We start from the raw sequence: 288,358 nt of genomic DNA, 5'->3' as shown, positions 1-288,358 counted from the left end.
TGTAATTCATAATAGATCCAATAGGGTTTTTATAATTTTTCTCTGGGTTGCTTTGTCTCAGAATAGATCTAATCTAGCCTCCACACACACCACCACCCAGCAACTGAAGATAAGGCTAAATTGGCAGTGTAAGTATCTCTTGATGTGACTTCAGAAAATTTATATGACCCATAAGTATAAAATGATAAAATCTGTTTCCAGCTGGAAAAGGCAGTCTTTCTGTGTGTGAGGTAGGAGAGGAAATGGCATTGAATGTTTTTTTAACTGTAGTTTCCTTGAAATCCTTCAGATGCAACATCCCCAGAGACCATTTTGCTGAGAGGAACAAGTATTCAGTGACTTTCTAGGGGAAAAAAAAAATAAGCCATGTGTCTGTCTTTGAGAAGTTATACTGCAGTACATATACTGTGTTTTCAAATTGCCTTCCAGGGCAGTATTATGAAAAATTTAAAATATTTTTGCTCTGTCTTCAGTAAATATGATTGCCCAAGATATTAAACTCCAAAGGATGTTAGTAATCAGTAGAAAAGATACATTTAAGGCCAAAGAAAATTTGTTTTTCCTTTGTTCATATTTTTCTCACTTAAAATGTAAGTTTTGTGGATCATCTGGGACAAAACTATTTCCCACTTGAAGCCATTTAAATTAATTCTCACAAAGCCTTACTTTTGCAAATATTTATTTTTTTCTTTTCTTCACGGAAAAATAATTAGATAAAAAAAGTAAAAGGGCATCAAATGGCAGAAGTGATCGTATTTTCTGCAACACTGCTAAAAGTCAAGGTGGTATATCTTGATTTTTGCCTACAGAAATAAGCATTTGTCTTTTGGCAAATATATTTATAAATTCACTTTCTCATGTGTCATCAGCAGTTTCACCAGATTGTGTCACATCAGCCAAGGCATTGAGAATCCTAGGGACACAGGGTGAAAAAATGAGCCAACCATTCCAGAGACTGGAGAAGATGGGATCATGATATTTGTTGAGAAGCAGTTTTTAGAGGGAATATTCCAAAGCCCCTGTTTTTGTTTTCTTTTGTTTATTTGGTATTTGGGAGACTCATTCTCTCAGCCTCTATTACTTGCGAAGCACTGCTGATGGGTTCCAAAATGCAGCAGCGGGTGAGGCAAGGCAGACTGTGCCGGCTGGTGAGAGGTTTGGTGAAGCCCTGGACTGTCCAGAGGCATCATTCTTATGCTGCAGCTCTGTGTTAAGTGCACTGGTCTCTGAAATGTGCAGTTGCTCCAAACAAACTCTGGATTTCTTGCAAGGCTGTTCCCAGGGCTTCCCAGGGGTGTGTGTGCTGTGATGGGTGTGTTGCTGTGGGAACTAATGGAGTTCAGAAGTCAGCAGTAAGATTTCCTTCTGCTTTGATTCCCTGGAGAGGACGAGCAAGTCCTTTTCAAATGCAAATCTTCAGTGTGCAGCATTAGTAGAGGGAATAAAGATGGGAAGGAGAATAAATCTATATTAAGCTCCAGGCATTTTCAAATTGCTTGTGCTACTGGTGCCCTTTTTTAACCTTTCTTTTTTCATTTCTGCAGAGCGTTACCTTGCATAAGGTCTGCTATGCTAAAATCAGTCCAATGTTTGGGAGTGATTTTTCTTCTCTGTGTGCAGGAAGTTGGTGGTTTTAGTGGGAAGACTACATTCTTCTCTCCACACCGATGGGGAAGTAGAAAGCTTCCTCTCCCCCAGAATGATCATGTGCAATTTTTGACCTTTTCCAGTAATGCACATTGTGTGTTTTTTCTATTTATTGATTGGTTTCTTTGTAGGGTTTTGTGGTTTTTCCCCAAATGTAAAGAGAAGCACAGGATGTGACATGAATCCTGCCAGTTCTTCTAACTGGACTCGGGGAGTTACCATTGCCCTTTTTCCCTTCTTTCCTTCTGCCTGTGACAGCCCCCACCTTATGGTTTCATCATTGCCTAATACTGGATTGCAGAGAATTAATTTTAGATTTCCTTTTTTGACTCGCAGAAATACTTTGTTCTGCAACTTGTCATCAGTGCTAAGCTCCTAATTACAAAATATATTCTTCCAACATTTCCAAAATATTTATTTCCTCACAAGCCTGCAAAGTGTACAGTAACTTTCCTTCAGTGGATGTTTAATCAAAAGTTGAAACTAAAAGATGTTTGTTGTTACTTGCAAAAAGATGTCCGCTTGATGGTTTGCAAGCTGCCTTCTCCCTGAAAGGCTTGCAATGTTCATGCTTTAGGAAAAACTCTTAATAGCTAGGCCAAGATTGATGTTGCAGTGGGAGAGAAAGTACTTCAAGTGTTACTTCTGTGTTCCCTTAACCTGGGACTGACTGTCCAGTGAGTTCCTTTGAATAAATCAGCCTTTAGTGCTCTCTATTTTGGCCACCAGTGCCACTGTGGGTCCTTGAACTGGAATCATGGGACAGGGCAGTAACAGGCAACAGTGCAAGAGAGGGCAGTGCTGCTGGGAGGTGTGATACCATTGAATGCTAGAGAATCCTGCCTGAGGACAGGTTCAGTTCTATAACTCCTCCCTGAGTCACCCAAAGCCTCTCTGAATAACCCCAGAAATGACCTGGATCAGTTAAAGGAGGAACAAATATTGTCTGTCTTGCAGATGGGGTGGTTTTGATGTATCTATTCAAATGAATGATCAATGAATCAAAACACAAGTTTTACTTATTCAGTAATCATTATCAAGGCTATTCAGCAGTCTTAATCTGGGGGTGCTATCAGAATTTCACTGCTGTAGTCCCATTGACTTCCATGGCATGACTTCTACTTCTCAGGGCAGCAGAAAAGGTACCTGGACTCATATTTTCAAAGTTTCTTTTAATTCCAGTTACTAAGTAGGTTATGACTTTTGCTTACCATGTGTTTCCCATAAAAGCCCTGGCTGCCTTTAGTGCTGTATGATAGGTTGTCTGGAAGCTGCAGACAAAGTGCATGCACTATGCTAGGAAGTCTTTCTGAAATATTTTGTGTACAGTAGCTGAGGCTGCCACATGCTGCTTGTCCTACAGTGTCTGTGTGTGGTCACAGTTACAGTGTTTACGCTGCAGCATTCTCCAGAAAAATATCCAATTATGAAAGGGCTTCAGTGCATACAGGATGAAGTAAAAAAAAAAAAAAAAAAAAAAAAAAAAAAAAAAAAAAAAAAAAAAAAAGTTAAAAATAAATCTGTGCAACATCTAAGGAGAGGAAAAAGAGACTGGTTTGGTACACAGTGGCAGGGAAGGGAGAACTAAAAGCACATGTTGAAACAAAGACATCGAAAGATACAAGAAATAATCTCTCCTTCAAGATCTATCTTTTGTAACAGAAACCAAGATTGAGAGTTAAAAGAAAACTAATCTCTGTGTTATGTCAATGTAGAATAGCATAATCTTTAGCTTGTAGAAGGGAGGCTAAAGGGTGATCACTCAAAGCCAGCACTTTACTGAGCTATTTAATAAATGTACTGTTTATTTGGCACGTGGCAATACAAACTACCAGGTTTTTCATGCTGGGGAGAGTGTGTGGGAAGGATTGTTTTGGGATTTATATTGCCACTTTGCTAATGGTTATAAACTTCCAAGTCTGGGAAACTGACCATTTGTGTGTAAAGATCACCTTCATGAAAGAAAAAAATAAGTCTGCTTGGTTTTTAACCTTTATTCCTTTCTTGAAAACCTGTGTGTTTTCAACCTTGCTGAATTCAATGCAAAATCTTCCATTTTCAGTGATCACAGGACACAATTTGACATTCACATCATCTCAGTCTTGTGGCATCAGTGGTCTTGCAACAACTGCTGCGGTTTCCTTTCACGGAGCAGGCTGTGCTGCATACAAAAGACACATCCTTGGGACGGCATGTCTGTCTCCAGCGGTGCTCCAGAAGGGCCACTGATGACTTGGTAATATTTCTGGGCCGGGAAGGAGAAAGGTTTGCAGAAACGATTGCCCACAGTGTCGAAGAGGCGCGGAGCAGGCGGACGAGCTGCTGGCGTCTGTGCGCTCCTGCTCGGCAAAGGCTCCGTGCCAAGGTGTGACATCATGGGCCAATGGATCAGCCCGGTGCCGCTGCATCAGGGCTGCTGCTTCTGGCTTAAGAAACGGCTTCCTGCAAAGGCCACATGTAACCTTCGATGAAGGATAAGGTCTGTGCAGAAATATTTTGGACAGAATCCTGCAATTCACTGCTAATTGAAAGAGGCAACTCAGTAGCCACAAATTCTGGGCTTTGCCCTATACTGGTTAAAATTTGTGGACTTCCTACTGGAAAAAAAAGTTGAAATTACCAATGCTGTTGGAATTCGTAATGGCTTTGAAAGACAAAGATTTAGAAACCAACATTCTTGTTATTAAAAAAAAAAATTAAAACAGCAGCTCTAATTCATGTCTGTGAGTGATCTCTTTTTGGTTACTTCTGTACGAAGTTTTAATAAATTGCTCTGTAATTTAGGAGAAGGGGAAGAGAATAATCCCTGGCATGGAATAGAGAAATTCGGAATAAAGATGATGACCATAAAATCTTTCTGTCTGTGCTCTAGTATGGCTTTCACCATCTGACATATAGATATGATAACTGAGGAAACTATGTGATGGTTTAAGTGCTTTTTGGAATATGGAGCCTTTCCTGAACAGACAGAAGCTTGGATGGATGGATCAGGAAAAAGGCAAATGTCTTGTTGAAAAATCTGTCTTCTCTGCATCTAAATGAAGTTGGGACGGCAAGGCTTTTATGAGGAAAAGCTGATGATTAAGTCTTTTCAGTGCACATAAGCAGATAATAAATCTGGATCTGAACTCTGCAATGTGACTGACTGTGCAGCAGGGTGTATCTGAAAAGCTATAACTTTGAAATCTATGGAAAGATTTTGCAGTCCATTCTCTAGTTCTGCATCTTGAATTAATCAGTTGCAATTTATACCTCTGTTTTGATTATGGAACACTTGAGTAACTTACATAGCAGTGCAGGAGCTAGATTTATAGTGGAACCGTATTAATCCTTGTGAGATAAATATCTAAAACCCTATTTGTAGTCTGAATAGAAGGAAAATATGTGGGAAGGTGAGCAGGATCTGGCTGTGTATTTAGTCTTTGGTATCTGTTTAGCAGGGCTGTTCATAGATAAACAGGAGCAGTCTGCTTTGTTGCAAAGAAAATTCTTGCTGGATTATATGAATTTCTTTGTTGTCCAGGTTTGTTCTGTAGAATTATTCTGACCTATTCATCAGCAAGTTTACCCAGCTCATGTTTTCTGTAATACGGTAGATGTTAATAAATAGTGATGTTATGGCCAGGGATATTTGATCTGAATTAATTATGTTAGTCAAACTCACTTAGCAACTATTATAAACCTCAGGAAACTATTCCAGGGCATAAACGGCATCTTATTTTTTAGGTGGCTAAATCTGAATATTAATTAAGTATCGTGAAAAACTTAGAAGTAAAGTTGAAGGAGCTCCTCTGCACACAGAGGGGCAGGAAAACAGGAAAGTTTGAAGGTTGTTTTAGTTTCTGCTTGGGATTTTGTTGTTGTCATTTTCTTTTTCTTTATTTTTTAAAATTTCTTACTGTTGTTCTGGTTTTGCTTTGTTCTGTACTTCTGTGTCAGAAGACTTAATTCAAAAGAGAGCTTGAATTTATGACCCAAAAAAGGAAGGAAGGCAGGCTGCAATTCTCTAGAATTTTCTGTTATGTAACTAGGAGAAGAAAAATTGATATTTTTCCAAAGATGAAAGGGTTTTCTTGTTTTTCTTCTTCAAAGAGTTAGCCTCCTGTCGTTGTCAACAAATGAAAATAAAATATTTGGGTCTTACCTTGCTAAAGTGGCCTGAATATTTTTTTCCCTGGATTGTTTGAACATTGATCAGGACTCTCTTCTGGAGCATTATCAAGAAACCTTGATATATCTGTGGTAATATTTTCTGACAGATGTACCTCATGATGTGAGAAATGCGCTGATTGTGCCCTTCCCTGTACTAAATTTCTCTTTACTCCTCTGCCTATGCCTCAGACATTTTACCATTTCTGTGTGGAAATGGAAGTCTGTCCACATTTGTCAAAGCTCTTAAATCTGTCCTCAGGTCATTCTCCCATGTCATTGGTAAAAGTGACAGATCTGGTATGTAGAAAAATGAGCATAAGGAGACAAGAAAAATCTACCAGAAAGATAACTTTAGGGGCTAACATATTTATGCAAAGCAATTATTCCTGTTGTGTACCCATCTCACTGGTTCTTTGCTCAACAGGTACAAAACATTCCCCTTCCTGCAAATTACCACGTGGAACTGAGGGTCCACATGAAATGGAGCAGCATGAGATGTTGTACAGCAATGTAAATGCTAGTCAAAGTGTTCTGTAGCTGTAACACTTACCTGAAGGTAACTGTGCAGCAAAGCTAAAATATTACCTTTTTTTGTGAGTGAAGAATACTGCTCTATCAGTCTTAATTGTATCTATTGGATTCTGTGCAGACACACATACATAGTTGATTATGCAGTTAGGATATATGTGCTTCATTTTATTTATCTGTTTGTCAGGATCAATTCTTTATGATTGTATTTATCCTTTAATTTATAATTGGTTTTCAGAAATTTACATCTATCCTGAATAGATCTGTTAGCATTATTGGGTTTGAATATCCTTTAATTTGCTTTACTGTCAAAAGAGGCTATACACAAGACAGAAATACTCATGTCTCATCCTCTTTCATTTTCTGCTTAGGCTGCATCAGTTTTATTCTCTTCACTCTTAGTAGTCTAAGGGCCATTATAGAGTTGTGAATACAGTTCTTTCAGAAAAAAAATGAGCCTGAACTTTGGCTCTTTTTTTTTTTTTTTTTTTTTTTTTTTTTTTTTTTTTTTGGTAGAGGTTTCTTTTGTGAGGCCACTCAGAAGAATTTATCTCTTTCAAAACAAATTTTTGAGAAAGCAGGTTGGATGCTGGGAGTGTATTGACCTCTTTGCCCTCACCACACAAGTTCTAAAGGATTTTTTTCTCCCCAAAGTGTCTTGCTACATAAACAGATGACCTACCTGTTTACCAGACTCATTCCTGGATATGAAATAAATTTCAGTGACTCAGTGCTTCCTATTAAGCAATATTACAAGTATTCAGAGGAAAGTGGTGGAATTTTCCATGCTCCCTGTGGAAAATTGTTTATTTCCAGCATGTCTGAAAGACTTACTGCAGATGCCTTTCTGATACCACTTCCTTCTAGAAATTAAAGAAGAGATATTTAAAAACTTTAGAAGAAATATTTTTGGTATCTCAGGACCAGGTAACATACGAGTATTTATACATTAATAATATTACATCAGTAATCATTTACCCAGTTGTAAAACTAATGGGACAGATACAAACAGACAATTTTCAGATATGCCATAAAAATGCGAACACAATATGAACAATTTTCTATGGTGACAATATGAAAGTCTGTTGCTACCAGTGGACCATTCTGTTATTTTATTTAATCATAATCTTTGATCTTCTGCAGCACCATTCAGAAATTTTGGGTGGGGTCCTGCACTTATCTCTAAGGGGTGACTGTTACTGCATAGATCCCCATGTGGTTGTTGTAAAGGCTGTGTCTCTATGTGGCTATTCATGAAACAAAAATGGACCTGGGCATATAGGGAATTTTAAGCCCATGTTTTACTCATGGGTACATTTTTGTTTCAAAAACTAAGAAATTATTAGGATCCTGTTTTGCCCTTTTGTGTCTGCTTGGGTGCTGCAGTTTCTTTCACCAACTTGGAAAAGAAGTAAAGAGCTCAGTAGGCAAGAAAGCTAAACTTTTAATATTTCTTTTCCAGGATAAAGGCAAGCAGGAATGTAATATTTCTATAATTTCTGTTGGTGAAGATTCCTCTGTGAGTCTTTCCTAAATGTGTGCTAAACAGTTGGAAGGGCATTTGTGTGTATGTGTTTTTTATGTCTGTACTTACATGAACAACAATGGATATTGGGAGCTATTTCCAATATATTTTTGTCTGTTTTGGTAAAAATTGTACACAGATCAATACTGGTTAGCTAATTCCCATGAATGCAGTTTGCAGAGGATTAATACCTGGCTGAATGTAATGTTGGTGAGAAAAATAAATGCTAAATCTACTCTTTGGTTAAAAGGTCTTGCACGGTAATCAAATCCCTTCATATCAAACCAAACTACCTTTCTTCAGGTGTGAGCTAGAAATTACCAAACCCTGAGCTGGGAGCCAGTGCAGATGGGTGAATTTGCCCCAGCTAAAATATCAGAACTTTATCAGTTTTAATCATGTTGTGTATCATCTCCCAGTAGAGTCAGCATCAGCATTGATTTTGGTGGAATTCATAGGTGTCCCACTGTAATTGTCCTCCTCTCCTTCAGATAGTTTTCATAGCTCCACTGAAGTGTGAAAGGCAGATCTCTTACATGATCTGCAGTGCAACGTGGAGTGATTTGTGTGGCTGACTCATTGATCTGATTTACAGTGACTTGAGGCTTGATGTTTAGCAGCAAATGGAGAATAATTGAACTGAGGGCAGTGGCACTGGATGCAAAAAGGGATATGGAAGACTAATGAAGTCCTGGAAAGCAGAATGAATGGATATCTTGAAAAAAAATTACAAGGCTGAACTAATTCTTTTGAAAAACAATTTGGCTGAACTCATCCTATAAAAGTCTTGTGTGTCTATAGCCAAAGAAGTGGTAATTCTTGTCTTGGCTGTGAGTTTACAGTGCAGTACTTCTAATGCTAAATATAGAGAGATATATTTATCATGTATATGTAACAGTAGCTTTGAATAATGTATTGTGCTATTATAGCTAAATGTTTCACCCAGAGATGAATTCACAATACATTCATTTTTCCTCCTCTAAAATTTTTGATTGAATGTCAGCTTTATAATGAGTAACAAAACAATTTGATCATTTAAAATGTGGAAAGTGGATGTCAAGTGTTGGACACTGATTTTAGTGAGGGGGTGCAATATCCTTAAAAAAATGTTACCTCTTTTCCTCTGTGTTTCCTTGTGTACACCTGATTTACTTGATCATCCCCATATTTTTAACCTGTAGTTTTATAGGTATTGTCTGTGTTTCAGTTAAGGGATTGGAGGGCTACAAAAGACTGTCCTCTGGAATGTTTCCTAATTTTATTTTATTACAAAGTACTTAAGTGTAATATGTGTTGCAGCATTCTGTATCCTAAATAACCTGAATGATAGGCAGCAATTATCAATATTATCATTATCATTTCTTCATGAATCATTTCCTTAAAGTGAAACTGTGACCAGTTGGTCATTTATTTAAGGAGAAATACTGTTAATCTGTCAATTCTTTTATGCTCTGAGAATGCATGAAATTAATTCTCCTTGCATCTACCTAAATACTTGCTTAGTACAATATATTTTTAAATCATGCTTGGGATGTTAGTGGATTTTTTTGGTAGCTTACATTAAACATTCACCAAAGCTGTAGGCTTTTTAAGTCCACAGTCTCTTAATCAGTGAGCTATATGTGTTTCAATTTACTAAGCAGTTTATTTTCTTTTAATTTATTTGAAAGGTCGCCTTTTCTAATTTTAAGAGCAAAAATAAAACTAATTTTATTTTCCATTGAAGAGTTGCAATGTCTTCTGAGCTGCTGCAATCTTGTTGCTCTGTTTCCAGGAAGACAACTTCAATAAATGTCAGATGTAGAATGCCATGACATATAATGACATTACTGCAGCAAAGCTAATAGACTTGTCACATGTGCCTTAGACCTTTGTCACCGGGGAAAAAAACCCCAGTGTGTTTTTCATTTCTTTTACTTTCTTTCCTCCCCAGAGTGATCCCTTCTAGACACCATGCCTAATTCTTCTCTCTAATATATTAAGGCAAATTAAGACTGAAAATATCACTGTCATACCTGTAATAGTGTTGTTTTTGTTGAAGGAGAGAGGTCTTTGCCTGAGAATTGTGATGATTCAGTATTGGGAACTTTTTCTGGAAGAGTAATTTTTCATTGAAGTGTTTTTGGGTTTTTTTGTTTGTTTGTTTTGTTTGCTTGCTTTATTGTTTTCTTTGTTTTGTGTGTGGTGGTGGTTTTGTTTGGCTTATTTGAATTTTTGCTGTACTGATACAGGGTAGGTATGAATTTCTTCAATTTCTCTGTATGTGTTTTTCCCTTTTGGGAATGAGAATATTGTGTCTTCTCAAAATTAAATTAAAGTCTAGCATAAGTCACTTGGAACAAATCTCAGTGATTTCTGTCTGGAGAAGCAGCACAGACATGGATCACATTTACTCCAACCTGTTGTGTATTCTGAAGTTATATATAAATGCCTTAAGGGTCAATTTGATCACTCATGAGGTTGTCAAAGGGACTTGAATGACAGCAGCCACCATTTAAGTACCAACAGCTGCCTTCAAGCAGTTGCTGAGACTTCCATCTAGTGCTGCTATCCTCTACCTCTGTGCCTTCACTGTGGCCTGCTAATAGCCACGGGACAAATTTAAGGGGCACCTTTGCCTCCCAGCTTTGGGAAGAGGAGCTTTCACAGTGTGCTTGTGGTACACAATTCAGGAGAGGCAAGAACAGTGGGCAGGAGAACCAATCCTTTGGATGGAACACGGGAGAAAGGGAGAGTTTAACCTCCTGCAGAGAGAGCACCTGGTTTTTATATTTGCCAGTGTTTTAGGACATCAGTGTCCCACCTTGGGAGCTTTGTAAAAAAACAAGGGAGTTGTCTATTCTGCAGGCAGGCTATAGAAAAGCCTGTTTTAATTTTTGTATATTGGTACTACTGCCTTGGTGCCAAGCTGGTGATCGGTCTCTGGGGTTCACCATGCATCTCCTCCAGGTTTTATTTTGTCTGTGATATATATATCACAAAGATATATCTACATATATGTATTGAGTGTTCTACATTAATTTTTCAGGCAGCTGTAGCACTTCTGCTGCAGAAAAATGACCATAATGTAAGGCTGGCTTTCCTGACCTTTTTAATCATGACTTTACATGATTTTTTTCCTGTGGAATCACCATGGTAACACTTGTCTTTTAAAAAGTGATAGCTGCATTTACTAACAGTAGCTATTTATACAGTCTACCTGCTAGCAGAGGGGTAAAAAGTGCCTTCAAATAAAACTTTATTTGCACAATCCAAATTTTCAATAAAACTCAATTTCCTGTATAACTAATATTCCTTGACTTTTGTAATTTTTCATTTGGTTTATCCTAATAATTGTTTTAAATCCTGGTTTTTAACTTGTGCATCCTTGTTTCCAGAGCACCAGCAATTTAAATGACTGTAAGAAGAGTCTATTCTGCTACACAAGAGGCAGTATCTCTTTCACCTTTTATATGTGCATCTTTAAGTGTGTATAACTCTGAAAAACTTGCTTGCAGTGTAGTGACAACTGCATGCTTACTCAATAGTAAAATTAGTAGCTATTAAGTATTTTAATAACTTTATTTTAAAAATTAGTTGAGCTTTTCCATCAAACAAAAGATATGGTATTCATTTCTAGTTTACTTTTAGGGATGGGTGATGCTGGAAAATGATGTAGAACAAGAATGTAGAATGCAAAATTAATATTCTTGTCATCTCCACAAATGAATATGAAGTTTTCAAATGGTATAAGATGCCGTGCTGGAGCAGTTTTAATTCCTGATATCTATTTACTTGAGTTTCTGCATTGCACAACTTAGATGTCTTTGTCCTTGGACTCTTCACGTTTAGGTGTATAAATATCTCCCTGCAATGTTTACAGAAGCTTTGTATGGAAGCCACATGTGGAGTAAAGGTGGGGTCTCTGCTGGGGATTTAATACAACTGTTTCTCAGTCCTTGAGAATTTTTTCATCCCTACTTGACTCATTTGTCTTTTCCTCTCTCCTCTCCCTGCTATTAATAGAGCTTATTTAAATTAAATATTATAAGTGCAGTGTCATCATCTCAGCTTAGAATAAAAAGAAAAGCATATCCTGGTGGGCAAACCAGAGGCAGATCTCCATTGCATATTGTCAGTGATGGTGGGAGGGTGTTATATGTAGCTTGGAATTGCAAAAGAGTTTATGCATCTGTTTAATATAGTAAAGTATTTTAAAGAAGAGGAGATAATGTACAAATTAAAAAAAAAAAAAAAAAAAGAGTTCCTAGACAATGGTGATCCTGTAAGAAAAGAAAGAAGTAAATATGAGAGGACAACAGGAAAACTAAGTAAAGAAAATATTCTGGTATTTTTTTTCATTTATAAATCTGAATAACTGATGCTTAATCATAGAATAGTTATGATTAGAGGGGCCCTCTGGAGCTCATCTAGTCCAGGTCCCCTGTAAGACAGGGTCACCTCAAGAAGGTGACACAGGAACTCTTCCAGTTGGGTTTTAAACACTTCTTGAGAGGGAGACTTCACAACCTCCTGGGTAGCCTGTTCCAATGCTCTGCCACCCTCAAAGTCAAGAAGTTCTTCCTCAGGTTGAAGGTGGAACTTCTTGTGGTCATTACACCTTGTCCAGTCTCTGGGCACCACTGAAAAGAGTCTGGCACCACAAATTATACTGAATTATGCTGTAAGGAATCAAAATATATTGATCTTGTTCCCCTGTAAAAAAATATTTGGTATTCTGTCATGGAATGATAATTAAAAGCAAAATTGTGCAGAAAGGAAACAGCTAGAGGGAATTCTTTAAAACAAAATACGTGAATGAGCATTTGAGCCAGAGTTGCACAACAGTGAGTGCCAAGACTAACTATTGCAATGTCTGTCAAATTTGGAAATGTATATGTCATGCCAAAAATGAAAGAAACCTTCACAAAGAAGTAAGAAATTTCACTGTTGCCAGAACTACACAGGAGTTCATTTAGATGCTTTGCAAAATCTCACCAGGGTAATTCACAGTGAGAGTTTAGAAAATGTGAGAGCTGTAACTGTTCAAACTATTATAGAAAAATGGTCACTAAAGGCAATCTAATGACCAAGCAACTGAACATCAGGAAAGTTTTTACCTTGGATATTTAACATGAAGCGACTTTTTATGGTTGATTTTCCAGATAGCCAGGAGTTAATAACAAACTAGGAGGACAGGAGGGATGTGACTGATGTGAGTTTTGCATTAGTCTGCCTCTTCTATGTTTGGGGATGGTGCTTGCCTCTGTTTCTCTGCTTTTATACTTTCACTTCTGGAACCTGGAAGACTATCTTAGGATTTAGGGAGGAGGGCACCACAGTTGTGCATAGCTGTGTATGATTTTTCTTCTCTAAAAGACAGACATGATTTTGAAATTCACAGAGGAGAAGGGCAGGGAATTTGGAAAGTAAGAACTTGAAATAACACGCAGGTAGAATTTCTGTCACGTGGAACAAATTTTACTCCACAGCAGATTTAATGTAATGCATTAAAAAAAACACCATTGCAAAATGCTATTATTGAGATTGTTCTTCATATTTTGTGGGATTGCTCAACTTTCTGAAATCAAATTGTTGGCCCACAGTCTTAGCTCTTTTGACCCTAATACAGTATATATGTGGAGTTGTATAAAGATGACACCACGTGCATAATGGTAGTTGTTCTGGGTGTAAATACAATGGTCTGAAATACTGTTTTGTGCCTTTTGGTACCTTTTAGCTAGTTTGTACTCATATTGTACATTTGTTGTTTTCCCACACCTGATTCTAGGACAGTTAAACTGTACTTTGGCTTTACATATAAATCTAGCATGAGGGAGCAGGTGAAAGAGAGAGCACAAAATATAGTAGCACATTGGCAATTACTATATATACTTCCCAGCTAATAATGAGTTTTCATTCTTCAGTGAACAGAGAGCAAGTGAACTTAAAAATTAAAAGCTTTTCAACTGTTGAAAAACATGGCTGCATCCACTGAAAAATAAGATCAAAGGAGATGCTTGAACAGGCTCTCTCTGAAGACTGCTCTGTCACAGTCTTGCTTGTGGAACACAGAGCTTTGAACCCTTGCTCAGTTCTGGCAGCTGGCAGCAGTTTATAAGGCTGTGTTTTAACCCTCATCTGCCTTCCCAAAGCTATCTTTGGTCTGGTTCCATGGTATCTCAAGGATTAGCTGTGTGCATACTCCAACAGCTTTGCATGTCTCTTGGCAATATCCGGCTTTAAACTTAATACAGTAGGAGGTCATTCTTCCCATTGCTATGCTTCTTATTTGTTTAGATTTCATGCAGTCACTGGATCTGCCACAAGCTTTAAATTCTTGCAGGATTGGTTGGCCAGCGAGAGCACGTGTATAACTTACTGATAAGTGACACATTTTTGTCATTGTTTCCAGACTGGTGTAGTTTGTTACGCCTGTCGTTTTGTGTTCAGTGGTAATCTCTTTCAGCTGTTGTATGCTAACGTGTCTTAATACACTATTGCTTTGGACAAAGTACCTGAATAATTTCATTATGCTTATATAAGCAATTATCTTTGTTGTTTTAACCGTTATCTAAGTAGAGATGTTAAGGCACAGCTGAGATGAGAAAGCAGGAAACTGGTTTTCAGGGCTCAGAGTTGTAGAGTGCGGGTATGTGCCCACCACCTCCCTCATACCCATTCCCAGTGAGGATTATGGTACAAGAGTCACCTAAGGAAACTCAGAATTGACATTGCCTTAAAAATTTTCATTGTGCAAGGATGTCTGTGAAATTTTATTTACTTGACTTTGTACTTACTAGAGAAAAAGCAGGTATTTGTCCAAAGCATAAAAGGGAAAATATCTTCTGTGATACCCCTAGTTGTAATAAAGAGAGGTGTAAGGGCATCACCAGCAATTTTGATCTGATCTAAGAAATAAAATAAAAGATATCAGAATTGACTAGTAATAAATGTTCTGTTTCCATTTCACTTTGCAGAAGTCCTACAAACGTAACACTGTAAAAACTGTACTGAATATTATCAAATAATTTTGAATAGGCTATTACTTAAGAAAAGCTCTGCTCTGACTCATGTGCTACTTAATCAGAATGAAATGTGTCAAGAAGCTCTTAACTCTTGCTGATGTTGCCAATTGTTTTTCTAGACCATGATTCCTTGCTTTGAACTTGATGACTTGTTGAAGCGCTGTTACAGTTTTACTTTGTTCAAATTTATTTAAAGACGGAAAATGTCTCCCTCTAATTTGGAATTCTTCCCCAGTAACTTAGTATTAAATAAATGCATTTCAGTCCTCTAATGTTTAAGAATAGATAAACTTATCTACTTTGGAATAGCAGTTTTTGGTTTAATCCTGAACACGCACATTCACACTTTGGAAATGCCACTCATCCACTGCTAGCTCTTTTCAGAATGGAATGAGAAATTTCATTCTGAGATTTCTGAAACCATTAGCCACTAGTCTCATGTAACTGTAGTAAAAAAAAAAAAAAAAAAAAAAAAAAAAAAAAAAAAAAAAAATTTTTAAAAAAAAAAAGTGCATAATTAACCAAAGCATCATGTGTTACTCTGAATGTCCCTGAGCGCCGCAGGGCGGCTGCGGGGCAGGGTCACCCGTGCTGTTCGCGCTGGCGGCCGCCGGGTGTCATTCTCGGAGCGGGCTTTGCCCGGCCCCGGAGCACGACTGCGGCAGCAGCGCTGGAGGCTTCGCGCTGGAAGCTGCTCTGCACCAAATCAGCCTCTAAAGCAATGAGCAGTTCCCTTCTGTATCTATTAAAAAAAAAAAAAAAAAATTATTCTAAAGTATAAACAGTGTTGTTGACTTCCACTCTGCGTTCAGAATGTGAAAAGTACTGAGGGAATCAAAGGCATTTGTGTTAAGATGTTCTGTAAATGCTACACACGCAGCTAGGGAAAATTCTGCATTTACCCATCAAATTTGCATGAGCTTTAAATACAGAATTTATTAATGTGTTGATATATATTTTTAATGACTATTTCGTGGGCAGCTGTTTTCAATCTGTACATAACTGATATTTTACAATTAAAATGCAGGAAGAATGAGGAGGTAGAATGACTTTTAGACACCAAAAACTAATCTCATATAGTTTTTAGGGGTTTTTTGCCCCATTTTTGACAGAAAGGGAAATCCTAGAAAAGGTCCATAGCACCTTGTAAGGCATTAATACAGGCTTAGGTGGGTATTACACTGAAGAAAGTCTGCTGAATTCAGTATTTAACATATTGTTGGGCTTGTTTTAAATAATTTTTAGGAGTGGTTCACCTAGAAGGATGAGCAAGAGTGTGCACTGGATATCTTCAAGAAGAGAAATTGTAGCACGAAAAGGAGATGAAAGGTTTAATGAAGTAAGGTCCATGGCACATAAGGCAATGAGGACAGATTTTTGGTAGGGCAGAGTTATGGTGCTTTAAAAGTGAAAATGTGAAACCTGAATTTAAAGCAGAAGTACACTGGCAGAAAACTAGGTTGCAAACAGGAGTAAGAGTTAGAATATTGGAGGGCATTTCCAATGTACTGTAATGTAGAGGCTGATGCTCCCTTTGCCATCTTTGAGCTGAAATAGTTCTAATTCTCACACTTAGAATTCCCAAATGAAGCTGACTTCCTGTAAAGACTTTTTCTGAAACCATTGGACAACTTGAGTTTGTCCAAAAACTTGTGAGTTAAGTGAAATGCAAATTTTGGGTTTTGGTTGGATCAGACAAAGGTGCATTAATTTTTTTGTCTTTTCACTATGGTTGCATTTCTGGAAGTGTCAGATCTTGAAAACTTGCCTCCTTTTAAAGCAATAGCTGCTTTAAAGACTGTCACATCTACAGCCAGTAAGTTTTCCTCTGAAGGTACTTCACAAAGAATACAGAGTAAGGCTCTCAAAGAACTTGGCTCCATTAGAACTATTTTTGCATTAGAAAATAATTAGTTTTGCTCCTATTCTTTGTACCTTGCACCATTATTTTCTGTACCACACTATCTGAGCATCAGCTCATATTGGGTTAATCACGATGACTACTCTCTCATGTGGTACTTTTCTTTCTCTTCCCTCTTGCCTCCCAAATTTCTCCCCAGGAAGGAAATGGTCTATATTATATTCTGTATGTATGTTTGAAAGGTCTTACATACACATGCGCCTGTGCAGATGTTAGAGATGGCAAAGCCAAAGTGGCATGTTAGTTTAATTCAGAAGCGACATTCCTTGCAATAGTTTCTGATGTGAGGAAATGCTGATTTCAATTCAGGTCAGAATCTGCTTTCTGGGGATTTTGGACACCTTATGTATCAAGCTTTTGATGGTTTGAAGGAAAAAGGGGTCTCAAAAGCAGCTGGATGGCAGCTGAAACAACTTGTCATCTCTCAACAGCTGAAAGTAGGAAAACTGATAAACATCCAAGTCAGGCAGGAGTGTAATGTCAGTGGAACCTGAGGGATAAGAGGGTGAATCAGCCAGGTGTGGCTGAGCAGTTTAAAACTCAGTGGCACAGCACCATCCTGCCAGCTGCTCCAGAACATTTCCTGTGCATGATAGCATATTCCTCTGCTTCAACTAGCTCATTTGAATTAAGGTATGAAGTCATTTAAGTATTTCTTTGGCAAAAACAACATGATCAGTGATTGTGAATGATCTTACTGCTACTATTTTCCAACTTTTAGAGCTCTATTAAAAATTATTTTCTGCCATTTCTAATCGCTGCTCCAAAGACTGTCACTTCTATTGCCAATAAAGTTGGGAATAAGGCCATCAAGAAAATACAAGCCACATCCATTCAATGGCTAGAGATAAGAGACTGGAGGTGGATTTCAGATTTTAAAATGCATGTTGGTGTTCCTGCTCCTTCCAGGGATTTAACATTTTTAGTGTTTTCTACTGGATGCATTCCATCTGTTTGGGAGTGAAAACATTTGTCAGCTTCATTTTGCCAGGGGTTATAATAATACACAGTTCACCCAGAACTGTTGGTGTGTTTCTCAACCACCTTTCCTTTGCAACAGAGTATTTATTGACTTATACCTGCCAGAGGGAGCTTCTTCCCAGAAGCTCTTATGGACAGTACAACTCCCACCTGGACTCTTTGCAGGCTGATCCTTGACAGGAAACACTCCTTAGCCCCTGGATGCTGTTAAGAACTTCCGTTTTCTTCTGATTCACCTCTCATCTTCCTCCTTCTCCCCACCCTAGCTCTAGACAGGCTCAGCAATAAAACAGAAGGATCTAGATATCAAATGTTTACAAACAGGATTTTAGGTTACAGATTGAAACAGAAGAGATTTGTGAAAATCTTGAAACTAGTAGTTTTTTTTATAGGTTCATACCTGCCTAGCTTTCTTAATCTTCTTTCTACCCCAGCATCAGTGCTAGGAATTCAGTGTGCTGTGACACCTTGTTTCACAATGGTTGCAGTTGCTTCTGAATTTTCTTCCAGTGCCTCTTTCTGCCTTAGTGGTAAATTTTAGGAAATGGATGAATTGTCAGGGAAAAAAATGACAGCTAGAAAGAGAAAAGCTGGATAATTTGCAGTGAATTCAGCTACCTCAATACGCAGTTTACTGGGCCTTAAGTGAAGCGCTTTTGACTGGATGGTTACTAAATAGCTAATCATGTTTTAGCCAGTTCAAGGGATTGCACAGCAGCTGTTCACGTTGACTTAGTAGATTCATTTATATTAAATGTCACCATGTACATAACACATATTCTATGAAGTCTGTGATTTGTAAACAAATACTAAATTTATCTGATAAGACATAAGATCTTATTGACACAGATAACTGATGTAGTCACACATTGTTGGTTTAGATGTATCTATGAGATCTGGTCTTGTTCCCAGTGTATCTTGTATGGGAGAAAAAGTTGTTTTTTGGGTTTTTTTTGTATCTTTTATAACAAGTTATGCTAAACAGTTTTGGGTGGGGGGGGTGCAAGAGACCTAACTATACTATTGTGTTCTTAGCAAGACAGAAAAATGGTATGTTGCATACAAGTAGTAATTACTTAGAAGATATATTTAAAAAAGATCCACTGGTAAGAGCTGAAAATATTGTAGCTGCCGCAGAGTTTGCTTTTAATGTTAGGTTGGGTATATATTCATACACAATACATCTAGTTACCAAGTTTGACTTAACTAGTAGTTTTCTTGCTTATGATGTTGAACAAACAAAACAGAAAAAAACCTACATTTTTTGAGGTTTATGTTTAGTCTTGGTTTTGTTTGGTTGTTTTTTCCTTTTTTTTAGAGAAATAATACTGTTGAAATCTAAGAATTAGAGGGTTTGAATTTGTTATCTTGGGCTGGGTACTGCTTAAGCTGAATTTCACTATCCCTCTATCCACCTTTTTCAATGTGGAGCATCTTTAGAAGATGAGGAAGAGAAATCTTAGTTTTACCAGAAGACAATATTCTCCACAAATGTCTACTTATATAGAGGCACAGAGAGAAAAATCTGCTGCATCCACAGTGATATCAGCCTTTTCTTGAATAGTTATGGACCACAAGGACCACAGAATAAGGGGAAAAGTTTAAGCAGGCCCTGTTAAGACTTAATTGTCATGTTTAGGTACTGTTTTTTACTCAGGAGCACTGGAGTGAATCTTACCTTCTAGGTCAAAAAAACTTTCTTTTTTCTTTCTGTTAATACAATTCCAAATTGAGACCCTGCATCTGTGCATGCATGGCTTGATCTCTTGTTAAAAGACAGAATTTCTTGGGGTTTCCTCAACAAGAGGAAACTCTATTTGTAGTTGTTAATTGTTTCATGGGATGGATGCTCCTGGTAATCCAGTGTGGTGCAGTGTTGTGAGTATTGACCATCTTTAACTCTGCTCGAATATATTTGAAAAAGAGAGTGTATATTCACATGTGATTTGAAGCATGAAAATGCTTGAATCCAATGGTGGCCACCTGTCTCTATTGGAAAAATAAGAATAATAAACATGAGAAAATTAGCTCTGTCCTGCCTCTTTTTTTTTTTTTTTTTTTTTTTTTTTTTTTTTTTTTTTTTTTTAATTTTTGGGTACAACTGAGAAACTGATAACTCTTATAGTAATACCTGGTACTTGAGAGAAGGTAAAACAGAATTGCTTCTCCTTCTCTAGCTCATAAGAAAATACTGAGGTTGTTTAACTAAAGACTAAAGCACGGAGGTTTGTGCTTTTTGGGAAAACAGTGTTTGGTGACCGTCTTTCTATCCCTTCAGGTATAAATTAAGAGACAGCTAATGAACCTATGCAATAAAGTTCCGTTCAGATAGCATATAAAATTGCTGTATTTTGTAATAATTAATACTGTGTAAATATTCCCAACAATTAGCTAAGATATGAAAATATCTCTAGTTTAAATATTACTTTGTATGGTCTTAGTTTGCTCGCTCCACGGCTTTCACTTCTATCTTCAGCAAACAGCCAGGATCAATATGCACTCTAATATCATTGGATCTGCACTTCCAACCCTGAAATTTACTGCTGCTCTGATATGGCCATAGCAATAATGAATGATCCATGTGCTTCATGGTTGTGCAATTCATGCCTTTCATGGTTGATTTTGCCTTAATCCTGCTAAGTGCTGTGCAATATTTGCAGGGAGTTACTGAGTGACTGGAAGGCAACAAGTTCAGTTACATGTAGCTCCATTTTAGAATTGATTTAGTTCTCTGGAGATATTAAGTAAAACTTTGTTGCGTGTAGTACAGCTCTCCTTTGAGGGTTAATTGTCTAGCAACAGAGAAATTCTGAGTGGCACTCATTTTTCCTTTTAGAAGATTGCAGATTCTTAATCATTTTGTACCACCACCTTTTTCTGTTCATATTGGAACAATTACTCTATCATAATTAAAATAATGGAATTTCATATTAGTTTCAATGACTTATCTCAAATATCTGTAAAAATCATACAAATTCTCTCAGCTTTAACAGTTTTTGGAACAATCATGGCACATTCACAAGGTCAGCTATAGTACTTTGGAAATGAGGCCTGGAACATTTCTTTGAATTGTGTTATATAAATCTACAAAAAATATCTTTGTACCAAATGTTTGAAGACTTGATTTTAGAGGCTAGTTTAGAGGTAGTTGCAAATCATCACGATTTGTGTGCCTGAGGTGTGGAGGATCTAAATCTGATTCTAGAACCAGATGTTTTCTCCACACTGTTTCAGCAGACGACTGATTTTTAAACTTCAGATACAAAGCAGTAAGGTAATGATATGAGTGAGGGTGAGAAGGAGAACTTGATCAAAACCTATGTAGAAAGGTAGTTGCAGTTTATGACATTGAAAATAACAAACCAAATACACAATAAAATCTGGTGGATCAAGATTTATTTCTTGAACTTGTTTGGGTTTTTTTTTTGTTTGTTTGGGGTTTTTTTTTGTTTGGTTTTTTTTTTTTTTTTGTTTTTTATTAAAGTCACCACTGGAATATTAGGAAATAATTTGGGCCTGTAGGTTTTAGTACACACTGCCATTTTGGTAAGTTCTCTGACACTTGAGTTGGAACCATACACATCTGGTTTGTTTAGGTTTCTTTGTGATTTTTTGTATTTGTTTTTCTTGCTGTGATCACTTCTGACTGAGACAAAATGTGTTCTTCAACATCATTGATTGTTTTACTAAAACAATAATAGGCTAGGTATTGCTTTCTTCCATGTATTTTACATCTGTTTTTGACATTTTTTTTCTGGTGTCGATCATAGGGTTGCTAAAATTCTAAGTCTTTGCTAAGGAAATCCCAAAATCAATGTTTTGGGAAAATAAGGTAGACCTAAAGATTCTTATTGGGGAGAGGGTAGAAGCAGTGAGGGAACAGAATTATTACCCTTTTATTTCTAGAAAGCTATTAAATTTTCAAACAGCTTGATGCATGCCTTGACTTCCTATGTATGTATTTTAGTAACATAGAATGGAAACCCATACAGTTGTCCTTTACAATTTTTGTATTATCCCAATGAGGACAAATATTTTTTTGTTTCTTTGTCAGGAACTAAGTGCATAATTCTGCAGATTAGACTTCCGTAGGTATACTGGAATAAAAACGGGCTTGGCTTAGATGGAAGTTGAACCGTGCATTCTCCCTCGTCAGTGGGGATTTGATATTTTTCTATGCTGATGTAATTTGTATGACTGTTTGAAGAAACTTATGATATGACAATTTTGGTTATAGGGAATCTGGAGTTCAGTGACTTTCAAAGTCACTTGTTTTTCAAGGTAAAATACAGCTTTATACAGTAATCCTCATTTCAAGGTACTAAACCAGATGTGGAATTCTGAATTTGTCTATAGCTGTTACAGACCTGTAATTGATCAGATGGGTAGCTCGTTCCAGCAGTACCAGCTGGCACCTGCAGAGAATGGCATTGACATTTGTGTAGGGACAGGTAATAACACTGATTACATTTTGTATTCATACACAAATACCATACTATGCATAAAAATTTAAAAAGCTAAAACTCTCCCCAGGTCAAGTACCATTCTCTGTTAGTTCAGCTGTGTCCTTTTACAAGCTGTCTTTAATGCTTTCATTGGTTATGTTCTTAAAAGGCAAACACTGCTCCCTTTGGAGGCAGTTTCATAATCAATAGACTTCATTACAGGCAATGTTTTCCCTCACTTTGTTCTTTTTATTAACCCTAGATGACTCTTGCAATCTCTCAGGAATCTAATCCCTAACTCTCTTTGGATCACTTCCATTCTTCAGCCCCCACTCTTATCCCACATAGTTTGGAGATACCACACAATGCCTCCTAGCAAAAACCTTCAGGAATTAACTTATCTTTGCACTGTTGAACAAAGAGTGCATTTAATTACTCATCTGATATACTTGCCAAAACTATTGGGTTTTTTTTTTTTTTTTTTCCCTTAATAACTTTGTTTCCTATTCTCTTTTACTACCTGGTCCCATTAGAAACAAAAATATTTCCTTTTTTTTTTTTTTTTTTTTTTTTTTTCCAAATGTTTGGAAGAACAGAATTGTTCACAGGACTAGATCTGGAAGATGCAATAGACATATAGCTGTGAAGGAAGTTAGATTTCCAATTGCCTTCCTAACCAGCACTTAAAACTCTTGCAATGAGAGAGATACAAAGGCTACACTGATGCAATGTAGTGGAACACTAATTAACCTTTTTCTTTTATATTCTTTGTTTGCATAATTTGATGGAATGTGTACTTTTACAAGGACAAGGTTAACAGGAAGTGATCCAATATTGGTATGAAGTGAGTGATTTTGATTTTTCCTCAGTAGTGTAGGAAATAGTGCATGTATGTGAGGATTAGCTCAACCCAGTATGTCTATATTTATGAAAGATCTTTAAAAGGTGAATCCTGAGGTAGTTTGACACAAAAGTGTTAAGACGAAGGTGAACATTAAGAAATTTACTTTTAAATTAGAATATATTTATTACTTACATAGGCCAAAATATTTACAGGAACGCATTGAAACTCTTGTTCTTTCTCTAACTTGCCTTAAAAGCATCTCCCAGTATAGTCTTATTCATTACTTTTGATCTTTAATAGCATTTTTAAACCAGAAGACATACCATATATTTTTAAACCATAAGCCATATCTTTTCAGATGATGGGGAAGATGGTGTTTTCTATGGTAGAAAACAGATAAAATTGGAAACTGAAATCCTTGAATGTCCACCAAGATGAAACAATTTGTTAGCCTCTTTATATTTTGTAATTAGAATGTAAACATCGAACCCTGTGAGAGATAAAGAGTATGAGAAAATTAAAAGACAGATTTCTTTCATTCTACTTGCTGCTGATAAGGTCAGAAAATGGAATAAACTATTTGTGGCCTGGCAGAGTAGGGAAAAAAAGCAGAAAGAACATGAAAAATTGATGGTATCTGAAATATCGCATAGTTGCCACAGAAGTACCATGCCATTTTTTCAGAAGAGGGCAAGCACCTACCTTATTCAGCACTGCCAGACAGGGCCACACCCCATAAATTCTGCTGCTTAAAATCAGATTCTACAGTTTTTAACATAAAGCAATAGTAATTTTTGATTCTTGTAACTCTTTATATTGTTTTAAAACCAAAATATAATACTGCAGAGGAATTAAAGTGAACTCTCCCTGCTCACTTTGTATTCTGAAGTATTCATATCCCAGGACCTGAAGGGATGATCAGCACAGGATTCTGCCTGTGCTGTTCAGTGCCCTGAGGTTATGAATAATTATTAAGAACCAAGCCTATTTCATAATTTACTGCTTTCTCAATGAACAAATAAAAGTCTAGGAGTATAACTATAGTTAGTGTGATAAGGAGAATCATGACTTCCAAGTTTCTACTATATTTCCAATTAACTCCCAATATTTTCTGCTAATTTCAGTTTTCCTCTTGCTTAGAAATATGAATAATCTGTCTTGCTCAGCTATTGTTCTGATTTTTTTTTTTTTTTTTAATTTTCAATGTGCAGGAAAGGGAAAAGGTTAAGATATGCCTTTATTATGGGATTTAATGCTTAGACCATTATTCCAAAAGTCACTTGTGCCTTTTCCTTCAAAGACCAATCTGCTCCTCAGTGACTGAATTCAAAAGGTCACTCAAGATCCTGTAGTAAGTAAGCAGTGTGCATTGATCCAGTTCATAAACTTGTACAAAATATGATTCAGTGTGCATGCTCCCATGAAATACATGATTAATTGTGTGGAAAGTCTTCACCCTGAAATTTGAACACTGCTGTGTGATGCAAGAAAGAACATTTTAAATCTCTGAGGGCTGATAATTTATTTAGAACTTAGAGAAACATCTGTTTGAGAACAGCAGATGACCATGGCTCATCCAGCCATGGGACATTAGCATTTCTAAAGAGATGGAAACAGTTCATATTCCAAAAAAGAATATAAACCTTCAAGCTGTTCTGTGAATAAAGAACTGGCACCAGCTCTGGGTAGGTATCCCGCTTTCCTAATGTAGTCCTGGGAAGAACTTCAACTTTTAAATGGAGGGAAAAAAAAAGAAATGGGGAGGTTGAGAGGAAGAAGTGGTTTGTGCACAAAATGTGCTTCTGCTTGCTGATAGCAAAATTAAAGAAAAAGTTCTTGCAACACATGGGATTGAGTTACATGACTGAAAAACATCAGAGCAAGCAGCTTTACAGTTCAGTACACAGAGTGAGAGACCATGGGATATGATCCAAAAACCTTAGTATGACTTTTTAAATTTAGTACCATTGGTTAACCTGCCTTTGTAAAAAAACTTTTGTATGTTTAGAATTGCTAATTAATAGTTTTATTCTTTTCCCAATCCCTTTCTGAAAGGTTCCTTCAGAATAAGAGTAATACACACAATTCTATTTTACTCAATGATATAATAAAAAAGAAAATAAGTCAACCAAGGAACACCAAAAAAAAAAGGAAAATAATGGATAGTTGGATAACTTTTACAGAGATCTAAGAAAATTCTTGTGGTTATGCAGAAGAGGTTCCTTTGTGAAGCTGGAAATGCATGTATGGGCATTCATAAATCTATTTCTGAGACCTTTATGATGATCACAAATATATTTGACATAAAAATCATAAATTAGAGGAACAATAAAATATTCTTTTCACATCTGAATTGCAGGAACAATGAAATATTTCTTGAGGGGTTTTTTTGTTTATTTGTTTTCAACTCTCACCTTCAGCTAGACTATTATTTTCCTAGGCTATTGCCTTACAGATAAGCCTGAGTTCCAGAAGGGACAAATATGATTTATTTCTTCTTGGCCCAGGCATTGGGCTGTCACACAAGCCTTCTAGAGACTGCAGCTGATCACTTATCTAAGGTTTGCATCATTTCTAAGGCTGCATTTATTCTCCCAGAGGGAGTAAGGCACTCATCTGCAAGCTACTTCTTTAACAAGCACCTTCTCTAGACCATTTTGACAGCTGTAGTATCAATGGTGTCCTTATAGCACACCATCACAATTGAATGCTTCATTGTTCAAAGTGAGATGATAAATATGCTCCTTGTAATGTTGCAGCACTTCTGATTGCCCTGCTTGTTGGTAGCTAGGTCTATTCCACCTGATAAAGAGGAAAAAACTTTAAATAGGCATGTTTGCAATCTAGTAATATCAGATTAAATAAATCCTGATTTGAAGTTTATTTAATAGTCATCATCTTTGGTGACACCAGAAATGCAAACAAGTGCTCTGGCAAAGCTGATGAATGTCATGACTAGAAAGGTTTATTAGTTAGATGGGTTTTTTTGTAAGTGTCAAGTATTTGTACTCTACTAGGACATTATTTTGATATCTCTATGCAGTCTGAGTTCCTGGTAAACAGTCAGACTGAGCTTTCAGAATATGCATTATAGAAAAAAGTGGGCTACATGTAGGTATTTTGCAGACCTATATCTCACCTCTCTGCTGTTTCCACATAACTCTCACTGTCTATGCTACTCCTTGCTGCATCAGGTGGTCTGCACATGATGTATATTTTCTTGGGGAAATAGCTGAGAATAATTCTGTAATTGCAAGCTTAGAATGTTCCATCCACCCTCTGCCTTTGCTGTATGTGTGCATTATACTCCAATTTTCCCTTGACTACCAGAGTAATTCCTGTTGTCACTATGAGCAATGCATTAATTTCTCCCCTTAGATGAATCACTAGACAATCTCACAGTAATGAGGGAAGGATATGAGTCTGTGCATCCACTAGGATTTGGGACCCCAGGATTTATATCACTATAAGAGGGAAGAAGCTATGTTTTAGTGAGAGGGCAGAGCAGCAGGAGCTGCTATAATAGTTAAAAAGAAGTATTCATAACAGTGCTAGGTATAAGAGTCAAGCCAATAAAAAGCTGAGCCCTGGATCTCGATGCAGAGAACCTGCACCTGACACAGGAATTTCTGCCAGCAGTGCAATTTGGATTTCCTCTGGAGTCAGGAAGTTCAAGCAGCTGCATAATGATTACCTTAAATGCACACACTCTAAGGTGGGGGCTACTGTTGGTTATTTCTTTCAGGTGCATCCAAGTAGGAGAAGTCATTATTTGGTCTTTTCTGTAGCCAAATTGTATATCTGCTGCAATTTACTGTCCATTTTCTGCTTTTAAGGTAGATACTGAACCCAAGAGCAGTGTAGATATTTTGGAAAGTACTTGCACAATAAGATCAGTACTCCCTAGTGAATATTTTGTTGGCCTATGTAATACAGTATCTGTGATTTTCCTTTTTTTTTTTCTCATTTGTGGTGGATTTTTTAGTTTTGTTTAGTTTTTACACTCAAGAAATTATCCAGGCTTGTGGCTGCTGCAGCTGCCAAGCCCACTCTGCCCTGACAGAGAAGAATGCAGAGCTCTTGAACTTTATAGACCCAACTGTATCAAAGGAGCTCTCACTGTAATATATGATTTTATATATGATGTATTAAAAGATAACACAATTTTTCTCCTTCCTTCTTCTAACCATTACTAATTTTATCTGTTTTTATCAAGGATTAGCAAAATATGAACCTGGGAAGAATTATCTACTGCTTCATTTTGAAAAGATTCCTCCTGAGAAGAATACCTTAGAATTTTTTTGCAGTCTGTAAAACCTACAGAATATCATAAATTTTCTTTGGCAACCTTTTATTTGAACTGAAGGAAATTAAAACAAAGATAATTTAAATGGAAATAAAAAAGAGAGAGAAAATGGTGGTCTGGTGGGGTTAAATGGAGAAAGCAGACTAAAGGGTTTGCTTTAGTTTAGCTAAAATAGATTTCCTGAGTGTCCTTAAACAGCTGTCTACTTGTGCTCCTTTCTGAGAACTTTTTATCTTCCAGACTGGATATTGCATATTTAAATGACTGTTTTAAAAAATGGAGGTGATTTAGAAATTCTTACCTTGAGCAAACAGTTGTAATTGGTTCCATTCTCCTCATGTGCTTATCAGCTTCTTTTCTCTTTTTTAGCTCTTAGGTGGTTAAGCTGCCAAAAGTATGCACATAGCACATCCTGATTCTAGTTTTTTGACAGTTAAATTACACACAATATTTTGGCAAATGTTAGATTTTATATGTTCTGCATGCATCACCCCAGTCTAATATATAAGTTAATTATACAATGATGAGAAATGGAGCACAGGGAGTAAAATCCTTCTTTATTTTGTAGGGCCATTTCATGTCTAAAAGCAATAAGCAACTATTTGGACTTGTGGTCTAGAAATGAAGGCACATCTTTTATTTCAGCTTTTGCTAGATTTTTTTAGTACACGAGTACATTAGCATTTATATTAGATTTTGACTTATATTTCTTCCTATCTTGCAGTTTTCTTCTTCATGGCATGCTTTGGGCATCGGTTACAGTTCAGGATAAGAACTCTGGTTTATTGTGAGCATTCCTTTCACAACTTTATTCTGCAGTAAAAGACAACCATCCTGGCAAGCACTTTGAGGTAAAGATGAGTATTAAAAACATTGCATATTCATTTTTTTGGGCTCACCATAAACCTTTAGTCAGATAAGGAAGATGACTTTAGAACTGTGTTGATTTTGAAATGGCATGAGGTTGCTGGGAAAAGAAATCTTTGCAAGTATTTGTATTGAAACAAAATGAAATTTGCAAACAGCTAAGCTTTGTATCTTCCCTTGTTACTACACCACCACAGAAAGTAGACCTCACACTATCAAAATGAGCAGGAAAAACCCTTCTGCTTTGGGTGACAGTGAGTTGTTTTTTTCTTGGTTTGTTTAAATTTTATTTTATTAAATGGAAGAGAAAGAGCAGAAAGAAACTGAGTTTCTGGTAGGTGATGAGGTAGCTATGTTGACCTGTTGCTGAAAGAACCAAGGAGTGCAGAGGTGGTGGCTGTAGCAAAGTATTCTGCTTTTTAAATTGCCTTAAACTAGGGTTATCTGGGAAGTTACTGCATCACACTTGTTTGCCCTCACTAATACTTAGTAAAATTAGACCTTTTATCTACAGGAGATCTGACCATCTGCATGGTAAAGTTTCTAGGAAACTTGGAAAAAGCTTTATAGACAAGCTGTTCCAAACAGCCTAAACAAAAAACTGCCCTCATTTCTTGGAGGGAAGAATGATGGTTTCTATGGTGAAAAATTTTTAATCTTGTAAGTTTTGAATTCAAATTTTGTAGAGATGTAGGACTCCAAACTTAGGTTCATGTAAAAGCATTCTGATTTTGCATCAGTTATGTTCTCTCTGTATAAAATGACAATATGAGAGTCCACAGCCCAGTTTCATGTGTGTAGAATTGTGTTAAGAGGATTTGGCAAATACTTTCATACATCCAAATATATGGTCTGTGCTTGCTTTAGTTGTATAACTGATAAAAGAGAGTCAGCTCTGCTGTAGTATAGGTAAGTACAGCACTGAAATCCATAGAACCAGACTTCTGCAGCACTAAAAAAGGACTATATCCCATAGGGACAATGTTGATAGCTCATCCTTCATCTTGAGGGTACTGGAGCATATTTTGTAGTCAGTCCAAAGAATTGCTCTGTAAGGTTTGATGAGGATTCAGGATTTTTTCTGCTTTAAGGACCCACAGGGCCAAACACATACACAGAAAAGGGATATTAATATCTGGTCTTTTGGACATCAGACACTCAATACTTTGAGCAATGCAAACATTGAGGCAGGGTGGGAAGATTGAGGAACAAGATTTTACTACTGTATTTTTATATAAAAGGATATTGTTTACTGTTACATAGGAACATAGTACTAAAGGGAGTCTTAAGGCTGCAAAACTGGTGAGAGATAATTTTCCTCTGTGTATTCCCATGACTTTCCTGTTTCTGTGTCTCTGAATATAATAGTGTCAATTTAGCCAGTTTGCATGTCAAAAATAATTTATTTTATTTTTCTAACTTGGTAAAATGTGCTCTCTGCAGTGAAAATCTAAATCTATATGAAATAGGGAAATGAGTTCACATTGTCATATTCCAGCTAGAGTCTTAAATACCAGGCTGTATATATTCCTTTTTACCTTTCTCTTTTATGAGTCTGGGTATGAGGAACATCCCAGAAAAGCAGAGCACACCTCACTCATGAGTCTCATCAGGACTTTCACAGATGTGGCCTGAAGTGTGTTTAAGGTATCCTGAACTATGGGGCATTAGCAGCTCCTCTGTGCTGAGATGGCATCTTGCAAGTGCCCTGTTCTTCCTTTAAGGTCTGTGGTGCCAGCATGGTAGGATCAGATCCCATGAGACAGAAATAGATAGCATCTGCTGAGGACCTGAGCCTTGACATCTGTTGAAGAATAGTGCTGTGGCAGGGAAAGCTGTATGTGCATTCTGATATGGATTAAGTGGTAAAATTGGTTGAAGGCTTCTGACAGACATGTTAGGGTAGATTCACTGCATGCTTCAATTCTACTGGAAAATATTCATGAATCTCTCCAAGACATGGATCTGTTAGATTCCCTTCCTTGTTTGAAGTTTTGAGTTATTCATGTTACTCAGTCTGGATTTCCACTGATGTTACATTGCAAGCAAGTAATTCCCAAAAGATACCTGTAGAGGTGAACGAGTACTGAAAGACATTTTCTATATAAACATGAACCCCTCAGCAGGTGGCTAACAGCAAAATTCAAATCTAGTTCTTGACCTGAATTGAGAACTCTTTCTGTTGAAGCTGATGAGGGACTGCTGCCATGTTTTCCATTGATAACTTTGAGTAGAATCATCAGCATGAGTGAAAAGAAGAGCTTCAGAGATCTTTAGTAAGGATATTGCTATATATCAGAACCAGAATTCAATTAGCATTTATGATATGGGATTTTGTAAGTTAGGTTTTGAACTACTGTGACTAGAGAGCCTTTCACCAGAAAACTGTTGGAGATTTCACATCAGATTTGAAGTTGTTAAAATGTTTTTCAAAATGGAAAACCAATTAGATTTCAAAAAAGAAAGAAAAAAGACCTGTCTAAGCAGTCTCTGCTGTAAGAATTTCTTATGACTGTGAAGAGATATATAGTCCCTGTAACTGAGAGAGGAAAAGGACAAGGCTTGAAAGGTGGATGGACCATGTCTCATGGTTCTGGGAGTCACTGTAACTGGAAACCTGTTTGTGAAAAGAGGATGAGATGTAGAAGAACACAACAGGAAAATCAGCTTCTTGTGAAATATATCTCAGCAGTAAAGGGAAAACAACTGACATTATTATTGCACTTGGAAAAAGCCAACAAGCTTGGAGTCTATTGCATGAAGACTTCTGGAATTATGGTAAAAATGTGTTGCCCCTCACCTGATGTCCCACTAAAGACAAAAAAAGCTTTTAATCTGAATGATTTGCAATACAAGCTTGCTTTCTTTCCTCTGTTTTTAGCCCTGGGAAGTGTATTCCAGAATCCTGTGTATCATCCAGCTAAAGCTGAAACTGAAAGGAGTGGGAAAGAGAGGGAAAAAATGATCTTTTTTGTTTTTATGTTTCTAATGCAACCTTCAATGAATGAAGCTGATTTTTAAAAAATATAATGTCTTATTATAAAAGTCTATGCTTGTTTTTCAGAAAAAGAAAGTACCTAGTGCAGGGAAACTTCCTTGTAGGGGGTAGGATTTAAATATTTTGGGCCGCATAAAATGACGTAAAACACAGCACAGAATGTTGGTAATAATGAGAACTGGCAAAATCCTTACTTTGGATCACAGACTGTGTTCTGTGTTACTGAATGTTCTTGCAGAGGGTACCTAAATAATTACACCACCTTGCAAGCCCCATGTTATTAAGTAGCAGATTCAGGATTAGAAATGAAAGAAAGAGTCATTAAGGTTCTGTAAGGATGAGAAATGCAGGTTCCATGCAGCAGCAGCTGCCAGCTGTTGCAGTTTGTAGAACAGTGGTTGTAGGGGTGGTTTTGTAGACAGTTCTGATCAGGTTATCATTAGGAGAGGGTGTTATGGATGGATTTGAGTGTGTTATGTCATATCTTCAGATTTGCAGCATGACAAGTTCTAAATGAAATATGGTTGCTATAGGAGAACTGATATTTACTGCAATATTCCATTCTTTTATCAGCAAAGATAACTCAAGCAATGCTAAAGATTGTGAACATGACCAAGAAAAATTAATGCAAAGTTAATTTACCAGACATTTCAAAAACAGAAGAAAATTATGGTGAGTGATGCAAATTTCTGCAGGATGCTGCAGCATAAGTTATGAATTTTTCAAAAACTCAAATGCAGAGCATTTATTTGGTTTTCCAGGTCTGATTCAACATCTTCATTTGGAAAGTCTGCCTTGCTCACAATCTGAGTACATTGCGGTTGTATCCCATACTATCCCAGTGTCTGTTTTTGTCAGCTCAGTAACATAATGTACCAGCATAGATGTGTGTAGTTGAGGATGAGGATCCTCAGGCAAGGTGAAGTCCTTAGAGGTAGGCTTTTTTCCTGCATATTATTGCATATGGCACTCCATCCCCCACAACATGCACAATTACATTTTTCTGTAAGGCAGGTAGTAGAAGAAAGTGTCTAAATCTGCATTTAAATATACAATTGCATAAGAGATGCACATATGTGAGATATTTATTAGCAGTAACCAGTTCTTGCTCAGCTTGTTAAGTCAAAGCTCTATAATCTCTGAAGTCAGTTTGCCCATATCCCTGCTCCCCTCCCTGGAGCCTGTAGAGTCTTGCTTGGGACAGGTTTCTCTGCTGGAGTTACAACTTTAACCACTTCCACTCAATTTGCACATATCAGGGAGTATTTTTTTTCTCAAATCCTATTGCTTTCCATTCTTTAGAGTGTACTGGCCATCTGGAGTGAAACAGAAAATCCATAGCAGTTGTCTGCTGGATGTGTAGGCAAATGAAAAGGAATTTGTATGTAATTGTGTCTGAAATTTGTTAATTGAAGAAAATAAATGTATGATGAAGAATACAGGAAGGTAAGTGATTGTTGAAGCTTGTAAATGTATAGAAGTGACAAGCAATAAAACATAACATAGCACTGAAGGAGCAGCTGTATGAGCAAAGCTCATTTGAGAAACTTTGTACCTTTAGAAATAAGAATCATTTTGTGTTGAGTACAAAAAAATGCTCCAGAGTTTTCTACTTATGTTGCACAGTTCAGTCCCACCTGAATCTGTTTGACACAGTTCAACCATGGAGACCTAATACTTGGTGTTTCCAAGCCGTGAAGCACATTGCAGGTCTGTCAAGGAACAGCTACTAAAAAAAATGAAAAATATAGATAACTCAGGTCTAGAAGAGTATTGTGTTCTGTTCTTAATATTTGGGTGATTATTAGATAAAGGGCTTTTTATTCAGAAATGTTAGAGATTGTACTACTTTCACCTACTTAAAAATGGAGAGAAAACAACAGAATAACCTCTTGTTATGTAACATCATGCAAGTAAGTTAGAATTGGGCAAAAAATAATTGCTACAAAAGATGCGAATAAGCATTATCTGAGTCCTGTCTTGAGCTACCTTAGCTGACTCATAAAACACAAATTTAACCGTGGAATTGATTATTTGCTGCACATTTAGGTAACATTAACACAATAACTGGTCATGAAGATTCCTTTTGCTAGTGATTTTTATATCACTTGGTGTAGCTGTGTCTGTATATTATCATGCCTTGTGCTTTAGGACATCCTGGATGTACCAAAGAAATGCTGACAAATCAGATCATTCAACTGTAAAGCTCTCCTTGTGATCTTTGTTTCTCTGTTATGGCTTACATTATCACAGTACCTCTAATTCAAGCTCTCACATTTTTATACAGGGGAGTAAGAAATCTTGCTTAAATTATATAACCCAAGGAAAGCAGGGAAGGAAAATTAGCTTGGGATAAAGCAGGATCTAAGACACACAACCACAACTGCTAATTATTTCTGTATAAATAGCAGGTAGGCATGGGCTAAGGTAGACCTCACAAGGTAACTGTGAGGACAGCTGCTTAATTGTTGTTAAATGCATCAAAAACTTTTAAAGTAAAGAAATATTTGAAAAAGACCAACAGCTTTTTTTTTTTTTTTTTTTGTTTTCCTGCTTCAACTTCTTTCAGGTAAGAGGAGACAGGAGGATAAAATCCAAGTGAAATAGTCCCATCATATCTGTAATACTGAGAGAGAAAAGAGGATTTTTATAGTTTTCCATTTAAAGCATATTTATGGATTAGAGTGCCAGCAGATCTCTTGTTAGCTGTGTTTTGTGCCAAAAACTTTTATAGTCAGTACCAAATAACTAACAGAATATAATTTCAATATGTGCTATTAAATGTGAATAAGTGTGCACTGAGGAAAGCTCAAAACTAAATTTCACCAATGTTAATAAGAACTTATAGAATACAGAAATAGAAACAACACTAGAAAATGGAACATATTCCTAGGATAAGAAGGCATGTAAGGAGACAGGGCTGTAAATGCAGAATTTTCCTCTTCTTTCATTGATCTGACAAAAGCTTTGTATGTGGTAAGCTGCTGTGCTCTTTGCAGCCTCACAGAAAATCTTATCTGTTTAAGTCATTTGCAGTGGACTTCAGAACTGCTTCATATGAGTACCAAATGGAGCTCAACAGACTAATACTTTCCATAGGATAACTCAAAGAATCCATCTTGTACCTAGTCTTGTTCATACTGTTCAGTACAGTGAGATACATGACTGCTGTGACCTTCAAGTAAGCATTTGAATTTTTGAAATTCATGAGTGTCACTTACTCTCTCCAAATAGTCTAAAAAAGCTAAATGGACAAGTTAAGAATTCTTGATTATAACCACACGTAGGTTTTCCACTCCAATTTCTGATTTACAAGTGCTGGAACAGAAATTTATTCTTCTCCAGACAGCTTCTAATTTGGCTGTCAGATGAAAAATTAGGGCTGCTGGAGGGAACAACAAAAAAAGATTGTCTGTTGACCCTCTAAACTGAACTCCTTGTCTGAAAGCTGCTTGTTGTTTGGTATTTGCTGAGTAATAATGAATGCCTACTGAGAAATAGACTCAGGAAAAGAAAGGTATTCCTGACAGGCACTTTCAAGAAAACTGTAGTCTGGCATCAGGCTCTCCACTGGAGTTCTGTTACGGAAACAACAGGTTTCCCTCTCTGGAGGACACTGTGCAGTTCATTGATCAGTGCCAACATTCAGACTTTATGTTCACCAAGGTGTTACTGACTAAAGTCCAGCTGTGAGACACCAGAGAAATTGTCCACTTGAGCTGCATGTGAGCGCTCAGCTCCTGTGCAGTGAATTCAGGTGAGTCAAATGGAAGCACAGTTGGTGCCAGAGGGGCTTCAGGAGCTACAAATGTGCTCCTGACTGCTTGCACACATCACAAGACTCTTCAAAATCCCAACCATGTGTAATGGTACAAGCAACCTGGTTTTGCGGGAATACAAGGGTCTATCCAAACTCTTTCACTGGAAAATCATTCAAGTCAAAGGATGCACCCAGCAGCAGGAATGCCTTGGCCCACAGACTGAATTGCAGAGTAGGTTACTTAATGCCTGGTACTCACCAAACCTTGATTCACCATTGCCTCAAAATGCTCTCACCTTCAGCTTTAAGAAATTTCCTCTAGTGACATCAAAAAATATATTATTATATTGACCCTAATTTTAAACTTACATCAAATTGTAAATAATAAGCTTCTGACTACTTGAGTTAGAGGTGAACCTATTAAAACCACATTTGCTTACAATCCAACTAGGATTAAAATTTTATTCTGCCTCATGTAACCTCCACAGAAATTTCAGGGTTGGGAGGAAAATGTGGAAATTAGATGTGAAATTACACAAAGATCTCTGGTAGGCATGTGTGTGGCTTTTTGTGAGAGTTTAGTGACGTGAATTATCTTTTTTTTCTCTTCAGGACAACACTGCACATGCTTATTTTAATATGGTAACTGGCAATGTAAATAATAGACTTAAACTTACTGTGAATGTAAATGCATGCTAAGATCAAACTATGTAAGACAGAAGTTTGTTTTTATGTGAGTAGTTGTCTGTAGCAAAGGGACAGTAGGAGGTGATTCAACAGCATGAGTGTTTTGAAGTGTTATAGCCAAATCTTCCAAAATTCCTTCTATCTGAGACCTAGGTCCTATAGTTATTACTTTCTGTAAAGTCCTGAGACAGTACTTTTATACCTTAGACTTTTTTTCCCTGAGTTTACAGCTAAAGCAACTTAAATTTTGCAGAGCTCTCCGTATCTAATAGAATGAGACTAAAATTCTCCAATTATGTGTTCATTAATATATTGTATTATGAATGTGAAAGATGCCCACCAGTGTTCAAACAGGAGAAAAAGTTAGACTCTGTCTTCAAGTGCTTCCAATCTTGGACCTTATCCCTCCTGAAGCGGAGTTCTGCAGTTGACAGTAAAAGGTGCAGGACTCAAATCTAAATCATCCCAAAAAACATTAAGGCTCTATTCAATAAGTGTACTTTTGCTAAGGAGCTGAAGAAAAGCCACCAGTCTAACTTATTCCATATAACCAAGAGCGTGATTAAATGTTCCAAATATGCAGAAGTCAAATGTCCCATTTCTGCTTTAAATCTTTTCCTTTTATAGGCTGTGGGTTATACTCCCTGCTTTGAAAACCTGTGCTGTTTAAGAACAAGAATTTATTTACAGTTTTAAAAACTTGCAACTAATCTTGGATGAATAGTCTGAATTAACCTTTGGCAGAGAAGTTGTAATTTCTAAGCCAACACATAGCTGTATTTTGCATTAGTATAGGAATATTGGGTACTTTGAGGGGTTAAGAATGAAATATTTTCCATGATTCATATCTCTTGTAGCTTGAAAATCAACAACTCAATTCCAGTGTAGCCAAAAGGGGTTTTCAGTCCAAAATGTCTCATTGCTTGCAATTAATTTGGGCTCTTGCAATTAAGATTTTGTATCCCAATGCATTAATGCATGAAAGCAGCTGCACAATGAGTAGTGCCACATGTTTGAACTAAAAATAATCTGTGTACATTGTTGCTGTGCAAACAGTTGTACAGTTTGGTCACTGAAGATAATCTCTGTGTTAGAACAGCAGAGACGCACATGAGATGCAAATTGTACAACTGTGAGGGGACAACTGTGTGTGTGTGCTTGTGCCACTTACCCATGCCCTGTCCCTTTTTGTCTTAGCAAGTATGCCGGACCCTGTTATTTAAACCCATGGAAAAGTACATCAAAACTTTCAGTGATAAACATAGGCAAATGGAAACTACTTTATTTTGCATGAAATAAGAATTTTGGAGCTTAAGTGACATGGTGCTTTAGGGAGTGGGGAAGTAGTCTGTGCTAGTTTAGAATTAATTCTGTCTTGCAGATGTATCCATAGGAGAGAGTAAAAAAACTCTCAGCTGAAAATAGCATGCTTTCCAACTTTATGAGCCCAGTCCTTCTTCCACCATGCCTGTATTGGCTGGGGTAGAGTTAAATTTCTTCACAGTGTCTAGTACAGGGCTGTGTTTTGGATTTGTTCTGAACACAGGGTTGATAGTATAGAGATGTATTTTGTTACTGCTGAGCAGGGCTCAGAGCCAACACCTTTCCTGATTTTTTACTGCCATGATTGTGAAGACACTGGGGATGCATCAGGGGTTTGGAGGGGACACAGCCAGGACAGGCAACCCCAACACACCAAAGGCATATTCTAGACCATATAACATCATGCTCAGTATGTAAAATGAAAGGAAGAAGGGAGAACATTTGGAGTGATGGCTTTTGTCTTCCCAAGTAACCACTACATGTGATGGGGCCCTGCTCTCCTGGTGATGGTTGAGCACCTGCCTGCCCATGGAAGCAGTGAATTAATTCCTTCTTTTGCTTTGCTTGTGTATGCTGCTTTTGCTTTCCCTATGAAACTCTCTATTTTAACCCACTAATTCTCTGGCTTTGACCCTTTCAATTCACTCCCCATTCCTGCTGGTTGGGGCATGAGTTGAGTGACTGGGTGGTGCCTGATGGCTGATGGGGCTAAACCACAACATCCGTTTACAAGTCAGTGTTTTGTGGCAACATTGAAGAGTCTTTGTCTTTCAAGAAACTCCAGAAAATTTATTCTGATCCCCATCATCCTCTTAAAATTCATGAGTGGCTTACCAGTGATTCCTTTATCCTTTCTTTATTCCTTTACTTAAGAGTAACCTTTGGGTGTCAAAAGCACTTGCTTCTACTTCCAGCCTTGCACCTTAAACTCTGCTCCTCATTTAAATGTAAATTATACAGAGGACTAGACTATGTCTAATTTTTTTTTTCCTTTTGTTGCTGTTCTGTGGCCCACATCTTACACTATGGGTAAGATGTAGGTGTTGGGTAAGCCTACACCACGCTCTGAACTCTGGTGGGTGTCCAGTGCAGAGGACCACTGCACTAGACCAGAGCCTGGGTCATCACAGGTGCTGGGAACTGCTGGCAAAGTGCACCATAATGAAGGAAACCATACCATGCTGAATTGGAGGATAACAGGACTGCCAGCTATCACTGCTTTGTTGGTAATAACATCTTAGGTGTGCTGTCTGTCTTCATTTTCCAAGCACAGTGCAATATGCTTGGCTGCCAACAGCCATACCTGACAGAGTTTGGCTGCTGCCTTTCAGCATGGACGCCTTGTCCAGTCAAACAGCTTGGATTATAAATTTCCAGTGGAAATTGTGAAACTCCATTCCTGCAAGTAAGCCATGTTCTTATTTGATGGGATGCAGCTGCAGGTGGTGGCTGGTCACCAAGCAAAATCTGAACAGTCTGTGTGTGCCCTGTCTGAGCACAACAGAATGGCAATATTGGTAAAAAAAATGCCTAGTTAGCACATAATACATAACTAGCACATAATATATAACAGAGGATATAATAATTATGATTTATAAACTAGGTGCTTTTAACCATTTACCTGTCATTAGATAAATATCTAATGTTTTCAATAGTTCTCTTATGTCTGTTAAGTTAGGTTAATGACAATATATTATCAAGCTGATACATGCACTTTCTGGTTTTCTTTCTTCTAAAAAGGTAGCATCAATTGAATACTGACAGTGGAGAAAGAGGGGCTGGAATCCTGCAGCTGAGCACACAAGAAATGCAGCACAGAGAGAGAGAAGTGTTTAGTTTCCCATTCAGAAGGAGTCAAGAGAGGAAGTTTTTAAGTCCAGGGTGTTAGCTATAAAGAGACTTTGATTTGTGAATAAAGAAACTGATTGCTATTGCATTTGTACCTGAGAGAGTGGGAAACAAAAAGGGATATATTCCCTCTAATTAGGGTTACAGCTAAACCTGGTTATTAACTACTTCTAAAGGTGTAAAACTTGAGTATTTGGTCCAGAAAAAATGATGGTATTTGAATACGTCTTTCTCTTATTTCAGACATCGTCTCTGCTTTTAACTCTCTGCTCATTTGTTCCTTTAATTTTTTTTCTCCTTTTTTTCCCTTTTGAGAGTGAGACAAGAATAATGTGTGCCCATGGAAGAACTCGCATTGTACAAGGTTTTCCATGTTGGCAGACAAATAAATGTGCTTCTGGCATCTCATTTGTGCTCATTTGGGTTTGTTTACTGACAGTAAACAAACAAAAAATAAACAAAAAACTGTGAGATAGCAAATTTTTTACTTGTACTTTTGCCAAGATTTTTGTGTACTCTCTGTATGCCAGGATTTCCAGTAACAATGTCATTAAACTTTATTCTCTTCTCCCTTTGGTCATAACAACTAAGCTTATTTATTTTAATTTAAACTGGCTATTTTAGAAATGCTCTTATCAGTTAAACCAGCTTCTCTTTTCTAGAATAATAACATGGTTGTGTAATTAAATATAAAGGTCATACTGCAAAAAAAATCTTGTAATATAGAGCTAGAGAAATGAGTTTATTAATTTCATCATGTTTTAAATATTTCTGTGTTTCTCCCTCTCTTTACCATAATAGTTTGTTTGGATGAATTTTAAGGTAGGTTTGGCCCTAAAAATTTTAAGGTTCTGAACTCTCAAGTTTTTTTTTTGAGAGAAGCTTAAAGATGCTGTGCATCCAGCATTCCTTTACATGAGTTTTGTTCTCAAAATTTAATTTATTGCATGAATAAAGCAATTAAAATATTTGTAAACATGGGAATAAAAGGATTCTTCAAGAATACCTAGAATTGCAGGTTGTGTGCTTTCCAAAAAAATGAGTATTAGTTTATTATCCCATGAGAATTTCTCAGTTGATTTAGGTAGAAGTTTTGAGAACCAGCCCTAGGCTTCAAAGCCTACCTTCAAGGCCATGTACACTACAGGGAGTACTCAGGAGGGTTTCATGATGAAAATGGAATCCAAATATTTACAAATAGTCTGTTTCAAAACAGACATTTAAATGTGTGCAGTTAGTAAGCTGTAAGCAGGTTTTGTTTGGTTTTTTTTTTTTTTTTTTTTTTGCATCTAATCCTTCTCTTAGGTCTTTTTTTTCATCAGAATCCATATCCTAGAACCTTCTATTTGTAGATTGTGGAAAGAATTAAAATCTTTTTTGAATATAAACACTTCCTTGACTGGGCTGTCTGTCCAGCATGCCTGGCACACAAGGGAACTTCCTTCTCTAGTTGAAGAGATTTAGAATCAGAAGGCTGCAGGTCATCTTGGAAACTGGGCTCTCTGCCCCCTCTCCTCTTTTTGTTTTTATTTTTTTTTTCAGAAGATGCACCAGCCTGAAGTGTGGGAATAAAAATGCATCATCCAGTAAATCAGAGGATGATCATCAGAAGGTATGTGACAATTTATTAGCTTATTGTTCATCATCTGTGTGGGATGGAGGATAACCCAAGTGTGTCAGTATTTAATATTAAATAGGAGATAAAGAAATAATACATTTAGTGTTGGTTGTCTATGTATCAATGCTTTTGGCTATGCTCAGATATGGAATATTTTGTCTTCATTTTAGCTTTGCTAGTACATAAATAAAGGTAGGTGTTTACTCATAGGTGCTTAAACATATGAGCTACTGTTCTTACATCTCTGTTTTTATTGCCTTGTACTTCAGTGCCTATATGCTACCATCTGATCTGCTCTTTTTTTTTTCCATATCCTTGAAAAACTCAGTCTTGAGGAAAATTATATACATCTGGAAACGTTCAAAAAGTCAAAATTCAGACACAAAGAGAAGGGTTAAGTACTGAAGCATTTCAGGTTCCAGGATAAAGCAAGTAATACAGGGGTTTTAAAAATTTCAGTTTTGAATTCAAATGCCTAAATTCCATTTCATGCTCAAATTAGGCACCTATGTCTTGCTTTTTCTAAACAAATAATAAGGATTTTTAAACAAGTATTCTTTATCGATATACTCAAGTTCCTAGCATTGTAATTCTCTTTAAAATATGAACAGAAAAATAAAGAAATGTTTAAGAAAGCTAAAATCCCTTTTTATTAAAGAATCAAAATGCCAAAACAAAATCTAGACCCCCAAAAAGTGTTGACATCTATAATTTCTGGTGCATGAAGAACTGGACCCACTTAACTGCTGGTTCATTTAGACTTTCAGAAAGGTGTAGTGTTCTAATAAAAATGGCTTGCATTAGAATGGTGTTCATGCAGCCCAACTGCTGTATGAGAGACATTTCTCTCCCCCAAGAAAATGTGGATACCTAAACCCAGAACAGAGGATGCAGCTTGGCTGCTACAGGGTAGCACTTATTCCCCTCAGGGAAAGTATTAGCTAACTTCTGGATATGAGCTGTGGCAAGGAGCAGAGGTGTGAGAAATCACAGGATGACAGTGGAAACCCACAACAGAGACTGAAAGATCAAAGAGGAGCTCTCAGAAATCTGTGAGTCCAGCCCTGCATTCTGTGCAGAACAGGAACACTGAGGCAGTGTGCTGAAAGCTCCTAGTGAATTAGAGGAATTGGTATTGGAACAACAGACACAAATAATTAGCAATTCTGCTGTGTCCTGCACTATTAAAATATGATTCAAGTAATGGAAGACTGTTCAAGCTTCAGAGTCAGAATGACCTGCACCTCTCCCACTGGGAGTGATAAGAATGGAGAACAGCAGATGTAAGGAAAGATTTAAAATTGAGGGTTTAAAATGCATACAGCTATTTAAGTTCCTTTTTCATTGAAAAATTTAATTTAAAATGGGGCACTATCTGAACAATCTGAGCTGAAGCTTTTATTTGTATTTTACTTGTATTTTACATAAGTCATGTTATCAAAAAAGGAAGTAATATATCTGAACCACCTAACAATACTGCTTAGAAGTATTAGTATTCTAAAACATGAAGTCTCCCTATGGGCAATAGGGCATTAAAGATCATTCTTGATTTCCAATGGCAGATAACTGTTTGATGAGTGTATAGAAGGCTATTGATAGCCAATAGGAAAAAAAATCTATTTATGTTTGTTTGTTCAAATAAAATTAATTATTTAGACGCAATGCCTTTGCAGTAAATAAATTTGTTTCTATGTAAATGTAAAGAGAGGTCATTGCAGCAACTCTTCACAGAGCATAATTTGGCAGGGGTTGTTTTGCTTGTGATTGCTGTTTTGGTTTTTATTGCTAGGAATCCCAAAGGAATCTAAATATAGATATAATAAAAAATTGTTTCCTTTCCATTTGCTGAATTGACACACTGCAAACAATTTATGAAAGAAAAAAGGCATTTTAACTTTAAAATGTGAGCTAGTCAATCCAGCAAAAGCTGCTTGAAAAAGGATGCAAAGAAGCATGGAGTTCCATTAGTAACAGTAACACACATTATGGGGGAAGAACAGAACACTCTAAGGCTGGTTAGAAAGTATTACCAGGTTGTTTACTTTAAAACTTTCAAAGATTAGTGCTTTGTAGAAAGGTACTTGTGGCTTTCTCCTGCAACACTTTGTTGCCTGAGCATGGTTTCAGTCAGCTGAGATTATGCAATCCCTTCCAGGTGGCACAGACTGCTCTTCTCCTTCCTCATGCTCTGACCAGGTCACGCTTCTAACTCCAGACTGACAGGTTCAAATGCTGTGGCACAAGGGTAGGAGGAGAAAGGGTCTGTGTGTTCCTTTTTGTATTTGGGAAAGCAAATAAGGAAAAGAAATAGTTTTATTAAGAAGGCAAAAATAAATGACCCTTTCCCACCAAAGCACAGTAATGAGAGTGAGATGTAATGAAAAACAGGAGCTGGAAAGAATTATTTTCCCCTGTTTGGCCAGGGAAAAATTCTCACATGCAAGTCCTTTCCCTAAAGAAATGTTGCTCAATTTCTCCACTTTTTGCATTCCCCGAGAATTTCTTTCAGAGAGAAGGGACCTACTCTCTGTGCAGTATAATGTCAGGACCTGAGGGTACCGGAGCTTATGGTTCAGGATGCTCTGGTGCTCCAAGATGTTGTGGGAGAAAACCCTACACCCATCCTCTCCTGTACTTGGGAAACTTGTTACTGGCTTCCTTATCATATCTAGACCCAGTAATGGCCATAGAAGGATAATAATCCTGGTGATTGCTGTGCAGTAGAAGCTACACTAACCCTTTTGCAAAAAGAAAGCATTAGTTTTGAGGCAGTAATTCCTCAGATTTGCCTGTGCTTGAGCAGTATATTCTAAGGCAGCTTGTTTCAACTTTATGCTATTTCAGCTTTTTTATACTCTTATTCTTATTTTTAATCTCTGACCAGAACAAGAAGGGATAACCTGTTGTCTGCAGAAGTTATCTGGATGTGAACAGTGGCATATAGATTTAAAGATAACAAGTAGGAATGGAACAGAACTTGCCCAGAGGAGATCCTAAGTCTTCTTCCCAGGAAAAAAATAATTGTCCTATGAAATTGCTTTTTATGCTTTTTTTTTTTTTAATGCTTTTTTAAAAATTGCTTTTTTGGCCATGTGTATAGTAGATAAGGTTATGTCATTTCTGATACTTCCAACAAATAATTTATTAACAACGACATATTTTTTAATAACTTTGGAAATTACCTACAACATATTATAATGTTTTAAATTAACATAATTACAATCCATAGAGATAATCTTTAGTTTATTTGGTTGGGGCTTTTTTCCCCCCCCATTATTATTTTTCCCCCATAATTATTCCTCTTCCTCATTTCTATTTTAATAACATGTAATAAAACCAGAAAACAGGAAATTCAAATTTAACTACACTGCTACAATTACTAATGACCCAGTTTCATTGCATGATGCAAAAATATCTGGAAAGTCTATTTTATGTTCAATATGGCTTCTGTCATTCTTAGAAGATGCAACCATATCTGATAAAAATATTATACTTAAATGTAAGTAGACTTGTTCCAGTTCAACTAGTGGAGTCTGCAAAGCTAGAAAAAAGCAAAAATAACCCAATTAACGTGAAAAATTACTTACTTGACAGAAATTAAGACTTTTTTTAGTGTGTCAGGTTACTATTGCTTTAAGCCATTGGGAGTAACTAGTGTTTTCATACACAATGTAAATTAATCCTTCAAATTTAGAAATCAGTATAATGCAGGTCAGGTGCAGATTCCCTCTGTCTGTTTCTTCACCAGCCTACAAAGGGAATGGCAGGGGTTTGAATAAGTCTGTAAAGGCAATGTTCTATTGGCCAGGATACCTCACATGCTACCATGCATTGCTCCAGGCAAGCTAAGAAGTCAGTTACTTTTTTGGGAAAATCATCTATGCTGCTCTAAAATTGATTTTTAAATTAATTTCTATTTTGCTTAGGAAAATGTAGGTGGCTGAGAAATGCAGTTTTGTTGTCAAAAACTAGGTGAGAACAGAATAATTCTTCATCATAGGTACAGCCTTTCTGTGTATTAAATTTTTAGTAAAGTATGTGGTAAGTAAAAGTTTAAATTCCAAATGCTATCTCGCTTACAAATTTAGGTCTGGCATATGGGTTTGGAAGTGACAAGGCAATGTATATGTACAGAACCAGTGCAGACTGTTCCATCTGAGGCTTCACTGCCGTCCACTGTGGCATGGTAGGCTTGGCTCTGTAGGTATCCCTAATATTCTATTTAGCTGTCCACAGAGAGTACAAAGAAACAGATTTCTTACACATTATTCTGAACACCCTTTTAGAAATACAGCTAATCATTTCCTAGTATTAATTATAGGTACATGACTATATCATGAATATATATATATATTATTTCATATTAACTCCATTCTCACTATCATACTGAACAACGTGAAAATGAAGGTTCATTGAAAGGATAAAATAGGAGCAGTTTCTAGAGGATAATTATTGTAACTAACAGCAATTGTTTTGGTTTTTTTTAATATCCATGCTGATATTGAAGTACAAAACTCAGGTTATTCAAATGAGAATAATGGGACTAAATCTAGATGGCTCTGACCCTTAAGGGATGGTAATTAAAATGAAGTACCAAAAGAAATTATCATACAAAGATTTGGTTTATAAGTCTTGCTACAGACTGATATTTCAGTCCTTCGCATGCTCCATCATTTCAAGCAGTATTTGTGTTGGCACTCCATTGTTCTTTCCCACACAGCCTCACTAGGGTTTTTGGGAACTGATGCTATTTGGGAAGATTTTTTTCTTTAAATATCTTCCTCTCTAAAAAAGTTCATAACATAAGGGAAGGCCAAGCCAAGAAAACTAATATAGTTAGGAAAGAAAACAGGGTAGCCACGGCCAATACACACTGGCTACAGTACGTGAGCCACTTTTTATTTCAGAGATTTTGTGGATTTGAGCAGGTCAAGTGGAACAAACCTCTATAATGGGACTGTGAAAAAAAGTAAAAATTAATTCTCGTGCACCTTGCCCAACACTAGTGCTTAACTATCAGAGGAAAAGTATAAATAATAATTTAAAAAGATAATTTTGACTATACACATTACACAGACAAGAGAATATTAGACTAAAGAAAACCCTGACCCCATGGAAATCACTAAATAAATGTTTCCTTCACTGAGAAACATCTTCTACTTATTGCTTTGACCATTAGCTCTTTTTTAAAATCAAGAATTTCTTCTGGTTGCAAAGGAAAAAAAATTGGTTTGAGAAGGTTTATCCATCAGAAACTGCCAATGATATCATTACTACTCAGTCATTCTCAACAGAACTATTTTCATGATGTTCTTTGCAAGCATGGAGAACAAATTTTAAAACCATCTGTTATTGTGTAGTACTACACCTGCTTAGTTGTCTTCTAGTGTACAATCTAAAAAATTAAATGTCATCATTCTTATTGCAAATGCCACAGGAAAAATAACAAAAATCTGAAAAAAATAACAAAAGTCTGAAATGAAGATTGTTCTGAAGCTTTAATCTACAAGTAAAACACGAAGTTTTCTTTTGGAATCTGAGAATGTTTCTTAGCTAGAGACCTCAGATCTTGCTCTAAAAACTCTAGCTGTTCAAATAACTCCTGCTCTGGTGACCTGTGAGTTCTTCTGCTCTAATGCTACAGAGTAAATAATAATGGCTTCATTTTTTGTGTATTGTATATTTTAAAACACCATTTATAGGGAATTAAAAATGAAGTAGTAATACTGGACACCTGTATCAAAGCGTATCACATAAGATAACCATCTCAGCATTGCTAATTTGCAATGGGGTGCTCTCATAATCTGCAGCTTCCCCATCCCAAACTTCATTAAAAATGGCTGAAAAGAGTCACTATTCCTTCTAAATTCAGTCAGAAAGCCACACAATGAGAAAGGGCTGCTCCTTATCACACTGAGAACCTCCCACATGGCATTAGTATGCCCCATGATGAGGGAAGATCAGGGGACCATGCACGTAGGAAAATACTCCGAGTATGGGAAAACAATGACCTTCCTGAGAAAGTATGTAAAAAATATATACTAGAAATGTCTATTTATATAGACATTATATATAAATATATAATATATAGTAGAAATAGTACAAATGTCTATAATTGGCAGAAATAAACAACATAATAATTTACACATATACTATGTTTACAGTTGGCTTTAATAAACCTTTTACCAATGCAACACAAAATAATGTTTAGATGTGAGGTGTAAAAACAAGATTTCATGACAGGCATGTTTTGTCTAATATTGTTATTTATATGGATAATGATTTTGTCGTTAGAATACACATACACAGACCTGTGTCACATGCTAGCAGATGAATTGGAAAAAATATACCTATTCACTGATACACATTTTGCAAGTGTTAACAGCCTCTGTCTTTCATCTTAATAGACAGAAAAATACCTTCTAGGTGAACGTGTGTCAGATAGCATTATAAATGTTCCATTATTATTCTCATAGTAAAAGACTGCATTAAAAAAATATTAGTTTTTAACAATGTTTTTCCTGTTCTTTCCTTGGCCATTTCCTACCTCATTTGTTGGTTTTGGCTACAAATGCAAACCTTGAACATTTATTTCATTTATTTTGTACGACAGGACAGATTTTGGTGACAGAAGCCTCCTGAGTGCCCAAAATGAAATAAAAAATGGCATTTGGCATGAAAATGTTAAGTCTCTGTTTTAGAGCTGGGTAATGCCACAATGCCCAGGGAAGGATGTCAATTTATTGTCTTTCTTCCCAGTCCTCCTTGTTGGCAGAAAAGAAGATTTGTTACCAACAGCCTTAGGGGCTTCCTCTTACAGAGCAGCCACAGGTCAGGCTGGTGTGAGGGATGGAAGTGTGGCACAGTGAGTCCACTCAGTGCCAGGCACATCCAGGCAAGAAAAGTGCAAGCACATCAAACAAAGCTTCGTACCTCACCCACAAAACAGCTTTTGCTCGGATCCTTAAGATTTTGAATAACTGGATTCTTATTCAGTCTTTGAATTCACTTTTAATTTTCTGAAAGACAGAATTGGTTCCATGGAAAGTTGTTCTTCTGGGAGGTATAGGTATAGGCTAGAACAGACCAGTTCGCTGCTCCTGAGGCACTAAGAATGCTGTGCATGCATGTACAAATCCCAAGATCTATCTCCCTCATCACTGAGAAAATACTAATGGGGGAAAAGAAGTGAATACTGAAGGAAAAATAAAAAAGATAACGCGAAGGGTTTAGTCTCTCATGCCGCAAATATAACACTGTTTACCTGGTGTGAAAGCTCTTTAGAGGAGTGAAGCTGCATCTACCAGATCTTAGCTTTAACATTGTGCCCCTTGGTGTAAACATAGGAGGCAGAACAAAATTCTCATTCAATAGAGATAAGAAATGGCAAGTTAGTGTGGGAGGCGGCTCTGGGGAGGATTCTCCAGAAATGCCATGGGAAACCGCAGTGGTATAAGGATTCCTGCCTTCCCCATGCAGATGAATGTATGTTTGTCATACACTTTACATATATACTAGAAATGTCTATTTATATAGACATTTCCCCAGCTCATGTCTGTCATCAGCTGTACTATCCTCCTGTTCTAGAGAGTTCTCTGTTCTTGTTATTCCCAATGGTTCTCTCTGTAAACCACTCCTTCCCTTTTTCCCTCATGGTCCCAGTTTATGCCACTCCATCCCTGCTCCTCCCTTGGACAATCCCTTCCCATTGGACTGTTTGTACCCCAGCCACCCCTTCCCTTCCCCAGTTATTTACTCTGGCCCCTCCTTCCCCGCTCACTCTTGCATCCCACTCCCCCTGCGTGCAGGTGTTCCCCCACTCCCGTCTCCTTTGTCCTCGTTCTACCCCCAATAAACCCACATGGATCCCAGAGGCTGAAGAGCCCTCCTGTCTTTTGGTGGAGATTTTATTCCGCTATCCAGGCACCCACAGACCAGCCAGCAGCGGGCTGCCCTGCGGGACTTGGTCCAGGGCTCCCTGTAAGTTAGAAAATACAGTTGGATTTTATGGTGATGCTGCTGAAATGTTTTGCTACCTCCAAGTTAAGCTTCTTCATTCCCTGTGGCTCCAGCCAAAAAGAACCTCTGGTTTTGCAAAAGTCTTGACTGTGGTAAACTTCTTTCCTATTGATAATCAGTCAAACAACAGAAAATTAAGTAAATATACTGCGTGATGATGAGACCCACTGATCTACTGCTACAGTATGGGAGTACTACAGCCCCTTGTTCCATAGCCACGAAGGGCCTTTACACCATGAATGAAAAACAAATTAATAGAACCCTTTGATAGCCTTCCAATAAACCCTCACCACATTCAAAGTCTCATAAATTCTGTTACTTGAAAAGCAACAGAACATACTCATACTGCTTTCAGTAGAGGAGCTGCTGGAAAGGGTTTTCTTGTTTCAAGAACCTCTGTAGAAGGAGTTATAAAAACAATGATAAATCTGCCCTTCATATCCATTAAACAGCAGAGTATAAACCACTGTTATTTGATTTCTGTCCACGCAATGGTATTGAGTTTCCAGTGAAGATGCTGAAAACAGCAAGGTAGTAGGGAAAACAAGACAAAACAAAAAAATCATTCTTCTAAACAATGCTGAAGGCAGAAACATGCAAGAATTGAGGTTTTACAGAATATTTTACAGATTTTATACAGAAACATAAAGGTTGGAGAAGCCATCCAAGATTGTCCAGTCCAGCCTTTGACAAAGCACCACCATATCAATTCAGCCATAATGCCAAGTGCCACTTCCAGTCATTAATTTCTATAACACTTCCATGGATGGTGACTCCACCATGTCACTGAAAGAGTAGTTAAGCATTGGAAAAGGTTGTCCAGGGAAGAAATCCTTCCTGAGGTCCAACCTGAACCTTGCCCAGCAGAACTTGAGGTCATTTCATCTTGTCCTGTTGCTGTCCTGGGAGGAGAGACCGCCCCTCACCTGGCTACACGTTCCTTTCAGGCAGCTGTAGAGTGCAATGAGGTCTCCCCTGAGCCTCCTTTATAGCAGGCTGATTCTGAACTCAGCGTAATATAGAATCCATTTGGAATGCTACTCTTGTCTTGCTCCCCACTTTAGGAAGGAATTCTCCTTCATTGTACCCAATCCTTTTTTCATACACCCAGCTGAGGACTGGGTATCCCTCTGCTACTACCTGAGAGTCTGTTACCTGTGGATAACCAGAAGTGTATCATAACTTTGTTTTCTACTGTCTTTAATATTTACTGAAAAAACTGCTACATCTTATGGGGAATAGAAAACCTTAAAGAAAACTGAACTCCACTGCTTAAAGTAACATTTGAAAAACAACAATCAAAGCAATCAAAAAGCTTCACAAACCCAGAAGATTGTGAATTTCCTTACATAATTTTACTGTTATGTCTTTTGACACGGCAAATGCACAAAAAAAGCTATTTTAATGATACCTATAATAACATCTGAATATTAATATTTCTATAATACGTTTTTTTCCAAACCATCATTTTTAGAAGCTTTTATAGTTGAATTCATGAGATGAAAAGAGATTCAGAAAATGTATTCTTTCAGCTTTAAATATCAAAGAAACTACTAGGGAGGTAGATTTACCTTCTGAACCAAGACACAAGAGACACAGCAATAACTGAGAATTGATAGCAGAAGGATCTTCAAGAAGTCATAAATAGATTTTTTTTTTCTCTACATCATTCACTGCTTTCTTTTGTGGCCAGACTCCCAGACGTGGGGGCTGTATCATTCCTACACTTCAGGAAAATCTTTCATTCACAAAGAAATTAATACCTGACAATATGCATCAGCTTTTGCTAATGAACTCCATAAATCAAAGTTCACTACAAAAATAAATATCTTTCTAACATTACAGGCATTACCTATATTTGATACATTTGTGCTCATCCACAAGTGCTCATGACAGAATAAAGTATAGCACTTCTACCAATTTTTAGTGTTGGAATAAAAAGGAGTCTGTTTCCATATTTATTTTGTAAAACATTATTGAATAGCAGACACTTGATTATGCTCACTAGAGAAGAGAAAGTTTTCTGAGATTGCATTATGAATTCACTCTACATAAGTTGGGGAGATATTTCATAATTTCTCATGTGCAGACAGAAATATATATATATATATATATATAAACTTATCACACCTACAGCTGAGCATATCACCTACAGCTCAACAGCAGCACCTCCATGATTTGTTTACAACACATTGCTCATATAGTTTATACCACTGGAGATCTAAGACAAGCCTTGAGAAAAAAAAGTCTTTTTAAAAGAAAATAAAATAATAATTTCAAGATGTAAAAAAAAAAAAAAGGGGGGGGGGGGGAAGGGAACTTAGTCCAGCTTCTCTTGCTGCCTGGGGTTACTTAGATCAGTTGCAATATTCATGAATGACGCAGTAAAAGGGCAGTGGCTCTTAACATGACAAAGACAAAATAAAACCATTTGAATTTTCTCAGTTCAACCACCACTTGGGACTGCAGTGTACCCAAAATGGACAGAATCCCAAGTTCCACTTCTTACACAGAATTTCACCCAATTGATGGCACCCTGTCTGACAGCTTGATGCTTGTCTGAGGTAAAAATCCCTTTTCAGGCTTGCCTACTCTTTGGCTCACATACCACAAATGTCCCTGTAGACCATATTTTATACAGTGGGCCTTTATGTAGTTTTGTGCAAGGTTCCAAGGACATGGTTATAAGATTTTTTCTTTCCTTCTTAAATTTATTTTGTTCAGGTTAATCTTTAAAGTTTACTTTGTTCCAAAGTGTCTGTAAGGATGACTGTTTGCAAAGTCTGAAAGCTCTTAACCATTTCCTTATTTGCACAGGAGAAGAAAAAAAGGAAAAGGAAGAAAAGTTCTTTTAATGAGACCATTCCCCATGATGAGAATATTTTGAAGGGTTGCAGACATTACTGTAACAGTGGCCTAAGTCAAACCATACACCAAATGCTTTGCAATTTGTAGTCTCCTTTGCTAAGCATAATACCTTATTTTGTCTGGGGTTGAAAACACTTTTCTAAGATGTTAAGCCACTTCCCACAAACTTCACTCTCAGGAAGTTTGAATTGGCTGCTTTTCCAAAGAGGTTTGAAGGATGCCAGTGTTCTCAGCTTTGTAAACTCAAAATGAACTTGTATTTATGTTTCAGATCAAATGAATGGCTGAGTTTTACCTTTTATTTTTTAATCACTGTGGTGGCACTTTGGAATCCAAATATCCAGTTCTCCTTTTCTTTTTTTTATTTTGTAAGCATTTACACTCATATTTTGCCTAGTCTTTTTGACAGAACAACTAGCTCCAGACTTTACACAGCAAAAATAAGCAAACAAGGATACTGTATTTCTAAATCAGAGTCTGATGAAGAATTCAAAAAGGCTTCATGACAATAAATAAAATAATAATAAAATTAAACAGATGAAACACAGTGGTCTCAACATACCTGAAAAGATCCACTGAAATCATGTCTCAAATTTATTTTCTTTTTTTAGATTATGCTTATTAAATTTGTAAACCTTAGACATGTTGATTTGAATAATATATTAAGTAGCAGTGATAAGAGTACTAGCAGCAATATACTTTTCTTAGCTCTGGAGGAAAACAAACAAAACCAACCAAACAAAGAAACAAAATAAAACAACTCAGTAATTATCCCAAGTACTTCAAGAGCAGTATCAGGTCAAAACATATTTTGAGGTACAGCTGCTCATGAATATAACACAAGAGAATTTTTACAAGTACCCCACATAAAGAGTAAGTAAAAATTAAACTAATAATACAAAAGAAAACACACTTGAAAGTTCTTGGCATAAAAATCTTAGGTCCAAACTCTAACACAGCCCTACAGATTACTACTCTACCTGTAGAGTTAAGAGAGGGTTGTCTCAAGGCCCAGCCAAGGACAATCTATTCTGAAGGTTCGTAGGCTTGTCAGCCAAGGGGCCATTGTCTGCACAGAAATAATTTGAAGCAGTCACAGTTCCTATTTTCAGCCATAAACTAATTGAAGACAAAGGTATTTAATGTCTCTAAACACTTCCTGAATTGCATTGCACCAATTTACTCTTCCACAAGAGCACAAGAGCAGGGTCCTGAATTTCAGCCTCCTTTCAGATCTTCTCTTCTCCTGCTTATGAGTGTTCTCATTTTTTTGAAGAAAAAAATCCAGAATGACTCAACCATCAGATGTGGATTTAAGAGATTACAAAATTTCCATTCAGTCACTAAACAGAATTATTTAAAATAGGGGGTGGAAAATAGAATTTAAAAAGCACAGGGAAGCAATGCTGCTGCCTATTGATTGGCAGCTGGTGCGCACAGCCCATTGCACTTTTGGAGACAGCCTAACAAACTCCTCTTAGTGACTGGAAGGATGGGCAGCTGAGCTGAATATATCGATTTTGCCTTCATTCCTCATGTGCACCAGACACTGCCCTGACATAGACAGAGCCTGGGTCCTTCTGAAACATACTTGGATTCAGAAAATTTATTACAGTTGATAGCAACTATCTAGAAATTAGACAGAAAGCTTTCCAGAAGCTCAAAATGTCTCCCAAATTACTGAAAGAACTGTAGGGGTTAATGTTTTACACATTTTCTCAGTTCATTCATTTGAAAGGTTGGATGTTCAGGTGCTTAAAAGGAAAAAAAGGTTTTAGAAGAAATTAAAAAACCCTAGAAGCCTTCAAAGAAACACAGCTACTACTAAACATAAACCACCACTATAAACCAGTCACATAATTTAAAAATTATTTTTCATGTAACTGAGCTACACTACAATAAATATTCTGGACAGTAGGTATCCTAATTGTAACATGGCAACACCTTTTGGATGTACCAACATATTTAAATAAAGTGTCAGATAGTTACTGAGTAAAATCCACCTTATAAAGCAAAGAAAATACTTCAATTTGAGATGTGCAATAAGCAGCAAACACATACTACTAGGTTTTTCTATAGAGATAAATTAAACATACAAAATGTGAATCTGACAAAAGTTCCACAGCTGTCAGGTTAAGGTTTTTTTAAAAAAAAATTGTGATGTCTTAATTATATGGACATGTAGAACAATCCCTGAACTGTATTAATGTGATGTTGCCCATCAGGGAATTTCTAAATAAAACAGGTGAATTTATTCACAAGATAAAAACAACAAGATCAAAGATAACCTCCACTGCTGATCAGTGTAGGAAAGGCAAGTCCATCATACTATGTTAACACAAAGGTCAGATAAGCCCTGTTTTATATAAACAATAGGCAAAAGTGCTCTGAGACTCTGAGAGCCCATAAATCCGAGACAATATATAAAAATGGATTCAGATTGTCTCCAGTTACCATCCAACCAATCAATCCTGCTCTCCAGAGTCAAGTTTTGTTGACCAAATAAAGGCAAACAATAATTTTATTTACTCTACAGTAAAGAAGAAAAAGGTAAATCATGAGAAAATTCTACAAGTCACAGTATGAAGAATAAATAGCTTTAAGTTTTAGAAAATATAATCCAGGGAACGGAGCATTTCTGGATAACAAATACAAGGGCTCATTTTAGACAAATGCATGCAGAAAGTCTTAAAATAATTGACAGTTTTACTTTGTTGTTCTGCTTCAATTTTTCCAAGCTATTTTGGAAACTTTTGAAATCTGTCTTTTCTGTGGGGAAGAAATTTCAGTTGCAAGAAAAAAATTTTCCAAATTTTCATAGGTTTTTAATAGCAAGAGACAAGCTGCAGTGTATGCAGAGTACTAGTTTATCACTGTCTACAATTATCCAATATATCCAAGAGAATTTAAGTGGGTTAAAGATATCAGAGAATTAAACAATCACGCAAAGTTTGAGAACTCCTTGCTTCTGGAAAATGCCAGACATGTCAAAAGAGCTTACGCAGATCAGAAGAAAAATTCAACTAATTTTTTATTGATACAGACACTGTAACAAAGGAAGAGTCAGAGTTCTTGACTGATGGATTCCAGAAGCACAGGGAAACAAAAGAACACAGACCATAAAATTATATTAGAAAAAAAATAAATTAAAATATATGTCAAAGTTGGTACTAGAGTTCAGACAAAAATTTGAGGGTCAGGAAAACAGTGAGGGTAAGAAATTTCATGTGTTTATCTGCAGTGACCACGCAAAGTGGATTCACTACTGAGTAGTTATTTCCAGCTACTAATATAACTCCAGTCTAAAGCTCACAGCAAGTGCACAGTAGTCAGCACATGTTAAATGAAAAAGTTTCTGCTCTATACATTGAACCAACTACATCCCTCCACCCTAATGCCTGCAAGTGTTGTTACTAAAGCAAAGTATACTCTGAAGAAGGAAAAGGAAGTGTTCCTAGACCTGAGCAAGGCCACTGGGATCTTTTGTTTTGAATCCAACCTGAATTAAACTATACAAGTGGACCATTGTGATGTCCCTTTCAAATACCTATAGATTCTTGATGTTAATTCAGAATACAATCCATTATAGAAGAAGATATTAAAACATGTGGCATTTGACTGAAAATGTTTTTATTGTCAGGTTATACTTAGCATTTCAAGCTCTTAAACCTTATTGGCTGAGATAAACAGGATCAGGGGACTGGGGGTGATGGGAAAAGGAAACTCTCTATGATGAGCTTTTCCCTTCCTATCCTTTCTGGTCTGCCTTTGCAGCTAAACAGTTCTCTTTTTCAGTAAGTCACATGACAGATGTTAGCTGTTAACCCAATTTAAACTATTTTTCTTTCCTTTCCAGTACATTCCAAACAGCAGCATGAACCACAGAGATGGTTCACTCACCCAGCAATTGGTGCGTGGCAGATGCCCGAATACCACGTTTTTCATCTCCTTTCAAAATCCTTGACTCATGCATCCTGTCTGAGCTAATGTTAGTTTCCTGATTGCAGTGTGTATGTACCCTTGGACTCTAAACAAGAGCCTGAAACATCCCAGAAAGCTCACTCTTCCTTGCTAGACTTCAGCTCCACTGTGCTTTCAGTGACTGTCTCCCAAAACTTGTTTTGCCAATTCACATCTGGAATTTCTAGATTTGCATTGATTTAGTGGTCCACTTCTTTTCCTCTAATTTTAAAGTAATCCTAGACCATCATATTAAAAATACTATTCAGTCCTGACTTTGTTTGACCTCTAGGAAGAAAATGAGCTGCCACCACCAAGATCTAAACTCACCATGCTCCCATTATTACATTTTCATATTCCTCCATTCGAACAAAATTCCCCCAAAACTGATATGAACCAGAAAAAAAAAAAAATTCCTTGTTTGTAATGTACTTGTACCTTTCTTTGTCAAATACTCTGTAATTCTCTAAGTTGCTGTCATGTTCTAGATACTGCAGCACTGATTTCACACTACTTAATATTATTTAAAACTTCTGTGAGTATGAAGTGCAATGATGCTTAGTCCAAGAACTTGAGTTTGAAAGTAAAAGGATGCCTGTTAAAACAGAAAACAAAATGGAAAAAAAAGAGAAAAGACAAGGAAAATAGTAGCTTTATTTTTAGCTCTGATTCAGGAGTATCATCAGCAACAGAAAGAAAAGTACAAAGTTGCCAAGTACCAAATTTTCTTAAGTACCCTAGCTGTGATTAAGGTATAAAGACTTCTAGTTCTATAGCAAACTCATTAATAGCATTAACTAAGGATGGAAAACAATTGTCTTTTTTCATCTTTCATGCCACAAAGTTTATAAAAAACTTAAATTAGGGTCATTGCCTTTATTTTTACATGCTACAGCAGTGGGCCATATAAACTATATGACAGGGTTGGACAAATGCTTTATTAAGCCACTAATCTCAAATTTCAGATGCATATACTTCCATGTTCAGTTATTTACCGTGGAGTCTTTTTTCTTTACCATCTAAACTTCTCACTATTTCCTTAACATTAAAAATATTTCCCCCAGAACTTGTGACAGGGAAATAATTATGCCTCTGTTTTACAGAAGGAACCAAGATACAAGGTCCATATAGAAAGTCCATGGCCCAGCCAAGATTCCAGATTTCTTGAGACTTACTCCAACACTTTCTCCTGTGAAGCCTTTTGATCTTTTCTCTCTTTCATAAATTACTAATCTATAAAAGATCTCTGTCAAAAGAATAGGCTTTAAGAATAAATACACACTCTTGATTATTTACAAAAAATAATCACACAAGCATTTTAAACAAGACTTGAATCTTACCAAATTCCATCTAGGTATTCAACACAGGCAAGCTTATATGAAACTGCAGGCACCTAATATTGTACACCTGTTCAAAAGTTTCAGTAAATCTGAATTCATGGCAAATGTGTTGTGCTCAGAGAGCTCACAAAAAAAAGCACATAGCCATCTTTAGTTTGCAGAAGATCAATGCATGTATGTTTAAGCAATGAGACAACATACAAGGTCAGAAGTCTAAAGAACTCCAATTAAAATGTATTTACTCAAGTACAGACTGCACATCTAAGCAATAATTGCCCCAGTAATTAGTGGGTGGAGGACAGGGTCTCACCTTCAACTATGACAACAAGGGAAGAAATAGTAACAACAGCAGCAGCTGCATTGTCTAGAACTTTGACCACAAACTTTAGGCAACAGATACATCTTTGTTTCATCAGTCATGTTTTTAAATCAAGAATAATGCTATTACCCCAATGTACAGTCCGCCCAAAAGGCACAAACTCAAAAGATGAGGAAAGTGAAGGGAGAAAGTGGCAAAGCTTGTTTGGCAAGGTGTAAAATCATACCTTACTTCTTGACAGACTTCTAGTTGGGAAAGAAATCACTCTATTTTCCTTTTTCCTTGGGCTATTTTCTGCAGATTACTCAGTGTTTATTCTCCCTACCAAAAGGCTGCGAAGACATTAGCCACTCTACTGGCCAGAGTAGTTGTACACAGAGCAGAATCCCACTGTGGAGTTCTGGTTGAACAAGACTCTTTTCTGCACCAAAATAATCCAGCAGAAATGCTAAATTTGAGACAGTCACAATAATCTCCTATTGATGCTATAATGACCATGACAGGTAGCTTTTCCTCATTTCTGTTTTAAAGCTGGGTGCTCTCCTTTATTTGTGAAAACAAGCACACAACCAACCCAAACCCAGGTTTCAAGTAATGTCATTGGTTTCTGATTGCAGTACCTTTATAAAATAGTACAAAATTACTTATGACACAGCTCAGTTTACAATAATGCAGTTCAAAACTGATGAAATGTTGAGGAAAGTGAGATGTTAAGTATCACAATTCTGTTCACCCCAAGAAACTGTATAATTGTGCAATGCACAGCAGATTTCTATTGTGATTTTAACTCTCTTGTTAAAAAGACAGTGAAAAAAAAAATCTAAATGAGTGGGCATTCTTGTTTTTTCTGATTTAAAAATTTTCAGAAAGGTCTATACTGGAATCCATCCTGTAAATCTCCATTATTCAGATGGCACTAAATTGCTCAGTTTGTGGAAGGAAATGATAGCTCATAGCCCTCTTAACAGCTGCAAGGAAGCTACCAAAGATGTAAGAGAATGAACTCATTATATTCCTCACAGTATTTTTAAACTTCCCTATTCTTGAACCACAGCATATATTACTCTTGACTATCTGTTCAGCCTGTTCACAATGCATATTGTGCAGATTAAGACAAGAAATCTCTTTTTCCTGGCTGTGCAAGTGTTGCTTACAATAGCAGTCCCTAAGACCCATAATTTTCAGCCTCATTCACAATTTTTTTCCAAGCTATATTTTACAGATCTCATAGCTAGACACTTCAGAAATTGATTCTTTCCCTTCTGGAAAAAGAACAGCATGGAAGTGACATGCAGACAGGGAATAAGTCTTCCTAAAATAAGCATTGAAAAAAAAAAAAAAACGTATCTTAACTGAGAAATAACTATAAAGTTAAGTTTATAAAAAGTGCTTTAACATTGATTTGTCTATTGAAATATTTATTGTATAGGTTTACCATGAGAGGTGCAATACCAAAGTGGGTACAAAACCTATAGAATTGAAATACCTTCCTCAGATTTTTGAAGGTTTTTTGCTGGTTTTGGGTTATTTTGGTATGGGTGTGTAGAGATGGTTTGGTTGGTTAATTTTTGTGTGTAGTTGTACTATTGCTACACTACCTTGACAAATATTTGCTGAAGATGTCCTTTGTATATAGAAGTGTTTTGAAAGGTTTCGTGAATAAGAACATCACAATTTTAGTTCTTGGACATATTTGGCAATCGTATTTCTTCAAATCAAAGGCCAATCGTTTCTTCTTAGAAACTGTTCAACAGTCCAGTGTAGAGTTTTCCAGGAACTGAGTTGCACAGCTATTATAGAGATATTTATCCATACACAATGTGACTTACTAAGAACTCTATTCAAGTATTCTGCTGTTGCAAGTGCAAAATGACAGAATGTGACAGAATGTGACATTTCACATAAGCTGAACTCACAGCTGAAAATAGAGCACATCTGAAATTATTCTGAAATAACCTGAATGTAATAACTGACCACAGTTATTTGTATTAACACTATCTTTTTAAGGAATATTTTGTCAGATAATGTAAATGTACAAACATACAGAATTCCCACATTTTTTATATTTAAAGATCTTACAGCATATATATCTGTAGGTGTTATGAAATATTTATATGTTGCCGCACACAGCTGATCTGATTGTTGTTAGAAATTTGTATTTATAAACTGGTGGGAGACTGGTGGCAGTAGCACATGTCAGACTGAGAAAAGCTTACTGGATATGTATGTACGTCATACTGTATGCAACACTAATTTAATCAGGAATAGCCCAAGCAGGCCTGAATATAAACTACTGTTTTCAACTTAATCTCAAGAATGTAAAGAATTTAATTTTTAAGATTTATACCTTGTTCTTGTCCACAGGGAGCAGGAGCCTTAGCAATCTATTGCTCTGGATTCCAAGTTTCCTCTCATATCATCTTATTAATAAAACTGTCAGTCACAAGACTGATCTTTTTTTTTTTGGTAGATTTCTTTATTTTACTATGGCAAGAAGCTCACAAAGACTATTAACTGCTTCTAATTGATTACCTACTCTATTAAAATTAAACTATATCTGTCTAAGGAAAAAGTACATTTAAAATCAAATTATATTTTAAAATGCTGCTTGGAAAAAAACAAGACAATGAAAGTTTCTGCCACATGGAAGGCTAATCAGTGGTTGGTATCTGATATACATTCTTCATTGCTTATCACCAAATTCACTGAAATCTGTACATAGATCTTTTTTTTTCCTGTTTTGCATAGACTTATTGCATTTGAAGAAACCTAAATTTCTCCTGTTATTATCATAACCTTTGACCTCAGATATTTTATAACCAATTCACTCATCATTTCTTTAAAACAATATTCATGAACTTTTTACTGAGATAAATAAAATCAATTGATATAGACAACAGCACAGAAAGCCTAAGACATTTATTAGGGCAAGAAAAGTATTAGAAAATGTAATAGTATAAATCCTTTTTTAAAAATGTCCAAGTACCTCAACTAGGTTAAGTCAGCAAGGTATCCAAATTTTAATATAGGAACAAACTCATAGGCAATAATGGGCATTTGTTACATGGCTGGTAGACACAGTTAAAAGTGTAACAGCAGATTTGAATTTAAATAGGACAATATTTGGTCTATTCTCTATGTTCTGAGCTACCTCATCTTCCATATCTTCCACCCACAAGGTTTACAAATCACTCCATCTGTCTCATTTTGGGGGAAAGGGGAGGGGCAAAGGGGAGGGTAAGGAAGATGTTTAAGAAGTTGTTCTTGTGCGAATTATCTGTATCTCACATGATTTGCTCATGAATTTGGCTTGTGTGAGACTGAAGCAACTCCTGCTCCCCCTTCCCGACACAGGAGTGACTGCTTCCTTTCCTTTCTCTAGGTATATGCAGTTTCACAGCTCAAGCCCCAGCTGCTCTTTGTACACAACCCAGCTGAGGTTCATATCTTCAAGGCTTCAGTGGCATCCACTGAATAGTCCAAAATCCAGAATTACATGCAATTAACTTTCAACTACTGTGAGGAAGAGACGGAAGATTCAATTCACCATAATTTATGAGTTTTTCAACACAGCATGATGAAGTTTCAATAGACATCTTGGACTGATTTTCACTGGGGATGAAAGCAAAATTTCCTTAGGAAAGGGTAGATAAATTCTTAGGGATTGTGAATTACCTGCTATAGCTTGGTCCTATAGCTATTCTTTCAAGGAGAAAGCTGATGTTTTGGGTTTTGTTTGTTTGGTTTTTTGGTTTGGTTTTTTTCATGGGTGGATGAGCACAGAGATCTAAGCACATTTAGAATCTTATCCCAAATATTCCACTGGGTTATTTTTATGAAAAGAAATAACATCACTACCTATGGTGAGGAAAGAAAATTTGCCTACCTTAAAAATAGTTTTTAACCCAATGGGTTGATGAAAATATTCTGTAAATGTGATTAGGAAACATGTCCTGAGTTGTTATTTATATCTGCTGGGCTTAAATCGTACTTTTACTTTTCAAGCCTCAAAGAGAGCGTCAACGCCAAAATGTCTTTTTGCTTAAGAAAGAATTAAACCATTTACTCCTTTATTAATAAATTGCTACTATTCTGAAGAAACTGAATTTTAATTTGAAACCAGCTGTGGATGTTATCTTTTTTTTTTCAGTCTAGTGCTGACGCAAGGAATTAATCCATTCCTGTTCATTTTTATTTTCATTCTCATCAAAGTTCCCAATATCCTTGGGAGTGATTTGTTATTGAGAGACTGCTTCTTATGCTGTTCCTGCGACTTCTTGAGAAAGCCACATTAGGAGTTTCTGGGCAAGAACTAACCCTAAAAGCAGTGTCTATTCTAATTCTTAAAGTGGGCTGCACCAGCATTATCAGAATCTGTCTAACAACAAAACACAAACAAACCTTCAAGGGAATAAGGTAATTATACCAAAAAAAATGTCTACAACATTTTCTGTGGAGCAGCCAAATTACTATCCTAGGAAGACATGTCTATAACACTTGCTAAATCTTCCAATTATCATCATGTTGGGTACTTTTTTTATTATTTTTTTTAAGTACAGATTATATATTAGAAAGGATTCTGTCCTTAGCTCAGCCTACATATTGTAAGTGAAATCAGAGTATAACACAATTAGAAGCAATGGAGGTTTTACATAGTATCTTCTATATGTTGCCAGCCTGAAATATTCTTGTGACAAATATAATTATTCCTATGCTATTCTTTTTTATATGCTTTAATTTTGAGCTGTAAACATTAATTTTCCCAGCCTGTTGGCAGCTCCTTGCAGTTCTTTTTGCTACACATAACTTGCATCTTTAAAGTCTCAAGCCTTCAGCCACAACACATCATCAAAACATGCAAGACTACTGTTGATCCCACACATCTGGAAACCATAGCTTCAAGGCAAAAAAACAAAACCCAAACTAAGTGAAACAAACAAAAAACCACACAAAATATCACCCCACCAAAACCAACCAGAAATTCCCACTGCTGATTTTTATTTGGTCTTTCATAACATATGTTTAAGTAGCTTTATATGTCAGGATTGCATTGCTTACTTTGCAGTCCATTTCCATGTTTGATGTAGTATGCATAATACTGATTTAAACTGCCTTTCTATTAAGCAAACTAAAAAAAAAACTCAAAAAATTTTCTTTAGAGAAAAAAGGTGTTTTCTACAACTAAAACCTACTTTAACTTATGATAAGAATTATGATTTTTAGTTTGATTTTACAAATGAACTTTTTGTAAGAATAGGTATTTCCACCAAACTTATAAAAAACAGATGAGAAATCAACAGAAATCAGACAATTTCAATATCCTTTTTGGGGATTGTTTTGCAGTATATTATAGTCCTAGACTTTAAGATCAGGATGGCAAGAATATTTTAACTTCCACTGGCAAATGCTATCACTGAAGAGGAGGGGCACTGATCATCAGATGAAAGCCTTGCTCGTACTCCTGCAGCATTCTGCATTTCATGTCCACACATCACTGGTCAAATGTCTCTAGCAGTTTGGATTTAAGTACACTTCTGTGGAGTATTCTGATATAACATGGAAAGAGAGATGCTTGCAAATGGTCTGGCATGTGTTGGTCCATAAATAACCCTAAACCAGAGTTTCAATTGTAACCTGATCTGTCCAGAAAATATACACAAGCAGATATTTCTTCATTTTTTACTAAATAAACAAGCAGTTAAATAGCTCCTGACACCCCAATGCTTGGTAGAAATACAAGCAGAAGTAGTCTCTGCCACCAAAACCCATATATTTAGGTTATTATGTGGGGCAAGAGCCAACCTCCAAAACTAGTCAGCTTCCCCTCACTGTATTTATTCAGTAACATCATCCCAGCATTTGAGCTGGGAGCTTCTGCTGTGGCAGCAAACATGAATCCTTAAATAAGTCAGGCAAGGTTAATTACCAGTGTGTTTATGTATAAAGATGATCTGTGACAAGAAAGATTGAACACAGGTAAAACACTAGGTTGTTTGCTTAAGATTTTCATTGCTTTAGAAGCAATTTTGTATCTCATGACCACAGCTATCAGAGCACAGCTCTTTATTTTGTTTAAGAAGCCCGTTCACTCAATGTTACCTAATTTGATCAGAAATCAGCATCCACACAGCACATATTTTCCCCCTCACAGGCTATGTTGCTAGGCTGGGCAGTAACTGAATGCTCTCACATGCAGATGTATTGCAGACCCATAAAACATTACCACAATTTACTGAGCCTGGTGAGGGTGCTTTTGTTACAGTTTTTGTTTTAAATCCAGTACTGTGTCTGCCTCCTAGGGCCATGAAGTAAGTCTCTTTAAAAAGAACTGCAGATTTATTCTTCCACTTTGAATAAGTGAAAATGTGTTTTGTTGAAACCTCCTGAGAATAAATGGATTTCCTATAGAATCCCCTTTTGTTTATGGCTTTGATGAAAAGATTTGGCACTTGATGGTTCCCAGGCTATCCCCAGTTTAAAAAAGAAGAAATCAAGTGTGTTGAGTGTTAAAATGTTTTCAACTAACCTCAAAGCAAGTGTAATATAAAGGCATGCATCAGGGGTCAAATTAGTATGGAAGGGTAATGCTTCCTGTCTTGCTTCTTCAACATTTACACTCAGAATACTGTCCCATTTTGCTCTTAAAGCAGAGCTAAGTGCTGAACCTGTTCACACAGCCACCTGAAATCCAAACCTTTTCATCTTAGCGTTATCATCTACTACTTCTTCCATTTCAATTTCCTCTCAAAACTGTGCAGAAATTGTTGAGATTGCAGGCAAAGGCTAACTCCCTACAACAAGCCCTTTAACAGAAAGGACTGCAAATTGAAAGTTATTTGAACACAATGAACTTTCATTAGGTTATTAAACTCCTCGTAAGAGATTGTTTTATGTTCCACCAGCAAAGAGGTTCAGAAAAAAATTTCCAACAGAGAGCTATTTACACTATCAATACACAGAAGACACAATAAATTGACACTTCCGAAAGACTTAGTGTAGGAATGGTTAAGAGCAGTCCCAGTTTTTGGTGAGGAAACATTATTTACACTGAAGCAGAGAAATATTAAACAAATCTACATCAACTTTTGGGACAATAATAATTTTTCATCGGGAATAATTTTTGAATCAACAAGCCCTTTAACACATAATACGTCACGTGCAAATCTCAGAACTAACTATTCACATTTGGAATAGTCAGGACTTTTTCCATTATTTTGAGAAAATAAATACTTATAATTCTATACTAATTCATTGTAATTATAACATAGAACTTAGCTTGCCTCTTGTTTCACTGAACTTTTTATTAACATTCTTATAAATAGATATGACTCAGGTAAAATCCATCCTAACTAGCAAACATCCACTTGATTGAATCAACTGTCACTGACTGGTTAAAACATCATAGTTCAAAGTCATTGGTTTTACAGTCATTGCAAAAGTGCAAATGCTTTATAATTTCTTGTTAAAGCAAGTTTCTATAATTCAATTTTCCCCAACTCTATGTATAAAATAACTTCACCTTTCATATGCTTTGAGACACAGCCACACAACTGAGCTCAAAATAACTACTAAACTTCAAGAAATAAGCAAATTAAGCATAATTTCTAGTTCATGTGATCTCATTTCACTCTCATATCTCCTTGATACAGTTCAAACCTTCTGCCCAGAGACCACTATCAGCCCTCAAATTATGTGTAAAAGACGTGCAAAAAATAATCATGGCTGCAGTTTTACAGGCCCAGTTGATAATCAAAAGGACTTCATCCTTCCCTTCAGAGCGCTTGGGTTCCCATTGCTCCTTTCTGTGAATCACTGAGTCAGATATTGTGTAGAATAACTATTTCTTCAGCTCAGCTTCCTGTACTACCAAGTAAAATCAGCTCACAGGAAGGGCCAATATGCCAGTCCCAACACAGGCAAGTGATGCGAGTGGCACTTCTTTTTTACAGTGCCGTGAAAATGGTCCATAGTATAATTCTGTAAGATGCAGAAAGAGAAGAAAAGCAAGCCAACATCTTAAAGGTACAATGAATAACCCTATGAAGACATCAGGTCACTGTAAACAAGCATACCTTTTCATTTTGAAGCACAACTACAAGGGAAGCACAAGAGTCTGAAGAGAATAGTAGAATTGGTAAGTGATAAAGTGAATGCAACAGGGATTTTCAGTATTTGTTTCCACGCAAGAAACTATTGGTTTTCATCCTGGCAAGGGCAACACTGAAAGGTAATGTAGCAGAGGCTCATAAAACCCCCTGTACTGTGACAAAATGAGGTAAAAAAAAAATTCACTGCCTGTTTTAAAATATAGGTTAAAGAAAGATGAGACTAGGGTCAGAGTAGTCAAAATAAACCAAAATGAGGCTTCTTACAGTACAATATGTATGTAAGCTTGATGCCACCAAACTGTAACGACTCACATGTATGTTTATTCTTGTGCTTAATTGTTTGGCTGGTTTTTATTTGGTGATTTTTGGTAGGTTTTTGTTCATTTGGGTTTTTTTTTTTCCTCCAATAATTTGTGCAAGAAAATTAATTTAATTCAAAACGACTTCCTGTGCTTTGGGTGGTTTCTGAACCATGTGTTTTCCTAATCTGTAAGAGTGTTCAACTCCACCACCACTATGCTCTTCTCTGATACTTTTCCATAGTAAAATTATTAGGGAGTGCAGAAAAAGCTTAGCACAGCTCTGACTGGTCTGAAACATCACTCACTGTTGGCAGACCTATGCATAAAAAAGTGCATTTTCTCAGGAGGACATCCCCAAATCTGAAAATCAACAAGCTAAAAGTTATTTACTGAAGAAAAGCTCTTATAGAATATTAATTATTTGCATCATCTTAGCAAAAAATTATTAGTAATGACTCCTTTTTCTTCTTTGTTTTCTATTACCATTTGCTCTTAATTATATATAAAAAAATGCCTCTTCCTAATGCAACTTGAAATGAGGGGCATATCAGATGCCCCATATTGAAAAAGGAGTACACTAAATGCCTAGATGACATTTCTCACTTTGATGAGCTTGGAATCTCTTTTTTATGCTTGCAGACCACCCCCTCTCCCACCATTTTCCCCATCCCTCTCCTCCCCAAAATTTAATTGAAACTGGGAACAATCCAGAGATTTGCTTCAAAAGCACATCCCTTATTTGAAATGCTAGACCAGTTCAATGTGCCATCAGCATCAGGACTATTATAAGACTGTAAAAAAATAAGGAAAGAATTTAGAGGGTATAAAACTGTATTTTTAAAATAATAATTTGACTTCAAATAACAATTGGACTTTTAAATAACGACTTAGATACTCAAGAAAACACGTCACTTCTGTTCTGTTGTCTCATTTTTACATTTTATGTTCAAACAGTCATGAAGCAAAACAGGGAGCAGGCTTATTCTGGCGACACATGAAAATATCTCAGCAAATAAAGTCGGGAATACAAGCACTGCCCCTTTAGGAATCTTTTTTACCTGTGGTAGCAAAAGAGTGCAAGTAGGAGTGCAAGTCTCCCTCCGCATCGTCCCAGTGTCACAGAGGACACAGACAAGCATAAACACAAGGTGAACTTTTCAGTTCATGCATTCTTTTATGTTTTGCATTAAGGTTAATGTTTTAAAGAAAATGGAATAGAAATGTTTTTTTCTAAACTTTAAACCAGTACTGAGTAATATCTCAATCTGTGTACCTGCTTAACCATGGTCTGAAAGTATCTGTCAGTATAGCTTTAAACACTGTTTAACAAATATTGCCTTCATGAATCAGGCTTGTAGCCAGAATATTTTATCTACCACTGACTAAAATTGAATATTTCTGAGGAAGGTACAAACTGGATACTTACAGAATAATATGTTCACAAGACAACTTTCCCTGAGCCCCATTAATATTTCAGCACTTAAAATTTAATCCATTTCTGCTCTGTTCCCCTTTGCCAAGTACCTCTGGCACTTTCATACTTGAGTGTGAGCTAAAGCAAAGCTACCGGCTACTTTCGGGATTGTGTTTCCAGTCTCTAAGGAAAAGACTTGGGGAAAAAAATGCAAGAAATGCTTGCAAATAACTCTTAGTTTGTTGCACTAGCAGCACACCTGCTTGGGGACCATCAGCCACCATACCAAATTAGTATTTTTTGGCATCCCATCTCTTCTGCCTCCTTTTTGCTGTTGCTTTTTCTCACCTAAGGAGAGTACCATATCAACCGAACTTAAAAAATTAAATCCCATTATATCTTTTTGCCCTTCACGCTGTTCTTGTCTCCTCTTTCTCCATTTGGTTCTGGATATCAACTTGACAAAGCAGCAGCTGCATACACTAGCTGAAAACATTTCTGTTGTAATTGATCTGAGACATAATAACTATACTAATGTTCTCATTTGCAGTGCTCTCATCAGAGGTTCAGGCACAAAAAGACTTTTACAATTTTACAGGCGAATTCCCTTCAATCTTGGTGTAACTTTCCAAGTGGCTTCTGAGAAGTCAGTCTGTACATTCACTGAGGTGAGTCCAGTAGTCATACGGGAAGGAGAAACATCAAAACAAAAGAACAAAATGAACACAGATATCCCATATGGCAGGAATTCTCCTGGGATATGTCCCAATACAACAACACAGAAAAAGCATGATAACCTCAAGTTTTAACAGTCCCAAAATGTAAATTGCTGCTTGTAATCAACTTCCTGCTCATTGATATAAGGCTTTCCAGGCAGTTCTTAGGTTTTGTCATCCTGGGCCTACTGCATGTGTAAGACATAATAAAAGCAATTTTCTTCTAAAATCACTCCAGTGACTTTAATACATTCTTTATTTTGTTACATATATCATTAAACACAGGTACTGCTCATCCTGTGTGGGCATTTACCTGCTTAAAATATTATAGCTATAGGCTAATTATCAGACTACTTCTGTATCACTCAAGTCTGCAGTCATTACACACAGCTGTCATGGCAGAACAAGTCCAAGACACTAAGTGTGATGGTATTATTCTTGTTCACCTCTACCAGGATAAAAAGTCCAAACAACAGAAATGCTGGCAATTTTGGGATATTACAGAGAGTCAGTATGCTCAGGAGTGGCAGCAAAGCCCCTGTTTTCTCTATTTTGAAGCCACCTCTCCCTCTGACTGTGCACATCACAATCCTACCTGAAGGCACTGACAGGATGGCCAGGGACAGCCCCTCTGATGAAGACATTCACTTCAGCAACACGGAATCAGCTCCACTGTCAAAGAAAACGGGCCGGGTTCACTCTCGGAAAACCTACACCACTGCCTAGGCCTCCTTGTCCTGACATGAAAGAGAAGTGCCACAGCTGGTTAAATAATTCTGCTCAGAAGATTAAGTACGTAAGGCGGCTGTCATGCTTCCCGTTGTCCTGATAGCCATGCACTTTACAAAAGATGCCAAGTGCTATTGCAAACACAGTTTGTACTTCCGTGACAGTAAGTGCTTCTCTGTGTCTTTTCATTGCCACAGACCAGTGCTTTTGATCCATCAGCAGTTCTCAGGGCACATTCCCAAGGGAAATTCTTTGAAATGTACCTTTATTTTGATCATTGACCTCAAGCTGGTCTGCACCGCAAGCACTAGTGCAAAGAGCTGCAGTTGCTTTGTGCAGAACTTTATCTGATTACCAGATTTCAAAGAACCTAAAGCAGGCTAATCCACCACATAAAAGAGTCAAACTATTTTTAATGCACGTTTTCTCTTTTAAACTTAACAAGCAACCTAAAATTCAGACCACAGTTTAGCACGGCTTTTTTTTGTCCCAGAGCCAGTCTGCTACAGTTTATCACAGAGGATCATGTTGTATTAAGAATATTATTCAAGAGATAATAGAGCATTAGAAATACTTAGGAAAAATCAAACATACATACAGATCCAAGAAATAAACCCCCAAAAACACATGCAGAAAATGAACATGTCACAGCTTAATCTATTCATAAAAATTAGCTGTTATTACTTTATTCTGATACTACTAATATATCTTGCAAAGACATCAGGATTTTACATTTTGTTCAAATTAATGACTAACAAAGACTTCATGTAAAGACTAATTCATTTGTCTACTATATTTGACACAAGAGTTGCTTCATGTTAAGTTGTGTGAATTTTTTTCACATAACATCTGCAACACTTAAAAAAAGAAAATGCTTATAGTATATTGAGAGCCCCAGCTGTTGTGGGAATGAAGAAATCCTAATGATATCAGAAAGCAGGAATTATATTTCATTCATCCTTTTTGCCATGGTGAAAAGTCAGTCAACATGATCCAGATGTTTGTTCTGAGTCTTAGAGAATGTCTATGTGGTAATTATTGTGTGAGACACAAGCATTTTCTTTATAGTGCTGAAATAATTGATTTAACCCAGAGTAAAGAATTCAGAAATATAGCAGCCCTCTTCCATTATTTTCAGAATAGAGGACATGGTTTAACATTTTTTTCATATTTTGATACTTAGCATGAAGTTTCAGCAAATTTTCCAGTGGCCAGAAAAAACCAAAAGGATAACGATAAATAAATAATGAAGTATTAGAATGGCAAGTTAGATTTTCTACCAAGTTGAATGAAATTCTGGTTTTTGGTATTATATGTCATTTTTCACTAAAGTTACAACAATCTTTTGTAATTATTTTCAGTTCTATGTGAGAATCATTCTACTATTTTTAATGGGGTGAAAATTTGAAGACTGGAGTGCAAAACATATTGCAACTACCCAAAATATTTTTTTTCCCTTTTAAACCTGGTGCACTTACTTGCATTAAACCCAATATATCTGAGCTCATAAATTTCCCAATTCCAGCCCCACGAGTGTTTATGAATATGGAGGAATTGAGCGCCAAGGGAGAAGAGAACTCTCTCACCACAGACCCAACACAAGACCACTGAGGTGATGAGCTATGAAAGCACACTGGTCCTCTAGACCAGCTTAGGCTTTTGCAAATACACCAGAATTTAAATCAGTCACCAATACTGACATTTAGGCTGACAAAGATTTAACACCACTACTCTCAGAAGCATCAGGTGAAGGGACAACTATTCCTGTGTACCAGAAAAGAGAGAGGTAAACAGCTATACTTGCACTTGTATACAAGTTTCCATCATTACATTTTAGTAGACTGATAGAGTGTATGTTTATACCACATTCCCTTTCTTAATATTTTACAATACCAGCTGTGAGAAAAAAAATTGATGATCAATGCCTCTGTGACACAGACAACCATCACATTGCACAGCCCATGCAAAGTCAACATTAGCATAAAAACAATTATACGTGCAAAATTATTGGAGCTCCTGAGGCAGGAAAAAACGCAATACTGTAATAGGCCTGCTTCCCCTTGAAGAGGCTTAGGATAAAATGGAACTTACTCAACTGGAGGAGCCAGGCAAATCTACTAAGTGAAGTACCCAGGGAATGCTCTGGCCTTGCCTCTCTTTGCTTTAATCTCCTTGCTGTTGCCTTAACATCATAGGCATAAATTAAAAGCCTTTTTATTATGATTATTTATTTAAATGAAAGTGGCAGTGATAGCTACAAAACTATCCCACTCCCAATAGTGGACAGTTGACTGTGATGTCTATAAAGTCTTCTCAGCTTCAGCATAGTGACAATACAATGCAAATAATTAATGCAACCCAGCAGGGTGATGCTAATCTTATATGCAACATCTGACATCAAAGCCTACACCAGTTGGAAAAAAATAATGTGAGTCATAAAAAGAATAAATTTACAGCTGCAGTTAACTAAGTCCTTATTGACAAATACTGTTTGCTGTTTGTGCACCTTTATTATGCACCAGATAGAAATTAGTCAGAAATGCTGGTCTTTGGATGCTATGTAAATAAACGTGTTTGCATTCGCTGTTTATTTGTAATGCATAATTTATTGCCAAATGCTTCAGATCCAAAAAAGCTGCAATGGTGTTTGCTCACATTCAACTTACAGTATTGGACTTAACCACATTTCTGCAAAGCCAGACACACACCTGAATTCCTCTGGAAAGAGGTAGCAAACATACTACAAAACTTAAAAGCCACTCAAACAGGTCCTGCTGAAACTTCCCTAAGGTGATCAGGAAAATACAAACTACAGTGAAGCTTTAATTTCTATCACCCACCACATTAATGTATTAGCAGTGAAAGGTGCTCTCCTAGGAAGACAGACAATGTCTGACCTCTTTTTTGGTACCAAAAATCTGTAACACTACACTCAGGTTTAGCTGGGGGCTGGGTAGGAATTCAGGAAGCTGTCTGGAGGTTCACAACTCAGCTAAGATGAAGAATATTTCAGAGAAATAGCTAAAAAATAGATGAAATTCCAACAATAAATTCCATTAAGAAGTTGGAACAACAATTTTCTTTGCAAAAAAATGTTTCCGAATAAACTTCTAAAAAGGAAAGGCAGGCAAACAAAACACATTAGAGTCAAATACTATTTATTTTTGAGGTATTCAAGAAAATGTTGAACTCTTCCTTGACTAATGATTTCTCCAGAGCTTCTTAGATGAGGAAAAATTTGGGTTAAATTTCTTGTTATTTACATAAAATCCAGTCTCTAACAGTCCATGCATATGCATAAGATAAAGAATGAAGGGCAAAAAACCAAAAATATTGTAAACAAAACCCAATACTTAAAATTACCTAAATTACTAAATTGTCCAAATTATTCTAGACATTTCTAATATTTTTATGGAGAATAGAAGCAACAAGAACATGTCAGCTGGCTAGAAGAGTGAAATTTCTAAATAAATTATTTATGCAAATACTTACAGTCAGCAGCTAGCATATCAAGACAAACTTCTCTGTCATGATAAAATACCAATTTTATATTTATTTATTTATCTAAGTGTTAAAGTAGCAGTGAAGGACCCTGGGTGGCTACAATTGTGTCAATGAATGTACTTGTCTAGTTTTGAAATAATCTCTCTTCAGACAATAGAAAGAAATACTTCTGGATAAAAACTAACTTTTTTTGCCATGAAGAAGGCATCTTAAACAGGTAAGAAGAATCACACTCTAAAGTTCTCACTTCCTTTTCAAAGATTTTTTTCAAGAATTTGATGAGAAGATAATGAGCAGGCACCTACATCAGGAAACTCCTCTGCCCTATTTCTGACAAAGCCCCTAGGGTTGGAGTCACTCCAGCTCTTAGGTGCAAGGTTCAAACCATTATACTTTGGGTTTTTTTACCCCAATATACAAACAAGCAATTTCAGTGCCACTACAAACACCTTGTATCTTGTTTCTCTCACCAGAAGTGGAAAAGATATAAAGCTAAAAAGGTAGAGCATGACAAGTTTGTCCAGAACACTTTACAACAGAATAAAAACTTCCCAGAAAAATAGGACTCTCTCCTATCTTTTCCTCCCTGTTAAAAGATCCATAGTAACCTCCAATTATTCTGCCACAAGAGTTATCTGGAAGTTTAGAAAACTGTACGTATTGCAAAATGGAGATTCTGTTTCAGCACATAAAACCATCTCTAGAATGAAAGAAGTTAGGCATCTACTTATGTTAACAAAATTCCCCAAACAAATATCGACACAAGTGAAGGTAAGTCTTCATACGTGTTTAGCTTTGCAAGAGCCTGGGGAAAAAGAGAAGCATGTTTTGTGCTAAACTAAAGATATCACATTGTGTTTTTGGGGAAATCTTCCCCCAGATTGCCCATTCTGACTGCTAATATATGGCCAACATATCTTGACAGGAAGAGAGGTCAAGGAAAGAAAATGTGTGACATTTAGGCTCAAAGTGCAGCAAGTTCCTTTTTCACTCCAATGGAACAGAAATTCATCAGGATCATTATCTTGTGTCTCATATTCTTGAGGCTACCAACAGATAAACCTCATTTTCCTTGTTTAGTTTATTTATTCAGCCTCTCCTATAGACCAGTAGGCACACAGGAAAGTCAGGGAAGGTGCATGGCCACAGTGAACTGAGTCTTTGTGAATCCAGAGCTGTTGTTATATTCAGCATAGTTGTGAAGGTCATGTACCACAGCCTGACAGTTTGGACCATGGAAACCACCATCCTAGCCCTTCATTATAAACACCACAGTTATCAAATATAGCCAGCACTGAAGTTCACAACAGACCACAAAATGATAGTTTCTGCAAAAGTCATAGTGGCCCTCCATTTCCACTCACACCTGGTTTTGATCAAAATATTTGCAAGCATTTTTGGCTACTTGAAGCCATGTACTGGAGATGATACTATACACAGCTCCCAGTCCTGGAACTGGGGACCACAGAAGCACCAGCCCTGCCAGCACTGCACTCCCCAACTACTTTCCCACACTCCTAGCTGTGTTCTGATATAAATAATTTTTTCCTCCCCTCATTCACATAAGACAAGGAATTCTGCATTTGAAAGTCCAAGGAATAGTTGGTCATGATAAGTCAACTATCAAGGACAGTAAAGAAAGAAATACTAAGCAATAAGAAAGTGAAATAAGCTGGGCTAAAATAAGCCAACTCACTAAAATCTAGACATGTTTGCTACAAATCTATTTTGACTAATCTCAGGACCTTGACAGCCTCTGTCCTGCCAAGGCACTGGTTCTTTTCTCATCTAATGACCCAGTTGGAGCTTCATGGGTAACCACAGGTCTTCTTGTGACTTAGTTGCACAGAAAAGAAATCTACATTTTCACCTATGTCAATCCACTGTTTGTATGTTGAGTGGGCAGTGCCAAATGCTTACATTCAGGAGGACAGCATTAGGCACAGCTGACCTCAAAGCTGACCTCAACACTATTTTAAAAGTTAGAAGCTTAGTAGTGTTTTCTCTCATATGCATTTTGACACTTCCTAATTAAAGGAAGGTAAAAATAAGTAAAAAAAAATTGAAATTACCTCTGGTGGTTTTTAAACTGTGTTCTATTTTACTGTTGCAAAAGCTTTTGAAGTTTGATTCCTAGTGACATACATCACTGACTCCTGCAAGACTTTGCAAAACAAGGCAATAAATTTCTGTTTTCCAAGACTAATTAAAATTGTAACAGCATCACATAGGATTGTAGATGACTTTTCATACAAATTATTGGAAAGCTGATTTTTGTTCCATAGAATATATAACCATATCATTATAATTTATTAGAGCATGGAGGTGGAGGGCAAATCATACCCCACTTCATCATTCTGCTGTTTCAAGGGGCTAAACAATCTTTTTAAACCCCTTTGGTAGAAAAAGCAATAGAAGGCAAATACAAAAGCATCTCTATACAAGAGGGGAGATGCTTGATTAGGAAGCAGATTGAACAAGCTTTGTTCTTATATTCTTCTCAGTATAACACCCATATATGTACCTACTCTGCACCTTATGTTAAAAGCAGGAAAAAAATCCATAGTTCTGAACCTAATTGAACCATTTTAAAAAGGAGCAACAATCCAGGCAATTATTATCTTATTAATGAACAGATTGGTTGAAGGATAGTGAGAAGTACTAACTCAACAAAACTCAATACTCTCTCCATTTACTTAGAAATACATATTATCTTTATTGCTCACCATTAAACAATCCCCCCAAATGCCCTAGGAATTTACTCTTTGTAATTTGATTGTCTGAAGTGTTTTCTTTAGATATTTAAAATAAAATATTCATCCAAATTTCAATATTAAACAATCAAAACATTTTCTTCAATTAAAAACATTTTTTGCCAATTTGTCTCATTTAAATAGTATTGAAGCAATGCTTTGTAAATAGTTTTTCTTGGCATCCTTGTCATATGGCTATGGTGTTCAAAATGTAATGACATTATGCAACTTTAAAACAGAGGAATTTATTTTGCCTAATACATGAGTCAGTAGATATATCTCAAGACAATGGTTGAAATGATTGAACTTGAACAAGAAACCATTTGCAGTTTTCAACTGTGATTTATTGCATACTTCTAAAATACTGTCAGACATATCATTCCAAGTACCTGATGCTGTACATAACATGGAACATCAAATCTGTGGAGGTAGAAATCCTTTCTTTGTATAACAGGAGCAGCTTAGAAATATTCATTTAACAGGCTCCAAACCATTATGTTTGTTCCTATGCTTAACCAGTAACTCACACAAAAAATCCCTATTGAGCAGTAAAAGGATCCTGGCAGTAGTAAAGGAGAGGCAGGAGGTATGCAGAAACACTGTTTTAATCACCCACTTATTTGCATTTACCTCCTTTTAGAAAGCCACAGTTAGTGGTACCAGTTTAGAAGTAGCATAAAGATATTCAGGCAACTTGACCACACCAGTCTGAAAGTTGCATATTCAGAGATCTCATTTGGCTCTTACATCTGTGATACCTATATTTTTGAAGAGGTTAAAGAAGTGGCTGAAATTCTTTCTGTACAAAGAACTTCTGGGCTTGCCTGTAACTGCCCAAACCTTGGCAAAGCTAAACAAAGAGCATAGACACAAGCCCTGCCAAGAAATCTGAAGGTGATTCCCTTCCTTGCCAGTTTTTCTCAGCCTATCATTGTTCTTTTTCCCCCTTATCATTCTCATTAGCATTCTTAAAAAAAAAAAAAAACAAACAAAAAAACCAAACAAAAAAAAAACAAACCAAGAATCCACCCCCATCAATTCTCTACCTAAATCACTCATATCTGGAGAAAGGAGGGGCATTCTCTACACCAGAAACACCTCCACTGGAGCACCTGGCTAAGGAACAAAACATGGCTTTAAATTCCCATCTCTGCTGAAGGTGGCAGAACAGGAAAAGTAAACTCAGTGGGTTTACAGGGGTCTCTGGCATTATTCTCCACAGAATTAGCTCTTGTGTGGAAAAAGTACTTCATTGAAAATGAAAAAGAAAGACATTGCAAGTCATTTTATATTTAATGACTCAATGTCAGAAAATTGGGTCCACAGAGGGCAAACATACTGGCAACAACCTAAGAATTAGAACATTTATTCAGGATAGGGATAGCTGGCCAATGATACTTTGTATTTTGTATTATATATGCCATTATTTAAATGGCTAATTGAACAAGTCCACAAGAAAAATTGAGAGTGCTTTATCACAGAATACTTTTCCACTCCATGGCTTAAAGCATTCCCACTGGAGACAGTTAATTAGGGGTGCAACCTTGCCATTAAAGAAGGAATTTCAGCCTTAGCTTTCCAGAACATTATAAAATATTTTCACTTCTTCCTCAATTTTCAGTTTTGTTGGTTTTTTTGGTTTTTTTTTTTTTTACAGGAGTACTTTTCCAACAATTTTTTTCTTTCTGAGAAGCTTATTAAGGGTACAAGCTGCAGACTGAGTAGATATACTGCAGTCACATTTTGTGGAAACAATTAGTTCATTATTTTAAAACACCCATCTGTGGTTTTTGTCTCAGGAACAAAACTGAATTTAAAGACAGCTTAGAATCCCACTAAGTATCTGATTGGCTGTACTTGCCAGATTATCACATTCACTGACATTGGATTTATTAAATTTGATGACATGAAATAAAGGAGATTGGAAAAGGAGTGCCAGAAAACAGTACCTATCTGTCTTACAGTGCTTCTTCCTTAAGGGCAACCGGAGGTTGCTGCTGTTTCAAAATTGCCATTTCAAAACTTTCTGGATCTTGGCCACAGAACATTCTTTTCAAAATTGCCACAGATACAGATCACTCAGATATGGGACACACAGAGACAAAGCAAAAAGCCAAAGAGACACAGAGCCACACTCAAGCAGCCACTGCCTTTTGATGCAGGGCATACTGGATTTGCCCATAGGCCTAACAAAAATATTCCTTGCCCCTCACCCCCATTAGACGTAAAAGACCATAAAATCATCTCTAAACTTTCTCAATGGCTTCTTTTAAATACTTTAAAACCTCTGTATTCTGGTATTTTTTCCCTAGCTTTCTCAAACTGCAGATTTTCTTAACTTAAAGTATACTCTTACCCTTTGTGATGATGAAGATCCCAGGTCAACAACTTGCTTCTTCAAAACAAGAATTCCTCACTGTCACAGGAATGCAAAGGAGAAGAGGAATGCAAACTTCTCAGCGCTGCATCTGCTGAAGATCTTTGGTCTGGTGCAAGTACAGGAAGATGCAATGATGAGGGCTTTGCAGGAGCAGGAAGCACAACAGGTGTTTGGAATTTCTATCAGCTGAAGAGCAGCAGCAAAATGTATTTTGTATCCAATAGCTACATAACAGTTCTAACAACAATTTTGTTTGAAAACCAACAAAAATATCCTCCTAAACTGAGATTTTGTCAGTACTTGCAGGCACTCCCTGTGTGAATGTGCAACAGGTCAGCAGGACTGCTGGGAGCTGTGTAACCAATGCCCAGATTTTGGAGAAGGTGAAGATGCTTTGCTAGAATCCCCCAGACAAGGTCAGCCCATCCCAGCATAGTAGTGAACTTGAGAGCCCTAAGAAACACCTAGGGGGAGTGCATAGGTGTTGCAAATTCGAGTTTAGGTGCCAAAAAAGAGAGGCTTTTTAACATTTTGATAAATACTTTTAATATCTTAAATCCTGCTCAGGTCTTCTCTGGAGTGGACCACAATTAGAAAACTTGATGTCACTTAATTTGTTTTCCTATTGATAAAGGTAAGGGGAAATGTGAACTGCAGAAAATAAATATACAAACTTTCTTACCTGTCACAGATGTGATAGGAAATACCCATGATGCTGTTTTATTACACAGGAAACTAAATTATTTACACAATTCTTACCATTTTTTCTCTTGAAAATCCTGAGAATGTAACAAGCAATTCTTAAAATTGGATTTGTGAAAGTGGGAATTCTGTTTCACAAGCATACTACTGACAGAAATACAAATATTTCATATAATGCTGTTACATTCCATTTCATAAACTTTTAGCAAACAGTATTACTTTTAGTTAGCCAACTTTTAGAAAATTAACATATCTATGGCTTAATATTACAGCATGCTAAGTAGTGATGAGTTTCAGATCCATCAAGTCTTATATTACATATTAAATATAAATTGTAAAGCAAATAGGTGAGTTTTCAGCTTAGAAGTGATGGAATTTGTAACTATTAGCTTTGAAAGTGCTTAGAAGTGCAGAAGGGGCATATTTTTGTGACAAATTTTTGGCAATGATTGATTGTTCAATTTTCCATTTGAAAAATATAGTTGCTGAAATATAGTTAAAGCTATACTATTCTGCATCTTCAAACTTTTGTAAATTAACCTGCTTTGTTACTCTTATGAAAACTGTAAGCTTACATAATTTTGCAAATTTAAACTTCTGATACATGAAAAATTCTACTTCATCACGATGAAACAGTAAAGCAAAACAGTAAAGCTGATTTCCAAAAATAATTAGAAAGCAATTCATTTTTATAAGCAGCAGTTGTTCTAACTTTTTAAAGTATTGATGAAAAAGGCAAAATCAAAACCCAGGACTTTTACTATGCAGTGTATTTTTTATTGTTACTGTATGTTGACAAAAAGAACAAGAGATTATTTTGGTTGAATTTTTTTAACAATTATTTCTGTGATTTTAAGAACATGGGAAGTTTTTTATTTTTATTTTTTTTAATCTTACTCGAGTGATGAATTTCTGTTTAGCACAAATAAGCAGCAGGATTTAGTTTTGCACACTGGTTCTTCACCTTTTCTCACCTCTTATTAAATAAGCCAAACTGGACACATTGTAAACCATGTGCAGAATACAGTTAAGCATTTCTGAAATACTTCTTCTATAAACAAGTGAAGAAAACCTAGCCAGCAGCATAATTATTTTCAAAGATAATGGGAAAAATCTGGGATCATTGGGTCAGTGGAAATTCCTTTGCATTTTTAATAGGCTGGTAACCATATTCGAAATGACAATGCAGAATCTTGCAGAACCAACCAGAAGATCTGAATGGCTTGGCAGTAAAGCATGGCAATGGCACTTTTAAGATTTATCAGGCAAAAAAACTGAGATAACACCTGATCCACAGCTCAGGGAGTGCTATTTTTGAGGAAAAAAATATCTTACAAATCTCTGTTGCCATCATAGCTCTCTGTGAGCCATTGAATTAGAAATTGGTTTTACTAGTTGGGACTGTAATCTGTGTCCTCTCTGCATAGGAAGTGGGTCAACACAAACAGGTGGCTTTTGCATTCTCTGCTGCAAGTACGAGATATTAGTATTATTTTGAGACTGTATATCTTGGTGTTCAGTAAAAAATGAAGGCAAATGTATTTTTAAAGCAATCTTAAACTCACACCAGTACTTCATAGAGGGATAATCACAGTTTGCTGAAAAATCAGCACAAACAAAGCAAGTCTATTTTTATCGTTGTAATTTTTAATTTTAAAATTTGAGTGATATTCTATTTCAATCATCAAAACATTAGGAAAACAGGTAGAGAGTTTCTTTTCTGTTGTCCTTGCTCATAAAGCATTTGTCTGGGGTTTTTTTGAATGCCATGCTGAGAGAGAAAACGTACTTCTGAAACACACAGAAAAAGATATGGACCACCTTGCCTCTGAAAATGCTTAACTGGGTTTCTTGTAACACAAAAATACTAGTCATTGAAATAATAGTTCATCAGATGTCCTGTAGTTGCCAGAAAAAAAAACCATGAAGCAGCAGAAAAATATAAACTACAGTTAATGTGTTGGTTCAAGAAAAGAAATGGAGAAGGTTAAAAATAGAATGCCCATTTACATGTAAAAGAGTGGGAGTATCTTACTCCTGAGACAATGACTGGCAGTAGATGGAACAGTTCCAGAGAGTACAATTGCTGGTGACATAAATTCAGACTATTTTGTGGGACAGGCAAAAAAATCCTGCCAGTTACGGTAGCCTAAGTAGAAATGTGGCCTGACACGATGGTGAGGGATGCAGTGTGACACGTGGACTCTTTACACATTCGCTGCCATCTATCCTGCAGCTCTGGTGTGGTCAGCAAGGGACATGGAAGGACCACAAGGACCACTCTTGCTGGCTCCTGTCTCAGCACACACAGAGCACTGCTCGGACAAAGGCTCATGTCACAATCTAAAGCACCAAGCTCAGCTCCCCTTACCCAGCCACACACTTTCTTTGCAAGACACATTGTAGGAAAGAATACAAAGGAGTAAACAGTGAAATACCCCCTCTCTGCTACCAAGAAGAATTTGAATGAGTTCTCCTTACAGGAAATCTGTTATCTGACGTGTCTTACACAGCACTTGATTAAACTCAACCAACTTGCGTACAGATTCTTCGTTGCAATGTGGCTGGATTTTGCCGCCCTGCACTGCTGCACTTCTCACCAATGAGTGCAGTCAAGGAGAATTTTAAGCAAGCCAAAATCAGGGCAGTCCTCAGGTTGTTTTATGGCTTGTGGAAGGCAGCCCAATCTGCAGGGGACCACATAGCTGGAGAAACACAGGAAGTGAAAAATAGGCCAGTGTTAAAACAAATTGCTGTTCTGAGCATGTATGAGAGTGACTACAAACTGCCTTAACTTGGAACCATCTATCTTCACTTATCCATTTGGAGAAATAAGGAATTTAAGGCATCTTTCAAAGTAAGGAAGAACTTGATTTTTTTCTCCCCGGGCCTTCATAGTGAATAGCTCTGATGATGGGAATTCCATTACTTCACATGTATGGTAGTACAAGTAAGGAAGCAATGGAGGCTGGCTTCCTGCCCTTTTTATTTTCATTCCAGAAACCAATTTTTGCACCGTCTGTGATCCTGTTGCAATACCTACATGAGAATATAGATTACCTTCAGACTTCACTGTAGATAAAACCACACATGGCAGAAGGCATGAAGAATGAGCTCCCTGGGGCCTTTTCCACAGATGTGGCTAAGTCTCCCCCTCTTACAGGTAGCTGATCAGCTGCTGTAAGGGCAGCACCCGCAATTCCAGCTCCCCACATAACTGGGGACCACAGGGATGTGCTTATTTTCCCTACTGAGAAAGGAGATTTTTATGGTCAGGCCTCTGTAATACATGAATAGCCTTCCACACTCTCAGAAGAGAAATAAATCGGCTATACAGACATTTTGCTCTGGACCAGAACAACACAATAAATCACAATGCTTTGTCAGGGATGGGGATGTGAACTCTGGTGCCTGGTTCAGGTGTTTCTCAGCAGCTTTCAATATAATCTGCAGAGAAAATTCCTGCCTGGAGTTGCCTCTACAAAGCCATTCAGTGCATTGCCCATGGGAAGCACGTACTTCTCAGATCACCCTTCTTCTCCTCACAGTGCTTTGATTTTAGTAGTATGGCAAAACACCAGACCTATCTATATTCAGGCACAGCTTTTGCATGGAAATCGCTGTATAGCGGGCAGCTTTCTGGCTTTTTTTCCATCACAAATCTTACAGGAGAAGAGTAGCAGTTTCAAAGACTTTTACAAGGAAGCCTCAGGGCTTCTTTGCCAGACTTCAATGGATATGTTTAGAGCATGGTATATGGAGGCTGAACTGCCTGACTCTCATTAACATTAATAGAGTCAGAAGGCTAAATGTCTGCACACCATTCTGGTGATGTACCCGCAGCATCTGGCAAGGAGCCTGCTGCCATTTCTAAGTCCTTTTGGATATGATGTTTCCTTCTTCAGCATCAGGGTGGCAAAGTAGAGAGGGATAGCCTGCTTTCTTTCAGCGAAGACATTCTGAAAAGTAAAACAACTGTGAGGGTTCTGCCTGAATTTTAACACAGGACCTTCCATTTGCACATGAACTTACATGAACTAGCAGCCTTACAAAAAATAAATTCAAAACCCCATATCAAACAGACAACAAACTGCTGTCAACTTATTTGTTTAATATGAAATCATAGGTTAGCAGTTACACAGGACTCATGGTCTCACAAAAATCTAGGATGACTGGATTATACGTGCTCTGAAAATTATAGATAAAGGAGGTACTTTTCAAACAATAGGGTGTTGCACAGCTGAACCAAGTAGCTAATTTAAAATTTAACCTGTATTAATAGAAAAAATTCTTCATTCCATGTTTATGAACACCTGCAGTTTTTATCACACACATTTTCACTGGAAACAATCTGTTAAAACTGTAAAATTATTATAGTGTAGTCCCATAGTATGTCACACTGGCAGTACCTTTGATCTCAGCCCCTGGGAAACATTTTTTCATGTGGGCAGCAGCAGCAGCTGTAAATACAATGTTAATACTGTTGAAGTATTAAATTTCTCTTTTATTTTGATGGCTGAAGTCTGAGTGCTTATGCAGTACTACATTTCCTATATAACTTGCTTTCAAGTTTCTGAAGTTTCAAGATAATCTAGTGTCCAAGATAATGGACTGTCTTAGATACTTTTATAATGGTGTTAAAAGTTAAAAAAAGGGACCTCTCAGTTTCTTTAAAATCTGGGAAAATATACTTTGGTGATAAATCTTAATCTCTCAACATCGTGATCCCCTCTTTAGCTGCTGGACAATTCCCAGCTTTTCTGCTTTAACCTGATTAGAAACAACCTGTTGGGTAAATTACTCTGTTACAACCTACAGATTACTGCATGGTTTTTCTCACAGGTTCAGTCCTACTTTAACAAAAAAAAATCTCACTTCTTAAAATGCTCTCTGCATCCCTGGTGATTATCTTATCACAACACTAGAATTCTAGATCATGTACTGACTTTGCCATACACAAAGAGCCCCAGGATCTGCCCTTAGCCTACCGCTGTGCTGGGCAGCCCATCAGCCAGCACACACCCATCCCAGCCACTCCTGATGCCAATGGCATAAAGACTGGATAATGCCCTGAGCAGTGTGAAAAACAGTTTGAACTAGATGAATGCTACTCTAACCCCTACAATTTTATCCTGATGGAATTGCTTTGAAATAATATCTTACTTGTTCAAGTTTTATATGGGGAAAATTATAAAGATTAGGCACTTTTATTGTTCATGTAGTGAGTGCACATCTTCAGTAAGAATATTTCTTAAACAACATTTTGATAAAACAAGCAGCACACACATTCTCTTAAGTGAAAATATCAGCGTTTTAAGTGCTTTATACCTTTCAAGGACACTTCCATTAAAATGTCTTAGGAAAAGTGATTCTAACAAACAACGTGCAAACAATCTTAAGTGTCAAAATTGTCTTGATTTAGCCTCTTTTATTTACTGCTTTTGATTCTGAATAAACACACAAGCCACAAGGCCTTTTCTACTTTATATGCTCTGTACATACTGCCATCAAATGTGCATAATAATATGCATTTTTGTTCATTTTCAAATACCACTGTAATAGTCAGTTGTGTGCACACAAAGCTTTTTAAATGCATATGCTGTGGTTTTGTGCCTTAAGGCAAATCTCATTTCATGCTCCTTGGTATCAATATAGCTTGGGAATGCAAGGACTGAAGCCTATATTCAGGGTCTAAATCCAGAAAAGATATAAAAGATCTCTTAGAAGGAGTTCTTTTAGGGGATGGAGGGAGGGTGGGAGAAAGAGGGGCAAGCAGGAGAGTACACTTCCTACCAAGGCAGGTACATCTCTTTCCTCTTCAACCTCTGAGAAGAATTAGGCATCCATTTAAGACTTAGAATAGCCAGGAGGCTGTTCATGGGTATTTTTGTTAATCAGGCATCAGGTAAAGCTTTTAAATAACCACTTGCAAGGACTGGAAGTCAGCTTTTCCCTTTTCCCAAGAAAGAGATCCAACTGCCCCAGGACACCTAAATAACATTACTATTTTGGCACAAATTCTGTTCACACTCTCTCCCACCTCCTCCCACTAATGAAAAAAAAAACCATTCCTTTTATTACTGCAAATTACTTTTAAGAGTAGAGCTTTTCACAGAGGAAAGCCATACTAAAATTGCTTTTACATAGAAGATTGGGGTGAAAGATGGACCTAAACCCCTTCTGCCAGGCAAAGATTGAACCCACATTGCATACTCATACACCTGAATGAATGGAGACTCGCATCACCTGCTGCTGCTGCTGCTGCTGCTGTGCTTCATGCACAGCCTGCTCCCTTAGTCATGCTCGGAGGATGCCAGCTGGAGAGAACCCCTCAGGTGAAACAGACTGAGGAATGCTTTGCTTATGAATTCAAATTAGGTTGAATGTAAATTATGGCTGGGTCACTCCACACTAAGCTGGTTTGGGATGTCCAGGAAAAAAGAATTTAAAGCCTTCAGGAAATGCAGGGATTTTGACATGAATGGGTGGCTAAAGACAGGTTCTGTCTGCACTCCCTCCAACCTAGCTCTAGCTAAGCCTGCTCCATTTGAGAAGCTGGGCAGCCTTGTCAGTGTGAAAGCTCAGAAAAATGCATGGTAACTAAAGAATTCAGGTGGCCCCAAATATATGTGATCCCTCTATGACTTCAAGGAGCCAGAAAGGCTGCAGTTTGGAGCACAGAGCCTTAAAGCTAGTGTTAGGCAGTTTTGTTCTTTCATATTCATTCTGTCTTGATTTGATTTTCATCATATTATTTATATGGTGGAAAATCCTAGTAAGAGAAATTCAAAATTTTAGGGCGGAAAATTTAACATGACTTTAAATGGCTTTTAATGGAAAGGTTTACACAGCCACGCTGCAAAAGCTGGTGGAGTGTAAAAGAACAACCTGTCAGATGTGAGCCAAGAATGGAAAAGAAGGACAACCTACTTGACTTAGATATGCAGGGACCAGCCCTGTTTAAGGGGGACAGTTCTAATCACCTGTTCTATGAAAAGCACATCACACAAAGGGCTCAGTATGACTGTATCACAGCCTCCAGTGGCCCTGACAAAGCTGCTTCTTGGGCCACTCTTTGCAGCCTGGTTCTGGGCCACAACCTCAAGTGCCTTTAGCTGTAGTGGCAAAAAAAATTGTGCAAGGATGGACATGCTTCCTGAAATCTGACAGGAGCACACATCTGTGCATCCTTGACACTAAAACAGTCAGGGACGGCACCCATCAAGAAATTAGGGAGGAGAGATGTCTATAGCTTGGAAAACCCATCTTGCCTCATATAAAATACTCTGTCTCCCACCTCAAAAAATGCTAAGGTAGCTCCCAAGTAAAAACTCCCATTCCCCAACCACATTTGTTTTGCAAACACCTGTACAGTGCCATAGACTACTAGAGGAATAAAATAAATACATTTTAATAGAAATAATTCTCAAAAAAGCTATGATCAGTGACAGGATCTACCATTTAATCTCCCATTTGTTATGGTAGATTTAAACTATGATAAGAACCTGTTCTTAGAGTAGTTCTGGCATTTCTCATTCCTGTTGATATACTAGATAGACAGAGAAGAAACTATTTTATTTACTGTATAGAAATCAGCACACTGTATTACGTACAATTTGCAATAATATAAAACTGCTTTTGTCAGAGTAAATATTTATAAAACTGTGAATTTAAAATATTGTGGGTGTTTTTTAGTAAAGAACTTTTCCTGCAGTTGAATTCTGGTGAAAAAAATATCAGGTGGTACTTTTTCCTTTCCCATAGCACACTGATATCTGAACTGGAACATTATGGGTGGTGGAACTGGATGGGTGGCCTACTAGATGGGTGAAAACCTGCCTGGGCCCTGAGGCCAAAAGGGTGGGTAGTTAATGGCATACGCTCTACCTGGAGGCCAGTTGTGATTTTTTCAAGACCTCTCTTGTCTAACACCTTTTTAAGTGATCTGGAGGAGAGGTCAGAGTTCATTTTCACCGAACTTTCAGAGGACACCTAGTTGGTGCATGCAAGCAATCTGCTCGAAGCCATGGCCACTTCCTGGAGCACCAGGCAGGCTGGAGGGATGGGCTGGCAGGAACCCTAAGTAACAAAACAAGGACAATTGCAGAGCTGTGCCCCTTGAATGCATGAAACCCATGCAGTGGTACAAGCTTGTGGAGCAGCTCTGTAGAGAAGCCAGTGGTGGATTTAGAGATGAACACATTCTGGCAGTAAGGCAGGGTAGCAGCCTTTGGGGCTGGATAGTCAGGAACATACACAGTGGCAGAGGAGAAGTCTGTGCCCTTTAATTCCATGTTGACCCTATCTAGGAGACTGTTTGGTTTGAGGTCTCTTGAGCAGTAAAGGAAAGCATTGTTAATGCAACAAGGTTCCATTGTCCTGGAGGACTGCCAGGATGGCTGGGACTGCAGTAGGAGTGCAGGCATCCTGTGCAAGGAGAGGCTGAGGCTTGCTCATATGAGAGAAGGAATGGTGGTTCAGAGGAACCAATGGAGCCCCCAGTGCTTACAGTAATTTAGCATGAAGACAGGGTCACAAGAGTCCTTGTCAGGAGGGTGAGAGACAACAGACACAAACTGAAATGGGGGAGGTCCCACTGAAAACAGGAGAATGATCTTTTACTCTGATGGCAGTCCAGCAGTGGAAGAGGCTGCTCAAGGAGGCTGTGCAGCCTTCAGCCTTGGAGGCTTTCAAGACCTAACTGGATCAAACCCTGAGCAGCCTGAGCTGACCTCTGGATTGATTCTGCTTTGAGTGGCAAGTTGGACTAGAGATCTTCTGGGGCTTTTTCCAACCTGGAATAATCTATGATTCATTACATGTTTTAAGACCTTTCCTGGAGCTTTCAAATCACTGCCTTCTTTAACTTTCTTTTGCTTTGGCATGAAAATCCTCTGAACTATTTCTAAAAGTACATCTAAAAGAACATCCCTCAAAATAACTGTTCTATTTTAGGTAAGTACTGTCATCATATATATATGTGTGTATATATATATATATATCTATTTAAGTTCTGAATACTGCAGCTTATTTTGAAGGGCTCTTCATGAAAAAATGAAAGAAAGGGCAAGCTTTTAAAAATTTAATCTAGATGAGCTATGTAGGAATGAATTATGCCTAAGGATATGCTGTCATATTTAAATGTAGAAAGGTATAATTACAAATGTTACAAGTATGAAACAGAGCTCCTCTCTTTCTTAGAGAAATTAGCACTTATTTAAGAAAAATAAAAAGAATTGAAAATGCCTGTGTAGCTTAAGTTTTCTTCTTTTGTTACTATGGCTACAATAAAGAATTACCAAAGGAAAGAATTGGATTGGTACAGTATGAAAGATTTGAAGTGCTAATTAGTATTCTCCTTCTATTTCTCTGATAGCCACATAATCCAGAGCCATTTATTATAAATCACTTAACTCTGAATGCTTTTTAGCATTGTTTTGAAAGTAAATGCCAACTTTATTTATTACACATTTGTCTGTATTTAAAAAAAAAAGATTCAGTTCAATTAACATATTTTTGAAGTCTAGACTTCTTCATTTTTTAAATACTCCAGACAGCCATTTATTTTCAACTTTTTAGGGATATTCTTTTCTTTTGTGCAACTGTATTACACAGTATATTTCCTTTGATATATAATAATTAACGTGGTGCCTCCGTATTTTTGGCCACTCATAACTGTATGTTATGTACATAAGATTTCTCTATCCCCAAAACAGCCCTTTTAACACATTTAGGTTTTGTACCATTTTAATTGTACATTTTATATTTTTCTAACATTATAGAGATATCTTTAAAGTCAAGCTGTCTACTTAAAAATTTCCACAGTGCTCTTTTGATCTGAGTGCTTATATTTCTGTAATTTTGTAATCTAAGTTTACATGATGTACACGCACAAATTAACGAAAAGAATAAAAAACTGTTTGCAAATAAAAATATAGGAGAGAAAGAAATAAGGTACTTTATGTGGGCACAGTTCAAATATTAAGGCAGTTAGTGAAAAATACCACTAAATGGAAAAATCAAGAGAAGAGTTTTTTCTATGTGTTAGGCAGGCACTGATTTTGATTCAGATTTTGATTAATTCTTGGCTCTGTCTCAGAGTTGATAAGGGACAAGCTATCTAATCTCCTTCCTGCCAGAGGTGGTGGATCCTGGAGTTAATCTGACTGCTGGCTGCTGCAGCCCTGCCATCCTCCCTGTCTCAACTCCAACCCTGGCTAAGGCATTTCAGTTTGAAAAGCAGTGTGAAAGGGTTTTGTTCTCCCCTCCCTTCTTTCCCCTGCTTTTTATAGCTTTGAGGCACAGAAACAGCCAAAATCAAAGCTGGACAAACATTAGAGTTAGTGTGAAGAGAGGATTGCTGTTTTGCCAGAAAAGACAAACTGCTCTAAGTGAGGCTTAGTTATACTGCCTGGGATACCAACTTCATTTTCTCTGCGTCTAACATTGGTTTAGTGTTGATTCCCTCTTTCTTTTCTCCTTTTTTATCCTAATTTGTTACCTGTAACCTGTCTTATTTTAGCAGTGAGACATTTTGGGAACTCTTACTAGCTATATATAAAGAACAAGAACATATGCATAAAAGTTCTAAAGGAAAGATGTTGAAAGCAGCGAAAGGAAGCAACAAATGGATTTCTGCCAATAATGTAATTAAAGGTTTCTCGGAAGGTGTTTCAGCAGATGTGTAAGAGTATGATAAATATTTGAAAGCGCTGGAGAACAGTTATAATCTTGCTTTTCATCATTACCAATAATAGGTATTTTAACAGATGCATTAATAGACCAATCTGCAATAACAAGATCAAGCAAAGCACAGGACCCTCCTTGAAAACTTTACTGACCCAAAGACAGAACTAAGGGTCACCAATGTTTAGCTGCTTTTTTATGGCAAAGTAATTTTTTCACTGTTATGTCTGGTCTGGAAAAAATATTCTGCTTCAGGCATGGTAAATTTGACAAGATTACCACTTGCTATTTGAGCAGACAATGATTTTGTCTGTCTAGGTGACAGTAATTTTTTTCCAAGGCAAAAGGAACAATTGAAGATTTGTCTGGAAGTAGGGCAAGTCTGTCTTAGAACAAGTTAATGATTAGAAAACTTATGGAGTGGAAAGAATTGGAAATAATTTCCATTTGAACAAAATCTCACTGATTCCCAAGAAGTAATGGGACAGAAGATACTTTTATTTTTCCTTTTTTCAAACAGTCTGGGAATACCAGGTATGAGGGAGGACAGTGCTACCAAGCACGTGTTAGCACAATGTTAATTTTTAACATTAAGTGTGGATTTTTAACATTTAAGGGTAGACAGGTGCAGTTGCCTAAAAATCCCACACCTAGGACATGGAAATCCATAGTATGTGTGACCTGAGCATAGGTCCTAATAAAGCCCACCAACCTTGCAGAGCTCACTGAGATATCTCAACAGCAAGGAGATATCTGAAGAGTGGACAAGACTCTGTGAGAAAGAGCACACAGACAACATAGGGCTCTGTGTAGCTTCCAGGAAACAACACGAGCCAGATAATCTCCCCCACAGCAGCAGTCCTTGGAAAGTTAAATGTTGTGTATAAAAACACGTATATTTAAAGACTTTTTAAGTAACCTTCATCAAAAGCCTATACAGGCACTTCATGCACATTCAAGAGGTCTCATTGACTGTAGTAGGACTACTCGTGTGTTGAACTGAGCCCATCTCTAAGCTTTCATAGAAGAAAGCCCTTGGAAAGTACGTGAAAGGTGCCAGTGAAAATGAGTTGCTGACAGTGAAGTTCTCTAAGAAACTTGTATTAACACTGAGCTTTAGTAGAAATTCCCTGGGGAAAGGACTGGATCCAGTGCCACACCACCCAGCTGCTACCAACAGATGGGCAGCAGTTCTGGCACAGTGAGCAGCTCTCACAATGGTATAGGGAGAAATGGGCAGGAAAGAGGGTACAGGAAGAAAAACATGGAAGCAGAGTGGCTGGGGAGGTTGCTATGATTTTTTGCATAAACAGCAGTGACCTCATATGAGAGAGGTTTTTTCATTCCTTGACAATTTGCTAGACAGTAGCAGACATAGAAAAAAGCCAACACTTGGTACAAAAGACAGGTCTTTGGCATCTACTTCTGTAGAGTCAATTGCTTGGCATGCAGATTGAAGTATCAAAACAGAATGACATAGAGTAGACAACTCTATAAATATATTATTCCATTCATAAAGGCTTTGTACAGCTAACATAGCTGCAAGAAGTCTGCAGTATAAAAAGGTTCACCAAAAAGCAATACATAGTCCTTATAAGGAACTTAAAACAGACCTGAGAAGTTTGATCTCTGGAAATTTTGAATCTCCTCCACCTTAGGATAAGCAGATACAGAATCTTTGAAGAAAACAAATAAATGTATTAGTAAAGCATTAGTAACAGAATTTTTAAAAAGAAAATTAGAATTCTTTGAAGAAAACCAGTAAGAACATTAGGAAAGCACTAGAACTGAGATCCCTATACAACAAAGAGACTATACAACAAAGCAAGGTGGATTCATTGTCATTGTTACCATTATCAATAGTTTTGTGTGCAGGGGATGAAGCACAGCGTCTGGCAGAGGCCAGCAGGCCGATCTAGACTTGATGTCTTTTGAAAATATTTCACTGCCTTCTTTGAATAAGCCTTGCCAATATCAGCGATGCACACAATTACAGTACTACATTTAATACCACCATGTGGCAGCCCTGCCTCTCTGCCCTATGAAAACAAAGAAAATGGAAAAAGTAGCATTCTGGAACTGTCAAAATATTTAAATTATTTTAAGGTCCACATTAAACTATCCTAATAATTTTATGTGTGGGATACTCAGGTGTTAGAGTGATTATCTATAGTGAAAAATGCAACTGTCACATATAAACTTAATTTCTTTGGTTTACAAAAAAGCCTAATACCATCACCACCCTAACACAAATAACACTAATACATTTCAAAGTATAAAATAGATGTAAAAACACAAGGATGTTATGACTCACCCAATGACACATCACATCTTAAACTCTTAAATAGGCATGAATAATCATTATTTCAACAATCAAGCATTCAATCTTAATTTAATGCTATTGTTGGGAATGAAATGACATGCAAGAAGAAACATAGTAATTGTTATGTGACATTAATTATTTATACTGCATATTGATGTTCTCTACAACAGAATTACAAGAACTGCAATGCAGGTCCTGTACTTTCCATCCAAGTTCTTCAAACCCATGTAAATCTGTAAATTCTTCACTGCAGGTGAAGTATTCACATCTAAGATGTGCTGTTCATGGTTATCAATGAATCAGGATTTTTCCTAATCTTTGGTATAGGTGGGATTATCAGTGCCTGGGTTGCATAGTGAAGCACCGCAGTGGGAAGAAATCTGTTGTCTCTGGTATAACCACTTTGATAGGAAAAAGACATTGGCATGGCATAATGTTTCCTGTAGGTGCAGCAGAATCTAATTGTAACTCAGAACAATTAAAGCATTTTTTCACTCCTGAAGTTAGAAGCTTTTATAATTAGGATTTTCTGTTCTCTAAGTGTATTTTCTTCTAAGAAGTAACAAAAAAAAGCGCAAGAAGAAAAAAATCCATCACATATTCTTTTAAAATTTGTGTTTGCAAATAGAGTTTTCATAATTCCAATCTCTTCACAACATAATTGAATGAATATTGAATGAATATTGAATGAATACTCATAAAAATATATATATATATATATATAAATCACAATTTCCTCCATTTCCCTTAAGGCTTATTTCTGAGTAACTTTTCCATTTTAAATAGAGAAAAATGTATGACATATATTAATAAGCAAATAAAAGTTAAAGGTAAAGAAATAAAATATAAATATTAAAAGCTTTACTTCATGATCACAATTACTACATAAATAATGTTTGTGATTTTCAGGACTGATCCATTCTGATATTTTACCATAGGAATTTCACTTTCTTGGACATATAATTTTGAGTGATAGAAACTTCTACAGACTACATTTATATGCATGTTTCTTAAATCATCCATTCAGCTATTAACTTACGGAATATCTCTTAAAAATTCCTCTGAGTTTGCTGATTATATAAGTTATTAATATATAATATACATGAATAAGATTTTTTCTATATATTTTACTGTCATTTAACATGTCTCTCAGTTTCCCTGAGGTATCAATATCCCCTGCCCCCTCAACTCATTATTTTCTGTTCCAAATAAGGCAAACATAAATAAAAAGAGAATCTGATATATGCATTATTCAGTCAGCTTCCTGTGTTATTTTTCCCTTGAAGTGGTTCACTGAAATATGCTCCATAGGGCATATGAAGGTTATAGCACCTAGTCAAAGGAAATACATTTCATAATAACTATTATTTCTTTCCTGAACTTCCCACTGAGGCCTTTCTTCACTTAAAGTAGTTTGCATGTCTACAGTCTATCTTTTTAGTCTGATTGACTATAAATTTCCTGCAATACAGACAGATGAACAGTCAGACTTAAGACATCTGACAGTATAGCACTTGGACAGAACACAGACACAAGGCATCAATGACAGTCTCAGAAGAGGTTGGTCTTCAGTAGCTTGAAGGATACCATCATAATATCCCTGTATTTATTAACAAATGGAATACATCAGTTGGAAACACTGCATGACCTTCAAGCTTTAACACACGTTAAACCAAGGCTATGCATATTTTTCTACTGCTCCCTGAAATTTCAGGAGTACAATATTAGCAGTTGAAATAGAGAATGTGCACAAATGCCCACGGAAATATACTGGATATTCTGGTGGTTATTATTTCTCCGCATGATTCATGTTACTTATGGTGTACTTTCATTGTTCACTTTCTGTGCACATAAATGGGAAAGGGATGTGTATTATGGGATGGTGAAAGGAATACTTTACTTGCCAATTTGAACAAATACAAGAGCTGCTCAGTGAGCTAAAGATGGCTTGCATGTACCACACAATTGTCAGCTGTCTGTTCCTAATTAAATACAGCCAGCTCTCACAGCTTGGAGTTGAAGGCTTGACCTGCTCCAGTATCAGACCAGTCATCTAAACATCTACACCTTCTTCTCTCTTTTTCTTTGCTAAGTGGAAAAGAATGTTATTTATAGCTCAGTACGTCCTAAGTAATTTCCTAGAATAATTGCTAAAAAGGACATGCTGGGAAGTAAATGCCTCAGGCAGACTTTTCATTGAAGAGAAAAACTTATTTTGGTCTTACTCTGGATAGTAAATTGTTCCACTGTCACCCAGTGCTGCATTTAGCATCACACCCTCCCCTTGTGTTCTGATTGGGTTGTCACCACAGCCATAATATACTTTTAGGCCCATTAAGGAACATGCAAACAGTTCCTCAGACTTAATATCTTGTATTGTCCACCTGATATATTTGATTCTATGTAGGTGTTTGAATAACTTCAAAGACACCCAATTCTTCCATAAGAAGAGTTGGAGCTTTTGTGATGTAAACATCTTAAATTCACAGGTTCTTAACAGAAATTTCATATATAAATAAATACACATACAAGAACATTAAAACCTGTCCTCCTGGATCTTTCTGTTGGTATTTATGAGATGCCTGAGGATTTTTTTTGATATTTTTTGGTGAAGATTCAGGCTATTTTATAGAAAAAAAAATATATATATATACACACAATATGGCACAATACAATACAATACAACCTCGCTTCTACAGAAAAATATGGGGTAATCAAAATATTCTGTTCAGTCTCTTTCCTGTAATGCAAAGTGTAGCATATATTTTATATGTGAATTAATGTGTCCTATGATTTTCTGCAACTGCAGACAAGATAAGAATAAGAAATAGTTACTTCTAGCAATGACTGATACAAAGCACCAGGAATTAAAGCTGTAAATTGAGCTAATGTGTGGGAGTTGCTTTTACACACAGGGAAATTATTTGGGGGTGAAAATGAATATGAACCCCTCAACAAGGTGCACCATGATTTATATAACAGAGACAGCTCACACATCTCACCTACTGGACTCAGAAAATAATATTAGAAATATCACACATTTGAGAGATGGATCACAAAGTGCTATTCAGAGAAGGCTGTTGTATCTCTCTTCCCCAGAAAACTAATAAGAAGATTATATCAAACTGATTTTCTTTTCCAAAAAACCTAACTTCAAACAAATAAAGTTATAATTAAGTCCCAATATTTGGAGAAAAGGAAAATATTCCCAGAAAAAGGAATCATATGCTACTTTTAAGTAACAACTGTGAGGAATCTTCTGTGATAGTCTAGTAATTATTGACTTCATTTGCTTTCCAGAGACTCTATAGTCTATAAAAGGACTGGAAATTCTTATAATGAACACTATAATAAAATTTATTATGCCAGCAGAATGAAGTCTCTGACAACACTTCTATTATAAAATCTTGCTTTTAAGAGTTTGTAACTTATCTCTATAAATACCACATGCCCCACTGTATAAATCAAACCATTATTTTCCCACAGCATAAAATTATTGCGATGATATCACCAATTTTAACTGAACAAAGATCTCAATTAACAGAGATGAAAAAGCAAAAACAACCTTATTGCATTATCAATAAAATGTTTATTTTTAAAAGAGTGTGTCTGAATTTTAAAACATTCAACACTGGTTCATAATTGGGATAATTAAACTGGGGATAGGAAGCAGCTTTCCTGTTGCCAGTGCGTGTAAGTGTAAAACATAAAGTACTGAATACATTCCTTTCCCTGTAATTTTCACTCTTTAGCACTCATTCTATTGTCAATATTATGGGTTTTTGTTTGCGTGAAACTGCCAACATGACAAGAATGACAACATAGCAAATTAATAAAATATATGTATATAAAACAAGAAAGTATTGTAAGAAAACAAAACGAATTTCATAATAAAATAGCTGAAAGAGACATACAGGCAAACAGGGATGTTCTCACTCTAAATGCAAAGTCTAGCCTATGAATGTACAAATAAGGAAATACATGTATACACACACACATTATATATATATATATATATATATATATATGTATATAAAAAGAAATAGCACTTTTAATTTTGAAACATTAATATTATACCACAGAGATTTTCAACAATCCAGTGCCAATCTGAAGCCACATGTTATATTTAAGCTGCACAGTGTTTTGGGCCTTTTTTTAAAGTATAATAATTTAGATACTCAACCTCAAGTTTTATATTCTTGCTGATAAATTTTTACATTTATAGCTGCCAAAAGAAGTATAAATTTGGATTTCTTTCAGTCTCAAAGGAATGAGAAAGAATAAACTTTTCTTCAGCTGATCATTTGAATACTGTAAGATGTTTTAGGTTACAGAGAAGCATTTGCCATGTCTATAAAAAAGACTAAGTGTAAAATTCTCCCAGTTACATCAAAAATGGTCCCTAAAAACAAGAATAAATAGAAAATCCACTAGAAAATACATCCAGAAATTAAAATGATTGTTAGTGACATATTGAATATGGATTTATATGGATTTCTATTCTATCACATACATGGTAAAGGAAAGACATCTGACCTGATGAAAGCCAATTTATTTCAATAAAATTTATGCTCACGTGTCCAAATAATCCATAGAAAGTAAAATAATTTCCATATTATCCTTCAAGCTATAGATGGTAAGAAAAGCCTGCAAGGAAGACAAACCACTGAAAAATCAACTACTTCTGAATTCCTGGCTTTTCAGGCAATATACACTTTAATTAAATTTAATCTGCCAGGCTAGGGTGTGTCTGAAGCCGGGCAGACACACACCAACCCACAAACTGTGAAATCCATTGCAGCCTTTAAAGGGTGCTACGCTCGTTCTGCTGGTGTGGGAACAAAGTTGCACTGATGAAGACATGCTAAAAAAAATCCAATCAAAACAAAAAGGTACAACACTTCCATTTTCATGTATGTCTGGGTTACTGTGAGAAAGCAGAAGTTTCCAAATTATGAATACTGCATGCAGCATCTCAGCACCTTGTGAAATAATTGCCAGGAGAAATCACTGTCCTCTCCTGATGTGACAATTCAATTACATGACAACATCTTCTGCAGTTCCATTTCTCTTCATTCTGTATACCCCTGGGTTCATCTACATGGTGTTATTCCAAACCAACTCATAATAAATAAAGTTGCATTTAGCATGGCAATTCCATATTCAGAATTAAAAGTACCTCACAAAAACAAGGTACCGTGACCTACTCTCAACAGGGTAAACTAAGAAAGGGACAGGGACTTGCTCAGCAATTCACCAGGCACCAAGAACAGAATGCTGATTTCCAGTCTGAAAGTTACCAGCTTGAAGGCAGAGGAGGAGATGACGTTATTACATTAAACCTGGAAAAGCACAGAATCTGTAATTCAGAACCACAGTCTCAATTTCTCTGTTATCTTGTAGTGCAAGAAATGTTTAGTGTTCTGATCTGGAAAAAAGAAACTTTCCCATGCAAACTGAAAGGGCTATGAAATTCATTGCTGTGTAATCTGCCAGTTAATTAAATGTGTTTATGGAATATTGCAAGAGAGATAATAGGCACACAGTTTAGAATGTGTCTTTGTCATCAAAGAAAATTTGATTTTAAAATTACTTGGAGCTCATAACAATCTTACTCCAACCTTGGCAGAGAGCACATTAAGCAAAAATCAGCATTCATTTGGACAATTTTGCCTTTTTATTACTAGTAAAAAAAAAAAAAGATTACCATTAAGAGGATCTCTCTGTGACAAATATTCAAACTAGGAGAATTCCAGGGTTTGTGCACATTCATTAATTTAATTTACATGCACTCCTGCTTCAGAAGGGGCCTCCTGCTCCATGCACTGTGCAGACAGAAGACCGTGCGAAGACAGAAGACTATTTGATGGACCCCTGTCCACTTTTTAGAATGAAGAAAATAACATGGTTTCAAAATCTGCACATTAGGGAAAATGTCAGTATAGAGAGATAGCAAAAGCATTAAAAAAAAAATGGAGAAGGGGGGTCTGCAGCCCAGTTCTCACCAGCTGAAGGAGTGTGTGGTAATAGGACTAAAATTCTAAAATTTACTTTGCTTCAGAGGTGTCATGCACCAGAGGTGAGGAGGCACATGGGTCAGGCAGCTCTGTAAAACACACAGCCCTTCTCTCAGATGCTCCCCAAAGTGCCTTTGTGCTGGCCCAGAAGGAAAGAGGGTCTGTTTGTGTTTGCTATTGGGCAAATGAAACCACAGTCAGATGTCTGATACAACTAAATTGACAATCACTAAATTGACAGGCAACATATTTGGAAATAGTTTTAAGCTTTCTTCTGAAAGGACATATGTATTAGGAAAAAAAAGTATATGTCTAAAAGCTTTTTAACTTTAGGTAGAAAGCTGAATATCCCAATGCAAATAAAAAAATATTTTTAAAGATCTCCTATAGAGTGAATGCAACATGTTATTTTCCTATGCTTCCCACATGAACCAATTTATTTCACCCATGGGAAACACAGGAAAATATATTTCACAGTACGTACCCCTGGCATATAATTTTGCTGGAACTCCAGTAAAAAGAAAATTTGAAACAGCAGAAAATTAAACATAATACTTCCGATTATTGAAAAATCTGTACCTACAGTAAACAATCAAATCAAGCACAATAGGCTGAAGGAACACCAAGTAACTTCACACAGCAAACAGAAGACTAAACCTTCAGAGTAAAGATATTCTTGATTGCACAGTGGGAGGAAATTTTTAAGAGATGTATCCAAGCTAGTTTTTTAAAATTAATTTCTCAAAGTATTCATGTCACTTATATAGAAATTGCAGCAGCTCATTCCAGATACAAATAAGTTTATGATTTGCTGAATTAAATGGTAATAGACTGAAGCCAAATATTACATGCCCCAATAATTAGGAAATAGCCAATATATTTAAATATTTCTCTTTTTTCTGTTTATAACTAAATATTAGCAAGTTGCTCAGTGAGAGTAAACTTAAATCATAGGCCTGATCCTAAGTTTTTATGCATATTGAATGTTTTAATCAAATTCCCAGCCTCTTGAAGTCTTCCTCAGCCATGTGCAACCACAACCCAACTCTTGCCATTACAGTCTTCAATGGCTTTTCAGCAAACAGCTGAAAACCTCTCCAAATCCCTGCACCTCTTTGCAATGTTTCCCTCTATGCTTTCCAGAAAATAGGCAAAGCCCAACATGAAATAGGAACAGCTGAATATTTAGCTCACCACTGGGAACTGCAGCTCAAACCAATGACATACTCTTATGGCAGAATGGCAGAGAAAAACATTCAATGAGAAGAAGAAAAGGACAGGAAAACATTCTGACAAAACCTTTGTCTTTTATGACTTGATAAAGTAATGACAACCAGACAGAACCTTGGGAGATGAGTTTCCCTCTACAGCCTGAGAGAAGCCACACCTCACAACACATCCAAAGAAACGTCACCCAGAGCAGCACATTTGGAACTCAGGTGTGAAGGCATGCCAGATCTCTCCCAGTACAGCATACCCTCTGCCTAGATGCTTTCTGCCCCTGATGGCACACCCTTGCAAAGTCAGTCAGGAGTGCTCCTGCCTTTGTGGTCTTGGAGAAGACATTTACATAGGCACCAGTGACATCCCTTCAGCCTACCAGAGTAAAGGTGCCCATTAACAGGTCTCAGTCATGCTTGTTTTGGGCATCCTACACTTCCAGGCAGACTCAGAGCAGTGTAAAACACAACTCATCTTCCTGCAATGGAGATAGACACCCTATCCCTTCAGAGCTCCTCAAACAATGAACACCAGTTGCCAAACACAACCAGCTTCCTTTGCAAACACCATCCTTTGCCTTGTGCTTAGTTTCTTCAGTCTTCAGTCTCTTTTTAAAGATTAGTTTCTGATGCCATTTTCCTTTGCTCAAAGGGGAGATTTTCAAAGGTGGTAATAATGTCAAACCCTACAGCCCATTGGCTCTCAAGAGATGCTTACCTTATATTTGTGTCTGTAAAGCGTTCCTCTGACTCTTCCATTTTTCATCTGTAGATATATTGAGCTTTTTCTTTTTGTCTTTTGGCATGGACTAACTGCTCTTCGCCACTTAATCATTCTAATTCTATTGCTTAACTACATTAACACTGATCTCAAACACCCAAAAAAGTCTGCTTCTACTTCCTGAGGCCCATTAGCACAGCCTGTAGGCAGGAAGGATATGCACAGTCTCGGGCAGTCCTGATGCACTGCTTGCAATGCAGAAGGATGTGTTCAAAAAGAATATATGAAAACAAATAAAGTTAAATATTAGATTACAATATTTCTATTTTAATCATGTTACATTTTCCTTTGAGAGGGAAGAAAATTTAAGTTTTAAGAGACAAACCAATCCTAGCTCAGGAATAAGAGTCCCCTTACTGTCAACAGGGAACAGTGTCTCAAGCCATCTTCCTGAAACTTAAAAATAAATCTATACCTGACCTCTTCTCTTACATTCTCTTTAAATAAGATTGCTGTCATGACCTCACTGTTTAAAACTGTCCCAAAGGTCACAAAGAAGTTTTTCACTGCAGCTGTGATTCAGAGCGACCCCTGAGGATTCTGCAAGGGCAGCCAAAATTCCAAAATCCATTAAGCTTTCTTTAAAAAGTTGTGAACTGTGCTACCATATTTAAGGCAACAATTTTAACTCACCACACAAAGTGCTTTGACATGATTGGTTATAGTTAGTATAGCAGTGATATGTTAATTCAGGTACTTTTTATAGAGTAAATTATTTATATAGAGAACTTTCTTCACTGCTTTCACACTGGAAAGAATGCTGTCTTTACTGATCTAAACACCACCTTGAGTATGGGCAAGGGGAACTGCAATATTGCTTAAAAGCTGTATTGTTTTTTCACATTCCCTTTGGGCAAAAAGAATTTTAAAGTATTAGGACAATTTAACTAGCTCTTCTTTTTTTTTCTTCTTCCAGGAAGGCTAGGATGATGTCATTTGCCTTTACATATTTTCTCAAAGTAAATCAAGGACAATTCGACTTTGAAGAAATGCATCCTTTCCATGGTTGACTCCCAGGGGTACTGGTCCCCAGCCCTGCATCCTGTGGGTATTTACATAGTGGCCTATCTGTGACTTGATGGTTATCATCAGCCTGTGTGGCACCATTCCTGGCATTGCTGCCCCTGGACAATATGCCATAAAATTGCTCAGATGTAATATCCCAAATGACTAGAAATTCACATTCTCTATTTGCTCCTGTGAGGTACCTTTTGTCAGGGCAAAGCACTGCTAGCAAGTACGAGTGGTACATAAAGCAAAACCAAAACACAGAGAAACTGTTAAGTAAGAAATTTGGTAAGAGTTCAAAGTCTATTGCTTATACAAGAAACTTGATCTTACTTGAAAAATAAAGGTGTGATTTCACACAGGATATTGGCCTAGATATAGGCCATTTCCTATCACATAATGTACTATTATTTCACATCCTTATCTTCAGTTTTTATCTTGAAAGCAATGATTAACAAAGCAGATACAAACCCTTAGAAGCTTTTTCTGGGAGAAACTGAAGAATTTATCAGATCATAAACATTACAAGGCAATTTGATGCCTAGGTATATCCTTTACAGCATAAGAAAGTACTTGACTCTCTGCTTATTAATTCTTTGTTCTATGAGGAGTTGAATATCTCAGTGTTAAGATGAAGATTTAGTGTTTGTGGAAATTATATGTGTGCTACTCACAGAAAGGCTGATATTGGAAGAGACCCATGGAAATCGTGTGGTTCCAGTCCTTTGCTCAAACTGGGCCACTTATAGCCAGTTGGCTGTATATATGTCCATGTGGCTTTTGAATATCTACAAGCAGTGAGACTCCACAATCTTTTTGTGAAAACTCTGCCAGTGCTGTGTTACCCTCACAGTTCCTGATGTTCAGAGGGAAGTTCCTGCTTTTCAGTTTGTGTCCATTGTCTCTGGTCAAAAACTGGGCTACATTGAAGAGAATCTGGCTCCATCCCCTTTGCACTTTCCTTTCAGGTATTTGTACAAATAGATGCGATCCCCGTCAAGCCTTTTCCTCTTCCAGATGCACATTCACACCTCTCGGAGCCTTTTTTTCATACAGGAAGTTCTCCAGTCCCTTATTATCTTAGTGAACATTTGCTGCACTCCCCCCAGTACATCCATGTCTCTCTTGTACTGGGGAGCCCAGAACTGGACACAGCACTCCAGGTGTGCCCTCAGCAGTGCTGAGTAGAGAGGAAGGCTTGGCTCCCTGTTCTGCTGGCAACACTCTTTCTAGTGCAAGCCAGGACACCATTAGCCTTCTTTGCCACAGCTGCACGCTGCTGGCTCATGTTCACCTTGGCGTCCACCAGAAAGGACCTTCAGATCTGTTTGTTCAAAGCAGCTTTCCAGCTGGGTGGCCCTGGCATATATTGGTGCCTAGGGTTGTTCCACTCCAGATGCAGGACTTTGCACTTCACTTTGCTGAACTTCATGAGGTTCCTGTAGTCCCTTTCTGCAGCCTGTCAAAGACCCTCTGCACAGCACCACAACCCTCTGGTGCATCAGTCACTCTTCCCAGTTAGGAGTCATTACAAATTTGCTGAGGGTGCACTCACTCTGCCCCAACATCCAGAGCATCTATGAAGATTCTGAACAGGACTGGACCCACTACTGATCCTGGGGGTGTAGATGTGACAGCTTGGTTAGAGTGTGAGAAAACTAGATAAGTTTCCTTAAGATCAGCTTGTGAGAATTTAAGAATTTGAAGATAAGCAATGATAGCTTGTTATTATAAACAACCTGTAAGTAGTACTTTCTTACTCTCTGTTTTCTTGTTTTTCTTAAAGATTGTTTATAGGAAAAGTGTTTTTTTTAATTACCCAATCAAGTAAAATGTATTAATTGACAAATCTAGTCCGTTTGTATCGGAACAGTGTATAAAAGGGAGATTTTCAAAGCAGAACAAGATGCTGTACAAAACAGCCTTGTAGTGTTATTTCTTACTCAACAGCAACATCGGGGCACACATACTGCTCTCCCACTAGAGTTTCTTCTGGCTTGAGCAGTTGTCCAGTTTTCAATCCACCTCACTGCCAGCTCATCCAGCCCACACTTTATTAGCTTCTCTAACATAGCTGTTTAATTTAGTTTCATTGATTGAATGGAATAAAACCTTATTTTTACAAGCAGGAAAAAAGCTACATTACTTTGGCATTAACATAAGTGCTGACTTATAAACTACTGGAAATGTACAATTGCCAAGGTGACTGAAAGGAATTCCTCAGAGTCACAGATTGTAGTTTAGGATATAATTTTGTCTCTTTTGTTTCAGATGTTAACACATAATCTTGTTTAGTAATGGCTATGCTTTAAAGTTTGCCTCCAATACTTCTTGAATCATTGTTAGCAATAGTCAAAATTTCAGCACTAAAAAAATCCTAATATTTTAATTTATCTGAAAGTGATGGGGAAAAAAAGAATATTAAATGTATTAGAAAAGATCGTGCAACCTGAGTGATGCCTTGGGTACAATGAAATGCACAGCAGGAAATATATATACTAACAATACTCTGCAAAAGAACATTTAGTAACATTTTTCTATCCTTCCTGAAACTAATTAGTCTGTATGACACTGCTTTTATTGAACACTTCACAGTGCATGCAAGAAGTGTGTTGCATCTCCTTTGTAAAAGAGTTACTTCAAGATCCCACTGCCTTTTTGGTAGTAGAACAGCTGATCTGTTCCTTTTCAACCTGTTCAGCCCAGGTGTGGCAAAGGAAATCAAGATAAGACACTTATGATAACTATCTGTGAGGCAGAACCTGTGCTGTATTTCAGCACTCTGTGATTACATAATGCAAAAGACACATCAATTTATTTAAATGGGCTGTGTTTTACAGCTCCTCCTGAGAATGTTATGGGCTGTAATTCAAACTCTGGCCAAAGGAGTCCTAAACTGCTGATCTATGGAATTTGGAAAACATAGCATACTTCCAAGTATGCTTCCATCAATGATCACCACATATAGAGACAAGAATGCTGAACTAGATGAGCACTTGGTTTAAGGCAACACAGGCCTTTCACTTGTTTTCTTATTCATAGACTTCATAATCATTCTTCATAATCAATAACCAGTTTTCTAAGTGGAAGCCAGCCTGTCACAAATGACCAGATGCACATCCCACATATATGTACAAACTGCTTCCCAAAGAGCCAGATGCCATCAAATTGTCAGGAAAGGATGCCCTCTCACCTGCTCCCCAGCCAGGAGGAGAGTTTTTTTTTTTTGATTGTATCAGAAATTTGTGCTTAAGCTCAAGATTTAACTACAAAGCATAACACAGAGTAAGATTGTTGTTATAAGTTAGTTGCTTAAGGCTTTAGATGAAAGAGATTTTATAGCTCAGATATGCTTTTTCTTTCAGCGCTTACCTCCAACATGAGACATGAAAAGTGACTAAACTGAGTCACAGGTAAACAGACTTATTTTTGAGGCTTTGCATGTGGGACATATCCTTTCTGGAGAACAGTTGTGGAATTTTGTATTTGAATTCCATACATCCTTCAGCTAGTCTGCTAGGACTTTTCAATTATGTGAAGGCACCAAAAAAGCCAATTCCTGTCTGACACCTCCTCTCTGCAAGTATACCAAAAGGCTGCTTAGCTTTCAGGCATAAAGGTGCTACATGGTACCCAGGTCACTGATTTCTCCTCACTGAAAAGTATGTTAGTCACAATAAAAGAAATGTCACCCTGAAGGCTGAAAGAATCAGGGGTCCAGCCTTTTAAAACCTGAGGAAATAGAGACTTTTGTGTTTACTGTTTTTGAGAGCAATCACTCAATTTATGACAAAAGATTACAGAATTAATAAGCTATTAATGAGGGTGAGTAGAAGCCTCTCTTCTGAAATTATGGAAAACCTCTAAAAGAGTGAAATCAAGGTTTGAACAGTTTCATCTTCTCAGTCTCTAAATGAAGCCTTTTGAGCAAAATAGTGAAGTTCATTCTATGATTGTTTGAGTCTCAAAGTTGCTAATTGTTCTGATCACTGTGTGATGCTGTTTTTCAAAAAATTATGGCCTTCAAACATTTCAAACATTATGGCCTTCACTCTTAAATAAGTTTCAGTTTCAGATACTGTCTGAGACAAGGCCCACAGATATGTGTGAAGCAGGACAAAGACAGATAAACAAGTTTTCTTCCTAACCTTGCTAATTTATTTGGATTCTGCACAGTGAAAAGAAAGCAAGTCTACTGAGATGTGGTTTATCACCCACCCTAAACATGAGAGACACCAGATCCAAGTTGGCTTGGATCTGTCTTCAGTGAAGCAGAATCTGTAGAAGGTAATAACAGCATAGTCAAACTGGCACTTCTATCTACTTTACTTAGGCAAAAAAAAGCTGGCCAAATCAGCTATATGGAAAGGCATTCCAGACTCAGAACTCCTTAAGACTCTTTGAGAAAGCAATGTTTTGTTCAGAAAACAGGCCTGTGTGTGAAGTATTCCCATTGATAACCTTATTTACCTAATAGAGCTGCCTCAGCTGGGAAGGCTAGGCTTTGCCTCTATACTTGACAAAGACAGACCAGCTCAATGACACAGAGCAAGATTCAGAGCAGGAATACAGCTTAAGTACTATCACAGTTGCAGAAAAAGCTGTCATTCTTCCATGACTGAGCTGTAAACTCATCTTTCTTACTACAGTCTGGAAGAATAGCAGTGAGGCAACAGGCAAACTGTTTTCTCTGAAAAGTTTGTCCAATTTATGCTGAATTAAGCAGCCATATTTTCACACTGTGATTTTGGCAGATAAACAAAACCACTGCTCTTGGGTTTAAAAGGCACACAAAAAGACTTTCAAATGCAAATTGATAAAGCATCCCACACAAAAAATGATACAAAGAGCAATCTTGCTGAAAGTAATTTAAATACCATATCACAAACAGTCAGAAAAGTTGGTCTACTTAGCTTCAGCACCTGGTTGGAACAAAAATCTCAAAACCATGATGCTTTAACATTTCTGCATGAGGTTTCATGAGAAAGCCTTGAATAGTAGCACTATTATTATATCTTCAGAAGTCAAACAAAGTAATTGTTTACAATTTTTATTTTCAGAATTTGAGTAATCAAAATGAGACTATTTAAGCAGCCAGCATCTGAATTGCAAATTTTTAAAGTTTCAACCCAGTTCTTTATTAGTAAGGAATTTAGGTAATAGCTTGCATTAGATGATGTACTTGCTAATAAAAACCAAATCTTTGCTTTTTGTTTCTCTTTTTTTTTCTCCACACTCTCTGTTGTATCATCTGCATGTTTTTTTCTCCTCTTCTGCTGAAAAGGAGCTGTAAGCCTGTTCAACCAGGCAGACACAGAGCAAAAACACTTAAAGTCTTTTAGGAGTCAAGAGATTTGCAGTTAACGCCCTTGGTGAGTAAAGATTTGTGCTTCTCCACAACTCCCATGCTGGCCACAGCTGACAGGAAGGTTCCAGGAATGTGAGTATCTACAGAATCCATAAAAACAAGGCTCAACATCAGTCATCAGCTCCCCCACCTATTCCTCTGGGGGGAACAATTACTTCTGACTGAAGACATTTATTGGGCATAAGATAAAACCTACAAAATCCAGACTGTGCTATTTGGATTTTGTCTGTTTACAGGAGCTACTTTATCCTACTTGGTTGTTTCCACTGTTTAGACCCTTAGAAACAGCCATTATTGCCAAACACTGACGCTTACATTAATGCAATTCAGGAATTCATAGCTTAAAACACAACAGTAACATTTTAAAAAGATCTCCACAAAGATGTAAGATCAAAACTTGCATCTTCTATTCCACATTAGAAAATCACAGGCTTACCACCCACTTATGTCAATTTCCAAACATCCTTGGCATTCAGCTGCCATTACCTGTAGCTGTTAAAGGCACAGTTAGTTTGCTTGTTAGTAACTCGTTATCAATACCTTCAGTCAGTTTTTACCACACCTTTTGCTTAGAAGTCACCCAGGGGCAGGAGCAGCTGCTCTGCCTGGCGGGACCCGGGATGCAGCACCAAGCAGGAGAACTGCAGCCTTCACTGCTCCCCTCAGCTGGTGCCTTTCCCGCATCCCTCCTGGAGGGGGAATGAGCCTCTCCACACTTTCACCTGGGGAGGAGGTGGAGTGCCAAATCTGAATGTCTGACGAGAGGCAGGAAAATGAAGTCCCGGCAGAAGTAGTGGGAAGACAAAGCCTGAGCCTGGAGCCAAGGGGGAGGCACAGAGCTCAGTGATGGGTGAAGATGGGTAAGGAGCTCATATGCAGATCCATAGCAAGCAGTTGGGAAGGAAACTGGTTCAAGGAACTGGCAAGGAAGAAAGTGAGCCAGAGAGGAGCAAGAGAAAAATATTACTCGTGACATTTGGAAAACATTACTTTCCATATCCCAAATGGTTCCAGAAACTCCCCATTACTCTTCTACCACCAAATAACTACTCCAAAATTCATGACCAGCCTTTTCCCCCTAGCAAGTCTACAGAGAGGATGAGACCTCCTGCATTTCCTACAGCAGAATCTTCTGTAATGGAATTACATCTGATGCCAGAAACTATGATTTCTGTTTTTACCTTGACTTGCTGTTCAAAAGTTTTTGTTTTTGTTTGTTTTTTTTTTTTTTTTTAAAAAAGGCAAAAAGAAAAAAAGGACAACATTAATGCAAAAACATCCCCAACATCCCTGCAAAAAACTTCTGGTTAAAGACTCAAAACTCAGGTAAACCAGGTTTCTTGTGTGACCCTAAATCTGTGTTCTGATACAGGGTTAATATTCAGACTGGAAAATTATATGTCACATTTACACCAGAAATTTTTCTTACTGAGTAGGTGTTTAAGGGTGGGGACAAAATAAGAACCCACCTGAATATTTTCCAGAACTGGTATCAGAAAGTCATTCTAATTTGCAAAAAAACCTTTCACTATGGAAACAATAACAGATGATGGTATTTCAATCTGATGGCTTCACATCCACAGAAATTTGAATATTTGGAATGTTTTTACAAATAGCATCACAATAATTCCTTTCCTTTTTCTTCTAGTGGATTTACAGTAATGCAGAATTAATAAAGCAAGTGGAAGTCTTGGCAACAGAAGACTTTTCTTTTTAGAGCTGACTTGCAAAATGGGAAGGAGAAAATCACCATCCTAACTTTTCCCATTAAATTGTATACTGACAGGTACAAATATGCAACCACACCGAAACATTTATTCTCCCAAAATTAGCATTATTACTTTATTTTGTGATTCATTACAATCTGAAAATCCAATAGTCAAAAAAATAAACTAGGCATAATGTTAAAGCATTTTACAAGCAAAATACTTTACTGTTTCCATTTCAGTTTGCATGGGGTGGGATAAGTGTATTGGTTAAAGAATAAAACATACAGAAGAACGATACCATGGAGTTCATCAAACTGCACTGCAGAGTGTTATGTTCCTGTGAGTGAACTGCACTTAAGCAGCAGTTTCTGTCAATGGAAAACTCTACACTTCACCACTGACACGGCTGTCTTCCCATGACCATGATGCATCATGATGGCTGCAAGCCACTGATTCCTTTTCTTACATTGTAGGTCATTCTCCTTTAAAGAAATTAAAGAGTTAAACAAGCCAGAATGCATCCATCTATGCTCATTTCTTTTCTACCTGAACAAAAAACAGTATGGAGAGGGGGAATTTTTAAATTCAACTTCTAAAACCACTTATAGTAACCTCTGTCACTCATATTTTTAGCCTCATGAAGCTTAGAGCTTCATCCACACATCTCTGTCCACTATTACTGTGAATCCAAGTAAGAAAACTGTACTTTTCACTTTGTAGAAACAAACTGCAAAGAGATCATGCTTCTTTCCCACTGTAGTCACATCTCTGTTCCTCCAACTGTATAAATCTGGCTTTAAAGTCTCACAAAACTAAAAAATAGTTGATCAAGTTTGTAATAAAAAAAAGAATATTAAATACCTTTGGTAAAAATAGATATATTTAACAAGTTTAGAAAAGCAAATAGTTATATCATCAAAAGGAGAGTATAAAAATGTACACGATAAAAAATAACAAACACACAAAAAAAATCATCAGCCATAGTAGTAAGAATAAAGGCACTGATCTTTTCAATGTTTGCTTCCTTAGCTCACATTATTGTCCAGTCTTCCTTCTAAAAGGCAGGAGCTTTACTAGAGCATATGGAAAAATCCAGTCCTTCCTACCAGCATTAGACAAATTAAATTTAATTCAGAAAAAGACAGTCTGTTTTAACCCAAGTTTATACAACAGAGAACACTTTGATTTAGAGTACATAGGAGTAGCTGAACACAAAGATTTCAGGTGTTTTCAACCAGAGGCCAGATGTACTCGAGCTGTAGAAATGAGACAGCCAGCAGGATCAAGTCTCCATGATGTCAGCCTTCTAAATCTATTTTTTACTCCTAAATTATAAATCCATGTATTGCCAAGAAAATTGCAGGGGACAAAACAATACATATATTTTAAATCCCTCATTGATGCCTCTCTCCCATCCTTTCACTGGGTCTCCAAACAGAGCTGTCACACAACATATAATCCCAGTTTGGCTTCTCTTTTTAGAGCTCACTGTAAATCTTCAAGATGGAAGATCCCCAAAGCAAACAACTGAGATTACAGAAGGAGATAATGCACAAGCCCCATAATAGAATCAGCCATTGATTGAATGTGCTTTGAAAGAAAACAGCACAATTATATCATGTTTATCCTTCAGTATTCCTTTTGCACACACAGTCACACTCCTCGTGGTGTTCCAAGGGTACATCTGTCAATGACTTATGCAATCCTCGGACACCAATCCTTGGCTTCAGCTGAAGAACCTGAAGGAGAAGAAGCCAAGCATCAAGAAAACAGCAAGTGCTTCATCACACACCTAGACTATGAGCTAGATTGCACTAAAAACCCACTGGATGACAGGAAGCATATTAAAACTTCATTAATTCCATCCACTCATTACTATTTTTGCTTTTACCTCAAGCCATTTACAAAATTGATTAAATCAGGTTGAACATGATTAAATCATATTGCTTTACCAAAGAAGAGTCTTGCAATTTCAGATTTCCACTTAATTTTATTTAAGAGCAAACAGTAGATTTAACCCAATTAGAAAATTCTATAATAAATAATTTTAGCTATAAATTTATAGCAATGGAAATGAACAAATATTTGTTTCTTCATAAAGTTGATATCAACCACTAGAGAAAGAAGAACAAAAGATATGGGTGTAGTATGTCTGAAATGCACTAGTAAATACTTCAGAAATTAATTACTAGTTGCACAGAAAAGTATATAACCAAGGAAGATTTCACTTTTTTCAATGCAATACCTATTTAAAATGCTAAAAAATTATTTACTAGAAGTGCAATACATAAGATATTAAAATATTAATGTCGGTGCATTCATTTTATTATATTGGCTTTCAGTGTTTCCAAACATGAAAATTTAAAAATAGTGCATACCTCGTGGTACTTTTTGGTGACTTTTGTTGGCACACACTGGCACTCGTTGCAGCTCTGCTGACAACAGGCACAGTTTCCACCGCAGCGTTTCACCAGCAGACACAGAGGCCAGAAGATGGTGTCTGTCCTCTTCAGCTCCTCCCTCAGCGACACCGAGAAGTTGCGCGGGGTGCAACTGTACAGCCGCGCCTCCTCCTTCAGGAGGTTCAGATCCACCACTGCAACGAGACAGGGAAAACGCCGCTTGCCTCATCTGCAATCCAGGTTCCTTCGCGGCAGATCAACTTCAGCGGTGCAGAACCCGTGGGGAAGGGTCGCTTTTGTGCAGGTTCAGCACAGAAGTACAGTGCTGCAGTTCCATGAATGCCATGAAACTCAAATGGAATGATCGCTGCATAGTGATATTCCCCAATTATTTTATAACTCTGGCAACGTTGGTTCAAATTAAAGCAAGATTTGGCTGCTATGTTCCAGTACCTGTTTTATCAAATCAACCCTAATGGAAGTCACGTTGGTCACACTAATCCTCTGAGCTCCAGTGTTGCTATTCTATGGTCATTTTGGATTGGAGAAACACACACAGAGCAATTAAGAATCCTGCAAGATTTCAAAGACATCACTTGCTATAAAGCATTCAAACTTCTTCCTTGTTACAATTTCAACTATTGCTTCTTTGCTAGGCTGTTGTAATTATAAGAAAGAAAGAAACCATTCATATCTAAGCAGAAATCACATTTATGGACTAAGAACTTCAAGAAGTTGTCATCATCAGGGAATTCTGCACAGAATAAATAACTCCACAAGATTGTATATCTATATAACTATCAGTATGTTCCATTTTCTCCCCCTTCTCCATAACAGCATATACATGAATTTCTGTTGTTTCTCTTGATGTGTCTTAAATAAAAGTTCCTCCTTGTAAGCAACTAACTTGTTAAAGATAGTAATATTTGGCACCAGTTTCCCTATAAACTGGCTCCACTGTATAATATTAAAGCTTCACTATGCCAATGGATGAACAGCAAGTTCATGAAAAGATCTGAAAGATGACAACATTTACGTTCATCTTAGCTGCATAGTCAAGAGCTAACAAGCCTTGAAAGCAGCAGTTAAAATTGGGAAAAAAATGCATGAGACTGGGGAGAAAAAAAGTGAGAAGCAATGTAAATGGAATTTATTTCAGAAAAGTCAGATTGTAGTGATCATGATCTAAGGTGTTTTGTCTGAATTGTTTTTTCTCCATACCTACCATTAAGGAACAGAAGTAATGTCTAATTCACAGGGATACTACTCTCTCTAGTGAAAAATAAAAAGATAAAGAGAAAACGAAAATGAAAACCCTATGATAACATAGCTATTGAGATGAGTGAAACAGGGGCCCCAATTAAAGTGACTAAGACTTTTAACCAACTAGTTTTAAGCTAAATCAAGTAAATTATTAGGGAGGAAAAGAACCCCAGTGCTCTAATATAGCTTAAAAATTCTTTCATGTCATCTATTCATAAATAAAAATATATAGAGTTAAGCTAAAATAAGTTTCTGATCTGAATCACCCTCTGGAGAAATACTTTTTTTTCCCTCTCTGCTATGTAAAGAGCCTCAAGAGGTCATAAAGAACTTCAGCCAATCAAGGCAAGATAATTCCTCCTAATTCTATTTAAACACATAAGACATAAAAAAAATTGGAAGCTGAATTTCTTTAGCAGAAATGCTCACTGGTACTCTCCAAGGAGCAGATCTTTGGGAAGGAATTTCAATCCATGTTCCTTCAAACATTTCTTTTGCAGGCATACCCATATACTGGCATCCATAAGTAAGGATTTATTGTTGTGAAAGGTCAGTTAAACACACTGATGCCTTTTCTTTGCTTTCACTCACAGTGAATGCCAAGCTGGGGAACTTCATTCCATCACTATCAGATTAACATAGCCTCCTAAATAAACAAACTGAATTTTAAGAGGGAGGAGTGTGTAATAACTCCAATAAAGTTACTGATAGGACACCAGCCTGCCTCCCACACTGCAAGAGCATTCCTTGGAGAAAGTTGAGAACAAAGAAAAGAGAGACAAAACTTCTGGGGGAGAGATTCACTGTGAGAAACCAGAAATTATTTAAGCCCTTCTGATCATCTAATAGCTCTAGGCTGAGTCACTTAAAAGGTGGATATGTCTGCCTCCATTAATCAGGGACTGTGGACAGGAATGGACTATTCCTTTCTTCTGTAATGTTTTCAAACATATAATAAGTGAGCTGTCTGAATGAGGATAAAATGCCTGAAGCACACTGTGAGAAGTGCTAGTTCTGCTAATACTTTCTCCTGGATGATTGTTTCTGCAGAGACTGATACGCATGCTGCAGTGAATTTGAAGGAGCTAATCTTACATGCTGGTCAGCCCTTCACCATGAGATACTGAAAGTGAAAGTGGGCACTGACACCTCTTCCAGCAGGCCCATGGAGGAGTGGGAGAGATCCTTGTGTGGTTATGTCCTTCTCCATTGCCTTCTGGCAGCAGCAGAGGAATGCATTAATTTCCATACCTACAGCTAGCTGTAGATATAGAGAAAAGGGCAATGCACTAAAATTAACGGCATGTTACTCACTTTGTCACAAAAAAGAAATTAATTTTAACTCAACCCCTCAGACCTGGAGACATTAATTTTAAAATGGTTCTCTTGGAGAACACACAGTCAGCTCTTAGCAGATATCTTTCAGTGTGCTGTACTGTTACAACAGGCTTCAGGAGAGATGAACAAATGTCATGCTTGATTTCCATGCTTTAAAATGTACTAAGGTATATTGCTATGATACCTCACATTGAACCCTTGCCCTATCTTATGTAATCCAATTTCATTAAAAGGTCTGTGGCAAATTTATCTGGTGCTTATATAGTCACTTCTTTGAAGTGTGTGAATGAAGCTGTTATTTTTTCAAAGAGTAGCTGTCTGTTCAAAATTTATTTTAACACACTGTGGGCACGAAACTAGATGAGAGAATGTATATATTCCCTTAAAAGTGTTTACTTAACCACAATAAAAGGTTATGTGGATTTCTCAAGTGCACTGAGTTTCAGTACCTGTTATAATGTGAACATTTAAACACTCCTTCAACTTGGCTTCCACTCATGTATCATGTTTGACACAACAGTCAAGGTTCTTTTGTCTAGCACTAGCTCAGAAGTGAAAGGCTCTGCAGTAGCATATAAATGGGAAACACTAAAATAAAAATAAGTGAAGGAGAAATATCTAGATGCAGGTAGGCCTACAGTAAAGTGTATTTTAAGAATGTGCCTACACTGGTACACACAACTGAACTAATCCATGCTCACAGCAGCCTGAAATTAATTGTATTATGCAATTGGCAATGCAATTTTCTGGCATCTTCTGGATGTGTATCAAGTACCACAGGGAAACTTCTTTCCCAAAACATTTTTCCAGCTGGATACTGCTCTCAAAGTCAATGAAACAAATGAAATTCTGTCTGAGGCACTTGTGTGTGAACACAGATAGCAGCAGAATGGTTTTTATTCCTAAGCACTTTGGAGATGCTCCTGGGAATGTAAGTTTCTTACTGGCTTCTACAATAGGAGCTGTTACAAAATCTCAAGCAAGAAGTGGAGTATTAAAAAAAAAAAAAGTGACATAACTGTACCAAAACCACAACTGCTAAGGACTGTGCTTTCACTGGGACTATTTTTTTCCTCCTTAAGGAGATTTCAGAATATGATCTAAAGAGTATACATAGATTTCAGTGGGAAGTGATGAGATAATTTTTTTTGAACAGTAAAATATATTTTATTTTAAGCATGTTTAATATTATAAAAGAATTTAGGACTATATTTTGACATCAAAGCTGCTGAACTTGGCTTTTTTTCTTTCCTGACTAGAAGTTTTTGGAAGCATTTTATCCAGAGAAAACATCAGAGACAGAAGTTCTCTGGAATTGAGGTTGTCTAAATATAGTTTTTCCATACAAATTATTACATAGGAGTAAAGGTTATTTCTTTACATAAAGTAAGATACACTTTTAGTAACTTGTTTATGAAAATGGGGCAGTAATTTAGCTTTTACACTGAAACATTGTAATAAATGAAACTGATCTAATCATAAATCAAAGAGTTTGAATAAAATGAAAAATTTTAGGATATGCCCTTCTCACAAACATTTCTTAAAAATGTTTTGAAATACAGCAGCATGTTGCTTGAGAGAATATCATGGGAAAAAATTAACAATAAGAAAAAGATTTTGCTTTTCCAGTCTATTAAATAGTCCTATGTCATTTCAACTGGACATATTTTCCACCTCGGGCTATTAAATTACAGACTCAGTAATGCAGTCTGAGGGTGGTCTCTAAGACAAATGTGGCAATACCATGATATGTTTATTCAGTGAAAAAAATCTATTTCAGCATCTAATTAGAAGTCTTTAAAAGATTTACTCTGATAGTTTCTTTCTAAGATGTATATTGCAGGGAGGTTCTTTTGTCTATATAGATGTTATCCAACACTTGCATTTTGTTTTTCTCCCACTTACTGTGTGCTTATGGCATGCATTTGGCAAATACTAAATCTCTTTAATTAAGGAAGTGTTAAATGACTATCTGAGGGCTTTTAAAGATGTTTCCTCCTCTTTGGCTCATATTTCAGCTGCTCTATGCACAACTATAGCACAGCAATATGGATAGGGTGCAAAGTTGATTTCTAGGCTCTGATCTAAGAATTAACGATCAAACCCTTAAATTTGAGCAATGCGAGGTTCTACTTCCTCCCTTTTCTTGCTCTCAGATAATAACCTTCTAGTTTACATCCACCAACAGGGAAGTCTGTTAAGTTATGCTCATATGTTTTCCTTTTCATGCTGTATGGTGGACAAGGAAGGTGGTATTGCCTTCACACTATCCATCCACATATCCATAAACATGAAATAGTAGATAACATCTGGATGGGATGTGGCAGGAGATTCAGGAGTGTCAGATGTAGAAGGAAGAAAATGAGTTGCTGTCAATAGATCTAGAAATTTTGAAAACACAGTTACTTTAGTTCTGATGAAGTTGACAACTGCATGATCAACCCAGACAAGAACACATGGTATTTCTTAAGGTGTCATCAAAGAGAAATATTTAAGTATTGTTCTCAATTCATTTCATGTATAGACTGGAAAAATTTTAGGGAAATAAAAAATAATTCACATTATACCAGTCTAAGCCATTACTTCAAAATAAATAAAGTTTTTGCCCTCCACAAAAACAGAAACCCACAAATTTTAAATATGTTACCCTATCAAGATGCCCTGCTACTTTAGGGAAATAAAGATCTCCCAGGTTCCCTACAGGAAACTGCTGTGGTTTTTTTTGTTTTGGTTTTTTTATTTTTTTTTTTTAATAGTTCCACCTTGCTGCCCTATCCTGCTAAATTCCTTTAAGTTTTGAGTTTAGCTATTGTTCTTTTTCAAATAATACAATGGTGACGACAGCGAACAACCATGGAACCTGCTCTCCTTCTGATGTATTCCTCTTGGAACCAAAACTCAAGGCGAAAAACACTCTTAATTCTTTGTCAAGAAATCATACCCATAGCAAGCTGCAAGGCCAGAGAGAAGAGTAAATTACCTCTTGACTTCCTCCCATGAATATATGCTTTCCCAAGAAGTTGCCACGTTGGCCTGTATAAATCCTCCAAATCCAGCTGCCACCGCTCTGGTTCAAGGTAGCGGATAAGGTCTTCCACGGTGCTAAAGCCAGCCACGGCGTTGTTTAGTACATCCAAGGGCAAGGCTGATGGGGGGAGCAGCGACGGGCTGGGTGCTTCTGTGTGCTGCTGCAATCAAAGCCAAGAGAAGAGCGCCAGTCAGAAGGTTAATGGACCTGCTCTGACAAAGTGCTGTACTTTACCGAGTTACACAGCTGGGAAAGTTTATAAGCGGATAGCTTGTTTCCAAAGCACGGTTTATCTAATAAGACAAATGACAAGAGTCAAAAAGTACCTAATTATTCTTTAGCAATAATTGTAAACAAACTTCCACTGCAGAGTTTTCCTACTTCTTATATTTCCAGCCTTGCAGCTAGAATGCCACTACACCTCTCCTTTGAAGATGTTCACTGAGTGACAGATGGGACTTCAGAAACAGAACAAAGGGTGATTTTAAAAATATGGCTTCATGTATAGGCATTTCCCAAACCCCTCTAGAAATCTGAAACATTTCACATCCTGCCTCTTCTCAGAAACTTAGCTACAATCTTTGCCTTCTTGTCCTTCAATGCAAATTAACATACCCCAGTACAAAGACAGCAAATATTCTTCCTCCCATCTATACATAAAAAAAAGCACCAGTTGTGTTTCATACAGTACTAAGAATTATGTTTCTGGTTAAACAGTAATGAACAGTAATAACATCATCTGGCATAACTAAAATTATTTCTCCCTTACAAAAAAAAAAAAAATGTTCCAAATAAAATCAAAAGTATTTAAAAGTTGAAATTGAGTCCTGACAAAGTACTTTACCACAACACAAATCTTACTGACAAGCTCAGGGGACAGGAGTACTTCGGCACAGATAATTCAAGCAAAGTGAGGCATCTGTCTTTGTTTACAATCTGTTTTAAAATTATGCATGGATTTGTATTTTCAAAACAAAAACAAAATGGCAGGAAGGCAAGCCTAAGTAGAAAGCTGCTTCTGAAGCACCTGCAGTTTAGGCTTCAGGCTTTTCTGTTTGCAGACATTACTACAGACATTATGTCCACAGTACTGCACCTGAGCAATTCATCTGGATCATGTAAGAAAAATGAAGAAAAATTTGAACGTGCTGCCGATTTAGGGGATGGAAAGGAGGAGAATATGTGTTTATATAGATATCTATATTTAAAAATCCTCATACCAGTTAGTGCCAAAATGGCACTGTCAGTACTGTAATGTGAAGTATGTATATACTATTATTTTTTCCATCTATAATGTCAGATCAATAGTAGGTTGTAATTTACCTTTTCAAAATGATAAGGGAAATTGATGAGAAATGTAACAGTTATGCTGGAAAAGAGGATTTAGTGCAACACTTAGCATAAGTTTTCTAAAATACATATTCCTGTGGTAGCTGTATTATGCAATAAAACTATTTTATTTTCTGTCCTCTAAATTCTATTAAATATGCAATTTTGGTTTCATCTAAATGTGTGGTTGAAAGAGCAGCAAATGGGAGTAACCACCATGGCCTTCCTATTTTTTGCTTCAAGGCTTTCTTTCTCTACAACTTCAAGAAATGCAGGCACTAAAAGGATTTGTGCTGCTTTTTAAATGGAAGTCTTGCAAAAATAATACAAAACATAGATTAAGTGTTCTGCTACTGTTAATTTTAGAATATTTTCATCTTGCTAATTACTTCCAATAGTGTTGGTGAAACAGTTGTTTCCCATCCTGTCATTTTCAAAATATTAAAATATTTCTTCTTCTTTTTGCTCTTTTGCCTGCATTAAAAATAGTAACATGTTGATCCATATATTACATTATGATAATAAAGCATCAGATTCTGGTTTATAATTTAAATAGTTTCTCTTAGCAAAATATGCTACTTTAGCAAGCTTCTGCTGTGACACTGTAATTCAGATGGTCAAAAAAATAAACATTCTAAAATTTTTCTTCCTGTTTTTCTGCACAAAGCTGTAAGAGCCACATTTCCTGGTTTGAAGGTGCAGGGTTTTATTAACATGAAAAACAACATCAATAGTAGAACTAATAACTGAAGTAAAAAAAAAAAAAAAAAAAAAAGGAAAAAAAAAAGCTTCTGTTTTGTCTTCAGCTGAAGAATTTACTTCAGTGTTTTATTTCTGCTAGGATTTTTGTTGCCAGAGAAACAGGTGCATTCCAGGAGAAAATGTATTGATCTAGAATCTATTTCCATATTTACAACTTACAGCATCCACACTAAACAATACATATGTAGCAAGTAACCCATCAGTTTATGGTATTCTGGATTCAATAGGCATTTGCCTGAGTAGAAGTGTTGTGAGGATATGGTGAATCATTGCACTTAATGGTAACACAATTAAAGCTGCAATCACTTTCTAGTCATTCTCACAGCAGGCCAAAACAGAAAGAAAAAGTATTTGAAACAGCAAAATCATACAACTTTGAATGTTTTGGAATAAAGTCGTTAGGATCTCAGAATTAAGAATGCTTTTTCCAATAATCTTTAATATTAGTAAATTTATATGACAGCTAAAATGTTCCAAAGATTAAAGATAATTGATATGATAAAGCTATAAATGTTATATATTGAATTTGTGACATAATAACCTTTACGACATCTCAATAAACTGTTCAAGATAAATGGTACTTCTAATTATACTTTACATTGTTTTTACTTGCTAGTGGTTACTAATTATTTTATAATTTAAATCTTTGGGACAGAACATCCAGGGCTGCATAAGTGGTACTCCTTCCAGTGACTAAAACTATATATTGGAATCCTATACAATTTATAATTTCACTTGACTTTCTCAAAGTTTGTCATCTATAGGCAGAGTTTACACATGCAATAAGATTTTACTCACAGAGTGGAAAGCAGAAATGACTTGATGCAAGAAATTAAAACTCAACTTCTTTGATGGTACGCACCTTTTAGAACAAGCAAATGCGGAACTTCAGCATAACTCAAAAGTAACATCATAGCAACTCTGAAATGCTGAAATGCTTCTTACCTGAACCTTTCAGTCACTTTATAGTAAATCTATCAGTCTTGTTGCAATTTAATCTATATTTCTCTAGGCAGTCCTACCTGGATGCCTCACTGCAGCTGCATGGCTGACACTCACTGCTCTTACAGCACCTCTGTGCTGAGCCATGACACCAGCACTCCGTGGGTGTCAGAGAGAGTGCTGCCATTTCACAGCAGAATGGTGCTGGGAAAGCCTCCCAGGGGGACCACTGATAATCTCCAGCTGTTTTGCTGCTCAGCATTGATGGAGATAGTGATTTGATAATGAAGCAGCCATCTGTCAGGTGGACATTTATTCTATAGATGGCATCACCTAATTTACTCCAAAGAAATTTCTCATATCTCCCCTAACAGGTCATCTCAAAAATAATCATCAACCTTTGATTTAACTTATATTTATTTATCTGACAGGGGCGATACAACCCAAGACCGCAGACACTTCTGCTGTCCAAATACAGCAGCTATCCAAAATATCTTTCCTGATGGAAACTATTTTCTGGGAAGTGATGTTCTCCACACTCTGCTATAATAAATACTAATTGACAATAAACACTTATTCTGTTATAGCAACACATTTCTCAACTCATGCCAATGTTTTATGTTTAAGATCACCTTTCTTATTTTTTTTTCCCTGAGCATGAATAATTTCTGTCAAGATAGATTTGACAAATGCATCAAGTTCTTTATGTGATTCCTCTAGTAAAAAAACATACTGTGGTTTGTTCCTGTTTTTCTGACCAGGAAACAATTTCAAATTACTTTAATAAGCATAAATATGCTTAGAACCAAGATAGAGGCAAACAGTTGCATATTAACTGTTAGTTAAAATGGTTCAGGATGAAAACCAGAGCAGAAATCATTGAACTTATGCTGGCCTGTACAACAGCCAAGAATGACAATTGGTGTTGGATCAAACAGAATTTTCTTCAGGTTTGTTTATATTGTGTTTCTGTACAAGCACTTAGCTCTATCAAAACAAATACCACACTGAAATCCCCTAGGTTGTTTACAAACATACAAGACAGGCCAATAGACAAAATTTAGGCAACAGTAAAAGATATAGGCTTGGGAAAAAAGGATGGAAATAATACAGACTAACGTCACAAGACTATCTAGCCCAGAACATCACACATAACAGTGCCCAAGAAAAAATTTAGGGACTAAAATGCATCTTATGGTGCTCACAATGTTATTGTGCCCTATTAAAGAATCAAAACTATTCCACCTAGCCTCCTTCCCAAAGGGAAAATAGTAGGACACTATTCGAAGTCGAATAAGAAGTCAACCCTCACTGAAGCAGCAGATCTGAACAAAAACTTCAACAGCTGAAGTTAAAGCCTAAAGTATTATTTAGTATGTAGCCTAACTTGGAGACTTATTTCTTGTTTTGACACATATTTCTTGTATTATTCTGAGCACAGTATTTAAGTCAAACCATCATAATGTAAAGCATCGGGAAGCAGAATCTCCTTGCTATGCCAGCATGACTGTGTATATGGCTGAATAATGAACAAGAGGCAAACTTCTGAAAAAGAAGACTAGATCTACAACAGCAAAGCCATCACAACTAAAAGCACAGCAGTGCTAACACAAACACAGTTTTAGATTTACTCCGGCAACAGGAATTTCATCATGCAGGTTTGTAACACAGCCTTATCAAATCTGTAAAATGAGCATAAAAGCAATTCCTTGATCTCACAAATTCTGTGAGAGAATGAATGCAACCAATTTTTGTTAGATACTCATTACTGGTTTACCTGAAGAATACAGAAGTGTGTTAGAATGATACCAGGTATAAATTTGGATATGAGACGTGCTATCATAACATTTCCTGTTTGCCACTATCTGTCTGCTCTTTCCTTGCACTGTACCTGCTCCAAGGATAACAATTCAAAACATAACAGCACTGAAATCTACACAAGATCAGCTCTTAAGCACTATTATGACCTAAGAAAAGCCTTTATTTTGCTCCTGTTTCTCAGGATATGAGTACTAACACTCTAAAGGTACTAAACACTACTCTCTTGCAGTCATAAGAGAGACAAGAAATAGCAATGTTAGGCTGCTGCCACCGGGAGCAAGGAGTTTCATGTTTAATAACGCAAGCACTAAGTTAAGACTGGAAAAAAAAAAGCAAATGAGTCAAATACTTGGCATGACAGGACACTTACAAGTACTGAATACTATGTCTAAAATAATTACCTCCCCACAAAAGAAATCCTCACTTTTTTTTTCCTTTCTTGTCTTGAAGAAAATATCGTCAAGCACTTTCTGAGTTACGACCCATTCATCAGTTGGCACAGTTCAGAGAAATTAATAAACATCAGTGTAGTTTAATCAAACTAGAAGGGACTCTATAAAAGCCTCAAAGGAACTTAGTCTCCCCTGAAACCCAACTAGGATTTGAAAGAAATAACACATTTCTCTTAATGCAATATCCTTAGAGTTTGTTGTTTTTTTTTTTAATTCTTATACAGGAACAAACCAAGTCCTGCTTAGATTTAAAGATACGCTTTTGAAACTTATAGTACATGCACATACTTGTAATACGCACTAAAGAGCTTGTTTTCTTCCTTTATAATCACAGGTAACCCTCCTACTAGCATCATTAGAAGCTCTGGGAGAAAGCAGATATCCAACTCTTTCGAGTTTGCCCGGAGGACACAAATTTCTCTGTGCAACAATAGCTCTTTGTTTTCTGCCAGAAGTACTTGCAGCAATAGGTGTGAAGAGCCTCTAGAAATCCTGAACTGCCTGAAAAAGCACATACTTTTACTTGCTTGCATCTATGCAGTACAAAAGAAAAAGCACTTATGAAAGTCTCTTATTTATAAAGGCATATCTTCTCTGTGCAGTATTAATGTGCACTGCTAAGAAAGTGTTAGTCCTGTTCAAGTTGCAAGGCAGAAAGAAGTGAGGTGATCTGTAGCTGGCCCTGTGTGCGAACACCCAAGTAGAGAAATCAGGTTCCAGGATCCTCTTCTTATGCCTTAAGTAAAGGAATTAAAAAAAAAAATAAAAGAAAGATGCCACAGAGACAGACAAATCAATATAGGTTGTCAAAATCAGGAATAAGGCAAGGATGTTTATTGCACATAGCAGAGATGGAAGTCAGGAATGCTGTCACAGCTCCCATCCGCTGCAGCACTTTTTACTGCTTAGGATGAACTTACTGTCACAGCAGCAGAAATGGCTCCATGAGAGGCACATCAGCCTGGGGCTGCTGAGCAGGTAGGTCTGGTGAAACAGGCTCCAGTGGCACTGAGTTAAAAATCCCTCTCTTTCAGCTAGCCTTGTCTCAGGGATGCAACCTCCTCCAGTCAAATGACACACAGGTAGAGGGGTACCAGCCCTCCTCAATTTAATGCTTCTGCAAATGAGAACAGACTGCAGGATGACAGCACCTCTCTTTCCTGGGCCTCCAGCTCTCTGCCTTTCACAGGCTCCCTAAATTTTCTGTTCCTATAGAGCGCTATGACCTCTTATCAAAAGCTTGTTCAGGCTCTCTTCATGTGAATGCAGGATTTTCCTTTTATTTCACTGAGGATTTAATTTGCTGAGTATCCATGCATGCCCTTGCATCAATTTTCATCTTAAAGTCAGAGATGGCTTTCCAAACTCTACATCCATATTTTTGTTACTACAGTTTGAGGATTGCTTTCTGAATAGTGCATAATCTTTACTATTCATAACCACCAACAGGAAAAACATCACAGAGATCACAAGAGAAAATGAACACATTTGTGCATTTCTGGTTTTGCCTGTCACAGGTGGGAATAAAAGAATAAAGATGTGCAAAAGTAGCATTGGATATCAGTCTTATAGCTTAACTAACAGCATAACATTTCCTCAGGCTAAATTTCTGAGATGAGATGGGTTTTTTTAAATGTTTAAATATTCCCCTAAACAGAGTTTCTGTGCAGAAGGCCTGGAAGTTTCTGTTCAGAGAAGGCCTGGAATTCTAATTGTGCTGCAAACAGCTGCAAGATGCTCCCAAGGAAGCTAGCAGCATGGAAATAGCACAGGATGTCACTAAACATCAGTGTTCCTCTGGCTTTTTGCCTGAAGTCTATGCACACTGACACCTTTTGGAATAGACAGTACAGGTGTGAGAGACACTGTGAAGACAGAGATGGCACATTTAGAGCTAGCTCATTAACTCTCAGAGGATACCATCAATAGCAATAATCTCTGTAAGCTATTTTCAAAGAAACCTTTAGTGATTGGTTAGTTATCATAAATATCAATAATGTATGTGTACATAAACAGTTGTGTTTTTATATGCATAAAATACAGTTTGATTTTTTCTGTAATCACATGTATCAGTAATCAATCACACTAATTCATTTTAAAGGCAACAAGCAGAAAACTGATGTTTAGCCCTGTATTGTATGGGAGATATTACTGTCAATACACTTCATCATGATAGTTTTAGAGGTTTCTATTCCTAGGAAGTATGTACACAGACACAACTATATTTCTTGGGAGCAGTTGCATGTAATTGATTTTTTTCAGTGCATCTGGTAAGTCTCATTGAACCAGCATGTGCTACTTCATGAGTATTTCATAAGCACTACAAAATTACCTGCTTCTCCTTTACTGGAAGTATTTGTTTTTTTACAAAATGACCTAGTGATTCTTGTATTCTTTTGGGTAAGAACTTTCATTCACTGATTTATTCTTTCAGCTAATTAAGGAGAGAAGAATTGTATAAACAACTCTGATTGAAAGCTGTATTACCAACATCTTTGGCAACTGCAGATATCTCAAGCCATGAAGCATAAACCCCCGCAAGCCCCAGAATTCAGAAAGCTGACAGATTCAGCCAGATACTTGAAATGGAAGTCAAACTCTGATGCCTTTTTTTCTACCTTTCTAATGGCTTTTAATTGTATTTGCCTGCATTAGGAATTTGTGGACATAGTAGTGAAGAGGATTCTAAATAGAGGACTCGAAATGTAAGACATCTCACAACTTGGACACATTTTGACTCAGTAGGCAAAGACCCAGCCTTACTATTCTGAAAGCAGGACCCGATGAAGCTGAAATTCACTGAGTTGAACAGGAAGCATTTAAACATTTAAAAGCAAACAGCCTGTGATAATAGTATAGAACAAGTTATGGCACAGATTATCTCCAAGACAAGAAACTTCAAAGTCGAATCAGTATGTCAGTTTGAATCTCAAGTTACTTCCTGAAATAATTTGTCTTTTTTTATCATTTTCAATTTACTGTAGATATACAAACTAATTTTAGGTTTATTATCCCAGAGTCAGGGTTCCTATTAAGTAGACTTGTGGAAGAGCAACATTTAAACCATAACTACTTCCAAAATCTTAATTTTTAGTGAGCACTCTCTGCTCTTTTATACATTTTGCTCTTTTAAATGAGACTTTAAAACAAAATTTAGACTGAGCTCTCCCCATACCATATAACTATATATATATATGCCATAAGAAAAATTCCACCATTTGTATCCTAGTAACAACTGCTAAATATTTTGATTTCTGAACCTCAGAGTAACTTTCATTATAATATTTTCAAACCAAGTCTATGAAATGCATTTAAAACTATCTGGTTGTTCCTGTCTCATGTGTGAGCACATGGGAGGACTATAACTGCAACTTTAAAAAGCCATAACCCAGTAGATAATGTCTTTTACAATTTAAATGCTTAATAAAAATATTTAGTCTAATTCAGACCATGGGCAATACTAACATCTATATACCTATTCTAAAGGGTATGAAGTGTGTTTGTGTGTTTATACAGATAAAGTACCTGCTGAAAATGACTAAAGTAGATGGTCTATAGGCAAAATGAAGTATCAAAATAATTTACTGAGGTATAGTTTATCTCATCACAATCTTATAAAATCTTTCTTTGGAGAAAGATCTTGTCATGTGCTTGCAGCAAGGTGCTAAAACAGCAAATCCTCCAATTTCTGAGAAATCATAACCTTCATGTCTTGTAGCATTTTCTTTTTTATATTCACACCAAATTAGCAGCTGCAGTGAATCCTTACAATGTGTGGAACGTGTGAGGGAAAATGCAGGGCAGGTGGGCAACTATTCACATCTCATGGGACTGCTCCTGATTGCTGCAGGTTAAGTTTTGGAAACACAAAATATTTTCTTAAGTAGTAACTCTGTCCTCTCTTAGTACCTTCCTTTCAACTCTCCCTTATTAACTACTCATCACAGTATTTAAGGACATTTAAAGTTTATTTCCTGCTTAATCCAGCTCATTGTTAAGAGGTCATTGCAGTCTTGTACCCATTTGCAGGGCAGAACTCTGTATTTTCAAAAAAATGGGCTATTTTCTCCACATACTGCTCTCACTGAGGAGTTAAAGTGAAGCTCTAAAGAGACCCCACTAAAACTACGTCAATATTTCATTGCTTGATGACTTTCTGAGCATACCCAGAATTACATTTCTATGTTTCCACCCTAAGCTCTTAAGGTAGCTTTGTTTTTGTTTTGTGCTTGAACTGTCCTTGTGATTAAAGCAGTAGAGTATTTAGCAACTGTTTTAAATACTAGTGATATAATTTTGCACTAAAATATTCCTTCATGGACATTCAAATGCATGAGGTGACAGCTAAACAAGTGTCTTTTTTCAAATGCTGTTATAAATAAACCCTTTACCTTCATTTTGTGAATATAAAGTTAAATGTAATTTTTTAGGTTGTTCTATTTTGGTGAATGTTGTATTATGCCTGCAATTCCCTTCTGGAAGGGAAACTTTATCAAGATTTATGTATCAAATACTGGGAACAAGAAAGAGAATACCTCTTCTCAATATTTATAATGATATCCTTATATTTTTTTACTGTTTTTATTTATTGCACAGAGACTATGGCTCCAAGATTTAGGTGAACTTTAGCAGAATAGGATTCCACCACAGTTTAGCTTCTTTCCCTGAAACTTTGATACTATGCAAGTCCAGTATACATACCTGAAGGCTGAATTGTGGAACACCTTTTACTTCAGTCAGGAGAACATGACGACCTGAATTTTCCTTACCATATGAAATTATCATCAAAAAGGAGGAATAACATTGTTGTTGAACTGACAGCAAGTAAAGTGCCCAAATGAATCAATGTAAAAAGAGATTCCTGCAATCAGATGGCAGTGAGCATGTAGTCTTATGAATGTTTGCTCAGATCTTATTGCAAATGGGGTTACTGTGACTATTAATCACTATCATTTACAAACTTACCTAAAATTCAAGCAGGAAAATGTTGTGGCTGGTATATTTATGATTTACAGAAGCCTTTTTTAAATTTTCTGTGCACAAAGCTCCAGTTCTTAGTTGACTGATAGTAGCTGACAAGGAATAAACAGCCAACATAAGTGCAGCTGTTCTGAATAGAATATGTTTTTGTACCTTTTTCTATTACAGGGAATATGGCCAGCCATAGTTAGATACCATGTCTGCAGACCTTTTTTAAAATTACTCAATTTCAAAAGACATATAACAGCTTAATCAAACTAAGCAAAAATAAATGTTTGGAGTAAGTGAATGAACTGCTCTTTAAGCTCCCTCTAGGAACTTCCCCACTGGAAATGGGTAGGTGTTCTAAAGAAGATATTTACTTTTACCAGTATGTTCACCGGAGGTTCAGCAAACATTAAACACAACACTAGGAATGAGCGTTTATTACAACTGGAAAGTGTATTTGTGAAGGACAATGAAAATTACCTCTACAGTGAACACTACTTTAATTTGATCCTTCAGTGTACATGTTAAATTGCATTCCACAACAGCTTTGTGTTCATTTCATATCACAATAAAATGAACACACCCAACATTCCTGTACAGCAGACATTGCAAATCAGAGCTTGTCCTGCCTTGAAGGTAAAAAGTCCTTGAACAAAGAATTACTTTGCAAGGAAAGAACCTCATCTCTGTCCAAATATATCCCTTCTTAGTGTCATGAAACATTTCAAGTAACCTCATTTTACTTTGATATATATTATACACACAAGTAGAGTAATGTGATTGTACAAAAAAAAAAATCAAAATTAACTGGGAAAGTATGCTTAGTAAGAGAAATGTAATAAAAAGTATTTTGAAATTCCTTGCATTTAGGAGTAAAATATTAAAAGCATAAATACAAAATCATAAGTAGAGTCTGAAGCTGATTAATCAGCGTTACAGAGGAGACCTAACCCTGAATAAGAGATTATGGGATCCCGTTTAAAAAAATCAAATCTCTTTCAGATATTTTCAGAACAACATCATAAAAACAGATATTGAGCTGCTAAAGAGGTCTCAGCTGAAATACAGTGTTCAGATTTATCTCCAGCACTTGTGAGATACAGCAGAGAGAAACAGGATATTCACATGAAAGAGCAAGATGAAAACAAAAGAATGAACTATGATAAAAGATTAAGTGATACAACTTCCTTTCATCTCAACAAGACCAGGCTGACAGGGGATAACAAACATACAAAAGAGCACCAGGTGATCAGCTGTCCCCTAGCCCATCAATGACAAAAAATTATTTAAGTGTTTGAAAAAAAGTTTTATAACAACATTAAAGTATGAAACAGATGACATGGGCAATCTCTGAAATCTTCATCCCTGGACTTCAGGAACAGCCCTAGAATCTAGCAAGAATGAGCTTAGTGTATCTGCTCCCCCTTGGAGCAGGACAATTGCTCAGAAAAGGTCCAGTCCCACTGAGTTCCCTTCCAGCCTTGCATCTCTGCAATTGTACAGCAAAGCATCTACCTGGTAATCTTGCTCTTTCTAGAAGATCCATAAAATTATACTGAGGGACATGCTGAATTTTAGAAACAAATTAATTCTAAATAATTTTAAAATCTGTTTTTACAAACTGTGCCAGAAGATCTTCTGAATACTTAATGGAACACTTTTTTCCCCTCAGTAACTCTTTGTCTATTTGTACATTTTAACTCTTTGGGTTTAGTAAACTAATCATACATATAAAAATAAATAACTGCATGCCAATATACCTAAACATAGAATATAATGTAGAAAAATACATTTGTTTTTTTAGCTGTCAAACCACAAGCCCTTAACTAAAATGAGAATGAAACTACTTCAGTTTTGGACTTTTGTTTAGCTACCATATCTTGAAGAACATTAGGGAGTCACAGGTTTTTTATCAAAAGTTGGTTCCTTGGGAGTAGCAGAAGTTACTTTGGCAGAATAATTTACAGTTTCTTTGAAACCTTAAAATAGTACGTAATATAAGTCACTTGAGAAGATGGTTTTAATATCAACTATAAAGTAAAAGTAGATGCATTTCTGTCATGCTCTACTTTTTCAAAGCTATTTAAAATTGATCCTTCAAAGATGGTTTGAAAGCAGACTGCTTCATTCTATTTCTAATAGTCTCCCATGAAATTTGGTACTGTTTACAACATGAAAAAATCCATTAGAAAATAATAAGGTTGAATTTTAAGGCACCACTATAAACAACTGCCTCAGCCTGATTCTTGGTGTTATTAAAAATGAAAAATCTTTTAAACAGTCTAATTACTTTTAATATAATGAATAAATATACATTTTCCTTTGTACATGCAATTCTTTTTTAGCCATTTCCTTGACAAAAAAAACCAAAAAGAAATAAGCTATCTGCTAAGTAATAAACCCATATTAACAAATTATTAACAAATTAAATGTTTTGTAGAGAAAATACCATTCTCCTGAAGACTGCTAGTTCATCAGCTCTCTTCCATTAAGCCTGATATCTTCAGTTATAACAATGTCGCTGTCCACATATGTGATCATATTATCTCTAATTAATCTGATGGTCAACTAGATCAAGTACCTTGATATAGATGGATAGACAGACAGACAGACATCATTATATTCATTTGGGCTTGCTGCCATGCTATGGGTATGGGGTACTCTTTTTAACAGAAATGTTCCTTGTAGCATCTTAAGTCTATTCAGGCATTGATTGTGGCCCCAGTCCTGCCACCAGATTCTTCATAGCAGTGACCCTGAATAAAAGGGGTGTTCCCATGTGCACAGACCTTCATCTGATTTCCTCCTTTCACACTGTGAAATGTACCCTTTTTAACATCCATTTGAAAAAATATTTATGCTCTTAAACATACTTTTCTTCTTGAATATATACTTAAAATTTCCCTGTGTCTCTTATTTTTACATTCACTGATTCAGCAATACTGTCAGTTTCTGATGATTTAATGTAGGATATATGGAGCTAATTACAGAACACAAGACATCAAAAACTGTGGTTTCTAAACTTTAGTTAATTGTGGTTTCACAAGCTGCAGTCTAGGAAGTGGTTAGTTGTAGGGCTTATTATCAGTTTAAGTACAAAGCCAAAGAGTAAGGCATTGGTTGCACCTGAATTTTCCAGCTCTTAAGAAATATGACTTTCTGTGAACTGCAGACATTGTGGGGTTCAACAGAGAGGAAAAAAAGTGATTTGTTCCCTTAGCCTACTGGACTGTAATATACTGGCTAACCACAAGTCTATCTTTTGACCAAATCAGAAAATCTACTTCACAGCCCTATCTACTTCACAGCCACATCTCAGAAGCAAGCCAAATAAGAAGACAATTTAAGATGATATTAAAAATGCATTATTTACAAGCACTGATTTTATATTGTGGTATGGTTTTTTCCAGGGAATGATGGACAGACACTGCAAGAAGAGGAGAAAAAAAAAAAAAAAAAGAAAAAAATAAAAAAAGAGGGGTCAGGGAGAGGGGAGCAACTTTGCAAGGAAAATAGCAGTCAAGAACACTCACTGAAGAAATCTGCATGGCTAATCCTGGTGGGATTCCTCCCACCTGCCCTACACAGTGAAGTCTCATGAGATCATCTATTTGTTTAAATAAGGATAAAAACACATTCTGAAGGTTATCAATACCAAAAAAAGAAGAAATGAAGTATAATTGAGATGCTCTGGATGAATTACACTTATGAAGCAACGTTAAACAAGTGGACTAAAGTGACTGTGGTGACTGCCACACTTTGCTGAAGGAAGGCTCAGTCCTGTATTTGGAGAAAATATTTTCTGGTTTTGTAAATATTTATACATTTGAGACACCTAATTGCCAAGAAGATAGTATTACCATGTTCTTAGCCTTCTTTCATTATTTACTATTTAATTTGAAGCTACTTTGCATCTTTCAGATTATCTGTGCAATCCCAGTGGATAAACAATGATTTGAATGAACAAATTAGGATGCCTGAGCACTAACCACTTGGGGAATGGGAGAGAAGACAAACTGTCATTTCAAGAACATCACCATAAAATTAATGTAAATTGTCTTAATTTAGAAAAGTATAAATTCCCTTTCTATGGTTATATTTCAGTGAAGAAGTCAGAAGAGGACATTTTGCTATGTAACAATTCAGGTTATATTCTCTTCTCAAACAATATACTGGTATTAAACATGGGTTACCTTAGCAACTATTATGTTATCAAAGAGAATTCTGAGAAACTCAGATACCCTAGGAAGCAACTAGAGAATTAAATTGATACTGATACTCTTTTCTTTTTTATCTCCTACAATTCAACTTCTCCCACAGGAAATTAAACAATTTTTTTTACCATCAAAGTTTAATTCTTTCAAGCAATCTCTACTTCATTACTGAAACTGATCCATGGTGTATAATTCACTTAATTAGTAGATTAGAGGAATACATAGATGCTGGGCAGAACAATAATCTCAGTGTAATAAATATGTATAGGGAAACAGTTATTTGTCAATTCATATATTTTTTTAAAAATAAAAACCTCCTCAAAATCTATTTAGGATTGAATAATGTGAACATTATTGTTTTTCAGACTCACAATACCTAATAATTCCTGTGGAAGGCAATGGACTGTATGTTTAAAAACCTGTCACCAGCCACACTGTAAATGACAAAAAAACTAGAATCAAAACTTCCAAAGATTTCAAGCCTTCAAATTGGTAAGTATATGATTCTTATTGAAATTTCAGTGTTTTTCTATTACAGGGGATATGGCCAGCCATAGTTAGACACCATGTCTGCAGACCTTTTTTAAAATTACTCAATTTCAAAAGACATATTCTATATGAATAGAAATAACATTAAAATTGCATGGAATAATAAATTCAAGTTGGTGCATTGTTAAAATAACTTTAAAATACATTTATTCACCTGATAAAGCCTGCAGGAATACCATTTGTAAACCAAATGGCCTAACCATGAAAATTTGGCACCATAGCAATTGCCAGATATCACCCCTTGGGTAACTTTTGTTTTCACTTTCTCCTCTGAACCTCAATACTTGGCAGAAACAAGCTGCCATCCTTTTCCTGCAGAAAGGAAAATAGAAATTGCCATTCTGCAAGAAGCCATGGCCCATGGCAGACTCTAACTGGGGACAGAACACTGTGCATGCCAAAATCAGAGCATGGTATAAAAGATCTAAACTGAAATATTCCCGTGCTGTACCCCATGCACGATGTGTTGCTTCCTTATTCTCTTGGGGGATTCTCTAATTGCTTCATTACTAATTCTCTAATTGCTCAATTAGAAGATTACCTTTTGTAAGTATTTTGTAAGTATTTAACTAAGGAAAATAGAGAAGACTTTCAAAAGTAATTGTATTCTCATAATTTATCAGGGAATCAAATTTAGAGAAAAATTAAGAAAGTAATTGTGTTATTAAATCACAACCAATTTGAAATGTCCTGCACAGAAAAGTTGGTCCTGTTCACAGTTTGATACCTTTTAATGGATTGATTTTCCAAATTCCTTTGTAATTTGTAAGTTTCAGGTGACGAAATATCAAACTTTATAATGGAAATTTTAAGATACTTTTTTCCTCTTTAACAGCAAGTCTCTTTTCCAATTTAAAGAATTGAAAAACATTCTGAAAATTTTTAGTTGTCTTTGTACTATTAACTTGACCATTTATCTTTGATTTTTGGTGAAAAGCTGAGCTATACTCTGAGGTTTTTATACCAGCAAACAGTTTCAAAACACTCTTATGAACCTTAATTCCACATTAATTTTGCATCAAAGATATACTGCTGTTTTAGACACCTAATTAAAAAGTGTTTTTTTCCTACATGAAAGGTGCCTACGACTTTATTTAGCAGAAATGAAATGAAATAAAGTAAATACAGTATTTAAGGATATATATATTGACAGAGTGCAAACAGGAGGACATAAATTACAGAACTCACTTAAACTAAAAGAGAAGCATTCCAAGCCAAAAAGGCATTACACAGATGAGTTAAGAAGAGGAAGTATTTTATTATTAACTTCTGATTATCCAGAACACCTCACATTGAAAAACCCAAAGACCAATATGCACACACAAATCAGAAGAGTTCAGAAGATCAGAATGATTTTAAAAGAAAAGCAAGGGCTACCCTATTAACAGCTTACATAATAAAAGCCTACATATATCTGGCTAATTGTCCTTCCAGTTAGAAAGTTAAAAATTAGTTTTTAATAATAAATATAGATTATGACCCCTTCCTTAAGAAATAGAGATGATGACTGAGAGGGTTTGATAATTCGGCTTACTCTCCTTAGCTAACTAGTAATTTTGGCTTTGTCAGTCAGCAGGGAAGTTCAGGGTTGGTTGCACAGTTAGCAAAAATTTGTTTTCAAAAATATATTTTAAATCTTAGGTGTTTTCAAGCTTCAACGACAGTGGCCTTTTAAACACTCACATGCAGGCACAGTAAGAAAAACAGTTAAAATAAAACACTTGAAAATTCAAATTCAGGAATTGCAGTTACTATGTCAACCATTCAATAAACTATACAGATACTGATTTTAAAATTTCCTTAGCACAGCATCTGTCTTTTTAAAGATGGCCATGATTTGTAAAGGGTGCTTGTCATACTATTAGAAGAATATTTAGAATAAGAGATGTCTAGCGACAAAACTCTGAAGCTAAGTGCTACCAAAAGACACCAGAGATAGATTCTGAACAATAAATCACCATATTGATTTACTTATCTACACTACACTGAAAATCCCCTATCCTCCTAACATGCTCAGATGAGACCAAGAAGTGCTGTAAGGGATGTCAGGTGGAGTTATTAGAGAGCTCCTCCAAGAAATCCTTTCACAGCTGAAAGGGAAAGGCTCTTAGAATCCACCAACCTCCACAGTGCCTGTAGGATTATATGCAGAATTTCTTGGACAGGCTGTGTCATCTGCTTTTACACCTCCACCTTTCAAGTGCCTTTAAACCTGGTCTTTCATGCATTGAAACACACCCTTCTATGTGAAGCCCAGCATTCTATTTCTCCTCGTAAATGATCTTTACTTTTTCTTTTCCTGTGATTTATTGCTCAGCTCAAAAGCAGAGTGAAATTAATAGTCAAGCCTCTGGAAATGTCTTTGGTCAAATAAACTGCCTTCCCTTTCCACAAACTAGGTTCTTTAAATTTAGTTTTTTTTTTAAACAATTACAGTTCTTCCACAACATCAGCCAGCTAGGAGCAAACATGGAAGCAGCCTTCCTGAATTCCTTGTCTACTACCTTAGCCTGAGATAATTGCAAGAACAGATGTGACAGCTTTGTGATTTTGTAGACTTTCCCATGAAAATAAAACTGAAAGCTTTTCAACAACAATCCTGGCTTCTTCAGCCAAACCTTTCATCATCATCATTAAAAAGGTTTTGAGCACTTATAGAAGCTAACAAATGACAGCTCATAATCCCCATCTGTAACACCAGAGGCCAGGTACTGCAATGACAAGACAGGTGCAAATTTTGGTATTCCCATAGTGCTTATTATCTACCCCTTTTTAGAAAGAAAAGGATTTGTCTTAACACCACTACCAATATTCCACATTAATCTTCCCACAAGCAAACTCTTACCCTGAAGCTACTATACAGTGTTATTACTCTGTCAAGAATTTTCTTCTGGATTTAAAGAGGTGCCTCTACCAACCTGTGGAGGTAGATTGTGCTGTAAGCCATCTACAGAAGCTGCTCCACAGCTGAATTTATCTCAAATGTCTAGAGCTGTCCCCTTCCAAGCTCTAGCATGAGAAAATTAAATAAAATAAATTGAGAAGTTGCACTCTCCTGACCCAACTTCTTTAATTTCATTTCTGCTTTTGCCTTTTTCTACCAGAATCATAGTAAGAAAATTTAGCATAGTACGCACCACTCTAATTAGTTACTGCCTGTTTTGTTGGGGTGAGGCAATGGATCGGATTATGGCATGACTAAGACACTAATAATGAACAGGAATGCACCTAAATGGCATAACTGAAAAATATGGTGCCTGAAACCTAGTATCAAATGTACATTTGCTTTCCTTTTTTTCAGTTAGCAACCATGTCAGACACAATGTCTCAGTGTGATTTGAAAGAAAAAAAAAAAAATCAGGACTGTGCCAGTTACACAGGGGATTACTTTCAGAGTGGGATAGAATCACTTTGCTTTGGAATTTGTAGAGAAGCTATCAACAAGCTTTCTCAAAAATGTTGATCCTAAAAATTGGAGAAGTGATAGTCAACTAGATGATTCTGTAGTAAACTATGAAAAATATGGATTGCTAAAAAAACTTTGGGGAAGAGGAAGGTGGTGTTGGGAGTTCTTTGTGGTTTTCGTTTGGGGTTTTTGTGTGAGTTTTGTTGCCTATTTTTGTTCAGGGTTTTTGGGGGGAGGATGGTTTGGGTTTTTTAAACCAAACATATCAAGTGAAAACTAGCTTATAAAATATTTAGCAAAGGATTAAATAAAAAATTACAAATCATTTAGACACTGCATTCTTTAGGATAGATATGATCAATTCGATTGAACAAATAAATTTGAACCATGACTACAGAATAACTTTCAAGACTAAAGGAACATTTGAACATCATTGTGAAATATTTCTGTTGAAGTAGCATCCAAAGCTTCAATTAGATGATATCATTGAGTTTACAGCTGAAGAGTGACATTTATATATATATATATATAGATTGCTCTTAAGATACAGTTGCTTGAATTTTTTTTTTTGTTTGAGGATGTTCATATAAAACTTCTAAATTTTGAAAACAGAAGAGCACACAACTTTAAAATTTACTCTAGAACACTACAAATGTAAATTACAGACTACATAAAACTCATTTCCAAATTAAATATACATAAATGTCTCTGCTGAAATGCTATGAGACACTAACAAAGTTTTTAAATACTAGAAGAGAGTCCCTGACAATATAAATATTAATTATTAAATGGCAATTTAATAAAATCCTTTGGGTAATTTACAGAGAATGAAGAAAAGAGATTGTCTCAAGTATTTGAAATATTTTCCAATACAATTTCCAAATTTTTCACTTTTTAGGGTATTTAGTTGTTTCCAGTGAATCATTCCCTGGCCTGCTTTCATCTGGGAGGAGAGGGTAAATATATGATGATCAAAGACATTATATGGGACAAGGAGCAATAAAGGTTGCCTGCTTATCCTTGACAGATGCATTACTCCATCTCTTGTTTATGGTAGTAATTTCTGCTTGAAACAATTTGACAGAGAGTGATCTAACTTGGACATAATGCTCTGGAAAACTAAAAGGAGAGTAGTTTTCAAGAGCTCATGTCCACGTCACTTGTAGTGATTGCACCTCAATACTCAAAAATTAAAGAGTTTTAAGAGTTATATTAATGTTCTGTAAAAAACCACTTTGATACTTGCTGAACACTCCTGAATTTTTCAGAAAGAAAACTTGTACAGAATTTTTTGTAAAGGGAAAAACACCAAATCATGACATTTGTAGTAATGCAATTGCATTTAATTTTGAAATTATTGCTACTTATTTAGAAACAAGAAAATGAACTGATTTTTCATCTCTTGTCTCAGTGATACAGGATGCGATATTCAATAAACTTCCCTTAACTTAAATTAAATTAACTTAAATCTTAGTCAAATATATGATAAATTTGTAAAAAAGTTTAATCCAAGGAAACTAAATTACTTTTTTTCCACAATGAAACAATTTGTGATTCTTTTCCGTCTCAGCTACTGCAAGACTAACATCACAGAAAAATATGAACGAAATGGTTTATACTACATGTGCTACATGAGAAACTGCATTCAGATTTTGGCCAAAGGGAAAGGAACCTTGTCCTTCAAAGTACAGAACTTGCTATCAGATAAGTATACTCATTACTTTTAAGAACTAAATGACACCAAAATGGTTCAAAATGTCACTCTTCCTTTTAGAGTCTCAGAAAATCCTCACTGACACCTCAGCTTGTGGAGGTTAAGGATACACTTCTATGGACTTCTGTGCAGGTTCATAATCTTGCTAGAGTCCTCTCTAACCCTGTCTCTCTGCAAGTCTGCTTCACACACACAGATCTTTAAACTTTTTATGATGTCCATGAGACAGAATGAGATATGGTCACAGGAAGAAAAGGCATTATGATTTAATTAGACAGTATACTACAGGGATTCTTTTGCCTCAAAGTTCTTTTCCCCCCCGCCACTCATTTTAGTCCCATGGATAATAGCCACTCTCAGTTTGTACTTTTTGCATTTTTTTTTTGTTAACACAAACATTTCAGTCCTATCTATGTATTTTGGGGTAATGCTTAATGCCTCATCTAAGAAATTATCTCATCTAAGATGTTAAGCACAAAATAAATGCAAAATAGAATCTCCAAGGAAAGAATTTGTTCCAAAACACCTTTGATTTACAATTAATTTTTGCCACACAAAAGAAAATTAATACATGAAATTTGCACACTGGAGCATTTTTAGTAGCCTGTTCAATTATCTAGACTAAGGTTTCACTGTACCTAATCAGTGGAAAATCTGAACACAGAGGTTTTGTTTTAGAGTCCTTCCCACCACATGAAGGATTTTCACAGCTCCTTTTCACTTCATGTAGAATTGCAAAGTGCTACATAACATTCATCCACTCCCCTGATTCTTTCTACCACCTTGGCTTAACAACCCTGAAATAATTTTATTTCTAAAACCTTATGACCAATTCTAAAGACAGGGTAGAAAAAACCTTGTTTAGGAGATCAATAATGTCCTTTATGATGTTTCTGGATGGATTTCTAGTTAGTGCAGGCACAGTTAAGCATCTCTTGGGCTTCAACACAGACAGGTGAGAAACACACTTGATTGCTGTGAAATCTGGAGACTTGTGATAGGAAGCGAAAGCAGGGTATGAGCTTTCCTCTCACTTTTTCTATTAGTATTTTAATTTTATTTGCCTGTTTCAATCAACAAGCTAAATTAAAAAGGTTCCATAAAAAAAAGTAATATGCTCAAGCTTAGCCGACTTGGATGAAATAAAGGAAGCATTACTACATAGTTCTAAAAAGAATATATATTTAACTTAAATTATTGCTACAAGCAAGAGCAATACTAAGAAAATACCTTCATCAAAAGGGGAAAAAAGAAAAGCAAACCAAACCAGACCACACTCTCTCAGATTGACACCCACGTAGCCAAACAGGTACTGCACCAAAATCCCAAACCACTTGCTAAGTCACTTTTAAATCAGGTCAGTCTTTAGACAGCTTCTTGGAGTTCCATCTTTGCTTGCATAAAAGAGGGTTAAGTCTGTTCTTTTCAAAGATCTTTGGCATGATCTTTGATGACAAATGACATGCTACCATATGCCAAAAAAGAAGGGGAATACAGTCACCCCCAGCTTCAACTTTAACTGGAGCTGCTTTGTTCTGAGTGCCCTGAATAATTAATAACTACTTTGGCAATCAGTCATGCATTCCTTAATGGCACCTCAGGCATCAAGTATCCCATTCACCCGCTCCCCAACTAACAATGGACTTTATTACATCAAGTTTTCTCTGCCAAACTTGTAACTGACATAATTTAAACTAAACAAGTGACTAGGAAGACTGAAGCCCAAATGTATATTATAAGAGTTTATAAGATTTCCCTCAGTTTCATGTGGCTATTATAAAGGGCAAGTGAGAAGAAGAGGAAAAGAAATGAAATATGGATTGTTTTTGCAGTAAAATTCTAGGAGGGTTTAGGGGGCAGAGTGCTGCTAAAATCGTGACTTTTAATAAATGGATAGCTGGTCAAAATGAGAACCATCACTAGGCAGCCCTTACTGAATAAAGCAGCTCACCAGTAAGCACAGAGTGACAGGCCAGAGCATGAAAGAGTGACTGAGATTAACAGCTGTGCTGAAAGGAGAATAATAATTTTGGAATAACACAAACTATGTTTGCTTAATAGGAATAAGCTTTTTCAACACTTGCTTCCACTTCATGGTATCACAGACAAAATTAACTTTTAACTATAAAATAGAGGAAAGTGGGAGTAAGACCAGAATGTCAGAAATTTCCAGATGCAGCCAGGGTACTCAACTTAAAATGGAAAAAATTCAAATTATTAAGATCTAATTAGTCAGAATCTGAAGACAAGTGTCATGTTTCTCTTGGGGAACATTCTGCTTGTATCAGTGTCTTCCAATCCCACATCAAACCTTTCTAGAGAATGATATTGGACCTACTGACTGTGGCTGTGAGTCCTTTCTTTAGAGTGACTAAATCTTAGAAATAAAGTGACCAGATCAATATCCATTCTTCTACTACTTGTCATGCGAGAATTTGGTTTGAAATATTATATACAAAGTAAAAAACAAACAAAAAATTATATATATCTATACATGCATACGATAAATTACAGCAGATCTAAACAAAGCCATTTCTCTTGCTCTTTAAAAGACCTGAAAATGTGTCCGGTGCCCCTCACTGTGTGTGGCCTTCAAATACAGAAACAAGCTTGCACTGTTTTATTTCAGTTTTGCTTCATTTCTCCCCAAACAATCTCTCACTTCTAGTCTACCAGGCATCTCCCCCTCCCCACTACTTGTGAAAAAAAAATGAGCAAAAAAAAAAATTAACTGTTTAGGACCAATTCATTGAACTAAATCTCTTAGTGAATCAGTTATGATTTTGCAAGAATTATTTAAAATTTAAGCTCATTTCTATAGCTGACAGTTTTGTGGGGATCTGAGAGGGGGGCTGTAAATTTTATTTTCTCTTGACAAGCTGGATAAGATAACTTTATAGTCATAAAGCAAGCTACTTTTTTTGGCATTGGTTTTCAATTGCTTTAGGTACAAGAAGAAGGTTTAATCTTGGAACTAAACAGTATCTATTTAATTTTCAAAACAGTATCTATTTAATTTACAATCTGCTGTCTGAAATGTGTAATTGTATTTTGCATTCTGCAAAAAAAACATATTTTTTGTTAAAAAAGATCACAGCTCTTTTAGTGGTAGATTTAAAAATTAACTGATAAGAAATTTTTATACTATATTTCCATACATTGTGGGACTCATTCCAAATTCTTATGACAGCTAATAGGCTGCTCTTGTCCCTTGCATGTATTAGGTGTACCTATTTTGAACATTAAACCATTGTTTTGTGAGTGCTGGTAATTTAAATTTTCTAACTGGTTTTCCTATCAAATATGAAGGAATAAACTCAGTCCATTTGTACAGCATGACACAAAAATAATTATACATATACTCCTATTTTCAGGTGCCTTTGTTTAATCAGTTCTACAGAAATGGGATCACACATATGTTAGGTAGATACATAGCAGGTAGGGTGTAATATTAGAGCTGTGACAATGGAATTTGGCACCAGCCCCACAAATAGATGTATTTGTTGATTTTCTTTTACCATTTTCTAAAAGTAAGCACACTTATTACATTCTGCCCTCAGGTGTACTGATGTTTAAACCTGGCCTTATTTCAAGTTTGGAGACTGACATTTTGCTTAATTTTAAAGTTTACTACTATTGGATCATAATATTCTACTAACAAAAGTTATTCTAACTCATAAAGAAGTCAAATATGCAGATCAAACCTTTAGTTCCTTTAGAAGTAGTTCTTCATTACGCATAAGCAGTTAAAAATAATAATAGGAAAACAACACACATAAAAAAAAAATATATACACAAATATCCCACCCCCACTACATTACACTGACACCACCATCAGCATGCTAAATATATTCTTCTCAATAACTTAAATTTTGCCAATGGGGAGACGGAGCAAAAATAGAAAAATAAAACCAGCCAAGTGCATTCTGCGTGAAGCAAATGTCAGTGGGGTTACAGTACAGATTTTTTTAATCAATTTTTTATTAAGCTTGGAGATATTTTCCACCAAATACCACAGACCACGAGACTACTTAGGAAATAGAAAGTGAATTTCAATGAATTTAATAAAAAATATTATTGACGCTCTTTAAATATGGAATACCTATTTTATAAAAAAAAGTCAACCCCTGTTTTCCTTTATTTTAACATTTCAGGACATTATCTCACCCTTAAAATTCTGTAAACAAATTTTTGCTATCGCAGGTCTTTCATTTCACAAAAATAGCAACAGAAAACTGTTGACAGTGAAATTAGTCACATTTTAGACAATGACTAGTTTAATATCTGTGACTTACAAGTTTTAAGCAACATTCAAGAGAAGCCTAAAGTACAGTTTACAAGGAAAATGCAGTAAAAAATTAATATTATGGATTGCCTGCTTTGTCTCTATAATAAAACTACCTAGAACCATAATAGCTCTTCTGTTTGGGAACTAGGTATAATCATCTGGATGAGTATGTCTAATTGCAGCTGACTCATAAAAACATTAATCTCTTCAGTTTCTTTTTTGTAACTTCCCCATCCTCTTTCAACATTACATTGCTGATTCATAAACTGATCTGTCTTTTTCTCAAAGCTGGAATTCTTTTTTTTTATTTTTCCCACAGTACAGTATTAGGAATGTAAACATTTTACTGAATTTTCCACACAAACAACCAAGCCCACAACTTTCTAGTCCAAAGCTACCCAAAAAGAACCACAGGAACACTCAGTTAAAAACAGAAACAAAAGGTACAATTCAGGAAGACAGATTGCACACTATTATTATTATTAAGAAATAAACAGAAATTAATCTTACCCTATTAAAATACTCTTTTGAGCTACCACTTCAAAGATTTTGTATCCTGAAATGTTTCAAACTGAAACATGTTACTTACTGGCATAAGAAGTGTATAATGGATGCAGAATCCAGGTTCAGAAGGGAAATATTCATCAGACACAAATCTTATTCTGATCTGGTTTCCTTTGGAGATTTGTCTGCTTGGCACAGTACTGGAACCACACCAACGTCCTAAAACAGTGCCATCACTAGGCTCTTCAACTTCTACAAAGTCATACCTGAACAGAAAAGAAAATAAAATGTTTATTTACTGCCAAAAATGCTATAAACTTCCTAATTTAACCAATAAACTGACTCTGCAATTTTTTATTTTTTTAAATGCTAAAAGTATGCAGCCAGCTATTTTGAACTTAGCTCCCAAGTTGCTACTGACTTACATACATAATAAAATCATGCAGTGAGGTTAAAAAAATAAAAGCAGAGTTAGCATTTTGAAGAGACCCAAGTGTATGGTTTTGCTTCTTGTACAGAAAGCAATTGACACATGTGTGACAGGGCAGAATAAAATCAGAGAAAAAAAGGCTGTAATTGCCCGAGTGGCACAGTAATTCATGCTGCAATGTCACCAGCAGTACACTGCACGCCACCAGGGAAAGTTTAGGAATTTTTTGGTACTGAAAACCTGATTTCCTGGAATATCAGAGGTGAATAACTTCCTAAAGGTTAAGTTAAGCCTTAAAGAAGCTTGGAAGGAGTTGATGCATATACCAAGAAGACATTTGTTGAACAAAAACTTGGACCTCACTGCATGTCAGAAAGAACCTGGTATTGTGGAAGTATTGACAAGAAACATATGGGTAGGGAACGTTGAGAGAATTAAACATATTAAGTTTGATTCAGTTTCACTGCTTTTAACATGTGGTCTGGATATCCCTGGGGATCAGTGAACAACTTCATCCAGATCCATGGAAGGTAATGAAGACATGCCAGTCAATCATCAGTAAGCTTCAGTATGGACAAAGGTCCTCATTTTCCCTGGAAACGTTTAGCGGCTTCCCAAGTCATAAAAACATGGAAAGCCACTGCTCTAGAAGGTACATCTGGTTTCAGGGCTTTAACCTGCTTCATGTCAGTTCCCCAGCCGCCCCCTGACAGAATAAACACTGAGCATTTCAGCGGCATTTTCCCTGCTCCAGCTTGAATCCCCAGAGCCCCGTGGCACCAGAGCCCGGCGCTTTGGGAAGGTGAGCGTGCGCTGGTTACAGCAGGGCAAGCACTCGGCTGCTCGCAGCTGCAGCTTCCCCAGCCAAGTTCTTCCTTTTAAACCACAGTTTGTATCCTAAGCATGAGCATAACAAACCTCTGAGAAGGTTTTGAGGTTTCTGATGTTTTTATGTCCTCTTGCATGTGCAGTCATATATTAAATACATCTCACATAAATCTAAATTCGTAAATAGCGGAGTCTTTTCAAGGGTACAAACAGTCCTACCTCTGATGATAGCAAAGGCTCATATTTTAAGAAACACGCACACAAACACACTCTACCAAATATGCCAAACTATATTTAATGTGAAAATTATTACCTCATAAACATTTTCTACTAAAGCTTTTTCTGGATTTTTTTTTTCAGTAAATCTAATCTTTATAATGATTCCCAGTTCCCTAGTTAGACAGCAGGCAATAAATTCTTGTGTTGCATGTTTGTGCAAGACTGACTCGCACATTTATTATCTCCATTTAAAGTACCACTATTTTTTCCACTTAATTAAAAATGAATGCAATGAATATGCTCATTAACTGTGTTCAAAATCCATTACTGCCATGTACCACAGTTTTAAATCTTTGTTGAACTTATGACACTAATTACTTTATCATTATCTTTTCTCCCCAAAACACGAACTAATTCCTTTAACAGATCCACCAGTGTTTTTACTTTATGATCAAGTATACAACTTATTACAAAGGCAACGTGTACATTAATTGTATTAAGGCCTCAGGGCTCAACACATTTATCAAATTTATTTTGAATGCTGAGCTTTTTTTTCTTTTCAAGATCAGCTTATGAAATTTCTAAAGATAACCTTTTTTTATTTTTCAGTTAAGAATATTAAGTAATTACCTACCTTTCTATTTTTTAAAGAGTGAAATAAGCTAATATTTACATTTATTGACTTAGGTTTAAGATGTTGAGGGGAGTCAGGGGGCCTAGTGCCTCTACCTAACTTGCAGTACTTTTATTGCACTCTTTGGTCTCCTGGTACACCCAAAGTAAAAGAGAAACTCAAATTCCACAGTTTAACTCCTAGACCCTTCAAATAAAAGCTAATTAAATCCATTAGTAGAGAGGTAACCTTGAGGGAAATAAGTAACCTGAAAAACCAAATAAAATTCAGCTTGGATAATGACATTTTTAGCCAATAACTTTTTTCCTGTCAGTTATCTAGGCTAAATGTGCTACAAGAGCCTGCCAAAAGCCTTCTGTGAGACTAAAATTCCTCTCATCACACATCTGAACTGATGTCTGAACTTTGTGTAAAAACAACAAAACAAAGCTGTTCAGATGCTTTAGCATTTACATTATTGTGTTACGTAATTTTGCAGCTGATGTCATGGAGCTAAGGAACAGCAGGGACAATAGCACAGCCATGGAAAATTATTTCCCCATCAAGAGAAGCTTGTACTTGAAACACAAGAGAACTGGAATGGATAACAAAAAACTGAGATGCCATTTTTCAACAGCAATTGAGTAAGAAAATGTTAAAATGCATGTTGAGCTTACCAACGTAGAAGCCGTCTTTTCTTTGCAGTGTGCAAAGGAGCAAACATAAGCCTCTTTGAAAATTACTAAAGAAATGTTCTGGTGCTGTATCTGTAATATTTTTGAAATATTACTAAGTAAAATTTATGCCAAAAAGGCAGTCCAATCTTCCTTCATGGGACTAAAGATGCTTGGGCCTTTAGGCATGATGCCCACAATGCCTTCTCTTATACCTGTGCAGATTATCTACTCCCCTCCCCTAAGGCCTGGGTGCCTGGGAACATGGATTGAATTAACAACCTGAGCAAAGACAATTTACTGGAAAGGAGCAAGGAAGTAACATAAGCAGTTCAAAGCTTCAACAGCTTTCCAACCAGGAAATGTATTTTCCAAGGGTATATGTTTTCCTCTCCTTTCTTTATGTTTTTTCTGTGGTTTATACTGCCATTTCCTAAACATATTCTGACAGGCTGTTTATCTTGGCTTGAAGTTTTGTGACCTTTCTATGGCTTCTCTCTGCCTCCAGAATTCCACAAATATATCAAAAAATGTAAGAAGCAAAAAACCACCAGGTAAAACCCTTTGTCATATCAGTGGTGTTGAACCTTTCCATCTGCATACAGATGCATGCTAGACAAACTGTAGAAAGCCCATTAACACAGTTTGTGACAGGTGAAATTTATTCTTCCTTCCCCTTATAATAAAAATAACTTTCTTTTGCTTTAGTTAAGAAACAAGAAGTTTTTAACAATCCCTATTGAATTTTTATAGCATTTTTTGGTGGGGCAATGTAATATTTCTATTCCAACTTGTTTTAAAGCACAGAATTCTGAGGTTTTCCTGGTGTTGGCATAGCACATCCACCTGCAGACCCAGAACATCCAAGGTCCTCTGGCAGTTCACCAAACAATTGTAAAAGAGCACAGAAATGATTTGGACAGCTTCAATTTTGGAAACACTGGAAATTACTAGAAGCTGTAATCAGAAGTTTAATACCATTATTCTAAAGAAAACTTAAATTCCCTCTTCCACCTCTATTTAAAATAATTTTAATTTCTGCTATTGCAATGTTTATATTTCCTATGAAACAAAAGTCTTGGTTTCCATCATTTGATATAACTGTGCTTTTGTATAGACGAAAAGTGTGAGGTACTGGTGATACCTTACATAGTTTTCATTTCTTAGATCAATTTCAAATCACATCTGTAAGTCATAATATTCCTCTTTGTAAAATAAACATATTTGCCTATAGAGGAAACCAAGGCCAAACATTTAGCTAGACAATATTTTTTTTCAAAGCTTGGCAGATTCATGTTTATCTGAGTGGCAAAGGGAACACTGGAGCATGACAGAGGCACTCAAATCCATGGTATCTAATAGCAGCTTTGTTATTCCCTGCAGGCCAATATACAGCAAAGATGTGTGATAGGACAAGAGGAATGCAGAGTTTATGATAAGGGTAGAGGGAAAATAGCAGGATCTCAAGAAGGAAGAAAAGGACAGAGTGGTACGCTGGATTACAAAAAAAACATTATTCCATGTAAGTGACTAGCCTACAGACATAGCAATACAGTTGTAAAAAGGAAAGCATAATCCATCATTCATTCAACAAGTGGAGAAATTTCTTTTTTAATACCCATTCTGCCCCTCTCACTGAGACAAAATTAAGTTTTCCTCAAAGACAAAGGCACAGACACAAAAGATACATCATGTGAGATGAAAATCAAAATGACACAAAATTTAAGTCATTGGTAATAATGAAACTGCAGGTACTTGTGCACTACTTTTCAGTTTATGCAAGATGAAATTTTAACTCAGGTATTATTTTTTTAATTTACAATGTGACCAGGTCAGGCAACACAACCACCTATTGCCCAAGTTTGCAAGCTTCAGAAGATCTATTCAATTCCATTGCCTTTCAAATGCATTATTTTACACCATACTCTTCTGCATTTGTTGCCAGACAGAAATATCTATATTAATTTCAGACTGGCCTGTTCAGGCCAGTCCTCCATTCAGCACAAGATTCCTGGAATTGAAAACCACTAGCAATGCACATCAGTAAAAGTTACCTATGAATAATGTCACTTGCCAGATAAGCAGCAGAGAAAAGAATTCAGAAAGCAGATTTCCTGGAGGGACAGAAGGGAGATTGCACCTTGACTGAAATGGTGGCTCTGTGACAGCACCAGCAAATACTCCATACAGAGTAGAAGTTCAGTAAAGATTATTCTGCACAACATCATCAGAAATATTTAACTGGGGCTACTTTGAGTGACAGTAAAGCCAGGAACAAAACATTTTTCAAAAACTAGCCAATACAAAATTTTAATTATTTTAAATATTTCCTCTGGATTTTGTTTTTCCAATATGAATTTCCAAACAAAGTTACCTAGAGTCACTTGACTGCAGCTCCTGAGGCTCACAACGTGGATGATTTACCCCCATGATTCACCCACTTCAGGAGGACTTGGCAGTGTCTTCTCATGCAAGAGGAAACTCCTTTGAATATCATTACAGATCATCCAACAATTAAGAAAAGACTTACATTCTATGATTTCTGTAATGAAATCATCATGCTTGATGTTTTAACATATAAACGGAGAAAAGATGATAGAACACCACTGATTTGATGAGAAATAAATTTCCATAGTAGTTTCTGTATTTGCTGATCTTATACACACTGTGTCATAACAGTCACTGGAAAGAAACAACAAATGCAGATATAATCCAAATAAATAACTGATGAGGTCAGTTTTTGTACTCAGAAAATTATGTCTAATTATATACAAACATCACTTCTAGCAGTAGACATCACTTCCAGCCAACGAATGAGCATAAAAGTATGCCACAAGTATCCTGGCATGTCTACAATTTCCATGAAATAAAGATACTCAAGGTATGAACAGAGAACATTTCTAACTGCCTTTCCTCAAATATGGATTGTAATTTCTGCGCCAACCTACTTTGAATACATCTATTTTAGAATATGCAGTACTGCACATTAGGAACTGCCTATGGAAACACAAATTCATTCACAAATGTTACATGGTTGCCATGGTTCTCCCTGTTTAATCTTTTCTCACGCTGATTAATAACAGCCTGAAGCTTCTAACACAACCACACAGCTCTCTCTGTATTTCTACCTTGCTATTTAGAAGACATGGGGAAAAAAAAGTTTAATCTGTAGATTTCAATTCTCTTCCCTTTCACTCATTGCAAGCCACTTTGATCATACATATACACTTAACCACATTACAAGTGGAAAGGAAAACCAAGACAGAGTTCAAACCCCCAGATTCTATTCTTCAAATATTCAAACTCTTTTTATTAAAAGAATGCACTGATTGCCTGATTTGGAGAAATTAACTGCTGCATTACCATACTCCAGTCTACCAGAAAAGATATTTTCCATTTTCTGTGGATCAGGACCATTTGAAGGTGAGAAACACACATTTTGCAACTTTTGTCCCTTGGTGAATGTATTTTGGTACTGCATGCAAAAATAAGAAGCTCAAAGAAATGTGTCTCTTTTCCTCAAAACTCCCATTTATATAAAAAGTTTACCTCAGTGCCATTTAATAAACTGTGTATTGCTGAAAACATTTCCCTGATGACCAGGAAGCTGGCAAACAACTTTATCTAGGTGCACAGATAAACACCTATGTTTCTCAGCCATAAGCACATGAATATCCCATAGCCTCTGAAAGTGACATCTGCCTTGTGGGGACAATTGCAAACTAGATACATTGTCCATGTGATAATACATTGGTAAATGTCCTACAGGCTCTGAAACAAAAACAATTCTAGTGTGTTCAAACAGCAAGCTTTAAGCATATATTAAACTACTGATATGTATTAAGCACATAAAAAAAGTAATTTCAGCAATATAGAACCACAGAATTCAGCCCCTGCTAAAAACTAATTTATGCCCATACAACTTCCATTCATACAGCATTTCAAGCACTTGAATAAGAATATTACAGAAAGAGACAGTATAATCCTGCAGATCAGAATTTGAGGTAAGGAAAGAAGATATATTTATTTATCTTCAGTGTATTACAGAATGACAGTACTCCCAATGCCAGTCAGAAATATGTTTAGCTTTTTTTTAAACAGATTAAATTTGGTCCAAAAATGGCATGATATGAGTAGAACAGACATATAAACCAAAAAAAAGTGCATGACATTTCATACCATCACTACTACCATATATCAATTGAAGAATTTAGGAAAAAGGGTGAGCTTGGGAAAAATATAAACATACAAATAAGTACATGCTCCAGTCCATGTACTTACTTTGGCCTTTATCTTTAAATACAAATAATTAAGTTCTGTGTCAATGAAGATTCCAAGGATTTCTAACACTCACAGTCAATATGCTACACTTACCTTTTTCCTATTTGACTACATATTCTCCTGAAGTATTTTAAAATACAGCAAATAAAAAAGATTTTCCACAAAAGTAGAATTTATTTGGGAAAGTTATTTTTCAAGGACTAAAAAATGGGTAACATTTACAAGAAACCCTTTCCTGTGCTGTTTCACCTCCAACTGTCTACTTTGTGCTATTCACTGGACCCCCTTAGTGTTCTGCACCAGTTATGAACTAAATAATAACACACACAACAAAAAGTGGTAATTTGACAAAGTATTCTAACTGTTTTGTACAGCAGTACTTCTATTATTGGCTTTGTTTTTTGCTGTGGAAGGCATTACCTCTCATAACTATTATGTTACAATAAAACATTGTGTGGAAATGAACACCAAAGTTCAGGGTCCTGCTGCGTTGGACACTAGTCTCCAAAGCACTTTTGCCTTCATAAAGATGCAGCTGCTGTCTCTCCTCACAGAGGGAATCAGCTTAATAATTATCCTGCACTGTACAGTACTACACATTCCAGATTTTGGAGAACTAAAAGCCTGACCAAATTTTTACCAGGACTTCTCTGTAAAGTCTGGTATATTTTATCTTGGGAATTACAGCAATCATAACAAAAATCATATGTTCCTACTGTACAGGTCAACATTTTGTAAAAAACCAAAAACTCTAATGGACCTTAGAGTTCACATTTACAGCCAAGGCTGTAAAGCACTATTTCTAAGCCACTGTAAAATTTCTTCTTCTAGTCACACTGTTCACAGTGGTCAATGTATCTGTTCCAGCTTCTCTGAATCCACAAACACATACTTCACCATTGTTTTTCAAGTAGCATTAGAAATATTTATTCTACTATCCCAAAGAGTAATTTCTTCTTTATGCACTCTCCAAGATATTCCAGGATATAAATCCTGGAATGCAGCAATGGGTCAATGATGTGCAAACTACTGTCTAAGCAATTTCCTAACAATATCCAAAAGTATAGTTTTGGGTGAAAAAAACAAAACAAAACATAAGGAGCACAAGGGGCATTTTTAGCAATGTGAAGATTCTGCCAGGGCAGTGCAGGCTGCTTCCCTTCCCCTCCTCCTGCCTACTTCAGGGGAGGCTGGGGTTCTATCTATGCTCATTTAAATGAAAACACCTTTATTTTCTTTAGCTCACAATAACATATGGCCTCTTCGCAGCTACACCTGCACACAGGATTTACCAATCCAGGTCAGAGCAGTTGTCACAATGTCTGATATTCCGCTTCAGAACAGGCTAGTAATTGCTACTCAGAAGATGAAAAAACCGTGTAATGTAACAGACCAGTCTGCATGAGCCAGAAAAAAAAAAAAAAACATACTCCCAATCCTAGAAGGAGATCACTTTTCACCTAAGGAGTGTAAGAAGTTTTCTCTCACTTCAGTTTTACTAGTTATAAATTGATGGCCATAAAATTATACAAATCTGTTTTCAGTCCAGCCACAGTATGTGAATCAAAGGGTAATCTGAAGAGATACATCTTAATTATTGGTGCTATAGCGCTGGTCTCCCTTTTCACATACTACTTTCAGAAAATGAGATGATCTAATAATATTACTTTATAAAACCCCTATGATGCTCCAACATGATCATCTAACATTTTTTATAACAATAAAGCTTTCTTTCCACAGTTTCTGATGCACATGCATCTTCTTATATGTCCTGATGATCAGATTGATGTAAATTGCATTACTGAATGGAGCAGCATTGAGTGCAATACTGGATTGTTACTAACTTGTCTGAAAATATTTGCTGGCAATGCATTCTGACTATAATTGCATGTGAGAAACAAACTTTGTTAAAATGTTTGATGATGAATTTAAAGAAGCAAGGAAGCATTTAGGAAGAGGGCAAGTGGAGAAAGGTGAAAGGAAAAGCTGCACAACGGCTGAAGAAACTCAGTGTCCATCTAGGAACAGGACAGTTGGAATGTCTTCTATTCCTGTTTAATCCTGCTTATATACCTGATGGTGAGTCTAACATCAAAACTGTACTCAGACTTTCAGTAATTAGAAAACATCAGGAAGGGAGTGTATGCTATGCTTAAACTGGCATGTTTAGACATTACATGGGGTAACTTTAGATTATGCTGCTGGTCCTGACTCTGCAGCTTGCAGAGTCTTGTCATCAGGAGCTAAATTGAGCCTCAGCAGAAACCACAGGTGGCTACAGGGTCTGTCTCTGTCCCTGAGCTCCAGTGGTGGTATTTTTCTGCCCCTGAAAGTAGAGATTTACTTCTGTATTTTAATAAGTGGTAGGGTGAGAGAAACAGAACTCCATCAATTACAGCCAGAACACCCTAGAAAGAAGCAAGACCCATCAGTTCCATATTCAGATTCAAAGGAAATAACTTTGGTCTCCACCATTAGAAACACTGCCAACTACACTAACATAAAACAATTTTAGAAGCAATAAATTAGGATTAGGACCATTTACAAAAATATTTTGATAGTGGGGACACAGTTTACTTTATTCAAAGAGCTTGCTTGAGACTGGGAGGACCAGGAAGAAATTTTAAGAAGCCTAAATTTTTTTTTAAGTCAATGACTGGATCTCTGGTGTGAAAAAGGAGTAAGGAATTATGTCAACTGCCCACTTATCAGCAATCATTCTCCTACACACTCATCTAGGCTGGGAAAACAGGTGTCAAATTACTTCCAAAATAATATCTATTATAGTGTCCTCTAGCAACAGTAGATGCTAAAAATGAATGCTGAATTTACAGAAATTGAGGGAAATGTGGGTGTGTGAGAATGCAGTCTCTAGGTTTGTGCAGAGTGCCCTTCTGATCACATCACCTGTGCTCTGCTGTCCTCCCATTCCACCCAGAGAAGCATCTCCTTCACTTTTCCTTTCTTATGTTTCATTCTGATTTGCTTGGAGAATACAGTTTTGCAGCTTTAAGCCCTTTCTGTATAACAGAAGAGTTTACTCTTCTTGAAGCCTAGGAGATGTGTGTTATAACTGAGTAGCCTCAGTTATAACCACACTGAGCTTTGCTTTTCTGATTTGTTTTTATTGCCTTTTATTGCCTGAGATATCTGCTTTGTCACGCTTATAAATCTCTTATCATGAGGATGGTATTAGGCAGCTTTTAATAAGCAGTAGAGAACCCAAAAGAACGGATATACTTCTGGGTACAGCACACACCTCTGCCACACTGTGAACAGCAGAGAGTAGCTAAACCAAAAAGATGGGACCACCTGAAAGATGAGTTCATGTTTGAATGATGTGGAAAGTTTTTTCTGGAATCATGCAATATCCAAAAGGAAGATATTTCTAAAAAAAACCCAAATAAACCACACCACCAAAACACAACAATAAAACAAAACAAAACAAAACAATCCCACTATAGTTTTGTTCCATGAAATCAGACTAGAGAAGAAACAGATCCTGATATTTCATTTTATGCTAAAAAATCCACTCATTTTTTCTTTAAAACACCAAGAAAGCAGGAAGCATAAGTTTGTTGAATTGATTAGATTCTCTTCATTCAATTGAAATAATATTGTTACATTGCAACTCACATGAGAGAAATACCTTTAGTAGTATAAAACTATTTTCTTTATACATAAAAGAACAATTTTTAGATCAGAGGACTCTGCTCCTGAATCAATATAACTGCTTGCAAATTTTGACCCCCATCCCCCACTCTCATCTTCCATTTTTCCATTTATCATCCAAACCTCTCTTGTACTGGCACTGCTTTTCAATTGTCCTGCAATTGGATTGAACAATTAAAACTCAAAACCATAAAAAAACACTCCACAAACATCAGAAGAAATTACTCCATCAGCCTCTACTGACAGAAGCTTTATGTAATTTCCTACACACTGTTCCTAAAATGCCACCTCTCTGCTACTGATAAAACATCAATGCTGCTACAAAGGACTTCAGATTAAATTAGGTACTTCACAGTAATTCTCTGCCATCAGTATTTCAATTAAACCAAGGCACTTGAATGCTAGAATGCACCCCAACCATTTAAATTATATGTCCCCCTTTCAGACTTTGAATAAAAATGATTAACGAGTTATTTATGTGATGGGAAAAAAATAAATATTGTGTATTGAGGAACGAGAATTCATATGCTTTTTATAACCTGTATGTTAATGAATCATTCCTTTCCAAATGGATCTGAGTCATGGAATAGAGCTATAAAAAAATTTAACTCTGTTATAGTTTCATTTTTGCAGAAGTTACAGCCAATTATGAAACACTTCAATATCACTGATATGTAGAGTTACCTAAACAGAGCCCAGCCCACCCATGTGTCAAATCTCACAGCATTACAGAATATTCTGAGTTGGAAGAGACCCACAAAGGTCATTGAGTACAACTCCTGACCCTGCACAGGACCCAAGAGTCACACCCTGTGCCCAAGAGCATGGTTCAAACACTTCTTGAGCTCTGTCAGGCTTGGTGCTGTGATCACTTCCTGGGAGCTCTTCTAGTGCCCAACCACCCTCTGGGTGAAGAACCTTTTCCTGATATCCAACCTAAACTGCTCCTGGAACAGCTTCAGGCCATTCCCTCGGGTCCTGTCACTGGTCCCCACAGAGAAGAGATCAATGCCTGCCCCTCCTCTTCCTCTCATGAAGAAGCTGTAACTGCAGTGAGGTCTCCTCTCAGTGTCCTCTCCTCAGGCTGAGCAGATCAAGTGACCTCAGCCACTCCTGATATGGCTTCCCCTCAAGGCCCTTCACCATCCTTATTGTGCTCCTTTGGACTCTCTAATAGCTTTATATTTTTTTTATATTGTGTCACCCAGAGCTGCCCCCAGCACTCGAGGTGAGGCCGCCCCAGTGCAGAGCAGAGCAGGACAATCCCTCCCTTGCCCAGCTGTGCCTGATGTCCCCAGGGCAGGGTTGGCTCTCCTGGCTGCCAGGGCACAATGACTCACATTCAATGCCATGGCCCAGGACCCCCAGCTGCCTTTCCATGGTGCTGCTCTCCAGCCTCATTCCCCAGTCTGTACACCCAGAGTTCCTCCATCTCAGGTGCAGAATTCAGCACTTGCCTTTGTTGAACATCATATCATTGGAGATTATCCCATAAAAAACCAGGTGGTTAAAATTGAACATATTGAAATTCTAAGGCAACAACTGTAAGGAAATAGTTTTAAGGATTAGTCTTCACTATAACTTTCATCTCTGCTTTCAGAATTCTGTGGGTTTTAGTACTCAATATTTTGGGGGTTTTCCCAGTTTGAAACCTTAAAATTTTGGGGGACTTTTCTGAATTCTTAAATAAAGGTGGCAGCAGCAACCCCTAGCACTAAAAATCCCAGCAGCCCAGCTACTTAGCAACATGAGTCACCGTGAACATTGTCTTCACCAATTCCACTTTAAATACAGAGTTCACTTAAAGGTCCTTATCCAGTTATTCAAAGCCAACTTGAACTTTGTACTTACTCAGGATATAACTTCACCCTCTGTAACCACAGTCAATGAGAAGAATTTAACACTGATAGTAAAGTCAGCCCATCAATCGTGTCCAAAAAATAATTTTATTGGAAACTAGACTTTGATAAGGAACTTGTTGCCCTCAAAAGCCCCAGACAGAAGTAATACTTATTTTATGTGAAGAGTTCTATTTTTTTCACAAATCTCTGCTTGATATTGGTGTGGTCTTCAGACATATACCAACATAGACTCTATAATGCACCCAAGGTAAAACAAGAAAAACAAAGGCTCTTTTTCTCTAGGGGCAGAGTGTGGGATAGAAATTCTTCTGAATAGAAGAAAATGATGCTGATATTATAGTTTCATGCATGCACTCCCTTGATGTTGCAAAGTGCTTCCATACAAAGGAGCAAAACAGAAGCAAAATTTCTGTTGTCTTTTTTACTGAGGCATTAGAGAGTCACAGTTATGCGACCGTATTTTACTCCACATACTAAATATTCAGATTTGTAATATTAACAAGAAAGAAATTTCCACATGCTAGAAGTAACTCGTGTCTTATATTAAACAGAAAGGTATCTTTGGAAAATTACGTAGCAAAATGTTTAGTCTTTTTATTGTGTTTACTGTAAATTATCACTGTCTAGCATCCATTTGAAACAAATTATGCAAATAAAAAAAAAAGTAAAAAGACCGCTAAGCAAATATTTTCCTTCTTCATAGCCACAGATGAAAGACAGTGTCTGTGTGTTTCCTCTTTAATACATCTTTTTCAGTATTGTCTGATTAAGCCAAATCTTCTTACTTTTTAATTCTTATAAACAATTTCCTAATAATACATTAATTAGGAACACACATGACTGTTGAAGCAGTCTGGATTACAGTTTCAACCACAGAATCTTGATGTTCCATGAATGGAAGGCAAAAGCTCAGTCACAACAGATCTGCAGTGAAGGAAAATGGCTTAAGGAAACACAGAAAGGAGAGGTAGCAAATTTAATACATGTGGCACTGAATAATAAAGTATCATCCTAAGAATCCTCAGAGGAAGAATATTCCCAGGATTAAAAATTAAGTATTGAATTTGACAGGAAGAGGAAAAACAAGTCACATAGATTTTACCCTATGTCAGCACTGATGGCTGTCTTCAGCTTAACTAATTTTCTGCAGGAAATAGTTCCACAAATTACACATATCAAGTAGACAAGCTTTTAAATCTCTTTCAAAACATTATAGGTTAATCCTTTACTTATGCATGTAAATGAACAGACACACATCTGCAGCTGCTAAAAGCCTCCCTTCCCCCTAAACAAACAAACTATAGTTGATAATTTAAATTATTAGAAGGCTAATGAGAGTTGGAAATTAGTGTAACCATCCTAAAATGTAGATGTTGCTAAAATGGTATTTATTATTCTACTATCAGTTAGTTCCACAGACTTTTACCCATGTTTTTTATCCTTATCACCTTATCTACAGTAATTGCACTTTGGATTTGTGACACATTTCTGTGTTTTATTATATATAATAAAAGTCAGGCTGTAATCATCAGATATTAGAAAGAACAGCTGCAACCACTACTCATATTAACAACTAGAGCCACTCCATGCACAGGGAGAGAACAAATCTGATACATGCTTCTGATGGAAGAAAGATTCTTTCTTTTCCCTTTCCTATTTTTACCTTGCATTGCAATGCTCCTACCAACTCACATTGTCAGACTTCCCTTCAAGGTCAAGTGCAATATCTATGCTCTTGCTGGATGAAAGCTAAATCTATGTCTTCCTGTCACAGAGGAGTTAATCATAAATCTGTTATCACTTCATGTTCATATTGACAGAAAGCAACAAATTTGAGCAACAAGCAACAGCTGAGCAAAAGTCAGTGTTTGGTCATGAAGAGTTATGGCAGCTCCCTGGCAATGGGAGCTGTCTGCACAGGAGCCTAATGGCTTTATGATTAGAACAGGATTGAAGGGCTAGCATCATGAAAATAATGACCTGTCATATCAGCTACCATACCAACAGCAGAAAAACTACGTTTTAATTTCATGAGAAAGGGCAGGCGTATGCAATCCAAATTCACAATGCCTCTGCTAGAAATTCACTACTACTTTTATCATGTAAACAGTGCTGCACAAAACACCCAAGAATTATATCCTTCTCCTTTTTCTTTGGTTGAAGGGGGATTTTTTTGCTTGTAACATTTTCTTTTGCAAGTCACAACTGAAATCAAACACAGTCTATGAAACTGAAATTACTGTAATATGGCAGAGATTTATATATCTCTACTGTCAACCAAATAACATACATCTCTTCTAGACATATTTAATTTCCAAAAAAGTAATGTTTGTGTTCACTTTGGAAAGGACACAGTGGGATTCTTAACATTTTGTCCATAGGAAGGATGAAGTGCAGATGAATAGAACTATTCTGAAAGAAACCAGAAAACATTGACTATCTCTAAAGGAATGAAAACATTATGTGCATGAATATCAAGTACATCACCATTGTAAAACCAAAATAAAAATATTCTGGTTAAATACAGGCAAAATACCAGACTTTTATTCTAAAAAACATTGTCATTTAAACTAATGCAGCAATCATTCTTAAGAGTGTTGAGAATTAGCAGAATGTGCACAGTAATACAGGTGAGGCTGAGTCAGAAGGCCTGGCCTTAACATAGAATTCTTTTAATGCAAATTTGCTGTATTAGTAAATAATATAAGTTGAATAGCAAGTAAAAACCAAGTGAAAAAAAAAAAAAAAAAGCCATGCAGGATCACTTTGATTTGCATTTGGGAAAATATTTGAAGTAGAGCCTAGACTGGTACCTGCAAAATATCTGTAAAATGTGATATTTGCTCTAGATGAAAAGACTTCACTGAATATCTTGAAATGTCAGAACTGACTTGGAAGAAATCCAAGGTCAGATACAGGAAAAAACTTGCCATAGCTTCAGGATACATCTATGACATTTTTTAGTTACCACTACTAATGTACTCCTGTTATAGAACTACGTTAAACAAAAATACTTGTACAACTAGGTATGTTTGTTTCATTTTTCTCCAAAGTATGAGCAATATTTGAGATGTAAAAACTGCTAATTTCTTAAGGTGATATACTCCAGAATATTCTCTCCTTGGCTCTATGAGCTGACACCAGGGCACCACAGTCTGCAGAGATGATGGAGAAAGTTCTGGCATGAGCAGCTTAAACAGGTAGAGAGACTGAAGACTGTGACAATGACCACAGGTAACTCATGAGGTTATCTCATACAGAACGAAAGAAAATGATATCCTGATACACACTGTACACTGCATAGATAGGCTAATGTTTCCTGGCTGCAGTTTTTCCTTAGTTTCAGTCATATGTCAGAGCTAAAGGTATGGCATTACAATAGATTAAACTTCATGTGATGTTTCATTCTGTCCTTTGTCATATAAACTTGCTTTTGGAGAAATCATTGAGCACTCTACGTCAACAATACTGATTTGTGTGTTCCAAGATGGCAGAAGCACAGTATAGTAATAAATTCTGTGGGATGTAGTCAATTAAAAAACCCTTAGTTTTTCAACTGAAAGTATTGGAAGAAGTATAAATAATTTTATTAGGAACTCTAAGGGTAAGAAATGCAAGACACAACTCATAAAGAGATATTACTCAGGTAGCTGGTAACTTGCTTGACCTGTGTAGAATTATTTTACATATTTAATCTGTGTCTTAGTTATTTCCTCAACTTGTTAGTTATTTATACTCACTTTACATCAAACAAGGTGTAATTTCTCTTCCTTTATTGAACTTGCTACTGAAATTAAAGTTCAGAGGAATCTTAGATTTAAAATCAAAAATATAAATCTTTTCCAGAGATAAATATAACTCTCTTTGTAATCTTCCAAGCCAAAAAGCCCAGTATTTTTTCAGTAGGACACATATCAGAAATTGCAGTCATACAACTTCCTGGTATCCCTGCACAAATATTGGCATGATAAGAGTCCAAATGAGTGAAGATTATGAGTGACTTGTTACTTCTTCTTAATTTGTCAGTCCTTTTGTATTTAGCACATTGTTTACTTAAAATAAATCTACACACAATTAAAATACTATTCTAGTTAAAATATTATAAAATATTTTATCTTATCTTCTATTTTTGCAAGTGGACAAATGAGTCATGCTACCTGGATTTTCTTTCACTTGCCACTTTGCCATATGCAAAGAACAGAAAAAGCAAGCTAAGTTTTTACTTGAAGAAAAGACTTATTGTGCAGAGGGAGTGCACTCATTCAAGGAAACCTATGTTTATAGTCATTACTATAGTCCTGATTTGGCCTTGGTAATCGCTTCCTTAGAATTATGAGAAAAAGATATTTATCTATCTATTATAAACACTTCCTCCCAAATTAAGGATAAGTGCAAAAAAAGCCTTTAAAAAATCAATTTGTTATCAAATTGAATTAATACAAGATGTAAAACCAATGGAATAACAGTCAATTAGAAAACCTGAAAACAAGAATCAAGTCAAATGTGTGTATGATGTACATGAAAATAAAAATCAAACCAGAAAACCAAAAAACCCCAAAAAATTACTTTGAAACAAAAATCTTGTGTGAAGTACTTCTCCAGAAGACATCAAAGGAGAAAATGCCATTTAAATGGCATACTTTATTTAATTTACTGAAGAGTCCAGACAATATACCACTATTCACACATCAGGACTTGTTATGATGTGTTGCTGCCATGACAAACAGGTATAGGATACAAGAGTTTCCTCCCACAGGAAATATAAATGTCAGTCCTACTGCCTCACAAAACATCCAAAACTTTACCAACCACATGGCTTGGTTCAGAACTACATCTGTGCTGATGCCTGTTATGTCCCAACTGTTTCTCTTCCAAATTACAAAGCCTTCACCTAAGAATCCTGGAAGGGAACAGAGATTCCACAAGCCCTACAGAAACCTCTGCCAGTGACTGAGCATGCAGATACTTACTGAAGTCAGGGAAAAGCCAGTACCACTGAGAAATGTCAATTAGCACAGTACTTTAAGTGTTGTTTTTTATAGAAAACTTGATAATTTAAGGCCATTAAAATATTGTAGGGTAGTGTGTGGAGGAGTCTTAAACAGTTGTGTAGTACTTTGTGTCATGACCTGAATTCTGCTTTAGGTAACTTACTCACCAGAATTTACTCTGTAAAATTAGACATTCATAATTCTAACATTCTGTCAGTAACATTTTCCCAGATGTCAAAACTTTTACTTGAGAGGGAGATTAATATGTCACATTTTTGAGTTGTTATACATCTATGGCCTAGATATATAATACTGATAATAACTGAATGCAGAAGGAAAAATGGGAGCACCCCAGAAGTTTCAAGCATAAAAATCTCCTCTAGCACTATAAAAGAAAATCATAAACCAATACTTTAAAAGATGCATGTTATAGATAATGTGCAAGTGTCAATTTTTGCAAAACTCAAGCAATACTTTTTCTTCATCTCTAATCACCTCCTTTCAGAATTTCCTAAGTGAAATGGAAAGTAACTTACTTGCAAATATCATCTTCTGGGTCCTCAAGCCCAAATCTTTCATCAAAAGTAAGTTGTATCCATACATTTTCATCTAGTGCTACTAATCTCCACACTAGCACAGTGTTGCGTGGGTATGTATGTGGAAACTTGGGGCTGTGAATACTCCCATTAGTAGTCACAGTAATTATCTTCTCATGGTGAGGGTCCTGCACACCTACAGGAAGGACAGAAAACAGAGGCATCAATACTCATTCCTTTTCCCAAAGTGTTAGTATAATATGCACAGATAAAGACACTTTTGTTTCATTTGCTTTTCTTCAGCTGGCAAGAATTTCTGCTTGAAAAGTCTATATAATAACAACAAGACAAGAGTTTTTCTATAACCTATATATTGTCAGATTGGTATTTCACTCAGTAAATGATAGGAATTCTCAGAGGTAGCTATTAATAAATGTTGTAACAAAATAAGGTAATAGTTTTATACAGGAGATTTTATATTGCTATCTTTTCACCTATTCATTGTTTTTTTTCATTTAGATATTTTACCTTATTTTTTGGAATTTTCTTTATAAACAGCACTCTGATGATCATTCATTTGAATTTATAAAATACATACTTCAGTCTACTATGAAAATACACACTGCAATTGTACACCTCAATATAGCCATATATAAAGGTTGACAGCTAAATGAATGTAGTGCAAGAAAAGAAGGCCACAGACGCTGCATTGCTATTTTAAAAGAATCAATCTATACTTAAATATAATTTAAAGTCTGACGAACTTTTGCCTTCTATTTTTCTGGGCTTGTGCCTTCTACTTTTGGTATGAAAATGGTAAATTTTCTTTTAAGCAGAATGGCTGCTTATATCAAGCTAATGGAGTGTGGTCTTGCCAAGATCCACACAGGCTTGCAAAGGACTGACTGCAGTAAGAGAGGAAAGCATGCAGTAATAAGAAAAAAAGGCATGAAACCAGAATTCCTAATTTAGATACTTCATTGGGTTTTTGTTAGCTGAGTCACAAACATTTTTCTATAATGTACAATCTGTCAGCTGAGAGCTGCTTGCTAAACACAGGAGCCAACAATAATAAAAATTACTTTCCCAGAGATTAGTGCACTGAAGTGCTATTTCCAAAGCATTCAAAGGACCACCATTTCAGATAAACATGTCAAAGTGTGGTATCTGATGACATTATACTTAGTGGTACTTTTTGTCCTTAAAAACACAAATAGAATTACAAACCATTATACATTTCACAACATATTAAAAAGTGCTTTCTTTTGCATCATCAGGGCACTGATAATAACAGCACTGTAAGTAAGGACTGTAAATAGTCCAGACATATCATGAATGAGAAGTCAATAAAAAGAGGGAAAGGAATGAAGACAGGTCTACTTATTTAGAGAACTGCATCTCCAGTACATTCAAGTTCCCCCATTTGTAATGGAAAAATATCTGTTTGCTTTACACAAAACAGTGTTACATGAACATATCAAATTTCCACACACACCACTTGCTCCATTTCAAATATTTGCTTTTGCACAGTGGAATTTCTTCTCTTACAAAAGAATTGTTTTGTATGACTACAAAGGCAAGTAGTTGCTGTCACTGGAGAAGTAAGCTTGTTATTTCTCTTCAGATAACCTGAAATATTCCTTTTTATCTGTTCTACAAAACTAGTACCAGTGTACCTCAAACTCTAGCCTTTTTCTACCGAGTTCATCCATAGTCTGAAAATTGCTTTTGAGTATACTGTGAAAAGTACAACTACCTGTGCATGGCTAAGATGAGACTATACTTTTTGATCTTTGTGGAATGACTTTGCAATTCCTGGCTTTATTTTAGGTACAAATCAGTCCAAGTTACACTAAAAAGGCAGTAACAAGCTCACTTGGATTTACAGCAGTCAGCTGCAGGACTCCAAACATATATACATAGCTGTTGTGGGCTGCCAGCCTTTCTATGAACAACCGTCTTTCCCACACTCATCCTGACACCCCTCCACTGTCAAAAAAGAAAAAAAAAATTACTGTACAAATAGCATTTAAAAACTCTGAAGCATCAGTTTAGGCAAGGACTGAGGTAGACTGGACACCATCTCAGCCAGGAGACAACTGGGAAAATGGAGATGGACAAGGACCAGAACAAAGCATTTGCATCTTTAGTAAAAAGCTTCAGCAGATGATGAGCAAACAGATTGTCTTCAGGAGAAAGTCCTAGAAATGAGTCAAACTAGACAGGAAAAATCCCTGAGCCGACCTAGAGATAGGACACAGTTACACTTATTAGGAAAGGACGGCACACACTTCTCATAGCCTGAAATTGAAGAATGAGTCACCGCAGTCGTCTTTGATGTGGTACAAGATGCTATCACCAGATTTATACATCCATCAGTGCAGAAAGTCTGCCCCTGGAAATTACAAGATTCCAGGCATTCTGAAAGCAAGGCAGTGCCTAACCCTTCCACCCATGTAGTAATGCAGATGAAAAACCACAGTATCACCAAACAGATCAGTAGATGCCACTGTAAACTGAAATTAAACCCACCAACTAGACAAGCTCATTCCTGCCTACTTCAAAGTAAGTCTCTTCCCCCATGGGCACAACACATTTCACAAAGATCAGCACTGACACTTTTTAAATATAGCAAATACCTCTTTCTTAGTACATTGTAATCTGTACATTTTAGTAAGGGTCATGGTTAAAACTCAGACAAATTACATGCAGTTCAGGAGGCAGAAGAGGAACTGCAGAAGAAGAGAGGAGCTCCACGTGTGCAATAATAATCTTGGCACTGATTCACTTAAAAGGCCACACAGTTCCGGAAAAAAATAGTTTTTAAATCCTTTTGTTAAAACTACACTTTTCCCACAACAGGACAACAGTACTGCTAATCACACAGTCTTAATATATATTATTTTGTTAATTTCATCTGATAGCCCTAAATCATGAAAAACAACTTTTAGACCTTCAGAAAGAACATAGCTCATGTGTGGATCTCACTACTTAACAAACTAAAGCGAAATCCAAACATAAAAAAAATTCTGAACTCCAAATATTTACCAATAAACATTAGAAAATTTCCAGATATACAGAAATGTTTCAGTTTGTGAATTTTCTGGTTTAAAACTGAGAAACAAAAGGTGCCAGTAACTATTTGGTCTTTACCATAGAACTTGAGGGACACAGGGCTTTTTAATTAATTGAAAGGATTTCCATACAGCATTCCCATAAAATTTTTACAACACACCCATCTGTACAGAAACGGAGACTTTGTAAAAGAAATTCTCTGAAATGTAACATAACATGCTATTTCTTCCTCTTTCACCTTTCAAGTAAGCCTGCTTTCAAAAGCAGTAACACAAGCCATTCAGGGGCACCTCCTTCTGTCCTGTCTCTGATTCAGTTGCCTCCAGGCACTCCTTAGCTATTATTTGAATACAACAGCCAAAAGAAATTTAACTCTTTTTGCTAAGCACAAAATAAAAACTGGAAAATTACGTGTTATTGGCAGAAAATTGAAGACAAATACCTCTGTTTTATATTGTTTGCACATAAAATGGCTATCAGAGCAAGGTCACCTAAAGCCATACAGCTGGTGCTATGCAGAGACCTCTGGAGACCCCCAGTCCCAGCTCCTGCTCACACCAGAGCAGCTCAGTCAATGGAGGGTTGGCATTTTGTAGAAAATGCTCAAAGGCCCTCACAGATGGAAACTCCACAGTGCCTTGAGATAATTTATTCTGCACTGCCTCTCCAGGTAAGATGTTTTTTCCTAAAATATTAAATTTGATCCTCTCAAGCTGTAACTTTTCAGCAAGATTCTTTCACTGGTTTTGTGAGGCTTTTTTTGGTTGCTTGTTTTGGAATTTTTTTGGGGAAAAGCAGAGTTGGTTTCTGGGTTTTGTTTTTTTTTTTTTTTTTGGGTTTGGGGGGTTTTGGTTGTTGTTTTTGTTTGGTTTGTTTTGTTTTTGTTGTTGTTTTGGTGGGTTCTTTGGGTTTTTTTTGCGGGGGTGGGGGGGGGGGGTTGATTTTCAGAATTTTTTCTGGTGTTACACTCTGTACCTTGCACCAGGAAAAGTTTAACTAGTCCATCCCTTGCAACTGCTCTTCAGGCAACTGGGGACCTGCTATGGCTGCCTCACAACCTTCTCTTCCTCAGACAAAACAAGCCCAGACTCCTCATTGTCCATCACTACCTGCCACCAGCTAGCTAAGCCTACAAACCTGGCCATCCAGCCAATTTTCAAACTAACTAAGCAAGCAGTCTATTCTTCCCAGAATTTTGCCTCAAGTTTCACAAGAAATGTTTTTGATGCTCACAGGGTTTGCTTTCACCATCAACTTTCCAGTACTAATAAAAAAACAAAACTTAATACTGACTTGCTACATCTCCTAAGAGAGCTTCCCTAAGCAGTATGGTCTACACCTTTTCTGGGATATATTTCTAGAGATGGATCTTCTGTGGATTTTCCATTTTCAGTTGATTCTATGATACAGCTACCTATTTTAAGCCTTGACATGATCCTTCAAGTATTGGCAGGAAACTAGAAAAAGAGATGAGCACTACCCACAGTACACACACATACAATATACACGTGATCTATCAACATCACAGCATGACAAATTCAACCTCTAATTAGAAATCTGATAATTTGCACAGTTACATATTACCCCAAATTAGAAAATTTCATTTATAAAGTATCATATGGATACAAAGTAACAAAGTAGGAACATGTAAGATATATATTCTATTTTGTTTACATTACTCCTCCCTCTGACACATACTTAACTCACACATTTGGAATGAGGTGAAAAAATTCTAGTTCATCCAACTCAAGATGAATGTATAGAAGAACTGTATTTGTTTGTTTTTTTTTTTTTAATCCTGTGATTTAATCTATTCCTTTTTTCTTCAGTTACTATTTTGAGTTCAAACTTGCACTGTTACCTTAGGCACTGAATATCATACACTATTTGGCTGCTGGCTAAAGGTCTTTCTGCCTTTCACATTATGTTAAGGACCGAACACAGATGAAGTGAGCAGAGAAGAAAAAGTTCTCTAATCGATCTTCAGGAACCCTCAGTTTTGGCAGCTGGCCCAACAGGGAAGGACAAAAGAAAGAAAAAGAAAGGGAGGACAGAGGTGTGGAGGGGGGGGGAGACATCAGTGGGTGACAGAGCATGGAACTGCAGTAACAGATTTAATAAAATTTCCACACAGCTGTGTGATTTAATGTCCTGCATAAGATAATAATGACTAATCAGAAAGTAACACACCTTTTTTGATTCCAAATTGCATTAAAAAAAATTAATTATACTTTTACTTTACAAGCTCATGCTTTATAAACTTTGAGTATTCTGCCAGCACTTTGCCTAGTATCCTGGCTTCTGCTCAAAGAAGAGAATGGCAATAAAACAGGGGTGGTTTTTTGGTGGGGTTTTTTGGTAGTTTTTTTTTTGGTTGGTTGGTTGGCTGGTTGTTTTTGCGGGTTTGTTTTTTTTTTCCTGCACAGTAAATCTTCTTGCATTAAAAGTAACCTCTACTGAGATCTGTTTTCAGACCAAATTCTTTTGGAAGGCAGTCTTGGTCCTGAACTTCTCAATATCTTTTAAAACTAGATAAATACTACATTTTAGCCAAGATAAAGAATTCCTACTGCTAAATGTTAGATGAGGTAACTTTTTTTCTGTTATCACATGCTCAAAGATGTAATTAATGTAGAGTATTTCAATAAGCTTTTATTCCAATGTCCACAGGTAAAGTCTTGGCTACACTGGCATCAATATTAAAGCCCCTGCTGACTTGAATATGAAAGGAATTCCATCTATGCTAAAGACATAAACCCATTAGAATTATTTTATGATGGACGGATAATAATATGATCTCCTTTCTTTATCCTGAAAAAATAGGATTATTAGTACATTGCATATTCATTAGACAAATACGTACACCAGTCATTCAAAAATTAACAAAGTAGTCTGTAATACAAAAAACAGGAGTTAAAATTATTAGAAACATCTTTATTTTCTCTTATGGATGAAATAAATACCAAGCCCATCCTTTTGATTTTTTTCATTTTTTCTTGCTTCAGTGGTTTTTTTCCTAGTAAAATTATTGTACAGTAAGTAAGTATCACATAAGATACAGTCTCTAGTCAAGGATTTCTCCCTATCTCTGTCTTCTAGCTTGAGTGACTGGAGTCATCTTAGACAGAAGAGGCATCACTTAAGGAAAGAAAATATGGGCCTGTTCCTACCACCAGTGCTATTACTACATTTATCAAAATAATCCAGAATTATGATTTTTTTTTTCTGGAGGTACAATGCTTTAAAGAGGAAAGGATATCAAATGTCCAGCAGAAAGTGGTTTAGAAATTTTAAAGGCACTATATTCCATTCCATTCCCATTTTTATTTTTTACTTTGAATGACTTACAATTCATTTACTCATGTGGGTATGGTCTCTGAATGTCAAAGCAGTACCTGAAAGTGTGATGACAAAAACAAAGCCACAACAAAATAGATGGAGAAAGGGTGGAAAAGAGAGAGAGAGACAGAGAGGAGAGGAAAAGGGAAAGAAGGTAAACGCCATCATTATCACTCCCCATACCATGACAAGGATTGGCATAAAGTAAACAGCTCTATGATCAACAGCATGCAGGGCAGACAACAAATGTAATCAGTCTAAATACCTGCCTTCACTCATCAACACATGAGCTCTTCATGACTTCCTCATCTTCCTGCAACAAGACCACTCTTATATTTTTATTTTCCGCTATATTCCAGAGCAGCAATCTCCTACACAATATTTTTATGTTTTCCATTTTCATTTCCCCTGCTGAAGGAGGAAGCATTTTAAGTAATCTCCACTCAAAAGTCCCTCTCTGCAAAATTACTTCAATTGAAAATTGTTGAAGCTGGAGCAAAGCACACAGTATGCAGTGATGGATCAATTTTCCAGGATCATCTCATGGAAGGCTAGAACATCAGGCTCAGACTTCTTTAATAATGAACAGGTAAAATGGGTGGTCCTGAATGATAACAAAACTCAGGAAGGGAAAGGCTTTTAAAAGCTACTCACCCAGGTTTTAACAAACACATGATTAAATGGCATGGGATAGAAGGAACTGTGAGTCTCTTTGGAAAAGTACAACTTGCTCTACATGAAAAATCTCAGTAGAAAAGACCTGCAGGAACATTTAATGCTGAAAGGGATGAGGAAGCAAACACAAACAGTTAACCAGGAAACCGGGAAAAGGTTTGCCCAGCTGGAGATATTTATATCTATTCAGCGATAACAAAGTTATTTATTTACTTTATAAAGAAGAAGAAGAAAAAAGTATTTTTGAAGTCTTACATGTTTGGAAGGTTTGGGTGAAGAAATATTAGTAACCTTTGAAATCTGTAACCTTTCCAATTCTGTTACTAAAAATAATTGTTTCTTCTTTCCTATGGGAACTGATTTAGAAAAGTTTTGAAAAACATAACTTAATTCTGATATGTAAACAAACATCAACAGGAAGTACAATTATAAATAGCATCTACAGCAACAACAGAAACTCAAGTGAATGTAAAACCCATCAAATACAAATGTTTGAGCCCAGTGCTTCCAAGTTGTTTTCAATTTTATTACAACAGCACTAGAAGCTACATCCAAAATTAGCTTTGTTAGTACTGGAGACCACACACATGCCCACACAGTATCAGTCAGTCTGTCTTGAAAAGCTGTACATACCAGCCGAGATAGGAAGGGACAGGGAAACAGCAGCATTACCCTGATTTTCCAGACTGTGCATGGCACAGAGTGGTTACAAGTGCAAGAAGATAACTTCAACAAAACAGTGAAATGAACCTGGATTTCCTTTCATCTCTGTTAAAAGCATTCGTTTCAATACCATTTATTAAAACCTACTTGTAACTCATTTCTTACTCGCTATGGCTCTTCATGTGCTTTTAAATTCACATGGTTCATATCCTTTATAGAAAAAATTCTTTAAAATCCAAAACATTTGAAACTTGCACTTCATGATCTTAAGTCAGACTTTGCTGAAAGGCAGGGCTTAATTTTATTATGCCCTTTTCTTTATGGTGCCTTCAGTTTATATTGTGCAGCACTTGTTAAGAGCAGATACTAGTAAACATTTGGGAAAAAGATTATCCATGGTCCATGTGGAATTCAGTCTGAATAAATAGACTCTATGGATACGGAATGTGTTAAACAGCTCTCTCTCATTTTAGGTATTATTCAGAATGAAAAAAACAATCCCAGACTGATCATGTTTCAAGAGGTGGAAAGAAGAAATAAAAAAAGATAAAACTACCAGCCTAATAATTAGAAATACCAGCCCTGAAATGCTTTGGTTTGCTGTTTACATTGTTTTGCTATTTGTATGGATTTTATTTTTTTAATTCTTTACACAGTAGAGTATGTTATATATAGGTATCAATTCAAACATTTATGAAGATCATCAGTAATAAGTTCTAGTCTAAGTTCTGAAAAAAAAATGTGCTGCCCAAGACCATATTGAAAAGCATTACTGCAAACACTTTTAGTCAGAAAATTACAGTGATGTAGTCCTGTAAGAGGACACATAAAAGGAAACCAGAGACTGAAGGGTTTGTGCACTACAATTGAAGGCAGGAATGCAGCACAGGTAGGGCTAGTTTTACCTACACAGCAAGAGTAACTATAAGAATGAAGCCCATGTGGCATACATTTCACTATCAAAACTGCAAAGGGTCCTAAGCGAAACTCTAAATACAGAAGTGACTACTGCTACTGCTACTGGAAACTCCAAAAACCAGCTGAAAGCTGTCCTAAGTTTACCTCACATACACTCAATATGTGCCTCCAGCATAATCTTCTGTTAAAAAGGCAAGAGAAACAAAATATAAAGAAATCATTTGGCATCTCTATGTTCTGAACTAGACTACACTATACTTCCAAATTCAGAGACACAAAAGCATTACATCTTTAATGTCCATTTAAGCAAAAAATATTTTATCTGCTGTTAGCCTGTTAAAACAAAGCTTTTGGAATAATACGATGTCTTCACCTTGTTAAAATTTGCTTCCTAGAAGATGATTTCACAGGAAGCAGTCATGTATTATCCATACAGATCTGTAGAGATGAATGCAATGCAACTGTTTTGAACTGGAAGACCTTCAGGCAGACAGAACTCAGTACAAAATCAAAATTGAAACATTAATTTCTAATGTCTTTGAACAGAAGGTTAAATCATGCTAGACATAACAGTATTTGCATATGTAGAAGAAATTTACAAAGGAAGCACAAGTCCAGGTACAGCAGAAAGTCTGTTGATCTGCAAGGACAAAATGAGAAAGTTTTTTAGAGTATAAAAACACCATATGGAGAGCCAATACTTTTTACAACTCTTATCATGAATCTCTGATCCTTCTGGCTATTGAACTCATGCATATGTGAAAATCAGAATCTGTTTTTACAGACAGGTCTCAGAGACAAGAATCTGATATTTAGACAAACTGATGAGAATTTTCTTAGGACAGAGATATTTTCTAGTTTCAGGGAGAGGACTCTTGCCATTCTCTCTAAATAAGCATAACACTTTCCCTTTTCAGGTAATTGCAAGTGCTACGAGCCAAACTGATCATTCAGTCCTTATCTTCAGGAAAGCCAGATGAACAATAACATTACATTTGCAAACAATTTGTCCTTATTTTTGTGTGACCTTTGTATTATTCTGAAGACCATAAAGGCATAATGGAGCATCCATAAGAGACTTGTATCCCTGTATAGGCTAGTGGGTATAAAATACCATAGGTATATGGTATTTTACATAAAAACTCTTCAAAAAGACCCTTTTGCTAATCTAGTATAGCAGGTGTCCTTGAGGAGGACTGACAGCAGGGCCCAAGCACCATCAATCACAATTTATGCCACTGAAAAGGTTATATGTAGGGATGCAGTCTTCAGAAACATATTCATACAATGATTTAGGCTTTACTGCCCAGAGCTGCCAATGTTCACCTTATTTCCCGTGTTAACTTATGATTTTATTTTTTTGCAAATAATTTAGGATTTTTTTCACACAATAAGGCTTTCTGTACAGACAGACTCTGACTCCCTAGAAAGCACTGCATTTGACCTGAGGCCATGGAACAGGCTTCCAAAATTGATTGATAGCACTGGGATTACAGGTGTGTAGCTGGTTAGAAGTGTGCAATATCACATGGTGGAAATTATTGTCTCAAGTGCCTTCAATACCGACCCTAACAGAGGCAGAAAAAGGAAGCTGAAAACTGGTAGAAACCCATCTGTCCACCAATAAATAAGATCTGCTTCCGTAATAATTTATCCTAGGTGAACAGTAAACTAGGTTAGGATACTTAATGAAAACCACTTTCCAGTCCCTTCACTCACATTTGGAAGGGGTTTTGGATGCCAATTTGTACTGACATTTGAACTCCTTGGGGAGAAAGGTTTAACTATTTATTTCACAGGCATAGAACTGCACTTTTTAAGAGCAGTTTGGACAAGTTGAATTCAAAGTTCACATCACATCACATGAGTCTCAAGACAAGAAGGAATTTAAATGCCAGAACTCTGTTTACCAAACAGAATGTAAATAGAAATAATTTTCCCTAGTTACATTTGGAGTCACTACCGAATGACTCAAGTGTTAATCCCCACGCTGTAAGAGTTGTTTATATTTTAAAATAGAAGAAAACTATAGTAATTTCAATTAAATGAAATTGTGCCTTATATTAAGGCACTGCATTTTTCCAGAGCACAGCAGCAAGTTACTATAAGAGAACGGCTTTTTTAAAGATTCACATCTTGAGGCACACTTCATTTATAATTTTATGCCTAAGAATTCCAATGCATCCCCAACAGAAGGCATTTATCAACAGCCTCAACACTAATAGGTGAAGCTAGTAATTCAATTGCAAAACAAACAAGCTATGAATATCAAGCCCTCAAGCTTATGCCTTCATGTAAATTAGAAGGAACAAAACAATTAATACATGCTTAATCTAATCCAGCACTGCAATTAACTGGATGTCTGAATCACTTGGTGATAAATGCTCTGCAATAAATAAACATATATATATTATACATGATGGCTGAAGAAGAAAGTAAATATTTCTCTTATCTAATCAGTTTCCCTCTGCAGAATTTTAGCAATATCAGTGTCTACAAACTTTGATGGCCCATAATGATGTTTACTCAGTCCACCATAGCACTGCATGAAAAAGAATTCTATACATGTAGAATGCTTAAGATGAATCTGAAGATTGTTAATTAATAGCTTACTGAAATTTTTAGCCATGCTAATATTTTTTCTTATTTCTAGACATCGTAGCAGAAGTCTATTTTATTAACAACTTGCACAATTAAAAAAATAATAAGTAGAAAGGTCCAAAGTGTTATGGCAGATGTTTTGTTTGAAACTGAAATCTTGAAGTTAAGATTATAATATGCCACAGGTGAAGTATTATCTGCACATCAAAGCATCACTGCTATAAAGAAAAACGAAGCACCAGATGCCAAATGTTGACTACCTCCTCTGTGAAGCTGAAAAAGAACCAAAAACTGCTGAATGAAAATCAACTGAGAATGTTTAGAATTTGGGGGAGGTGAGGGTGATCTTGTTTCAGTTCCTGGCTGTTTTAGAGTTTTTTGAAACAGCATATTAACATGTTTTAAATATTTCAGGTCTTCTGTAAAAGCAGAAGTTACATTATCACACTAGCAAATCTGACTTGATGATCGCTGATTTCACTCTTTTAAGATTCCTTCCTCACTGACTGGATTTCCCTCACTGAGGGAAGCCATTGATTTATCTTTAGCTGGTTGCATTTTAAGTTAACACAATTTGGATTTCTAGTGTCCAAATGAAGAAGTTTGCTTCTGAGAATGTTATTCCCTCAGACTCTTTTAAAACATGGCCATCATATACAATTTCTTTTAGGAGGATCAAAAAAGCAAGGCTCAGGAGATGTCTTAAGCTCACGTTGCTTAGGTTTACATCTTCAGAATAAGCAGAAAGAGGAGGATTGGTATTTCATGGTATCACCTATTTGCATAGAACTGAATATAACTGAAACAGTCAATTTCACTGCAAGTTTAGCAGATTCTCTGCAATGAGAAATGTTTTCAAAATAACCTTTGAGTTGTTACTGTTCAGAGAACAGTGCATGACCATGAGCACTAAAAATCCCACTTTGAAACACGTCTTCTCTTTTAAATCTAACAAATACAGACTTGCTAACAGATATACATTCCTTCATAGGGTACTAACTTTATTCTGGTTTCAAATTCATTGTTTTGTGTATTTTAAAGAGAGTAAAGCTCACTCTATTAAACATAATTAGACTAATTATTTTTAGATTATCAGCAGGATACAAAGACCTGATGGTTTTAATTATTATTTTAAAAAATTCATATGTACAGAACTTTCACCTAAACTATTTAAATACTCTTATATGAAGAGCAGAATGGCTTATGAGTTGCATTGTTGCAAAGACAAACCACATGCATCCATATACAGGCATTTACTGATGAACTGGTAAAAAAAATATACATTCTTCCACCATTTAATGCTATTTGTTACTTCACAGTTCAGCAGAAGTAGTTCTGTGATGTATTTTCAGATTTAATACTGTTGTTTCAAAAAAAAAAGAGTTTTCTTGGATGGAGATCTCATCCTAATCTTTTGATTTTTTATGGTATGTCTAATTACTGCTAAGTGCACTTCTGGAAGTAACATCAAATCTACTTGTAAGACCCAAGGAGTTCATAGCACAAGGGAAAGTGAGAAAATAATTAAAAGGAGTAACAACAAAATAAGTCATCATCTCATTTTGGAATCGGCCAAATCTGATGAAGGCTAAAGTGATCACATACTCTTAGCTCATGGGAATGCACATTTGCCTCTGGAAGATTCTTGATGTACCAAATTGGAAGAGGAGAGCAGAAACTGTTTCTGCTATCTTTGAAGCTGCAGGCCTAAAACTAATAAAGATAAAAGTCTTTGTGCCCACTTCAGAAGGGATGGATGTGAAATATATCAAATATCAGAGGCATACATGAAGTCAACAGTGCTAACAGCTGTATTAAAACAAGCCCATACCATTAGAATAATTGCTAGCAGAAAAAGAAATTAAGGGTAGAAATTAAAAATGTGCCAGATTCAGACTAGCACAGTTCCAGGAATTTTTCAAATTACAACTCAAGGATGTCCTCAGATCAGAACTAACCAGTCTTGGTGTGGAAAGGTCAAAAATATACTCCAGTTCAGTAGAGACTTGGAGACACGTTAAACAGACTTTAAGAGTACCAGAAAAAATTGGGAAAAAAAAAATCTCACCAGCAGCAGCCCAAGTGATTCCACACGTCTGGAGAACAGAAGGTGCCCCCTTCTCCTCCCACAGGCTGGATTTCCCATTTGCTCCATTATTCTACCCCAGCTGTGAGGACCCCCAGAGCAGGGCCATCCGTGGGGCGCAGAGGCGAGGCCAGCCCCGGGACTCCCTCTGCCACACTGCAGGCAAGCCTGGCACCAGCTCACTCCAGGGAATTCTGGCCTTAAGGCAGCTCCCATCTCTTAGCAGCACCACCCACGCACACCATCAGACAGCCACCAATACTCTGGTTAGTATCTTCCTTTTCAGGCACTGGTAGAGAGCAATGCCCTCAAGTTTGCTGGCTGGAGCTAACAGGAGCCCTCTTGGATAGAGGCATTCATCCTCATGAGCTCAGAGTGTTTCAGCTGCTCTGGGTGCAGGCTTCCACACTGTAATCATCTCATGTACTAAAAGAATGGTACTTCACTGTGAGAGAACAGGTAGAAGAATGAAGATGTATTAGGGCATTTCAGACATTTGCTGAAGCTTTCCTTTAGGAGACTTCCCACAAGAACTGGAAGTTTCCACAAGGGTCTGCATTTACACTTTGTCCGGCGTTGCTTAGTACCCTCACTATTTCTAGAGATTGGTCTAGGAAAATATTAGGCAAAAGCTCAATTGAAACAAAGTAAGCTCTGAAAAGTAAAAATAGTATAGGTTAATAAAGGGTCTAGAAGCACAGTTTCTTTCTTTATTTTGGCAATTCTTCATATACAACTCCCTCCAATCCCCAACAGCTGGAAGACTGGGTTTTCATTCTGTTCTCTGGTACATCCTGCAGACGACAGTAAACCCACTCTATCCATTTGCAAAATCACTTGCTTTCCTTGTGACTGCTGTTAAAATTTAAGCTGATAACAAAACCATCCTCCTTCTCAAGGAGACACACAGCATTCCCCAGCACATACCCCTCAAGTGCTAATGCCTGGTGCAGAATGGGATTACTAGGGACCAGAAGTTGGCAAATCTGGGTATCTATTCACAGCTAAGCCCAAAGCCATTCACAAAGACAATATTCTGGGTCTCACTGAAGGTATTTCATTATAGCTGTTCTTGCTTTCAATTATAATAATTCCCTTCACAGGATAACTTTTTTTTTTGTTAGTGCTACTAAAAAAGAGTGCCACATAAATTTTGAACAAAGTCAATACTTATTAACAATTCCCAATTAAATATCCCAAAGACTTGTTTAATTCATTCCCTAAAGCTTTTACAGTTACTGTTTGAAGAGGAAAGCAAAGGTCACTTCCTTTTGTGTTATAAATTTCTATTTAATTTTATTCTAATTCTGGTTACAAGCCAAAATACTTGCATATCATTGTGAAAAGGCAGGAGTTAAAATAACAATTATAAATGAACAAAAGCAACTAATAATAAATACTTACTGTGCCTGTCTACACTTGGAGATAAATCCTGAAAGATGATGAGAACCCCATCCCCTTTTCCAGCAGAGCATGTAATTATCTTTTCACCTAGCTCATATTACCAACCAGTCTGGGCTGGAAGACCAGCCTTATATTGCTAACATAATAAAATCTTATACCTTTAGTACAATGGAATTTATCTTAAGTCAAAGCAAAAAAAAAAAAAAAAAACAACAAACAAAACCTGCAAACATTTAATGATCTCCAAAGCTAAAGAAAACAGCTTATTTTGTTTAAGTGCAATAAATGCAATAAATGGTTCACCATTAATGTCTCGATTTTAGTACTATGTTAACATGAGAACTTAATTTCATCCTCCTTTATCACTGTCACTTATTTCTATCATTACTGGTGAGTCAAAGCAGGTCGATGTTTTCTTTTTTTTCCCTTTCAGTTCAGAGTACTGTACCACTATTAATACCTAAATGTTTAAATTAGTCATAGCCATTTGATGACACAATCTACTGGAATCTTTCTATTCTTCTCTTTCCCTCTTTTATTCCATGTACATTACAGCTGGTAATGTGGATGAAATCCAGATGTTATGTAAAACAGCTGCAAATATGTGCTTCTATTTAAGCCTCCAGTACTTTTACTCATATACAGAAAATGCTTATACACTCAATGTCTGTGAGATCAGTTCACTGGAAAAAAAAAAGATTAAGTCAGCTGCTATGTCTTGTTAACTGAAGTAAAAAAAAATCCTTCAGCCAAACTCAGTTTTTAAAGCTGAATACCAGTTGGCTTATTAACTTATCCATTCAATGACAAAATATACTATTTTGTGTATTAGTTTTGTGCTTTTCTTCCCTCTATAAGCTCACTATTCATCCCATTTTATTTTTTTATTTTCTTCCATATATACACAACAGCACTATATAAAAGCTGACTACCTGTTCTCTTCCAAGGTTTGGCAAAGTTTTATCTAAATCTCCAGTCCTTGTTCATTAAGGCAAATGAAAGCTACTAATTTTTCTCAAATTATGTTGCTTTAACACAGAATCATATTGTTTCTATTCATAAACATGTTTTAGGTAAATTAAGCGAGGAAGGAAATATTCATTAATCACAGCAGAAAAATTAAAAAAACTAATAAAACTTCAGTTCTAATATATGCATAGAATAACACCACATTAAGAACAGTTTAGAGAAAAAAAGGAAAGAAGAGAGCATTGATGAATGTTATTTTAGTCTCATGTAAATATCAGATTTGTGAAGTTCAGTGTGAAATTATCAAATATCAGTGTTCATATACTCACAAATATATCAGCAACGAAAGAAGGGTTATGGAGAATCTTCACTTTTATGGGTGCATGGGGAAAAATAATGAAAAAGGATAAAGAAACTTTAATTGCTAGTCATCATGCCAGACTGTTTCCCAAGACTGGCTTCTTTAACAGGAAAAGGAGAGAAAGCCACCAGGAAACATTTTCTGCCATTTACTATGCAGAACCCAATAAAATACTTGGGCCAAAGTAAGATATATTACTTTTATTTATCCATGCATGTGTACGGACAGACACAAAAACACCCTATGCACAAATCTAAATCATCATGTTTGTGAGGAGGCCTGTGCACATGTACTCTGTAAGCACACAGTTCTGTCTAAATAGCTCAGAAAAGATCACCTACCTGCCTGCAGCACACTTAGCCCTCAGATGGAATTCTGAGCAAGGTATCATGCAAGTACTCTGAATAATAAAGCAAGTAGCTGCCCAACCATGTATCACCAAATCCCAACTTTTAATGCAGAGTGGTCTTGCAGAATTTTAGCATAAATATGCAGCTGAGCATAGCCTGAGACAGCTGAATAATAAAAAGGGGAGCATGAATGTAAGGAACAGTGAACCAGTTGTCCTGTGTGAGGCTACAGAGAAGTTCTGAATCCCAGAACTGGTCTAAGTTTAAGGAACAAACTGCCCAAATCTTATCCACAAATGCAGTCTTGCAGTACCCTTATCCTGTATGAGTGACCAAGGTCAGAAAGCACATTTAAGAAAACTTTTATAGGTCACTATCTCTTGACTAGTGAGTATCTAAGACAAAAGAAACTCTTCCAATGAATAAAGATGAACAATGAGTGTCACAACAGAGAGAGCAGTGTAACAGCCAGGGCAGCAAACATCTACAAATACCTTTCCCATTTCCACATGTTGCCATGCAGTAGTTCTGTGCAAAAAACCCACAGATGTAACTTCTCTCAAGTTATTTCTTTTTTCCTTTGTCAGATCATAATTTTACTGCATTTTCTTGGGTTTGGAACAGTAGATTGCAAAGGTTTTCCAATCAGAAAACTATTTCATGGATAATGAGGGATCTCTAATTTTGCCACTGCAGCAGCAAAACTGGGCACTGCTCAACAAGTACTGACTGACAACATGGTTAGTTATAGATAGGATTATTATTATTATTCTATTTTACACTGAAAAGTAGGTGAGATTATCAAAATGGCTACCTGCTTAGTTTGTGGACTAATGGTTTACTGACTATTGTATTCAGAAAAAAATACAGAAGTGCGAAAATGTAACACAAAATTTCTAAAATTCTGAGTTCATGATTGTTCACCAGTTTGAACTGGAAAAAAAAACCTTGCAATTTAATTCCATATTATCCTATGCTTTTTGGTTCTAGGTATTTTAGAACAAAATACCATTTTTACAAGACATAATTCAGTATCAACTGCAGTCAGTCACTGACAGTAGTGGTGAAACTTTTCAATACATGAATTCTTAATAAAAGGCCTTTTTTTTCCTCTGAATTATACTCTTTCATACCCCATTACTCATACTTTCCACTTCCATTTCCAAAAGCAGGAACTTAAATTTCTTACTTAACAAAGATGAAGCTTCACTCTTTCTCCTTAGTGTTTATGATTTACATCTCCTTTCAGTTTTGAAAAATATTGACGTGAATAGGATAAAAAAAAAAGTCCATTTGAAAAAAGAAGCCCCTGCTTTCTTTTATAGGGAAAAAAAATAAATAATTTAGTAAAATTTTTTCACCATACACTTTTTATTCCTCCTTTCCCATCAAATTAATAAGAAAATAAGTACAAATATTTTAATCAGTAATTAACCATTTTTACAAATTGAAACATTTCTGGTTTTTAAGGCCACAGCTTTAAAATTTAAGCTCAAAACTAATTTTGTATTTTCCACTTACATGCGCAAATTAAGTTTCATATATGGGAAGAAACCATGGAAATCAGCGATATTCTAATTTATGAAAAGATGTTAAAGTGCTTTTTTAAATTTAACCAAATTACACAGACAAAATAAGTTATACTACCTTATTTTTGCAGATTAACTCTATTTTCCAAAATAAGACCTCCCTCAAGTAGCTTTCCATTGTTTTAGTGGATTAATTTAAGTTACTTTCATCTCTCTTGAAAGATAAAAATCTAGTCAGCAGCAGAATATAGATCAAAAAGCCTTTGCCTTCAAAGGCAAACAACTTCAAATTATGGCTCATAAAACAATAACACACCAAGTTTATTCACTGTGTCTTTCTTTCAGAAAGGTGTTTTTAGGTATTCTTCCTGCAAGTTCAGCCTTCTTTTCTTCTTCTACATAACCACCCTTGTCACTAGTAAGTCTCAAAATGCAGCGAAATCAAACTGCTTCTGGGACTTGGAAATATCAGGATGGAGGATTATTACATATATGCAAGTGTACAGGTGTTTAACATTCTCTGATTTAAATTAGCACTCTCTGGGTGCTTCTGCAGCCACCAAGAAGGTGCTGGGAATGCTTTTTGATCAGATACTAAGATGAAACATTTCCATACCAGCTGCTTCCCTCCAGAAGGACATGTGTGTAGTTAGGAAGCAGGCAAGCTAAACAAACTATTTTTGCAGCTTATTCTTGCAGCTGTCTTCATTCTCTTAAATACAGCTGTGCAAGCCATGAAAAGTCCACGTCATAATTAACTACTATGTTTTCACTCTTCATCTCCTCTATAAAAGACACATAATCAGTCACTTTTATGCTGAAGCTTCTAATATACATCAGTATCATTACTGCTATAGTATTCAAACAAAACTTAACAAGTGCTATTTAGTCAGAATCACGGTGGCGCTTACAGTGTTAACTAACGGCTGCTGCTAGTGACAAATTACTCTCAGTAGATACTTTAAACAGCAAATGTCATTTCTCTTTTTGGCTGCATTACTATCAGATAATGAGACTGCTTGTGCTTTTTGGGTTTTGTTTTTTGTTTGTTATTTAAATAACTCCCAGCAGAAAAACTCCTAAAATTTCAAGATTAATTACAGGATACTTATGTCCTGCATTGCTTTGGTGCTGTTCCTATGCTCTCACAAGGGTAATTTAGCAGGATTGTAACATCCTGCTGTTACCTAACTTTCTGTCAGACTATAGGTAAAAATTCATAATTTTTGATATAGCTGTATTATATAATTATACTTAAAAAAAAAAAAAAGTCTGTTTAAAATATCTGAGAACTTTTCCAGTCTAAATATTTATTTTCACTACTACTTTTGAGGTCTCCAATTTCTGTACGCACTCTCACAACTTCCACCAAGGTCTCACTGATGCACAGTCAGCTTCTGCCATTTCCCTGGGAGTTACTCTCAGACTAACACATTCCTCATAATGATTAAATCCAGCGGGATGTGCTCCTCGGGAATATCAGTCTGAATTAGCAGCATCTTCAAAGAAAAAAGGTCTTCAGAGTTAAACTACTTTTTCAGACATCTACCCAAAGCCCAGCATAAGTCTAACAAAATTAAATAGTTCTGTATTCACAGATGGCAAGAGCCAACCTTTGTCTCACAGAATCCAAGATGCAGTCAGGAACATTATTACGAGCACACTTGCCATCTGTACTCAAATGCTAATGGCACAACTGGATTGACTGTATATGGACAGAAATGGTCTCAGAAAGATTTGGATTACAAAACAGATAAAATATAACAGATGTGCCCATCAGCAGGCAGGCTGGCATTCGCTCCGCAGCAGCTGAAGCTTCCAAGAGTAAGCATACTGGAGTAATTCATCTCTTTCAAGCTTTCAAGTCACAAAAAGTTTAAGTTCAAAAGTACCCTAAATATATAAGAGAAAAAAAAAAAAGAAAAAAGATGACTTGTTCCTTGAACCATGCATTGATTATAAACAAGCTCTAGTTCCAAGCCCTGTAGATTATTCTGCTCTGGATCCAGCCTCAGCCAACCCATTCTGCAATTCCTGAGTGCACCTCGGCTCCCTGGTGAGCCGGGCAGAGCGGCTCCCTGCCCACAGAAATGAGGCACACCAGGAATGAGGTGAGACAAACAAGCACCATGGTGCAATCCTGCAACAAGCACAACAAGCACTCTGGCACTGCCCACTCGACTCGAGCAGGTTTCAGCAGTGCCATGCCCACTGTCCCCAGCACACCCATGCTGAGCAGCAGGCTGGAGGGCAAAGCAGAGGGTTTGGAAGAGCTCTGCCCCAGGGCGAGGGCACTGCCTAGAGCTGGCTAAGGGGGGCACAGATTGCACCACCCTGCAGCCAGCTTCGGGCTCCTGCTTCAACTGAAGGTCAGCATCACACACTTCCAGCAGCATCAAAGGGCCACCTTCTTCATGGGAAACTGGAGATGTTTGAAAATCCTGGGAAAATCTCTTTGGTCTAGGAACTGATCCGCTTCCTAAATCCCATGTGACATTGTCAAGGGAAAGGAACAGCCACCATCTCTTCGTCTAATCTTGCTGCTAAATTACCAAAGCCAGTGACAGATTTACACCAAAATGTTTTTGACAGTATGTTCAGATGGTGTTCCCCTTTCAAAGACTATAATTTATTGTGTATGTCACCATGTTCAAGAGGGGGGAAAAATTTAAAAATCCATCTTTTAATATTTGCCAAGCTTCTACCCGACTGGCAGACATCTGACAGTTTTATCCTACTTTACTACTTTTGGGAAAAAAATGCAACACATAGAAATACTGTTTCCAAACTGAAAGACAGAATTTTGGAAGAATCCCAACTTTTTTCCACTCTACTGATCTGAAAATGACATAATGACCTGATGAAGTCAACTGCCAAATACTTCTGAGGCAGACTTCAGGAGCTCCAGATGGCATTGTTCAGAAGTTCTTATAGCCCTCATCCTACTGGCTGGCTCAACAGCATTAAAAAATTGTTATTTTCCATATGAAATCCTACTTCTGACCACAGTAATATTTCCACAACAAAAAGGATACCTGCTTAGAGATGATATAAGGCAGATTGGATTTTGTCTAATATGTCTCCAGTCTTCAAAATAAAATATCTTATTAGATGGCATTATTTGTTAGTATTAAAATTAATATTGTATCTATATTAAAATTCTAAACAAGTACACAACTGAAAATCAGATGTTGACGATTATATGGATTCCAATCTTGTCTTGCCAGTTCCAGCTCTGTAAAATTCAAGTTCTCAGATGATCCAGGTTAATGCCAGCATAGCTTTTAGTTTTATACAAAAACACTTTATTATACCTCTACAAAGGATTCTCAAAAGGTTATCAGAAGTACTCTGGACAGGACCTGAATGTCAGAATCTAAAGTCAGAATTTAAGTACTGTAGAAATTAGCATTAAAAGCAGCACAGTTTTCAACAGATCAGGACATAGCCAAGCAGAAGGCACTTTCAAAGGTTTTCTTCTGTCTTCTCAACACCAAATGAAATGTCAGCATTATTAACTTTGGTAGAAGTAAACTGGGCTGGTAAAATGAATGTGAGGTAAAGGAGCTTCAGCAATTGATTTTATGTAGTTTTCTTGTGAAGTCTGGTCATTTACTTAGAAAAAACAGTTAAAGACTAAGAGCTAAAAATGCTGTTGGCTACTATTAGTCCACCCCAAGGACTGATATCCTGCTGGACATTATCTTTGAGAATCAATACATAAATATACAGAATAAGAATGCAAGTGATTTACAAAAGTAATTAATTAACATTTATTTTTAAATGAACCTGTTATACAAAAAGAAAGGCTAATGACAATACTCTGGCTGTGAAATAGTTCACCTCCTATTCCTCTTTCTCCTCCCCCTTCAATTTGAGTGAAAATTTTAGTTTGACTTTCCAGCAATTCTCCTCTCATTGCTACTTAATATGCTGATCTTATTTCAACATTTCTAACTTTTCTTTGCTCAGATCTCACGTGGCCATTTGCGAAGCAGTGCAAATCAACAGCAAATATGAGAATTAGCAAGCTAGCTGAACAACATGAAAATATCTTCTAGCATATGGTCTCCAGGAGGCCGCATGTGAACACAACTGCCACTTCCCAGAGGGGCCAGTGGGACACGAGGCAGATTGCACTTCCATCAGCAGCCCAGCATCAGACTCTTCAGAGGAAAATCAGAGGTGCAACTACTCCACAGGAAGACAATGATGACAAGGAGACCAAAACACCAACAGAATGCAGTTTGAGCAAAAATATTCCTGGAAATATTTCACCTATTTACATGAAATACCCAACAATGCCTTTGAAAGGTACTGAAATAAATTAATATTGAAGGCACGCTGCAGCTGGGGAACTCTAATATTTAGTAGAGGATCATCCTTTGCAGGTCTTATTTCTCTGAAGTCAGCATAAGCAAAAAGTAGTGCAAATTTTTGTTCTTTGAAGATTATTCTGTGCTCTTAATTTTGATCATTTTGAAATAAGAAAACACTGTTGCAATCCTTGGTATGTTAATGATGACCTTAATAAGGTATTTATGTGGACTGTAAATTTACAAAATCCTTCAAAACAAACAAAGAAAAAGCCACATCAATGAGACCTATTTCTCCCTGCAAAACAGCTTATTATTTACAACCTCAATTTTGAAAACACTTTTTCATGTGCTGAATGTTAAAGACTGCAGTTAGTACCACAAAGGTCAGTGAAATCATGCAAGTAAATTTAGATCTTCACAAAAAGCAGGCACATAAATGAATAAAAAGGTTTTAATGGAAATTTTTGTTTTGATAGAATTTATGTAGAAACTTTTTTTATTATTATTTTTAGACAACATTTATAAGAGTGACTTAGGTCAGAAGTGGTTTCCCTAAAGACTAATTATTAGCAAAATCCAGAAAATGAAGGGCGGGTATTTGGGGGGGTTTGGGAGGGATTCTTTGTTACTTATTTGGGTTTTTTCCTTGTTTGTTTTTTAATTTAAAGACAACCATGCGATCCCTCAAGAAACAGTGCTGAAACTACCATTGCTGGTCTATCTGTGATTTTTTTAAAGTTGACCAGGGCAGGTAGGGGCAGCCACTGATAAGGTGGTGGCTCTGCAAGGAAGGTCCTGGGCATCGTGGTGGGCAGCAAAACACGTGAGCATCCTTGCAGCAAGAAGGGCTAAACACCCACCTGGCTGCATCTGAGGGTGAGACTGCTCAAAGTGCTCCTGTTTGCAGCAGATGATGCAGAAGGAAATACTGAAGGACCTGGGTTTGTTAAGCTTGGAGAAAAGAAAGGAAAGGATGCATCTTACAGCAGTCATCCACAACCTAAACAAGGGTCATAGAGGTGTAACTTGGGACACAAGTAACAGGACAAAAGTCAGTGGTGGCCAGCTGCAGGAGGACAAGGTCTGGCTGAACATGGGAATAATAAGGGTTCACAGAAATCTGTCAAGCATTGGGAGAGGTACCCATGAAGGATTAGAGACTTCAAAAACTCAGCTGCATAAGGCCCTGAGCTACCCCATCTAACTTCCCCTTGCTTCAAAGAAGGAGGCTGGACAAGGTGACCTGCAGAGTTCCCCAGCTAAAATTTCATCATGGAACAGTTTCATTATGCTTCAGTGAAGCTGGAACACAGTAAAATTGCAAGACCAAAGACTACAAATGAACTTATTAAATCTATTACATAGTGATTTCTTTAAACTCCAAATACTCTAAAGAACCTCAAGCATGATCACACCTGAAGTCTGTTCTTGGTCTACATTCTGCAGCACATCTTACCTCCATGCAGACACAGGCTGGCTGCTGACACTCAATGCTCCAGGCACAGGGACAAAGACTGCAACAGTTGATAGACAAGTAAACTTTAAGACACACCAGGTATTTCTCATGTACTCCTTTAACTACCTGGAATGCTGCGGGTAACCCAGAACACCAAAAGAACCTTCAGAAATATTATTTTTGCATGTGTGCAGAGCTATCAAGAAAGATGTTTAACATAATCTTTAACCATGTTAAAGATTAACATAGAGCTTATAGGGCTTGATATTATTCCTGAGAACTTTAAAATGGTTTAAACTTCAAATGATATAATTGCTTCACACAACATAATATGACAAAAAGCAGAACTGCTTGATAAGTTTTATCCTATCCTAAAACACTAAGATAACTTCACTACAAAAAGAAAACATATTTTTTAACAGGTGATTATAAACCCCACAGGAAATTCTAGTGAATCCCAAAAGCCGAGATACAAAACAGACCATGCCCCATGGGTACCAATTACTTTGTCCTTATCAGCAATATTAAGTTGTAATTGCTGCATATAAACAGAAAACACTTGCCTATGTATTAATATATACACTAGCAATTATCAAATGTAATTTCTTTCCAGGTTCCAACTTCTCACTCCACAGGCAGACCGAGCAGAAGAGAACACAAAAATGATGTATGCAATACTTACATTAAAAAAAAAAAAATACAAAAATCTCACAATTTATGCCCACACTAAAGGCAATCTGCTGGAATTTTTATGTGGTCGTGAGAGAAATTTTCAATCTTTAATAGAACTGTAGTTAACATAAAACCTCATGTTTGGAAAAAAAAAAAATCCACAACTTTATTTGGGGAAAAGCAATAATGAAAAAGAGTAAACAAAAATTTAGGGCTACTTTTTTAGAAAAAATTCTAATCAAATTCTGTCTCCCTCTGTATTTGAGAACTCTACACAACAATCAATTTTTCCATGTTTTGGAACTAAATTAAGGATAGGAAGGTTCTTTTGCTAAAAATATATATATATATATATAAAAGTAACTGTACCTGTCCACTTAATAAGAAAAGCAGGCACTGCTTATGCTATGTTAAAGACAGTGGAACGAATTTTCCTGCATTAATAGCATTTTGCTTAATTGCTGATGTCTTTAATTTTGCACAAACAGGATTTACAATAGGAGCAAATATTGAAAAAGTTAGAAAGAGATGTAATAGAAAGAAAACTTCTAAAACTGCAAGTACAACACAGTTCTTCCCATTTATGATGACATTTCATGCAGCAACATGCAGGAATGTTCTGCAAGAGAATAAGTACACTTCTCTGTAATAGTAAAGAAACAGACAAAACAATTATTATTGAAAAAACAACAGCTTTCAAATCTGCTTCAGAAAGTGACTAGGAAGAAAAAATTTAAACACAGAGAAGTAAGAGTAAAAAAATATTTCCCATGGAATTTCTCCTTTTAAAGTCCTAGAATACATTCCTGAAATTTCACACACACAGGCTTTGCTATGCACATTAAATATAAAAATGAACAGAAGCCTCATGATTAAACCTCACAGAATTTTTAATAAACCAACATTCTGTGATTCAGAATTGTGACCAGTTCTGCCAACCAACACACTCATCAGTGTCAAAGTTACCTTGAAAATGTGCCAAAAAGACATCCTTTAAGAATAAAACCCTTTCTCTGAAAATTATAGATTTACTGCAAGTTAAAAGAAATAAGTGTTCCTTGCATCAGCAATGTCCTACAGCCTGCTGCTTAAAAATTAAAAAGGCACATTCATGAAACATTTACAGCAAGGACAAAGAGGAAAAGTTCTACATTGTATGGAATTCATAAATGAATGTGCTTTAGAAATGTTTCAGTGAAACAAAGGAAAAAATGAAAAAAAAAATGGTTCTATTTGTCAAAAAACTTGTACCTACACAACAATACTAAAACATTCCCTAAATACTGGTTGTCTAAATGGGGACAAATATCAGAAGAGATAAATATCCCTCACTTGGCCTTACTGGTCCAACTCCACCCAAAAGAACAAATAAGTGACTGATTTTATTTTTAAGACATACTGTGATCTAATTATCTTTTTCTTTACTTTTAAGCTATTGTATTTTTGTACTCACTCAACACATGGCTTTTGCATTTAACTGGGCCTGAGTACAAAAATGAATCATTTCTCTGCATCCAAAAGCATATAAGAGGAGACAGAATAGCTCTATTTCTCTCTTTCCTCATTAGGCATGCCACTTCTTACGCTGAATTGACGCAGGGAGAATTTTAATTTGCATAAGCTGTCATCTTTCTATGCTCAAATTTTTGTTGAGAATTTGGAAAGTGACATTACAGGGCAGATAATAACTTATTTCACGTGGCCTCTAGCAATGACCAAAGCGACCGTGCAATTTAGTAGATTCTAAGTGAAAAATCTATAAAACCCAACTGTTCAATCAGTGTCTTGAACTTACCTTCTCTGTCTCATTCCATTTATCTTATATCCTCCAATCACTGATACAGTATCTAATTCTACACCTACCACCACAAATATTTACTGCCATAAATTGTCACAACATGATAAATTGTAAAGTAATTGTACACTGCCACAAACTTTATGACTCTCTAGGCAATGTTAGGAAAGATCAATAAATGAGTAATCACGAGACTTATCATAGGCACTGAAAATACATAGAACTGGATTGGAGAAAGATGAAAATTACTATAATAAGATTAAGTAACAAAGATTCTCTTTGCTAATTCAGTGGGTTTTATGTTGATGGTGGCTGGGGAAGACCTTGAGATTGGCCATATTAAATTAAATCCTGTGCAATCCCAACCAGAAATTCTATCACTCCTTGGACTCATCTCTTTTCCTACACAATGCCCAGCTAGCTGGCAGTAAAGCAGATTTATAGAATAAAAACAAACTGCTATTATTTCTTCCTGACTCTTGTTTTCTTCTGATTATCTTCTGAAAGCTTTGTAATAGGGCCAAAGGTAATTTATAGCCAAATTTAAATGAAGTGAATAACAAGCAACTGCAAAGTATTAGATTTCTTTACAGGGTAGCACTCCAAAGAGCAGACAAAACAAGCTGGCCTAGGGAGGCAGCAATAGTAAATTATGCTTCATTAAACACATGAAGACTTTAATTCTGTTCAATAAGCTTTTGTTAAATTTCTGCTTCCTTGAAATTAAAATGGTCATAAAAAAGGAAAAGTGAGGTAACTTTAAAGGATTATAGCAGGAAGGCATCTGTTGTCCCACAGACATTCAGTGAGTTCATTCTCTATCAGTGAAAGGGCTGGGAAAAGTGATGGAAATGCCAATTTTGCAGCACTACAAACTGTAGAGCTCTTCAAGCTGGTCTTCAACAGGATGGTCAAAGGAGTTTAATGATTCTTCCTTTGAGCATGCTTCCCCAAAACTCAAGCTGTGATCATTGCTCCTGGCATCAGAAAACCCAAAAGTATTTTCACCAAATTTTATGCTAGGAAGAAATGAACCTGCCAACACATCCATAAAGTAGTCTACAAAAAAAAAATCACAATCTCCACTTTTTACTGCATATATATTGCAAACATAGGAATTTGCAAAATCACTGCTACAGTGCTTCAGCTCACTTAAGGCAAACATGAAGTTTCAAGGACATTTACTCCCGCAATCACTTTACAGCATCACCATTTGCTATTCTACAAGTTAGATTTGTTACATTAATATATACTTTCACTAGCCTCACATTTCTTCCCAATTAGCCACAAAAGCATTCATTCAAAAACATTATACTTCATGTGCAATCAGATTTACAAATAAGACTGGAGGGAAAAAAAAAGTACACACACAGAAAAAAAAAGAAGGGCCACAGTAAGTCATCCACTTGTAAACTAGAAGTGACACAAATATTGCAGAGCAGGGCCAGGCACAGGAACACCACAGGAGCACCAAATTAGCACCTAAAAAGCATGGCAAGGTTTGTGCCCTGCAAGTATTTCCATTTAGGATAAGACTGGCATGTAAAATGGACAGGCTTCTGTCACAGCACAAGGTTCACAGAAAAAGGTGTGTGACACAGTAATGTAATGCATAAGAATGACATTGATTTTTACACTTTTAATTACTTTAGATCAAATTGTATTTAAAGAGCTTCTTGTCCTTTTTCAGTAAAATTCGGCACAATAACATGGGAAGATTCAGAAAAATAAAAATTACTGGGTTAATAAAGAATATCTTCTAAACTGCATCACTATTAGATAAAGTGATTTAACCATGTTTTAATTCCTCCACAAACATCAGTCTAGTTGAGAATTACCAAAATATCTTGTTTTCCCAACCTGTGCATTTTTTTTTTTTTTTAAAGTACTATAGAATCATAGATAAGTTTGTGTTAGAAGGGACCTCCAAAATCATCCAGTTCCAACTCCTCTGCCATGGGCAGAGACACCATCAAATAGACCAGCTGGCTCAGAGCCCCATGCAGCCTGGCCTTGAGCACTGACAGGGATGGGGCAGCCACAGCTTCTCTGAGGAACCTGTTTCAGTGCCTCAACACTCACAGCAAAAAATGTCTTCCTTTTATCTAATCTAAACCTACTCTCAGTTTAAAGCCATTCCCCCTTTCCCTATCATTACACACCCTTGTGAAAAGCTTTCTTGTAGGTTCCCTTCAGGCACTGAAAGGCTGCAATAAGGTCACCCTGGAGCCTCCTCTTCTCCAGGCTGAAGAGCCCCAGCTCTGCCTCCACAGAGGAGAGGTGCTTCACTCCTCTGATCATCTTGGTGATCTTTTGGACTCACACCAACACATCCATTTCCTTCCTGTGCTGAGGACTCTGAAGCTGGATGCACTAATCCGGGTGGGAAATGAACAATAAATGCAGTAAAATAACTTAAAATATTTAAAACACAACAAAATATTATGTTGCTATCAATAATAAAAAATAATTCTTCAACACTCCAAAAGAGTATTTTGAAAGAAATATATTTAAATATAAGCTTTCTAACATGAACACTGAATGTTTTAATAGCTGAGGAGGGCTCATCTCCCATACTTGGATGAATACTCCTAACAGTAGGAAACCATGGTAAAATATGAGAGTTTCTTCTTCCAGACTTCTCCCTTTCAGGAAGAAATAAGGTACCTTGCATAGAAGGCTGCCCCACATGCCAAAACAGGCATCCAATTATTGCTAAATTTTATATAGTATACAAATCTTAGAAGGTCAAGGAACTAAGTTTTTTTCTCAGGTGAGAAAGGAGATCAGGAACAGTAAAGAAAGAACTGTTTGGTCCTATTTTCACCTAGGCAGGCCAGACATTGTGCCTGCTCCTTTTCAGCTTGATGAAGATAACTAAGTACATATTCTTTGCTGCCTATGATGAAAAAAAACATTACTTAACCACAAAATCACATTCAGTGTTGACAAGATATTGAGATACAATTTACAAATAAAATGCAATACACATGGACTGGCTTTCTTCACTGAAATTTAGCTGCCATATATGAAAAGGACCTAAAAACCAACTAGAGAAATTGTAGGCTAAGAAGCATCTGCTTAAAGAACCACTTTATTTATAGCCTATTAATTTTAGGCAGATGTCCCCAGATAAATATTTATAGTATTTTTAACCAAGAGTTGTTTAAAATAAATTATTTCATTCAAAACCTATTAAAAATAAATCCCACAGTCTTGCAACCTCTGCAGTTTTATTACTGCAGCACCAAGCATTGATAGCAGTATGAGGAATGCAGGTGTTGAAGAAGAGTGCAGATGGAAATACAGCCCTTCAGAGAGTTTGCCTCAAATCTATTTCAAGCTTTGAAGATAAGAGTATTTCATTTCTCCACCAAATGGGGGAAGGGGGACAACAAACAATCTTAACTCTTCTATTTCGGTAAGTGTTTGGCTAATAGGGGTAGTGGTCTCCTGTGCAAACAATATTTGAGCCTTTGAGGTTCAAAGTATTCTCAGGAATACATGGGCTCCTTTTATAAATGACAGACTTGGTCTGCTCTGTAGTTAAGCACACAGAGCTCTGTATTAGCTTCTCAGCAGGGCAATCTAGCCCATGCAGAAAAATCCTGGTCCTTAGATTCCTGGATAAAGCTGTACAGGACAGAAAAAAAGCCCTTGTAAGTCTACTGAAGTAAACCATAGATTCACATCACTTGAAAACAAAACAAAGACCCCCAAAACTTTTCTGCCATCCAACTACACTTAACTCTGCCAACATGCATGGGGAGTTGTGCTTTCTCAGTTTTAATTTTCTCCTTAAAAGGAGATTTTGCCTCAAAGGACGTTTTATATGCACGTCCCCAAGAAGTCACAGAAGCCAGAGTAAAATATTATTTTGAATGTTAATCTATTATTTTACTTACTAATTTAAACAGTTATAAGGAGCACCAAGTTCAGATTTGGTTTACATGCATCAGATGCTATTTAACATAAATATCTTCCTTACATCCAGTAAGGACTGCCATGTCATTTTCAAATGTATCAGGCCCATGCACACTGACCACAAACAGCCATTCTTAGCCTAAACTACTGAAGTCCTTCTTTCCAGTGTAGCAATGCCTACATTACCACACTGTCTTCGAACAGCAAGCTCACCCATCTCAGATACTTCTAATTAGAGGACAAAACTAAGCTGCTGTCTAAATTTAACACGGAAGGACAGAGCTAAGGAGCATAATTCTGGTCTCAAGGGCATTGCAGTCCTGTCCAGTGACTCTAGCCAGAACCCACAACTCTCACATCCTCCAGCTAAGTCAGTAACACAATTTTAGAAAGCTCTGTCTCCTCTGTCTGCAAGGCACCATTCTGCAGAAAAACTGCTCTCATCAGCTCTAAGACAAGCCACAGAAAGCCAAGTCACTAGATCTCTTATCTACAATTTTACTTGTCATCCCAAATAATCTGTAAATTCTTGAGAGAATTCCTGCAGAAGGAATTGTCAAGAAGTGTGATTTGTTCTACCCATCACATACACACATATAATTCAAAAAACATTGAATGACAGGCATTGTTTCCATCCCCACTCACTTTATCCTCAGGTACAACAAAATATGGGTGGAACTTAAGAAAAAAAAATTGTCTCCAAAAAAAGTAGTTAGTAGCAATCTTTGCATCTTACTTTAGATGATTTGCAACCTACCTGAAAGGCAGAATTTCTCAGAAACATTTGTTAGTGAGTATATGCTAAAACACTGAGTTTATATCCCATCAGCAGAATTTGTGATATGCAACTGTTAAGAACTGTGACATAACTGCCACTCTAACCCTCACCACTTATCAGACAAAGTATTACATAAAAAGAATTTATATCACAGATCTTTCCAGAATAAGAAATAAAAAGCATGTCTGCAAAATATTTTGGTCTGTACAAAAAACAAATATGCTTGAAAAAGACTGACTGCTTGAGTCAGGCATGGCACTTGAAACATGGTTGTTACAGACAAATCAAAGGACAGAAACACAGTCTCACCAGAAGATTTAGAGCTGGATTATCCATTTTGAACTATGTACCATCACAAAGTCCTTAATTCACTGCCTTTTAAATTGCTTGTTTCCACACTGTCTTCTTGATCTGCTTATAACCCAGAATAATTTTGTTATCAGTCACATTGTTTATCAATACTATTTCATCTACATTTTAAGAAGTGCTCCTCAAAAGATGAAATTTTGCAAGAGAAAGGTATATTATTAATTTGTATTAAAAGAAAAAACTGTCAAGAATCACAATCACAAATATGTTGAGAAAAAGTAAAAAATTTCCTTACACTTATTCGTTTAAAAGTCTTACCTTTATTTTTCAAAATATTTTTTTTTAATTCTGCATATTCTAAAATAGGAGGAGTTATTCACAATAACCCAGGTTTTGCCCAGACTGCACACAACCAGAACACACTGCTAAATGGAAAATGTAAGAAGCAAGGTGAATTTTCTGAACTGAGATGCATTATAATTAAACATGGTGAGAAGTTGTGAGAAAAATATTGGAAAAACAGATTGATTTACAGTTATTAAAGACTGAGAGGAGCACAAAGGTTCTTCTTTGAGGTTTTAGGGAGGCAGATATCATTTCAACATTGACTTCAATAACTCCTGCTTTGCAATTAGAAGTCATATTTCTTACAAGTCAGTCTTAGCGTATCTAAGCATTTACTGATAAAAGGTAGGATAACCTGAAATCATTCACATCTAATTTGAACGGTCCACTGAACCCTTAATGATGTCTAATCCCTTCCTTTTTGAGATTGTGGATGTATTTCCAAAAGGCTGTTAAAAATACTATCTTCAAATAAGCCTAAGAAGCTTCTTAAGTCTCAGAGAGATTCAGAACAAGACAGTAAGCAGATCCAACATACAACCAGAAAAACTGCAGTGAATAAACCTACCTGAAGCTGGTATAAAACACATAAAATATGCCATGAATATGGTTTACAAACATGTTTCAAATAATTATTTCACAAAATTTCCACCCTCCAATATCTTTATAATTATTAATTAATATTATCAGAATCAGAACATCTGGTATAGGTATTAAAAATGGTTTTGGATTGCAAAACCTTTTCTGATTTTTCTGGCTACCATGTCAAATAGTCACCAAACCCTCCTAGTTCTAGTCACAATTATCTTGGCATTAGTTATTAACAAGCTTGTTTAGAAAACTTCACACTTCAACAATAGAGAACCATTAATTTGTAGATGGATTTGAATTAATGTTTTTGCTTGTATATGTAGCATAAGCAATAAGCTATGCTTATGCTACATAAGCATAAGCTTTAAAGGCAAACATTTTCTCCAGCAGTGAAAAGCTCATGAGACTAAAAAGCACACAACTAAATTAATCCAACATATGTGTTTTGCTACCTAGTAATGTTACATGACAGCATCCAAGAAACTCCTGTTTTAATGCTCTTGGAGAGGCATTTATAGGCAACGTTACACAAAGAGGAAAATACTGTTATTCCCTGCGCATATTTGGATGCTGAAATAATAAACACAAGAGAATATATTCCAAATGACCAGGAACTCAACTGTTCCTGGAAAGAAAAAAAAAAAAAAAAAAGAATAAAAAAAAAAAAAAAGGAAGAAACAATCCAAATATTGATGGTTGCTATTATAGGCATAGACCTTGCAATGAAGTTTCCTACAAAGGAGTCTTCATCAGGATATTGGCACAAATCCCTATATTGAAAGCTTCAGCTTATTTGCTAGACAATAAGAGAATCATCTTATACTTCAGGTAATTAAATTCTAATTCATACCCACCTACCTTAGCTTTTTATGCAAACTATACTACTTAATTCACTCTTTTTTAAAGGATTGTGCTTTTAATAGCTTTTAATAATGTTCTACAGGCAATAATGCATATATTTATAATTTTTTTTTTTGCTACTGGATAAATGCATAATCCTAGTCAGATTTTAAACATGCGGAAGTTTATCCTATGACTTTTGAAAATGTGTTTCTGCAAATCAGCTCAGTTGCTGCTGAACTTTCACAAGATAAATGTATTATTGACATTTCAAACATTGCTGAAATCATCTTACAGGCTAGAAAATGGGATTGTCAGTAGCCAATTTCTCTAAAGGAACACATTGGCATGATTTTAGCCTAATTAAATTCAATAAGCAGTTCAAATACACCTCACATTTGGTTCAGTGCCACATGGAGAAAGGTTGGATGTAGATCAGTACATTCTCCTTGCTGCCAGTTTCCCTAGAAAAGACAATGTCCAGCTTGCTCAGATCATGCCAAGTCCCAGCAATATCAGCTGAGGACTACTGAAATTGCAGCAACCACTACAACAGGCAAATCTTAAAAAAGATTTACATAAATCATACACTTTTGTGAAAATTTGATAAATTGTCATGAAACAGGGATGAATACCAAAAGCAGCAGCACAGTATATGCATATTCTAACTAAATGAGTTTTAATATTCAGAGTGACATGAGCTTAAAGTAAAAAAATAATTGTAATTCTTTCACAGTGCCTTAGGAACCAAGGCCTCAACAGACATGAGTTTTACTACTATGAAATCTGTTGGTTCTTCAGCTATTGAGCTTGTTGCTACTGATTTTCTTTTTTTTATTATTATTATTTTTAATATTTTGTTATTTTATATTCTACGGTATCTTTTACTACACTCTAAAAGGGATGCTTAAACAAATGCTCAGCTTCCAGTACTGCTTACAGTATACATAGCAGCAAATACCATTCTGAACCATGTTTAATAAATGTGATATAGTTCACATTTTCCTCACTCTAGGAAGGAAATGCTTAAAACATCCACCTTAGAACAGATTCTGCAATGTTGCTGTTCAAAGCACTCCAAGTGTTTGTGTACAGGTTTGCATTCATGAAGAACATGAATGTAGGAAAAGAATGTTGGAATAAATGGCATTCACAATTTTCACCATCAGCTTACTATTCTTTAAAATTATTTAAAAATAATTTTAACTGAGTAGGACTTCCTAAACTTTCAAAGAATAAGAGGCAACCCTGAGAAAATTGATAATTTTCCCCTTTAAATATGTTTGTATAAGCTTTTTTTGAGGGAGTTGTTTACAACTCCCTTAATTTTCCTTCTCCTACTGCAACTCTCTGGGAACTTTCAACAGTCAAACCTTGCAATGCTGATCAAAGAGGTTAAACCAAAACTTACATTGGAAAACGGAAGTGAGAATTGTCTGTTGTACATCTCGCTGCCTCAGGACCAATTCTGAACAGCACACATGGGAGAAGAAAACAGCATTATAGGAACAAACATGCACACAGAAATGCTTAAAGCTTTCCCAGAGCTGCTGCTCTGCAGTTTGAAAAAATACATGCCATTATTTGGTAGTCGTGTGAGTGAAGTGGAACCTGCATCTTCAACCCATCACTTGACAACCTCAGCTCTTCCCAGGTGCATTCAGCAAACTAGCAGGACAATTTGTCATTTTCAAGCTGCTGTACACTGACAACATGAACTACATTTGTTTAAGAGATCTCAAGTTCTCTAGGTCTTGCAAAGGCTAAATAGCTATGGATTATTCTGCAGACTTAGAAGGTGAGGTGCCAAGTATTAATACATCATTATATTTGGAGATAAAGACAACTGAACTTGTCCCTCTGCAAGCTGAGGGCAGAACAACAGCTGCCCTCCCATTTCTTTTCAGGCTAAAAGGAAACAAGGAGAAAAAGCAGGAGAAGAAAAGCATATGCGGCTGCAAACTTCTCCAGTAAATAGATTTTCCACTTCACTCAGAAAACTAGCACATAATTTAATGTATTTTTTCAAACTACATTTTATTCCTCATAATAATGTCTCACTTTTTTTTTTTCTTTCTTCCTGTCTGTCTAGCTACCACTTCTTCTCACACCCACCTAAATAAATTTCTTTTTTCCACAGAACTGAAGCAATTTCAATTGTTCTAAGGTTTATTACATTTGCCTTAGGTATTGCTTAGCTAAAATACACATATTCAGCTCATAATTCGCTATAAATAACTCTGCAAATTTCCTTTGAGCTTCATCCAAGTCATAACAATATCTTGCTCCAAAACCAATCTCATTGGAGTCTCATACTTTAGACAAGAGAAGTTACAACTGCTCAAGATCTCTGGAAGTTGAAAAAGTCTTTCTTTGCTACCACATGGCTTCACATTCCTCTCTGACACCACTGTTTTCCACTAGTTCTTCCTTGGATTGAATTTCCGTGTTCCATTGCTATCAAAGTGGTGTTTTCATCTTCTATATTTATTTCTTGGTTCTTGGCTGTCAGGTACTCATTTTTCTTTATCTGTCTATGAATAAAAATTCAGGGAAATTCTTCACTTTTGATTCTACTGTAAGTATTGCTTTTGTGGTCTTCACAGTTTGCAAGACATATTTTCCACCTCTTTTTCTGATAACAATACCAGGAAACCATAATGCAATCTTGCCACTGTGCTTCAGCCTTACCCTTCTCAGATCTAAATGAAGTCAGCACTTCTGAACTTGAATTGTCTCCTAATTTGATACTGCATGTAGTAAACTCAGCAGCAAATCTCTACTCCCTTTCATTATGTGCCTCTTCACCTCCTCTCTACTTTTCATCTCCCTCTGGTCTGCTAAAGGAATTTCAGAGACCAAAACAACCCAAAATAAACCAAGAAAAATCTGGTGCCTTTTAATGATAGAGTTAGATTGATTTATCAAAAAGATCATGCAACTTAAAAAGAACAAGCTGAGGCATCAGATTCCTCACTTCTATAAAAATAAGCTACTTTTTAACCACTAAAACTTACAATGATACAATGCTCAACATAGAGACACAGAACGTCCAGTCACAGAGATGGTGAAGAGCTGTCTGACTAAAAAAATTTTTTTTTTAGTACCACAATAAGAGTTAAGGATCCATCCTAAAAGTCATCATGGGTAAGCCTCAAATAGCTTAAATTCAAGGTAGAGGCTCTGAGAATTTATGTGGGCACTGCACATTTAAAACTCAAAAATCCACAACATGCACAAGAAAAAAAATATTTTTGTTCTCTTTTGCCCTATTTGTATTCTCTCTTCCAATACACTATCTAAAACTAATTGAAACTTTTAAGGAGTATGAATGTGTGAGGCTGTTTGACTTACCATTCTATTATAGATCCACTGCAAAATAAAGCAAAAATGCACACAGCATGGCATTAGGGCTGAGCAATACTTCAATGCTCACAGATTTAAAACTCTGTATTTAAAACAACTGGATGTGACACAGTGCTATGGTCTAGTTGACAAGGTGGTGACCAGTCAAGGGTGGGACTTATTCTTAGAGGTTTTTTTCCAACCTACATGATTCTGTGATTGGTTCTTACACATAAGAAGCCTATACAAAATTTCTTGTAATACATATTGTATGAACAATATAGCAACAACATGACACCCTTAATAGGAATTACTGCTTTGAAAGAAAAGTCATCCTATGGAAAATAACTTTTCTTAAGGAAGACTTTAGATGTAAATTATACTTCTAAGTATATGTATGTACATATATATGTATGTAATATCTTCCAAATCCTTCCTTTACAAATAAATGTTTCAGCAAAATGTTTTGCCCTAGTAAAATAGATTATTAGTTTACATTTTATGAACATTGGAGACTAAAAGCATACATGAATGTAACTCTGAGGTAATATTTTTCCATAATTCAAGACTGGGACATAGAAGATAGAATCCTATATAACTCAAAAATTTGCTTTAGTCACCACAATGCAGTAAAGCATTATTTCATTATCAACTGTCCTACTGTTTTTATTTTTATAATCTCTAAAGTGTGGACCTAACCCACAGAAAGAAAAATAATTATTAACATAATAGAGAAAGGCTAAATCACACAAAACCCTTCACAGTGTAGTAACGTTTACAGGGTTTCCGAAAGGAAAAAAAAAAAATTGTTAAAATAATGTGAGCACTGGAAAAAAGCAGGTAACCTCACAATAAATATCACTGCTACTGCAGGTGTGTTTCCCAATATCCCATGCTCCTGGAGATGTCAAAAAATTGCAGATTAATTCAAATATTTTCAAAAAGCAACTGTGCCTCAAAGAGCAGCCATGAAGGGAAGGAAGCTTAAATTTGCAGTGCCACACAGTGCAAAACTACACAAGCACATTTCTCCCTCACAACAAGTATATCTAGGAAAAATACAGATACATCAGAATAGCAGGTGGTCTGCATTAGGAAAACTTTACCAGACACATTGCAGTGCCAAAAAGCCACATTTTCTTACTACTGAGAATAACTGGTTTGTACCTGACATTCTGAGGAAATTATAAACTGCATTCCACTTTAGAAATCTGTCTTATACAGAAAATCTCTTTATGTACTATAACAGAGAGTAAATAACACTGTTAAAAGGATCAAATATAATAATAATGAAGTAACCGAAGTACATGTCAAATCAGTCATAATTCTTGAGTGATATTTTATTTCTGAAAAAAGGACTAAACAAAAGAGAAAAAGCAGGCTTAATCGTATTTATAATATGAAGACATTGAAATATTAAACAATGTCTAAAATGTCTTTTTAGCACAGCAGTCTACTTCATCCTCTCAAAATGAGCCCTGAAAATGGGCTGCTTTGCAGTATAGCAACATATCTGCTTTTTCCAGATTAAATGTTTTGACCTAAAGTAACCACAGGGTAAGCTGAATGACACCAAATTATTTCGATCAATTGCAATTTTATCCTAGTCTTCCCAGTTTATCCAGTATTTTGCCTTTCCCAAGAAGGAGTATTTATCATCTTCTGCATCTGTGCTCCTTTATCTCCTATTTCTTTCATTTTGCCATTCCTCCACTGTAAAGGAACTGAAATCTCTTTTCTCATGCCCCCTGATTAGTTCTTACATTCCTTTCCATATCAGTTTCTCACATATTCCCTATCTGTCTATATCCTTCCATACAGGAAGTCATAGGGACCAAACTCAACTACTACTTGTTAACACATTTTTATCTAGAAATTTTTCCTGTTGTGAATTCAGCATAATTCATTTTAAGCACTTTGGTATTCAGAACCAAACCTCTAGTAAGCACCCTCATAAAATTCTTCAAGTGACTGTGCTGCTGTACACCAACACTGCCCAGTATATTACTCGAGAAAAGTAATTTATGGGGTGAAGAAATGGAAAGAGATATCCTTCAAATCCTGTACTACTGGCTGTTGGAAAAGAGTAATGAGCAGCTGGAACAAGGATGGATGAAAATACAGTGTTATGAAGAAACAGAACACATTATTTTGCAGCTTAACACTGAACTTGTGACCTGGCTAATGAGGAGCAGCACAGACACACCTCGCTGAAGCAGAGTCAGAGACTCCTCTGTTTGCAGGAGGAGAGCACAGAGCTGAAATGTTTATCTACAGAACTTCAGATTTATGCAGAGATTAAATCCATTACTTTAGAGCACTCAACCACTGCTTCTCCACGGGGGGCCTGGTACTAAGATGTGCGTGGTGGGTCTCTGCTGTGGAAACAGCTGATTACAATACTCAGGTCAAAGAAGTCACCTCCAACACACAAGGGAGATGGGCACCACTACCTAGCTAAGGCTACCCAATACACACACAGATTAAATGCCAACTTTATCCTTTCAGCTTTGTTTAACAAAAAAGACTCCTTAGGATTTTTAAGGGAAAAATGTTTTCAAGAAACATATTCTTTGTCTGTTTCCTGAGATGTAGACAAGCAGGGACTCCTTGGTCAGAGACCTGTTCCGAGGTCCAAAGGAGTATAATGAGGATCACTGGTTCACTGGGGTCAAGGAGAAGATTCGCAACAACTTCAGCCAGCACCAAGTTGTTTTATTTCCTATGTTCACAACCATTGCACACAGCTGATGAGGTTTTATTTGCTTATTTATTTATTTGGTTTTTAAAGTACTAGTCTCAGGTTACTTGTAGTTTAAAAAAAAAAAAATAAACTCAAACAAAAAACCCACAACTAACAAAAAAACTGGGTCTTCCAGAGGTGTTACATAGGAAAGAAAATGCTTCACATCCAGTGAAGCAATTTTTCAGGCCAATACATTCACATGCTACTATATTTTCCAGTAAAAGAATTAACTCAAATTTTACATGAACATATGAAGTAATAGATGAAACGCAGGCTAAAATCAAGAGAGGTATATGTTTCAATTGTCAGAAGTTAGTCATTAATACAGTAGTCAAGCATACAGATTCATAATCCTTTTATCATTAGCAGGAGCTATAGTAGGGGCACTGTTACAGTAACACTGAAATTATCACATTTGTTACTTTCAGAAGAAAGCAAAATCATTACAAAACAATGGAAAAACGAAGCACTGCAACTCTGTCCTTGCAACAAGCCTGAAACTCTGTCACCAGGTTTAACTCTAATATGGCCAAAAAAAAAAAAAAAAGCTTTAAAGCAGGATATTCATGTCACATTTTATTCTGCAAAGGTGACAAGGATGCTGTTTGTTCACTGCAAGTTACTGAGACAGCAAGGTTAAGCCAGGTGTCCTAAACACTGCTTCTGCCTTTGTCATGGGAAGTCTTCAGAAGGGGCTGCTGAGGAACTAGAGAAGGCTACAAAAGCACCAGCTCAAAAAAGATAAATACCCATTATTATAGCTGCAGCACTTTGCAGATTTTATGTCACAGACACTAATTAGGAGACTGATACTTTTCAGGGCATCTAATAAAGTAGAAAATTAACTGTCCACCATGATGTTTGTCTGACAATGAAGCAGGTATTCTGAAGTCATTAGCATGATTTTCATGCAGTTAAAACATCCTCAAGAACCCACCGGTAATGCAACTGCCGTCACTACACATCAGTGAAGAACTGATCACTGCAGCCATTGGCAAGAAAATCAGCTTTATATATAATACCTGGCACAGACCTGTAACTTGTTTTTCTTCCCATAGTTCATGAGACTATTTGTGTCAGGTCAGACACAGCCACAGAGCTACGGGATTCACCCAGGTAAATGCTGAAAAAGCTGTTTTGTGACTGCAGCAATCTCACCCAAGCATAATAGAGGACAAGGGAAAAAAAAAAAAACAACCTACTTTTTTATTTCCTGGGAAAGAGTCATCTCTATGTTTTCCACATCATATCAGTATGGGATTTAAATCCTAAGTAATGGAGTGCATAATGTGACAATGGCACTTCAGTGAAAGCTGAGATTAATACTGACATGTAAAAACTTAAAACCAGTTCAAAATATTCTTAACAAACCTTTAACTATTCTGCTGGATTTTGTGGGTTTGGTGTCCTTTTCTCCCTTTAAAAAAAAAGCCTCAGTAAGCCTTCTCATATATTAGCTTTTAGAAAAAACGTTTATGGGATTCAATATTTGCTGTCCAGTGTGAAGTTTTGAATAGCACAATGTTAAGATGATAAATGTGTGACTAATTCATGGATTATTTAAATAGCATGCACAATATTACACGGATACTGCTCAGATTTCTAGAGTTAAAGATTTGCCCATGTTCCTTCAGTAAATTCCTGCTTTTACAGGGACAGAGATTAGTATTTTGTAACCAATCTACAATGGAATGGTTTACAACATTTAATTTCAAAAGGATTACTAGTTTTGTATTTACATACATACAGAACCAAAGATTCAACCATATGCATAAATACATGCATCCCAAAATTTGTAGTACCTTGTACATAACCTGTCACTTCACCACATTTATTTCTAAAATCTTAGCTTGATTCTAAGACAAGTTCAAAGGTTTACCTTCAAAATCATCCTCTAAACACCAAGTTTTGCTGTTACAGCATTTCACATAATATTTCATATACATATGCTCACAAATATTTCATATTCTTTAAAAAAAATACATATATATATATAAACATTTATATAAACACATACCCTCAAGGAAAACAAAAAACCCAAACAAACAAAAAAACAGGCCTTCTGTTATTACATTTTTGCCCAAAACCCTAGTTGTATTCATAGTAACAAACTAAAATAGCCTTTTTTTTTTTTTTTTTTTTTAGGTCAATTGAAACACACACACACACACTTTGGAGTGCTTTACTTTGTTTTTTGTTGGGCGTTAGCTTAAAAATGAATCTGTATCTCTCAAGGCCCACGAGAGCCAGGAAACTGCAACAGTGGCTCTTGATGGGCCAGCAACCAAAACAAGAAGCTGTGCATAAAACAAGATCTGCTACAGTTGCCAGTCTCATGGACTTTTGAACTCTGCAATTACTACTTTTGATTTTTCAGTCATCCACCCTATTCTACACTGCAACACAAGTTCCATCAGCACAGTTCCTAAATTTCCCATTATTTTTAGGACATATGAAGAACAGTTTTCAGAATGTGTTTATTTTAAAAAATACATACTTCACTGACAGTAAAAAGCAGAAACACAAAAAAACCCAGATTTTAAACTCATGGGTCACAGAATATACATATTACAAATTTGTACCATGCATTCACTTTGAACAGTTGCTTTAATTAGTAACATGCTTAACATATCTCCACAAGTCACTTTTTATTTTCTTTCAAGTCAGAAAAGCTATGGGCTGGAAACAGAAATCCATCGGCCACTGGTCACATGATCCTGAGGACTGTTAACAAACTTCACCCCAAAAAATAATATGTTAAAGTAAACTGTCACCATTACTAAGGTGTAAACAGGAAAGATTGATGAACCAATTTGCCAGATAACTTAGAAACATACGACTCATGGGAAAATTTTTGCTGCTGACTGATATTGTATCCCATGTGCATCCCAGAATGTTTTACAAGTTACATCTAATTTATTGCTCTCTTGCATAAATCCTGTGTAAGGGTTTCTAAGCAAGATCAGTCCTAAATGTAAAAAACGGCATTATTCAGGCAGTCTCTTTATATTGGTCAAGCAACTACTTTTATAGGCTGACAGGACCACCTGTGTGAGCTTAAGTAATAAAAATAGCACTAAAAAAGAAAGAAAAATAGGAAACATGAAGAGCTGACAGGACAGACACAAGAGGGAAGATGAAAGCCCTAAGATTTACTTTATAGATGCAAAAACATTGTGTAATTTGTAAACAGTTCTACTTATTTAGCAGTTTCTCACCAAAGCAAGGGACGGTATTTCAGGACTCCAGCTACACTGCAAAGCCTACTAATTCAGAAAAAGTAATATTCAAGTCAACAGGGAGCACCAAACATAACAATTCAGTTGTTCAGTCAACTCACCTTCCTGTGGAGAAAAAGAAACTCATCTCATTCTTAACATCACACCTTTTAAGTTATGCAGGTGTTCTGAACTGTTTCTTCACTTACCACCTAACCCAGCAGGGTAAGCATGACCTCAGAGAGCACAGCAGCCAAGATATCCTCTAGATTCCCAGATCTAGAACACAATCACAATTTACCAGCTTAGCAATGGCATGTGAAGTCTGATGCTATAATCTCTTAGCCAGACATTTCACTGGGACTGACTCCATGGGCTTCGAATGATCCCACTACTTGTCTGCAAGAGATCAGAGGCTGGTCCTGCTGAGACATGCATCCCCAACTGGATCTTCTTCCTCTTTTATTATAGAGGAGATCAAAGACTGAACAGAACAGTGCTGCACTGCTTCACATGCAGGGCGACAACATTCACCTTTCTCTCATGCCAATGCAATATTTTAATACTGACAGCATGTCTCTGATGATAAATTAAAAAGCTTTTAAATTTTACACCTATCTCTCTGGTTTAACTTCTCCTCAATTTAAAGCAAAGAACTCTCCTTTTATGGTATGATACAATGGGTTTCTGTAATAGATGGCTTCCATAAGAATTCAGATATAATGGCCTTCATCAAGCTGATTATGTGAAAAGACAGTTTTTTTTCATATACTTGTCAAGCAATTAGAATTTTGTGGACACTGGAAAGCTACATATTTATCCATGCTCCAGTTCTTAATAGGACCACCATAGAAACAGTTTACTTTTCTACTTACAATACAGACCAATGAAGACAACAGTGTTGGTACAAACTTGTATATTGAAAAAAAAAAAGGCCTATGCAAAATATCTCAGAAGTCAGTGATATTTGCATCAAAGAAATCTCAATAACATGAAAGCAACAACTGGAATTTGAAGCTACCCATTTTATGAGAAGTTGCAAAACCTTCTTATTTATATATATACTGAGCTTTCAAAATTTGTATCAACTAAATTCAGTTTTAAGCTGGGATAACACTATGACAGTCAACCCCAACCTTCAGTTCAGTTGAGCTGGGTGCATTTCTAACATCACATTAACTACAAAATTAGAAACTCAAAAGGCACAATTCAGAACTGCTTCAGATGACTTTCATCCCACTTGGGATTAGGCCAATAATGCTTTTTTCCCAAGAATAAAAACAGGGCACCAGAAACGCCACCAAGTCACAACTTTCAAAGTATCCATTTTATAGGTCTGTCCACCAGCTGCTATGAATACTGAAGTTGATAAGGTATAATATTGCTAATTCACATTTAAATTTGTGAGTTTACAAGACTCACACTCAATATAACAAACATTATATTCATACAACAGAAAAATAAGAACATCTCCACCAAATCACTAAACAAGAGGGTTTCATTATTTTGCATTCAAATCTATACTACCTTTTAAAAAAAGTATCAATACAGCCTAATAAGTACAGAACAATTATTTCACACTCTCACAGTATCATCCAAACTGTAATAAATACTCTATTTTATAGATTTGTTTCGCTTGCTTGTTTCTAGAAACCAAAGCTGTATCAAATTCTCTTGCAAATTTGATGAAACTTGAAATACCCGAGTCTCTGAAGATATTAAAATACTACAAGGATTAAGCTTTAATTATATTTATTATCTGTTACACAGGCAAAATTCTCTAATTTTTGTATTTTAGCCTTACTCTTAATAAAGCACAAAGGGTCAGCTGGAAAACAGATTTCTGGAAATCTCACAGTCAATGGGCCTCAAGTTACACTTCACTGTAGGATTTATGAAAACAAGAAGGGAAAAAAAGGAGGCTAGAGGGGAAGAGAAAAATGGTGAAATGAAGTCTACAAGCTGAAGTGACTGACAATCTCTGAGTAGAGTACAGCTATTTTCTTAAGTTTGTATTTAGCAAATGGAACAAAATGAAAATAAATGCATCTCACCAACAGCAATACTTACTATCTACTGATATTGAAATGCAGATTATCAAAGACTAATGTTTAAAATACTATAAATCTATCAACATGACTGCATTTTCATAAGCTCCTTGAAAATTGAGATCATAAAACCATGTTTCACAGACCTGTGATTTTTTTCCTCACCACAGACCATTCTTTCCACAGATTAGCATTCATTTACAGAATAATCTAAATCAAAAGCACAAATTTTACTTGTACCAAAAATAATGCCAGACAAATGCATGTGCTTTATTTTTTGAGGTGACAGGGTATGTTTTTTTGTTTGGCTTGGATTTTTCAAAAAAAAAAAAAGGAAGCTACTATCAATTTTTAGGAGAACCATATAAAAATCATACATTCAAAGTATGAATACATGAAAGGAAAACTACAAGAAAAAAAAAAAATCTCATGAGCACTGTCATACCTAAATGTTTGGCACATGGACTGGCTTCCAAACAAATCTGAAAGCTTGTATTACACTCCTGGAAAGAAAAACTTTATTTAAAGTACAATGAGCAACACACTCATCCCAGTTCAAATCAGTATGTGTACCATGAAAAGACTTAAATCAGACTTAAGGAAAAAAAAACAAAAAACAAAACTACCATGGTGGAAGAGGATGTGCTTTTTGGGAGTTTTGCTTTGAAATAAGCCCTTCTTCTCTCAAATACGCCACTGCTCCACTCAAAGCTGATCAGATCTGCAAGTCAAAAACTCCTCCTGAAGTCCTAAGGTATATAAACATCAGGACTGTTTAAGTCATATTTTAATTCAACTCAGTTAGAGATGTGTTCAAATTTATAAAATTATATACTCCTGGAGGGATTCTGAAAAGTCATGATACAGCTTTTCTCCAGGAAAATCAGACACAAGGTTTGAAGTCCCTCTGATAAAGGCAAAATCCTGGATTTGTCTCATCATGTGCTAAGCTTGAGGAAAGATCATTAGATTTCTTTACTGCAAGAAAGAGACATGGCCATTGTAGTTTTCTAAGAGCATACATATGTAAATATGAATAAAGTACAGACTAATAGTCAATTAAAAGACATCTGGGTAGTTTAGCAGAAAAAGGTCATCTGCATTTGGAGACAGTTCATATGATTAAAAAGCATCACCTCAGCTTACCAGGAGCAGAGTATTTCTGGATATACATAGGAGCCAAGCTTTTTCGATAGTCACCAACTACTAAAAAGAAGAGTATCAAGACACATTAGCTTTTGTCTGCTCTTCTATCTCACCAACAAAGATAGGACAGTCATTTTGCAATGGCATAGATGATATGTACAAATGACAATAATTACCAAGGCCAGAACTACAGGATAAAAACCCTAGAAAACCTTGAGATTGAAGTAAACCTTCCAGCCAAGGTCAAATTCCTTAAAATACAACAAAAGCTTACCTTTCCTCACGCCTATTCTGTGAATTGCATGCACTTTAACAACAGAAGACAAAGAAAACACCACCATCAATTACTTCCACTTTGAATTACGTCAGCTCCAAAATATTCTTCTGTTTCATTACAATTTTAATAAATGAACAGCCTTAGCCCTGAACTTGAGTAGTAACAGAGGATACTATTACAAATATAAAATTGACAATAAAAATCAACTTTAGCTGAGTCCAACTTAGTAATACCACATTCAGTGTCACATTCCCTGCCTCATCAGTTTAAAAACAGGACTTCAATTTTTTCTCCAAAACCTTTAAAATCCTATTTTCATATCATTTTTCTCCATCCCATTAAAAACCCCACACGTAATAAGAAAAAGCCCACCCACACCACAAAAACCCAAACCAATCACCATCTGGTGGGAATGCAAAAGATGTCAACTCTAAACAGACAAAACTGAAAGGAGTTGTGAAAGCAGAGGATGCAACAGCTCCACAATTTTTACCTTTAGAAGGACCCAGCTTTTCAGCAAACATGAATTCCTTTGTATTGCAGGTGAAATGGCAAATATTTCCTGTTATTAAGGAAGGTTTTGGATTACCTTCTCCTCACTCAAATACAAGACTTCTGATAGCTAACAACAATGACAATAAAAAAACTGTTAAGACTCTCCCAAAGCTGAACTTAAAAGCAGATCACGTTGTCGTTGGGAAGAACAATAACACTGCATACATGGCCATCACAAAAATTGCATTAAGCTTTTTTGATGGTGCAAACAGTTTCAGGGTTCCGACAGCTAGGAATTATTCCTCTCCTAATTTCAGATATAAAACCAACAACCATGGAACATAAAAACTAATGACCTGCTGCTTTAAAGGAGAAGGTAACAGAAAATAAGGACTGAATTTTAACCCTTTGGTACCATCATAACCACAGCTCCCACAGATATCCCAGGCTTACAAATACATCTTTCCTAGCAGCTTAATTTGGAAAGAGCTGCCAGAATTTTTAACAAGGCTTTGAAAGGTTTTGTCTTTGGGACTTTTCATTGGTGATTCCACAACTGCAGAGTTTTGTTCCTTTATTCCCTCCATACCATGCTTCAGCTTTTGTGGTAATAGAGGATGCCATCTGGTTTGTTATCATTCAAAGCAAGAGGTAGCTTTTAAGTAATCAAAAAATTTTTGTGTAGTTCAGAGCAAAAACGGATGTTACATACACAGAGCCCATTAAAATAGCACAGATAAGATGCAAAACAACAGGGCTCATAAGTTTAATATGAAATCTGATACTTTACATAGGTAGTCAAGTTCAAATTACTATTTTGTAGCCAAATTTGAGTATGCAGTTATAATGCACAGACAGTTACATCAAAACACCTTATTTTATTATTCCTTTACAGTTTAACTACCACTAGTGACTGGAGCAGAAGAAACAGATCTGAATCTACAAGATGCTCCACACTGACCCCAGTCTAGCAATGCGCCAGAGCAGCAGCTGATCTTATAGCACAGAGTCCCTCTGAAGAGTTTCCTGACTGGGATCAGAGCACTCACATCGTATCTGACATAAGAGAATCAGCTCCTGCCCAGTAAGCCATGCATGTGATTCACACCTGAAACATCAATCAGCTCCATGATGCTGAGCATGGCTAACTGAAGAACAAGTTTAATATGCAATCACAGGAAGGAGAGGTCAATAAGACCTTTGAGAAGTCACCTAGGTTATGCCTTCAGCAATGACATCAATAACCAACATCAACTACAAAATTACACAGAGGAGAAAATAACCCATACCATATAATGATACCAGTAACAACCATAGGCAGCTAGAAATGGGAAAACAGCACAAAAGGTAATTAAACTGATATAAAGAAGGAGAAACAAAAACTAAAGAAAAAAAAAGGAAAATAAAAAGATGGTGTCCTGGTTTCTAGAGTAATACTTCATAGAAGACATAGTTTAGTCTAACATCAAAAGGCAGCTTTAACTTAAAAATTTGTGGATTAGTTATTTGTAACTCCAGCTAATTGCACATGGCATGCCCTGTGAATCGAGAGATAATTAAACACATTAAGTGACAACAATTGAATTCTAAGAATACACTTGATCCCCTTGAGGCCCAATTTTCTCTGTTTTAATCCTGCTCACTTATTTCCACTTAAATAATAGCTTTGCTTGCCTCTGGCTGAGCAAAGTTCAGGATTACACCACTAATTAACTAGTGGCACTGGGATTTCTAGGCCTACACAAAGTAGCGAAGGTTTAAATTGAGGAAGTGCCCTAGAAATTCTGCTATGCCACTGATTTTTACTTCTTTGGAACAGGAATTACTTTCTTGGTTCATCTGTGGTAGGGTTACATATTTTCAAAGATTACATAGCGGTCAATGCAAGAACATGACCTTGGAGAGAAAGCTCCCTGTATTATGAAAGCCTCTGCAAGGTAATCTTAATTGTCTGAATTTCTACTTGTATGGACTGATTTTGAGAACTTACACACAGCCCACTTGCAAATTTTTAAGTCAAATTCTTTATGGACGTCTCCACTGACTGCAAATTTAGACCTCTATGAATTTAACTGCACCAATTCTGCCTTTGCAGAATGGTATGACCAAAAGGAGCCTAAGTGAAAGGGAACTGGCTATTACATGCAATTCATCTTTTTGGAGTAGAAAAAACCCCCAAGCTTTCCAAATAGTTTATTTTGATTTGAAACTGAATGTTTAAAACACCTAAAAGCACTCTAATTGTAAATATGTTCTTAGCAAATATGGCACATAGTTATTACAATATTCAGCTTGTTGTCATCTTACTTTGACATAATGAAACAGTCCTGAAATAAAAAGTACTTCTATGCAAACTCTCACATCTCACTGCACAAAGATGCATGTGGTACAATGCATCTTTGGGAAACTAAGTGGGAATTTCGAAACCTACCCCTTTTAGTATTCAACAAGTAGTATTCAACTCTTCCTGTAGGCATTTTTCTTTTCCAGAAAGTATAAAAGGGCTTTTTTCTGATTAATCCAAAGACAGCAAGTAACCACTTTTAAGAAAACCTATTTAAAAAATTTTAGTATAAAAGCTAGAGTGGAGTACTGTGTGCATCATGGCATAAGAACTAAAAACTGTCTAGCTCTTGTACCCTATTTCAAGTGTTTCCAACTGTCCTGTAGCTTCAGACTATTTGCAGTTTCCAAAACAGTTGATGGAGAATTAAACCACACCTAGACACGTTTTTATAGGGCACATTACAAGTTCCCTAAAACACTTTACCATTCCACATAAAATAAAGAACATATTTATTATGCTCTCTGCAACTAAATTGCTGTACAAGTAAATTATTTTATTTGTGCCTTCTCGAGAAAATAATATTTTTTGACAGTGACATTTAAGTGTTCTGCATTCATTTTACAGAGCTGGAGATCACTCAAATTGAATCAAAATTTCTTTGATAGGTGAAATAGGCCTGCAAGCAATGACTATTTTTGGGATATTTCCATTTCATCTAGGTGAATTTTTGTTGGTTTGTGAGGCTTTTTCCTAAGAATATTATTGCTAGATACTATTGATCCATTATGATTAACTGACACTGAGTATCTAGAAAGAGTTTTAGATATTTTAAAAAGACATTATCCACTGAATCTTTTGATTAATAGATATTTTGAAAAGAAGACACACAGTCATGAGAGCTTGATTTAAGACCTATTTTTATAAGTAAACCTGAGTGAGGCAAATCAGGTTAGCAAAACACATCAACTCCAAAACCTATTTGTTTATCTTAAAGCATTTTACTACTGGAGAAAGAAAAAAATTACTTTTTTGCCTTTAATCCCCCAAACTTCTTTATTTAAACTGAAGTTTACAAAGTATTAGCTGTAAGTTTCTGAACTGCATACTTGGAAATGTGTAGTTCTCTGGGCAGCTCACAGACAGAGGGAAACACCCCTTCCTGACCATAAAAGGCCCGAGTACATGTTCTCAAGCGGAAAATGTGTGGGATCTTATTTACAAACGTATAAATACATGCCATTCCTTTGCGCTCACAGGCACAGTTGAAAGCGAGCCAGAAAAGGAAGTACTAGCAACTTGATCTGAGATTTCTATTACATTTTGTCTGGCATGGTACCACTTCAGCCTGTATTTTCATAATTGTTTAATAATTGCAGGGAATAAGGTCAGAAAATATTGCCCAAATAGGAATCGTGTTTATCAGTCTGTGGTTCAAACATCTATTTCTCCTCATTCTTCCCCCAATACTTTTACACCCTCCTAAGGCAGAGACAGGAGACCTGGGGAGAAGGCTCGAGATCACTACTGCACCTAGCAGCAACCAAGAAATGAACCTCTCAGCAAGCAGCTTTTCCCTTGGAAAGGGTTTCCAGCAGCCAAGAGCCACTGGCAAGCAGCGTGGCACTGGCACTGTCCTCAGGAACACCAATTCCTGCTCTCAGCACTGCCCACCAAGAACCAGGCTTGCTTCGCTACAGGCTTGACTTAAACGGGTCATCCAAATTTCAGCAGAGCATGCTGTTCACTATAGCAGAATTCACTCATTCTCCCAAAATCCATTAGAGAGAAAAAACAAAACAAATAATAGTTCAATTGCTAGGCTCTCCAAATATATAAAAGGAAATCTTGAAAATTATTCTTCTAAATTATTTGAGCAGGTGTTATTTATTCCATTCATAAGAACTGGAACTTCAGAGGACAGAACAAAACAGAGGTACACAAGTTCTCTATCAATTTACTGTTCTAGGAATAATTTTTTATTTTCTTTGCAGTCAAAAACCCCATTCCTAAATGGAGAATGGCATCCAAATGCTGACTCAGGTAAAAATTGAAAGACAGGTGACGAATATTCTGGCTATGAAGGTTTACTATGAAGAAAATGTCAATGGGAAGAAAACCAAGGCCAAAATAAACAGAACACCACTTGACACCACAACCTAACTCTAGGAAAGAACACTTAAGAAAGTTTACTTTCCATTTTTACAGTCACCACCTGATTTACAGCATCTTTTACCCATATTACCAATGATATACTTGAAGTGGAACATTGAAATGTCTTGATCCTGTGAAATTTATAGCTTTGACTCACTGCAGTCTCTATTATTTCCAGATCTCAGCACAGCACAAAGCAATTTCTGAGCATCTTTCCCATGTGCAGAGCTGCTGTCTGTCCTTCTGGATCAGGACAGGGATGAGAGGAAAACCTGAATATTAAGAACTTGAAGCAAAAGCATGGAAAACTAGAGAAAACACTATTACTTTGTTAATCCAGGGTCTTCTCATATCTTGAATACTGCTTCTTAGTATTTCTTGATACTTGAAATACCAGAAGATACATGCTTTATGTGCATTTTTGCTGCAGGCAAACACACAAACACTCTGCAGAATAGTGTGGCAGATCCAAGGCTTGGAGCAGCTACTAGCTGAGGCTCCACAATAGCTGGTCAAATCTAAAAACCACAGGCAAAACCAAAGACCAAGATGATACTGAATAAAATGAACCAACAGCGTGCAGGAAACAACCAAAATAAGATATTTATCAGTTATATGGTTAAACTTTCTCACTAGAAACTGTAAATAGCAAAGGTTTTCAAGATGTCAGAAATCCCTTGGGCTACCAAACACGCAAATTCTGCCTGCAGTTTATAAAAATTTCTGACTCCTACAATACTGGAAGGCAGGAGAATAGTCCAGGGAATCATTGTTACATTCCTTAATGGGTATTGTCAAACAAAACACATTGAGACAACTATACCTTTAATTTGGCCTGGAATGGCTGCTATTACCTTCTAGAACTTTCTCAGGGAATTGCCTTGGCACACAGGTCTCATTAATAGCGCTTTCTTTTAATCTACAGTCCTGAGATCACAGCATTATACCTAACCTTATCTCTTCCTTTTGGCCTCATTAACATTTGATGATATTCAAAATTCACATATTATTCCATATCTTTAATTACCTTGCCTTGCCTATCTTTAATAAAATTGTTTCATCTCAAATACAAAGCAGTTCTTTTTGAGTACAATCAACAATATTTTTTCTTGAACTCTCCTCAGCCTAATATTAATTATATAAGCTACCTACCACTAAGTTTTACTTCTTTAAAAATATCCATATTTACTAGGTAAACTGATAATTATTATTTAATTTTTTTCTTGGTAAATAAAAGTCATGTCTGAGTGAACTTTGCAAATTTTCTGCCTATAATTCTGTTCCATTTCTCTTCTCTTTCTCAAAGATTTTAATTCTCTTTTCAAGCCCTGGTTCCTACAGTTTCCCCAAGTTAAAAATGAAATTTAACAAATCAACCTTTAGTCACATTTTTCATGCAAATATCTCAAAAATAATAAAACATATCCAAAGCTGTGTAAAGCTGGGCAACAGAACAGCAACTACATTCTTAACAGATGCAAATGGTAGATAAGAACCTCAGAGTAGTTAATAAAAGGTTGCTCTAATTTCGGACATTCTTGTAGAGCAAGAAAATTGGTTACAAAGGAATTTTTGGGGACCAAAAGAAATCCTCCAATTTCATTCTGGTCAAAACAGTGTGCTAACCTGCAGCAAGTGATAGGGAATGTCAGTCACTGTCTCAACCCTCCAACAAGAATGGGGGGAGAGAAAGGCAAAAACATAACAAAACAAGAAACAAAACCCTCACAAACGGTTAAAGAAGAACCTTCATGTCTCCCCCAGTACCAATCCAGATGGAAGACCAGCACAGTCTTCAAACCCTCTTCATCTAATACTCTGTATTTCTTTGAAAACCTACTCAGGTAGTAGCTAAACCTAAGTTCAAGTAAGAGACAAGAATACAACCTCAGCCTTGTGTTTTCAACTATTAACTGCTCATACTTTGTTACTACATGAATGATGCCATGATACCAAAAAATATAACAGAAGTGTTACACACAGAGGCTGTCATTAAATGAAGTCCCTGGCAACATTTTTGCCTCAAGGCAATAATAAAAAAGTCTTCACAGTCCTGGAAGATTTCTGCAAGTGTCAAAGTTGTTGACAGTACCTAAAGCCTAATATACACCTACAGCTTGAAAAGTGTATATTTAAATTGCATAGGAATACAATTGTTGGAGGTGGCATCTTCATCAATAGATAACCCTCTGCAGAGAGATCAAGATGATAAAATTCTAAAGCAAATTATGAGAAAGCTATGAAAAGAAAACAGCTATTCCTAACCTCAGAAATTAACAACATAGAAATATTTTACTTTACCTTACAAAAGACAAGTAACTATGTGAAGCTATTTTGAGAGTCAATTTCTGGCATTTGTAAATAGAGGTTTGAAGAAGTAGGGAAAATATTGCACCAAAAACCAATTTACCAGATGCTCTATTTATAAAGGAAGAAAATTCAGAAAAGCTGAATTACATGCAGAAGGCTTAAAAATAAAACACAAATTTAATTGTCAGAGAATGAAATAAGTTTCTTTGAATTAGATCTTGTTTGTTTACAGACATTCTTAAAATCTGTGTAGTATTACTACTTTTGTCTTGCTACTGTCACTACATTTTAAACACAATTTATGGACTGCAAAAGACAGCATCTGAGCAGCATCTCTTCCTCTGCTGAAAAGAAAGCATTTATTCACATTACCTGGCTAAAAACCACCAATATCTTTCATGGAAAAGATCTAGAGAAAAATTATTCACCAGATACAGCATTTTATTGGATGCCCTTTTTTAAAAAAATCATTTTCTTATGGTGCATCTCTAGCCTTTGCTACCAAAGGTAGCAGTAAGATAAACATCTCCTTTGAGCAAATAATCCCATTGTGTTTATGGGGCATTCCTTGCTATCAAGTCATCCGGGACAGAAGGACTGATGACTTTTTGTTCTGTGCAGTCTTCAGGAATTGTACCCCAGACAACTCCAGTAGGATGCAAGATCTTTCCCTCTAGCCCTTCCTAACTGTGACAGAAAGCAGATGCCAGCTGAGCACCCAAAGCCTGATGCTGACCATTATAACTGCTATTTCTGCTAAAGGTGGTTCCAGAGGCTCCGGGGGTGTTCACAGGCAGAGAAATTACCAAATCTCCTCTTCTCCCTGTTTTCCCCATCCATATATAAATACACATCTAACCATTTCTGCTCAAAATGTTTTTGGCAGGTGCAAGATGCTGACCTTTCTATTCAAAAAGCAACCCTCTCACCACTGTCTGGTTTGCACACTTCTTCCTTAGGGCTCAGTTTATTTAAAAAAAACATTCCAAAATGCATGCATCCACACACAAAAAAACCAAGAAAAATCAGGAAGGAGAGAAGAAGGGAAGCCTTGGATGCAATTTTATTTATCCTCAGAAACATTTCAGGCATTATGAAATTATTTGTTTAAAAAGGGCCAGGAAAACAAAACAAAAAACAAACAAACAAACAAAAACGCAAGGGTTGCAGTGAATCTCTATTGGCACCAAGGTACCACTGAGCAGTTTGTTACATTCTATCATCTGGCTTTAAGGATCAAGCTCCCAGTGACAGCATAAGTTCCAGAAAAATAACTATATTGATAATTTTTAGAGAGACCTATGATTTTCCAACTGGCATTAGGTTTCATTTTTTAAATGCTTTAGTACTTTTTTAGAAGTATTGTAATTTCCTCTTGTTTAAAATAATGACAAGTATTGGTACAAAGCCATCCCTGAAGTTGGTACTAAGCCATCCACTTACTGGCCACACAAAAGACAAGGAATTTGAAAGGCCATGTCTGATATCTTAATTTTGGTGCACCAGAAAAAAACCACAGGAAAGTAGAGATCACTCATATTATGAATCCAATATTGATTAAAAAAACCCCTAAGCATCTCCTACTTTATCTGTAGTTCATCAGACATATAATTGCTTATATGACAGTGAAAAAAATTTTAGCATGAAAAAATTGTAACAGCTGAAAGAATGTTTCTCTTCACTCCCTGGGATATGAGCCCTGATTACCTACATGTTTAAACCACCAACACTGTACATATCCTATGTTTTGAGGAACAGTCCATCAAAAAGAGCTGGTTATCCTCAGTAATGCTGAGGATAAACCAAACCAGTATATTGCAATATTTATGAACTGATCACTGTCTTTGCTGTTTACTGCTTCATGTACTGTACCAGTGAAAAAAATCTTCCAAACTCCCCTTTTAAATACCTCTACATGATGGAAAAATCAGGTGATAACAATCTAGAAGTATAAAATAAGTTCCTCATGCACAAAAGGATGAAAAAAATAATTAACCCATTCAGTATTCATCAAAGAGCTACTGTGCTGGAGCCCTTCTGTTCATTCTCCTACTACAGAAAGGAAAAAAGAGACAGAGAAAAACAATTTCCATGTAGTATTGTCACAGCATCTTGGTTTCTTCTATTAACTTTCAACACAGACTTCTTTCACATCTGTCTCTACCTCTCAACATATACCACTTCCTTTATGCTTTAAGGCATTCAAGCTTGTTCAACTATTCTGCCAGTTGCAAAAAAGAGCATTTCTCACCTGCCATAAAGGAAGAAGCATGGAGGGGGTTGTTGCAGTTTTTATCGAATTTTTAACAAGAGCACAGATATTCATATCTTTCTATTAGTATTTTACTGTAAATGGAGTAGAGATGCTGTTGTTCAGCATACAGCTTGGATTCCTTAGCGTACTGAGTATAAGAAAGCTATAAAAGAAAATAAAACTCAAAATATGAAAGCATGATTAGCTTTTATCTTTCAAATACTATTTCACATGAGTAAGTTTTATTACACTTTAACCATTATTAGTTGGGGTTTTTTTTTAGATAAGAAGTAATTTAGATGCAGTAAGTTATTTTTATAACTAGACAGTCACAGCTACCATAGTAAACATGAATACAATTGCTGAGTTTTATTTCACGTTTAATGGACATAATCAAAAATCTGAAAAAGAAGTCATCAAGATGTTTCCCTTTTCCAGGCTTTGAATTAATGACAATGTCTTGATCTTGAAAATGTGCATCATGTAACTTTTTCATTCTAACTAGATCAAATCACTTCCCAGCTTCAATGGAATTCCTCATACAAGGTCAAGCCCTTTTGTGTATCTTCGGGAACAACTTCACAATACATCTTTGCATCTTTTACATCTATGCAATCCAAAGTACTGTCACTGGGGAAGTTCAAGGATTAGAGCTAGTCAGCTGGTAACACACTATTTATAAAAAAAATATACATATTTAGTATGCATAATAAATTGCTAGTAAATATAATGGTATACTTTATAGCAATTAGCAACTTTAGAACTGCTTTTATGTTAAGGATTTGACTGAAGCAGAGACAGAAATTCATATTTTTGATAACAGTTTACTTTTATTTAAGTATAAGATATCTTTTAGAGTGGAGTTTGAGCTTCAAAGTAATGAATATTCAGCAAACCAATGGAAAGGAAAAATGTAACAGAAAAACCAGCTACCTCTGAAAATAATTATATTTTAGTTGACTGTGAAGTCTTAAATCAGCCAAGGGATTGCAGTAGAGGCAGCAACAAAAAATTGCTTTTAATAAAGTAGTTATTAACAAATATGTGATCATGCACTTAAAAAAAAATCTAAAACACTGAAAAAGCCAAACAAAAAAAAGTCCTACATATTCCAAAGTTGGTTTTGAGGATCCTAGAGTAGGGCTAGGGAATCAGGACCCAGAAAACAATAGCTCCTATATTCTGTATTCAGTAGCAACATCTGGGTACACACAAATTCAAAAAACAGATGCTGTGAAACTGTGAAACCTCTGCATCCACACATTATCCTTCTGTGGAGCAGAGAGCACAACATGCAGCTTGGATGTGGCCAGTGATACACATGTTCAAAAGCCACTGTTGCCTGGAATTGAATGATTTTAAGAACAGTTGACATGCAGAAGAGCAGAGAAGATTCCATTCTTCCCAAACCCAAGAAAATGAAAATAAAATGTAAATATTGTCATGTTACCTAGCATTAGTGGACCTCCATGTAAATATAAAAGATTACTATTTAAACTCTACACAATTTATTGAATGTTGTAGGACCTACTAACACAATGATAGCCCACTTGAATTAATTCAAAATACATTTAGCTCCAATATTCACCACTGTTTGCCCAAGCCAACTTAAAACAAGAGCTTCTCAGATTCTCACTTTTTGAAAAAATAGTTTTCATTTCATTTCTTTTAACTATGTTAAAAGCAATAACAATTTGGAAACGCTTCACTGCTACTTCATTGGTTATTACACTACACCAACCTCCACACGCATCTTGACAAATGAGGCACACCAGTGTTTTGTAAGATTCTTGCTGATAAGGCAGGCACACACTTTAGAAACATATTTATCTTTCTACTTGACAACTATACAAAACCATCTTTTTCCCCACAAGCAACATGAAAGTTTTGCAAATGAGGCAGGTATTTAAGCAACAGAGTTCTCTTTACTGTCATACTTTGCCGGGGTGTGGCATTCTTGAGGTGTTAGGTAATATCAAAGACAATTGCAGTGGTCTCTCTTCAAATGAAAATTATTGAACTTGATGCCTCAGGTTTCAGCTTTTGTATTTTTCAGATTGTATTTTGCTTTAGCATGTAAGTCTAGGCCCCATATTAGAGGATAGTAAGCTCTTTCCACAAAACAATTCCTTCTCTAGCTGGGGACCCAAGGACAGCTGACCCAGATCTCAGGTCCAAGAGCATAAACAACAGTGGACTGAAGAGAGAAAACAAGAAGGATGGGAATTCAAGTGATCTGTTGTCCATTTTGTGGCCATTTTGGGTTGTGCTGGCCAGAGTGGATCTGTTTGAGACCTCTTAATAAATACCTACTTTACTCTTTAGCTCTGTCTAGTCTCTGTTCTAGGTCAGCCTTCACAAAGTATCAAACTCAAGCTCTATGACGGTACTGTTTGGACTCAGCCTGGGACACCCACTTCTCTACACACATAGCAGTTCTTGCAAGTACAGAGAACAGGTATAGAATAAATATTCCCAAGAAAAACAAACAAAAAAACCACACACACACAAAAAAAAAAAATACGCTGTTTTCAGCATCTTATGCCAATCTTTATAAAGGCTCCTAGGCAGATAGGTAAAGATTGCTGAAAGACTCAACTGTCACAAATTCAATCTCCAAAGGTGCATTAACACTACAGCCAAGTACTTTGGGACTTCTCATAACAGCATACAGTGAGTGCTTAGCAGAAATTCTTAGAGTATTTAAAGTTTCAGACTCCAGTTGGCCTATAAATATACAGCACACCTTGGGTCTGGGATTTTTGAATGACACAAATAAAGCAAGACCATCAAGAATCTTTAGCCATACTTTAAAACAATAGGCAAGGTCAAATCCAACAGTTTAATCTTCTTTATAGAGATAATGTTTGTTTTGGAGCCATTACTTGTCAATTAAGAGGTTTTACCCCCCTTTCAGATCCATTATAGTTTCACAAGAAACAGAAATGTTGGTAGGTATGAACCTCCCTGTGTAACAGCAGATCAACTAAGTAATAAGACATGGAAGTCTTTAAATTTATTTTTGAAACACAAATTGTCAATAATACACATATACACCTTTTACGCTTGACACTATCTGATGCAACATTAATTCAAATTGCTTTCTGAAGGACTTCTTCAAATGCTGCATAATCATACATGCACACTATCCAGGTAAGAACTGTTAGTTTCACAGGCACATTATCAAGCACAAGAGAGATACATCAACAGTTCATTATTTAGCACTGTACATACAAATAGAGAGCTTCACTCATGCACAGTCAATTACTAATAATTCCAGACTTGTGCTTAGCAAAGTTATTTTCTTTCTGAAATGAGCTGCAGATTTTAGTGCATGAAGAGTTATGAAAGGCAATTGAAGTTACTTTGGGAGTCAGAGAGCAAGCACATCTCATGAGAAGGCAAGCACCTCATAGTAGCTAACACCAATATCCTTCCCCCAAATGTGAGAAGATTGGCCATCCTCAGGCATATATTTACATCAAAGCAAATAAATGACCCACAGAATGCATCTTAACATGCAGAAGTTGTAGTTATCATATTTTTTCACTTCTCCCCAACAAGCGATAAAATTGGGAGGGCCTTGCGAGGTGACACACCATGGATAAGATGTTCAGTGCTTCAATGAGATACAACACACTTTTCTGTGACTAACACAGCTTAGTTTGGATCAGTCACTGCTGTTCTGTGCAAACCTATTTATACTGACAGAGCAGAGAGCCAAAATGGTTGCTTTGTAATTAGTTCAGGCATGTTTAAATCCAGAAGGGAAACTCTTTTAGTTGATTTTCCCTGGGAATACTACAAAGTTCCACTACAGCTTCACAGTGTAACCATGAAGACTAAGAAAGGCTCCCCATTCACCCAGAAAAATAACAAATCACAGTACTAAATTGTTCTCCTGCATCTTGGCTTTACCCTGAATGCAATGAAATGTTTGAAAACACTTTTTCTGAAAATTTGTCATCTGTAGTGTCAAAGGCATTCCTGTCAGAAAAAGAAAATCTTATTGAAGGCAAAATTCAGTCAAGATGACTGTAAAAACCTAATCCACACCTTTGAATTTGGACTGAATATCCATCACTTAAACATCTTGTAAATGACCCAATTTGTTTACATGGCCCTGTAGCTTTTTATGACTTTTCCATAAAGAAGTTATTACATCCATTCCTTTTATTTTGTTTTAGAGCATTTGAACAAACCCCAGAACCACAAGCAAGTGAAACAGATTCTCTGCAGATGGAAGTGGCCTCATATAACTCTCCACTACCGGTGAAATAGTCAGAACAACACTTTCCGTTTGGAAATGCCATACCTTCACACACAGAAAAAGAATTTCCTGCACCACATGTCTTTTTTAATGTTTAGCTATCGCATTAAATGAGTTCTGGTTTCCCTGTCAATCCAAGGAGGAACTTGGGGCTCCTAGGACTAATGCCCTGGATTGTTTGGAACAAGGGTGAGCACAGTTGGATGGTTACACAGAGAATTACTCTGGGGGAGAAAAAGTAATAAAATAGAAAAAAAATAATCAAACTTAGATATTCTAGCTGCTATCATACAATAGCTCATCCAATGAAGCTCCCTAAATAACAGTTTAGTAAAAGACTGGACAACTGAGTTTTGTGAAAAATACTATAACTAAAGATAACAATGGAAACAAGTGACACTGTGCATTAATTCAGAATTAAGTACCTCTTCCAGCAAGGTCATTTTCCCACTTCATGTACTTTTAAACAAATAATGCTGAAAAAGAGACATTGCACACACATAAACTTACAACTTTGCTGATATGTGCCAAACTGAATAATGGTTTAAGGATGTAGAATATTGAAACTACAAAAGGGACACCACTCCTTTACCTTTTACTGCCTGATCCTAGTTTATCAGATTACAGGACAAATTCTCTAATTAACTGCAGCATCTAACTCCTTGCCCTATCCCACCTTCTTATATTATTTATTGCCAATTCATAATAATACTACAGCAGCAGCAATGTAAAAATGAATTAACTGTACAGAAAACACAAGCAACATTGTTTCCTCTTCCCAAGAGATTCTTTGCTTTTTCTAAAACAGACAGATTAAAGTTTCAAGAAAAGTCACATAAGGGTGATAAGGGATCCAGCACCCAAAATTATCACTGGCTCTGCCAGACATTTGCTGAAACTGGGAAGACCTCCCCTGCTTTCCTTCAGTAGTACTGTTGTATCATAGGGAACATATTAGGATAGGTACCCAACCAACACCACTGTTCATCTAGAAAAACCAAGCCCTAAAAAATTAAAACCAAAGATTTCTAATTCCAGTCATAATGCATGACCAAAGGAAAGCCCCAGCCTGCCTATTTTTACCAAGCTTTATTCAGACTCATGGTACCCTCCACTTCATGTGGAGAAATCAGCACAACAGTGATCAAATTAAGTCATGCCTGCATGTTGTTTTAATGCAGTTAATAATCAGTTTTAACCAATTCAATGAGAAATTCAGTATTTTGGGCTTTCAGGGAGATAGGAAGAGGTGACCTTCAGCCTAGAAGAATCTCCTTAAAACATCCATGTTTATAATGATACCTTGAATGAATTTACCACAAAATGGTAAGTTTAATAAATAATTTATGTGGATTAATTCACTAAAAGGCATATTCCTGCAGAAAAAAAAATGTGTTATTGGTTATTCCCTTGATGCCTCATTCTTGGTAGTATAAAAGAATGCCACTTCATGGAAAATAACCTTTGAAAATTTTCTTATTTCGTTTCTATTTCTGCCTGTATTGTATTGGATTAAAGGGAGGTTAATTCATATCCTCTTTCCCCAGCTCCAAACACCTGCATATAAAAATGGCAGAAAGAAAATAAAATTCCAAAACCAAAAGCTGCAACCATCACTGTGAAGATCCTCACTGCAGCGTTAACCTGCATAGTCTTAAATTAGCCCACAAGAATGAGAATAGCCATACAGTGAAATAATAATCCAGTGGCTCAAAGAGATTTAACTAAACAGCTGAGGAGTTCTTTTAACATCAGCTGCAGCCAGCAGGATCTGGTCAGCAAAGGTGAATGCACATTGCCATGGCTTGGAGATGGCAAGACACTCACAGGACTTGTGGCAAGAAGCCAAGCAGGGTCAGAGCCCAGGGCAAATATTAGGTCGTGCCAATGCAGGGAAAACACCAAAGTCCAAAACTGAGGGTGTGCTCAACAGAGATGGAATAGCTGGAAGAAAATTAAGATCAGAAAAAAAACATAGCACTTTGCAAACCCTCATGCAGAAGGCTTGCAGGAGATTGAGGAACTAGCTGCGCTTTCTCCTTTGTTTATACTAATTTTTTAATAGTTCTTATATTCTCTGTGTGTAAGACTTTCTCCCAGAGCATCCAGAGTCCTGCTTTTTGTCACCCAGCCAAACAACTGCTCTGGAAACCGACTAAGTTATGGAAATGTAGTGACTTGTTATTGCACACATGCTTTGTAAAGATGAGGTACCTTCACACATAAGAAGACTGCTTAGTATGCTGTAGAATCATGAAATTAAACACAAATAGCCCAATGTAACACTGAAGATTCCTTTCAAAAATCTCAGTAGAACAATCCCAAAAAGAGGTGATCAGAAGACAGATGAGCCCTAAGGCTAGGACGTCTACAGATGGAGCCAGGAACAAATTTTCCAGGCATTGTCACATTAAAATAACACCCTACAGTCTAAGAAAGCCCCGTCAAAACACTAGTTGAAAATTTAGCTTCACAATAATTTTCACTTACCTACTTAAATAAAAGCATTTCACATTCAAACACAAGCTGAAAAAGTTCTCCTCAAAAGGGAATGACAGGGCTCCGTGAGTTTTAAAATGTAATTAATATTTCAGAAACTTTGAAACAACAAAGCACTCATACAGCCATTTAAGTGCTACTAAAATAACTATGTTTCTACGTGTAAGCTCTACTTCCTTTCTGTTCCAGTAACTTTTTCTAAGTCCCACTGGTTTCTGCTAAAAGGCTGCTTCTGTAGACGCTAATTCTTAAGATGCTTACACACCAAGAAGTGTATTTCCCATGGCATGCACTTTGGGACTAAAAAGCAAAGGCATGGCTCTTTGGCAAAGCCAAGAGCTATCTATAAAGCAATTGAAGAGGCTCATTTCCCAATAAAGGAAGTGGGCTTGCTCAGCACATCCTCTTTCTAGTAACCAGGAACTGCCAGACATAGCAAAAACCAAAAGCAGCAACCACCCAACAGAGACAGAAACCCCCAAAACCACTGCTATAACTCTCAACCACTGCTGTATGATGTAAACCAGTACTTTGCTATTACATGTTAATATGTAATAATTAAGGCTCAAAGGGTCTGGAAAAAACTATAAGATATAAGAGACATTATGTTTATGGGAAGACAAAGTTGAACATAAGCTCTTTGGCAACATAGCTGTCCCTGACTCAAGGTATGCCTCATGTTTCTTCTCCATTATAAAACTCTATCTGACTGACAGATAAACTAAAAACCCCCCAAACAATATAGCAAAGCTTTGAAGTCCAATCTGCACACTTAACAGGAACCAATTAATGCAAAAGTAAGATTTTACACTAAATTCCATTCAAGACTCCATTTTACACTAAATTCTATTTCAACCCTAAAAAAATACATGGACAGGTTGGAATGGCTACATATTTGAGACAAGGAATAAAAAGTCTGCTTTTAAAACCCTTATTTTACCTAATAGAATAAACTGAGAGAAGCAACAGGACTAAGGAGAAGTCCCAAGCATCACTCTGCTGAATGGCAAACAACATACCAGAAGTCAACTACAAACACAAAAAAATCCAATTTAAAAACTTTCTTCCTCTGCAATTTGTTGTTGCATTGAACAGCTTCTCTAATTTGTCACAATCTTCTGCTTAAAGTCAAAAGAGGATGTGCTGTAACTCATTACTTTCCAGGAAAACAGCTTTAAAACATTTCAAAACAAGCCTTGGACCAGACAGAAATAGATTTGACTTGAAAAAAAAAAATTGCATAGCCATCAAGTTTCCCATTTAGATGACACAGCTCAAATATTATTCTTATCTTCTCAAAACTTCTTATCTTCTCAAAACTAAGACAATTTTTGCTACCCAGCAGTCCTGGCACTCTTCAATTCAACATGAGCCAGTGGAAGTAGCATTACACCATGACAAAGTATCTTCAGTTATAAGAGAGAATTTTGTAGTCAATTTTCTTTTTTCTGCTTTCAAGCAAAAGCACTGACATTCCTGTCTGTAAGGATTCAATGTGCTGCATCACTTGGATAATCACACTTTCTCCTGATGTTCAGCCCAAGTTAAAGGAACTTAATCAGAAACCCTTTTTTGTGATGCTGTCCCGCTCCCTGAATTAACTGGGAGCTCTTTTTGGATGTGCACAAATCAGGGGATCCTCTGTGTGGTTCAGAGTGGGCATGGTGATTCTCATCACCTCAAGAAACATACTCTGCCACTTCAGCTACTCACTCAGTTCCAGCTGCATCCACCAGCTTTTCCTAAGGATGGCCTAAAATATGCAAGTTTCAAACTCTGTCTCAAGGACATATTTTCAGTTTGGGTTTTTTAAGCTACATAAATCTTTCCCATGTCAGAAGATTTAAGAAACAGATTATGAAGTGTTCAGTTAATGAAACTTATTATTAGGAGTTTCCATTCCTGTGAAGAAAGGAGAAAACTAGCCTAATTCCTTTTGAGATCTGTGAAAAGACAGATCATGACAGGCATATTAACTGTGCTGCAGACTTGACATAAATCAAGTAAGCACTTCAGTTTTCTAAGATTTACTTCAGCAACTCTATTTACTGCAGTTCATTCATACTTGAAAATGACTGCAGGAAAATCAGTCCTGGTGAGTTTCTAACTAACCTCAGGTTCTTGGCCTTCTGAAGCCATTCAGTACTACACTTGAAATGTACACACCATGCTGTACACATCATTGCTTATGGCATCCAACAGTAGTTTTTCATGTTTCTATAGATACACTCATATTTCTCATAGAAAACAGCTGATAGCTTAGCAAAATCACCTTAAGCATTTATTGCATCTTGTTCTCAGGCATCCAAGAAAACAGGTCTTAGATTCTCCTGCCATCTCATGTTGTAATCAAATCCAGATTAAGCTAACATCACATAAACAGGTGCACTCAAGACTAACAAAGTCACTAGAATTAAGTCATTTGCAGTACTCAACCTACCAATGCCCCCTACTCAACCTACAAATCCCCCTCAGACATTTCTGAAGCTACAGAAACACCATGAAGATACTACATCAAAAACAGCAGTCAAAAGTAGATAGAAATGAAGAAAGAAGTAAACCATCCAATTAATCAAATTCAATATAAGACAATCAGTTTTGTGATTTAAAAGAAACTGAGCATTGAAGTTTTCTTGACTCTTTGCTTCAATATGGAAAAATTGTAGTAAATACATTTAAGGGCCATAAGAGAAATGATAAAGCAACCTAAGTATGAAATACCCTTCAAAGCATAATCTGACAAAGAATTGTAGAAATTAAATCCACCCAGATAAACGGGAGCCCTCACTACATGCACCATTTACTACTGTTTTACTTTCCAGAAAACTGTTGCATAAATTTCTTTGATCCTCCAGATGATTATTTACTCAGTGGAATAAAATAAAAACATTAAACATAAATAGGATTTTTTTTTACAGAAATCACATAAAACCCTTTGCTGTCAGAGTTACAAATAAAACCTGTTAAAAGAAAACCACACTATAAGAGAGGGCAGGCAAATAAAAATATGGAGGTAGTTTTCAGCGGTTTCAAATGGAGCTACACTGGCCCCACAACAACCAACACAGTGAATTTCCAGGAGGTCCCAGAAAAACACTGTGTTCTAAAATATTTAATTTACAATTGCAAAAAAAATATTTACACTAGGAAATTTCCACCCAAAATAATATTCACTATGCAGAAAAACCAAGATATCTTCTTCTGCAAACAATTAGCAAATGAGTCAAATTGTAATTTTGAAGTTAATATAATTCAGCTATTAAATAAGTAAATATTAGTTAATCCTTAAGCACATGCTTTATCCTTTGAAACACAAGTAGTCCCATTGAATTAATAACTGGTCACAGGCATCCTCAGCATCTCCTTGAAGAAATAGCTATAGCACCCATGTGTACAGCTGAGCAACACTGAAATCCATTCTACTGCAAAACTTCTTGGCCACTTAGCAGTTTTACATGTTGAGGACAGAGCTTTTATTTGTAGAGTGCATGAGTAAAAAAAATCTCCCTCTCTCCTGACCAGAGATTATTTGGCACATGAACAACAATATCTCATTCTCATACTCCAGGGAGTTTTAACCTGCCTCTAGCTAAAAGCTATACAATCTTTAGATTGCAGCAGAGTGTAAAAATCACTCTAATTAAATCAAGTAAGAACTGGTTCAACTAGTGTTACTGATCCCCCAAATAATTAAAATCAGTTAAGAAAAGTCAGAGGTTGGTACTTAGCTAAACGTAAACTTGTGCTAATTTTTTTAAGTAAGTTTTGCAATTCAACAACTACAAAGCAAACTTAAAGTAAGCTACAAGAGGAACCTGGACTATTCTGAGTATAAACTACCATGTAATACAGTTTCAGGACACTGTTTTTTTTCTTTTAATAAAATTTCTCCTGTCTTTGCATTTGTCCTAAGATGTAGTGAATGTATCTTAGAGCATGCCAAATTTAGTTGCAAACCAGTTGAAGCCTGACCTAAGGCCACTGTATTTCTGATATATGTGAACAGAATCTAGTTTGCACTGTCACATATATTTACACCTATTTACACCAGTTTTGCTTCTCTGCTTTATGATCTACCTTTTACACTGTTGTGCACCCATTGTTGCACCCTGGAGGCCTTTCAGGGCCCAGCTGTATTATCCTGGAGTCCTGGAACAAGCCTTTTAGAGGAGACTGACAGCATAGCAGGTTTCTTTCCAGTCCTGACAAAGCTAAAGCAAAGCAATGACAATACTCTGTGTGTTGATAAGCTCCATATGTACACCATGCAAATTTAAGACAAGGCAGCATAACAGCACAAGACATCAGTATATAATTGCCAAGCCCATTTTGTCACAAACTGGTGCCCTAAAGCCTCTAAACACCAGGTAGATAGGAAGGGGTAGAAAGTGAGTGATTTCTCACACAGAGCAGATAATTTCCTGCACTGTGTACAAAGTCTGATTGGTTTCCTGTCAGAACAGCCTGGTCTCTAAGTCTTTTGATCACTTTCCCCTGGCCCTTCACAGTTGCTCTGATTAGAGATTGATCCCCATGCTGCTCTTTGATCAGCAGCTCCGGCAGTCTGCAGGTGCCATATATCATCACATTAACAGGCCACAGCAGTATTAATCTCCCCCTTTTAAATTTGTTAGTGCACTGCATATTCTACCCACTCAAAGAACACTCGCAGAGGTCTCTGAAACTTTGCTTTCTATTAGAAGATATGACATAGAATACTTTTATTAGGGGAGTCCCAAGTTCAAAGTCGAGAGAATTGAATTAGCCTTGAATCTGCGTTTCTGCTTTATTTCATTACAGTTCAGAGAGTTTTGAGAGCTCCCAGCTTGGCCTTTTGTGTTGGTTTGTGCCCAGGGAGAAAGCTTGTTCTAGCTGACATGCTAAGTACTAAATTTTTCAGACACACCCCCCCGCCCCCCACCCCGTACGTTAAACACCAGGGTTTCCACGAATGTATGAAAACAGCCTTAATTTTGGATATTCTACAGTAAGTGTGGTTTCATGCAGTATATAACATTACAGTTTGCAAAGTATTCTTTAAAATTACTTCATAATAGCAGATCAAGAGGAAAGGCGCTTAAAAATCTGAATAATGTAAATCATATGGAGTTCAGAGGCTAAGCAAATTACACACCCCGAAGCTGCCCTTGCTGTATGAAAGGAGTCTTTCTCCAGCTCTGCGCAGCCCCAGCCCAGGGGAACTTGCATTTGAGAGTTTTCTAAACATTTCAGGTACACTTGAAAGTTGAAAGTAATTCTCATTTCCTATGCAGGATTAGCTCGTTTCCAGCCCGTACAAAACACCACTCATTCATGCACAGACACAAAAACCCACCCCCCGAGAGCCAAGCATTTAGGGTACAAAGGTGCGCGGTTCGTTGTTGGGTTTAGGTTGCTGGTTTTCAGTTTGCTCGGTTTCTTAGCAGGGCGAGGCGGTGTTCGGGAAGGGGACACGGTTTTTTTTGCACCTCAAGTAGCGCAGAAGAGGGAAACGCCGGGCTCCCCCCGCGGCTGCCGGACCGCTGGCTGCCCTTTTACCCGGAGCCGGCGGCAGAGCCGCGCTGCCCCCGCGCCCACCGCCCCGGGGCCGCGCTCCCGCGCCGCGGCCGCAGGAGAGGAGCCGGCAGGAGAGGAGCCGGCAGGAGAGGAGCCGGCAGGAGAGGAGCCGGCAGCAGAGGAGCCGGCAGCAGAGGAGCCGGCAGCAGAGGAGCCGGCAGGAGAACTCCGCTCCGCTCCGCGCCGGCCGGGCGCCCGCCCCCGCCCTGCCCCGGGCTGCGCAGCGGCGGGCGCTGCGGCTCCTTACCGTTCTGCTCCTTGGCGCCGGAGAAGGCGAACTTGCTGCTGAGATCGGATTCGGCGACGGCCCCCTGCCTCCGGCCGGCCAGGGCAGATGTCAGCAGGAGCAGCCCGAGGAGGAGCATTGGGCCGGCGGGGCGAGGGGCTCCGGCACAGCAGGCACTGGCGGCGCGGCACCGAGGCCCGGGCGTCTCTCAGCAGCGCCCGGCGCGGGCTGCGCCGCTGGGGAGAAGGCAGCACTGAGCCTGCTCTGGCAGCGGAGAATTGCAGGGTAGTTTCCACATAATCCCATCCAAAACTTTTTCCTAGCCCTCTTCTGTGTCTCCAGGTTTTGTTTTCCTTTGGCTTTTTTTTTTTTTTTTTTTTTCCCTCTCTCTCTTAAAAAGAAAAAAAAGAAAAAGAAGAAGAAGAAAGGATCAAAGGAAAATCTGGACCCAGACCAGCTTCCCAAGGACTAAACAATCCGTGGCCGTGGCGGGCGGGGGTCGGAGCGGCCGGGGCCGGTGCGGGGCTGCCGCGGAGCAGCGCGCACCTGTCAGCGGCAGCGGGGGCGGGCGGGGGGCGGGCAGCCCGCGCTCGCACACCAGCGCTCCCCTCGCCCGCAGCTCGGCCGCCGCGCTGCCAGCCCGGGCCGTGCCTGCCGGCTCCCCCCGCCCTCCGCGCCCGCCGTCCCATCACGGCGAGGGCGGCACCTGGCGCGGCCGTTTACGCCCCGGGAAGTTGTCGGTGGGAAGAAGGAGGCTGGCGGGCGGCCCCCGCCGCTGCCCCTCTCCAGCGGCCAAGTGGCGGCGCAACAGGTGCTGGCAAGGCAACCGGGGGGCTCCCCCAGCACCGTGTGCCCCGCGAAGGGGGCTCCTCCGCCGGCCCCCGGGGAGGACCCGAGGTCACCGCGGTGCGGAGTCGGTTTGTGTGTTCGGCAATTAGGGCGAGAGGCTGACTTACCCGTATTTGTTTACTGGGCTGTTATTATGGTAGTTGGGTTTGTGCTTGAAAACTTGGTGCTTGGTTAAACATTTTGTCTAAAGGATGCCCTTGGTAGTGGGAACTAAAATACTGAGAGGAAGCTTTAAAAAAATCTCTGAATACTTTATTTTTCTTTGCTTGTTTGGGTTTGTTTGGGATTTTTTGTACCAGAATTTGTTTTGATTACTCTGAACTGGGACATCTAACAATTATGTAAGCAGATGGAAACATAGGTTCTACTCTTTGTAACTGTCCCTGGCTTGTTGCAATGCCTTGTGGTACTTGGTGAAGTAAAGCAGACAGGATTGGGTTCCTTTTTGCTGTTTCACCAGAAACCAGAACTGAGATTATGTCAGGGAGTATTCCCCTGTTAATGCTGGTGAGGACTAAAAGGACTGATGATGTTCAGCAACCATATGCATGTTTGCTAGAGATGGCATTTCTAGTTTGCTACAGAACTGAAACTGTGACTATGTGGTGGGTCTGGGTAACAACACCGAACGCTAACTGGATACCAGGAAGGCAAAAGAAGCAATTAAGACAAATCTCTTTGTCTTGATTGAGAAGTTTTGGGAGGGTTTCTTAAATTTTTGACTTCAGCCCCCATAGGTCTATGGTTGTTTTGGGGATGGATGGGAGACCCATACAGCCATATATATTTTTGGGGGGCCTATAAACCATGATATGTGCAAACAGATAAAAGAGAAACTGAATCTGCATTGCCAGAATCTCAAGCACACACTACATAAATTTCTTATCCTTTGACCCAGCTCTTTCCATTATATAACTGAGCTGATTCTTTGCCTCAGCCAAAGTAACCCTTGAGACAGTGATAAACAACCCCTCTGTTCCTAATAAGTGACATATTTCCAGTAGCAACTGAAAGCTGTCCAGCCAAGCTGGGCTGTCTTCTGAAAAGCAGACTTGGAGCATACCGTAAATAGCAACCCTTAACTTACAGAGCATGAAGACAGAAATGTACTGCACAAAGCAGTACAATAATAATACAATAAACAATAATAACTTTTATTATTGTTATCCTTATAATTTTTTTTGCTTCACCATTGTTATTTTTTAACGGAAATAAAAATAACATGTACAACTTTCTAGGTCTCCTACTCAAGCAGTGTTTTCGAGTTTTTTTAAATCAAATAAATGAAGTATTACTGTAGCTTAACCTTCATTGCCTGAGGATTTTGTGGGAGTCTTTGTACTTTGCAGTACTGATGGCAAGTTCACTCTGGAAAACATGGACCTAATGTCTTATGCTATGTACATAAAAAATAAACTATCCATTGAAAAATCTAGGCTGCATCAGAGCAGGGTTTCATCTGGAGGTGCTGGAACATGCCCAGAGAAGGGTGGTGGAGCAGGTGAAGGATCTGGCACACAGCTCTGATGAGGAGCGGATGTAGGGTCGTTCTAGCCTAAACAGGAGGCTTGGGGTAAAGAGTATTGCTCTCTTCAGCTGCCTGAAAAGGAGGCTGTAACAAGGTAGGCATTGGTCTCTTCTCCCAAGTAATAAGCAACAGGACAAGATGAAACAGCATCAAGTTAGGTCAGGGGAGATTTAGATTGGATATTAGGCAAAATCTCTTCACAGGAAGGGTTTTGAAGCATTGGAACAAGCTACCTGGGGAAGTGGTGATCATGATTCCTGGAGGTGTTTAAAAGCTATCTAGATATGTCACATAGGAACATGGTTTAGTGGTGGACTTGGCAGTGCTGGGTTTGTGGTTGTACTTGGTCATTTAGGTCTTTTCTAACCTAAATGATTCCACAATTCTGTGGTCAGACTTTTCAAAGGAAAATGCAAGAACCCGCATAGTGGATGAATATGGAATAACGCTGCCTAGGGTGGAACCTTCCATTCTAAACCTCCTGTAATTAAAGGTCAGGGTATATTTTTGATCATTGAGACTTTACTTCTCTAAAAAACTCTTTCATTGCAAATTCCACCCAAAATATCATATGAGATAATCTCTGTCCTTAAATGTGTCCACTTTTCTCTGAAATTCATCCGAAGCATTTATCACCAGCTGTTTATTTTTAATGTTGCTCTCTGGTTTCCTCAGGTATATGTATGTGCTTGAGTTTTAAAAAGAAATAATTTATGTTTGCCTCCTTTAACCTCTTCATCCTCTGCGTTACAGCTGTATCACATCCTTTCCCACTTGGCATTTTTACTATGGTTTTCACATGAACACTTCTGTACTTCTAAAGTTTCTCAAGTGCCATCTGTTTTTGTTGTTTTATTTGGGGTGGGACAAACAGAACATGACATTCCAAGTGAAGGCCTAATCTAACATTAAATAGTGAATGAAAATAGAATGTTTCATTGTATATAGTATCTGATGTTCATACCTTTAAATTTTTATACGATCTACTCATATAATAACCCATGGAAGTATATTGGCATTAAAAAAAGTAAACATCTAGGTAATTATGACAAACTAATGTATGTGTAGTTCAGATAATTCCTGCTAGTGCATATTGCATCCCATACTGAATTTCACAGCAGACCACAGCACCAATGCAGCTAAGAGCTCTGGTGACTCAATGCCCAGTAAAAATTTCTCTAGATAGCATTTTTTTCTACATATATTATAAATAATTTTAACTACATAGAGCTTTATGTTCCTAAGTTTTCTGCATTATTAGAATTGCACTTCAGTTTTTGTCTTTATTTAAGTCACCTCACCATAACTCGTCTCACAATTATTTAGTCAACACTGTAGACTTTCAAAGACTTTTTTCCCCAAATGTTTTGTAATGTAGTCTATAAAGTGTGCCTCAAGTATTTTTCAACTTAAATATTGCAACAGATGTTTCTCTGTAAATTGCGATATTCTGAGATGCCAACTTTGCTCTGTAGAATAGCCTCACTGATTTTACATATTTTCAGATTGTTTTATGACCCTGTTTTTTATGATCCTTATTGAGAACTATGTTTAAAAGTGTATTTCTTTTACTAGAATAAAATTTGAACTATCTGGATTATCCCACAGGAATTTATTGTGTTGAGACTTAGCCACCATAGAAGGCAACAGAAATTTGGCCTGTTAGGATATCAGACTTAATGTGACGCTCTATTGCCTTTCTGAACTATAAATATCCTTGAAATGAAAAGGCATTCTCTGTGATTATTATTAACTGAAAGGGTTACCATTAAAACATGCATTTATCACACAATCTTCAAAACCTTCCCTTACATTAGCAAATAGATTTCCCCACACCAAATGGTCACAGTGCACACAGAGGAGGACAGTTACACGTGCTCCACACCTTGTCCCTTCACCACTTTGCAAGAAAGGTTCCCCATCACTTTTGCAAGTGGGCTGGAGCTGGCAAGGTGCATCGATGCTCACAGACTGCCCTTTGTGGTTTGAGCTGATGCCAAGAGTTATAGACTGATTTTAGGGAGCTCTAAATATCCCAAGTAAGTTCTGTGAGGAAGTGTGCTATTTCCTTTTCCTAATATGCTGTTTCAAAAAGACTTTTTTTCCCTCCAAAAGGTTTGCAATGACATAAGCATTTCTCATGTGAGAAATGCTTATGTCAGGAATAGGATAAGAAATAGTGTTTGGGAGGAAAATAGCAAAAGGCTGAGATATAAACCCATTATTAGGCATGATGAACTTAAGGAAAATGCTTCTGGAGATATATAATTCTGGAAATGCAGTAGCTTCTATCAAATTCATGTCTCACAAGAGTCAGAGCTAAACATGTATGTACCTTTGGAAGACTACAACCCACTGTTGGGAAAAGAAGATGGATTGATTCACTTTGCTCTCCAAAGTTTGTTTCATTCCTTAATAAAAATAGGGAAAAATTAATTAATACATATGTACTTTTATATTCCCATATATTCCAAATGTACTTGTATAATCCTTGTAAGTTCATAATAAAGGCAAAACAGTATTTTGCAAAATTTAGAATATAATTTAAAACTAATAAATATCTGCTCATCCAGACACATAGGCAAGTGTCCACTTTTGTGCCAAGTGCTTCTGATTTCAGCGTAGTTACACATGAATTACTGGTATAAAAGGGCTCAGCTTTAAATGCTTATGTTCATAATATGGAATTATTTTTAATTATTAAGTTAGTTATTAAATAATATGTTTTGTTAAAATATTTTTATGGATGAGTGATAAATATGAAAACAGAAATTGCATTACAAACAGTGATTGCCTTTTAGAAAAGCAATAATAAAATTTTCTACTATTATGATCACTGAGCAATTGGAAAAGAGGCATTTGTACAAATAAACATGCCCCTTTTAAACTTATTCATCTGAAGTGCAAAGGCTGTGTATGGAATTGAATAGAACATCATTCCTGTGTTAGAAAGTACTTCTGTAAATAAGATAATGATAAATTTTAGTCTTATTGTCTCTTCCTACTGAATTTGTAAATGAGCTGAAGATTTGTTGTCCCATTTCCATGCTGCACTCAAAAATATAATAAAGAAAAATATGAAGTCCAAAGAGGCTTAAATTCTATTTATGCTTGTGTGGTGTGGACTGCTCAGACATAAACAGAGGAAAAGGAAGTAGTTTGATCACTTAAATTCCATCTCTAAATAAAAGATGCCATTTCTATTTTGCAAATCATAAAATGAGACTTGGATGTTAAAAATACACCTACAAATAAGCCTTTGAAAACATATTTCTAAGCATATCAGTGTTGTTCTGCTTAATAGTGCATAGCTTAATAATTTTTCAAAATGTCTCAAACATTTGAGATCAAAGTTCTTATTGTACTTTTGTGTGGTTTCCACTTATAAGCATTGTTTTAGAGCAGTCACATATAAGCATTCCAATGATTCAGTCAATTGCATACATATAGTCCAAGTTACAGCACAACTTTGCTTTACGTAGGCTGTGGGAGCTACACCAGGAGACAAAGAAGGAGTCCCACTAGAGGTCTCCCAAACTGTGTAAAAGAACACTACCCACTTCTGGCACCTGCTAGCTCATTTAGGTCTTGATGGGCTTCCAAAGTCAGCATGTAAAATGTGGGATGTGGAGGTCACTTTTGCTTCATGTTTGCTGAACTTCAGTGTGGACTAAACCCAGCCTGAAAGGGTGGCAGTTGCCAGTCTGAAAGTCAGTGTTTCCCCATGGGATGTGCAGGAGTGTTCTGGGGCCAAGGTGTCACTCTCAAAGCATTCACTTTATTCTGTATGCTTTCAGAGTAGAAGCTCCTGTCATTTCACACCCCTGTTCAGATGCACCTCAGTATTCAGATGGCATGTGCTCTTAGGCACAAGCTTGAGCAAGTGGATAAGGACTTGAGTAAGTGCCCAGACAAAAGGCTTGCTCAGGTACTCATGAATGACTATTTATGTCTATGTGTATGATGACTGGTTATTTGTGTCAGAAGTAAGCTTTTTGGCTCCTTTTCAATCAGATGACATCACTTACTGATCACTAACATCTTTGGTTCAATCAGCGCACATGAAATCCTGTCAAGATCAATACTGAAGATGGCAAATCTCTTTAGAGCTGTGTCAGCTATTGAATTCTGCATAACTATTGGTCTTCCTGCCTGTCTTCCTTTCACTGAGCATTGCAAGACACAGATATGCAATCAGAATACAAATTCTGGTTAGTATTCCTAATCATTACTAACCACTGCTATTTGAAAAAATAGTATGTGCCATGTAGTTTTAAAGTCACATTACTATATCCAGATTCAGTAAAATTAAGGGTAAACTGTATTATTCAAAACATGTATAAACTGATTATTTCAAACACTAATAAAACCCACTTATAGCATTACAATATTTTTTTATATACTGAAATAATTCTAAGCTATTTATATTTAAATATTCAATGGCTTTGAAACTGCTCTTCAGAGAAATGAAACTCAGCTGAGAGTATTTGTGGCACAGCAGCATAATTTTGCTACCAATACTTGCAATTTATCTAGAACTTAACAGCCTGAATGCAGATTGTGTATCAAATAGCTATACTAAGATCTGACACATTTATTTGAATGGAATATTTATATCTATTGAGTTTGAAGCAGAAAAATAACTTGTCTTGATTTACTCTATGCTGAAGGAATTTTATGTTTATAACATTTAGAATAGTATTGATACTAAGAATTTTGGTTGTTGAACATGTTTAATTGAACCAGATTTTTTTGTATAGGTGTTGCACTTCAGCTTTAGTCTTCTGGTGCTTCAGTCCTGACAGAGCAGGACTAATGCTGAGACAATTACATAGCTATGAGCCTTCATTTAGTCACTGATTCAGCTGAAGAGAACAGGAATTGCATTGATGACATTAGCTTCCAAACAGCATTGTTTGAAGGCTGTACTGAGGTTACAGTTTAATTGGTTAATGAGATCCACCTAAGAGGATATGGAAAACAAGTCCTTAGGTTAGGGAACATCAGGAATCTAAAAGGAGTAGAGGAGTAAAGGTGAACTGAATACCTGGAACAACCACTTAGGAATGATGAGGCACCGGAGCAAAATTTCTGCTACACATGGAGTGTCTGTCTTCCCAAACCCTGATTTGCCGCTTTACATTTCCTCTCACTTGTCGTTTCCCTGTCTCCTCCGTTGTCTTCCTCTCTATCACCTCCTTCCTTTCATCCTTCTCAATTAATTTATTCCTAATTCTACTGCACTCATTATTTAATGAAAGTCTTGTCCTTCTAATCTTATTTTTCCACTCTCAATTTAAGTCCAGTCTTTCTTAATCCACCTGCTTTCCTTCATAGCTGGTCCACCAATACTCCTTAGCGCTCATATTTGTTTCCTCTTTGTAGTGTGCCCTGTTTTATTTCCTGCCAATCTCCAGGCCAGATTTGCTTACCACAGCAAACATTTTTATCCCTATTTTCATCTCACAGAATGACTTTTCCACACCTTTACTCAGGCCTTCGTTGCATTGATTCGTTCAGCTTGGGCTAGTGGAGTGAATCAATTGGCGCTGCAGACCCAGCACCCACACCACAGATATGTTGGAGAAGATTGTTCAATATGCGTCCATGAGAAAGTCCTAATTCTGCAAGACAGCTATGAGATGATAATCAGTGGTAAGAAATGTCTCAGGTGCTTTTCTTCTCAAAACTAAACTCCATTGTAAATTACCTGCTATTCTGTCTTCCCAAACTCTCATGATAACTTTCTGAGATCCCTCTTATTTTAACTTACAGTACATACATCTCCTTATTGATGGAGTATCTCTGCCTCTGATCAGCTTCCCTGTTCCATGCTGTAGAGTCAACTGGAGAGAATGTGTTCTATCAATTCACCTGAATCCAGGCTTGGCATCATCCACAGAAGCACACTAAAATGTTATTTAGGCCATCTGGGGCTTTTCCAGAGAAGAGAGGAAGAGCTTCCAAGGAACTATCTCTAATATTTAAGAATGTACAGATCAGAGGCAAAGTTTAATTTTCCAAGTTTCTTAAAATTTATTAATTTATTAAAAAAAAACAAACAAACAAAAAAAAAAACCCATCAGGCTCATGTTCAAAGTAGTTGATATTACTTACTAAAACATTAACTCATCAGAAATTTTTAAAAAAGCTTTAACATGGAGGATGTACAAAATCACAAACTCTGAGTTTCTCATCAGTTGCTTAATTCACAGAACTATCTAAGTTATTTTGGCAGAAATAAGTTCAAAATGGAATATGAGGGCTTTAATCCCATGTAGTTTTCCAAAGTCAGAAATAGTAAGAGTCTTTTAAAATATCAGGTCACTTTAGTAAAAAGCAACAGTCTTTATATTTTCAGATTTTTAAAAAAATATTTCATTTAACCCCTTCATTCAATAATATATTTTAAAAGCAGACATAGATTCTACAATTTCTTTTTCCATAAGATAAAAGGTTATTGGTAAGGGCTGAGCAGCTTAATTCTACTGGTTTTTTTTCTGCCCCTTCCTACATAAATAGAGGTAGAATTTCTGCATATTATAAATATATTAGAATAATCTGAGATACTGAAGAGCAGTTAAATTATCACTTAGCTATACAGAAAAAAAACACAGAGGTAAGCCTACTTTAGTTTCATTATTTCAAATCATACATTGTTTTTTGTATCTGGAAATCCAGGTAATTCTACAGCAACTGGGCTGCCAGCTGGACAAGAGTATGAAGAATATACAAATGATTCATTATTCATAGCAATATATTCTCATTGTTATTTCCTTGCCAATTCACTGAATGGAAATACACTACAAAGGAAAATAATTTTAAAGCTTTTTCCAGTAATTTTTCAAAGCTATCCCACAACGATTCACTGGAGTTCATGTCATCCAGTTAAGAATGCACAATATTCCACAGTATTGCCAACATTTTTCTCTATTGATCACACACTAGCATCAGTCTCTCATTCCCATAGCACCATAAAAAATGAGAACTTCAGCTTCACAGCCATGTTGATCACAGATCATCCCATAAAATATGTTTAGGTTGACAGTAGGTCTTTGAGCTACATATTTCATATTATGTTTCTAACACTGTTGTATGTTGTGCCTTGTCACAATCCATTTTGAAAAGAATACTACTCCATTAATGTTGAAATTTATAAAAAATACTCTTTTCTCTTTAGACTATGTGTCTAGTTAGGTATTTAGAGCAGATTTGTGGACATAAACAGTGATATTGTCATTCCCTAGTGCTCCTTCAGCATTCTGGTTACTGTCAATAGCCCAGAATTTAACATGGGCTAAAGGAGAGAGAGGAGCTGAAGATGCTGAGGTTTTCAGTATCTTTTTGGGTGGAACTCAGTACCTCCTAGGATCATGACTTCCTTCAGAAAGCACATCAGCAATGCTCAGAATGAATAGGGTGAATAGAGGTGGAGTTGAAGAAGTTCTTAATAAATGCAAAAATTATGACAAGGATTTATTTTGAAAGAGTAAACAAATTTTGATATTATAGTTCTTAATTTACACAAGGACTCCTGATCTAAATGGATTTGTAGGACCAGATTCCTAGTCCTCACCCACTACACTACTGAATGAGAGACTAAAAACTCTTCTGCACGAGGAGTCCCGTCACACACATAGAAAGAGTGAGCCTGTTCACGCCTGAATAAAGCAAATATGACTTGATCCTTTGTAATTCAACACATTTCTGCTCAATCCTGTGAACCACTGAACTGAGTAATGTTAATTCCATTATATTCATTAAAAAATAAAAAACAAAGCTAAGAAAGAGTGCTCAGTCCCTCATGTAATTGGAAATTAATGAGAAAGATAGTTCAATAGTGGGTTCCCTGCATTCAATTCAGCTGTCCTGTTTACAGCCTGATGAATGGATTTTGATCTTTTTTTGATGCAGGAAATAATGAAAGCTCTATTTTCAGTGCCACACCTGGTCTTGCCCAGCTAAGTCATACTAAAGCAAAGTGATCACTGAGAGTTGGTAAAGCTGAGTTATTACCTCTTTGATTGCCCAGTTTGTATTTCTCTCCTTAGTTTTCAGGACTCTGGCATATCTATTATTTTCCACCCATTCTATTATTAAGTGCTTGTGTACTTATTGCTACCTACAAAAATATTTTGTCCCATAAAATTAGTTGTTATGGTGTATATTTCAAGCAGAAAATTTTTGTGTGCAGTAAGTTTTATCAAGTGATTATGGTAATAGCTTTCTTGTGCCTGTTGAATATCTTGTGAAAGGAGAAGGAATTCTACTTTGGCAAAGACAGCAGATGATGGCCAATAGACTGTCCTTTTTTCTTCTATTGTAATACAGCAGAATTTTACTTGTGGACAGATAAATCAGTGTTGGTTTCGTGGTGGAGGCTAGTTATTATTTTAAGGACATTATAAATATGGACCATATTTATTCTTCCAGCAATTTCCTGGAAAGCTGTTTGTGAGGATCATTCAATCAAACTGGGACTACTCTAGCCACTGAAAGGTGATCATTCAGTCATCATGCCCCTTCACCCTGCAAGCTAGGGGCAGACAAATATCCTTGTACTCACAAATACCAAGCTATTGTAAATGTACTTTTAATATCTGCAGTTTTAGTTAAGACTAATATATGGCTTTAGGTAACTTAGAGAAATTAATGCTAATTGAATAGATGAAAAGAATGTTATTCATTGCACAGACTAATTCAAAACTGCTAATGCAGTTATCAGATGGAAGTCAGATTTGTCATATCAGTTAAATCTTATATGAATATTATGGCATTAAGAATAGCTGCTACATGTTGAGACAGTGGACAACTCTAAATGCTTTTTGCATTCCTGTTCCATTTCTTTTTCCAAGGTTGTTAGCTTTGATTTGTAGTTCTTTATCTTATACTGAGTGATTTTTTTTCATGCAGGACCAAGTGCATTAATAGCTTAGGGCAATATTATGAGTTATTTTAGGTAAATCTGCCCATAGAACAATGTTTACAGCTGCTAAATAATACCATTTTGGTTCTCAAGGTTATTAAATCAGGTTCTAACTTGTAAAACACTATAAAAGGAAAATAAACATTATAATAAACTATACAATATTTTGGAAATTAATGAGTTTAAGAATCTGTCAAGTATCCAGTGTATAAAATAAACATTCATGCCTCACTTTGCAGATGTGAACTTGTGCATTTTACTGTATAGCAGATTACAATATCCAGAAGGAAAAAATAAAAACAAAAAAACCAAAGCCTTCCAGCAACACATTCCCTTTTCTGTAGTCATTCATCACTCATCTCTAGTACATCAGGGACAGAAAGCAAAGGGAATAAAGTATAAGAATCACTAAGTACATCTGACATTTATTCAATTGGAACTGCTGAAACAGCTACAAAAAATGAAAGCAGAATGGAAAATTTCACTACAGAGAAATCACTATGGGGATTAAGTAAGGTCTAACCAATTTGCATGCGAAGTTGTGCTAGCATGATCCTGCTACTTTTTGAATGTCAGTTTGCGCATTTTTGCAGTGCTGCATTCTACCTTCAGGAGGTATCAGTCCTCTCAAATACCTAGAGCTTTTTCATCTGGCCCAGCTCAGTTGAAATCCAGCCTAATCTTGTTCCTCCCATGACAGGTTTGTCTGGATCCTCAGTTTGACAGCACCATTGTGGGGCAGTCCACAGGCCCCTCTGGTATATGGCAGCACTGTGTGGGCAGGTAACAGCTTATCTGCAACAAGCTTAATCAACACAACATTTTGAAGCATTATGCTAAGATATTATATCTAAAATTCTGAGGAAAACAGACTTGGGCCAACTCAACACTTTGCTTGAGATGGAAACCATTCCTGCACTGGGACCATTGTGCTCATAGGATGCATCTGGTATTTTGTGTGGCTTTCTTGGCTCTAATTTAGGCTTTCCTACATGATACTCTTGTTAATGGGATTTTAGAATCTCTGTTTGATTGTAAGTTTACTTTAACAACACCTAAGTTATGCTTTAGAATACTTATTTTCCAGCCTACTAAATTCTCCTGATATTGACACCAGCTGAAAAATAAATGCTTCTGCAGAAACGGAAAAGTCTGTGTTAGTACAGCATCAAAAGTGAAGACTATACACTTTCTATTCTCAAAGTAACTGAGGAGGCTGGTAAGCAGCAGCTACTAAAAATAACCATCTAAATCTTACTGACTGGTGCCCAACCCAAGAAATTTGTCTCAAGGGAATTTCAGTATTTTTGTTAATTTTGCTTAAGCCTGGACTAATAGAGGAGATTTATAAAACTGGAAAAAACAAGTGGTTATGGTTCTACCTTGATGAGAGTGGGATATAAAATAATCATTGCCACATCATGGCCTGTGGCAAATTAAAGTCTGAAGTAATCTGTAAATCTTGAGTTCCTTAAAAAGGGGATGAATGAGAAGTTAGAATGATCCAAGTCAGAAGAAATGTGTTAGCTTGACTTTGATAAATTACTAGAGAACTAAGGGTGATTATATTTTTATCCATTAATTGAAATCATTCAACACTGTTTATGGCAGAAAGGATTTGGTGCCTTTTTATTTTTTAGTAAGAATACACACTATGTTGCTAAAAGCAATAGTGTTGATAGTGTTGATGTAAAATGCCTCATAGAAATTTGAGTGTATGATGTGGTACAACATAACATCTTGATTAAAAGACTGGAATGTAAAATCAACAAGGTATGGAAGGAAGAGCTGTTTGGAGCCCTAGGGGCTGAAGGCAAGAACAGTATCTTAGAATAAGTTCTCATTATTCTGAATCTTCATGATTCAGCTCAGAAAAGCAACGCCGTATGATGCCATTTAAAATCTCAGCCAGGACACATGACCCAGACTGACCAAAGGGATATTCCAGACCAAATGGCATCATGCCCAGTATATAAAGCTGGGGAAGATGAAGGAGGGGAAGATCTGGAGTGATGGCATTTATCTTCTCAAGTCACCGTCACACGTGATGTGGCCCTAATCTCCTGGAGACAGCTGAACATGTGCCTGAGGGAAGCAGTGAATTAATTCCTAGTTTTGGTCTGCTTGTGTCCATGACTTCTGCTTTCCCTATTAAACTGTCTCTATATCTCAACCCATGAGTTCTCTCACTTTTGCCCTTCTAATTCTCTCCCCAGTTCCACTGGTGGGAGAGTGAGCAAGGGGCTGTGTGAGACCTGGTGGCTGGCTGGCATTAAACCATGACACTGAGTTGTAAAGACCACCAGAGGACAGAACATTTAAATAAAGTGCTGCAATTCTCAATTCTGTTATGAATGTTCTAAAAATAGTGCTTTCTTTGATTACCAGGTCATTTTAAGTTACATCACAATGTGACCATGGAGATCAGACATTATGTACTTATTAAATCTGACATCTGAAGGCTTTTCCAAAAATAAATTCTCCCTTTGCAGAGAGGATTTCTCAATCACCTTAATCTTCTGTGGTATTTGAGGATAAAAAGACTCTCCAATTACTGGAAAATTTCCAAAAGGATGTCTGGAAAATTGCAAAATAAAGACCTATATGTGATTCATGAATTGGCCATTCACTTATGAGATTATCCTATTGTACATTCTAGCTGAGGACTGAAGGAAATAGGCACTGCATTATTCAGCTTTCAGGTTCTATGTCTCCATATATTAGATCCTTCCCTGATACATAGGAGGTGTTCTTATACCATTTGAATCACCCATAAAGGATGTGCCTGCCCCATAGGGAACTACCTCCATTGCTGGCTTAGTGGTTTGAGTACTTAGGAAACAGAAAATCTAGGTTTAATTACCTTTTCAACCTGATAGTGGTCTAATAGCACCTATTCCTCTGAGAGGCTTTGACAAAAGAGACGTTCTCTAAGTGACCTTGTAAAGTGATGTTTGTGTTCAGTAGCAGACCCCAGTTTCATTGGATGACAGGGAAAAAGCATTGGCTCCCTAAGTCTAGCTAATATTGCTTAGTGTGGGTGAGGGAATACTGAACCCAGACTTGCATATTTCTTGTTGGAGTTTAGTGGAAACTACGAACACCAAACTAGGATTTTCCAATTCTGTTTTCTCTTTTCAGTGCTGTAACAAGCAGATCATAGAATCATGTTCCTGGTTGTTGTTTGGGTTTTTTTCTCCCTCTTCTAATCTTGTATCCTTTACACAGTAACATTTATTCAACAGGGAAGGCTTTAGATATTTCTGTTGTGTTGTATGGAAAGGACTCATATTTTGTGAACAGAATGGGAATTCAGGAAACTGTTCTATGTACTCTACTCTTTCCAGTTTTGCTTAAGAAACACTTAATCTCCTGACTGTTTTTGAAGCCTGGGAATCTTCCCAGTCCATGTTGATTCTGAACAGAAACAGAGCATTGAGCACCCAAAGAAATTCAAGGGCTCATAAAAGGAGACAACAGCAAGTTTAGGTGCTGCTAGTGTCTACATTAAAGCTACATGGTTTTGTTTTCTTTTGTCGTAATAGCAGGTATAGCTACTTGGTTTAGTCACAGGTTGTGGTATTAGACAGAGGCAGAGCCAAGTGCTTCATTAATCATTAAAGCTAATGAATATTTACTTAGCTTAATTATAAAACTGGGTAAAACTGGGTAAGTAACTTCATTGTTTCTCAAGTGGGGAAGGTAATGAAAATAAGGAAAATATGGACCTATTTTAATACAAGTGTTCTCTGCTCCTAGCTTAAATCAGAAGGCCAAATGTATTTTTCCCCTGCTTTTTCTGGTCAGGTTTTTAATTAATATTAAATAATTAAATTATACAGTGAAGTTTGCCAAGAGGCACAGAAATTAATACCTAGAAAAGACTTCCTGCACCACTGGCAGCTCCTGTACCTGATAACTTTGTTTTACAATTGTTTTCCTAGAACATTGCGTACACTATTCTAAATGAGATTTCCACTTGCTTTAATACTTCTCCATCACTTCTTAAAATACTAAATCTAGTTGAAAACCACTAGTCCTCAATGCCACTAATATATTCCAATCTTTTCTACATTGGAAATCCTAATAGGCCTAATTCTTACAGTTTCTTCTGTAGCAGAAATTCTTATTAGTATCTTTTTCTCTGAGTTTAATATTATTTTTCATTTCACTATTATTTTGTTAAACCTCATAATCATACCTTATGTCTAATAAGCTATTCTCCCCTTTCTTCATGATTCCCTGCATCTTCAGTGTCAGAAAATTTTGCTAACACAAAGTCATTAAGGAAATAAACATCACTTAGGGGAAATACAAATTAAAAATCTAAATGGAACACACCTCCAAAGTTAGTTTAAGACAGTGTAGAACAAATAATTATCTCTTTATCCTTTTGCTCTCAGCAGAATATATTCCAGTTGTGGGACGGATTTAATCAGGATGGTCGCAACCCTATCTTGGAATCTTGAGATAAGCTACATATAGTTAATATCCCAGAAGCTCCATGCTGCTGTATGTTTCTTGTTTGGGGAAAAAGCCAAACAGAAACAAAACAGCATATGCCACATTATTATTATTATGTAAAAATCACTTGTAACTCCAAATATAGAAGAAGAAAAAATTGTTGGTCTTCAATAGGAAGCAAAACTGTGTTAGAAAAAAGTCTGGAAAAGTAGTTTCATAACTACTGCATGATACAGTCATTCTTAAAAAAACAAGCCAATAATAAACTCATCTGCCAAACTAACAGCTCATTGCTTATGCTACTGAAATGGTGTTTCAGAGAAAACTGAAAGAAGCTGAGGGAAAGGTTCTGAGAGATAACCTTTTTTTTTTTAATTCAGTATTTTGAAGAAAGGTGCAAACAGGATTTAGGTACTTAACTTTCATTTAAGATGGGTTGATATTTTCTCACCCAAACCCATCAATTTTCCTAACTTCTTTATGATGAAAATATATACACTTTATTGAACTTTAATCAAGTAGGTAGAGTTGAGTTCCTACAGGGCTTGCCAGACAGGCAGATTTGCAGTAACAATAGCTATCCCTGATGTTTTCACAATGGATTTGGGTTCTCATGGTCCAGAGATCTGAAGTGATCTGGCCAGGCTGTGTTTATGTACTATGAACATATATGCTTCACTTCTATGAACGTCTTAGCTTCGAAGAGGGAACTGGAAAGCTGTGTCTCACCAATGCAGGCAGGTTACATTGCAAACCAGTGCCAGCTTGGGCTCACCTGCAGTTTTCATCTGCACCAGGTGAGAAGCAGCTGAGCATTAGGGTTCAGCCTCTCTGCCTGCTGTAGAACCGAGGGGTAGGTGGACACGTTAGGAGAAAGAGACTGTTCCCTCTGCCTGTAAGCAGCCATTCTAGAAGCTCAGTCCTACATGTGGGCTCAGGCAGGGAACAAAAAATGGAGGGAGTGCAGCTGGCTTGCCATGCATGGTGTTCACTCAAACACTACAAATGCAGTTTCTTGTAGGGACCTTTCCTGGAATTTCTGGTTGCAGGTCCCTGAAATGACATTAAAGTTACAAAATATTGGAATTTCCCAGTTTTACTCACAGTATGAGTCAAAAGCAGATCCTAGAATGAATTGCAGTTTGAAAGAAACACCCTTTTGCAGGAATTGTTAGTAAGAGATTACTTTCCACCCCACAGCACCAAGAATGTCAGTACATAAAAATGTTATACAGAGACCTGGAGCTTAAAGTTCAGTGAGAGTCAGAACCTCACATTGTCATCTACATGGTGTATTTTGACCAAGCTCAGCCTTGAAATAGCGTTGCCTCATGTAAGATCAACTTCCATTTTTTCTTTCCTGGTCACACCTCTTGATGTTTTCATATTTCTCTAAACTAAAATATTTTGTTTGGTCAGGATAATGTGAACTCATAACTCAACAGAAAGCATCATTTAAGCTTATTTGACAACATTGTGAGGTAATTTCTTCAAGGATGTTACCTGCATTTCTACACCCATTCTCATCACACACCTTCATGCTTATTTCAGAATGACTAAAAGCAAAGATAAATATATAGATAAATAGATAGATAGATAGATACGTATGCCCAAAACTAAATTTGCTTAATAATACTTATCTCTCCCTGCTCTTAAAAGCTGCTTTTTTTTGCCTTTTTTCCCTTTTATTAAACATATCTGTGTTTCCATTTCCTTTTGAACTGAGATCCAAGTTAGTACCAGAGCTGCAAACAGAATACAGAAATCCTATACATTGATTCTGTGGTGCTGTAGCCAGAAAAAAAAAAAAATATCAGTAATTGATTAAACAGATATATGTTAGTAATGACATCACTTAAACTCTGAACTCTATGCAATAAGGCTAGAAGGATATACTTTAAATAAAATACTTTAAAAATATTTTCTGTGTTTCACTATCTCATTGAGACCTTTCCTAAGTTCTTTTAAAGATTGCAGACAAGAGACATAATTGGATTTCCAGACCTGTCTTTATTATTTGAACTATAAAGAGAGGTTCAGACTGAATGGTCTAACTTTCTGCCAGAATGGATTCATAACTTATATGAACTGACTCTGGTTTTGCTCATCTAGGAAAAGGGCCCTATCACATCTATGCATTTAAAGGAAGTCTGCTGCTCAGTCTTAGAGATGTAACAGGCAAAGTAACTGGTTTTAATAGCATACTGATCTGCTACATTTATGTAGATGCTCATTCAAAAAAAAAAAAAAAACAAACAAACAAATCAAAACTAGAAAAGAAGAAAGACTGGGAATAAAACAAGAATTAATAACTTTACAAAGTGTGTAATATTTTTGTTGTTGTTTTTAACATTGTATCTTTCTAAGCTAGAAATTTTATCTCCAAAAGCACGCTCAATCTGACATTCTGGTACATTATTTTTTAGCAAACTCATTTCCATCTCAAAGTAGAAGAGATCTGTCTTATTCATTTTCCATCAGAGGTCTCTTGAGTTATTCCTAAAAACTAGGAATCCATTTTGGACAGAAAACACCAGCTCCATTACAAAAAAAAAAAAAAGAAACTTAAAAGGATGAAGATGCATTCTATTCTATGTATACAAAATAAATTACTTCCTTAGATTTCCAGTAGACTTGACTGATATATTAAGTGATTTTTAACAATGCACTGCTGAACTTCATAGGTTCCTTCCTGTGTTGAGAACAAAGCATCTTTTCAGACTGAGATTGTATTCCTAGCTCAGGGAGTTTCCACTCCATCTGCTATAGTCCCCATACCCTCAAGGGGAATGGCTCTGATATTTCCATGATTCTGTAGATCTGGACACCTGAATGGACTCCAGTATATGTCACTGAAGTGTTATGTCAGCAGCTTCACAATATGGGAATTTCCCAATTCAGCCTCTCATCAGATACTACAAGGACTGAAGTTAAGTGGGTTTTTTTGGCTCAGGCATCATCACTAGAGCATGAAGCAGAAATACCTCCCTGTTTAAAGTGTTTGTAAATATGATTATACTGTTAAATTAATTCTATGCATGTAATAGGTTTCAGAGGAAAATATAATTTTAAATTGGTCTGTTACACTAACCAGATTAATGTGCAGACAGAGAAGTAAATATATGTTTTAATTCTGATTCCAATGGGGGATACATCTTCATAGCATATGATGCCAACTTATATGACTGGAAACAACCTCTGAAATTATGGGCAGGCATAATATTTGTTTCAATTTTTTTTTAATGCATTCTTTATACCTTGTTTCATATCCATCTTTAGATTAGAAATATATTTTTTAAACCTGAAAAGCCTTAGGAAAGACATGCTCTGATTGTGGCAGCAAAATGTGGCATAAATGCTGGACAAATAATGAAAGGTTTTCAGACGTTTCTAGCCCACATTAATCTAATGGTCTTTGACTAATTCAAGTAAGCTTCAAACAAACCCCATTCTTCAAATTAAATGTAAACTTCAAACCTCTTGAGAATTGCCTAGAGAAAATATTCTGGAAATTAATACTGCTTGAACCTCTATGTGATGGCATTATTTGCATTGACCAATATCCAGGAAAGGGCTTTTAGTCTGCTTTGCTCTAAATCAAATGTAACTACATTGAGAGAATTGCACTCACAACAACTTGAAGTTAGTGTAGTAGATTAAAAATATCTTAAGACTTCCTTCCTTTTTCCAGCCACAGTTATGAACCTGACTATAGTGTCCTTAAATCCTGGCTGAATCTCTGCTAATTTTGCCAAAAGTGTAGATTATGAAGCAATATTAAGCACTCTTTATATCTAAGGAGCCGTTACATGTGGACACAATTATGTGCTGGTCCCTTGGTGAAAGAATATGGTCATACACAAAATGTAAGATGATATCAAAACTTTAAAAACAATGCACTAAAAGAAAGAGAGGTGGAAATAATTTTCTTTTCTTTCTTGAAAATTATTAGAAAATGCATTTTCTTTTCTTCAGAATGTGTCTGACTGATGCCTGCAAATGAATTGTGCTGGGAAAGAAAAACTTGGCTGGAATATAACAATCTTCAGATAGTTTACCTAATTTAAACATAAATTTATAAACTATCTTGATGATGCCTTTCTTCCTCTCTTAATCTAGTTTAATTTTTTATCTCTTTCCTATTTTCCAACTTCACCAGGTGAAGAGTCACTTTGCATTATAGAATAATTTAGACTACCCAGAATTAATGCTTCTGGGGACAGATTGCAGGCAGGTCCACCTACAGAAACAAACTCTCTGCTGACCATAATGGGTTTGGTATCACATCTTAGCTCCAGTGCCCTATTTTTAGTTGTCCAAAAAGCAGATTCTACTCCAAAAAGAAATTAAAGGAAAAAGAAGGATTTTTCTGACTCAGCAGATATTAACATCCCTTGTAGGAATTCCTGGCTAAGGAAACCAAACCTGCTCAGTCTTTGTCATGCCCTTGAACTGAAAGAAAAAAGGAGAGGGTGTCTATCAGTATGAAGCATTGTATTTCTAATACCAGGCCTGAGCTGAAATTCTCTAAGCAGGAACAGGCTTTTTTATAAGAGAATGATTATGGTTTCCATACTGGCATTTGTTCTTCTCTATGAAGACAATTTTATTCTTTCTGCAGTGTTTTATTGTATTCTGTCAGTTTTTTTAATTCAAATCCTCAAAGGATCATGAATCTGCATCAGAAAACTCTAAAACTACATAAAATTAATTCTCTGACTAATTAAAACTTCTGCAGGGAATGTTTTACTTCGTTATTGAATAAGGTTTGCCATTCAGTCCATCACTGTTAAAATAAAGTCCTGGTCTTTCCCTGATTCATTGCTTTCTATTCAAACCAGGACTGTTCTCTTTGGAATTAACTGACCTTTTTATCCTCTTTTGCTTCTTGTGTATTCAGATCACCCTTGAATAAATCTCCCCAAGGAAGAGGCCTGTGTAAGAATAACCTGAAACTGACTCCTGGAATGAAATGACATTTAAAATTAAATTATGTATTTGTTTACAGAAATGTTGACTGACTAAATGCCTTAGGACTGCCAAGGTTCTCCTGTGTTGCTAAAATTGTTTTAGAAAAATTGTGATTGTGTAGTATCTACTTGCTCCTGTTCATTCATGTCCTGTCTGGTCTACCTGGAAATCCCTCCATGACCTCCTGCAGCCAGTGCTGCCCCTCTGACTTTGTCAGTTCCTTTATCTGTCAAGGATGTCCTGGTTCAGAATAAACACACAAGGCAGTTATAGCCCAGGAAGGAGCATGGCTGCTGGTGGCAGACATGGCACAGAGGGATCTGTGTGGTCCATGGCTACAGTCACTTCCAGCCAGGAAAACAATTTTTTCTTCCTTCATCTTACAACTCCCAGCTTTCAGGGCAGGAATTTCATTATACTTTTCATGGGTGAAAAAGTTATAAACAAATGACTGTGGCAGGTAGACAGGAAAGTTGCTATAGGCTGTCAAAGCAGAAGAAACAAAAAACAAATTTCATTAAAATATGGGAAAACTTCTAAAAGTAACTTACACATTTTAACCTAAAAGTAATTCTCTGTCTTGTTCCATATTGACAATGTACTCATAAGGCTTAGGTATGAAATTATAGATATTTTTATCACGTGCCTTAAAGACATAAGATAGATTGTAGCCAGACCAGCTGTCCAAGTTTCTATGTAAACAAAAAAATATAACAGCAATCTTTTTAAGATGGGAGACCAACTTTCTCATTTAATCCTTAACAGTCCTCTGGACAATTCTTTGTTAATTTCTGTCTCTCCTGGAAATCTGAATCACTAACTATAACTAGAAGTGAGATGGGAATCTTTCTCATGGACACAATGAACAGCCTAATACTGATATGTATGTGAGCTGGTTCATGTAAGTAGTCCCACCAAAGTCACTACTGAGGACAGGAATATGCTAACAGCAGAGCAAAGGTAGTCTCACAAAATACCTCCCCATTCTGATTTGAATACACTTGATAAAAATGCACTTCATGCTTTTACATAGAGAATTACTGTTACAAATTTAAATACTCACAATCATAAATATATTATTCAGTTAGAGAAGGAATAACCACAATCCAAACTTTCATGAAGAAATAACCTTGTTAGTCTGAAATCTTACTCCTCCTTTATACCCTTAAGTTTCTCTGAAGCCTGTACTTAAAAGAAAAAAAAAAAAAAAAAAAAAAAAAAAAAAAGCAAAATGCATTGCAATACCCTTTATTCCAGTACAGAAAAACAAATATTCAAAGAATATCTGAATCTTCTTTCAAGATGGTATTCTAAAGAGGTAGTTTCCAACAAGCTTATTTGTCTGCTTATTCTTTATTGCTCAAAGGTGATATACTGGTTTGCTTTTAGTAACATTTACAATTGTTTAGTTTGACTTCTAATGAAGTAATTCAGTCTTCAGGAAATTAATTTAAACCAATTGCGGTTTTTTTGTTTTGTTTTGTTTGCTTTTCCATAAAGTTTCCAAAAAATCTTGTTGACCAGGAAATTTCTGAAGGGTTGGGTAAGGTTATGAAGTCAGTAGCCTAAAGAGGAAACTGCAGCTGGCAGTTTTGGGTATATTGAGCAATTGCATTTTCAAGAAATCCTTGTTTGTTTTTAGCTTTTATGGTAACCATTCATGAGGCTTCATGTGGCTGGTGTAAGGAAAAAACCTACCTGAAAGATTTATTTTTGATGCTTTCTTCTTTTGTGACTGGAAAGTAAATAATAATTACTTTTGTAAACACAACAATGCAGGAGCTCAATACTAAAAGTAAGGAAGTGCAGAGTACCATGTGCATGGATATCAGGAATATATGCAATTTAAGAAAGTAGTTATGGGAATTTGGCAAAAGCTTTTTGTTTTTCTCACATCCTTCCCCTTTCATGATACTCCTTTGGGACTTGTTCATAAAGAACTCCAGACAAAATTTCCTTGAAGACCCTCTGGGACTTTCTCTGAATTTTGGTTCAGACTAAAACTTGTGCTTGATACCAAGGGAACAAGAGGCTGGGGAGCAGCGCTGCAGAAAGGCAGCTGGGGGTCCTGGGCCATGGCACTGAATGTGAGTCATTGTGCCCTGGCAGCCAGGAGAGCCAACCCTGCCCTGGGGACATCAGGCACAGCTGGGCAAGGGAGGGATTGTCCTGCTCTGCTCTGCACTGGGGCGGCCTCACCTCCAGTGCTGGGGCAGCTCTGGGTGACACAATATAAAAAAAGATATAAAGCCATTAGAGAGTCCAAAGGAGCACAATAAGGATGGTGAAGGGCCTTGAGGGGAAGCTATATCAGGAGTGGCTGAGGTCACTTGATCTGCTCAGCCTGAGGAGAGGACACTGAGAGGAGACCTCACTGCAGTTACAGCTTCCTCATGAGAGGAAGAGGAGGGGCAGGCACTGATCTCTTCTCTGTGGGGACCAGTGACAGGACCCGAAGGAATGGCCTGAAGGGGCAGTTTAGGTTGGATATTAGGAAAAGGTTCTTCACCCAGAGGGTGGTTGGACACTGGAACAGCTCCCCAGGGAAGTAGTCACAGCACTTGGGTGACCATGGACAGAATTCAAGAAGCGTTTGGAAAATGCTTTCAGTTTAGAAAATGCATTCATTTTCCAGAATGTAATTTTTGGGGCTCTCCTGTCCAGAGGCAGGAGTTGAACTTCAGTGATCCTTGTGGATCCTTTCCAACTCAGCATATTCTATGATACAGTGCTCAAAACCAATAATGAATACTAGGATGGACTACTCTACAGACTCTGCTGTTTATCAAAGTTACAAAGTCAGCTAGGCTCTAATATGACAAAAATCTGAGATTGTACTTCCATCTACCAGTTTCAATTAATATAAATTCATAGATTATGGGAAAGATGAGCCTAAAATTCATGTGTGAGAGAAGTGACCTTGGATTTTATTTAAAAAATAATTAATTATAATAGAATTTAAGCATCAAATAGTTATGCCTTCCTTTCCTTTCCTTTCCTTTCCTTTCCTTTCCTTTCCTTTCCTTTCCTTTCCTTTCCTTTCCTTTCCTTTCCTTTCCTTTCCTTTCCTTTCCTTTCCTTTCCTTTCCTTTCCTTTCCTTTCCTTTCCTTTCCTTTCCTTTCCTTTCCTTTCCTTTCCTTTCCTTTCCTTTCCTTTCCTTTCCTTTCCTTTCCTTTCCTTTCCTTTCCTTTCCTTTCCTTTCCTTTCCTTTCCTTTCCTTTCCTTTCTTTCCCTTTCCTTTCCTTTCCTTTCCTTTCCTTTCCTTTCCTTTCCTTTCCTTTCCTTTCCTTTCTTTTTTCTTTTCCCTTTTCCCTTTTTCCTTTTTTCTTTTTTCTTTTTTCTTTTTTCTTTTTTCTTTTTTCTTTTTTCTTTTTTCTTTTTTCTTTTTTCTTTTTTCTTTTTTCTTTTTATTTTCTTTTTCTTTTTCTTTTTCTTTTTCTTTTTCTTTTAGTGTAATCTAAATGAAAGATAATCTGGAAAATAGATACAAAAAGACACTTTGAATACCCATATCAACAGAAGCTGGTTTTCAGAATTTTTAAGCTTTTGAATAAAGAAAATAATCAAGTGATGTTAAATTAAAAAAACATATCATAAGGTATATGTCACAATGCAATCTTTAAAAAAATCAAAAATATCTAGCCAAAAAGTTACCTCATATCTTAGAAAGCACTGGAATGCATTAGTATTTCCATATGGAAAAGTTCTGTCACTGGTGGGGCCTTGCATCATTTATCACTTTCTTTTTTTTCAATTGAAAGCAAGAGGTAAGGAGGGTTAATTATGAGGAAAGAATAAGTGTAATGCTCCAAATAAGAAAGAGGTGGAGCATATGTTGATAAAATCTGTACTGTGTATTAAATATGTGCAGACAAACTCATGCCTGACAGCAAGCGAAATATTTTAGCTTTGAGCAAAAGAAAGAGGTTAAAAATCCAGTTAGTGAGTTTAAAAAAAAATCAACCCCCCCCAAAAAAAAAAAAAAACAAAAAACCCCAACAACAACAAGAACAAAAAAAAAACTACTAAAAAGTGTATTAAGTTAAATGCACAAAGTTGTCACTGGAAGAATTAAATTAGCTGATTAAACATAACTCCTGTATGTGAGAAAATCCATCAGCCAACATGACAGGCCACAAAACAGTGCTTTCTGCCTAAGTAGGATTTATTTCTAACTGGGGTCTAGTTTCTCTTGAATTCCATTCAAGATAGAATATTTGGTAACTTGAGCAGGTAAACTCTCATTTTGGAGATCAATGACATCACCATCAATGACATCACCATCATGACAACTGCCTGAGAATGTCTCCCTCAACCTGCAGTCCTTTATATAGGTATTCTGAAAAGTATTTCTAAATTGTGTTTCTGTCAAAGATTTTTCTCATTTTCTTCCTGGAAAAGGTATGTATTCTGTGCTCCTTAAGGTTTATCTAACTAATGATTAATACCCAAGGGGGAAAAACTAATCCTATAATTGATTTAATATTGATCACACTGATGTTTGTGTTGCTTATTTAATTATCATAGCCTTTGAAACAGAACTAAAAAAAAAAATTCCAGGAACGTTGTCAAAATGCTCTGACCCTATAAGTCTCTACTACCCATTCCAGCAGAGCGTTTTGCACAGTCACATTTTCCAAACCATTAAAATGTGGCTGTGTTTGTCTCTGAAATGATGCACTTGAGTCCACTGGAGCCTGGAAGTTTGGAACTGAAGCTAAGCAGAAGATGGGGACTGCACATTGGCCAAGGCAATGCCAGGTGTCACCAGTAAATGGCATTGTGAGCAGGCATGGATTTCTTTAACAATATCTGTTCTTAAAGAATGGCTGAGGTTGTAAAATGTTGTATACTCTTTCTTGTTGCTCTACTGTTGTTTTGGTTTTTTGAGAGTTTTAAAGTTTTTCTAAAATTTTTTTATGTTTTCTGATGTTTACATAATTTTACTGATTTTTTAATATTGTTTATATAAACAATTATTATTTTGGGGGGTTTTTTGTGAGTGAAGAGAATTGATGGTCTGTTAGTTTGATTAGTGTAGTTAGAGAGGTAGTAATTTCATTTTACAATCCACTGTCACTTTTGATATTCTATATATAGTGGAGTCAGAAAATAAAAGATTTTCTTTGGGTTCTTTTCTTTCCCATTATATCTAATGTCCGTGTGTAAGTTATTTCATGTTGTATTGTAACACTCAACTAATAAGACTCCTATGGACATCAACAGGAATTATGTCTTGGCTCAAAAGCAGGGAACAGAGTAGTGGTGGAAGAATTAGGGGGTTAATTTTATTTAATTTGTTCCTGCTTGAAAATGCGACTTTATAATATTTTTTTTATATAACACTTTAACAGATAAGTGCAGGAAGAATCTGTTGATGGTCATATGTCCTTAAGGAGGGAGAGAAGTATTTGCTTGTTCTCTTTGACAAGTGAAAGGATTGCAAAATTAATCAGTGCCTACCTGCCTGCCTGCCTTAGTGGCCTGCTCTTCTCTGTTCATCTGCCACATCAGTTTGCATTTTAGCTGTGATTTCAACCATATTCTTCTTCCTGTAAATGGTGGTTTCTTTAAACTTTTGATCATATAAGCTCTGTATAAGCTATGCATGCAAGACACAGGCAAAAAGTATCTCCTTTTCTTCATATATGGTAGAGACTTAACAAAACAGAGTACATAAGTGCCATTATTTTTCCTGTGAGGCATTAGAAGTTTTTATGGCAATCACACTCCTTTTCAAAGAGAAACTCGGAGAATGAAGGAGAGGTATTGAAACTACATCTTATCTGTCTGCTATGAATGATTTAATCCCATAAAGTTTATAAAGCAGGGAAAGTTATTATTAAGCTTTCCAAATCTAAAACATGAGAGCTAAACATTTCCTAAATATGAGAAGCGATTTTGGCAGAGAATAGAGGAGAAAGGAAAAGTTACCAGGTGCTGCACTGTCTTTTCCTATTCTTTGAGGTAGCTGTAGTGAGGTCATTGGCAACCATGTTCTCAACTGCACAGGGTTTTCTGCCATTTTTATGTGTGAGGAATTGTTTAGAAAACTGCCATCATTTGAAAACTAAGCAGACTGTCATTCTTGCTTTTAAAGCTCTCTTCTGTTTAAGCCATTGTCATAATCCACCTGTATGTCAAATTCAGGGATTGTGTTATAACATCTTTACATACATGGAGGTGCCAGAGACTGTGCAAAAATCTCTTTACTTTGCCAAAGCAAATAAATGAAGAAAGTCTCCAAGAACAAGAGGTGAGTGGAACAGATGTGATAGCTTTACATTACATTTGCCTGCCTCATTCATAGGCGCCATTTAAGAAATACTGTTTGAGTGTTATACTCAGCCAATAGTCAGCAATATTAAAGGTTCTTTTAGTATGTTTAGCCACACTTTTGTATATTTAGCCACACTTAAGTCATAACACTGCTGCAAATTATTCAAGATGCTGAAATTTGGATAATTTACAAATCCCCTTCTGAGCTGAGGCATACAGATCAAGTGTTACATCACTTGAAAAGGGAATTGAATTTTTATCCTTGTAATCTTGTGCTTCTACCTTTGTCACCCTAATAAAGTGGGAATTCTTTTTCTATTGCAAAACACAAAAGAGAAGGAAAGAAAAAAGAAGTTGCCAACTGGCTGATTTCCAGCTTGCATGGGTATAAATGAATACAGAATCAGCCCAGTATTTGGCTTTATTTAGAAACATAGGCCCTTTTCCAGATCCCATTAAGACTGATGAAAAATGCACTTCATTGATTTTGCTGATAGTGGATTGAGTCCATTAAGAAAAATTAATTTGGTGTCAAGGATAGTGACAGTTTCTATGTAAAACAGAAAGAATGTAATATTTTGTAGACCAAAGGAACATATTTTCACAACTTTAATATGAGTTCTAAACAAAATTTTTGAAATTTAATTCAAAATTAAGCTAATGCCTGTGCACTGCTAGGTTTTTCTTACTGAGAAACACTGCTGGAGGAGTTTAATATGTTTTAATATGTTTAATATGTTTAATATGTTTAATATCAAGAAGACAAATATTCATAAACACCATTTTCCCAACATATCATCAAGTGTGGCTGTAGTAACTTTAAAGAGGAAACCATTAGCTGTGGTACACTTCACAGAACCATTTAGGCTGGGAAGGATCTCTGAGGTTATTGAATCTGACCATTAACTCAGCACTCACAAGTTCACCACTGAACATCCATACATCTTTTCAATACCCTCCAGGGAACCATTCCCTGGGCAGCTTCACAACCTGTGAATAAAATCTCCTAATTTCCAATCTAAACCTCCCCTGGCACAACCTGAGGCTGTTTCTTCTTGTCCTGTTGCTTGTTATTTGGGAGAAGAGACTGACTCTCACCTGGCTACAGCCTCCTTTCAGGTGGTTGTAGAGGGTGATAAGGTCACCTCCTCTTCTCTGGGCTAAACATCCCCAGCTCCCTCAGTTGTTTCTCACAGGACTTGTGCTCCAGACCCTTCACCAGCTCCATTGCCCTTCTGTAGACCTGCTCCAGCACCTCCAATCCTTCCTGTAGTGAGCAGCCCAAAACTGGGCACAGGACATAAAGTGTGGCCTCACCAGTGCTGAGGGGAAGAGTCTCTTCCCTAGTCCTGCTGGCCACACTATTGCTGATCAAAACCAGGATGCCACTGGCCTTCTTGCCTGCTCTGGGCCCCAGAGTCCTTTTCCACCGGCCAGATTCCCAGCCACTCTGCTCCTAGTCTGTAGCCCTGCACAGAGTTGTTGTGACTCAAAAGACAGAACTTGGCCTTGTTGAATCTCATAAAATTGGTCTTAGCCCATGATCCAGCTTGTCCATATTCCTCTGCATATCCTTCCCATCTTCCAGCAGCTGAACACTCCCACCCAGCTTGGTGTCATCTGTGAACTGACTGAAGGTGCACTCAATCCCCTTGTCCAGGTCAGTGATAAAGACATTACACAGGGCTGGCCCTGGTCTTGAGCCCTGGGGAACACCACTGGTGACCAGTTGCCAGCTGGATGGAATTCCATTCACCATCACGCTCTGGGTCTGGCCACACAGCCAGTTTTTTACCCAGAGAACAGTGCACGCATCCAAGCTGTAAACAGGAAGATTCTCCAGGAGAATGCTGTGGGAAAAAGCATCTAAGGCTTTGCTGAATTCCAGATAAACAACATTCAAGGCCTTTCATTCATTTACCAAGTGGGTCACTTTGCCAGAGAAGGAGATCAGGCTGGTCAATCAAGACCTGCCTTTCATAAATCCATGCTGGCTGGGTACTAATAGGTTATTTGTATCCCACAGTCTTGGGAGAAACAGATAAAGAGCTGGTATTTTCTTTTACTGTCACTAAATGGCTAATGTGAAGTTAACTCAAAATGACTGCTTTGCTCTGGGGGAAGCATAGCTGCACATTTGTTATTTAGAGTACCAGAGGGGTTGAATATGCCTTGCACTTATGATTGGAATCTTGCAAGATGTGCCAGAGTGTGTGACTGCCGTGCTGGGAAATGGCTTCTCCTCTGGTAGAACCAAGGTTGAAGCCACTTATCAGAGTGCCCTTGGCTCACTTCACTTGCAATATTACCTCTTTATGTATGTGCATTTCGTGCCTACAGTCAGTTGTTTGCAGAAATATACTTTTTCTTAAAAACACATACGCAGTCCTGGGACCATACAGAAATACAACACATCTGCACCACTTAGTAATGTCAGTGCAACACCTTTGTGTCCCTTAAAATAGGATTATTACTTCAGCTACCAGACAGGAGCTATATGTCTAAAGAGTGTCTCCAATTTGCAGCAGTCTGCAACAGTGAAGCCCAAATCACAGCCTAGTTCATGCCCATGAATGGAGATCTGTACTTTGTGAGAATCAAGGAAATGCTCAAGCTTCTTAAAGAGAGCAAGAATCTCTAGACAGATGTATTATGGGACAGATAAGATTTTAACTTTTTTCTCCAGCAACACAATGTTCTCACAGCACACAGTAATAGTTTTGAAAATTTAATGCTCACAAAGGTGGTGAAAACAAGGTGAGACTCATGGAAATCCTGAGGAGATTTTACTAAAGAAAATGCTAATAGGAACTTCACTGCTAACTCATGTCAGAAAAGAAACAAACAGGTTTGGGGCGCCTCTCTTCCCACTGATCTGGATATCCTCAGTTATCAAGGCAAGGGGAAAAGGTCATGTATAAGGGCTCCATTTATATTCCAGGGTCTTATCTAGAAAGACTGATTTTTTTTTCCTTTGCCACTTTCCCTTTTGTTTCCATTTTTCCTTTTTTCTCCTTTTTTTTTTTTTTTTTTTTTTCTTTTTATGTGCTCCCCTCTCCCTTCCCCCACATCCCATAATTGCTTTTTTGTTGGTTTGGTGTTTTTTTCCCTTTTTTCTTTACTGTTTAAATCAGATCCCAGGCAGAGTTTGAGTTCATTCAGGAAATGACAAAACTTGACCTCACTTTTGAGCTGAAATCACTGCTGGGATATATGAGGATTGCAACTCTGTCCCAAAGCAAAGTGAAACAGCTTAGCTTTGTGAGGCTTTCCCCTTTGACAGAGGAAGAAAGCAGTGCTTTAGAGCTGGGAATCATCCCTTGCTAAACACCAGTGTCCAGCAACACTGTCACCCAGCAGATCTGGATGGGAGATCCCTGGGTGGAAAGAGACTGCTTTGAATGGCTGGATCTCCTTCCAAACAATTGTCATGTGGTCAGAGCAGGCCAAGCTGTAGGCCATGTTTGGGTTTTTCGTCAATCAAATTGCACATGCAACCCATATTTGGACTGAATAATCAGTAAACATCTGAGCCTAGTTTTACAAAAAATATATATTTTTTAAATTAAGATATTTTTATGTGGCCTTTTTTCTGGCTAAGTTAATAAAAGGTTTTGGTTACATTTCCTTATACTTTAATGTTTTCATTGGTTTATTTTCCACCACTTTAATAACAAAACTGTTGCTCTGAACTTGGACTGTAAATATCTGACTGGCAACAAAGTTGTTTTGAAAGACAAGAAAAACAATTTAAAAATCTTTTCATCTACACCAACAAAGATATTCCATAACTAGAGTGCAAAACCCTGGTTTGCATGTACCAAAAGAGAATTTTTTTATTAACTGTGTCTGAGCAAGAAATCTCCATACTTTTGAACAAGTTGTCAGGTCTCTTTTTTCGTTTGGTTTGTTCAAAAAGTTCACTGGAGCATTTCAGAGATAATGATAATGTGTTGCATAGAGTGATATCAGTTATATACAGCTTTTTCACTCAATAAATCACAGTGAGCATCTCAAGATTTTGATGTTTTGCTGTGATCTGTATCTCTGCAAATTCCAAGCTAAGGTACTTATTAAAGGGAATTGTTCAGTTAATTATGAAATAAACAGTGGAGTTATACATTGTTAAGTAGCCTTATATCCATTTTATGCAAGGGGTCCAGTATTTGAAGCAGATTTAATACAACTGTAAAAAAAGTAAGTCACTTCATTTTTGGAGTGACTAATCTATCTACTGATATGAAAATTCAGAGAATTGGTACTAATCAGATTTTGTGTAATTTTGAAGCCAGCCACCTATTTAAAGATGGGAAACAAGACATTGCTGGAACTGTGAAGCACGTGCTGATTCAATTCTATTCAACTATCATGAGAAGAGCACAAAAGAGGAATGTGAAATTCTAGAAAGTAAAAAGGCGTACCATATTTGTTTCATCAAACTGTATACACCTAAAAGATGAGGTGCTAAGAAGCATGCAGTATGGGCTTGTCTAAACACACCATGGCAACCATTCACTGGCAGCACACTAGCCTGTACTGGAAGTGAATAAATCATCAGTGAAATCATTTGACTTCAGTAAGGTTGGGCTGTATTGTGTATCTCAGCATAAGCAAACAAGGAAATGTGGTCTAGTTCAGACCTTATTAGTGCTAATCCAACATCCTTGTCATCAGGTACCTACCTCAGCAGAACACCACAGTTTATTCCCTCTCCCCTAGGCAGGGTTTCTAATGCCCAGTGCTGTTCAGTCCATTCAGCTGGAGATCTTCCTAACTTGTGACTGCCAGCCTAAACATCTAACTTAAGCAACTTAACTCATCTCCTTTATGCCAGTTGTCTAAAACTGTTTTATCTAGAGGTCCTTAATTCCAATCAAGGCTTCACTGATGAGCCCACCCAGGCAGTTTGGATCTGAGTCCCCCAGGCTGGCAATGGGTGAGAGAGCCCTGATATCTCCCACATGTTCTGTGTTAGTGTTCAGGCCCTCAAGCAAGACTCAGAGAGTGGGATTGCATAGGCTGACAGTAGTCATTAAGATTAGATTAGAGTGGGTGCTGAGAGGCTGGACTGGGAAAGTCCATAATAGGAATTGAGAGGGGAATATAGTGATTTAAGCAGAGAGTAAAGCAAGGACAGCTTGTGTGGCAGACAAGGTCCAAGCAATCTGAGGTCAGGCAGCTTGGGACATGTGCCTGAGATCTGTAGATAGGCTGGAAACTGCTCTGGACAGCAAGCTGCTGTGTTTGCATCACACCATACTGCCGCATGCCGCTGCACCATGGCAAAACATTCAAAAGGAGGCTGAGTGGCAGAAAAATGTCTCTTGTAATCTATTTTTCCTGAGTTTCATAGCTGAGGAGTGCAACTGCAACATTGATCATATTTTTGCCTTGTGTGATTTTGAAGCCATCTGCCTTAGATGCATTTTATTTATACTATCACTTTTCCACCAGAAAACATCACCCTCAGCATCTAGGCCATTAAGTAACCAGTAAATAATGTCAGTTATTAAAAGCCTCCAGATTGTCACTGTCTGTAAGGAGCTTGATGAGATGAGCCACCAGAAAAGAGGCCTCCCTGGATATTAGAGAATGTTGACAGGACTTATAAATGCTGCAAAACCCATTAGAGATACACTTCTGCTATCCTTGCTGCTACCAGCTATATATAGTGACTATAGCAGCTGTCCCTAAAGTCACTGTCCAGTCTGCTGACATCCTCACTGGTTCATTATGTTGGTACATGATACTATGACTCAGTCTCAGTTTTTGGTTCACATGCCAACCATAAAGAGATTGACCTGGTCCTTTGTTGGTGTGGTCTCAGCAGACTCTGTGGCCTTTTGTTGGTCAGCTGCACTTCCAGCAGCAAGGAACTCTAATAAAATGAAAAACAGCATCTGGAAGTTCCTCTCTAAGATGTGCTCAGGGCAAATTCAGAGTCACATTCTCCTAGTCACTGGACTGGAAAGCAGAATAGTTACTGTCTGGTCTGTCTTCACTGGAAGTCTATATGTTTGGATCCAGATGCTGGCATGCTAACCTAAGATCTTTCTTCACAAACTTAATGGTCAGACCACAGGAGAAGCAGGGAAGGATCAGAATGAAGATTGAATTGTGAATCTGAGTTGGGTCTAGGTTATGAAACAAGAAAAATAGAAAATGAAACAAAAATAGAAAAATGAGGGCAAATACTTATACACATATACTAGAAATCAAAAGAAAACAATGTCATAAATACTCTGGCATTTCTAGCCCTTATTTACTCAGCTTTTTTGCCCAATGGGAATTTATTTTTTGAAGTAGATCCATAATGGTGGACTGGACAGTTGCAGCAGCCAGTCTCAGACTATTTCTCCTCAGTCTGACAGTTCCTCTGCGCACCCAAGCTTCCCCATATTCTTCTCTTCCTAACTTGGAGCTGCAGGGCAGCAGTGCCCCTTGCTCTAATTTACTAAAGTCTACATACTTGCAAAATGCTATTAAGAAATCCCCTGAGTAGAAAATGGTTGGAGTTTGGAAAGATATTTGGGTAAAAAGTAACATCTACTGGTCCTGTTTGTACTCTTTCCTAGGCATCTTCCTGTGGCCACTGATGCAGACAAAATGTTGTTTTATGGGGTCCAGTGGTCTGAAGTAGTGTGACTGCTTTTGTGAAGTCACTTGATAATCTTCATCAAATATTTAATGACTGTGTGGTCTTTGTATGGACACTACTGAATTCATACTGCATACAGAATAAATGAATGGTACTTTTTGACAATCTGGGCAAACAAACTCCAATCCTAATCTTTTAAGTGTTCAAAACTGAATATTTCCATTGAGTTTGGCCTTTAAGATCACTGCAGGATCTATGATTTTAGTTATGTTCAAGAAAAGTGATAATACAAAATACAGACCATTAATCAAAAAAAATCAACACACACATAAAGATGTGAATAATTACAAAATGGTAATGGTTCTGCTGACTGGCCTGAGTTGATATTAAAGTGAATCTATATGAAGGTAGAAATGTAACAATAATCAGATATGATCTGAAAATGATAATGTATTTTTTTCTAGCATAAAAATTGTTCTTGCCAGCAACACTGATGTCAGATCCCTGAGCATGGATGAGTATCTCCTAGTTCAAGATAGGAAGGATGATATCTTAGACAAGAGAAAATTATGCTAAGGATGCATTCAGAGGTCAGTATGTTCTTTAATATTGAATGATCACCCATCCTCTAGCACCTATGTTTATAGTTGGATATGAAAAAAATATTAGCAGCACAAGAACTTTCACCACAGTTTCTTGAAGTGCTAGATTAATTTTTAGTGTTGCTGTAAGGTATGTCATTTACCCTGTACATTTCAGGCATAATGTAAACAAGTAAAAATACTCGTTTCCATAACAAGCTGTCATTTTAGGATGAATGGGCTTTCTACAGGAATTTCTGGGTAGCATATTATTGGCAGTTTCTATTTTGTAAAGTATTAGTTGCTATTATAATTTCTGTAATAAATAGGCACCAAATATATAATTATTATTACTCTGAAGTGTGTTTTTCAAACTAGAAGGACATGGCCTTTCTTGCATGGTTAATTGTATTCAAGTCTCTGAGAAGTATGCTCAGTCAAGAGGGTTCATATAAAAGTTATCGTTCCAACCCCTAATTTTGTCCAACATTCCTATTCTTGAAAAATATCTCCTTAAATAGTGTGTCACATACCTGCATTGGTGCCTCAGGCAGCCCTTCTTCTTTTTGAGTTCATTCATTCTCCAGGACTTCCATTGCTGCATAGGTAATGATGCTACTGCATTTCACAGTTATTATTTGACTCCTTAGCCAAACAATCAGCATTCAGGCATTGCTAGTTCTCCTGGTTTTCTGGAAAAAAAAAAAAAAAAATCAGGGCTTTGATTTCAGGGTAAATTTAACAGTGTCTTTTGGGATCTCTTAAGGCAGATGCTTTAACATGCATGGATACTCCACAGTGGTGTGAAAACCCAGATATTCTCTCAATTAATATGGTGGTGTCCCTTTTCTGAATTGCTAAATCTGAGTGAGGTGACAGATTCTAAATTTCAGACTCATATAAATCAATACAAATACAGAGAATATAAATTTTTTAGACTCAGAACCAAACTAAAACCTTAGAGTGAGATTTTGCTGAAATAGGTCTCTTAAAGGCAGAAAGGATCTGTTTTCTTTAGGTAAAAATTTTGGGGCTCAGGTCCAGTTTGGAATTGGAGCATGGGATAGGCACAATTCATTATAACAGCATGCCAGTGTGCTAAAAGTATTCCAAAGACTGCAACTGAGCATCTTGTGGGTTGTAAGAAATTTTCCCTGTAGGCCTTTGGCACCATATGTCTAGCAGGTAGCTGACAGCTGTTCAGACTGAGTGCAAATCAAGAAGAATATAAGTAAAGAGCAACTACTACAGTAAAGAACATCAGCAGTGTGATTTAGGTATAATACCTATGCTATAGTGGGTAAAAAGGAAATTTGAATGTCATGTTGCATGCTACTTTTGTCCTCAGGAACATCTAGATGCCTTTCCAAAATAGTCAGCCAGGAGGAATACTGAATCATGCTTAAAACTAGTATTAGATGGAATTGTCTTGACTTGTCCAACAAGGCATCTGTCTTTTCTTTTTATTATGTAAGTAGAAGAAATAGAGACAGGTACTTAATTCTGTATAGCACTTTGCATGCAATAAGTGCCTTTAGAAAGAGTCTATGTGGCAGAAAGTATAGATGTTATTAAATGACAACTCAACAATCACTGTCTTCCTGATTCTTTTCAAGGTTAAGCTATATTCTTTATCGATTTGTATGGATATAGTTGTGGCACAGTTATTCATAAGACATGCAGTTCATGCCTGTAGCTTGTTGATAACAATTACTAATCACGCATTAACTCTTCACAAGTCATTTGCATCTACCATTTATGCATGAACAAACACTGCCTTTAAGAACTTTGAAGCTGACAGGCTAATCCTTTTCACCACTGACTTGTATCTCAATTCCTCAATGACAGTATAATCCACAAAAGAATCCTAAATGGCACTAAGCATATTCAGTCCATTAATTACACCATTTTTTTGAGACATAATGGTTAAATGAGAGCATATGAATTAAATTTGGATGTAGACAAATAGGTATCTTTTGATTTAATCGTATTTTTTTTTCTCAGAAAACTGGTGTGACTACTTCTCAACTTTCTAAAATATTATTTTACAGGAAGAAAATGAGCCTCTGTAATTTTCAAGAGGAATTTAACTGGGTTTGTTAGCACTATTGTAGGCATATGATTGTGTTCAAAACTATTTTTTAAGGTGAGTGTTATAATGTGCAACACTCTGAGTGTTGTAATGCGCAACAAGAGTTTAAAGTCTTTAAACATTAAAGTTTAGGGGAGGAAACTGGGCAGGAAAATATTAAGTAAGAGTAAAGAACAATACAGAAGACCCTACTGTTGGGTCACAAGGTTCAGAGTAGACCCTTGCACTAAAGTGGGCCTCACCTTTATCAACAGTTTATACCTGAAAGCTCAACATCCATTAACCTTAAATTTAATAGCACTTAATCCATAATTTATGATCAACAATTTAACAAAGGATTCCTATAGAATTTGCTATAGTACAACTCACTTACGGGCCTAACTTACTTTCAGATCTAAAGTACTTTAGAATCTAAGAGAGCAACATTCCTACTAATTTGCTCTAGCATATTCACACTTGCTTGCACAGACATAAAGAGTATGTACAAGGTACAGAAAAATTACCTTTGAGTGCAGTGAAGTGCTCACTTCAGATGCCTTTGTATCTTCTCAACAGGCACAGGACTGAGCCTTGAGGAATTGGGGTATTAGCCCAGCATCGACTGTCGTGATTCAGCAATCCTCCCAGCAGAGCAAACTCGAGAGTTCACTGGCTCTGAGAGCTGTCCCAGGCAGAGGGAGGTTGCTGGTCACAGGTGCTGTGGTCGGGGAGAGCTCAGAGGGTCTCACTTCGGGCTGCTGTTTTAGGACCACAAGAGAGGCGGCTTTAGTCATAGTAATCTTCCATCTTGGCCACAATTCAGGTCAGAAATTTTCTTTTAAAACTGGATAATGAAAATATTATTTCACTTTGTTGTTCAGACAAGAAAAACGAGTTTCCAAGGCTGTTTGTTAAAGTCCAGGTGGCCATTAGACAGTTCTAGTTCCTGGGAGCAGACAATGCTCCTGATAAGCTCCAGGTGCACCTTCTCAAGGCCAAGGCCTAGGGAGCATTTCTGGGATTGTAGTGTGGTGGGGCTGGAGGACTGGTGTATGCACCACTGCATGGGGCAAAAAATCATGAGGTCATACAAACAGCTTGACAGCACTTTGCACATGGAGATCTGTCAGCAAAGGCTTAGCTGCATAGTAAATGTAAGCAATAAAATGCACAAGGCTGCAAGGAACAGATGTTTTTAGCTTCTTATACAATCTCAGCTCTCTATAAATCCATGACAGCAATTAGACATGTGGCTACTTCCTGTGAAGTATGGGCATTATGATTATGGCCATGACTATTATGATCAATGTATGCAATTACTGTTTTGACAAGCTCTTTAACTACCAGATACATAAAGCCAAACATGTATATATAAATGTATACTTACCAGCATTAATATGTTTGAAGGGGCACAGGTTTCTAACAATTTTCTCATGTAATTTTAATAAATGAGACACTTCATTGTGTGTGCAGCTCTCTCAAAAGTCTTAATTTTAATTTTAGAGCTTCCACCAAGGCATAGTTGTCTGAATTTTGCAGTCAGATTTGCCAGATCAACCCTGTAAGGATCATCTGTCCTACTCAGTATCTGTAAAGCAGAGAGAGGGGAGGGAACTGGAACATTAAGGAGGACAGACTATAATTTTCTTCATCTGATGTTTCCCCTGCTATTTTTTTGCTGATAGGCTTGCTACTTCAAATTTCTGTATTTCAAAATGAAAGGAAAATCACTGATCTTCATTTCAAATAAACAAAATCAGGTTACTTCCACAGTTCTGGTGATTTGTGCCAGATGGGAGAAACCTTGTATACCAACTACCTATTTTGTCTGTATTTCCTACAAACACCTGAGGATGTATACCCCATTATAATAGTAGAGAAGGAAAGAAAAAAGAGTTTTCATCATCCTTTGGAAGTCAGTCTTTCTTAGGTGCTCTGTAAATCTCTAAATCTTCTGGATGATCACCATAGCCATCAAGATGTAACGTGATCAAAAAAAAACCCATTTATAATTAGAAAGGTTGGAGAACATGAAATCCTTTCTAAAACAGTGTTTTTCAATTGTGTGAATTAAATCAACTCAATTTATAAGAAAAACAATGGTGGTGAGCATCGAAACTAATGAAATATGAATTTAATTTGATTTAGTCTTCTGTCTGCCTGGATTTTTAACTGAATTTGTCTGAAATCCAAGGCATGTGTCCTTGTGTTAACAGAAATTTAAAAATATGTATTTGCTTTCCTGAAAAAAGCTTGATAAATGCTTTAATAAAATTTGGTCAGCCATTTGACATTAGAAATTTGTTTTTCAGTCATAATTCATCCTCTAGTAAAGTAGATTCTTTATGAATTACATAGGTTTGTGGCCAAAGAATTTGTAATCACTTTTTCATAGGTGGTTTTTCTAGTGACCACTGAGACCAGTCTGCTGGGTCTCTTATGTTTCTTCCTTCTGCAAGAACATTAGCTTAATCTGTATCCAGGTGCCTCTACAGCATACACAGCACTATGCTCTGAGTCCTCTGCCTTTTTTTTTAAGCTATTGGTACTATAAATATAGTATAAATCACTTCAAAAAGTCAAAAGTTTGAAACAAGCTGTTTGAAATATATACACATATTGTGTTATTGCACAAAATTCAATATATTAATGAGACTAAAAAATAAACCCAAAGAAATTCTATCTTCTACAGCTTCAAACATCAGAACTGGACCTTCAGATGTCCATGTTCTACTACTGCAAACTAGAGAAACATCTAATGTCCCTGAGCGGATTACTAAGAAATGGCTTGTTATAATTTGCATTTGGTTTACACAAGAATTTTCTAATGAATATTGTCTAAAATCAGGAATTTATGGGAATTATTCCTGAATTAGACAATTTAACATGATTAGATATTCTCAACTATTGACAAGGCAGCAATTGGAAGCAGAGGAAAGATAGTTAAGTCTACTGCTGCACTCTGAAATACAATGAATATTGAAACAGACATGTGCTTTCCCCTGTACATTCATTTACCAGTAAAACTTGTGTTTTATTCACTTCTTTTCAATAGGATTTCTGAAACACAAACTGATATGACAAAAACCAAGCAGCAGAAGCTGGACCATTACTCATGATCCACTGGCTTGGGCGTATAAGGCTTTTTCATTAGGCTGTTTTCTCCATTTCTTCCTGTTTGGGCATTGCCAGCTCAGCTGGCACTGCAATAGGACATCTGAAAGGTGTGCGGGCTGTCCTCCAGAGCCCTGCATGCATGACAGCTCTGGCTTCCTCTTGCAAGTGTGCAGTGAAGGGGTGGAGTGATTATTCTGTCCCTGCTGGCCTGCCAAGGAGGTGCTGCCAGGCAGGAAAGCAGTTGTCTGTGACCTTGGACTTTTATAGGGTGAGAGGTGGAAGAGGTCTTTTTTCTTACAGAATCTTCACTGTATTTCCCTGATCAGGAAGCTCTTGCCAATGCCTGTACCCAATGGATTGAGATGAATCCTGCTGCTCAGAGCAAGCCTTCTTCCTCTTTCCCTTCTGACTTAGATTTGCCTCAGTCCTGGTTTTCCTGAGTCTGTAGCAAGTGCTCCAAGATGACAGCATTAGGAGGAGAGTAACTTTAGAAGAACTGAAATAGTAGCAAAACATCTGGGTCATCAGAAGTGATGTAGTGCCAGTTTGGGTAGACATCTGCTTTAAAGGCAAATGAACAGAAGTGGCAAGGAGGGAGGGAGCAATAGAAAAGTGAAATTAAATGTTTTTGGAGATAAATGGAAGCAGCTCTGTGTCCCCAGCAATGGGGAGTAAAAGATATTATAAGGAAATGTAAGCAGCAATTAAGAAAAAAAATCCATGTGCCTGGGGGCAGTTGAAACCTGGCAGAGCAAGTCAAAAAGATGAGAGCCCCGTGGGTCAGGCCTTCCAAGATTCTGAAAAGTATCCTGTGGGCTGGGAAGGGAAGAGATTGCCCTTAGCAGTGGGATGGAGACTCCAGGACCTGCTCCATGGTGCCATCATGTCTGGCTGGCAATGGATGGGGGCCATGGTAGGGCAAGGGCAGCCAGGCCAGGACAGTTGGCAGAGGCAGATCAGGCTCACAACAAGTCAGGACAAAGAGCTGATGCCACTGTTGAGACAAGTGGAGGGTATCCAGCCAAAATATCTAAGTCTGGTTGTTGCCAAAGGTGGGAAACACTTGCACAAAACTCTTTTGCTCAAGGACAATAGAGAAACTAATTCTCTCATTTTTCTTTCTAAAATTTGTTTTGTCCATGCATTCCACTGCCTGTGGAAGGTTGGGGCTGACCTGCTTTTTATTCTCTTTTCTTCATGGGAGAGTCTATCTCAGGATGAGCAGCCTCTGTGGGACTTAGTCAAGCTGGGTTGAAATAGGAACTTTTCTGGTTTGGGCTGCAATATATACTTTTTTTTCTTTTTAACATGGTTATTTGGATTAGAAAACAACAAACTGTTCAGCCCAGCATGTGCTCTGGTTGATTGCTGGAGAAGTGATTCTTTTGCTGAAGCTCACATGAACTGAGGAGTTTTTATGGCTCTGGGGTACTAACAGCCACAGAACAGATCCTGGAATATTCCCTGCCAGCAGAGCTGGGGCTCTGTGGGACATGCCAGCTTCTCCTCAGTGTCTCAATGCACGGGGGCAAGCCCCAGCCAGGCTTGCTGTAGTTGGTGGAAGAAGTTGGAATTTCCAAACAGAAAATAGTCCTGAATTTAATCATCAGCCTTCTCCACTGCCATCTGCTTCCTGCTGCCACGTCCCTCTTCAGGTTTGTGGGTGAGGGATGGTTATGGAACTGGGAGCCAGTGTGGGGTCTTGTGGTGTCTCAGTTCTGCATGGGCAGCTCTGCCCCAGAGCCAGCCCAGGTACATGGCTTAACTGCAGCCTACCTGGCTAAGGAGATGGAGGTTGTGAAGGGTGAAAGATTGGAAATTGTTATCCCAGCTAAAAGCAGAACCAGGAAGGGGCTGCAATTCTCCTTCATGTGCCTAGTGTTGTGGCAGGCACAAGGAAGCTGCCAAAGCAATTGCTCTTGTCCTCTAGGCGCTCCCCAGCTTGCAGGTGAATTATGACCTGGAAGTGGTGCCGAGCCCAGCACATGTGGAACATGACAGCAAAACTGAGATGGAGGGGAGGAGGTTTCCTTGGGGTGTGAGCTGGTGGATGCCATGGGCTGGCAGAGGGTGGGGAGCTGGCAGGGAGCCCAGAGGCTGCTGCCCACAGCTGATCCCTACCTTGGCCCAGGGACAGGCACTGCTTCAAAGAAGCTGCAATAGAAAAATGCTTTTGCTAAGCTCTTCCCAGGTAAAAGAAACTGTCTTCAAACAAAGTCATGGGAGAAAGTTTACTGGCAAGTGTGGCATAGAGCCATAGAATCTTATGTGTCCCTTGGGGAAGATTTTTTTTTTGGAGAGGCAGCACTTCCAGAGGAGAGGATGAACTGTGGCAATTGCTGATACTTTCAGGTTCCTGTTTATTTGGTGGGTTTGTACCTAGAAAACAACATGTGAGTTGAGCTGTGCTGGGATTTACAGGCACCGTAATGTGGACACAGCTGCACATACAGCAACATCTTAGGAGTCCAGGACAGAGTCTAACTCAGCAGCCAATAAAAAATTAAAATTAGGTGGAGTAACCATTCTGGTCCTCATGGTACTGCTGTCTTTGTCTCCAGACAGCTGGAGCCAAACCTGTCTGCTCAGCTTAACATTTGTGGGCAGGGAGCTCATTGGAAACAGCTCAAAACCAGCTGCTTCTTTGCATCTGTGACAGCTCAGGAACATGAGGAGAGGGAATGAGCAGAGAAGAACCTCCCCCTGCAGCAAGGCCAGCTTGATTTTCTTCCTCTCCAAGAGCAGCATGAAGTTGCTGTCATTGAGAGAACCCTTTGTCTTTCCTGGGAGGCCTGGTTATGAGATCAGGACAATGGCTTTCAAGGTTCCCTGTGGATGCAGCTGCCATCTCTCTCCTCATCTGCCTCCGTGGCATATGCACTTCCTGGCCTTTCTTCCCACCACCCTGAAAGCCATCAGACCATGGCCACATCCCAGGCTAAAAATTGACTAGGGAAGCCCAAGCAAGGTGGAAGGGAGGGCAAGCTTCTAGTAGGGAAATGCTGGCAGTGATGGAGAAGTGCTGCTGCATTCACAAAGTGTGCATACAAATGTCTGAGTTCAACTATCCTGAAAATTAAAAAATCACTCTTAAACAAAGTAGTCCTTACTACACGCTGATGGCAGCACATCTTATACTTTCCTTGGTAGCTTTCTGTGTGTGTTGTGTGAAGGCTCTCACACGGGCTCATACTGTGACATGCCAAGCTAGGGCACATGGCAACTCAGCCATGTCCTACTGTCACCTGCATCCAGAAGCCAGACAGGAATGACTTCCACCCTTATGGCTATATCTAAACAAGAGAGCATCAGCAATGCTAGGGTCATCTCTCTATGGGACAATGAAAGAGAAAAGGAGGTGGTCCTCATCCCAGGGAGCTGGGCCTATGCCCTGGCCCTACATCAGCTTGGACCTGGCTGTTGCATCTGTGCTGTTGCCAGGATAAGGCTGTGAGGAGTGGAAGGTGGCTGGCAAGTTCTCCCTGCCCATCCTGGTGTCCTGGGCTGCCTTCTGTCCCTTCCCTAGGCCTGGTAAGGGACTTCTGGAAAAAGAACCAATCCTCACCCTTATACAACCCCTTTTCAGTTGTAGAGACAGGAAAAGTCTTGTCTAAGCTTTCTTTTTGCCAAGCTAAACATGCCCGCCTCTCAGCTGCTCCTCACAGGACTTACTAGCTAGACCCTCCTCCAGCATTGTTGCCCTTCTTTGGACTCTACAGAACCTCAATGTCCTTCCTGTAGTGAGGGGCCCAAAACTGAACACAGGATTTGAAGTGCAGCCTCACCAGTGCCAAGTATAGAGGGACAATCACTGTCCTGCTCCTGCTGGCCACACTATTGCTGATCCAGGCCAGGATGCTACTGGCCTTCTTGGCCACCTGGGCACAGGCTGGCCCATGTTCAGGTGCTGTTGATCAGCAGAGCCCTTTGGGCAGCCCTGCAGTCACTCTCCCCCAGCCTGTAGCCCTGCATGGGGTTGTTGTGACCAAAGGGCAGGATGCCGCACTTGGCCTTGTTGAACCTGATACAATGGGCCTCGGCCCATTGATCCGCCATTCCGCTAACCTGCGCAAGACTGCACTGCCTCTTCCTCTCATCCTACTCAGTCCCTCTCTGCTAATATTCTCCTGGTCGTGCCAACTCCCGCCAGAGACCAGAGGATGCTTCGCTCCACCGCCCCGTGCTCCACCTCCCGCCGCCCCGCCGGTCCCCGCGTCCAGCGGCGGGAGGGCGGGGGTCGGGGAGCCGGGCCCGCTGCCCCTCCCGGCGCGCGGTGCCCGGGTATGGGCGGGCTCCGGGACGTGCCGGCCGGGGAGCGCCGCGGCGCCGCACATGCTCACTGGCCGCGGAGGCACCGCCGGAGGTAGGGCTCGCTCCGCCGCCGGAGGAGCCGCGCTGTCGCTGCGGCCGGGCCGCGCCATGGCCCGCCCGCTGCCGGGCCGCCGCCGCCGCTGAGCGCGGGGGGATCGCAGCGTCCGGCGGTGAGCGCGGGGCGCGGGGCGCGGCCGCGGCGGGGCCGCGTGTGCGGCGGGGCCCGCGCCCCCGGCGGGGCGGGCGGGGATCGCGGGCCCGGCCGGGGCCCCGTTCCGCCGGGGGCACGGCCGAGCCCCGTCAGCACCTCGGCCAGCGCCGGCGGGGCGGCGGCGGGCGGCGCTGGGCACGGCCCGGGGTGCTCCCCGCTCCTCTCGTCCTCCCGCTGCCGGCGGCGCTCAGGCCGCTCCCTTCCCGGTGCCGGGAGGCCGAGCGCCGGCGGGCCGGGCGAGGGGCCGGCGGCGGCGTGGGGTAGACCCGAGACCTTTCCCGGCCGGGCAGGGGCGGGTGGCGATGCTGCGGCTCCCGGGGAAGGGGGAGCTGAAGCATCTCGGTGCCTCCCGGAGGTGAAGGAGAAGAGAGAGATGCACAGCTCTTTGAAACCAGTGCGGGAGAAAAATCCTAGTAAATAAAAGTGGAAAAAGCAGTAGGTTCTGAGGCATCTGCGAGATTTCTGTTGGCCCAAGGAAATGCTTGGGAATTTTCTGTAGGATGGCAAACAAATGGAAAATGCCTTGGGTGCCGCAGTGCTGTGGCCAGGGGCAGGTAGGGCTGCCTCTGGCCAGACACAAACTCATCTCCTGGCCTCTGGCCTTTGGGGTACGTGCTTTTGCCCCAGAGAAGTTTAAGTATTAAGCTGAGCACGATGCAATAAAACATAGTATTGCGGGTTGTGTTTAGTCATCTTTGCAAGGCCCTGTCAGTGCTTGCTCTGCAGTGGAAATGCTTCATGCAAAATTACTGTGTTTAAATTCTTTCCATAAAATTATATTTATAACCTCTTCTCATAGCCGGTGTTGAAATGATTGTTATTTTATCTGTGCAAGGTCACAGAGAGCTTGCAGTTCTTCGCCTTGCTACATGACTGGTTGACATTGTATTTAATGTAGTTGATACATTTCTGGTGAGGAACCCCTTCCCGAGCTTCTGAATATTTTTGGTTAGGCAGTCTTTGAAAGACATCACATTTCTCAAACAAACTGAAGCAAACCTGCATTTAAATCTGTTCCTCACTGTCCCTTTCAACTTTGGGAAGCTACTTGACTCTCTGGAAATTACCTAAGTCAGTTTCATGTCAGGGTTACATGTGAATACATTCTCTGTCTCAGGACGATGAAGGCCAGCAAAAAACCCAACTTCCATAAAGCATTTGTTTACTTTTTGCAGGTATGTATTTCCTTTTACCATATCCAGCCCTACTAACATAAGCTGCTTTCTCTTACCACAGACTGAAGATTTCTCTGAAGCGTAATCTTCAAGATGAAGTTCTTACCAGCGATTTTATGTTTCATCTCATTCTCTTTATGGATTGAAGAAGCTTATTCCAAAGAGAAGTCTTCAAAGAAAGGAAAAGGGAAAAAGAAGCAGTATCTATGTCCATCGTATGTTCCTGCTTTCTTTTGTGCTTTTTTATGATGGTGATCATGCCCTGTTTTTAACAGTGGAAATCATGTGTCAATTGAAGTAGAAGGTGGTGCTTTCTGCTGAAAGGATGGGGTCTGTGGTGGGAATGAGTTTGACCAGCATTGTAGCTAAGTTCTGTCATTGTGTTCCTTCTGCAGCAAGTCTATTTTAGTGCAAGAGAAAATCTCAGCCACAGTAATTGTTCCTTTCCTTGTGTTGGATTTCAACCCAGAGCTTTGCTATTTATGGGGACACAGTAGCATGGTCCCATAGCACTGTGCTGTCTAGCATCATGTTGCAGGTGTACTGGGGAAAGCAAGGAGGGTGCAAAACTGTCATGATGAATTTTAGCTTCTGGTTAGTTAGTTCTGTAAGAGAAGGCTTGTCCTACAGATATTCTTGCATGTTGAATAAGACTAAGGTCTTCATCATCTTTCATCAATCATGTACAGTACTATAACTCTTATGGAGGTATATTGATTGTTGCTATAAAGTATGCCCTTATGGAATAGTCTGCCTGTAAAAATACAGGAAATTATAATCTGTGATTGCCCAGTTGAATAGAGGATGTGATCTGGACACCTATGATTACTTGATGTTAAAAATACTCCACTATCTAATGCCTACCACACTTTACATTGTGATCCATAAGACAAGATTTTATTTGTGAGTGCTATTTTTAGAATTTTCTTGGCCAACCTTGCTAATTTTTTAGTGTTATGTTGTAAATATCTGAGAAAAAGATTGATGGATTACCATAAATTGCCATTAAGTGTAGAAAATTACTATGACTGAAATAAAATTGTTTAGACAAAGTTAAAACGTATTTCTTCTTCAACCATAAAAGAAGAGGTACAGAATGTTAGACTGGCTATTTATCAACTTTTTCCAAAGAACAAAGTAAAAGTGGAATAATCAGACAGAAGCATTGTTCAAGTAATACTTTTTAAAGTTTCCATTCTTTTCAAATATTAACAATGATGTTTATTTGTAACCTCAAATTTTAGAATGTTTCTACATATGGTGCATGTCTTCCTTCTCTTTTTTTAATATCAAATCTAAAAAATGTTATTTGTCATTAGATTTGAATACCTTAAGTTATGTCTCAAATGTGATCATGACTCATCTGAAATGACCCCTACCCATTTTTCCCCTTTTAAAATGGAGTTGAGTTCTGGATGAGGCTTTTGGTCTGAGCTACTGTGAGAGTTTATAGCAAGGAGAGAAATATCAGGGTTCCCAGGACAGACATCAGAACAAAGCCCTTGGAAAGTGAGTTAGGCAGCTGGGAACTGAATCCATGTCTTCCATGGTCTTGTTTAAATACCCAGCATTTCCCCCTGTTCTTGACTAAGTCTTAGTAGAATTCAAAACAGCAATGTCATTTCATCTTTGTGAGTGGATTTTTCTTGTTTGTTTTTATTTTAAGCCCTGTATTTCTTGGTACCATTAAATATGGCGTCATTTGTCACCAATACACTTGCCAATACTACACCAATACATGCTATCGTTTTCAAAGTGATACTTTTCCAGTTGAACCTATCTGCAAAATTACTGGTGAATCCAGTACTTTTTGATCCATTGTTGCTGACCAGACTTGCTATAGTAATGAGTCCTGTTTGATCTCCTGAATAATGACCAAATTGTCTATATCTCACTTGGCTGAAGTTCACAGCTTGAGAGACAGCCAGTTGCAATAGTGGGGTTGCTGTTTCTGTGGCTGGCATCTAGAAGACCTGTCATGTGAATGAGCAATGAAAATCAACTCTATCTGGCAGAGAAATTGCCCAATGCTCTCTTAACTAAGGCTGCTGTTGGCAAACTTCCAATGATCATCATTTTTTAAAATGATCTTTCACAAAACTTCTTGATTTGGTGGCACGCTGTGTTGTAAAAGAGGTTGATTACTAGCAGTAATTTTTTCTTTGTGAAAAAAGAAAAAAAATCTTTCCTTAGAATCAAACCAAAACACAGTGCAGTGGAGAGGGAATCAAGTGACACTGTAAGGGTTGACTAAAACTACTCAAGAAAGTGTCTAAATGAAGAAATTCCTAGTAATCGTGAAAGAAATATTTTAGAATAATGCATTTTATTTTTTTAAATAAAAAATTAAAATTTTGCATAATTTATAAAATTGAATGGTGCAAATTCCTAATGTAAATGCACATTTATAAGTTAAACTCTTAATCCACCTTCAATTTGCATTGGTTACTAGTGTAATAAAATTTAAACCTTAATTGTAACAAATTATTGCCTTTTGTCTCCTTGCAACATATGAAATGCTAAATTTTAGTTCTTCAAGAGAACAGAAATACTTTATAATGAAATTCAAATCTATGCAAATCATTATTTAGGAATAACTTATATTGAATCTCATCTTACTGCCTGCGTTCCTTAATTTGATGTTAAGAAATGGTTGGCTACAAGACTAGTGGGACTTTATAATAAATTTGTTTGGATAAAAATTTAGCATACTTGAACTTTTCTTTTATGGCTCTCCAGAATACAAGCCTTTTGCCAAATGTGCCCCTCTGGCATGAAATTAACTACTATTAGGATAAGATGAAAACAAGCTGATTAGAAACCCCGTAAAAAGTTCATTATTTTCTCATAAACAGATATTTGCTTCCTTAAATTAGGAAAATTCTATTTTGAATCTTAGAGCAAACCCTGGTGATTATTCATGATGCTGTGCTTCTCAGTGCATTGTGTGATAGTGGCCTGATTTGCCATCTTATTTTAATTTATTCCTGAAACTGTTGTTTCCAGGTTTTTATTGAAGGGTTTCTTGAAGCTGATGCTTAATTATTTGGTTCTTACTTTGATTTAATGCTTTGTCAGAACAGATGTAAGATTCCACATCTTACAATTAGATCATTTTCCTTCTTACCTCAGGCTTTGCAAGTGAAACAGAATAATTATACTTCTGTCTGATTCCTGAATCTTTGTTGATTAACAAAGAAATTGACATATTGGACCTAAAATGTTGTAATAGAGAGTTTTGCACCATAAATCTGAGAAACTGGCTTCCACAGATACAAAGTGCAATGAAATACAAAGCTTTAGTAACAGAACATCTGCCTTTTGTTTCCATGGAAAATATTGTTTTTTAAAAATCAGGCCCCACCCCTTTAGGAAAAAAAAAAGAGTTTTACTGTTTACAAAGCTTATTTTTAAATTTCATATACTTAATACAGAAGATTTTTTTACAGCTGCAGATTGGTTAAATTACTCAATCTCTTTCCTACTCACAGACTGCCCATATTTGCATGACTTTTGCTGCTTAGTTCTTATTCATAATTCCTCGTAATACCTTGCTTCTCTTAAACGTGGGACAGTTAGCTGTGACTTAGAGCACTGCTGAAAAATATTTTTCCTTTTGTTACACCGTAATAAACATTTCAGGTATTTTATGGTGTTTGAGCTGCTGCTGTTATCTCCATAATCCTTAGCAGTCTGGAAGGTCTCTACTTAAAACTACTCGCAAGATCTCTTGACAAATGAAATTATAAGGAAAGGGAAGTTTGGTTATTACAGAGTTAAGAGAAGGAATGAATAAGTAAGAGTGTCACACAGCAGCTAACAAAACCATTAATGACTATGGTCATCATCACAGCTATCCCTGTTAGTTATAGTTTAGGATGACTCAGCTGTTCACTTGCGCAGCATTCACTTCTGAAGATCTCTCAGCGTCCCTAATGCCACAGCAATGCTGAGAGCAAAACCTCAGTCGCTAAATCTCATCCTTTCATCTGGATAGCAGGACTGTGCTTTGAAAACAGCACCCTTCTTCACCTTTATGCATTTGTCCACATGAAGATTTATATGCCACTAGATGATTTACTAAATACTGTATAATATCTACAGAGACTTTTTTTATGCACAAAGCAGGAGTACAAATCATATTTGGTTTCTATTGAATAAAGCATATCAGCTACTTCAGAAACTGTGAAATGGCCCTCTAAGCCCTCCAGAAAACATGGCTTGTGCCATCTGCCAGGGCAGAAGCTTAGAAAGGTCACAGATGCGAAGGTTCAATAAACAGCTTCTTTTAAAAAGCAACAACAAAAGACAGTGGAACTAGGGAAAAAAGGCTTTGATGTGTTTAAAGCAGAGTTGTATTTAACTCTGTCCTCAAATTTCTCTTGGTTAATTTTAAGCTTCTGACATGCACTTCCTATTCAGACTAAAGTAAAAGTTTAAAATATATTTTATACTGTGGGTCCTCTCCACTTCTCCATGAACTGTAACTTTTTTATCAAGTGTTTGGGTAGACATCACCTCTCTATCTGTAGTAGATGATCAACCCCAAATTGTAAATGGTGGGAAAGTGGCATCATGTCTCTCTTCATTCTCATCATCTAGAAAACACTGTTGATAGTCTGTGAACATTTTTATTTGTAGGTATGGTGGAAGGGTTTATACACTTTGTGGAAGGAGGTGGGATGAAGTTGAAAGGAAAGCCTGAATTTGGTTGTGGAAGAAGATACATCTGACAGTCATTCCAATGATAAGTACTTTGCAGAGCCCAGGTCTTGTTCCTATAAAAATTCTTCTGCCCTGTAGTAACAGCAGTTAGTCAATGCTTTTATTATTCTGTATCATGTAACTCTCATGGAAAGCTGTAATCCCAGACAGAGAGGGCCACATTCTGGAATGTTTGAGAATTTGTTTTCAAAATGGTTAAATAGTTAAATCACTGCCAATGGTGATGGGCAGTAAAAGATAAAGCTGTAAAGCAAAACCTAACCTGTCTTGTAAAACAGTAGTTAAGCATGATAGACTGGTTCTCGTTCAGTAACTTTCCCTCTCAGTGAGCAATGTTTGCTCCGTTCTGAACACCAGAGTGATGAGACACTCAAATTGTGTGTAAACATTACAGACTGTGTATGTCATATGCAGCCTCCAGATTAAGAAAAAATTTGGATCTATGGGTTGAATTGCACCACCTTTACCTAAGCCCAAGGAAAACCATAGGTCTTAATTCTGTTGTCAAGGCAAATTATGCAGAATGTATCTCAGCTTATGCTTTCCTCTTATACCACCATTTATACCACCATGCAGGTAGTTAGATTTTACCTTCTATTGTCTTCATACTTGCAGTATTTGGAAAAAAAATACTGGGGTATGGAACTGATGTAGATAAATTACTTCAAAACTGTTGCCGAAACATTTTGATAATTATCCTGTTATACATCTGTGTGCTATATCAAGACACCACAAGACACTCATTATGCACAAGGGTCGCAGGTGGTGACTTTGGGGGAATGCAGAGATGCCTAAGCTAGGAACAAGCAAGCTAACTTTAGAAAAAAAAACCAACAAAACCAAAAAACATTACTAAGAACAGTAGTAGTTCAGGCTGAGTGAAATACTGTGCTAACCTGGTTCTGTTGGTTAGGGGGCAGTCAGATCTGTGGCAGGCAGATGAACCAACTTGTTTTTCTCAAGTTTAGTGAATAGTAAGGCACTTCAGAGTCCCATATAAACACTCCTTAAGGTGTCTAACCCTGGGAATGTTGAATTATGAAATCAAATTTAAGAGGCTTAAGAGGTTTCTTCAAGACAAGGACTGAAGCAGTGACACTAACAGCTATTGACACTACCTAACTGCAGGAAGGTTGTCTGCGTGTCCACGTTAGGACACTATTCTCTTTGGTCTGTCTACAACATGAGATGAAAGATGAGCTGTTACACCGCCTCAACTCATAGTTCAAAATTCAGGGTGCCTAATCTGGGTTAATGTTTCAAAATTAGCTATGAAGGAACCTTTCTCTTTTTTTCACTGCACTGCACTACCTCCAAATTTCAGTACTGAAGCTACATATCTCATTTTAGGTGTTTAGCTATCAACTGCATTCATGAAGACATGTAAATGGTGACTCAGAGTTCCATAGTTTTAGTGTAATTAGTAATACCACTTCTTATTGGCGTAATTAATCTTTTTAGGAATAGATGTGTCACCTTGCACCGTTTGAAAATGTAGCTATTAAACCTACTAGAGATCAGAGAGATTACTCAGAAGAGTTATATAGTATGTCATTGATATGTATTAACCTTTCTTATGCTTAGAGTTATTGCACTCAAAAAATCAAATTCCTGTAAATCAGAACACTGATAGTTTATATCAGGAAAATTTTACTTAAATATATGGTGAGATAATAGATATTATGTTTCCCAAAACTTATTTTTACCTTTCTCACATGTACACAGCCATGTTATATGACAAAAATGCCAGTTTCCATCATGTAGATTAAATAAACTGCACTGAAATCTGTGGTTTCAGCATCATATATGAAATTTTACTGGAGATAACAGTGTGAGTTAGAGTACATATTTTTACCTGTCAGTAATCTAGAACTATGAAAAAGCTTTCCTTCCTGTTTGTGTAGAATATTGTTTATATTATTTCCTCCTGTAGCACTGCATGTGGAAAGGACTCCTTGTAACTTCAGTGAGCTCTGAGAGAATAAATGCCATGATGACCTATGGAGATACAATGTCTTCTGACACATTTGCCTAAGACAAATGTAAAGCTATATAAATTTCAAACCAACAATAATACATACTTCCTTTTGTCATGCATATCTGCTTATCTAAAATTTTGCATTGATTAGTGAATTATGAAAATAATTGCCTGTTGCCATCAACTTAAAATGTTGATCATGATCTTCAAAGGCAGTGATAAAATGTGTAGAGCTGCTGTGGAAGAGATGAACACCTTACTGCATGTCCTGTGAAATACAGTATGTAAAGCAATTATTTGATTCATCAGGGATACCAGATGTAACCTCTGAAAGACCAGGCATTTCAGACAGGATGTTATAGCAAAAAACTATCTATACTTTCTTTTCTCTCTGGATTCTTCTGTGTATACAAGGATACTGGTTGTTTTCCATTTCATTTATTCAGATACAGAAAAAATCACTTTGAGTTTGAGTATTTTGTATGTTGGTTGTGTGGGCTTTTTTAATTGTTACTTAGGTAAAATTTTTCCTAGGGGAAGTTCTATCTTTACAATTACTTCCTTTTAAATTTTCTTCATTGCATCTATGAGGCTTCTGTTGTCTTATCCTTTGGTATTAACTGTATTTTACTTAGAAATCATTACTGTGAAGAGTGCTACATTCTTGTTTCTTAATGCTTTCCATCTGCTCCACATGCATTCAACACAGGTTGAAATAAATGCATTATAATTAAAATGCGTGCTGCAACTGGTGGAAATCGAAGTTACCAGCTTTTTACAAGTAGGAAAATTGTAGGCTGAACTAGAAAAAATGGTAAATAATTTCTCAGTTGGTGTGTTGTTTTGTGTGATTCAGCCTTCAGCATACGGAAATAAGATTCTTCTAGAAAGGCAGATCTCAGCTCAAATCCTTTTTGTCTTATGTGATATACAAATATGCCTCTCATTAATTCATTCCATAATGGCCAATTAAGCTGGGGTTGTTGTGGCTGTAGGTAAATGTCTCACATTAATAGTCCCAGCTTCTTTAACCAAGCACCTAACACATCCCATTAACTGTTTCATTAGGTCTTTTTGCTCATCTGTCACTCAAAAAATGTCCTTAACTTTTTAACTTACCCCAAGGAACACATCTGATGAACTAATTTGCAGGTGAAATTTAGGCATTTTGGTCAGCAAGGCTCTCAGAAGGAAATCCAGTCATTGTGGTGAAATTTCCTTGTGTGCTGTTCAATGATGGTAGTTTAATGACAACATGCTGTAAAAGAACCACAGTGAAAATATGACTGATATTCAGCAGAGCTTTTTTTTTTCCCCAGTAGCTATTTCAACCACTTCATTCAAAGTGACCTTTAAAAGTAGCAATTACTGAATCTCAGTGCTTGTCCTCCTAACTCAAACCAGCCATTGTCATTGTATTTCACTTGGTTTTTAGATAAGCAAGGACAAATGCACCTATACACTAGTATAAGTCCAAAACACAACCTGATGACTTGTGGAAGATGAGATTGTGGTGTTCTTTACCCACGAGCTATATTGCACTTGTTCTTCCCATCACTGTCTTCCCAGTGCAATAAGTCTCCTTTGCCCAATTTTTGGATGGCTTTTGAACAAACAGCCTGAACGGATATTTGTATTAATATACTTCTGCAGTGCAGCTCAGATCTCACAAAACTACCACTTTATTCCTCTTACTTGAAGAGACAAATAAACCCGTCAGCAATATTTGGCTTTCTTTTGTTGTTTGTTGCTCACTTATTTAATTTCTCAAACTTTTCTTGTCTTTTCCTCATTGCTTTTTATGAGCATCTGTATTTCATTTATTCCATGTGGTTCAGTTTACTGTTTTCACTATTTAATGAACTTCTTTGTATAACCCATGACAAAAATAAAAAAGTATTTAAGTTTGTTCATTAGTTGTTTCTTGGATTTGTTTTCATATTTCATTATACTGGACATACATAATTCAGAAAGAAATCTTGTTATTAATATTAAGGAGATTCTTTTATTAATGAGTTTTTGTAGACATCTGATGTAGATGTTTTAGCTGATAATATGTGTGACTTGCAAGGAAACAATGACATAAACCTTTCTGTATCAGATGAAATGCAGCATACAGAGTGTTTGCTTGCCTTTTTAATAGCTAAATGAACTTTTTTTCTGAATTGCTCTTTCTAGAAAATGGAATGTAATCTTTATCTTTTGTTTTCCTTTTTTCCAACTAATGGTAACAGCAAAAAAGACATACAAAGCTGGTTTATGATATTCCTGTAGCAATCTCTTCATTGATAAAGGTCATCATTGAAAACCAAACATATCTCAAAAATTACAGAACTGGAATAGAATAGAATAGAATAGAATAGAATAGAATAGAATAGAATAGAATAGAATGGAACATTTCATCTGGAAGGGACCTACAATGATCATCTAATCCAGCTGCCTGACCAAATGAGGAAATAAACTAATTCTTTTGCATAGTTCTAAGTAAAATATAAAAACTTACAAACTCAGCCCTGGGAGGATTGTTTGAAAGAGAATTTGTCAATTATTAGGAAAGGAGCTAGAACACCTATTCCTTTTTTTATTGCTCTAATATTAAATTAGCAGAGGATTATTGTATACAGAACATACAGATCTGTGTACATAACAGGAAGGTAACATATGTTGCTAAAAGTAAATGCTTCCTTGTTCTATTAGAAGACCAATCATCTCTGGAGAAGTTCTGCTGGAACAATTAGTTCACCTATGTGGTTATTGCAGATCACAGAGGTTTTAGTGTGTTTACTTCAAGAGGTGGATGGGGAATTATATACTGCAGCCACTTAATGCTATTCCACAATTCTTTTCTCTTCCTGTGTGTTATAGTTTAAGATATCCTCCTGGATACATATTTATTGGTAGGTACATCTCTATGTAGTTTTTGGAATGCATGCTTATCCTGCTAATTACTGTTTAATTGTCAAAATTTCAAGGAGGATTTAGTGACATTTTATTGCCATAATTTTTTCCTCCTTTATAATATCAAGCAAATACAAGAAAATAGCTAAGCAGATATGTAGCTTTATATTTCAGAAATATCCTGAATACAACAAAGAAAACAGAATCTTACTATTTTTTCCTGAATGATAAAATGCTCAATGGGTATCCAGGAGACTATGATAAAATAAATCACATTTATGTTTTCATAAATGGTTGACATATTTTTTAATAATAGGGAACTCCTTCAAAGTTTTATTTACAAATGTTTTAGTTGTTAAATGTTAACTGGGAAGATTAAATCTCTTTGGGAAGGCACAGTGAGTGCTACCAAGTCAGCAGATCTGATTCCCTTTTCCTGTATGGTTTGAGTTAAACCTGTTGTTCTTACAGGTGAAATTACTAATAAAAGGTCTTCAAGGGCTAGGATCTGTTCTCATCTCCAGTTTTCGATCAAATACTGATGTCATGTTATGCTGACATTTATTAATTAATTAATTTCCCAGTAATCAATAAGGGCAATGCTGAACAGAAGCTACCATAATTGGACATTTTAAAATCAGGAAGTCTAATACATTAATGTTGCTTTTTTTTTTTTTCTTAAACCGGCCAAAAGACTTCTGTAGAGTTAATATTTTCTTCAAAAATGTTTGAATAAGGCAGAAATCCCAGAAGACATGAAGGAAACTGAAGAATGAGAAGAATAAAAAAACCCTGATATGTTATATAGAATAACCTGTAGGTCTGTCAAGCTGACATTGGTATGAGAAAGAATAATGAAAAAAAGAAATTACAGGGTAAAGAAGGCAACAGCAGCTGATGCTGATTATGGAAAACATTAAGGAAATAAACTTGATCAGTTTTTAAAATACATTTGTACATTGGTTTGCAAGAGGAGATAATGTTGATGCATATGAATTATACCTACGTAGGGTGTTTTTCTTATCTTTACATGTCATCCTGGTTACTGGATTATAATGACAGAAAGACAGAAAAGTAATCATAAAAGGGATGGAAAAGTGATTATGAGACATAATTCAAAACTTGAAATATTGTCACTGAACAGGTTCTGGAAACATACAAATGCATTATGAGCCTCTTGGTGTTTAAAATATCTGGGGAGTGCACTGATGCACCCATATTTCTTTTCATTACACTCAATTTCATGTATTCCTGTAGTTACATTTACCTGTCTCAGTTTCTTTTTGATTGCACCAATAGTTTTCAGTTAACACTCAGCATAATAATGGCAAGATAAAGTAGATGTTTAAATTCCCCCTGTAAAAGCAGAGAGTCCAAGGCCTTGTTTTCTGTAGTAAAGCTTTTATTAGCACTTGACAAAGAGATTATGCAATCCTCCAGTTCTAGGTGGAATAGCTGGCATGTGAGAGCAGAAGACTGCCAAAAGCCTCTGCATGGTTTGGCACCTACAAAGTGGCTGTCAATTTACTAAGGTTCCTAATCTGACAGTCACTTAAAATAGTTCAGGTGGTTGCTTTTACTGATGAAAAAATCATGTCCCTCTGAATATTTTTCTTAGGAGGGAAGGGAACAATTACTGAATTGCAGTATATTTGCTTCCAAGTTTACAGTTAAGAGTTAACATTTTTTGCTTGTGAAATGGCATTTATGGCACTACTTTAAAATCACTTCAGTTTAAACATGCAATTGTTTCTGTCTTGGTAGTAACTAATGAACTTTTTTTTACAGGCAGCAATCAGCTGAAGACCTTGCAAGAGTACCTGCTAATTCTACCAGCAATATCTTGAACAGACTGTTGCTCAGCTATGATCCCAGGATAAGGCCTAATTTCAAAGGTTTGTTAGATGTTTCAGCCTTTTTTTTTAATCTTTGGATTTTAACTTTTTTCACAAAGAGAAAAATTGTGCAGATATAATACAAGCTAAATTTTGTTGTTTTTTTTTTCTAATGGAAGCCTCCCTAGATTGTGTGAAACTGCAGAAGATATTTATCCTTTTGAGCTGAAAGATAATAGTTAGGATTTCATTATCGTAAAAGTATGTGATGCTTTATTACTATTGGCCTTATTTTATAAAAGACTTTTTAAGTATAGAAATAGAATTTACAGAATAAGTTTTAAAAATACGTTTTTATCCCTACATTTTAGTTAGACTCTGCTTTACAGCATTTTAAACCACCAGATTTCTCTACAGACATCCTTTAAGATGACTATAAAAAGTTAGGGTCAGCGGTATCACTATTAGCAAACTATACAATTATTAAGTCCTTTAAAGATATTTTAGTTATAAAGCTTACACACTTCAGGAATTCATATAGGTAATGCATTGAAACACATTTTCTGACATTTAAACATCTCCCTGGTAGACAGATGTTGCAGGATTCTTCTGTGTCTATGTGTGAATCCTTACATGTGCAGAAAAAGTTGAAATACGAATTCTCTGCAAAACCTCTAAGAATTCGCACAAGTTAAGCTGTAAATTAGACTTTTCAGGAATTAGGTTATTTACCTTCTGAAAAAAGATGTAGACAATTTTATTACATATAGGCAATACAGTTTTCATAAAACAGCTCTTTCATTTTAAAATTCCTCTTATAATTATATGAGCATTAAGAGATATTTTAACATTAATATCACTAGCATGAAAAAATTTGGAAATCTTAAATGTTTATTGTGCTTTTGAAGAGGCTATCAGTTCTATTTAACAGTTTTATAAACATATTAAACTCAGTTCTCAGCAAGTGTACTGCTTCTTTCTTATTATCTGTAGAACCATATTTACATGTTTTGAGCACTGAGTCTTGTCACAAGGAATAAATGTCCAGCCTCTACTCTACCTGTTCTTCAGCATAATCAGCTTGTAATCACAAAGCATGGTGCAGATTTATTTATATTTTTGATAACCCTTCTGGCAGTCTGGTAAGAATCAAGACAGAAGGGAAAGGGAGGACATGTAATGTTAACTCAGAGGGAGTTGGAAGAAAAAGAACATTTTCTGACAAGTGGTTTGCCCATGTTAAAATGTTCCTCACACATGAGTGATTTTCTTGGATGGCACATCCTATTCAAATCTGGAAGAGAGAGTATACTCTTGGCTACTAGTGATGTGATGGGTGGTCTGTCACATGCATCAGGCATTAAAAGAAGTATTGTGCTTATTACATAACCAAAAACATGACATTTGAATAGTCTGATTAAAAACCAAACCAAACAAAACCAAACAAAGTTTAACTGAAAAAGTGAAATTTTATCTTCAAAATTTCTGGTGACCAAGAGAATGAGTTTGAATTTATGTATTAATGTACATAAAAACATGTTATGCAGACAAACATGGTATTGGAAGAAACATATATTACTTTGTACTGTATTTGCTTAGTCTGTCAAAACAGTATTCATATATTCTTATATCTCTTTTGTTGCTGAAAGTAGGAAGAAATCCACTGAGTATTAACAATGTAAATGATATACCTGCATCTAGTGGACATCGTGACACTCACACCACAGAGATACTAAATAAAAGTAGTGGTCCATAATTAGTTCTCTCCACTATCAGGCCACTTCTTGCTCTGTGATAACTCTGTTAACACCAGATTAAATTACTGCCAATCAATTCCCACAGGGTGACAGAGGGCAGATGTAGCAGCTGTCATACCATCCCTCTTCAACTAAAGGAATCCTGGCTGTGGAAAAGAGAACAAAATCAAGGCCATCTTAATATCTTCACAGCTGCTGACTTCTAGAACTTTTTCTTGGCTAATTGGTAACCATTGTAAAATTGAGCAGCTTTTCAACTCTTTCATACCAAGGCTAGATAGCTGTGAAAAATGCATGCAATAATTTTTACCTTCTTGTATTCATACTTTACAGTCAGGTAAAGACTTATTTACTTTACTTGCACAGAAAGGTATCCTCTTAAAGCATAAGGAAATAGCTCATCGTAAATCATAAACAGGTAATTCAGGATGATAGATTGTCATTATGACCTTGACAGTTAAAAGTGTCTCCTGTTAGAAATATGAATTGCCTCTATCCATTACACTGTGTGCAAAAGTAATACTGGCTTATTCATTCTGAGATAACGGAAAATCGTGGAATTCAAACACTAAAAATTTAGATATATGGTCAATGGTATTCTGTAAGATTAGCTCTATTGACTAAGGATTTTTATTTTTCCATTTTTCTTATCACTAGGTTAAAAAGAGGTTTAGTGATTTCTATTGACTTTGATTACATTGTGACATTGTGGTACCAGTATAAAGGAGCTTTAAATGAAGGATAATGTACCTTTACTGGATTGTGTAGCTCACTAGAATTTTATTTTTTTTTTAAAGGAATTCCAGTAGATGTTGCAGTTAACATCTTCATTAACAGCTTTGGTTCTATTCAAGAGACAACAATGGTAAGAGTGAAATTAAATTCATGTAGTATACATGGAGATTTTCTTACTAAATTAAACTTCAGACTGAGGATTATGAACTATAGAAATAGAAATATTTTTTGTGGTTGCAGACCGTGAGAATTAAGTTAATGGGGGAGTTAGTGACTGACTGATTGTGCTTTGTGCCATAGACCTAAACCTATTAATGTATTTTACTCTATATGTGTCCACAGATGATTGTAGCTTTAGAATTGGATTTATATGAAAGGAAATCCTTGGTTTCTAAGACGCAAGAGATAGACTAATTTCCATAAGTTATTAAATTAATTGGAAGAACCCATTTGGCAGCATGAGTTGAAGATCTTCCTGAGAGTTATTACATAGGTTGCTTATTCAAAAAAAAAAAAAAAACAAACCACTAAGACGGTATAACAGAGTAAAAGAAATGACATGCATAAGGATAAAATGTATAGGCTCTTTATTTTGTGTGGATCTGAAGATGGAAATAAACTGTGATAGAATACAAGAAGCAGTAGTAAAGGAATAGAGTATCAATGACCATTGCCTTACTGCTGTTTATTTTCTGTATAGGAAAGATAAACTGGGGAGTGAAGTTTATAAAAATATGTTTCCAGTTCAGCCAGAAAATTTCAACATGTCAATAACAGGATGAAATAATACTCATAGCAATTTTGACTTCTTTGTTTCTTTGGGAAATAAAATCAATTTCAAAATACGAGTTGCTTCAGCAAAGCACTTTCTGGTATTTTGGGAATTGCAGATCGTTTTTTGTCATGGTGTTTCCAATAAATACTATCAAAACTATTGCAAAAAATGCATTTAGATATTGAAGATGTCCTGACCTGATCAGGTTTTCCTTTGGTGCAAAAAAGAGGGGAGTGCACTGTGTCGTGCCAGTACATGGAAAGCCACAGGCAAGACATGCACTGAGTGAAAGTTCTGAGGCATTCCCTGATCACTTTGGTGACCTGCTGCATCTAAAGCATTGAGGCAGTTCCTAAAATCAAGTTGCTTTTTTAAATTCTGTGACTAAGGCAGCATTCTGACACACAATGTCAGAGAAGTAATGAACCAGAATACCACTAATAAGCAATAAAACACATTTTTTTGGTTGTTGGAATTGCCCACTTAAAATTCAGAGCCAGCTTACATGTCACCCTTATGAAATTTCAATAGCCACTCCAAGTTGAACATAGATGGTGGCTGGAACAATTTTGAGCAGCTTGGCCAAAAATTTCTGCTTCTTTAGCTAGCAGAGATTTATGTTTGATTGCAAATGATAGTAAGTCAACTAACAGCATTATCAGGAAGTGACACTAAAACAAAAAAATGTAAGTTTGCTGAAAAGGCCACAAGATTTATTTTTGAAACAAAAAGAATACTCAAATTTAAAGAGGGCAGGGATGAAGAGCAGGAAGGCAGGACTGAGATAAGTGTCTTAAGATATCAAGTATGTTGGACCAAATGGCCCTTTTAAGTTTCTGAAATTAGTTTCATGCTTTAAAAAATGACTTTTAAAGAGACTTTTTTGCAATTCACCCAGATTCAGATAGAAACAAAACATGAATGTGAGAGATTTGCTACCCCCAGCCCCTCAAAAAAAAAAAAAAAAGTTTGCTCTCTACAGCCATGTATGTATTCCTGTCTCTGCCTTCCTGATATGATAACTCACAAATTTACTAGGATGTGCTGTACAATAAGTCATACTTTCTTCCATAGCTCAGAACTTCAGACACCATCCTTACTTTATTTTATGCTTTCGTTTAGATTTCTATGTCTAGCTGATCACCATGATAGCTAAGCATGTTTATGTGGCATTTGGATTACTTCTTGATTACCTTAATGTAATACAGGAAGCACTGACAAAATTAACAGTCAGTCTGTTCTTCCACATATTATTTAGAAAACTATTCCTGCTGCAGTGAGCATTGGATATTCAGGAGTCACTTCTCTCTTAGGGATGGGTTTGTATTTGTCTTCAAATGTTCTGGGTAATACACTGGACAGTAGATCGCTTAGAATAGGAAAAGACTTGTACTTCCTGAATCACAGGAAAAATATTTCCTGGAGGTGAGGCACCAAGTCTGTGAAGGACCAGAGAGGCCTCTTTTGTTCAGAACAGAGAGATTTATGGAAGGACCAGAACTGCTGAAAAGGCTCCTTGGTGTTGGAGAAGAGAGTGGCTGGCTGCATCTCTACTCTCTCTGGCATTGATGAGAATCACAAGGAGTATTGATTTATAGACTGTCTCTAAAACTACCAGAAGCTACTAAACTGGTTGGAGTGATATCAAAATTTTTGAAATAATATACTTCTAAGTTTTTCAGTCATTGAATTATTGTGATGATACTTTGCTCTCTAGCCACTGCTGGCTGAAATAATTGAACTCATTAATTTTTGCAAAATCTGTGTCAGGATAAAGCCATGCTAAAGCAATGATTCCTTCTTTTGTGTGATGGAAGTGTGGGGAAAAGTAACAATGGGTGCCAGATGACTGGAAGACAGGTTATGGTAAAAGGCCCAACAAACAAATGTGTAGAGTAACAGTGACAGAAGACCTTGCTTGCTGTCCTTCTGGTCCCATGATAATTATATTTTTAGCTATGCAGTTGGCTCAGCCTCAAGAAGAGTTGAGATTAGCTCCTTCTGAGGTAGAGTCCACTTAGATTTAAGAAAGGAGGGAATTTCTTTATAGAAAATAATTGAAGTTACTTTGTTTTAAAGCAAGATTGTACCCATTTGTTGGGTCCTATGCCCAGAATCTTACATCACTTTAATCAAGCCTTTGCCCCTTGAAGAATCTGAAGGGCAAATGTTTGCTCTGTGTTTAGAAAGGATAGTGTTCATGTTGTTTTGTTCAATACCTGAGAGAATTGCAGTGTTTCCACACACTTATCAAGCAAGTCTCCTGGAAAAAAAACTAAGCAAAAGAACTAGTGAACTACAGACAGAATCAAAATTTGTACAGATAAAAAGGAGAAGAGCTAATGCAGAGCTGTTACCTTCAAGCAAGCTCCCTTTATCTTGAATCCTGTAGCTTGCTTGTTTCCTTCTCTATCATTAGACCACTTGTCAAGGATCCCATGTTAACACTGCTTCTGAGTTTGCACACATATTTTCAGACTGCAGATTTGTGGTATAATATGGTGATTATGTCACATTTAGAAACAGTTTTAAACTGGATGACCAGTCAAGGATTCCTAGGGATAGAGAGTTTCTGGTACAAATACACATAGGGCTATAATATTTTTTCTGTGATGATGATCTGGCTTTCTGTCTACAGAATCTATGTTCAAGGTTTTTGCTTGCAGTGTGGCCTTTCTTCACTGACTCAAGTAACAAAACATCAGTTCTTCCTTCTCCTTTACTTTAAAATCTTACAGAAAGGTCCTTTTAATATTCGTAACTATAAAAAACATTCTGTTTCCTTATTCTAATCTTAAAAATTATATTTTCTACTTCATTAAAAGGAAGCACTATTATGTTGCCTTTCTTTGTATGTGTGGAGTTTATATAGTAAGTATTTCATGATCTTCTGTGCGCTCTATTTTGCAGAGATATGTATAGCCTATGCTTGCTTTCTGGCCTGAGGTGGTTTTCTGGCCACATGCCCACTAATTAG

The 288,358-nt window shown here is 36.9% G+C and overlaps 2 protein-coding genes across 3 annotated transcripts in view; one reads left to right on the top strand and one right to left on the bottom strand.

Annotated features, from left to right (window-relative positions):
• Positions 1–106,787: 106,787 nt before the first annotated feature.
• On the bottom strand, positions 106,788–225,970 carry PDGFC (platelet derived growth factor C). The gene is made up of 6 exons (XM_021539573.3): positions 225,618–225,970; positions 157,770–157,965; positions 139,749–139,929; positions 114,667–114,874; positions 109,062–109,279; positions 106,788–108,422 (listed from the first exon to the last, which is right to left on the bottom strand). The coding sequence occupies exons 1-6, from the start codon at positions 225,733–225,735 to the stop codon at positions 108,306–108,308; spliced, it is 1,038 nt and encodes a 345-aa protein (XP_021395248.1). The 5' UTR covers positions 225,736–225,970; the 3' UTR covers positions 106,788–108,305.
• Positions 225,971–269,227: 43,257 nt separating this feature from the next.
• Positions 269,228–288,358, top strand: part of GLRB (glycine receptor beta) — a 59,777-nt gene continuing 40,646 nt past the window's right edge. The window contains exons 1-4 of one of the 2 annotated variants that reach the window (XM_021539575.3): positions 269,228–269,344; positions 270,740–270,893; positions 282,068–282,174; positions 284,669–284,736. In XM_021539575.3, the coding sequence (XP_021395250.1) occupies positions 270,772–270,893; positions 282,068–282,174; positions 284,669–284,736 (297 nt within the window). In that variant the 5' untranslated portion in view covers positions 269,228–269,344; positions 270,740–270,771. The other variant, XM_021539574.3, reaches the window with a different exon arrangement.

The sequence above is a fragment of the Lonchura striata genome, chromosome 4 (assembly GCF_046129695.1).
Source record: "Lonchura striata isolate bLonStr1 chromosome 4, bLonStr1.mat, whole genome shotgun sequence".
Taxonomy (NCBI): Eukaryota; Metazoa; Chordata; class Aves; order Passeriformes; family Estrildidae; genus Lonchura; species Lonchura striata.
This window is presented reverse-complemented; position numbering and strand designations above follow the sequence as displayed.

What these genes read in the sequence shown, in the direction of transcription:
- PDGFC (XM_021539573.3), bottom strand. Translation starts at nt 225,735, where the DNA reads ATGCTCCTCCTCGGGCTGCTCCTGCTGACATCTGCCCTGGCCGGCCGG. An exon ending in CGGCGCCAAGGAGCAGAACG is followed by an intron (nt 157,966 to 225,617) that starts GTAAGGAGCCGC and finishes TCCTTCCTGTAG; the next exon opens with GTGTGCAGGACCCTCACCAT. An exon ending in ATTATACACTTCTTATGCCA is followed by an intron (nt 114,875 to 139,748) that starts GTAAGTAACATG and finishes CTTTGATTGCAG; the next exon opens with CAGCACACAGAAGCACCCAG.